General features: G+C 40.1%; 14 protein-coding genes across 36 annotated transcripts; 6 read left to right on the top strand and 8 right to left on the bottom strand.

Moving 5' to 3' along the window:
- Positions 1–17281: 17281 nt before the first annotated feature.
- LOC108034117 (calcium uptake protein 1 homolog, mitochondrial) lies at positions 17282–20883 on the top strand. 2 transcript variants are annotated; one of them, XM_017108899.3, is made up of 8 exons: positions 17282–17659; positions 17720–17912; positions 18759–18921; positions 19029–19066; positions 19125–19239; positions 19299–19459; positions 19844–20303; positions 20435–20883. In XM_017108899.3, the coding sequence occupies exons 1-8, from the start codon at positions 17376–17378 to the stop codon at positions 20587–20589; spliced, it is 1569 nt and encodes a 522-aa protein (XP_016964388.1). In that variant the 5' UTR covers positions 17282–17375; the 3' UTR covers positions 20590–20883. The 2 variants fall into 2 exon arrangements, with proteins under 2 accessions (XP_016964388.1, XP_016964389.1); XM_017108900.3 differs by lacking the exon at positions 18759–18921 and adding an exon at positions 18426–18585 and having other exon boundaries at positions 17284–17659.
- Positions 20884–20885: 2 nt separating this feature from the next.
- LOC108034116 (zinc finger protein 660) lies at positions 20886–23832 on the bottom strand. The gene is made up of 3 exons (XM_017108896.3): positions 23467–23832; positions 22147–22976; positions 20886–22081 (listed from the first exon to the last, which is right to left on the bottom strand). The coding sequence occupies exons 2-3, from the start codon at positions 22967–22969 to the stop codon at positions 21141–21143; spliced, it is 1764 nt and encodes a 587-aa protein (XP_016964385.1). The 5' UTR covers positions 22970–22976; positions 23467–23832; the 3' UTR covers positions 20886–21140.
- A 3566-nt stretch (positions 23833–27398) lies between these two features.
- On the bottom strand, positions 27399–32057 carry LOC108034209 (uncharacterized). 2 transcript variants are annotated; one of them, XM_017109041.2, is made up of 3 exons: positions 32000–32057; positions 30088–30969; positions 27399–29165 (listed from the first exon to the last, which is right to left on the bottom strand). In XM_017109041.2, the coding sequence occupies exons 2-3, from the start codon at positions 30957–30959 to the stop codon at positions 28514–28516; spliced, it is 1524 nt and encodes a 507-aa protein (XP_016964530.1). In that variant the 5' UTR covers positions 30960–30969; positions 32000–32057; the 3' UTR covers positions 27399–28513. The 2 variants fall into 2 exon arrangements, with proteins under 2 accessions (XP_016964530.1, XP_016964531.1); XM_017109042.3 differs by having other exon boundaries at positions 30088–30965; positions 32000–32050.
- Positions 32058–32759: 702 nt separating this feature from the next.
- LOC108034180 (ubiquitin-conjugating enzyme E2Q-like protein CG4502) lies at positions 32760–44919 on the bottom strand. The gene is made up of 5 exons (XM_017108997.3): positions 44633–44919; positions 34927–35468; positions 34689–34812; positions 33549–33898; positions 32760–33488 (listed from the first exon to the last, which is right to left on the bottom strand). Exons 2-5 carry the CDS (start codon positions 35271–35273, stop codon positions 33404–33406), a joined length of 906 nt encoding a protein of 301 aa, XP_016964486.1. The 5' UTR covers positions 35274–35468; positions 44633–44919; the 3' UTR covers positions 32760–33403.
- Positions 44920–46349: 1430 nt separating this feature from the next.
- LOC108033851 (uncharacterized) lies at positions 46350–62352 on the bottom strand. The gene is given in 6 exon segments (XM_017108487.3): positions 46350–49200; positions 49290–49444; positions 49508–49672; positions 50448–50561; positions 50643–50773; positions 61272–62352. Coding segments are annotated over 6 exon segments (2517 nt in total). The 5' UTR covers positions 61475–62352; the 3' UTR covers positions 46350–47451.
- Positions 62353–63107: 755 nt separating this feature from the next.
- LOC108034169 (elongation factor G, mitochondrial) lies at positions 63108–65824 on the bottom strand. The gene is made up of 4 exons (XM_017108976.3): positions 65667–65824; positions 63894–65568; positions 63492–63837; positions 63108–63432 (listed from the first exon to the last, which is right to left on the bottom strand). The coding sequence occupies exons 1-4, from the start codon at positions 65736–65738 to the stop codon at positions 63288–63290; spliced, it is 2238 nt and encodes a 745-aa protein (XP_016964465.1). The 5' UTR covers positions 65739–65824; the 3' UTR covers positions 63108–63287.
- A 1303-nt stretch (positions 65825–67127) lies between these two features.
- Positions 67128–100216, bottom strand: LOC108033687 (sodium bicarbonate cotransporter 3). Of its 21 annotated transcripts, none has more exons than XM_044094586.2 (12): positions 95501–95899; positions 87692–87795; positions 85819–86028; positions 83961–84431; positions 82162–82329; positions 81257–81551; positions 79646–80591; positions 79084–79586; positions 78657–78969; positions 70878–71120; positions 69335–69585; positions 67128–67286 (listed from the first exon to the last, which is right to left on the bottom strand). In XM_044094586.2, the coding sequence occupies exons 1-12, from the start codon at positions 95575–95577 to the stop codon at positions 67205–67207; spliced, it is 3663 nt and encodes a 1220-aa protein (XP_043950521.1). In that variant the 5' UTR covers positions 95578–95899; the 3' UTR covers positions 67128–67204. The 21 variants fall into 21 exon arrangements, with proteins under 21 accessions (XP_043950521.1, XP_043950527.1, XP_043950526.1 ...); XM_044094585.2 differs by lacking the exons at positions 67128–67286; positions 95501–95899 and adding exons at positions 67306–68633; positions 99594–100216; XM_044094582.2 differs by lacking the exon at positions 67128–67286 and adding an exon at positions 67306–68633 and having other exon boundaries at positions 95501–95900.
- Positions 73102–74137, top strand: LOC127010652 (uncharacterized). The gene is made up of 3 exons (XM_050885025.1): positions 73102–73259; positions 73315–73541; positions 73603–74137. The coding sequence occupies exons 1-3, from the start codon at positions 73185–73187 to the stop codon at positions 73604–73606; spliced, it is 306 nt and encodes a 101-aa protein (XP_050740982.1). The 5' UTR covers positions 73102–73184; the 3' UTR covers positions 73607–74137.
- LOC108033689 (uncharacterized) lies at positions 75177–76391 on the top strand. The gene is made up of 2 exons (XM_017108176.2): positions 75177–75254; positions 75311–76391. The coding sequence occupies exons 1-2, from the start codon at positions 75201–75203 to the stop codon at positions 76250–76252; spliced, it is 996 nt and encodes a 331-aa protein (XP_016963665.1). The 5' UTR covers positions 75177–75200; the 3' UTR covers positions 76253–76391.
- Positions 77223–78605, top strand: LOC122818873 (uncharacterized). The gene is made up of 2 exons (XM_044094594.2): positions 77223–77353; positions 77411–78605. The coding sequence occupies exons 1-2, from the start codon at positions 77285–77287 to the stop codon at positions 78380–78382; spliced, it is 1041 nt and encodes a 346-aa protein (XP_043950529.1). The 5' UTR covers positions 77223–77284; the 3' UTR covers positions 78383–78605.
- Positions 100217–101922: 1706 nt separating the features above from the next.
- LOC108033605 (uncharacterized) lies at positions 101923–104922 on the bottom strand. Its single transcript, XM_050885020.1, has 4 exons — positions 104145–104922; positions 103056–104083; positions 102886–102969; positions 101923–102658 (listed from the first exon to the last, which is right to left on the bottom strand). The coding sequence occupies exons 1-4, from the start codon at positions 104225–104227 to the stop codon at positions 101991–101993; spliced, it is 1863 nt and encodes a 620-aa protein (XP_050740977.1). The 5' UTR covers positions 104228–104922; the 3' UTR covers positions 101923–101990.
- A 2353-nt stretch (positions 104923–107275) lies between these two features.
- On the bottom strand, positions 107276–131047 carry LOC108034221 (protein Wnt-4). The gene is made up of 4 exons (XM_017109063.3): positions 129276–131047; positions 108524–109022; positions 108217–108444; positions 107276–108083 (listed from the first exon to the last, which is right to left on the bottom strand). The coding sequence occupies exons 1-4, from the start codon at positions 129902–129904 to the stop codon at positions 107841–107843; spliced, it is 1599 nt and encodes a 532-aa protein (XP_016964552.1). The 5' UTR covers positions 129905–131047; the 3' UTR covers positions 107276–107840.
- A 34197-nt stretch (positions 131048–165244) lies between these two features.
- On the top strand, positions 165245–174655 carry LOC108033684 (protein wingless). The gene is made up of 5 exons (XM_017108150.3): positions 165245–165778; positions 167503–167753; positions 170966–171267; positions 172441–172868; positions 173247–174655. Exons 1-5 carry the CDS (start codon positions 165663–165665, stop codon positions 173551–173553), a joined length of 1404 nt encoding a protein of 467 aa, XP_016963639.1. The 5' UTR covers positions 165245–165662; the 3' UTR covers positions 173554–174655.
- Positions 174656–194661: 20006 nt separating this feature from the next.
- On the top strand, positions 194662–208147 carry LOC108034225 (protein Wnt-6). The gene is made up of 4 exons (XM_017109070.3): positions 194662–195948; positions 205056–205279; positions 206488–207008; positions 207427–208147. Exons 1-4 carry the CDS (start codon positions 195887–195889, stop codon positions 207886–207888), a joined length of 1269 nt encoding a protein of 422 aa, XP_016964559.1. The 5' UTR covers positions 194662–195886; the 3' UTR covers positions 207889–208147.
- Positions 208148–218833: the final 10686 nt, after the last annotated feature.

The following is a 218833-nucleotide window of genomic DNA, read 5'->3' as shown; positions in this document are numbered from 1 at the left end:
TAAATATTTAAAAACAAAAGGATTTAAGTTTTCAGTGTGCGTGTTTGAAATTGCCAGCAACTGCTGCAAACTGTCAGCTGCTAACTTTAAAAGCTAAAAATGTTTATAGAAAACTCGTTACACAAATCGAATAGAAGTTCTCGTCTCTCCCTGGCAGCAAACTCATTTCATGAGGGCGAGAACGTTCGGATGACCCTGACAACCCTGGGGAAACTCACTAATTTCCCATCGTAAAAACTTCAATTTCTGTTGTCGATGGAGGTGTAATTTTAAAATGCAATAGGTGGCTAAAAGAGGAAAAGAAAACGGTGATGATGGACCTGCCCAATAAAATAGAGTTTAATTCCACCAGTTGCCACCTGAAGTTGCTTAACTTTAATTTCAACAAAGAACGGATTTGAAATTGGTTTTCGTTGTGTTTGTGCCATTAACAGCGATTGCATTTCTTATGTAAATAGCTAAGTACTTTTATGAATTTAATGTAGGTCACCCAACTATAACTGAAAAAAAAGGATTTAACAATTTCAATTACTTAATGTCCATCAAAAGTATTAAATTATTTTTTCTGACCTTCCTTAAACTTTTATTTTCCATTAAACCATTTTCCATTAAACTCGCCAAACCACAAAAAGGAAATCTTAAGAAAACTCTTGCTTGACCTTTTGAGAAACTTAAAAAGGCTTTTCCTGGAACCAGTGCCATTTGAACAATTAAAGAACTTGCCAACAACTTGGTTGAGCCTCTTAGCGAAAGTCCCCCAAAGCTAAGCCTAATCATCTAAAATTTAACCGTCTTTAGGTCATCCATTATCAGAAAGGCTTTGTCTAAAGTATTTACCACAATCCACAAATAATTTACCAAAAATAAAAAAGAGTAGACACATTGACTTCGACTCCTCTCATCTATTTGTCTAGCAATTAAAAAAGTATAAGACCAGCAAATTAAACGCGCCAACTGTTGGACCAAGTTTTTTCTATTTTTTCCAAATTCTATTTAAAGCGCAATTTTTTTCAGCTGCCCTGCCAAACTTTTTACTGAACCCGAAAACAAAAAACAAGCAGCCGGCGTCGCGTCGCCGCACTTAATTAAATTAGAAGGAGTTTTCCCTGCTCGCCGCACAGTGGCACCAAAACGATGCGAAAAGTCAACAATAACAAACCAGGGAACAAGAGGAAAATTGAGCAAAATGTGCGCCAAACAGACGGCGACAGTCGCGGGAAATCAGCAAAACTAATGCTAAAAGTTTTTTTCGGGAATGAGTAGAGGGTTTTCCCCAAAGAAAGAAGGTGGGTGGGTACGTGGGAAAGTGGGCGGTAGGTTGTGGGTGGTCAGTGGGCGGCGGCTGCCTTCGGTGGGCGTGCAAGTCGAGTGGGCGTAGCCAGTTCACTGTGCCGTGAAATGGCTGACAACTTTCATCTGCCAAGCGGAATTTAGTTCGTGGGATCAGTTCCGGTTTTTACTTCCGGAGACCTACCATTTTATATTTCTTTAGGCTATAAGTTTTATGTAAAAGTTCTCAACTAAATGTACAGAATCACAAATTGAAAACAATTTAATAGTTTTTTGTTTTCCAAATTTAATGTTCCAACGAAATATAAGTTTTTAAATTTAAAATTATTCAATGCATTAAGAATGTTTAGTCAAAATTTACATAAAGTTATATCTTCAAAATGTAAAAAAATATTCTAAAAGGAGCTAATGCCTATATTATATTTTTTACCTTTGTGGAATAATAGCACAACAAAATAAATCCAACAATATTCATCGATTTTACTTTCATTTAAAATCAAAAATATACTAATTAAAATCCGGAACTAATTCTTGCATTCCCGGTATGGCCCACTTCTAGACGGCGCAAAGTTTATCAACTTAATTAGAGGCTGGATTACGATGACTGTCGTCTATCTCCACGGACATTAAAATGAAACGCTCTGGGAATGGGCAAAGGGCCAAAAGGAGGACCGGAGACGGAGGCGGATGTCCGGAGACAGAATCCGGATACGGTGGCAGCACTTTGACATTTTAAAGCCGCCGCCAGACGGCATGGCTCTTATCGCAGCACCTACAAAGCACCGCCCACTTTGCACCCACCCAGCTGCCCCCTCTCTGACACCCCCTCCTTACACAGTCTGTTATCAGCTTATGGCTCCCATTTGGTTAGCAGCCCTTTAACTGCTCTCCATTTATCGTAGATTTGATTTATGGCGCAATTAAAAACTGCCCCGGATGAGAAGTGGGCGGTGGTTTTTCGGGGTGAAAGGATGAAGCCCACATTTGAGGCGTGGCCAGCCCACACGTCCTTCTTTTCCTTCTTGCCAGCGGCAGCGTCGAAGCGAAGCCAAATTTATGGCAACAAATTTATTGGCAAAAAGTAGCAATCCAAAAGGGGAAACACGAAAATTTAAATAGAATTTCCGCTTGCTTAAAAGTGACAAACGGTGAAGTAAAAAGCGGAAAAGAGAACCGGGATGCTAAGTCCCAGTAAGCTACCACGTCAAGATGGCAATGCAGTTTATATGCAGCGAGGGGATTTTCATAAACTACTTTAAAGATACTCAAGCTCGTACAAGTATTTTAGTAAAGTAAATGAAAATATTTCTTGTTTTATTTATTTGAACAGTAGAGTGATAATTTAGGTATATGATGATGATGATCTTATAAGTTTAGAAGTTGTTAGAGATTACCAAAAATAATTTATATCCAAAAATAATATTTTTTAGAACATGTCAGATAATTAAAGAGGTCACCTCTTTACATCTTTAATTACTCTATTAAATCTTTTATCAAATACTTTTTAATTTATCTAGTCTTTAAGTGACCTACATTAAAATGTATAATAAGTCTTATATAATTAGAGAAATCATACAAAAATGTTATTTTAGTATAACTTTTAGCAAAATGTCTTAAAGTGTAATATATATTCTTAAGAAGAAATAAACCTCCCCTCGCTTCACTTGAGGCTGTCGCCTCCTCCGATTTCAAAGCCCAGCCGCCGCCTTCCATCCTCGACTTGGCCTCCCGGTGTTTGCCATCATCCACCAGCTGTTTGCCTGCACTTTGAGTTATGCATTGTCGACCGATTTGGCCCTTTGGCCTCGTGTCAAACATATATACCTACACAATCCGAAGTGCATATAGGCCCGGCTGTGTGTTGTATCTGTGTAACTGCAATATGAACACAAGTCAGTCCAACATGTTGCCACTGCCATGAAATGTAAATAAATTTCTCATGCGGCTAGGCATGTCGTAAAACACGAGGTTAATGTGGTAAAAGCCGGCTAGACATCTGATTCATGGGAGGCGGGGTGTAAAAGGGGGCTAAAAAGGAGCTACCAACGGCAGGCAGTGTATTGTTGCCTAAGCAAACTATTAAGGACAGTAAGTGGCATTTAATGGGGTTTACCCACGGATGGAAATTCAGTCGCATATTTCATTGCCAACTTTGGTTGCGCACGAGAATTGTTGTGGGCTCGGAAAATCGGAAAGAAAACAGGAAGCTACAAATCTGGACAAGTTAGAGTAAATAATAGGTAATAATAGGATAATAGGATAATAAAATTATCTTTAAGATACCTTTTTGAAAAGCCCAATAAAAAACTAAATATCTTTTTTATTCATGATAATATTACATAAGCTTGTCTGTAAATACTCATAAATCTTAACAAAATTCCCCTACAATTTAACGCGAGAATTATTTGCCCTCAAAGCGCCCCAAAGTATGCAGCATTTCTGGAGGGTTTCTGCGGTCGTGTCTGAGATTTACTTATCTCCTTCAGTCGCTTGACTCAACCTTTAAGGCCTCTCTTCGAGGAAGGGCAGGTCACGCAGTCAAATACTATAAACTGACAAAACTGCTAAGGTAACAAATTCTGGAACTCAGGCTGAAAACCCGTTGGTCTGTCTATTTAATTAACACGCACACACAGACATGCCCGAAAAATTGAGTTAAAACTTTTTTGTTTTGGCCGAGGGGATGAAGGTCGGTGGAAAATTAATTTGGCGCCCCTGTGCGCGCCGCTCTAACTCGCACATAAACTTCTAATTGGCAGCACATTCCGCATACGCCGCGTTGGCCCATGGAAGAACCAACCAACTTTTCCACCCAGCCTGCCCGGGGATGAGCCCCAAAAACGGGGGCGAAAACTTTGACGTTTTGTGTGCGCAAAAGTTATAATAGATTTTTAGTTTCACTCATTTAGTCGAAATATTTTCAGTGGGCGGAGGATCTCGACCAGAAAAACTAATCATTTGTAGTTATGCACTAAGTTGACTTTTCCCCACAAAATGTTCACAGATTGAATTGAATTGTTTTGGGCAAGAAGGTCACTCAATTTGCCTTCAACGGGAGTTGTGCAAATAGTTGCTGAGTTGATTGTTGTCAAGTCTCGAGTTAATGAGGAATCCTGAACGTGGTGGCACGCAAACAAGTTTTAAAAGACTTTTTATTTTATAAACTCCAAAAACTATTCGTCAGGAAATATTGAGTTCTAATAAAAATTAAATTGCAGAATTATTCAGTGTAAAATTTAAATAGCTAACCGCAACCTATAAAAAACAAAGTTTGATTCACTATAAATATAAATATAATTTTAAAAACAAATTTAACACCAGTTACTTTCCAAAACCATAAAAATGTTGCACTGTGTATTTCATTAAGCTAAGACAAATTCGAACAGTAGGTACAAGTAAATTTAAAATAAATCTCCAAACTAAGTCTCTATTAAATTTAATTAAATGCAGCTTAATGCCAAAAGTCTTAGGCAATTGTGAAAATAAATGCTGTGTTTGTTTAAATTTATTTTCCATCATTTATCTGCTATATCACTATAATCTCCTTCTCTGAGTTCCGGCGGCTAAACTCAATTATATTTGTTTATTCATTCCAAAAACTAATCCGGCTGTTTAATGCGTTTAACTTGGCCAGCAAACGCATATATCTTGGCCAGAACGCCACCCAAGAAAACTTTGGTCTCCTGTCTTTGGTCTTGGCTTTTCCGCTCCGCTTTCCACGCCTGTCTCCCAAAACTTTCCCCTGGGCGTCATGCTGTCTGTGCTTGTGGCTTTGCGCTGCCAGTTTTATGGTCAACATTCTGCCACCCACCGCCGGCGTCTGCCGCTCTCCTCTTTTGCTTCTCGGTTCATATATCTTTAATTTTTTATGCCCGCCGTTATGTCAGCACATTTGCCATAGCATACTTTTCAGCAGCCGCAAAACTTGAGTTGTTGTCATTAGCGGGAGAGATTCTAAGGATGTGGCACTTAAAAAAACAGGGAGTCTCTTGATTTATAATTTTTATTTAAAATTTAGCCCTACAGTTATAAACAATGAAAGAAAAGTTTCGTCTGGAGCAGTTTTTGGTAGCGTGGAGCAAATGCATTAGGTGTTAAAATGTATGCTTCCAATATAGGTACCTTCTTTTTGTTTCAGTTTTCATTGCTAATGTACTTTTACGAAATTATTGTAAAAAGTATGCGATCTAATCTAGAAAAATATTTTATTTGATAAGAGTTTTTGGTAGGGTGGGTCAAATGAGTCAGATGTAAAAATAAATATTTCCTATATAGGTACCTTTTTATTTTATTTTATTTTTTTTTAGTTCTTAAAACTAATGTATATTTCCAAAATTTTTGTAAGAAAGTATGTAATCTAAGCAAAAAAATGTTTTTTTCTAAAAGAGTTTAAGTATCAGAGTATTTAAAACTATACTGAAAAGGTTATGTTCTTCTAAACAAAAATTGTTGGTAGGGTGGGGCCACTTTATATCTCGGTTTTATTCACCATATTGTTTTAGTTCTTAAAACTTAAAAAAAAACTATTGCACACAGAATGCATTCTGAGCACTTAATTTAAAATTTTTTCTTTTGTGAAAATATAAACTTTAATAAATTGTATTATTTAAAATTTTTAAACATTACACAATTGCGTTTCATTTTAAAACGATTTTTTAATATATTTATGTAAGCATAATTAAAAATAATGAAATTTAAAATTATTATCAAGAGGTAAGTTGTTTCAGGTGCAGCTCCTTGGCTTTTGTTTGTATGCGTTGACTGTTTTGTGGCCCACAACTGGGTCAACAAGGGGAGCTCTTTGAGGTTCATCCCTCCTTCGTGGGCCTCCTCTCCTGGTTCACTATCCTCTTAGCCATCCTCACTCCTTTGTGGTTCTTCTGGTTTGTTGCTTTCGCCATTGTTGGGGCCATCGCCCGTTTACAAGTCAAGTGGCACACATAACACCAAAAAATTGTGTAACGAAAACAATTTATTTTGCTGTAGAAGCTGACGTTTCACTGCTGCTTCGCTAGTGGCTCCACCTCCTGTCATTGTCAGCTGGCCAGATTTGACAGGCAGATTCCGACAGGCTGCCATTGTTTTTTCCATTTTTATGTTTATTTTGCGCATTTTAACATTGCAATTTTTCAATTGTTTTGACAGTTAAATCCTTTGGCGGCTTTTAAATGTCAATTTGTATTTATTTTCTTTGGCTTTGATGTGAAAATTAAATTAAATTAGTTTTATCTTGCAGCTGAAATTAGAGATTCGGTAATTGCGTTTTCATTTTCATAATTATGCACTTAGCGTTTGACACTCACATTAAGTGGCCCAAAATGTTTGCTTTTAAATATTTGCGTTAAAATTCAAATCAAATACATTCGATAACTTAATTTGCAGGTGGAAGTTTGCTGGATATGAATATTAAATATTAAATAAATTTATGGCAGGATTTCAGTTATGATTTTAAGAGCTTATCTGCGAAAAACAATTGAATTAAAAACCACAGAATATAACATATTTCTGTTTAATAGGATTGTATTATAGAATTTTTATTGAGAATGCGGGAAAAATGTGGGAAAGGACACAATACCTTGAGAAATTTACTATTTTTTTTCCTTTTATAAGACTGAATTTGTGCTTTCTATTTACTTTAAACAAAATGTGAGCAACATTTGTTTTTAAGTCACATTGAAAATAATTTATATTTATTTTAATTCAAAAAGGATAGATTTATATCCTTTTACCAAAAGTTTATGAACATTAGAGCTGGTGCCAAGTGCATCTGGAAAACACTTTTGTCCGTTCCATCGACCCACTGACCAAGACGTGACAATTTTGGCCAAACACCAAGTGCAAACGCAAACATTGCAGTCGACCATGAGTGCAGTGCCAGCTGCTGCTCACTTATTGTCAGTCGGTTTGTTGGCTTACAGCGGCTGATGCAGCTTAGTATTTGCATAAAGATCCGATTCAGCGGCGAGGAGGGGATCAGGACAAATGGCGCAAAGCTGACAAAAAAATAAGAGAAACATATAAGTGTAAAGTGCAAAGAAATTCATGTATTTAATACCCTAATTTAAAATGTAACAGCATGTTTTGGTAACAAAAAAATACTATTAATTTCATCTCTAATAAATGTTTACATATTTCTGCTCATTTAAACTACTAGTTGAAAATTTACGAAAAAACACCGTGTAGTTTTAAACACATTTGCTCAGAAACAAAGTAATGGACCTATCATAAAAGCAATAAGTTCGATTGTGTAAGCCAAACTTTATTATGGCACTTAGGGCAATTAAAAAGTAAACAAACTATGCAAAAAAGGCGGAAATCGCTCGACCGCCTGGACGGCTAATGAAAATATGTTAAAAACTTGCTCAAACCGCCGTCTGAAAACTGAAAGGCCAAATAAACTGAGTGCAAAAGATAAGCCAAATGAAGATTGCTATTGACCAATTGTTGCCACTGCTGCCGAGATTTAAGTTTTTGCCTTTTAGGCAATTGCAAAAATTAGCAGCAATTAAAGGAAATTCGCAACGAAATGCGATAAGTGCGGCCGATATAAATGTGTTTGAAGTTTCGCCTTTGGGGGAAGGTGAAGTTAAAGTCGACTTCGACTTAGCCGTCGTTATGGCCCGGAAAACTGGCCAATGAAATGCCCAGCCACTGGAAAAAGTGGCCATAAGTGGGTCAAATTGGTTCTGATAAATGGCCAAATGCTTGAGTTTGGTGCTTAAAGAACTTTCTGGCAATCTGTTTCCTTATTCAGCTTTCTTTTTAATGCCTTTTCAATGTTTGTTTATTTGTCAGACAGAATCGAATATTTCTGGCCTCCACCAGCAACTGTGTTTGACTTTATTGTGCAATTGCGGTTTTCTATGCTTTGATAGAATTTTGTGTGTATATTTTTTGGAATTTTTTGGAATGAATGTCATTTCGATATTAAATGTATATTATTTTACAGGATAGTAAGGTAAGGTATAGGTAAAACCACCAATTATGTACAAACACTCTTTGGAGAAAAACAAAATTCTTCTGAAATGCCAATCAATGTGAAATGTACTAATAAATTTCCAGGAAAAAGAGCATCAGAAATAAAGAAGCGCCAATTAAAGTCCCATCGTTCCCACACGCGCTATATAAAGATGTACCTACATCATGTCAAAATGTTTTGACAACTTGCTGTCAGGCCTGAGATAATCATGGGCCCTTAATGAGATGCAGACGAATGGGGCCGCATTTTTTGATAAATTGATAAGGTCTTCGGAAGGTACAAATTACAGGCCAGCAAAGGCTGCCCCCGGTACTGCGTCTGCCCAATTAAATCCGAATATGCGTAATCAAAATCAGAAAAAATCAGTTAAAAATGTAAACTTGTTGTGCATCTTGTGAATGAGCATTGGATACGGAGCTGAATCGAAGCAGAAAATTCAACAGAAGCAACCGCATCTTCAAGGGCGTTCAATAAACGCAAAACAGGTTTCGAAACCATCTGGAAAATGGGGGACCGAGGGGCGTAGGTGGTGTCACAGGCATCTGCATTTCGATGAGTCAGTCCTCATTATAGTTGTTGTCTTGCTACCCAGTGGTCAAGGTCAATTCGCAGCGCACGATCTGACAAATTGAGTTAATTTAAATATTTGGAGTAAGGGAAGCAGAAGACCGATGTATTTTATTGTCAGTCTCCCACATGAGGTTTTCCAAATTCATTCAAGCCACTTTAATATAGGCACGGAAGTGAAGCACACTTTGCATATATGGTTAAAAGACCTTTGTGGCTCTTTAAACTAGGTTTATTTGGCTTACAAGTGGTTCATGGATTTTTAAATAAATGTTTCTTGTCTGTTGTCATGAGAAGTATTAAATATAATTTCTCAAAAATATTTATTTCATTTTCAAACTTAAATACGTCTTAAAGCATTTTTGTAAAGATTTTCCCTTTCTGCACACTTTATTGAACACTTTCCCTTGCCCAGGCCACGCATGTCACTTCAGTAAATATTAAAATAAATAAATAGTACAAAAAATACGCACATATGGACTTAAAAAAAGTAAATGCGTTAATTGCCATAATATTGTATAAAAGCGCACGCATTGTGTGAAATCGGCAACAGTGTTGCAATTGCCATCAATTAAATGAAAAGCCTCAACAATTTGCATGGCCATGCAAATTATGCTCGATAGGCGGGAAAAAAGCTGATGGCGAGATGGAACACAAAGACAGCGAAAATAAAAACAACCAAAGTAAAACGAAATGAAAACTTTAGTTGCATAAAAATTGACGTAACTTGCATTTAATTTGCTGGCGAAAGGTTGCATATGAAAAACAGGCGTTCAGCCACTTTCTAAAAGCGAAATCGAAAGTTGTCAGAGTGATAAAAAGGAAATCACTCCTTGATGTTCGAAAATCGAAAAACGAAAATAGCGCAAGAGTAACCTTTATATTTGGCCTGTAAAAGTTTATCAATAAGTGGATCTAAATAGTCTCTAAAATTTTTCGAAGCAATAACACTTATTTGCCATGAAAATCACCAACTTTAATTTGAAATTGCATTCATTTTGCACAATAAGTTGTACTAGTAGGGGTTTAAAAACTCATTCAGGGCTATGCAATTTATTCTGTACAATGCAGATGCAGCCAAGAGTCCTTTCTTACCTTCACCTGAACGCAGTTTATATTACGGAAATAATGAGAAAACTAGCTTATATACCAAGAAGCGCCCCTCCACCTTTCGTTTTATGCCGCAAAATTAAAAAGGAATTTAATCCAAAGGTGAGTACCATTGGAGGAGGTGGAATTCCCTGTTTCCTGGCGCAAAATATAGACTGCTCCGGGTCTGTTCGCCGATGGCAAATAATCGCTTTCAAAGGGAGCCTCTGGCTGCGGAGCCTCCATTCATTGCGAGTCAAGTGCGTTCGATTTCCTTGGGGGAAACACAAGGGTTCAGGCACCAGGCGACCTCATCAATATAAATCACAACAAAGGGCCCTTGGCCAACTGGCTTTTGACATTGTTTACCTCATCAGTTCGGGGAGTTCTGAAAGCCCGGCTTCCGAACATCTTTTTTTGACTGATGTCCTCTGGACTGTGTGCCTTGGCCTGGCCTTTGTTTTTGGGCCAGTAGGAAGCTTCTGTTCCTGCTTTTTGATGGATGCGATGCAGCAGCTGCTTTTGGCCAACAATGGCCGGGTGGAGCGGAGTATGGCCAGTGATGCATTATCTAAATGAACACTCTAGTTCATATTTCCTGGTTTTGGTAAGGGCTTTAGTGCATACCACTTGAATATCAACAAGTTCTTCTTTATACTTTTCTCAGTAACAAAGAATATTGAAGTAAAATTCTTAGTTTAAAAAAAGTATATATTTTAAAAAAAAATTTTAGTTATCCTAACATTATGTACGCATGCCTAATATTCTTTGGCAATATATGTTTAATGGCTGTGTTAATTATAAATGGTATTAACGACCAATCGTTGCCTCCGGCCGCTCTAAAGATCCCATGTCAACCCATGACATTTAGCTCAATTTCTGATATGTGCTTATCGCATTGGTCATATCTTACTCGCAGATTTGCATCGCGCTACTGGAAAATTCATTGAGGTTGGTACTTTGAATTGCAAAACGCATACGAAGCCGGAGCTTATCTCACAGCACTTATCTTGGACAGTAGCGGAGTGGGCAAATATTGTACAACCTATAAACACTATGTATCTCAGAGCTTGCATCTGATTCTGTATCTATGTCGCTGTCTGGCTTCTATTCTCTGGCCAAAACAGCTGCGGGCCAAGTACAAAAATCTGCACACTTTGGTGTTGCATATATGCAAATTATTATTGCATAATTACACACAGGTTAATAATAGTTGTTTTGGAAAGGCAATACCTATTCTTACTTAATCCTCAAATAATATTAACTTGACTTTATGATGAATTGATTTTCTTTTGTTTGGCATCAGTTGGCGTCGACTTTAAATTTTAATATTCTTTTTAATGCCGTTTAATAAAATCATAATCGATAATGTTGACAAGGTTGAAGCTTACATTTTAAAGTGTTTATTATATTGTCAGAAGCAATTTGTTTATGTTTTAAATTGGCAATAAAAATATTTTAAATTTTAAACCATGTTTTTGATATACTCCTTGGTAACTTAAAATATTTTTTAGTGATAGTACTTTAATATTGGTTTAATTAGTTCTTAGATTTCCTTCTTTTTAAATTTATTTCGTTAAACTCAGTTGTCGTTTATTATCAACCAACAAATCATTTTTCCTGACATGGCCAATAAAACGACAATTAAACAATTATCCACTGGGTTCTATTTTTTTTTATTATACATATTTGTATACCTTGTTTGACAGGAACAATGGAGCTCGCGCACACATTTCTTTAGTCATCATATAATTTTCAATACCCCCTGTCAGGGAAGCTAGCCTTTTTCGGTGTGTGCCAACCGTTTTCCTTTTTGTTCTCAGCATTTTCAGTCGAATTTTTCCCTTTTTTAAGTTCCGCTCACCGAACAACAATGGACGGGCAATCCAAAAACGAGCATCCATTTTCGATTTTTCATCATCAATGGCGGGGCACTTCTTCTTTTCGGGCTTGACTTATTTCTTTGGCGCTGCTTTTGTTTTTCTTTTTTTTGAGTTTTCAGCTTTTTCCGTTATTGTTCGGTGCATTTTTATTGGAACGCTTTTGACTCTTTTTCGCGGGGGAGTGGAAAACTGCGGGGGCCTTTGCCTTTTTGCGACGGTCTCTGGCCATTGTTTACATCCGTTTCCGGTCGGAAAAAGAGGGAAAGGCGGGCAGACTATTGAGTTTCGGGGGTATTGGCATATGCAAATATTTTCTGCGTGATTGCATTTTTCTCTCTTTTGATTTCTTGCCTTTGTGACTTTTTATTATTAATCGAATTGATGAAATTAAAAGTATATCTGCATTCCTGTCCATAGTTCAATGAAGGCAAGGTAAATCTGATTTAAAGTGGAAAGGTTTTTGATTCTTGTTCGTCTGCTTTCAAATATTATTTTTTTTTAATTTTTCCGTGTAGGAGGAAAGGGATAAAACGCACGCATGCCTCTTAAATGTAATTAAATAAATTTGTTTATTTTATAAAATGAGCTTGGCGCTTTTCACACGCTTTTAAGCAAATGTTGGCTGTTTTTTTGGCGTTGGTCGTGTGGACTAATTAAGTACAAATATTTGCACAAGCCACATGTCCTCAAGCCACCTTAACATTCCCTTTTTAAGCGCCCTCAAATTGCTTAGCTCCTGGTCTCAGTTGGTTTTCTTATATTATGTCGAGTAAATACAAATTATTTTTACTTTCACATTTATTTTCACATTTTTATGTTTGGGTAAAACTTTTTAAGGGCCTCTTTGTAAAGCGTGTTTAATTTTTAAAGACTTTGTTTAGGCGGCTTGGTGTTTCGAGTCATTGGGTTAAAGCGTTAAAAGTTTGCCTTTTTTTAGTAATTACGGTTTACTTTGTAAATTTAAAAGCAAATTAAAAGCAAAGCCTTTTTAAATTAAAAATTCTTATATTTGATGCACAATTTGCAGTTTTGCCAATTTATGGTACTTGAAAATTAAATATATTTAGTAAATATATTATTAAATATATATATATAAATATATTTTCTAAAGGTTTTTTATATAAGTTTAAAAAAATAAATAAAAAAATATCTTTCAGACTATTCCCTGGTATATTTTATTTACTTCTTAAGTCTTTAATCTTTTACTGCTGCTATTAAAATTCATAGCTTAGTTTCGGTAGTTAAGTAGGAAATAGAGTGAGTGACCCAGTTACTAGCGCTGATAATAAAGCAATAAAATCAGCAACCCACTGATTTAATGAAACATTGATTGGCTGTCAAATTAGGATGGCTCATATATTCGAGCAAGAGACAGCTGCTAACCGCCTTGAGTTGGACATGAAACAAAGTAATCTTGTATGCCAAAAATGCTCTGCTGAAAAAACCGATCAATAAATGCATGTGCACCGAAAATTTCCGGAAAAACAATGGCAAAGAGTACCGAATAGCCAAGGTAAAGGCTAAGACCAACGGAAGGAGACAGGACACTAAATCAGAGAGAGACCGAAATACTAAAACCGAGGGAGACAGCTGGAAGGTGGGTTGACTTACTCCCAATTGGTATTGGCATATTGGCCAAAGTTCTCTTACGCCAAAGTGGATTGCCTCTTGATTAATTAAAAGCTCTTTGATGCTCGGCCCTGTGTGCGTGTGTTCACCTTTTCCTCCCGTATATCCACTCCAATATCCCCTACTATATCCCACCCCAAAGCTCCTCCAATTTCCACGACTGCATACCCATTCGACTCCTTTTTTGCCTTGTGTGGGTTTGCTGTTGACAAAAGTCTTTTGCAGCAGTCAAGTACTGCTTATTCAAAGGGCTCTGTTACAACTGGGGTTAAAATAGTAGGTCTATTATTTCTTAAATGCAACAAGTTATTTTAAAATTTACTCTCATTTATAGTATATGTAGTTGAAATCTTAAAGAAATTATTTTGATTAAAGAGTTTCTTCTTTAAAGAGTTTCTTCGTTTTGATATCAGTTTTTAATATTTAGAGTGTAAAGTTATAAAGTACTTTTGAAATTCCATTAAAAACTTGTAGTTCGGTGACCCTAAATGTTGACCTATAAGGCTGGTAAAATCGGCGCCCACAAAGTGTCCTCTAAGTCCCTTGCAAAATGTGTGCCAATTTGTGTGTTTGCACTTTGAGTCCTTTGCTAATGGCTTGTCTGGTCCTTCCACCTCCTTCCACTTATCCTTTAGAATTTGCGTAGCAAAGCGTAAATCAATTGCTTGCCAAAAGGAGCAGCGGATGGAGCCGAAGGATCGGGTTCAACACGAGAAAACAACTATAGCTAATTGCTCTGGCATTAGCCCACCACCCCCAGTAGTCGAAAATTTCAAGAGCTCATCGAGTGCTAAACCAACCATATATAGACATAATTTAAACGCTTTACTTGGGAAACTGCACCAGAAAGTCTAGTAAGGCAATAAAAATAGGAATCTACATGCATGCAAATAAAGCCATGAGATGGCGTGACCAGATATTGCATGGGATCTATATAAACACGAACATGAATGGGACCAAAGTGGGCTCACATCGAGCATCGAACATGGATTGCAAACATGGCACTAACGGTGGAGAGCTAGACTGCGCTTATATCTTTAATTAAATTCATTTCATATTACTTTGAAATGGGATCTACAAATAGTACAAAATCAAGGGTTATTTGGGAGCTGGTAATATGATTTCACCTTTGAATTGGCTGCCAATAATATATTACCAATACTAAATATTTGCTGTCATATTAAACAATCCCGGTTAGCACACATCGCAAAATCCCCTTACTCAACACACTTGAGGGACCGGCTTCGAATGACCAGCTCATTTTAGCCACTATCAATTCAAGACAAAAGCCCCACTCATAGTCCTCGCCATCATCAACATTAACATGAGCAAAACCGACGACTTGATATTAAGACCTGTTGTCTCCTGAAAATACACTTTGACAAAACATGGCTAAGTTGAACATTAAATTAAAAAACATATTATAATGTGTTTTTTATAAACAATAAAGGGATATTACCATCCTTATATAAAATATCTTTTAAGACCCCTTTCTATTCAAGAATTTCTATACCATTGTAGTATTTAACCTCAAAAATGCAGATTTATAACTTTTACACAGATCTTCAAAGTATCCACTCCATTTTCTGCGTGTATGATGCAGAACTGTGGCTCTGCCAAACCGGTTAACAGGCTGGCAGAACTGGCTGAGAAGACTGGCAGATATCGAGGCCTAATGGCGCCAACGACGATTACTGAAAACATAGACATTAAACGCAGAGGAAGTGACATTAATTGCATTGATTTAGCGGGCCCTACAGCCCGGCTAACTGATAAAGGTCTGGCTCCATTACGGGGCTGCCTCCAAAGGCCAATCGACAAACAACTTCCGGGCCATGGGCACGGGTTCAAGGGGGCAGGGACACCACCCAGTTGACCATTTTCTAGACTGGTCACCACGCACTCGTTGCGTATGCACTTCCAATTATTTGAAATTGTTGCTAATGAGAAATTAATTTGCAAAATGCTAATCAAGCGGTGGCAGTTGGTCGCTGGCCAGATCTCCGTTCTAATTCCAACAAATTGCAAATGAAGCACTGCCAACGGATCGAAGTGATTTAATTAAGACGGCCAGCCAGTCGCTCGAGTGCCTGAGTTTCAGCATCCTATCGTGTCCAGCTCTAATGCGGATTTAATTGTTTCAAATCGAACAGGGCAATTTAAAAGTCCAATTGTAATTAGAGCGTATCAGAGAAAACGTTCGGGGGTACTTTACCAAAAAAAAAAATAATAATGGAAAAGCAATTGTAAAAGTTGTACTACATTTTGAGAATCGTACATCCTTTTAAGGTATATTTATAAAACCGAATTAACGGAATGTATCTTCTTTATATTTTTAATTTTCGTATTTTTCAGAGTGCCAAGTTTTTTTGTTTAGTTTTGTTAAATTACCAAACAAATACGCATAAAGTTAAATAAGTTTTCATTAATAATATTATTACTAATTTGCCCTAAAAAAATTTTATCAGGAAACTTTTATATCAACAACTTATATATATTTTTTATATTTTAAACCATTGTATATCCATTTTTTAATAATATAAATTATTCATCTAACATTCCCAATTGGCGATGAAAATCAAAGGAAGTGGCTTGCAGCGTGTTGATACAAACACTATCATTAGCGAAAAGCTATAAATAAGTATCGCTTAATAAATACGTCAGCGATTCAGACAATTGGGGCGTGCGCAACATTAATCAAAACTTCAGGTAGGTGAAATCCCACCTGCTGCAACCTCCCATTTTCTTCCGTCTTCTATTTTTTTCTCCGATTTTTTGATGCATTCGGAATTTCAATTTACTCAAGCCACGCGATGGCCAATGCAACTTTACTCCATATCTCAGCAAGTGTGGGTGTAATTGCACCGCCTGATTGACTCATTTTGATTGATTAATGGTGTTTAAAGTGCGTGCGTGCCGGCAATCAGCTGCAATTTATCCGCTGTAAGACCGAGGTGTGATTTTAAAAAGTGAACTACTTGGAGATGGTGAGAATCAGAATTCGAAAAGCACACACTTTTCGCGCCTCTGTCTTACGTGACTAAAATGTGACTGACTGCTGGACAAACCCATAAGGTCACGCAAATAGGTTGCTATAATGTTGATAAAAATTAATGTTTTTAATGACACTTGTTTGATTCTATCAGCCTTTTCTTTTAGAATAATATTTAAAATTCTGAAATCTTAACAAAATAAGTACCCCAAAGTAGAAGCAATTATTAAAAATATTTCTATATTATTATTCCGATTATCCCTACGAGAGCTATTGAAAATAGTCTGAGCTAGTTTGTGCTGATTATTCATGATCATGATATATATATCAAGGGATCGGTTATGTTTACATCACTAAAAGACAAACTTCCGATTGAATTTTAATATTCTCAAAAAAGGGTATAAAAAGTTTGTCTGCACAATTCAGCTTTTGTCCATGTGCCAAGTTGTGCTATAAAATTAGCTCAGCTTCAAACCTTTATATTGTTAGCATAGACAAATACACGACAATATCTTTCTTGTTACTTCAATAAATAAATAAACAATAATAACAAATTAATTAACAATAATATTTACATATTCATTTTTTAAATGACGTATTATGAAACTTAAACAAGCAAAAATAACTATTTTAGTTTATGGCTCTCGTATTTGTGTACATTATTACTGTTTACTTTGAATACTTTGTTGAAAAAATTACTAACTAAAAATAAAAGGTTTTGGAAATAAAACCCAAATATGATAAAATATAGAAATTAAATATGTATATAAATTAAATTGAAAAACACCTGACTTCAAGCATAAACAAAGTCTGAGCACACCTGCCGCACATGGTATTTTCCGCTTTCCAGTCTCTGGTAACACTGAAACATTGCCAAAAAAATGCGCATAAAAACAAGTAATACTATCGAAGAATTATAAAAAACGAGTGAAACAGGAGAGCGAAAATGTCAGTGCTGCGATTCCTGGTGACGCGCCAGGCATTGGCCGCTTTGGCCAGGCCAAGGACCTTCAATATACTCCAAAATCCAGCGCCCTTCGCCATGGCCTCCACTTTGTGCAACCAAAATAGCCACCAGGACCTGACCAAATCGAGTGCCGATTTCAGTCTGACGCAGATTAGGGGCCACAAGCGATTTGGCCACAAGGAGGAGAAGACGCCCAATGTGACAAAGTACTTCCACATGTTCATCCTGAGTCTGTTCCTCATTTCCGTCATGGACTGGGGCAAGTGAGTTGACTAACCACTAAAGTGCTTTCCGCAAATCACAATTTTGGAATCTATTTTTAGAGTAAAGCGTCTGCTTATGCCAAAAGTAGACGCCGATGCTGGACAACGTCCCTCGTCAGCGGCCGGCGTGAATGGCGAGGACAAGTCATCCGATTCCGAGTCTGAGGACGGCGAGGACGAGGATGGTGGGTCCGATCTGCACCTGCACGAGGGCAAGAAGATCCGCGAGAAAGTCGGTTTCCGCGAGAGGAAGGTATAAGCCGCTTGACGACGCTCTATAACTCTGCTTCTTTTAACTCTGTAGAAAGTCCTTTTTATTTGGGTGTTATTCCGGGTTTTCCCGACTTATAATTGATTTACCCAGTTTAACTGAAAACAGTTTACTTATTTTTCTGTATTATTTCTTTATTTTAGTTGGAAAAAGTGGGTAATATGTTTGTAACTTTCCTTTTTCTTCGGTTATTTGTTAATTTTACTATTTATGAACCTATTGACTAGTTTAAATTGACTATTTTGTAATACGGAAATACCTTTTATAAGGATTTCTGATATTACTTTTGGTTTATCAGAAGGATTAATAAATTCCTTAAGAATTGTAACCTAAATTATGTGAAAACCGGAACAACCCCCCTTTAATCTTCTTTTAATATATTGTTAAATTTCTTATATTACTTTGAACAAAAATCTTCTTTTTTTACTTTTATGTTTGTGCCGTCTTGTTTTTGACACACACCACCATTAAACACAAACAAACACGATCTCAAAGATCATCGAGTATGAAAACCGTATCCGGCAGTTTTCCACTCCGGACAAGATTTTCCGGTACTTTGCCACCGTGAGGCTACAGGATGCCACCCAAACGATTGTCTGCATGACTCCCGAGGATTTCCTACGCTCCATATATCCCGGAATCAAGCAGCCCGATGGTAAATCACTCATCCATAAGCCCATCATTAGATTTATATTTAATTTTTGGATAGTTTGAGTTAGCTTTAGTTCATTGGTGGTTTATTTCTTTGTCTCACTCGTTTAGTAAAGTGTATTTTCTTTTGATGCTCCCTGCCATCATTGTAAGCTAAAGTAATGTCGTTTGCCTTAGATAATTGAGTACGAGAACCGTATCCGGCAGTTCTCCACGCCGGACAAGGTGTTTCGCTACTTTGCCACCATTCAGGTGCCGGTGGCCGATGATCGTCATGAAGTCTACATGACTCCGACAGATTTTTTGACCAGCATGACGCCCGGCATGAAGCAGCCAGATGGTATGTGACGGGGACCAGAATAGGGAAACTATTTAGTTGTAGCGAACTTGAAATCATACATTATCTTTAGAGAATTCTTGACTGTCAATAATGATTTTCTCTTTTAGGCTTGGGTCTGGACCAATATCGTCGCTATGATCCTAAGGTAAGACTGAAAATGTTATTATAAATTAAAGCAACCTTTAAATAGCTATTTATTTTAGTCTGTTGGCGAGCAGTTGAATCTCCACCTGGAGAAGAACAGCATTTTTTACAAGCTGGGTTCCTATGGACTGATCACATTTTCGGATTACATTTTCCTGCTCACGGTGCTGTCAAGTATGTATCATAAAAGACTTTGGAATGCATCCTTATTATCACATATATTTCTTTAAAAGTTTCCCGTCGCCACTTTGAGATTGCCTTCCGAATGTTCGATTTGAATGGAGACGGCGATGTGGACTGCGAGGAATTCGAAATGGTGGCCACTTTGGTGAGGCAACAAACTAGCATGGGAACCCGACATCGTGATCACGCCAATACGGGGAACACCTTTAAGGTAATGAAAGTGAGATTTCCAAGAATATGAAAAGAGAGTACCTCGAGCCGTACTAAAAACGATTCCTTTTGTATATTTGTATATTCTCTGTCTTTTGGCTTTGACCCTATATATTGAACGCGTCTAAACTGTGTACATATCAAATCTTAACTTCCCTCTGTTTTTGACGTACTCACAGTCCTTGAAGGTACTTTGTGTGATAATGCTTATTGACCTATTTTGCTCTTTCAAATTTGTTTGGAAACATTAAAACACAATCGCACTCAACTAACTATATCATTTTTTAAGTAGCAGATCCACCGATGCACACAAGTTAAACCTTTTGATGTCTCCATATTAGTCATTAGAAAATTCTAATTCATTTACTTTTGATCATTTTCTCAGGGTGTAAATTCCGCTTTAATCACATATTTCTTTGGACCCAATATGGATGAAAAGCTGACGATTGAAAAGTTCCTGGACTTCCAGGAGCAACTGCAAAAGGAGATTCTGTCCCTTGAGTTTGAAAGAAAAGAACCCAATGAAGAAGGAAATATAACAGAAGCCGATTTCGCTGAGCTCCTTTTGGCCTACGCTGGATATCCTTTGAAAAAGAAGCAAAAGAAGTTGAAGAGAGTCAAGAGGAGATTTAGGGATCATGGGAAGGGGATCTCGAAACAGGATTACCTGGATTTCTTTCATTTTCTGAACAACGTCAACGACGTGGATACTGCCTTGACTTTTTATCATATTGCCGGCGCTTCGATTGACCAGCAAACTCTGCAGCATGTGGCCAAAACGGTGGCCATGGTAAATCTTTCAGATCATGTCGTCGATGTGGTCTTTACCATCTTTGATGAGAATAGTAAGTAGGACGGTTACGTTTTAAATCTCCCTTATGCAATCAGTTATTTCTCTATATTATACCCCTAATCGTAAAGTAAAAGGGTATGTTGTTTTGGTTTAAAAATGTATTTCCATTTGCCCACCCTTTAGACGACAACCAACTCAGTAACAAGGAGTTTATTTCGGTTATGAAGAATCGTGTGCAGCGAGGATTGGAGAAACCCAAGGACACCGGATTCCTAAAAATGATGCGATCAGTGTTCAAGTGCGCCAGGGAAACAAAGCCCGTTCTGCTGGACATTTAAAGATCTTCACACTGTGGATTCTCCCGCTACAAGCGCCCCAATCTTAGTCATTTTTCCTAAGCTTACGCTTCTTACTATTTATTTTTGTAGTTAACTTTTACATAAATCGATTTTAGCTCAATCTCTTTAAACGCTGGATACCCAACCCGGTTTTTCAAATAAGATCAAATGATTTTGTATATTTCACCGAGTCTTGTGCACTTAATACCTTTATTTTTTAATACAAATATATATCATAATATTTATAAATAAATACGATTGAAAAGGCTCTGTTCATTAAGAGCATATCGTTCAGTTCTGTAAAGTTTTCATATGAATTACTTGTTGGACTATGGCGTGTGAATCGAAACTATATTATAGAAGGCCTTAAAGGCTGGAATAACATTGTAACTTATGCTGTTGGAATGTTCTGATCATAATTAGTAGCTTAGAGCCATGTTTGCTGTAGAATATAAATGCATAATATTCCTAATGTATACTTGTATTCAGAATTCCAAATTTAAATTCAACAATTTTTTAAGATTGTTTCAAGTTAAACAAACAATTAATATTTAGGCCACATCCACGTCCTCCTGCTCCTCGTCCACCACATCATCGACACTCATTCCGTACAACTCCAGATCGTGCTTCTTGAGATGTGCTGTATAAGCATCTAGTTCCGTGAATCTTTGCTGGCACTCGCAGCATTCCAGACAATCCTCTACAGAACTCTCGCCATCATCCTCACTCTCGTAAGTGGAAGACTTTTGGCCACTCAGTTGATCTAGGTGACTGGTTTTGTGATCAGCGTATTCCAGATAGTCCCTAAACTTGGAGGGACACCTGAGGCACTTGTACCAGCGATCTCGGATATGGGTGACCATGTGTTTCTTGAGGGTTGAACACTCCCTGAAGGGTTTCCGGCACTTGGAGCAGCTAAAGGGCTTCTCTCCAGTATGAATCATGTAGTGGCGTTTAAGATTGTGACGGGTCCCGAAGGGACGATGACATATAGGACAGGGATAGGATCTGCGACTGCGATTAATGGGCCTTCCAGGCATATTTCCATCATTGCTCAGGGAAGATGAGGAGTTGGCACTGCTGCAACTCCGAGGCAGCGGCGGTCGACTTGGCAGGGTGGTTTGTGGAATCTTCTCCGGTGGAGATTGAATAGGTGGTATTAAAGTAACCGTCAATGTGGGTGGTGCCACACGTCGTGGCTGCTCCTCTTCTTCTGGTTCCTCCTCTTCCTCCAAGTCATCTTCGTCCTCCTCCATCTCGTCTGCCTGATCCTCCGCGTCTCCCTCTCCCAAGAGCTCTGACTGGGGCTTCACCATGAGGTTCTTGCTCTCACAGTCCGCACACCTAGTGGAATCCTGCTCCAAAGGTTGCCCCAAGTGACAGATCATACAGATGAATCGGGGATCGTGTGAGTGCCTCCGCCGATGCTTTTTAAGATCGCTGAACTCCCGAAACCGGCGCTCGCATAGATCACAAGGAAAAGGTCGCTCACCTGGAAGAAACGTATGAAATAAATCAGTTTACGTCTATATTTCCTACTTATAAAGATTTTATTACCCGTATGTATCATCATATGACGTCTTAGATTGTAGTTAGATTGCACTTTCTTCCCGCAGTCAGGACATTCGTACAGGTGGCGACCCCTTCTATTTACGTAGGGACGTCTCTTCGCCGATCTCCTGGAGTTGGAAGGTTTCTTTTTGACCACAAGTTCTGACTCCTGCTCCTCTTCCTGGTCAGAGGGCACGACAATCACTAGATCCTGAGGACTCCGACTGCGACTCCGATTCTGGTTTTCCCTCAGTTTCTCTTCGTTTAAAATACAATGAATAGTTAGCGACGGAAGATTTACCTCTTCCTCTGCCTCGCTAACTGGGTCCTTATCACTGTCGCTGAGCTCGATTTCTGCAACGATCCTGTGCTCCTGTCTGGGAATCAGTTCGATATCCGGGGATATCCTTTTGATGGAGGAGTTCCACTGAGCTAGGCTCCGGGCTGCGCTGATGATCAAGCCCCTGGCTGATGGGGCCTCCTCTTCATCCAACTCGATTACCTCTTGGTATCTTCGCGCCTCGGCCTCCCTCCGCTCCCTCTCCCTTCTCTCTTTTTTGTCCTGATCCCTGATTCTTTTAAGCTCCAACTCCTTTTCCTGCTGTTGCTGTGCGATTTTCAAAAGGAACCCCTTGATTTTCGCATCATCTATGGAGACAAAGTTCTCCTCGGGCTCGTGGTACTCGTATCTGACCGGATCTGGCGGGATTAATCCGCAGCTGGCGTCGCAGCTAGCCTCGCAGCAGGCAGCGGCCGAGCAGCAGGCCATGAGATTACAGTCATTGCAACAGTCCACGCAGGACGATGACTTATTCAGAGACACCTCCATTGGGTTACTAAAATATAGTAAATAATAAGTCCGATTTTCAAGCTTAGGTTTCTTTTTAAAGGTCTCCTTAGGATAGGATATCTTATTCTCAAAAGTCTAGGATACACAGATAAATGATCAGATCTTAAAAAAAGGTTTGTTTTAAAACAATTTGTGATATATTTTTAATACAACACTATTGAGTCTTTCCAGATATTAAGATATATTTTCAAAATAATAAAAATGTCCTTATAAGTAATTATATTTGAAAAATTAATAGATATATATTGACGGTAAATCAGGAATAGGAACAACTATTAAACTAACTATTCAAACCGAGTTTTAGAATATTAAAAAATAATATTAAATATATTTTGATCTTATATGCTCATATGAAAAACTTAAAAATAGCTGGTTCAAAAATCACGCCAAACATCGTGCGATCAGATCACTTTTCTCTCTGTGTACACCTCTAAGCGATTTAGTAGTCTATAAGTTAGAGATCCTGGCATACGAACCACCATATAAGTAGCAGGAGGTTCCGATCGAATGACTTCTCCAGCAGTCGGCACCCCTCTCCTCCCGCAGCTCCGCTCCTTTGCTTTTGTTTATCCGCAGTTTCTGCGCTCGGCGATGGCGTCTGCCGTGCGAAGAAGTGAAGAAGAAACTGGATTCGCGATTCGCGATTTGCGGCTTGCCGAGCAGCAACCTCTCGGCAAAAACAACAAATCGCCGCAAAAGTCGAGCTTCAGTCGCCGTCGACGCGCGCCGCGCCGTCGCAGCGCTGCTCGCTCTGTGAATCAGCGAAGCGAGCAGAGCTGCGGCAACAACAACAACAGCAGCGAAGTGAGCTGCGCTTAAGGCTTTTATTTAGGTACACGAACGTGAGCCTTAGCCCCCCAGTAACCCCCTCCCCGTCGCTTGCGTGTTAACTTGATTTTTCTTCGGGCCACGCAAGAGCGAAATACGAAAAACAAAGAAAATGCCCCAACAACAAAGGCTAAAATGCAAAAACAATTACAGACAGAGCAACAGGCGCACGAGCAACAACAACAGCTCACGATTTTCAAGATTGCTCACTGTGGCATGGGCGCAGGCAGGATTCGTGCGAAAGGGGAAAGGAGTACAGGACAATAGCCAGGGGGTACTAAAACCATAGTCAGAAATATTTTATTTTTTTATTATGGCTATTTTTGTTTGTTCAAATATCAAGCTAAAGGAACTTTCAACGAGGGTATTAAAAAAAAAACAGCCATAAATATTTTTAATTTTTAATTATTGCTATTTTGGGCGATTAAAAAATCAAACAAAAAGAACACTCAACGAGATAACAACACTAGTGATGATCGCACTTTGATATCAACTTTTGTAACAAAAATATAAATGTTTCCATTAGAAAAGAAATTGAATTTAGTGTATCGTGAATCGCAGTAGAGACTTGGATTAGTTCTCTTATTTTTGGGTTGGAGTTTTTAATTTTTTATTAATTGAGGGTTATTAACTCTACATTATCTACTCATTAAATAGTTCTGCGCCTTTCGTTTTACAGAAAAAATTTAAGTAAGTATCATATTGTACCCAACATTTTTTGCACTTATTGACGAAAAAAATGCAAATGGAAAATATAAAATAAATAACAGAAAAAAAAGAAAAAATGTTCAAATATGTACAATATTTAGGGGGGCATCCGGCCCCCTCTCAATTAGCTGCCCCCACCCCTGCTGAGAGGCGACAAGAGAGCTAGAGTAAGAGGTGCGGAAGGGAGTGGGAGGGTTTCGGAGAGGAGAGTGGGAGTAGGGAAGCGTGGAAAGAGCCTAGTGGGTGGGGGGCTGGGAGGAGCAGCGAAAAAGGGAGCAGCGTGACCAAAGCGTAGAGAGCTACAACAACAAGAGCAGGAGAAGCAACAAATGCCGGGGAGCAGTGACTGAGAGCAGCGACGCCAGCGGCAGCCGACGTCGACGCCAAAATTTTTTTTTATTGACGTCCGAGCAGCAGCGCCAAAGTAAAACCGTGCGCCATCACTTTTTTATTTGCAGTTCGCTTTTCATTCTGGCTCTGTTATTGGTTTCCTTTTTATATATGTATTGTACATCCAAATGTACATATTTTTCGAGCAATTGATTTAATTATTGACGGTTTCTTTTATTATTCTCCGTTTTCAAGACGAGCTTTTTAAGTGGTGAACCATTTGTGCGAAAGCCTGGCGATCGTTATTTATAGGGTGGAGAAAAAGTAGGGTTTTTTATTGTGTTCTATGTCTTACGCTCTTCTCTCGTGTAAACATTTAAATGTACCTTTAATTACCTATTGCACTGTACCTAATTATTTATTATCAGGACACGACAATCGTGTCTTTGGAGAGATACTCTGCTTTACTTCACCCATTATATATTCTATATACATATACAATATTATCTGTGGTATAAAAAAAAGAATCGAGAAAATGGTAATTTCCCATAAAAAAGGTTTAAAACTAAACTAATAAACAATTTCAAGAATGAATATATTTCTTTTTATGACTATTTGCCTTATAGAATAGCAAATAACAAATGAACTAGAATATAGATGAACTATCTATAAATTATATGTGTCGACTGTCTTATTGAACCCACTTCCTTTGTTCTCTCCTCTGGAATATTACCCGGATAAAAGTATATTATAGTTCAGCACTCAATATTATTTCCAGTAAGAAATATAGTTCTCAAGTGACACTTTTTCTGGGCTAGGATAGCGTGATATGTTCTCATTTGTATGCCACATGCGTGGGTAGCCGAGCTCTTCCCCTGGCAGGCCTCAGAGCCAGGTCCCCAGATCCCAGATCCGCTTTGAGCGCTTGGCTAGGCTCCCGTTCGGTGCCTCGGTCTCGGAATATTGGCGATCGTGACTGCAGCGCTTACTTATTTCTTTGCGCTATAAAACTCGTTTATATCGGATCCACACACACGTCCAGTCGCTGGAAGTCAACAGCAGACGCCCACTCGACTTGGTCCGTGTGGATTCGGTTTATCGGTCTCGGTATCTGGCTCTGCGACTGGGGACTTGGCAACCGTGTCCGAGGCGCGACCATGTACATTATATCCTCTCTGTGTGGGGAACCAGTATGACTGTGTTTGCGCATGGGGAGCAATGCTCGGCATCTCGAGCCCCAGGTGTTCGAACTTTTGCGGTGCGTGTGCATGCCTTCGTATATGGGCACCTACTCGCGCTTGCAGGTGCTTTATATAACTTGGATATACTGGCACGATATCGTGCTCGGCTAAGTTATTCTACACAATATGGGTTCTCATAAACAATGAGTAGTAAATCATCCTATCCATTTTTTATTTAAGTCTATATTATTTTTTAATTTTTCCAAATTAACGAGTTTGCGAAGATCGATCTCACTTCATATGTACAAGTATGTTAAATTATGTCCTTCACAATTTTCAACTGTACCATATGGTACCCTTACAATTTCAAAATAAATTTATAATCACAGTTAGTTTTTTTCCAAGTTGTCTGATTTAAAAATTTTGTACTTCTAAATAGACATGTTCAATATTTATTTATTCGAAGCTGAAGGAGTCTTCAATAGCAACTTATTAAAAAAAAAAAACAAAAAATCTATAGTTGATAACATCGACTATCAATGGCGCCACCTAGCGTCGATTTATTTCAAACTTAATTATATCTTTTTAATGGATCGTCCGATTTCGACCATTTTTGGCATGGAAGATATTGATACTAAAAATAAAATTGCATTTACACTTTCAAAAATGTGAGCGCTCAACTGGTTTTATAGTGGGTGTGTGGGCGTTTGAGGGAGTTCTAGTGATTGAAGCACCCTGCTGAAATAAACTTACGCTGCCTAATGAGATCCGAGATCTTAGCTTTCATACGAGGGGTCACAGACGGAAAAGGATAGACCGGCTTACCTAGTAATCCTAATTAAGAATAAATATACTTTAAAGGATCGAAATCCTTCTACCCTCCCAACTTTTTACTTTCGGACATAATAGTTTAACCTTTTATTTTACGTGTAATAGGTATGAAAAGAATTTTTGGCCATATAAAGTATTTTTATGTAAATTTTCATTTGAAAATAATTTTTTATGCGGGTTTAAGAACTCAATGCTGTGCATCATAAGCTTTATATTTAAGCTTTTCTGCTGTTATTGTCATTCAGTATGACAAAGATGGCAGGCAATAAAAAATACTCCATGAGAGGACTATCCTGGTGGGAGATTTCAGTCCTCATTTTCTTCACCTTCCATACTGCATTTTTCCCAAAATTTAATTTTGAAACCACTCATGAGTACATGCAATCCTCAGGATACCTACTTATCCTTAGTGTTTTTCAATACCAATAGCCTTGGTTTCTATACATGTGAGAGCTTAATTTGAGCTATACACACAATGCAAAATCGAAGGACCAATTTTAACCCCTTCCACCGTCAAATAAAAAAAGCAATTTTGATCTATTGAAAAAAATTTTAATAGGCCATTTTTTTTGATTTGGAGACTTTCTAGGTATAACTCTTCCTGAAACTACATAAATTCGCTTATAATAATAATAATCAAATCGTAAACCTATTAATATATGCGTTTATATGTATATCGATCAGTTTCATTCTGGGGATACGCGCAGATATCCACTATTAATTGGATCACATTATAGGCAATATAATGCTGGATTACGTATAAGCATAGAGGAAACATATTTGGCAAAATTGGGTTTTGGTTGCTAAGTCTAGGGTGAGGCGGCGACTACTAACGAAACTAAAGTAACCATACAAATATGGGCTATATAACTTGTACTTAAGAAAAAAATATTGTTAAATCGAAACATTGGAAATGAAGAATATATTATAACACAAAGGGCGGAGGAAATAACTCTGGCTATATATAGTAAACCTTAGGCTAACACATTAAAAACGATTGTTTGCTAGGGGTGAAGGGAAGTGTGAGTGGGCTTTGCGATAAATGATATGCAAGATGGTGTAGAACTTCAGACAAACAACTTAACTATGTACAACAAAGCTACTATCTAGTATTTAGCAAGTTAGGGGCTCTATAGAAGCCCCCAACTAAAGCGTGTGTGTTATTGGGTATGTTGGGTCGATTTTCTTTACAAAAATCATAGTACCACTGTTTTATCTTTGGTTTTTCAGGAAACTTTGCTTTGAATACAAAAGGAACAGTAAATCTTCCAATTTAATCTGTTGTTTGAATATAAATACTCAAAGTATAATGAGTACTATGTATGTACACTCTTATTTTACATTTTACGTTTACTTTTCGGCAATATTAAATAAAATTTGAAACTAAGGTCTAGTAGTATGGTTTGCAATCTACAACCTTAAATAAATCTAGCTATTTTTGTTATAATTTGAATTGGAAGACAACTGGCATGGCTATTTGATAGATTTCATTTGTAAACGTTTATACAATTCCCAAAGAATTCAAAGCAAATTACTTAAAGTGAACCAAAGACTAATTTTTGGCGCCTGAGATTGTTCTACTGTTTAAACATCCCTAAAATCGACCCCTAAGCTAAGCTAAACTGCGCATGCTTTAACGCATTTCTTAAAGCTTTTGCGACACATCTTTGCTGGTAGCTCCCGTTCTCTCATGATTGACGACGAACTTCTTGGCGCCCGACAATCCCTGCTTGTTGATGTAGAAGCTCTTCTGGGCAAGTGGGGAACCACCGCCATCTGAATCGACCACAAGGCGATTCAGGAAAGTGGCAGCTGTCTTGGCTCCACTGTCGCAGGAGGATGACTCTATGCTAATGGTGGAGCATCCACCGATCGAGGAGGTTTCGCTTTTGGCATCGTCCATCAAAGTGGCATCGTCCACCAAGTCATTGACCAGCACCTGAGTGCTGGATGACGCGGTGGACAGTATGGAAGAAGTGCGACTGCGGCAGGAGGAGTGCGACTCCGATTCGGGTATCGAGATTCCCTCGTCGATACTTTGGCTCTGGCTTCCGCCTGACACCAGGCACATGGCAGCCTCCAGATTCGGGCCACTGCCAACGCCTCCGGGCGAGGCGGAAACGGGTGACGGACACCCCGAGCTGCTGCTATTGTTATTTAGTCCACTTCCGCTCACCGTGTTGTTTGTGCACAGCTTGGAGATGAACAGCTTGGGCGTAATTCGGCCGTCAAAGGTTCCGGAATCGGGACTAGGGCAAACCGATGAGGGGGATTGGCACACCGGTGAGGAGCCGCGACTGAAATGAAAAGCCAAAAATAAGTCTTAGTATATAAGTCAATGGGACATATATTAAAAAAAACATATTTTCAAATAAAAATATAGTAGAAAATGTATATGAGCTCCTAGGTGTAACTACACTACACAAAAAATGTTTCAGTTATTATAAATAACATTCAACAAGTTGCAAAGTTGCTTGTATATGTATGCACTATTGAATGTCTAATATAATTCAATCAATGGTTCTCGTACAAACTTTATAGCACTTATTTTTAGCCTAATGAAAAATGTTTAGGCGTCTATCAATTAGACAACAATGTAACTAAGCCGAAAGAAAATCGAAATTTATTTTTGCAAAAGGCCCGCTGCAATATATTTTTAGCTTTTAGGAAAAATACAAGCCATTAAGAAAAAACTTGTGTCAGTTTCTGCAAGAATTTAAATTAAATAAATATAATATATATAAATCATAGGACGAAGCTTCACAAGCCTTCCACTTTTGGGCATACATTAATCAAAATTAAATATATCAAATATTTCAAAAATTCGCTTATACTTGCAAAAATGTTGCTTAACTGACCAACTTATTTTTGAGAAGAGTACTGTGGTTCCTCAAAAATAAATGGTAGCGAGTACTAAAGCTTCAACCCCCTGAAAGCTTGCCACGAAAATAATGTTTATCTTATTTTTTTTAAGCTGAACTAAACTTGCATAAAACGTGCCGTGAGTTTAATTACCCCAGCAGCTAAAAATATTTTAATTCAAATAGGCTACATGTTTTATATGTTAAACATTTCAGGTAAATGGGTCTTTCGATACTTGGTAAAACAATAAATGCAAACGAATTTTAGTACTGACTGTGAAATATTCTTGGTTAGACTAATACCCATTGAAATTGTTCTAAGTTAAGGTCCGAAAATTTCCCAGGTCCCATATCTCACCTTTCCGTAAAGATCTTTTTCAGTGGCGGAGGAGAGTATACGCTCCAGTTGCTGCCCTGCATGGGATTATCGTCCAGCTCGAACTTCCGCTTCACGGGCCCCAGCTGGGATGGTCGCATGGCAATGGGAGACATTGATCGCCTGGTGGCAAAGGTACGCCTCGTGGGCGAAGGGGAGTATGGAAGTCTCATGCCCGCACGATTGTTCGTGGGACTGGGACTGGAGCAACTGGTGGTGCCCGTGGGTGGCAGGCTGACCTGCAGGGGGTTCGAGAGATCGTCCGATTTGCAGGACCAGTTCTCGGCCACCAGGGTCAGGTCCTCCCAGCTCTGGGAGATCTGTATTTCCCGGTGAACCTCGCGCTCATGATTCACCTCCCGGCTGTTCAGGTCTGCGCATTCCTCTTGCCTCAGCTGGGAAACCCGGGGCGTTAGGCAAAGAGTGGCTCCATTGGCGGCGGTGGTCAACGGACTGTAGCTAGCCGAATACCTCCTGGCTCGAGGAGTGAATATATTGAAGACGGGAGCCGGGGACACCTCCCTGGAATTTGGCTGGGAGCGTATGTGTATGTTCTTGCCGAAGCAATCGATGGATGTCACATTCGGCATCTGGATATCCAGCACCGGTTGACTCTTCTTGGGCGTCTGCTCGTGCTCCTTGGCCGCCAGAGCAGCCGCTGCGGCTGCGCGTGTTGTCATCGGGGTCTTGCCCGACTTCCCCGTAGGCGGTGTCCGGATTATCGGCACACTGAGGCAGCGTTTGAGGGTTTTGGAGCTGGCACTCGGTGGCGGTGGGTCCAGAGTGTCCATGGGCACTGCTGAGGGGTCTTTCTGCTGCTTCTCCTCGCCGCTGGCTTTCGTCTCCGATTCCATTGCCGTCTATCTAAAAATAAAAGATGTTTACTTCTTGGTTCCTAGGGTTATTTTTACACCCTTGCAGAGGGTAGGGCTATATTAGGTGGCAGCTGTCAAGTGTTTACTTGGTGCATCGGTGGTCAGGCATATTTTCTAGTCTATTGCTTTCGAAACTATGCATTCAGAGGTATTCGTATGATTTGGCGGAAGGTATGACTGTTTTAGATAGCAGCTGAAATGCATTAAGTTCTTGGGTCTGATCATTTTCAGTGAACACATTGTGAACTCTTTAAGGTAACTAAACCTTTCATTAGTGTTAATCTTAACTAGGCAAGTGGACAGTTTATTAACCTCAAGAACGCTTTATAATCTCTACTTAATGGTAGCCATATGATGACGTGATAGGTATATCTATTACAGGTTAACCTAAATGTTTAGAATTGCAATCGCTTTGGTTTGGTACAAATCGAACTATTATATTCTACATTTGTCATAAGCAGTTACTATTATTATTAGATCTGCCCGGTATGATTAAAGTTCTACCTCCACGATGACTTGTGACTAAAGCAAAAGGCCCTAACTCGGTTGACTCTAAAGATATTAAGATCAAACCCCTGGAGTTACTTTAAGGAAGGGTTCCGAATCCATTTCAAAGATAAAATTCTAAATCGCAACTCTATATCCTTTGGCTCCCATAGGATCGATCGGTCTACAAGACCATTTTAGGCTCCGGCGTGCCATTGTAAGTGCTCGTTTTTGTTTTCCACACCATTTTCCGACTCTCCAAGGTGGCAGATAGTTTCCCGATTTTCCGCAGGACTTCGGGGCGCAGCGGCTGCGCTGTCGGCGTCGCAGCCACCGCGGGCAGAGCGACTGTCTATTTTTTTTCACCCACAAACTGCGTGCCCATTGAGGCAACTTTTGGCAGCCACTTTTCACGCCCTAAATGCCATTAGCCTTTTGAAATAACTGCCGAATTAGATTGGCCAAATCGTAAAGAACACTTGGCACTACCTTAAGTTGGCCCAAAACACGTGCAATTGCCTTAAAATACTTACAAAATTGTGTCCTGCGATTGTAATTTTCAGCTATACCCGTTTAGTTTTTTTATAGTGTTGGCAAGCGACTGAACCTGAGTGACCGCATACACGAGCAATCGGCATGACATGCCAGGCATAGCCTAAAAAATTCAAAATAATTTAATTTCCTCTAGCCCAGTGACAAATTACGTAATGATACATAAAGTATTTTAAAATGAAAATTTATTTTTTCAATTTCCTATATTTATTTTACTTTATTTTTCTGTAATCAGCTGATATTAGGCGGCGGCACTTTTTACCTCATACGGCGCACGTCATACAGCTCTGTCCGCCACCGCTGTCCAACACTGTGCGCGCGCAATTCAAATTTACTCGCTGCTAAGTGTATTTTTTTTACAAAATTAAAATGTGCTAAAATATGATGTGAAAAAAATGGTCTATTTAAAGGACATGAAAACAATAATATAAATTGCTTCCTTTTTTGTTGTACAATTTTTTTAAATAGGTTTTACTCGTACTTTTACACATTTATGTGTTTTCCCTTTCATATTAAGCAAACCTCCCAAATGCCGCTTTTTATCAGCAAATGCCCAAGAGTGCGATAAAAAACAAACAATTAAAACACTTTAAAATGTTTCCCCCCGGATATGAACTATATTTCGAGAGCTCTTTAATATAGTTGAGCCATTAAAACAATTTATTTGATGAGCTATCAAGAAAATGGATTTTAAGGAACTGAAAATTGCCATTCACAGGAGGCCCATTAAAAATGCAATAATGGACACATGTTGTATTTATTCAATATGCTTAACTTAAAGAAAAAGAGCGAATTATGAGGAACACACTCATGTTTACAATCTGATGTTGTAATTTGGTTTCTTCATGGTTTGTTTAACATTTTAACAAAAATCACAAAATTATAATAACACAGACGAACCAAGATATCAGACTAATTGATTCTGTAAGCCGTTCGTAACTTAATAATAAACGCTAGGCGACCGAAAATGTTTTGGAAAGTGGCTGTTCATCGTTCTTGGTTTTTCCTTCCTGTTCAACTAATAATACTTAATTATCCATTTTGTATTCGACGAAATTTCCGTTTTACTGACGACTACGAGCTAGAGTTACAATTTAAGCTAATTTGTTGCTTGATGCGCGCATTTCCCTCGTTCTTTGTGTATTCTTTTTGTTTCCAAGAGTTTCTCCTGTTGCGTTTTGGATGGTTTGCAATTGAAATCGTTCGTTACTTGGCTAAGTAGATGAAACGCACCGAGAGAAGAGAGATGGATAGATGATGGCTTGATGGATTACTATGAGCAAGTTCTTTGCTGGGTGGCTGAATATTAAATTGCATTGGTTGTTTTGGTGGTTGGCAAACGCAGAACATCCGAGCTGGGTTTCCTTGTGGCCCGGAATCGGCACTTAACCGTCGGACAGGGCGGGCGTCACCCATCCGTACTTCTCGTGCGTCTTCACCAGCGAACGGAACGACTCCTCGGCCTGGCGGCTGTAGAAGATTTTAAAGGTTGAATACATATTTATTTGAACAAAAAACACACTCCCTTACCGAGTGAACTCCTTTGTACTCTTTGGTTTGCGCGTGATCCTGCCCTGACCCTTGACCACGCTGGCTGCGAACTGCATGATGACCGCCTCCACCGTGTAGGCGCTGGCCCATCCGCGGGGCGTTAGGAGTTCCATGCAGATGGCGCCGCCCTCCATCACGTAACCCTTCTCGATGCGCGGCTCCACCACGCGCATGAACGGCGGGGCGAAGGGGAAGTTGTCGGGGAAACTCAGGTGCAACAGGATGGCCGGCACACCCATCTCGACCATGTCTTTGGCCAGAGGCGAGTCGGGATCAATCACGTGCAGGCGTACGTGCCATTCGAACAGGCTGTCGTTGACGAGTTCCACCTGCAAATAATTGTTTTGAGTTTTAAATACATTTACTTGTATATGCTGCATACCAGGTGTATTTACAGAAAAAGCAGGAATCAACTATGAGAAATAAACTATTTTGGTATCCCTAAGAGAGCAAAGAGGTCCAGACAGTTAATATTTTTTTCACTACCTGAGCTATGCGATGCTGCTGCTGATGCCACGAGTAAAAGAATTTATGTTGATATCACAATTTTCTTTCGAATACGGTTACTCGGCATTAAATAATCGTTATAAAAGTAAACACTAATACAATAAATATATTTACATTATTTCATTAAATTGTTTTAAGTATTTCCTTTGATGTTTTCCCACGTAAATATATACTTGAGGCTATAAAAAATTATATTCGTTCATCTTTTTCTGAAGAATTTGCGGTTACATTTTTTGTATAATCACATATAGATAAACCATAGTTAATACAAACGAACATGTTATAGCGCTCAATATTAGTTTCTCTTGTTCTGTTAGCATTTTTTGTATTCATGTATGGTTAAAAGATAAGAAACACAAACAAATATGTTAGAATGACCCAAATTGCTTGCTCTAAAGAATTCGCGCTCCCATTGTTCGTATTGTGAATATGGTATTGTGTTCGTTTTTAGAAAATAAAAATAATTAAGACGATGCCAATGCATTCGATTACAATATGCCAGTATAGTTTTGATATTTGGCATCGGTGACTAGAATCTTATTAAAGGATTCAAATCCTGTTTGATCTTTGATACCCCCTTGCCCAAGGCTGCACATCGAACTCAGGACTCACCGTGAAGACAGCATCGTTCTTGCACTGCAGTCGCTCCATTTCGCGGTACTCCTTCATGAGGCGGCGGGATCGAATGGTCTGATCCGGCGCCGCCACCAGTTGGCGTCCCGTCGTCGGCGCCACCCTGAAAGTTGGATTTCAAGTTACGGGGTTAGTTCCCCACATACAGATTTTAACGCAACTTATTTTACGAAAAATTCGGAACACAATTTTATGTTGACTTTTTTTTGGCACTCACTTGTGATCTTGTCGTCGCCGCTTGCCTGGGGAGTCCCAAACAGCCTGCTCGGCTGCCATTCGAACTACGGCATTTTTGGAGGCACCAGATGAGCCCGATGATCCGCCGCCCACGGCTCCACCGCCCATGGCACCGCCGCATCCCGCTGCAGAGGGTGCTGCCCCCTCGTGATTGTTGTTGTTGTTTATGTTAGGACTGCTGCCAGTGGCGCCATCGACCTTGTCATTGTTGTTGTTATTAATGTTGTTATTATGGTTGTTGTTGTTATTATTATTATTGTTATTGCTAGACTTGTGGAAGATTTTGCGGAATGCAGTGACAACTCTCTCCTTGGAACGCGACGACATCTTCCTGGCTGGGATTGGCTTGGTCTCTCGGTCTCTGACAAGTGGCCGTTTCTTGGTTTTTGATTTCGTATTCTGAGTAAGTTGAGCGGTTGCTTTTGATTCACTAGTTTACAAGTATTGTGTGTGGGCGTGGTGGTTCAGTCTTCTGCTTTAAAGTGTTCCTGGTGCAATGTGAAATGGTGTGCGAGATTGGTGCTGAATATAGATAAAAAGAGTATTTTATGTTTTAAAATATGAATAAGTATATCAAGGAAATTTATCTGCAAGTTTTATTCTAGGTTGTTATCAATATGTGCGTAAGTGAGCCGGCAGAGGTTGGGTGGAATTACTACTTATTTCCTCTAAACAGGATGTCCATTCTGATCTGACAGCAAATTTCAGCCAAACCAAAACCCAGACTTAATATTAAACATTTCATTTTTTGAGTCCCTCCAGCTGATGGCATGTGTATTATAAGAAAAAATGCCTGCATTAACTCGGGTCGAGCTTGTAAAATTAACATACTTGTGCATGCTAAGGATGCCATTACTTGGAATTTGATTCCCTCCAAACAATTTTCATATTTTAGCAGACCCTTCCCAGCACAATTATGCGACCTTGAACTAGCGCGCCCGCATTTGTGAGCCACAGCACAACAATGACTGGAGATACTTCACCATGTCTAGCAGTCGTAAGCACAAACACACATCCTTGGCGAACTTTTCAAGTGACTAACAAGACCACCGACCAAATATGTTAAATACTTGCCGCCTCAACGAAAACAAAACGACCCGTAACGGCGGCGTTTTCTGGAAAAAGGAAACAACATAAAAACCTTCCTATTTTGTCGCAGCAAGATTGTTTTTAGAGGGTGAAGAAGCGGCTTCAGGGAGGTCAAATTTATATATGTAGACTTCGGAAAACTTTGATTACAATATAGTATAAAAATTTAATTTGTGACTTCATATTAGAAGAACTTCACTCCTGGATTATTTATTATTAAATCCTATATTCCGGTACCAGCAGCGTCAAATATTTAAATTAATAATATCATTTTTCCAGCAAGTTGAGCACTTTCTTGTTTGTTTTCTATTGTATAAAAGTTTTTATCGTTCATAAAATTTGCATTTAAATACGAAGGAAACCAGATATGGGTACACTTTTTGTACGGGAGCCAGTCGAGACACTCGAGGCGCCCAAGTTTTATATTAAAAGTTTACTAAGCATCTCGAGAGGTGCCTCCTCGACTCATTTTATTTTCCCCTAAGCTGTGGATGCCAAGGAAACACCCTCTTTTAGGAATTATATCACACCATCGAGGTGTCCGAGGTGTTGACCATGGTCTCGCCAAATTGCCTGCCTCTCGCATAATTAGCTTTGACCCCAGTGCAGGAGTCCTCAAAGGGGATTTCTGGGGTCACTCCCGCCCTTCTGGACTGGAGCCAAAAGACCCGAACTCGGTTACCAAGGACAACAGATGTGGGTGTTGTGTTTTTATCGACGTGGCTGGGGCTAAGGGACCATTATTGTTATAGGACATAGCACATTTAAGCTTGGACTAGGCTGAGCCAGGAGATCAGATAAAACTGATTCTAGGGAGCATGCGTTTGCCAAGAATGAATTGAGGTTGAACTTATTACCACTTTGGGTTACATCTTTCGTGCTAAAACTTTAGATTTGAAAAAATGTTTATGGATTTAAATGAAGACATATTTGTAGGGCAAATTGAACAGTTGAGAATTCTCTCTCTTTAAGGGTAAAAATCACAATAGATTTTCCCAATCCGAATACATAAAATAGATAATTAACTTGTGAATAATTGATTGATTAATAAACCTGACTAAAGTAAGACTCATTAGGAGCTAATCAAGGTACGAACTATTCCAGACGTTCCCCATATTTTCCGCCCAGTCAGGGGCATTTCCTTCCTGCAGCTCTTGTATCCCCAACTAAAAGTATTTTTAGACGAAAATGTTTGCACTTTTGCTTTCAGCCAGGGGCACTAAAAGCCACAATAAAGAACTGACCAAGGCCAAAACAAAGGCGCCACAGGAATCTTGTGAGAAATTGAGAAGAGAAAAAGCGCGGTGAAGTCACGTAGATGGCACTATGAAATGTTATCTGGCTCCCGACACACATTTTTTGTGCAGTCCTTTCGCCATTTATTTAACCAAATAAATGTCAACAATGTTTGACATATTTTTCATATTTAAGCGCAGATAGGCTCTACAAAAACTAGGGTGAATTGATTTGTTTCTAAACAAAAGTTCGGGATAATGGTTGGAAATGCATCATGAATGCATCATGAATATGGTTTTTATTTAATGCTAGTCCTTAGAAAAGACTTACTTAAGACTTACTTAACATAATCATAAGTATTTTAAATTTATACGAATTGAATTGCCCTAATAAACCCCTTAAAATCAAAATTGACCTCTGTTTATTTTTTTAACTATTTAAAATTTATAAAAACGATCTACCCCAATGCATCTACAGATTGGGCGACAAATGGACTGCGCCGGTTGAAATTACAGTAGTCACCAAAAATATATCTTATCTGGCGCCACGAAAACCGATATGGACACAGCCCAGGCAACACCCCCAACGAATGACCCTCCCCCATGGAACTCACTTCCCCTTTTCTTCATTTTTCCCACCCTATAACTGACCTAGCCCGCGCAGATATTTAATAATAGCCTCCGGACTGGCTGGCAATCTCACTCCATGCTATTTGCCAATCCAAATATAGATTGCAGCAAAATGTCGTTAAATCAAGTGGCAAACACTCTTTAAAGTTTCCTTTGGGCCCTGCGATAAATGGTTTTTTAATTGAGTTTCCCAGCGGAAGAGACTTGTTTGGCAAAGTCTTTCAATTTAAGTGAAAAGCTTTTCCTTACCTCCAATTTGATGGAAATGTTTCCGAGTTTCTTGCCGTTTGAGCTTATAGCACACAAAGACATCAGAATAGTTTTGATTTATTATTTTATGAAGATTTCCAAATTTTAAATGCGTAGGAAAATTAACAGAAGCAAAAGGGTTAACCAAAAAAAACTAATATTTCAGCTTCATATATATAGGTATTAAAAATGACATGCATATAGTGCTTCTATATATGCTTCGTGTTCCAAAAACAACTCGGCTCATGTTTATTGTTGTTTTGATTTCTGCATGCAAATTTTCCGGCCTGTCGCATGCAAAATTTCTGTATGCAAACACGAAAGTAAAAGGAAAAACTATAACTCGACTGGGAAAATGCAAAAATGCTTAAATCAAGAGGAGGTATGAAAACTGTGTCAGTTCTCGAAACATTCAGGGGATTCTTATGAGTAAAACTCCCTCCTTTCGAGCTTTTTCATTGATTTTACTTCTTTTTTTCTGAGCAGGTCCTATTGAAAAGCATAAAATAATGCTGGGTAACATTTATATACACTTTCAAAATTTGGTTTTATACAAACCAAATAAAAATAGTTTGATTAAAAAAATGTTAAATTGCTGTATTGTGAAATAACTAGTAATAGCAACACTTTTTCATGTTTTTAATACATTAAAATAATATAAAATATGTGTTCAAATATGATTTTTTAAAAATTATGATATTTGTTAAATACAATTTTCTTACCATTACTAATACTTTTTACCAATACTAATACTTTACAAAATCACAATTTAGATTTTGTTTTATGAATATGACTATATAACATGGTCCAATAAGGGAGGTTCATTTTATATCTTAAATCTAAAAACTTTTGAGCCCTGTGATTTCTTTAAGTGCTAAAAGCTTCTGGGAGAGTGGGGTCGTTAATCAACTGTTTGGTGCAGCCGCCGAACAATGCGGAAATATTTGCACAGGGGAAATGTGCGGGGTCGGGAAGGACGGCGAGAGAGATGCTGACTAATGGCCCCTGCAACAGTTCTTTGTTCTCAGCCATTAGCGAACACCTACCACGGCACACGCCCACAGAGAATTGATCCCCCCGTTTCTTGACCATCGGGTGTGGTTGCCATGGCACCCAGACTCTCCTCCTCTCTTTCAGCTAGTGCACTTGCACCTATCCTATAAAAAGCAGAGAAATTATCAAGTGAAAATAAAATAATGCAAATAAAGGTATAGGTATAGTAAAGCATTCTGTTCTACCTATCTATAAAAAGTGTTGAACACTGTTCTATCTATCCATAAACAGTGTTGAACACTGTTCTATCATCTAAGAACAGTGTTGAACAAGGTACTTTTTCGAGGTTTTCAGAATTTTACAAAAATCTTTACATAGGGTTTTAAGAATCATCGAGTAACTGGAAAATGAAAACAAATATTTATTTGTTAGGTTTTAGGATTAATAAGTTTGAGAATTTTTTTTTTTGAGTTGGTTAATTTAAGTAAATTAAATTCCCTTTTCTCTGAAAACATATATAGCTGAGTTGCCAGCACCGAGAGTCATGCATCCTCCTGCCACCCACTTTCGCCCCTCCTATACTCTTTCACAGACGCTCTGCCGGCGATGGCATTGTTCTAGATGGAAGTCCGAGGGTCACCGCTTGTTACGGCTTTGTTAATTTATTTATAAACAATTCCTCGGTCGGACTCTCGGGCACATGCAAATTGAATTAAGCACGGATTGCTTTTCGCCTTTCGTTTCTTTTTTCGCCCGGCATAGGAAGCTTTTAAATGTGCATTCAGCATTAATCAAGGCCAGCAGCATCAGCAGCGGTCTCCTTTACTTCCTGGTTGCCGCTGCAAACCAAATCGAAAGGCTTTGTCACCCGATGAGGTTCGTTGACTCGTGCCGGGCCCAATAATTCCCGTTAACTGACCAGCGGACAGTGACTGATGCCGATGGTTTGACCCCGTTAAGGTCTCGCAAAAAGATATCCACCGAGGCGGGGGTTTGGCGCCTCTTCCTCTCCTGACCTTGGAAATGTCTCTGTTAGTCTGTTTATCATTTTGATGTGGCGCCATAACACATGGCACACTCAGCAAGTAAATAAAGCAGCAAGAAGCTATGAAATTGTGGAGCTCACCGGAGAAAGAAATACACTTTATGATCTTAAAAAATCCTATACATCAAATATAATGACTTGGTAACAGAAATAAAAATATTTGTAGGTTTGCCAAACTTAAGATGCTGCATTTTTATCAGTAAAGAATACTAAAAAAAATATCAAAATCTTTTATTAAGCTATCGAAACTGTATATTACATATACCATTTCTATTATAGAACTACTATCCCAAGAATAGTAGATAAAAATAAATAATCATAAACATCATCTTCCTTTTAAAAACCTTACCTAAGTGACAGCTTTTTCCTGCAGTTGAATCGCCCTTCTTGGAAAGGATATAAGCACTCCCATGCTTTCCCAGAAAATGCTGTTATGTATTTATTAAGACTCCGCCCGGCACACATAGCACGTAGATATAAACAGAGCGATCCTAGACAACCAACAGCCACAAGATGAAGAGCCTGGCCAGGACCTAAGCTCTTCCTTCCCCACTCCGCAGTGTTTTTATTTGTGCCCCGTTCAAAGCTGGCGCGTGTTTCATTCAAACGGAAGCCATTTATGAAATTGCTTTCGAGAAGAGAGCAACAAAAGCAAAAGCAGCAGAAGCCACAACAATGGCCACATCTCACGGGTTAAAAGTAGACTTTGACATGGACATCGGGCAAGGGATGTGGCTCATATATACGCGTCATTTGATGACGTTCGCGGACGAATTGCGCGCTCGGTCTGGTCTATGTCCATGGTATTACACGGAGGAAAATTAAAGAAAAATGGAGATCCACTTTATTAATAGAATCATCGCGTTAACAAATTATCAAGATGACCGAAGGATCGTCTCGTATATGATATATCACACAAAGAAAAATCATAAAACAATTTAGATCAGATTAAATATTCTAATCGTCACTTCAAAGAAGGTTGTCAAGATATCAGATATTTAATCATAATATCGTAATCATTAATCATATAATCATAATCAAAACTCTGAACTTTAAGTTTCAAAACATTTTATAAGAGTCACGTTCCATGATCATTTGTATTCCAATACGATAGATAAAACCTTGGACCAGAACTTAAGTTTTGAGCCCAGTAAAGTTTATCTCCCCAAGTAATTAAACAAAAACTGCATGAACCTCTGACAACATTGAACAATAAAACAAATTATCGATACCTAATATATTTAGTTGAGAATTTTGTTTTCTGTGCAACTGCGACTGTGTCGATAGCTCGTGTGTGAAGCGACCTGTCAATTTGGCTTTTGTCGGGTGTCACAGTTAAGCACTCTGGATAGCGGTTATTGCACACGAGATAAGCTTCAAGTGCTCAATACTGGGTGGAGACGCCTGTGGCCCGTTCTACTTTCCGCCTACTGGGTTATTGAATTTTGGGCAAGAGCTTATTAACCATTCAACAAGTATGTCACAGACAATACCAAAGAAAAAGGACGCCTAATATTTTTTTCTAAATTACTAATCCTATTTTGAAAATCGAATATATTATTCAATATTAAACTATTTTTATTGAGAGGTTTACAAAGCTTTTTTTGTGTATGTATTTCAATATTTTCAAGGAACACATGTTATTCTAGATTAATCTTACTCAAACATAAATCCATAAAAATTGGGTTGGAATTTGGCTAAACAAGCTGTATAGTACTTTCTGTTTGCCAAGAACCTTTCCAGCCTTAATCTTCAAGCTCTGATGACTAGAAATGTCCGTTCGCACACCTGGGAGAAAGGACAGTCTGACGTCAATAGCTGACCTGGGGTCCAAATCAAGTTTACGCGGACACTCTGGGACACATGTAGAAGGTGCTACCGGCCACATTGTTTATGCACCGTGAAATTGTTTATAGCCTGCCACTAACTCCCCCCCCCCCCCCACTAATGAAAATGCATATATTCATGGTACAGCAGTGAGGTTCATCTAATTGCCGGCGACCCTTGCTCTTTCGCTCTATTTATAGAGCCCACCTTGGGATCCTTGGCTCCCATTCCTGACTTCGACTCCCTTTTCCATGGGTGTATGCATAATCAATTTATGCCCGTGCCGGGTTAAATCTATAAATTAATTCAGCCGTAAAAATAAAATGCCTACTCGGCGGGTCCATAAAAAGTTGATGTGCCAAAGTGCACACCCCGCCGCACACCCACACGCTTTAGCTTCGCTGATCAAGTGCGATTTAAATGCGCAACATGTCGGGAGGTCGGGCAGGACAGCAATTACAGTGGGCACTCGTTGAAAGGAGACTCCTTTAACTACAATATAAAGTTCTCGAATTGAAATTTATATTTTTAAAAATAAGTTTTATGTTCATAGCGGAGAATTTCATAGACGGTCTAAGTTAGTTTGACTTTGTAAAATCCACTAACCTAACAAAAATAAACTTTAAAAGTCTATTTGAACACTTAGAAAATGTATTTTTAAAATTTCACTAATTTTTAAAAAAAATTTGTGAACGAAGTGGTTATGTTAGGTTTAGGTTTTCCATCATTAATGTGGGTGAAGCGGGCTGGGCTTTGATTAAAAAAAAACTTAACATATTCTCGTACCCTAGAATACATTTTTTATTTTTTTTTATTTTTGCAAACATAATCATTTTTGATGTTTACTGATATTTACATGTAAGTTAATGTGAAATAAAAAAAATATAGGATTAAAAATATTTAATTTTATTTCTACTAACTAGTTCGTAGTTTCTATTAAATATAAAAGAAATCTTACTATACTTAAATTTTGTTGTATAATTAAGTATGATATTATTTGTTTTTCAATCTCCGAAATCTTTCTATCCACTTGTAATTTCTAGATTTATATTATTTCTTTGAATTCCGAGATCTGTCTATCATTCGTGGTTTCTACTGTAGACGGAAGAGGATGCAAAGCGTCATGGCGATGGCGCCTGCTTTACTGTGCTAGGGATAAAGAAAAGCGGAGAAGATATACATAAGAAAGAGGAGGCTGGCAGTATTATCTATCGCGGCAGTAGGGATATAAGCCTATCCTTTCTCCCTTCCTCCTGTGCGAGGACGGAGCTGTGATTTCATTCATGAATACCAAATAATGTGGAGAAGCCTTTTCGACTTCTTGGCTCTCTATACCAAGCGACACACAGATAGATTTTCCCATCTGCATGTGTGCTGGAATGTTTGCGTATTGGTGGGCGTGAAGATGTCAGCAGTAAACACAATTTAAGCATTTTCCGTTGTTGAGCTTCCGTCCATTTGCTTAGATTTATTTCCACAATCTCCGCTTACTTTCCTTGGGTTTTCTTTTCATCTTCCTCTCAGTTGTCAAAGGCAATAAAGGCAAATGCGCCAAAGGAGCAACAACAGCAAACATGGAATTAAATAACCAACGAAATCCGAAAACTTTTCTTTGTACTTTTCCGAGGCCTTTTTCCCTCCCTTTTGGACCATATTTTTGGCCGGGATTTTTCATTGCTTCTTTATTCCCCTTTGTGGCTTGTTAAAGATTTGAGGGAATGTTGTGAAAACACAGAAATTAATGCCCAGTCAGGGTAGACATTAATTTTATGGCAGTATTAGCGCTAATATTGGAGTTAAAATGTATAATACAGAGGTCAAAAATAAAGGATGGGAAAAAAACACTAAAAATTCTGAAAGGACTTTTAAAAACATACATATGTATTTATATTGTAATCTATAGGTAATATCCTTTCAGATTGTGTAGGGTTTTGTTTTGGACCAAAAAAGGGTATTTTTCAACACAAAATCAAACAGGAATATTAAGAGACGCAGTAGGGAAAATTGATTTAAGAAATATTCTTTTAAATACAACTTTCAATACTCATGGTAGTTTTTAAATATATAAAATATGCTATGCAATTTTGCTTTTTTGGTAAAGCCTATCTTAAAGGCCTCTTTAAATGTGGAAACTTGACCATGACTGCATCCTTGGAAAACCACTCGCCTTGCAAAGTCTACGAAAAGAGCACTTGAAAATGTTCAGTATCAAGTTCAATGAAAAGCTGGCATTGGCAGAGCGAGACAGGGGCAGCATCCATCCGCTTCGCACTGGGTCGAAATATACGAATCCCAAGCAATGTCAAAAGATAAAGTGCAATGAATAGGACAAGCACAAACATGTGGACAAACAACCGTTTATTTGACAGGCTTGTTTGCTAGTGTCATGCTTCAATTGAAAATCGAACGGGATGGGGAGAAGGAGAGAGCGAGAGGGAGTGGGCTAGCTCGTGTAAGACGCAAAGTTCTATTGGCCAGAGTGAGAGGTCAAAAGCTTTTAATTGGCAAATTGTTTTGAGACGCCAAAAACAAAAAGGGATAAGGAGCAGTGAAGATGGGGGAATGGAGGAGAGCTATCAAAAGAGGCAACACAGACACACACAAACACACACACTTACCAAGCGCAAAATGCAATTCGCTGTTTTTCTTGTTTTCCTCCCACGATTCGTGCTTATCAGCGTTTCGCTTTATCCTCGACTTTCTTCTCGCTTGCAACTCGCGCAGACAAACAAATAACCACGACGGGTTTATCAATCAAAACGAAGTGTAATTGTTCCCACGGATTATATTTTTTATTGCGCGCTAAGCGAAAAGCAATACTTTTGATTATTTCCCTGACACTGGAGCACCGACTTTTCGCTGCACTGCACTTTTTTTCGCCCGCGAGAGCGGAATGTGATAGAGATGAGAGCAGCTGGTGTAAAGTAGCGATGGAACTATCGCTGCAGCTGTTAAATATCGATTGTACTTGTATAGTGTTCAGACAGGCGGTGCTTTTGCCTTATCGATAAGGATGTTGCTGCAACCAGCTCAGGCATTACTTCCTTAGCAAGAAATCAAATATTTCAGTGTTTTTTATTCACTATTTTATAAATTTATTGTAGTTTCTACAGTTTACAGCTTACAGTTTTAAAAATTCTTCGGAAATCACTGAAGAGTGAACGATTGTAGAATGTACAATACCAACTCAAAATCTGTTAAATTATAAAAAAGGGTGTAAATATTTTTAATTGTCTTCAATGTGGGCCTTTTCTTGAAAGTAACCTTATTCATTTACATTTATCAGGTATTTTGAACACTCCAGCGGGGGCTCATTTTAAAATAATTATTTGGTTGCCTATCGTGCCTATCGATATACCTAAAAACCGAGCTTAACAGCCTCAGTTCTTTTACAGCAGGGCTGTTAGCAAATACACAAACCCAGCCTTGGACTCTGCCCTTAATTTCCGGGTTTCAAATATATATTTTTGAAAAATAAAAATGATAGAATTATTTATATTTATATAATATTTATGCAAGTTAGTTAATCATATAAAGTTTTATGCATAATTAAGAAAAATTATAGAACAATAAAATATAAATGTTGCTATTTCCAACCCAAGTAATCCCTGAAACCTATTAAAAAACTTAATCTTAATTTGTATCGCATAGTTTACGTTTATTTTGTTTGAGAAATGTCTAGAACACCAATAAAGTAAATTCGGTAGCAAACAAGTTGGATTAGTATTATTAAATTTCCACTTGACGTTTGCATTTTATTGCTTTTCATGGCTTTTCTTGACTTAAGAATATGTCTATATAAATACCAGTAAATACGAGTATATTAACCATTTCGGTTATGAAAAAGATTCTACAATCCAAATGCCGTTCTTATAACACTGATTATGAGTATTTGCTTCCATTTATTTGTTAGTAAGTAATTCGTTACAGTTGAATAATGGATTCACAAATAATATAATACTGCGCCTCTGCAACAGATTTGTTATCGTTAGGATACTACATAACTCACTTGCCATAGGAAAACAATCAAAAATAGCTGCTACGCACTAATCAACAAATGTTATCATCTCCTCCGTCGGTTATTGGTAATTTTTAAATATTTCTTAAATATTCTCAAGCACTTTGAATACATATTTACGTCGCTTATAAATAATTAAATGTTCATATTTAAGTTGTGTGTACGTTTTCAACGGAATCTCAAAATTGCAAGGAAGATGTTTGACTGATTAGTAGTTCTTATACGTTATCTCTAGAATAATATAGCTAACGATCAGGAATTGTGCTATATAAAAGAAATAAGAGAGAAATAAATAAAATAAAAACAAAAGGAAATAATAATTTTGCTTGGGTTTCGTTTATTTTAGTATAATTTTTTATAGATCTTAGCTAATAAATTCTGCTAGGAAATTATAAAATTAAAAAATTCTTTAAAGAATAATATCGAGATTAAAGTTTGATTTTGTTGTTTGCTTTTTACACAAATCGAACTTAAACGACTACAAAATTAATTTGACTAATGTACGAAAAACAATGACGATTTATAAAGCTAAATCTAAACAAGGTTCGAGGCCCGAGCTGAGGGAAGATTTCTAAGCTAGAAATTTGCACAAAGTGGATATGTCTTTGCGTGGATTCTGGAAAACTTGAAGGCTTTGTCAACTCTGGCTTGGTCCCTTCCCCAGCTGAAACCCTTTTCTTTAAATTCACATAGTCCGAAACTGAAGTTTAGAAACTAATTTACACTTTAAGCTAATCTTTTGATGCATCTCACATAAAAAATAATGTACATTGGTTTAAGGTTTTCATATGTATAAACTAGGTCTGCATTTTCTACATCCTCCTCTTGGTGTTTGTTACCCCCGAATAACAACAAATTGAACAGCTTTATGAATTTTGGTTTCTCGTTACACCCGTCCTTCGATCTCCACGAGTTTTGGTGTTATGTTCTTGTATAATCCCTTCCTTCCCACTAATGAAGTTTACCCTTGACCCTTATACGGCATTTCACTGTATAATAGTTAATGGTGCAGAGGTATGTTTGTATGAGTTATAAGATGATTTCCGTTGAGCTCTGCTGCAGTGGATCGCACTGGTAGACCTCGGAATTTGGTACGGGCGAGTACTTGGAGTTTCTCTTGCTGGCGGCTGCAGGGTGTAAAGGGTCAGCCGTGGTGGTGGTGAAGCTGTAGGTGGTTCCACATCCATTCAAACTGGTAACGGTGCTGACCAACCCAGGTCCTGGATACTTGGCTACTGTCACAACACTGGCCGTCAATGTGGCCGTGGAGGAATCGTTACTTCCCGTTGTGGCCAGGCCCTTTTCGGCAGTGGTTTTCCTCCGCACTGGCGTCTCCTGCAGCACAGCCGATTTCTTTATGGTCTGCTGCAGCAGGGCGTTTACATCAATTGCTGGCCAGGCGACCAGCGAGACACTTCGTCATAAGGAGTTGTCCACAGGAGAAGAGCCGCGTTTGTGCTTGCCATGGGGATTGCGATTCCAGTGCTTGCAGGACGGTGGCTCCACTTCCTTTTCTTTGGGATCCTTCGCCTCTTTCTTTTCCAACCTGTCCTTTTTATCCTCTTCTTTGATGGGAAAAGAAGTGCCTCCTCCGGCGGTGGATGACAGCGAAAAGTACTCTGCTGACTGGCTGAGTGAAGAGGCGTCTGCATCCGTTAGGTTGCCTCCGCCGTTATCACTTCGCATGGTATGATCGCCATGATCAGGTTCCATAAAGGACGACCTCTGGGTGCTGAGGGGTGTTAGTGTGCTACTGTGCATATCATCACCTTCTTGCGAAGGAGTCATGGTATGATCTGCGGCTGTACAAAAACTCTCTCTTTGGCCCGTAGTCTCGTCGTCCTCATCATCCGCTTCCTCCTCCTCATCGTCTTCCTGGGAGCAGGAGCCGCAACAGCAGCTGGAATTGTGGCAGGAGCAGAAACTGGCTCTCCGCGAACCCGGAACACATTGATGGCACTCCGCTGATACGGTCATTTCGTGATGGGCCTCCATATCTTCATCCAAACTGCTGCAGGAACAGGAACTCGAGCAACTGCTACAGTAGTCCGGTCCAGCTTCAGCCACAAATCTTTTCCTTTTGATTCGTACACATTCATTTCGCGCTGGAGCGGAGGCAGGATTGCCCCGTTTTGTGGAGCTACTGGAACTATTCGTTATGGCTGGCTGAGTTAGATGGGCCTCATCTTCTGGCAAGTGGTGAGAGCCCATCCGCACATCGTCGTCATCTTCGTCGTGCGAGAGCTCATCGGTTTCAATGGTCGTATTGGAATTCAGGGAACCTCTCCTATGGCGATGTTGTTCTCGAAGCGGCGCCATTATAATGGGTTTTACACCCTCGCTGGCTACCTTATAGGGAAAATTTGACGTGGCCGTACTGCTATTGTTCTCATCACCATCCTCGCTCATTGTGGCGGCATCGATTTCAATGGCTATGGCCTGATGATGCATCGCCTCTTCGCTGGAGTCCAAGGAAGACTTGTTGTTGTTCGATGGAAGCATTTGTTTGTGATTCGCCTGCTTGGTTTGCAGCTGCTGATGATTGTGCTGATGGTGGTGACTCCTCTTCTGGTGCAGCAGAGCTCGTCTCTTTGTGCTCCTGTAGTGACAGTGATGGTGATGATGATGGTGCCTGTGGTGATTGCAGTGGCAGTGGTGATGGTGGGTGGTGATCACACAACAGCAACTACTGCCCTCCAGTCTGGTTTGGGTGGCATTATTCCGCTTCCTGCGACAGCAGCCGCTTGCCTCCTGACCGCCAATCAGTCTTTGCTCCTTGGAAGCCGGGGAATGGACAATTACGACTTCCAAAGCAGCTGCAATGCTGCTATCATCTTTACTTTTGCCACTGCCTCCTGGTCTGGGCAACATCTTGTTATTATTGTGATATTGAAACGCACGATTATCGTGGCACTGACCAAAGTCCAGCACCTTGAAGTGCTCGTCATCCGCTCGAGCCGTCAGCAGATGGTCGTCTCCGCTGCTGCTCACGGTGACGGGCAGCGAGAGCTGATGCTCCTCGGAATGGGATGTATGTAGATCGTGGTGAGGGGTGTGCTGTGGCTGTTCTTCGGGGGCAAACTGCTAATCGCCGCGGCGCAGGTCCCGCGGCTTGGAATTCTTTCGGTAGAACCACACCTGTGACAGGATCGCTATATCCAAGCTGACCTGAAATGCGGAATGGTTTAAATGAGTACTCCATTTGAAAATTTAGTTTTTAACATTAATGTAATACTTTTGTTTTGAATAATACTTGCCTGCAGCGTGCCACAGATCCAGAACTGCGATGGGGCTTTCCTAACAATAAAGTAACCAGTCTTGAACATATCACCGAGCGTCCACATGATCACCATGTGTATGCTCATTCCATATGTTGATTTATTCTTAAAGTTGCGTAGAAATTGTGGCGCCCCTGAATGAATCATCAATTAGTGTTAGCAGGTTTATCGCAGGCAATAGCAATTAAGGCACTCACCCAACATGGCCTCTGTGAAGACGGCCACAAAGCCCATGGACTCCATGAACCAGTGCACGGAAAGCATCAGATATGTTATAGCGGCTCCGACGGCCCACAGGACGAGCATAAAGTCCAGATACGATTGGAAGTCTGTCCAGCTCCAGAAGTATTTGAAATCCAGATCTTTGGAAGAAATAAATGAATATTTAATAACCGCGTAAAGAAAATGTGTGCATATTCTCCTCCTTTAAACAACAACTAATAGTTTAAAGAACCTTTTCTCATCTCCCCCAAGGAAGCCAAAGTTCGTGACCCAAGAATGTTCAACTCTATAAATACATCAGGCTATAAATACATCAACTGAAGATGGCAAGCCAGTTGGAAATCAATTTTCATTATCTCTGCCCGCTTTTAGGCGCTGCACAATTTACGGCGAGCAATGTACAAAGAAGCCCAAGGCGTGCCAATATAATTAGCTCGTGTCGATGTGGGTGTACGAGATATTGGTTCTGCTCGCTGTGGTTCATTGATCAATTTGCCGCCCAGAACCCTACCGCCCAACCCAGTTTCTTGTTGTTCTATTTACTGATAAGAAGTAACGAAGAGAAGAAATAAATGCGGACAGCAAACGAGCGCTCCGCCTCGTAAAGATATATTATGATAAGGAGAACGAGAACAGAAGGTGGAGCATTTTCTGTGCTTCGCTAATGGTAATGAAATTGCCATCCCCTAACTTCTCCCACCCTCATTTTATTTTATTTCAATCTATGACACAGGAAATTGCCGTCAATTGGGTGAAAAGTTCTTTGTACCTCGTCTTTGTAGAGCATATGGTTTCTTTGTCTTTCACATAAGCATATGTTGAAACTATTTGTATGTTCATCCTATGTATCTCGCATAATCAATCCTAAATATCACTTAGTTCAGATACTTTTCCCCCTGTAACCATTTGACTCACCATTGAGATAGTGCCGGGAGCGAACCCGCTTCAGGACGCTTCCGCCCGCTTCGGTGGACACAGAGGCGCCCGTATCCGTGTCCGTCATCACTTTGGGCAAATGCAGTTCATCGCCTGGAAAGGAACGGGGAGGGGGCGTCAGCTGACATGTTTATCCTCGGGGTGACGGCTTTATAGCCGCTCCATGGGACTCACCTCGCAGGGCGTGCTCGCGGTTATTGGCATTAAACCGCTTCACTTTCACGCACAGATGGATCATCAGGAACATGGTCACGTTCATCACGACACTCTGCACCAGCAGTGGAAGCTCATAGCGGCTGGAGAACCTGAAAAACCAGAGCAAAAACGGGCAAAGGTCAGTCAGAGGGAAAGGTCAACACGAAATGACATTTTAATTGACTTGCACTATCGAGATGTGGTGGTGTCCTGGCCGGGATTTCATTTGGGGGGTAGTTATATTTAGCATACACCAAAATATGTTGTTGACAGAACTTATTTAACCTTGTAAATTAAAATAATATAATTTCTAAAACTAAAATACGTCATGTATATAATTGATCTTTGGAGATTAAGCAAAAAACAACCCCCGAAAGATGTTATCTCCTCCATCAATATACTATCCAAAATAAATGATTTGGGTCTTAAAAGCATAGAAAGGTATTATTATTTATCACTCCTAAGCTGACAACGGCACAATGTAGCGTTAAGTACAGCTAATTGACAGGTGCTTATATGGCGCCCAAACAGCGCCCATTGTGATTGATGTGCGCCCAACAGCATAATTCACTCCCGAAGCAAATCGATTATAAGGTCCGCAGCCGAGCTTAATGTACAATATTTTCCCCAAGGAGGTGGGGCGCAGAGACCCCAATCCCGGCACTGTGTCAAGCGACACTGTCATAAATCTGACAGATGCCAAGTGGGTGAAAAAAGGGTCCCCGAGCACAAGCAAGCCCACAATGAGTGAAACGTGTTGAGCATTTGGCAAGGGCCCAAACAAAAGCCGCAGATTTGCTGGGGATTTGTTTGGATAAGAGTCCTGATGTCCGGCCGAAAGTCATTCCCAAGTGTTATTAAAAAAATGCGACAATTTGTTGGCTTTTTTCGCCGGTGCCGATATGCGGGCCCAACTGTGTTACTGAAAGCCACAGCTGTCGTTCGCAATCGCAATCACAAACACAGCAGATAGCATACATTTCCGCATTGCTTCCGATTCACAAGATGGTGGATGGTGGAAAAGGGGGAACTAGTGCCATGGGGGCCACATACGCCCACCTCTTTTGGCAAGTCGCTCTGGCATGGCATGGAAATTGAATTACCAGTGCTGCCAAGTCAATGCCACTCGATGGCTCAACCCAATCACCACATAAATCGCCTTTAAAAGACATGCAAAGCACATTTACATTTGCATTCCGCTGGCGAATTTAAAGAAGAATGGCCTTACAACCGACCTTGTTTTGTTAGAGAGAAGTTTTAGCCAACGAGGATTGAAATTCAAGAAGTATAAATCTTTGTTATCAGAGTTCCTGGTGCGGATTGTGCTAACTCTATAATATACATTATGATTTTAAGTATTCAATGTGCTACGTAAGTAGCTAAATAAGAAAGGGTTTAAGTGTGAAATAGTTAAGTTCATTATCAAATTTAAGGAACTTATGAGAAATATGTTAGTTAGTGGTATATTAAGTAGATAGATTACAATTATTCATGTTTTCCTTTGGCTTTTATTTCATTTATTGATTTAAAATAGTTAATTAAAAATACAAGGCTCAAATTCAATTCTCTCTTAGTTACTAAACCTTGAAGTGCGAGTTAACAAACCAAATTTAACTTTTGTTTCAGCCTTCATTCTCAGTTGTGGAAGACTTTGGCTGTAACCTAATCTACTGCCTTTCACAAAATCATCAGTATTAAGCATGCTCTTCGAGTTTGTTTAACAAGTGCAATTTTCTGCAATGCTAACATTTTCAATGCAAACAAACCAATTTGTACTCATCACAGAAAAACCAACATCCCCAACCCTACTGCAAAGTGGTGGTCTTCACCTTTTGAATTGGCCAAAAATGAAAAGCCCCAGCACCTTGTTCCACCCACTGGACATAGCATTTTGCACGCTTCAACGTGTAAAATATGTCGTAAAAAATCGATAAAATTGTATACGTGCTTTGCAAACATACATATCTACATTTGGCGGTGTGCCTGAGCCTGCAATGTAAACAATTTTCCAACTGCCGGGAAGGCCCCGCCAAGCCCACTTCCCATTTTCCACCTGCATATTCAGGCTCACTTTCACTGGCAATTTGCTCGAATAGCCGCAGCAATTTCGCTAAATAGGTGAGCCCCAAAAATGTCACTTAGGCCTGATGAAAGTTTTATTGATAGAATTTGTCGGCGGGGCTGGCAAATTAAGTCACCAGAACGGAGCCGAGCAATTTGCAAGCTGTTACACACGTGTGAGTGCTTTGTTCAGCACTAACCTTTTGTGTCTGTTCTAGACATAATTAAAATTCCTCTTTGCCTTCAGCGCAGTGTTTACTCAAGTGTGGGTGGGTTTTTGTCTGCCCGATGAACAGTGGTCGTCGTGATAATATAACTACTAAGCTCATTTCGAATGTAAAGTTTAAGGTTCATGAAATAGTGTTAAAAAGTATGCAACAATTTATTTTGAATTTGGTAGTCCAACGAGTGCGTGTGCTTAAAATAACTATGAAGTTAAATTTTAAATAATGATGAACTAAAACCTTTTTTGTAGATATAAATGCAATTTTGCCAAGTTGTATGTGACTGATTGTGTGGTGAATAGATTTTTACAAAGGTTTCTAATAAAACTGATTAATTTAGACAAATACGAAGACTAATGAGATTTTTAGTAACAACAATTAAAAATATAATTGTCGAAACTATACAAATGTAATAGTCAATAAAAAAAATTATTTTTATATTAAAAAAACTGTTATACTATCACCAGAAGTGTCATATAACTTTATTCAATGAGAAATCTCCCTAAAAACAAACAATAAATATTTTATAAAATAACTTAATTTGTCCTACAATCTCGGACACAGTTGTAAACGATTGTGTATAAGCCAAGGCTGGCACGTTGCGCTCAACACAAATTTCATTTGGTTAAACTGGCGTGTGGGCCTGTAAGTAGGCTACACTCGCCGTGGCCGAGCGTCCTCATCCTCATCATTGTCTCACGACTGGAGGGCTCCTAACTAACGGAACCGAAAGCACTTATGTCCGTACATTCCGTTAATTTCGGAACCACAGTGTGCGGCCGTGTTGGCCACGTTTGTAGACTGCCCGCTTCGAGACTTGGGTAAACACACAAGTTGGCGTCTGATGAGCAGGGGGAAAAGGAACCAACAGCCAGAACATACTTTTTCTCACTACCCATTGAGTGAATGAATGAATGGAATGGATTGCCAGCCGCTGATGATGATGAATGCCCATAACTGGGTCGATCTGAAACCTGCTAAGCCGCTTGGAATGACCTTGTCGGGGATAAAGGATGAACTAGAAGCCCAGATGAATAGCGATTGCCAATGAACTGAATAAAATGTAGCTGAGTTTTTGGTTTATACAAATTGTCAAGCGTTTCAAATAAAACTGTTATACATTTTATAAAATCTAAGAAGACTAATGTGATTTTTTATAACTAGAAGCCCAGATGAATAGCGATTGCCAATGAACTGAACAAAATGCAGCTGAGTTTTTGGTTTATACAAATTGTCAAGCGTTCGAAATAAAACTGTTATATATTTTATAAAGTCTAGAAAGACTAAAGTAATTTTGGCATAACTACAAAACACTATTTTGTAGGCGGGAAGGAAGGACCTATCAAAACGCTAGTAAAGAAAAAATATATATAAACTGTTATACGGTCTCCAGAAATGTCATTTAAAACTGTTATACTCTCGAGAAAATCAACGAGAAAGTCAAACAATAAATATTTTATTTTATCATTTGATTTGCTCAATGAAAATTAATGCGAGCTGAGCACACCCACATGGCGCTTAGCCCATAAACCCCCAAATAGAAAAGCAAACAAAAGATGCCAGCCACCCAGAAACCCCGGATGTGACTTTGGCCGGGGGAAACACTTCAATTTACGCCCCCAGAAAATCCGTAACCAGAAGCGATGGCGGAAACAGAGTCTAGAGCGCAGATGGCAGACAAAGTCATAGGGGGAAAGATAGAAAAATGGGAAAATAAAAGGAACCCAGGCGGAGAAAAACAATTCACTGATTTGCATATGAGCATGAAATTTGTAGCCAATTCGAAGGCAGATATGTAATATCGGAATATTTATACCCCTGCAGATAGAAAGTAAAACCTTTGAGCGGACTGAACGATTTGCATATACAATTTTCTCGGACCTACCACAATCTTTGTTTATACCAGTCGGTGCAATAGACATCGAGCTTATCCACGAAATGAAAAGTCATGCGCCTTAAAGGCTTCGCCTAAATTTGTCAATGACGTTTGGCGGCCACATCTGCTTCTCAATGTGAAACCAAGCGCGATAATGCTGTTTAAATACTTTTTATTCGAGTTTTTTAACTGAGAATGGGATTGAATGGCGTAGTGGTTGGGGATCAAGCGCATTGTGAAGTCAACTTATGCGTGAAAAATAATCTATATGCGGTTGGAAACTTTTGAATGGAGCTTGGCGAAGGGATTTTTGGGTAGCCTTGCGTGTTATTTTCGTCTTTTATACATTGAGATGCTATTTATATCGGTATGAATAAATTAAAACATTTTTTAAAGTATTTTGAAGAAAAAAAAACCGTTATACAAACCGTTATACGCCTTCAGACTGGTATACAAACTGTTATATTTAAAAATATCGTTGTATTTTTTACTTCTAATATAGTATATTGGTTCGTATTATGTTTTATAATAAACATTAAGAACCCACTTAACAAAAAACTGAGACTCGTCTGAGTCCGACTCACTGTGTTACATTTTACTACCCTCAATGAAGCCCAAAATAGCACACAAAGCTGCGCAAAAGTTGTTAAAGCCTCTTAGCAGCCAGATTAGAAAATCAATCAACTTGGCTTTTAGGCCCATTAAACATTAAAGACATGTCTCTGAGTTGAGACTTAATATTCTTTAGAGTGCCTCCGGGAGATTATCCCTACTTCTGCCCATCTCTGAGGCTAAAAATCTATTCTAATTGATAAATTTTAACATCTGTCTCTTGGCTTCGTGCAAACATTTGCGTTACTCAACGTCGCACATTTTTCGCATGCAAAGAAGCCTGATGATTGTGATTCTCCATCGAGGAGGCGAAAGCCGTAAACATTGGACGGACGCCGATTGAGGGGTCTGTTTAGACTTTTCGATTAGTTGTGCTTCCCTTGTGAATTTTCCGCCTTTGCCAGCAAATTTCGAGACTTGTAAGAGCCCGGATTCATAGCAAAATGGCAAGTAACCAAAGCTTGGGTACACGACCCGACTTTGGCTTGACATTAAAATTCAATTAGGGCAACGTCTCGGCCATAAAGCCCAACAAAGGCAAAAGATTAACGTGGTGGAGTGTCTTTTAATTGTCTGCCCTTCCGCACCTGTGACGCAGGCTTTCAGGGATTGTCCCACAGCACGAAATGTGGCGTGAACCCGCTTTCAGTGCAGCCAGCCGGCTCTTTTTTTAATTACGTAAAAATCTTCAAACACAAATACATTTAGTTTCGAGGGGGATGGGTGGTGCAGATAAGACTTCGTCGCTTGACCTTTGATTCGAGCCGCACCCAGGTTATCAGCCCCGCATTAAAAGCACAACTTTGGCCAGAAACGGAACAAATGCGATTGAGATAGTGGCAATCGGCTTAAGATGAGGCGGCTTTGTGGAACGAGCTCTCGAAACTGTGTAATGCGGCAGATAACCCCTGGGTTCAATCAGTCGAATGGGCGAGCGGAGGACCAGGAAAACTGATAATTGGCACAATTAGCTGGCTAGTTTCGGGTGCTTTTATTAGAACGATTAATGGGTCAAGTGGTATGGTACTGTACTGTGACAGTTTGCCATTTTGACAAAACGAAAACCTAATGCGAAATTATCTCTGCCTAGTTACTGTTGAAAGCCAAGTGCTTATGCAAGCCAATAAACGGATTTGCAGCACGCTAATTCCAAAGCAAACTATAATATACTCTTATGAATAATGCCTAGGAACAGATAAGCTTTTAAAACTGTAGAGAAATTTAGTGTTTATTTTTCAAACGTGTTAAAGCGACATTTTTGCCTTCTTAAAACCAAACTGCATGTATTGATATTCCCAACTTATTAATTCGAAGTCAGGTACTAGAATATGGTTACATAAACTTTGTAGCTTCTCAACAGCTTTACAACGAATTCCACTTGATTTTCAAGAGCTCTTAAAAGTTGACAAGCAACTCGTGCCGAAGCAACTTCCCCATCGAAATTATAAATCCTGCCCCGCAAAAATAAGTTGCCAAGCATCCAAGCAGCATTTCCACACCAATGAAAATAAAAAATATGTAGAAATACATATATATTGAGTTTTTATCGTTGATAAAAGCCAGAACTTCGTCAGAAACGTCATTATCAACTACGGTCACAACCGGTTTAGAAATAAAAAATAATTTGCATGGGTGGCGAAATTGAGCAACAACGGCAGACCAAAAACCATAAACATTTATGGGGCCATACGCAGTGTTTGCTGGTCAGCAAATATGAAGGGATTCAAGCCTCCCCCCATAAAGAGTGCCCCCAGAACTTAATTAGGTATGTCCCTCCCAAAAACCAACAACTTTCCGCCCACAAGCCTTGACCTTCGGCGAGAAAATGTCCCATAAAGTTGCTTGCCTTTGGAAAAAAGTTATTTCGTTTCCACCCTCCGGTAGATCGTTTGTATTAATAATAAATAAACCTGGAAAGTGGGGCAAAGCTTGTATAAGTAAATGCCAATGAAAGTTGGGACCGCCTTATAAATTATTGAACATTTGAGATTAGATTGAAAAGTGTCTTCATTTCATTTTCTTTTTTTCCATTTATTGATAAGCAAATTAAAAATTACCAAATAATTGGGCGAAATCGTGTGACATTTGTAGATACCTTTATCTTTTGTGCATATCACTTGATTACGTACTGGGGAGCGACTTATTTTGATAAGTTTTTACGTAAATAAATTAATAGCTTGGAGTAGACACAATTATCGCCTGATGGCGAGACTTGGGTTATCTTCGAACACACTCACTCCTTTGTATAATGGCGATAAGAGCTCTTTGAAGAGCCCCAAGTAAGGGCCGATTTGTGATTGCTTTACGCAAACATCATAAACATTCACTGGGAATGGTGCATTGTACCAGGAACTGATTGTAGGGACAGTGTAGGGGAAGGGCACGAACCCTTTGTTTATATATATATCAATCTGTAAATCTGCTATTCGAATCGCTTATCAATAGCGGAAATGTTCATGCTATATCGTTTCAAAATAATATTTTATTCTCAATTTATTTCGATGATGAAATCTAAATAAATCATATTTCTCTTAAAATTCCAATGGACCAAAAATTATTTAAATAAAAAAAAAGTCTATAATTCCCTGAGGACTTTAATCAACATTTACATAAATCATATTTCCATTCCCACTAGTCATAGAAAAGGCGCGTTTTTTTTAAATAAATCGCTATAAAGTCTGAGTAACATAAATGCAGAAGAACTCAATTAGTCAGCAACTCAAAAGGTTTATAAGTTATAAGGCCCCCCTGCCCTGAAACTGGATTCTCATATAATTGCTTGAAATAAGTTCAATGAACCCCAAGTTCTCAAGTTTAACCCTTCACTTTCCTCCAAAATTGAGTTGCATAATACAAATAGTTGGCAACAAGTTTTGCAACATTTTAAGTAAGTTTGTAGCTGAAATATAAGAGAGAATTCCAACTGCAATATTCTGATTTTCGGCTACACAATGGAAACTTAATTACTGCCGGGCGCTGCCTCAATTTGATAATTTGTTAAGTGCGAACAGACCGTGTATTCAGGCAGGCTGACAAATTGTGTAAATATTTGAGCAAATGCTGGCATGAAAATTACAAATATAGAAATGACTGGGCCCGAGTCGGGCTAGCCGTTCGTATACTGTATTCGCATCCATTGTTGTGCCTGGAATGAAAGTGCAAATTATAATGCAGACCTGTCTAGTCACGCCCCACTGACCTGACCAACTTATTGAGTCATAACGCTGGCGTTTTAATGCGAAGGAAACCTTTTTGCGAAACTTGACTCCGCTTTGTTGGCTCACACAATTAAATCAACCTTAGTTCGGTAAACATATAGGGCTTTATTGTTTTATAAAGCAGGGCTGTGGTCAGAAGCTTATAAATAGAAACTAGAAACTGGATATAACGCCCACATTGAGCCATATTTTATAAAAAACACCTATCTAGTTTCTAGTTTCAGAACAATCTTAAACTACATTTAAAAACACCCGTTTCTATAATGACTCAAAATTCAGATAAGATAGTAAGACTCAATCAATAAATCGATTTACTTCCTACACAACCCTACAAGCCCTTGAAAAAATTCCAAACATCTTATCTCAAGAGTATAAACTATTCGTATCACATGAAAACACAATAGCTTTTTCGATAACCCACCCATCAGGCTTATTACAAACCGGTGATTTCAAGCAATGAGCTCATCGAAGGCCTACTGTAGTTTCAGATATACTGACTTATCCGATGGGTACAACTATCTGTTTTTACTCTGATTTATGCCTACTTCACAGAGTGAGGTTTATGATTAATTCTTTGTTAAACATGCTTATTTTCCGACCAACAACAAAGGCGACCACGATGTCAATTATTAATAATAAAGACTTCGGGTGCGTCATTCGCTTTGTTTCTATCTTTTGGTTGGAAAAGTTTTCCCCAGGGAGCAACCTTGTACGTATAACTACAATTTATATTTTCAACACATAAAATAATTAATTGTAATTGCTGGCAATTTATGGCGAGTGCACAGAAACCTAAAACACTTTAAGTGTTTCGTGCATTTTGTTTTTCACAAATTGCCAGTGCATTTAGCTACAGGAAGGTAATATGTGTGTGGGGGTGTTGCTGGGGGATTATCCATATAGCACCGATTAGTCAGTATAATAATAATTATCTTGAGCGGAGAAAAACGAAAGGAAAACACTAATTACCGAATGCACTGCGAGTCGTGGTGCATAAATTAAAAACTACTTCCTATCATTGTTCTGGTCCGGAACATAGGGTTTCCTAATGCATTGCCCAACCCCCCAGGCGGTATTTTATTCATAAAACCCATCGGAACTCATCGCGTGTCAAGTGAAAACGCCTCCCCACAAAGCATCGTAAACATCTATATATAAAGTGAGTGGTATTGGGATTATTCGGCGCTAAGCCTCGTTGCACAGCTGATTCACTTTACTCGCCGGCAACAGTTTCTAGGTAAATAATTAATTTATTGATTGCCACCCAGGCCAGACAATTCGACGACGTCGATGGGGCCACCAGTTGCTCCAATATTTTTTGCTCACGCCTCGCTCGCCTTGTTAATAATTTATTTATAGGAAGCGCTGGCTCCTACAAAACCCACAACAGAGGCGGCTTAAAGGGGGTAAACAAAAAATAAACCGAAACCAAAAGCAAAAGTAGTTGACCCTGGGCATTAAAGGCGAGCTGCCTCAGAAATAGTCCAGTTCCGTTGGAACAACATTATAGCGATCTGAATATCAGATGTGTTCCGAATAAACAATGACTTTTGGGTGAATTCAATGATATGTTTGCTCAAATGCTGGTTTAAATGGCATTGTCACATTTTGCGAGGCATTTGCACACTCATTCAAATTGAATTAAAAATTTATTATATTCATTTTGATTTACACCTCTCCCTGAATGAATCAACTTTTTAAGGGCGGTGGATGTACGAATCACTATATATGTTTTTTCATGAAATGTAACCACCCAATCGCTAAAGGAAATTCGTTATTACCACAAGTTTTCTATCATTTTCCCCAATCACCATGAGAGCTGATAAATCTTCCGATTATTGTCGTAAACCCCTGCGAAAATAGAGATTATTGATGGCATTGTGCCGAATACCATATCACAGCGGGTTCAATAAAGATAAAACCAGTTCAATTGTCCCTGGGCACCTCTTGGAATTCTAGGGACTGCCAAATCGGCCAGAAATCGTGACGAAGCTATCACAGATAGAGGGGGTCTCAAGTACTGAAAGCCGTAAATTGTCGCGACGGAACCCGAGAGAATTCCGTGCGATAAGCGGCTCGAAGAGCCCCCAGATAAGCCAAGATACCAGGTATTTGCAGAGTGCGTTTAGTCATCCCATTTCTAGGCGAGATAAAAACGGCTGGGCGGTTGTTTAGAGAGCTTGCAGGTTCCTAAGATACTACACCATATAAAGCCTTCTTAAGTCTTAAAGATCTATGTCTCGTCATTAAATGATTTTCAAATAGGTAATTATGTAAGGAAATACTTAAAGACTTGGAAAATTGTTGGTTTATTGCCTCTAAAAAGATAAAAGAGAACATTGCAGGTGTTTGTTTTCGTACGCGATTCAAGAATTTGTTTCTTTTTTCAATGATCTACAGTCAGAGAGTATAAGCACCTGCAATATATATTCGTCTTTTCCTTCATGAATATTTTATTGATCATAAAGTGTAATTTTTTGGTCTGAAACCATTATTTGCCTTAACATTAAACTATATGTATTCAGTAAATGGGGTTTTACGAGACTGTAGGAACCCGATCCCTAAGTTTCTAACACCAGGAATATATTATTTTTGAGTAAAGTAGGTTAGGAATTACCAGAATAGTATTCTCAGCGAGTTGGCGACCAGCAGGGCGAGGCATACGTATAGGGAGAACCCCTCCGCGTCCTGCGTCTTCTTGATCTCGATGTACTGGGGCACGTAGGGGATGACGCCCCCGATCACCATGGCAGAGGCGGCGGCCCAGCCCACCACATGACCGACCGTCAGGCCCATCTCGTCGTTGATGATCCAATCCATTGTGAAGTGTTTACTCGTTACTAAGAATTTATGCTTGTTTTGTAGTCGATTTTTGGACTACTTGGTTGGCTCAAGTTTCAATTAGTTTCGTCGATTGTGGGATATGTGTGGTTATATTATTTTTGTTTGATGATTTTGTTGACTAGTTTAAAAGCCGGCGACTGGAAGTAGTAGTTGTTGTAGTTACTGGTTTCTGCATTATTGGTTGTAACTAGAGTTTTCGAACAGTGTATGCAGCAAGGTAGGGGAGTGGGAAGTCAGCTGTGTGTGTGTTGTTACGGTTGTTTTTGCCGTTTCGCTTTGATCTCCTCCTTCTCGCTTTTGCACACGCACGCACCGCCACACAAGCACAAAAGATATTTATTTTCCCTGTCTCCGTCTCGCTCTCCTCTATTTTTCTTGCGTTTTTGTTTTCCGCGTTTTTCGTATTGAATTTTCCCCGAATTTCCTCCGCCCCTTCTCACGAATCGCCAGCGAATTTCCTGCGCACACTTTTCTGGCAGCGGAAAACACTAGACAAGAGGAACGCTGCAATCACAAATCGCTCCATTTCCACGCAAACACATCGGCACACTTCAAAAATGTTCTGGGCTTTTCAATTGCATTTTCCCCCCGCTGCCCTTTCCTTTAATTGAGTTTAATTTTGTTGTGGTAACGCTGATGCTCAGGAAATCCAACGATATTTATTCGCTCGCTAATTGTTGTCGTTTGTTATTTTTTTTTTTGTGTTCCTTCGCTTCGTTCACACTTTCGGCACTTGTCGTCGGTGGGCAGTTTTCCTCCTATCTCGCCTCGGCTTGCATTTTCTCGGCCAATTTTCAGGAAAACCATCCGCGAATCAACCGCACGCAGGGAAAAAAACCAACAACAAAAACAAAACAGAAGCCGAAATAGCGATGTGAAAATATTTGATAATATGTATTATCGATATTTTTAGAAAAATATTTGTATCGAAGTATTTTTCACCTGATATCGCGTGCCGATTCCAGCGAGTCCTAACAGCACTGTTAAGGCGCCAGTAACAGTGGCAGGGCAGCGGCTGAGGCCTACGCCGCTACTTTTCCTCTGCCACTGTTAGAAAGCGACGTGTTTTTTATTGCTGTTAATTGAAAATTAGTTTTCGGGGATTTGAAATTTTTAACATTTTCAGTACCGATATTCTGGAACACAAATAAAATTTGGGATTTCACAGGATACTAATTAGATAATGAAAAATCTTGGTATAAGAATGGCACTTCATCAGAAAAATAATAAAAAAAAACTTTAGCTCATACTTTTTAAACGGTGGTATTTAAACATATCATGTTTGACAGGCGTATATAGTATTTCGAAGTAAATTTCTAACGACATGTAGCACAGCCTGGAGATTTGGTAATTTACAAGTCAGACTAGCTATTTTTTTCAAAAGTGGTATATATGTGTTCAACATCGCCTAGAAGTAGTAGCTTGCAGTCTTCTGGTGCATTTCGTAACTACGTGGTTTCCTTATTTCAGAACTTTGTTATAATCCCAATTCTTATCTGGCAGCTCTGGAGAAAAAAAACTACATAATTTTTAAAACATTTTAAAATTTGGCCAACACTTTCAAAAACAAGAAATAAAGTGAAAACAGAAAACGAATTATAATGATAAATTATATTAAAAGTTCGTTTCTTGTTATTTTATTATACAAAAACACTGTACAAGTCGGATTTATCACAGTGAAACTGAAGATTGTTGTATGAAGTAAAATTTAACTAATCAAAAATAGCGGTGACACAATAACATTTCGAATAGGTAGAGATGATAGTTCGAACTAGGGCTAGAATATAAATTAGTTCTTCTTTTTCTTCTTGTCGGGCTGAGCCAATCCCTGGGACTCCTGGTATTGACGCACAATCTGTTCCTGAACATCGGGCAGGCAGGGGGAGTATCTGGAGTACTCCATAGTGAACTCTCCCTTGCCCTGGGTACTAGATCTGAAAATACAAGAACATTTTAGATACACACGACCGTCTTTATTCGAGATGTAACTTACCTCAGTTCTCCCGCATAGCCGAACATGTCATTCAGGGGAACCTCTGCGTAGACAGTAAACCAGCCCTCGGTTCCCTCAGTTCCGGTGATAATACCATGTCGCTTGCTCAGGTGGCCCATTACAGCGCCCTGGAATTCCTCGGGCGCAGTGACCTCAACCAGCATAATGGGCTCTAGGATTTGCCAGCTGCCGTTTTGGAAGACCTCTTTGATTGCACCGTGGGCTGCCAGCATGAAGGCCAGCTCACTGGAGTCCACGATGTGATGGCCACCGTCTTGCAGGCGGAATCGAATGCCAGATAGCTTGTGGCCGGAGAGCATTCCCTTCTCAGCCATTTCTCTGTAACCTGATCAGAGAATAATTTAGGTATGGAAAGATATTTGAAACACAAATTGTAGTTACCCCTTTCGACTCCGGGAATAAATTGTTTCGGCACATTAGTGCCCACTGTTTCGTCCACGAATTCCAGCAGGGTGTTTTGATTGGGCGGCAGTGGCTCCATGACTCCTATAATCCTGGCATACTGGCCCGATCCTCCCGATTGCTTCTTGTGCAGGTAATCGAACTCACAGGGTCCAACCAAGGTTTCTCTAAATGCTACCTTTGGCTTTCCCAGCGTCACTGGGCAGCCATACTCCCTCTCCATTCTCTGGGCGTAGATCTCCAAATGCAGTTCACCCATTCCGGAAACGAGAGTTTCCTTCACATCGTTGTCGAAAAAGAAGTGGAATGTGGGATCCTCTTTGGTGAACCTGGCAATGGCCTTTGAGAAATTATCTCTGTCCTTGGTATTGTTCGGCTTGATTGCCATCGAGACAACGGGTTCGGGCACGAAGATGGATTCCATGGCCAGGTTGTTCTTGGGATTGGTGGTAAAGGTGTCTCCAGAGGCGCAATCCACTCCGAACAAAGCAAATATATCGCCGGCATACACCTCGTTGACATCCTCCATTTGATTTGAGTGGAGGCGAACCAGGCGAGCGATTCTCACTTTCTTATTGGTGCGGGCATTGAAGATGTTGTCACCCTTCCGAAGAACTCCTTGGTAGCACCTGAGGTAGGTTAGTTGACCGAAGCGTCCAGCTTCCAGTTTGAAGGCCAATCCCACAAAGGGATCCTTGCCGTCGCGGGCGGGGTTCAAGACTATTTTCTCCGGCTCCTCCCCCTCCTTTTCTATGAAGCCCAGATTCTCCACTTCCCCGGGATTGGGCAGGTACTCCAGTACGGCATCTAACAGGGGCTGGACACCCTTGTTTTTCAGTGCTGTGCCTACCAGAACAGGAGTAAAGGTTCTGCTGATACAGGTTCTCCTCAAGGCAGCCTTGATGTCATCTTCCGTGAAGGGTTTTTCTTCAAGGAAAAGTTCGCCGAACTTGTCGTCGGCATTGGACAAGTGTTCGATGAGCTCCTGCCTTCGCTCCTGGCTTTCCACCCGCATATCCTGTGGGATTTCGTCTAGCCTTATGTCCATCCCATGGTCGCCCTCGAAGTAAATGGCTCTTTCGCGCACCAAATCGATAATGCCCTTGCAGTTGCTCTCCACACCAATGGGCAGTTGAATGAAGGCTGCATTGTGGTTCATCTTGGACCTCATTTGGGACAGCACCCGGTAGGGATTGGAGCCCAGACGATCCAGCTTGTTGATGAAGGCCAGGCAGGGGACATTGTATCGCTTCATCTGCCGGTTGACAGTCAGGGTCTGACTCTGAACTCCGCCCACGGCGCACAAAACCAGAACGGCGCCATCCAAGACTCGAAGGGCGCGCTCCACCTCCACCGTGAAGTCCACATGTCCCGGGGTGTCGATAATATTGATGTTGGTGTCCTTCCACAGGGTATATGTGGCTGCCGATTGGATGGTGATGCCCCGCTGTCGCTCCAGCTCCATGCTGTCCATAGTGGCCCCCACGTTGTCCTTTCCCCGCACTTCGTGCATCTCCGCAATTCTTCCGGTGTAAAAGAGAATTCTCTCCGTCAGCGTTGTCTTGCCACTGTCTATGTGCGCCGAGATTCCTATGTTCCGGATCTTCTCGATGGGCTTGTGCTCCGAGAACTTGGCATGCGAACTGTAGCCGGCCTGGAAAGTTGTAGTCTATTATTTAAGCTCCCTTTTTTTTTACAATAATTACATAACATGCCGATGGGTTTTCGGCTTTTTTTGCGTTTCCAACTCACCCTGCCCAAAGTTTCCAAGGCCCGCAGACGCAGGGCGTTGTTCCCGGTCAGCAAACGGGTAATAAGCGACATCCCGGCCTGGTTTTTATTGATAATTACAAATTTAAATGGAAAACACGCGCTCGTGTTGGGCAAAACAAAAACAAGACCGTTATCGATATCAGGGGCGGTATTTTTCGGAAGCTATCGGTCTGCAGCGATAAGTGTGACCATAGAGAAACCGCTTAAAAATGCCATCCTTTCATATTTTTAAATAATTCAATAAATAATAAATCATATGCTGAATTTGGGAAACATAAATATAAATTCTACTTAAAATCAGGGATTACCGAGTTTTTGGGAGCCCCAAATAAATGATTATTGGAAAATGTCCATTAATAGGCGACTTGTGAATGGCACAAACAGCTGATACGTATTTGCTTGCATTTGTTTTACCGGAAATCAATTGAAAGTTTAAATTTGAAACACATTTACATTAATGTTTTTATTGAAAATTAATGATATTGTGGTTTATTTTAATGGCATCCAAAAACTAAAAAATTCTTTAATGGCCTTACCACTTTGAAAGACGAGGAACAGGAGATAAGTAACAAGCTCAAACGATTTGCTGAGGAGAAAGTCACCTTTTGCGTTGGCAAGTAAGAAGAATATCATGTTTTAACTTGCATATTCTTTTGGATACGATGCCCTAAAACACAGATGCATTCAAAAAGTAGAGTTCTCGCATACAGAGGAAGCTTTTCGAGGAGTTGTTGGAGAAGTTGGGGGTCTCAAATCGGGACCCCAACCTTATGAACTGCATTTCCTTTGGCCCTTCAGCGGAGTACCTCGCAGATGATTTTTTACAGGTTCTTGGAAAAGTTGTACCGGGATTGTGCTCCAAAGTATCTGCTTTTCCACTTTCCTACCGAGAACAAGTTTAAGCAATACGTAAATGAGTAAAAACTCAAGGATTTCCGCAAGGTTTTGGGGCAATTGGTTGGTTAACTTACGTTTACCACAAGTTTTCTTGAAGATGGAAGTCATATAGAGATTTCAGCGTGCTGGATCCGTCGACTATTGGAACTATAAAGGAAGCCCAGATTCAACTGTCAACTGTCTCCAGGAGCATAAACGCGCCTGTGGTTCAGCTATGGAGTTCGACGTTGAAATTTTCACGACTCTGATAAAAACATGACCACTTAATGATGATACTTGTTGCTTGATAAATTTATTGAAAGACTAATCAATCATGTACAGTCCAACTTCGCAATATCCCTTTAATTAAAATGTTAATATATTTTTTTACTTCCATAGCATATTTCCCATTCAAAGTATTTTAAGTTTATTTTATACATTTATTTCAACAATTTCCTCTATTGTGGATTGTATAAGATCGGGTGTCGAGTTGTCGCGTGATATGTTGTCAGACAATTAGTTTGTGCCACAAATCGCACTTGGGTATACATTTATACGCAAAGGGACGGTAGGTGGTAGATATATTGATTATAGACACACATATTCGTAATACAGGTACACAGATATACGCTAAAGTGGAGCTAGATCATTGACTCAAACGGATGTTTCTGTTGGTGTAAGATATCCACGCCACAATTGCTTCGACGTATTAAATTTTGGGTTCTGCAATAATTAAATTCAAAGTTAATAACCGTGATCGGGGGATGGGTGTACCGAGGATATCCTAGATCTGGTTCATCTATTAAAGTACAAATGTAACACAAGTAGGAGTAGTATAGAAAATGCACATACAGACATCAAACACGATGCTAATGGAGCTTTGATGGTTTGAACTTATGAAGCAGAGTTTGAAGATGATTATGTTATTTCCCTTCCCAAACTCTGATTCTATGATGTCTGAGCTTATGAAGTACAGGCAGAACGCAATCGAGTGCTATGCATGAAAGTTGAGAGGTATAGATTCTGGGAGCAGTAGGTGCCACACTCAAGACGCACGACTACGCACAAAATACACTGAAAACGAACGATGCATACCAAAAGTAACGAAATGAAAGATACATTTTTGTTTTTGCAGTTCGCATGTGGCTAATTAATGGCTCGCCACTTTTATTCAATATTTATAGTTGTCTATATTATATATATCTTATGATCTTTCGGGTGTGTCGAAAGGGATGCGTGTGTGTTTATGTGTAGAACTTAGTTTGAGGCATAAAATATAATACAATTGTTTACAGCTTTGGCTTGGCTAGGCTAAATGATACGCTGCTTAAACAGTCCCCGCCCCAAGATATACCCATCAGATCACAGTTCGATAAATGAGCCCCCTAAAACACACAATTCGCTTTAGCTAACCAAGTCAAAGTGGGTAGAACGGTAGGAAAATTGGACAAACATCGGGCACCGATGGTTATGGTTTCTGTTTCTGTTTCTGTTCTGTGGCTTTGGCTTCTTTGCACCCTCCTCGGTGAAATTGACTCTATAAAATTCGTTTCAAAAGTGTATATTTGGAATGCTTTTGTTCTCTACAGAATATCGTAATTGTTATCGTATAAGTAATACTTGTATATCTCGCACCTGAGCCCCGGATCAAAGGATTCACCCTCTACTGGCACAGCTAAAAAACGTTACCAAAAAACATCCCCTGGGTTAGCTAACTACTACGATATATGGTAAATAGAGATTATGATACGGCTGTGAATGACCAACTAGAGATACAAGATGTGTGTTCTTTGTGCTTTGATCGCCTTGGATCCGTGTGGTGTTCGGGATCCTTAGACGGGCGTTATGTTGGCCGGACTGATCTGGCTGTTGGCCAAGGAGGATCCTTCGAGCTTGGCAGCCGCCTCCTTGCAGTTGCTGATCTGCTGTGGCTGTTGCTGATGATGTTGCTGCTGCTGCTGCTGCTGAGCTCCCGTGGGATGCCCCGGACTGTTTGTCGGGGCCTCACTGTACTCATCCGCCTCGTGCATGGGCGAGAGGCGTGGCGAGAGGGCGGCACTCGGGGGGGCACTGCAGAGAGGGGGAGGCACGGGGAATGTGTAGACGAGCATGAATGATTTTAAAGTCGATACACTCAATAGAACTGTCTCCCGAACTCGCCCATACGTTAATTCTTGTTGTCTTTAATTTTAAAAGGAAATACTTATAAACCCAGAAGCAATCGTCAGAGTTTTTGGAATCAAATTGCATATAAAATAATTATTTGTCAGAATGCGTCACATTTTAAAAATAATCTTCTATACCTACTCCCTAGCAGTGAAATTTTCTAAATTATCACCAATCCTTTTTTTTTAGAGTTTTGAACCATAATATTTCTTCTAAGAACATGAGTAATACTTTCGGGAACCGACTACTTAAATGATTTCTAAGAAGTATTAAGTGATTACTAAGAAGCATTAGTCATCAGCTTAATCAGTTGTTTCCCAAAAGCTTAATACTCATGTTCCAAATTTTATAATTATTATTTTAACTTCTGTAGTCCCCGAAAAGGAAGACATTTCCTCCTAATTTTTGTATTCTATAGAATTCTTTCTTTCCTTTAACTCCAATGTGAAGGGCGATTTCTAGATCTGTCTATTGTTGAGCGTAGGAAAGGAAAGAGAAATCGTATATACAAAGGGCGAGCAAAAGATCTAGCAGCTCATGAGGGGATTAGTGTGGGACCTGATCTGATCTCTCATTCTGGACTGGGTCGTTTTGGAAACACTTACTGGTTGCCATTAATCTGGCGGACTTTGAGGGTGACCGGAATGATCAGTTGCTCCGAGATGCCGTTGCCATCCTTGTTTATCTGCTGCCAGACCGTGGTGCGATTAACAGCCTCCTGGGGAATGTTCAGTGTCGGTCCAGTGCTTCCGGGCTTGCTTCCCGATAGGGGTATGTGAATGGTGGTGGGCCCCGACTTATCGGCGTTGTAGTTGGCCCCGGAACCGGAACTCGGATGGTGCTGATGCTGATTGTCCTTCAATATAAATTGGCACATTTGCATAGTTTTGGGACCAAAAAACGTCTCTCAGAGAGGGAGCAAAAGATGAGTAGAGAAAGGTATAGCGTATCTGGTCTAATGTTGCATAGGTGAAAGGCGAAGTAGAAAGAGCTCGCTAAATAAAGGGGTGAGTGTCTGGAGCTGTGGTCTTGTGTCAAAGCCAATTCGGTGAAGTGTGTTCAATTTTAGGTTTATGACAAATTTTTTATTTTTATTTTTTAGTTGTTTTTGTGTTTTAATTTTGGATTTTGCCCTTGAAATTTTTACATCAATTTTTGCTACAATTACGTGTGGGTTTTGTGTCGCTGGTTAGTTACTGGGACGCTCGACCCGATGACTATCAAATAACATAACAGGTTCCATTTAATACATTTAGGTACTTGTTGTACAGTGTAAACGCTCGACTAATTATGACTTAAGCTAGAATTTCATTTACATTTATAAATATCATAGTTGTATATATATATAGGGTAAGAGTAGTTTTAGAGTAGGTTCGGATAGATAACACGTTTATAGCACTACGTAAAACCACATCATTTCTTAAGGTTTGTTTTTAAGGTTTGGCATTTACAAGTGGTTTCAAAGCGTTTAAGCAGAGAATTAAAAGGAAGTTAAACAATTTTATCAAAAAATAAGTCGTATATATAAAAACAAAATGCAAAATTGCTGCATGCCATATTTTTTTAAAATTAAAATGGTGTAGGGTAGGGGGAAAACATTTACAAAATACTGTTAAAGACATGATAAAAACGTATATAACAGAGAATAATGAATATTTATATATATGGGTAGATAACTATGGTAGCTGAATAAGATGTATCAAGACCGACAAAATGCAAATTAATCAAAAATTCTATCAATATCTGAGTTTATCGGTATCGAAACCATCGACGCAAGTATCGCTAATCGTTGGTTTTGTGCGGTGGACTGGGCAGCACTGCAAACGCAAATGAAATGGGCAGCACTGGTCCGTGGGACTTTCTTTTGCTTCGGCGTGTACGTGGATGTGGGGGTGTTTGGGGTGCTCTTGTCTAAGTGTGCGTGTGAGCTTGGTGGGTGTTCAGTGTCTTCTATTTCTTGAGCAGACTGCTCTGTGCCTCGAACTCCTTCTCATTTGCATTTGAGGTGGTGCAGCTGATGAGGCCAGCGCCACCGGCACCGACCACACTGCCAGACCCAGCGAGGCCACCATCGAGGCCGGGCGGCTTCGTCACCACCCTGCCCCGACTACCTTTCCCCCAGGGGAAGATTCGCGCCAATAAGCCCACCTCAGCGTCCAGTTTATGCAGGTCATCTGCCGCCGCCCGCTTCGTCATCTCCGGCATTATGTCGTCCAGGATCTTCAGCTCGCGACGGGTGAATACCAGATCCAGGGCCTTTCGTATGCCGATCATCACCACCAGCATCAGGGGAAACAGGATCGAGGTCTGCGAGAAGGACTTGATCAGCCACAGAATAATGAGACAGGCCAGCTGAATGACGGTGAACAGGTGGACGCGTTTGATGGGGACCTGGAAAAGAAGTCGATTGAAACCATTAGAAGCGATATTATAATGTCGAAATTGATGTAAAATTCACATATAACTAAATATTACTAAACTAACGAAACCACTGATTTTAATTTTTTTTAGATAAGCCTGTTCAGCATGAGTTTTTGGGTATGACTATATTATTATTTTTAATCTATCACATTCAAGTGACTTATTTTAATTTTTAATAAATATTAATTAGTTGATCAAAATATTTCTGCGTGAGGCCAACCGTTATGGGCACGCCTAATAAATATTAAAAATAATTTACTTCCTATTTTAATATTAGAAAATAACTTTTACTATTTATCTGAATGTCATCTCAACATGCATTTTGTAATTTGTAGAAAATAATAAAGAATCTCACTTAAAAAAAACATAAACACTCTTTTTTTTATTAATCTGCCTTGAAATACCAAGAAATTATATCTTTTTATTTGCTCAAAATAATTTAAAAATGTATTTATTTTTACTTTAAATATATATGCGAAGTACCAACTTATTCTTGGAAATGAAAAATTGTATCCGACCGTTCGTTTTCTAGCAGAGGTCTTTAGACTATATGTGAAATTTTAAATACTTTGAAGAAACACCAATATCGCTTTCCTTTTGGATAACAACAGTATGACTTTTTTTCTTCAGAATTTTATGATAACTTTTTAAGACGAAAGTTGATCTTCCTTCAAAAAACATGAGAGCTGGTTTTTTTATGGTATATAAACCAACTATTTAGAAAAATTGAGGACATTCTTGTTAGTCAGTCTTGCTTTAATTTTTTTATGTTGCAGTTCTAAGTTGTGGATAATATGACGCAAATGCTGATAATTTTGTTAGTGGGAATAGCCCTACAAAATGCAGTGGGAAGTTTACAAGTAGGAAAACACTTTGATAATCTCAGTGCATGGCAACGTATTATATTTATTCTAGGGGTCTTGCAATTCAGTGAAATATAAACAAAGTACCGCATTTCTGGAGACTCGTCTTACATTATTAGATGAAGCTTTAAAACATAGATTGGATAGCTTTGAAAGTCGACTCGATAGCTTTATCAAGATCTGCGATACCAAAAAAGAACCAAACCAGTGCGACTTATCGGAACAGGTTAAAATTCCAAAGGACCTGTTAAACTTTTACGGATGTGTTGGACCAAAAACTCGTCGAGGAGCGAAGCGGATTTAACCGGGTGTGAGTTTCTACCAGACTTGGATGAAATGGTAAACGAAGTTACTTCAAAATCAGCAACATGGACAGATGAAACTGCATATGTACCCGATTCTGGATCCTCGGCTCAGGGAAAATTAAAAATGACTGGGAAAAATATATGACAGTACTTCTAATGAAAGTATTTCTCATAACAGCAAATTATCATCAATAGACATTTTAGGTAACTATTTTATGTGGAAGTCCCGTAGTCTACATAAAATTAACACTACTAAAACTGAATCCGAAGAGGACTAATATAAAAATTAAATTAAGACGTGCAATTATAAAAATTTAAATCTTATTAAAAAAAATGGACAATTTTTTGAACAATTTTGGAGCACCTGTAGTAATGGGCTTTAAGAGGTGTGTCGTTAACCTTACGTTTTCTGCACCCTTCGTCGTTTCAAATATTTTTCACAAAAATAAATATAATTTAATTTATTTTATCAATATATTGAATACTGAAATTGAATTTAATTGATCAATACCTTTCTAAATGCTGAAACTTGCCAAGGCTGGTATTTTCGATATTTAAATAATAAATGTAGCCTTAAAAAACATATAGAAAAATGTTTTATCTGAACATTCTCAAATGACTTATAAGTTTCAAGCTACATAAAACTGATTACCACTCGAAGCGACATAGAAATTCGGTCGGTATTATTTGTTACAATTATCATATTGACATTTTTAAGGAATTTCAAGTTGGAAAAAAAGTATTACTCAATTTTAAAATCAAAACTTAATTTTATGATTAATCTCAGTCCATTCCCATAAATATTTGGTCGACTTTTAAAACATTTTTAGTCTTGTTCTAAGATTTCTGGGTTTAAGTTCTAAGCTATGGATAAAATGAGACAACTTCTGTTGATTTGTTTATTTGGGATAGCCTTACAAAGAGCAGTGGCTAGCTTAGAAGTAAGTTGTTAGATTGGTAAGCACAGAAAATGAAAATAAATTATATTTGTTCTAGGATTTTGGCTACTCTGATAAAGTTAAGCTAATTACCGAAACTTTGGAGACTCGGCTTGACTCATTTGGTGAGGCCTTGAACCTGAGACTGGACAGTTTTGAAAATCGACTAACACAATCGGAATGCTCGAAAAAATTAACAATTTCGAATGGACGTAGTCAATCCTTTGATTATGCGTCTTTTGCAGAAAGGATGTTTGATAAATTTATCAATATATCAGTTGCGAGGTTGAGTAAAGGAGATTTGGAAAAATACCTACAATATTTGACAGAACTGTATGACTTACAGATAAAAAATGGAAACGCAACCGAAGCGAATATTCCTTTTGGTTGGAAAAATCATTTAAAACACCTTACTACTCTTCTGAAAAATTCAGATTTAACTGAAAATAACGACCCTAAAACGATGAATTTTCTCGATCCAAAAGATATAAATATCAAGGATGTAATTGAGGAATTTAAAATTTGGAAAAAGAATAACAACCTTAATCAGAACACAAGTTTGTCGCAGGAAAATAACGAAAGAAGTGTTAATTTGTGTTTAGACAAAACTTCTAATTGCAATAAATTTGATGGAATAAACTTAAAGCGTGTGAACGACGCAATGAAAATCGCAATCCAAGACTATAGTTTGTGGCAGAATAGTTTAAAAAGAAACTGAAACTTTGTACTTCTTAACTACCTAAAAACTAAATAAATATAAAATGACAGAAGGGACGTGGTTTTATATAATTTATAATAAAAACGAATATCATTGTTCTCGAAAGGTCTAAAAAAATTAATTGTTTAATTGTACAATAAATATAACAACAAATATCGTTGATCCCTCCTGGATAAAATATATTGATTTTCTTAGCCGCCAAAAAACAAGTATTTACAAATTAAATTTGTGTTTTACTTTGTAAAAAAAATAATACTAAAACGGAATAAACTGAGTTCAGAGACGTATGTAAGTCAGTTTATTTGTTCCAAGTAAAGTACTAATAATAGTTGTAGCCACTGTAAGTACGTTTTTGCTCAGCGTCTTTTGTGGAAAGCGCAGCTTAGTTCCAAGGGAACAATCTTTAATGTCTCTTAATTACATTACCTATATGAAGAGAACGAATTGCATACTCTTGTGTGTCTAGTAAAGAAATAGAATGAAATATCATACATCTTAAACCTATGAATAGACTCTGAAGAATGTTCATCTTTCCTGTCAAGTTTGATTAATTTCTTTTAAGTTATTCAGGGTCATAAAAGAGTCATCTTTTATCTGTCCCGAGTATGGCGATTTAGTGCGAAATCCGCTTACACACACAAACGGATTATCGTAATAAGTGCTCAGCGGATGTTGTTGTTTGCAAGAAGCAAGACAAGAGACTGTATTTCTCGAATGCACCGACTATCCGATACCTGTTACTCAACTAACTTATTAGTTGTTCAATAAAATTTTGGATGGAATAGCTTTGACAGACACCATACTCTCACCCACTCTGGCTATGGTTTCATTTTTAAATAAAAAAGTCACAAACAAAAAACATTGACTAAATTTGAAATATCATTCCGGGACATTTCTATTGACGGGGCACCCCTTGGGGATGACAGGGATACTAATAAATATCATACTTATATCAATATAACATACTTATTTTTAACTTTTGGCATGTGGATAGGTATTATTTAATGTTTTCCTAATCTAAATCTTTTAAAACATGGTCGCCAGACAGAGCTTCATTCTATTTTCTGACGAATACAATATGCCTTTAAACTCTACAAGTAACGGGTATAAAAACGAATACAATTACAAGGGAGCTCGGCAATTCCTTACAAAAGATCTTGTCTTTCGCAAATACATTTCAGTCTTATTTTCATTTAGCTGAGGGAAAGTTGTAAGCCGAGGATAAGATGCGACCAATCCTGATCATTTTTATATTTGGGATTGCCTTAGTTAGCTCACAAGTAAGTTATTAGTTTGTTCAGCACAGTGCATATCTGAGAAATTGTAATTGCTCTAGGACTCCAACTGCTCTGATGAATTCAAGCGACTAACCGAGTTTCTGGAGAGCCGTCTTCAATTATTTGGCGAAGCTTTGAATGATAGATTGGAGGGTTTTGAGAACCGACTAACACAATCGGAATGCTCAAGGAAATCAACGATTTGCGATGGACGATCCCAGACTATCGATTATGGCTCCCGTGCAAGGAGTATAATCGATGACATTATCGAGATTTACGATGCAAGGATTAGGGAAAGGAAGAGTATTTCGTCATATACCAATCAAGAAAAAAATGGCCGCCAGGAATTGAAATTAACCACGGAAATGCCTGAGAGTATACAAAATCGAGTAAAAGATGCCTTGGCGGACCTGCACATACTCAGGGAAATTTCTGAGACTGAAACGATTCCGGAATATATTAAATCAATACTTAATCAGCTTAATGCGAAGAGAGCTAAAGAAAGTACTACAGAAAACGCAGAAGACAGTACCGACTCGATTCCTTTAGAGGAATATCGAAGTAACGAAGAAAGCACTACATTAGACAGTTTTTCAACCGAAAGTACATCTAGTGACAGCAGTGAAATTTCTACGGAAACCGCCTGGAAACCTACAAAAATAAACATTGATGTCTTGATTCAGCAGTACTTAGCGTGGAACAGAACTAAAGAGCAAAGTGATGAGAAAAGTACTACAGGAAGTACTTCTACTGAAGATCTATTTACTGGCAGCTCATCAACCGAGAGTACTTCCTTTGAAAGAATTCCTGATAACGACGAATTGGAATCAACAGAAGATGTGTTTACCTACATTCTAAACAAATATGGTAGGATGAAAAAGGATGGCCAAATCAGAAGCGACACAACCAAAACTGAATCTGTCCAAGGTTCAATGAATAGCGTTATGGAAAACTTTAACAAGTGGAAGGAATTGGAAAAAGAACGAATAAAAAGAGTTTAAGCATAAGTAAATTATTTAATCTGCAGAATAATATTGAAAAATATGTGTTTAACGGCTTATAATCTTTATAATACTGCAAAATTATGATTTGTGCATAAATATACAAATAAAAAGGATTGCTAGCAAAGCAAATTATATATTTTTTATGGTTTTGTTATTCCACTTGGCTTAAATTTTACAAAACAGGATTAAACGAATTTTCAAAAAAGATTATTCTTGCGGTATCTATGTTTTTTTTCGGTCCAAAGGTTTAAAGGCTATTTAAAACGCTTACTTTAATGGGCATTTTATTTGATTTCTTCTAATAAGGAATTTAAAACTAGGGGTTATTAGTCACCTATTTCACTTAAAGAGACTTATCGTGAACACTGTTTCTTGGTTGCCGACCACTGTGTGCTAATCAAGTCCAGCGGATGTCTTCTTATACCCTTGCATAGAGTATATTTATTCTTGATCAGCATAACTAGACGAGTCGATCTAGACATGTCTTTGGTGTTTTTTTTTTTAACATATAACCTTCTACGCTTGGAAATAACATTTTTAATTAGTTCTGAATTTCGAAATTAAATTTTATCTAAAATCGGACTACTCTTTCATACAGCTGTCATAGGAACAATTGAAAAATTGGACGGAAAATAATATGAGTTTTTTGCATATTATCTTATAATATTGGAAATATCATTACTTATATTTTTAAGAATTTCGATTTAAAATTAATAAAAATCGGACGACTCTAACATTTAGCTGTCAAAGAAACAGTCAGGGAAATAATTAAATAATTTTGTTTAATATCATTGAAGCTACAATCCTTACTAACGTTGATTATTCTTTACAACTGCAAGAGTATACAAACTTCGCCTTGCCAAAGCTAACTTCCTTTCTTGTTTCCATATAAATTGCATGGCTACTTATCTTCATACATATATAAAGAACTTTGAAATTTTATGCAAAAAGTTCTCCACTCGTGGAAGACCATTTCAGTCACATTTTAAGTGCGCTGGGTGAGAGTTCATTGCTGCCAATAAAAAAAAAATGCGAAAAGTCCTGATCATTTTTTTACTCGGGGTAGCCCTACAAAGGACTGCGGTCGTTAGTGCTCAAGTGAGTTAATAGTTGCTGCGGTATAGTGCATGGCAGTGAATTATATATTATTTCTAGGACTCCCCCTGCTCCGAAGAGTTCAAACGAATTACCGGGGTTCTGGAAAGCCGGCTGCAATCATTTGGCGAAGCTTTGAACCAGAGATTGGAGAGTTTTGAAAATCGACTGACCAAATCGGAATGCTTTACGAAGTTCACGATTCCCAATGAACGTATTCCGACTTTTGATTATGGCTCCCGTGTGAGGAGTATTTTCAATGACTTTATCGAGATTTACGAGGCCACGATGAGGGAAAGGGAAAGCGTTTTGACATACACCGATAACGAGCAAATTTCAAAAAGTATAGAAAATCGCATAAATGAAACCATGCAGGACATTCAGAAGCTTGGGGAGTTGGACAGTTCTGCAGATAGGCAAACGAATAAAACTACTGTGGTTTTTGACTTCGAGAATGCAGAATTCAATATTCCTATGCTGAAAGAAGCTTATGATAACATGACTAAGGAGGGTAAAACAAGTTCTGTAAGTCCTTCGGCTAGTCAAGACAAGAAAATGGATCAAATCGTAAAATACCTAATAGAGCAATATGATAAAATGGCGAAAGATGGAGAAAAAGCTGATCGGGAAGTAACAACCACTGAGGGTTCAACTGAAACAGAAAGTACTACTGATAGCAGTTATGGATCCTTGGATATTAATGCAACTACCTTACTTGAGCTTTATAAAGCTTGGAGTGAAAAGAAGGACATTAAACATGTTAAAAAGGGATTAAAGCAGCTAATAAGCAATACGGCTTCACCTCCACCCGAAAGTACTACTGATAGCAATGATGAACTATTCCTTCAAGCGTTATTAACTTCTAATTCAAATGTAACTGCCATGATTGAGCAATATAATCTTTGGAGTTCGAAGTACGGAATGGAACAGACACATATTAAAGAAGAATTGAAGGAAAATAGTGGGGAAACCACTACTGAAAATACTTCAACTGATTCAAGCACAGATGATGATGATGATTGGGGTGTATAAAAAACGGAGGAGGCTAAGTTTTTCAAATTTTAAGAAAGATGCGGAAGTTGAGAGTTTATACTAATGTGATTCTTGGGCTACAATCTAATCCTGTAATCACACAAAAAATGTTAAGTGTGCCAAAAAACTTATATTTCAAATGTTTCATTAATCTAGTATAAATCAGAATTATATATAACAAATCGCGTAATAAAGTAAACTTGTATGTTTGAAGAGCATCGAATTCAACATTCTTTTGAAAATATTTCAGGGGGGCCTCGAAGTGGCAACTCACCTGGCGGAGGAACATGTAGTCCGGCTGGTACTTCGCCGGCATGAACATGATAAGTATGCGATCGAAGAACTGCAGACCCTTGAGCGAGGCCACGCCCATGTAGAGAAAGACGCCGAACAGCACTGGCATGGGAATGTGACGGAGCAGCGGGGTCAGCAGCACGGAGCCACCGATGGTCAGGAAGATCAGAATGTGGGTCACCCGCTGCTCGCGCACTCCCAGGAACTGTGGCTTCTCGCCAGGGGCCGAGCACTCCGATTCCAGTTTCAGCGAGTTCACGTGGTTGATGCTCAGCACGGTGGCGGCCACGAACCTGGGAATGGAAATGTGTTATAATATTACATAGTTCTCTAATAACCGCCTTGAAAACTCTTAATTTTTTTGAAATAATCTTAGTCAGAGACTCATAAGAAGACTGAAAACTCACCAAGGCAGACCCATCAAGCTGCAAATGGCGATCAGAATCGAGAGGATGAACAGATCCAGATGGTAGCCACAGCCCTTCTTCAGTTTGTTCTCCTTGCGGTTCACAATCACGGCGGTGATCTGTTGGTCCATGAAGATCAGGATGGTTCCGAGCAGGGCGGGAAAGACGGCAATTATCGGCGACCACCAGGGGTTCTTCTCGGAGAACGGCGGGATGAGCCAGCCCCTGGTGCTGAGCGTGGGCTTCAGCTCGTTGGGCACCTCCAGTTTCTGGGTGGGCACACCCAGCGAATAGTCGAAGAAGCTCATGGCGAAAATCGCGATCAGCACGGAGAAATCGCTAATGTACTGGCGAACAATGGAGGGGAAGAAAAGGGCGTTCTTGAATTCCTTCAGGACGGTGGAAATGAGGAAGGTGCCGGCGCACAGAACCACCGACATGAGGAAAACGTTTTCGGTGGGCGGGCTGCCGCAGTCGCCACCAACCAAAGTGCCATTGTATGTCTAAGAATACCAATTTCAATCAGTAAATAATTAATAATTTCTATCAGACATTAACCAACCTCACAATAATCCCAGTTGTACTTGGCGTACTCGATGACACTGGCATTGCTCCCGATTGGCGGTGTACAGACACAGTCGTAGATACCCTGATTGACCGGGAAGTTCTTACCGATAACCATCACATTCTCAATGGCCTTGTAGATAAAGATGAACGCGATCAGGGTGGCGAAATTCTCCTCGGTGAACCGGGTGATGTAGCAGACGAGGGCACTGGCATCAATCGCGGTCAGGACGATGCAAATGCCGGCGACCCACATGCCGATCCAGAACCGGAAGGTCATATAGTCCCAGCCCATCTTCAGGCAGAACTCGTAGATAATTGACTCGAAGACCAGGACTGGACCGGTGGACCCGAGAATTGTCAGCGGCTGACCCGAAAAGAAGCCATAGCCCATGCCACAGACGAACCCGGACACCAGGGACTCCATGGCGGCCATGTGCTTGCCAGTGGCCTCCGCCAGGAGGCCGCCGAACGTAATGATCGGGGACAGGCAGGCGAAGTACAGGAAGATCCAGGAGGCCACACACTGCATGGACAGGGAGTCCTTGTAGTCGCTCAGATACCAGGGAGCCTTCCGCTTGATGTCGTTGATCAGGCCTCCGAAGAGTCGGCCCGTCCGGGACAGGCCGTTCTCCTCCCTCAGGCGTGCCTCCTCCTCCTCCTCGTCCACCTCCTCCTTGGCCATCTCAGGGGGACGCTTGCGCACCTCCTGGGAGGGAATGGCCGCCGGTGGCTCAATCCGGATGGTGGGATCCCACTCGCCCGGCGGCAGCACGGTCACTGCATCGAGGAACTCGTCCACTCCGGACAGCAGGTGATCCCGCTTGCGAGCCCGGTACGCCACCTCGTGGAAGATCTCGTCGGACATCAGGGTGGCCATCGCCCGGCCGATCTCGTGGAAGTTGCTCTGACTGCCAGGCGGGCCAAGCAGGATGAAAACGAATCTGTAAAGAAGCAAAGGGGATTAGAAACAGAAATAAAAGATATTAATATTTTTGATTTTTTTAAATTTTTATAATATTTTTTCAGTCTTGAAGTTAAAAATGCATTAATTGTAATGTTTAAATATAATTAATTGTTTAAATATAATTAAATATAATTAATTGTCACAGTGTACATATTTAAAACAATCCTAAAGTCATTAATGGCATGTCATATATTTTATTGCAAGTTATAAATTACTGTCGAAGTTTATTTTGTAGAAACTGGAAATTTATCATCATAATAAAGTATCTTTGTTGAGGGGTATGAACAGACCATTCCATTAGCTACTCTAATTAATCAAATATTTGATTGGTCGATTACATTTAGAATTAAGTTTAATGTGTGTCATCTCGCTGGACCGTAATAAATATTCATTTACATAAAATATTTAGTTCGAAAAATAAATAAGTAATACATACTACCAATAATAGATTACATAAAAATATCAATATTTTTCCTTCTTGGGAATCTGATTAATTAAAATTTTTTTAATATTTAATAAAATTGCTTAAAAATTCTAGAATATAATAAGAAATGTAAATAGAAGGAAGTTAAAATGATGGTTTTCAGGAGGTAACAGTGCTAGCGAAATCCTATTCCGACTGACCCCATCCAGAAAACCTACCTTGTGGGAACTGGCACCTCGGTGAGGTCGCCCAGGACCACCGCCTGACTCAGGCGGATGAAGCAGGACAGGGTGCGCTCCAGGAAGTCCACCTCGCCCACGAGGATGTTGCTGGCCTCCGCTCCCGGAGGGATCTTCCTCATGAAGTGGGTGTTACCCTTGTGCTGCTGCTCGCTGAGCTCGGTGCCACTGCCTGGCCGGGCCATCGACTGGTTGCTGGGGCTCTTGACCATGTCCTCTGTGATCGACGGCAGGTTTTGTGCGGGCCGCGAGTGTTTAGAATTAGATTTTTTCTCTACATTAGCCACGTTTTTTTTTGGTTTTCATTCGGGTCACGGGGTGCAGGTTTTGGTGTTGCATTTGCATAATTCAAGTTATATTTTTGGGATACGTGCGTTGATAGGTATTACAATAATAATAATAACAACAACAACATGTAGGTCAACACGTTACAACGGAACAACATAAAAACATACGAAAAAAGAAGTGCAAAAGAGAGATATTTGATTAAATTCGGATTCGGCTAGGAATGCTGGAAAAGATTTCAGATTGAGTTCAGATACAGATAATGAAGCATGCAAAGTATATGGGAAAGTATATATTTTAAATGGTGATAAGCGTGCAATTGTGTGTGGATTCCTTTGATCTAGATATTGTCTACGGAACCTTTTCCTGATTTTCCAATTCTGCTCTATGTTACCTTCATGCAAATTTCGCCAACTTCGCATATTATTCTTTTTCATCCAATTTTATATACAAAACTGCGAACTACCAAGGAATATTCAATGTATATTTGAGGACCATTTAAACAATTAACAGACACGCAAAACCAAACAATAAACGATAACGAAAACGGTCACTTCTTGCGATTCTTGGTTAAGGTTTCTTGAAGTTGGGTTCTTTACCGAGCGCTCTATTGCTGGGTTTTCCACTGGGCACCGTTAGGAAACGACCCACGCCGCTGGCGGCGGTGCTAAGATTCTGATTTCCATTGGATCCGGGCGGTCCCGGTTCGCTGGCCGTTAGGGAAATCGGAGTTGTGGCCCCCAGTATGTTGCCAGAGTGCTCTTCAACTGGAAAATGTTTGTGTTTTTGGCAGGTTATCATTAGGTTGAGGGCATTCTCTAAGTATCTCGAGCTGGTCTAGTTCATCTATACTGCCTTCGTTGAGGATCGAGATTTTTCGGTTACATAATTCTTTTAATTTTTATAAAAATGGTCATTGAACAAATATTTCAATTTAGCGATTTACAAGTTATAAATTTTTTTATGGCCTATCGATATTTCCCGTTGTGTGTTAATTTTTAGGGATTGGAAATCACGTGTTGACTACGTATTTAAAAAGGTACTTTGTATAAATTAACAATATTTCAGTAAGGTGTCGTTTCATGGACTGATCATGGCTTCAAAGCGTAGAAGAATTTCTCTTATTTAGAGAATTGAAAAAAGACATAAATTAAAAGGTTTTGAAGGGATGGAATTTGCAATAAACAGAGTATTCTTAAAGATGTACAAGAGAGTTCTAAAGAAAATAGGGGTAGGATAGATACAAAACGGAAATATATTTCATGTGGTTGATCTTTTTGCTTTGGATAAGTTTTGATAAATATATAGTTCAACGTGTAGATAGACAGTACATTGGGGTATATCATCATAGAAAGGGACTAACGAGCTCTTGAATATTATAGTTGGTTATAGAGTGAGTAGATTAATAAGTTCAGTTCACAAGGAGTAGAGAAAATAGTAGTAGAAGAGATAATCGTCGAAAAACACAGCGTGCTCTTAGTAGGTACAGCAAAGTACAGTAAAAAACCTTGGATGGGCTATTACTTGGCATTGTTTGTGATTGCGATTGTCCTTGGCTTTGGGCCTGATGTTGGGGTGATGCCCCGGCATGGAACCAGGTGGTGACCCCGATGGCCCCCAGGTGGGTTGAAGTGTCAGCTTAGTGGGTGAACGACAAACGCTAAGTTATTTCTTGATTCTTGAGTGGCTACCCTAGTTGAATAGCCAATGAATATGAGTGATTAATGGATGATCACGATTTCGGGGTGGTAAGAGTGCACTCTAAAGGCATGTTCTTCTATTAGTACTTCCCCCCTTCAAGGAAGCAAAATGAGTCTTTGTTGAAAATACTAATTCAACTATAGATCGTGGGGTCAGCTTATATTGGTTTCTTACAATTTTCTGATCTACGGCTGTCTCTAAGGATTGATATTTCCAAGGATAGAGATACAAATCTCCGCAATATAACTTAATTAGCTCTTACTTTTGATTCTCTGGTTGCTGGGTGCTTTTGTTAAGTGCAAGGCAACTGAAAATACGGCTTTGGTCTTCAGCTTTACAGAGATTGCTTGAGGTAGAGAGTGGTGAGGGAGTCGCTATCTAGTTCTAAGGCTATACCTGTGGGAACAGCGAGATAACAACCACGCTGATCCTTACTCGACACATAGAGGGGTGTCTGGTAATTTCCAGCCAGCTCCAGGCCTCCAGCCGAGCCATGCATTGAGTGCAGTGGAGTGCTCTTGCCCAGGTCTGAGTTTTTAGTATTAGTTTTGGATCGGATGAGAGTTTTAGACACTTTGTGACAGAATGATCCTAAATGAGGTGATCTTGGACTCGCAGATGGATCACGGATGTACACCAAACGAACGAGATGAGCTTCGAGTAAACCTATGTGATGATCGGAAAGCCCCATACTCACTTTTCGATGACGAATGATTGCGCATATCGGCCAGGGATCGTATAATCGGCAGTCGCGTCTTTTTGGCATACTCGTGCTGATGGCGATGGCGGCGCAGCAGGGCATCCTTGACCTTGTCCTTGACCCCGGGCGGCAGGGTTCCTGCGCTGACCATGTGATCGCAGACCAGGTCGGCCATCACCTCCAGATTGTGGGCCTCCATGTCCAGCATCACACTGCCGTTGACTAGCAGGCGACGCAGCTCGAAGAGCGAGTGAAGGGAGAGGGTGGCCACGTGGGGCTTCGACCACCGATTGCCACCCTCCTCCACGTCCTCCTCGAATTTGATCCATCGCGCCGTCTCCTTCCACTCGATCTCGTCGCCCTCCTTCACCAGCATCCCCATTTCGGAAAACAGGGGGTGCGATACATGTGTGCCATCGTCCACATCTTCGCCGAGTATGAACTGGACGCGCTGGGCCGGGGGAGTCACTATAAAGTTAGGGGTACAGTATTAGAAAAATTTTGTCTCTACATAAGAAATCTGAATTTCAACCAATAGCCAAGGAAAATAAATTTAATAAATAATTTTAGAATCAAAACAAAAACTTATATTTTTTATTGAAACATATTTCAAATTTCCATTATAAGAAACAAAAAATTCTTTCTTCTTTTCTAAGAAAAATTAAATAATAAATTTAAAAAAAAAAAACTTATTCTTTTTTTATCTTAGTTATTGATTTAATATACGAATAAAGTAAAATTAAATAATTTCATCTATTTAATGTGCAGTATTTTTCTCCTGTGCAGACCTTTATTAGCCTAATTAGCATTTATGACTTGGCAGCCACATTCTCCTGCCATTTCCACCCCGTCCCTAACAATCATGTGTATCGCATCCTTGGATTCTGGTGAGCGCGTACTAAAGTTAATTGCCATAATAATTTGGCCCTGATCTGTGCTGGGAATTGTCCACTGACCATTGCCGACCATATGTCCTTCTTAGCCCCATTTGAGTTTGTATGAGTTTTATGTTTGGATTGCGTGTTATTGTTGTATACTTTTAGGGACGTCAGTGGAGGATTCTTCATGAAGTTAAAGCGTTTCGGAATGTTTAAAATTATCCTAGGTTGTGTTGGTGTTTTTGGGGCAAAGAATTAAAGGATTAAGACGAATTTTAACAGGTACATGTGTGTTTGGATTTGTGTGTTTGTGCTGGGAAACAAAATACATTTTGTTTAATTTTACCTGAATAAATAAACATAAATAAGTATTACATTAAACAGGTAAGTAAAAGTAATGATAAATAACGAATAACAAATGAGGTAAAGCATTACAATAAATTAAATAGATAGGTCAGGTAAGGCATGCAGTAAGGTTGTTGAGATATGTTGCAAAATATTAAAAAGCAGTTATATAAAAGTTAAACGCTTGAATTAATGAAATGGTTTGCTGAGTTATGTTGATTTTCTAATGGATACATTGTCTTCTTATTGGTTAGTTTGCAGTATACCTACGTTAAGACAAATTATCTACCGAATTATCTATACTTTTGCCTGTAGATAATTCGATTATCCTAATTCAAGGCCATCCATTAGCCTGCTACTTCGCATTACAATCAAAACTTCTTGTTGACGGCGAACTGTAAGCCAATCATCCGCAATTTTCCCCCTGATGAGTGAACTGTCTCGGCAAGGGACACTGTAATTTGAGAAATTGTTCCCCCACTTCGGAGTTGCTGTAATTTGTCACAGCTCTCGGCCTGGCCGAAACTGATTGGCCACATTTACTGGCATTTCTTTCTGGCCACCCATACTGCAATTATATCTGGCCAAGGAAACCCGAGGCTGCAATAAGGCGGGGGGACACCTGGACGCACCTGGTCGCTCCACTTCCTGTTGCTTCTCGCTGACGTTGTCCTTGCCCGCACCACCCACACTTCCGGAGCCGCCGAGGGAGCCACCGCCGCCCACACTGCCCCCCGTGCCACCCCCTCCGGGGCCGCTGTGGTGGTGCTTGCGCCGGCGCTGCGAGTGGCGTCGTCCTCCTGGCACATGGACGCCCACATAGACGGTGTGGGCCCGATGTCCTGCAGGAGAAATGCGGGTAAAATGTGAGAAGAAGCCAGATGGTGAGGGACCAAGGGGGCCGGGGGAAAGGTCCAAATTGAGTGCGACGTTGTTTATTAATTGCAATTGTGTTACATAACTCGATTAGCTTCAAATGTTTCATTTTCGTTGCCATTTGTTTTCTTTATTGCGGCACCGGGAGTGCTCTTCGAATTTCCATCGTGCTTTTTGTATTAAATTTAATTTCAAAAGTTATTTTATTGAATAGCATGTGTCGGTGGCAGTTTATTTCACCAATTAATTTAAGTCTAAAGTGGTAAATATTCACTTAAATATGTATTTAAGAAATTAATTTAATTAAAAATAATTTCATATTTACTTTTTTTTTGCCACTGAAATGTGTTTAAAATTTATAATGATTTTGGGTCTTCAGGAAATGCTTTCCGAAAAGTAATTTTTATAATAGATAATTTCTGGATGAAGGTATTTCCATGAATTGAACTGTAACTGTAACTGATTATTATTATTTTATTTTGTTAAAAAAGAAACAAGACTACTTGAATATTGTATATTTGATTGTTTTTCCTGCTCTATAATCGCATTAAATATACTATTGTGTATTAAGCCACCTTAGCTTTTAAAAACACACTGAAATGTACTATTCCGAAACGTATTTTAGGTCGACACAAATTTAAATCGCAATCAGCAGCTTATAGTTCACTCTAAATTGAGCCTTTTGTAGTGATAAGACGCGTGTAAAACTCTTGTCTGCCATTGGCATATATTGCTTGTCTACACAAGGCCAGCAAGAATTACGTATACGCAGCGTTGAATCATCTGTGAATCAAGACCCATCTTAGACTCAGTCCCGATTTATTCCAATTCCCTGTTTGCTCTGTTCGTTGTCTTTTCAGTGACTACAAATAAATTTATGTTAATTAGTATTTCCCTGAATTTGATGGCCGCTTTAGAGCAATTCCCAGTTCCAATTTTCAAAGCCTTTGTTCAACTTGCGCTCAGTCAGTTGACTAATTGTGATATCATCTGCTACGTACTTGCATCAGTAGTTTTTCATAAATTTAAATTAATTATACAGAGCACATCTTCTGGCTGAATTTTTTTCCCACTTTTCGCCGAGTCAGGCGAATAGCTCGCTTACAAGCGTTAAAGTTGTGGGCGTTGTTTCAGCGACACAAAACAAATAGCTGTTAAATGCATTTTTCTCTGTTCAGTACATAATATATTATCTGAAAGTGTTATTTTGTAATCTAAAAATACAGAAATTAAGCATGAGAATGGTATATTCACTGAAAAAAGCAGATGAAAGACCGTAACCGGAAGCGATGAAAGGTGACCTTTTAAATGCACAGATTAACTAATTTTCATGACCCTCATATTTAATTTAAAAATCCAGTTAGTTTTCCTGCACGAAATTTGATTTCCACGAGGAATTTCTAGTCCATTTTGGCATAAGTTTTGGTTGGGTGTCAGAAGTTGTCAGCCTGAAATTAACACGACGCAAATTTCTTGTTTGTCTATCGACTTGTCACTTGGCTGGTTTTACAAGTCGGTTTTAATTTTGGCACATGCGTGGACCCAATAGTTTTCATTCAGGTTTTACTTATTAGTATTCGATAAGCAATTAAAAAAGTTGCTTTGACACATGAAGGGGACTCCACTTACCCTCAAAATCATTTTCTGTAAATTGTTGCGTAAAATCCTCGCCGCCAGTGCGCGGATCCTTTGGCGCCTCATCATCGCCGCTGGAGGAGTTCATGGTCCAAGGTCTGAAAAGAATAAAAATGGTGAAATTTAATATATATAAGATAATTAAGCTTAATTCACCGGCCATCCCTTTTCTTATAGAGCAGTGTTGAATAACACTATATTAAGATGCATTTTTATAGCGCTGGAAACAAGCGTCTTATCGGTAATTGGGGTCTCTGTTACGGTTGCCTCACCTAAGGCAGCCTTAGTTTCAATTTAAACTCAGACTCGAGCTGCATATTAAAATGCGTTGTCAATCACCTAATTGAAATGCGCTTTTGCTATAAAAACACCCATACAAACGGCTCATTTAACTCGGCGGTACGTTGACAAATCGACATAAACTAAGGCGAGTTGTGGGCGTTAAAAATGGTAAAGATGGGATACTCTTTTTTAAAATAATTGGAAATTAAACCATTTAAATTTTTGAATATTTGATATAAAACAGTAATTAATGAGTCATAAGTTACGATCTTTTTTTTAAGATACTTGTACAGCCCTAGACTTTTAACAAGTCCTAACAAACAAAACAAATCCTAAATCCCTTTAGAAAGCGCAAACAAACCGAAATGCTGACAAAATGTCAATGATTTCACATCGAGTGTCATTACCATACTCAATGCTCAGTTGCCATGACTTCTATAGGCACTTGTCATATTCATAGAAAAATTACCATTTACAGTCCGAGAGTTTTTAGCGGCACTTCCCTGTATGAATACTATTCAACTGCTGATGGGTTTTAATTTCAGGCAAATAATAAATTTTATGGTTTTTAAACAGTGAGTTGATTTCACTTTTAATACATTTTCCGTCGCACACCATTGGATGGTTTTATAAATACAGTCAGTTTGTTTATTGCCAATTAAGTATGGGACTATTTACGAGCATTTGACCAACATTTATTGCAAATGAATTCATTATTATTAATCTTTGTTTGCATTCGAATTTAGTTTTCGCTTTGTAATGGAACTGCTCTTTAATAAGTGCTACGTGTCCGATAAGAGGAGGGATATCTTTCTGTGATCTAATCTTGGTCGTGGTTATGGTTATTTTGGGGTTTATTTTGGGATTCGGATAGTTTTAGGTAAACTTTCGACTCCGGAATTTCACAAGTCACAGGTAAACTCTTGGCGAATGCATGGAAGATAAAATATAGGATTTATTGACTTTAAAAGCTGACTTTTATTTGAATGTTTTGAAAATTACAGGTACGCAAAAATGTTAAATCACAGCCCTAACCAAAAATTAAATATATAAAGATCCAAACTATTTTTAAATGGTCAGAACTTGAGTATGCGGAATATATTTTGAATTTCTTTCACACAATGAAACTAAGAAATTTCTCTCTTGTTGACACAAACCGGGTAATTTTTATTTCCAAGATCAGGCAGTATTATAATGGAAAATTTGCATTGCATAAAGGTTTATTTCTATATGGCCTATCATCTTGAGTCGCCGACGCTGCGCGTTGCCTTATCAGCCAGTGAAAATGTTTAATCTTTATGGTACTTGAATATATAGACAAGACTGACAGGCGGATGGACGGACACTCCAGCCTGTCTGCCACTTGCCGGTCTAAACTGGGTCTAGCCAGGGCTTACTAATTATAGTACATCCCCCTACCCTGCGACTTCATAAATTTGGAGTGCTTTATCAGCACCTGAGTCACAACAACAAACATTAATTTGGGGTCCGATATTAACTTAATAGCCAATGTTGTATACAGTGTCAACAAGACAACAAATTGCTAGACAATTTGCACTTGGCTTTGTTTAAATAAGCGGTCGTTCGGTGTCAAAGCAAAGAAACGAGGTGGGTTGGGCCCAGAGCCAAAATTCCAGCAGACCTGAAGCCTTATCTGCTTGATATAGCAGGTTCAGTTGTTTATTTCTTTAATAAATTTTTTGTTGAAGTAGGTACTGTGGCCCAGAGATTATTTTTAGCTGGCACATTGAAGAACCACGGAAACTAACGGAATAATATAAGTACTATACTAAAACACATATTTTGATATTACTTATATGTAATCTTTAAAAGATATCAATAAAATTTTCATATTGGTATAATTTTGAGTTAATGTTATTTGTGGTGTAATTTAAAATATTTAAAAACCTTGTTAAATTAAGTTAAGATTTTTACTTATAAAGCCAAAATTTCAGTTTTTAGGTAAAATATATTTTTTTATTTTTCATTTTTATGTAACCAATGAAACTAAGTTTCAAAACGATTAATTTCGTTATAACTTATTCCTTTATACGCTTTTCCTAAAAACCTTTTTTAAGTGGTAAGAGTGATGGGTTTTCGGGTCTTTATCCCCTTTGTTTCAGGTTGCCCTTGAACAAGCATGATAAACCCACAGCAATAACACTTTCCGAGCTGAATCGAAGCCCTAGAGATAAGCCCAGCTGAAAAGTGGGACTTCAACTTTGTACCCCCCAATCTCGTGTGCTGTTTTTCCGGCGACACTTTAAGCAATCATTGATGATGATTCACGCCGGCTACTTACAGCTCTATGTACTCATTTTTTTCGGCCATCACCTTATCGCCGAAAATAGCGATCGAAGAACTGGAGCTTTTTTTCCTGTTTGTGCAAAAATTTCACACACGCACCTCGCGATTATCAGCCAAAAAGCGAATTGTGCGATAGCCGACGTATATTGGGGACACAATAAACAGCGAACGTGTGGCTCGGTTTTATAATTTGGTTTTAATCGTTTCGGATCTCGGGATCGTTAGGGTTGTGGGTGTTCTGTAGCTATGAACGCGCCGCGACGACTCGACTGCGAGTCCCGGCGATTGCAGACTAACTAACTCTGCCGATCTTTAAACTGAAGCAGCTGCGCTCGCTTAACCCTCTGCCGCCGATTCTGCCGGCGCCGCTGTCGAGAATCGAATCGAATGAAAAACACCGCGAGAGATAGAGAGACACTTGGGGAGCGGGTGGGAGAACTTTACAAAATGTGTTTTTAAACGCCAATTTCGCCTACTTAGCTTTATCGATAGGTTCGCCGCCAAATGGGCTTCCTTATCGCCGGGCTCTGTTATCAAGGGGGCAGAAAAAATCGGTTTGCCTAACCGAAAGTGCATTTTAATGGTCCGTTACAAGATCTGATAGGAAATGGGTGTATTAACAGATCCGGTTGAAACCGCTGGTCACCAAAGTCACTCGGATCGCGGTGTTTTGGCATTAACTCAACTCAACAAGTGTTCTCTCTTGACAATATTTCTGAAATTCCTAGCCTTTGTTTTGCCGCCTGATATCCACAAACATTTATTATCAAAACACATTTTTTGTCTGCGGCCGTGTGAGCGTGATATGTGTGTGTTTTTTATGATATTTATAATATTTTTCTGCTTTGTTATAGCTTTTCTCGATGACGAAAATGTGTAAGCAACAACGGCAACCCATAAAATTGGTTGGAGCCCTTGAAAAATTATGTGGGGCACTGGGTGTCAAACAAAACAAAATATTGTATTCAGAGCAAATAGTAGGAAGTAATTCCAGTTAGAATTTTTTGAAAGGCAGTCAGGTCAGTTTTCTGTACACCCACATAAATACCTTCATTTTATGTTATTATTGCGGCTTTTTCTCAATGGGTGGGTGTACATAGGAGCTAGTATTTAATTTATTTTTTGATCTCTTGAAAGAATTGCACCTATTCAAATTTATTTATAAGCTTTGTTATCATTTTCGATATTCAAATTTATGTTTTTTGCAAGTAGCATTTAATAAAGCTATAAAACTTTATTAAATTACCCTAACAAATTTTATTAGTATTTGCCGATTTTTGAGAATATCTTTTATGGAAGATAATAATTGATAGCTAATTAATTTTATTAAAGAGCGAAAGCCCCTATAAAAAAAATTATCAGTGATAATAAAATAATATTAGCTGGATAATAAACAAATTAATAATGTGCTTGTATGATTTAATTTTTTATGATAGGCATAGATTTTTATAAAAAGCTTAAATTCGTATTTTTGTTTAAAAGTGTATATATCATTTGGTCTTACAAACAATCATGTTTGGATGCCGGGACACACCTCCGCACTTAATTCTGAATTCCAAAATTCTGAATTTGGTATTCAAATTTAAACGGTGGCCGAGCAAACTGAACGGTTTTGGACAGAGCACAAGATCAAAACAAATCTCAAAAATTACTCAGAAAATAACGGAATTATACTAAGGCGTCTTGCGTGCCGGTAAAACTAGAAATTATTTTAATTCAATTTGCATTGACTTGCTGTGGATGCGGCGTTGTTGTTGACTCGCTTGTTGGTAGTGGAATTGTGGTAACAACTGCAATGCAAGGCGAATCGTACCGGTTAGAACCGGTAGGAAGCAAACGGTTCGGGTTCAGGTTTCGCTGGCTGCCAGAGCAGCATGAGATGGGCAATACTGGGATAGAGATGTTTCCGATAATTATTATTATTTTTTCTAAATTTTAATATATTCTTCTGTGAATCAGCCACCTTCGCCTGTCACAACAAGTGGCACAAAATACGAAACACTTATTCCGAATAATTACTTTGTTTTTTGTTTGCCCAATTGTTAGGATCGGAATGCAATTTCTGCTGAATCGAGTTGACTCAAACCGAGTCTGGCCGATTCGTTTCGGATTTTATTGTTAATAAATCTATTTTCCAGTCTTAGCCACAATTAGGAACAATTAGCGCGATAGCTTAACTTAGCTTTGAATGAATCAAGAATCGGGTTTATATCAGTTCCATTCACAAGGCCAAAATTAGATCCGAACGCCTTACAAAATCACGATTTCTTCGATCGCTTATATTTTGACGTCAATTCGGGGACACGTTTTTACCTAATCTTATTTTTCTGGCTGCACTTCAAAAAAACCTAAATTAATCGCCGTCAGTTAAACGTCATGGCAAGTATTGGTCTTATTTTTCAGGGTTCATTCTTATCGCGAACCACTCGACCACCCTGACAACCAAATTGTTTAATAAAGGTAACTCTCATTGATAAGCTCCGATTCTTATCGACATTGAAATCAGCCATCACGTCACTTTAAGCACTTGAAAACCGACTCGAGAGGTTTCAGGTTTAATTGGCAAAACACCTTATCGCCAAGTTAAGATTCGTTTCATATAAAAATGAAATAGGTCGAGTCTTGTTTGCTCGATGGGTTTATGATCAGGCGGATTTTTGTTGACACCTTTCCGCCAAGATTTTTATGATCACTCAAACTTGTATGATTTTAAATATTCTTTGCTTAAAAACAACAAGAAGTTAACACGTCTTGTTCGTTTACTGTTGAAGCAAATGTTTGCCTTTTAATTAGCGTGGTTTATGGAGGGATACGTTTTTTGAATATATTTCTTATTGCCAACGGTTTTCAAAGTTGATGAGGCAAGAAAGTTGAAAGCAGTAATAGAGTAATACAGTAATAAAAATAACACACATTTTCTTCCAATGGTTCATTGACATTAAATTTTTTTATTATACCATATTATATACTTTATACTTAATTTTAATATACCAACCACAATGTGTACATATTTTGTCCCAATCCTTTTACCATTTCTAAAATAAGTATGCTTTTCCTCGGACTCTTTTCGGGTTTTTTTTGTCCACAGCTATGACCCTGTCACCCTTGAACTTCTGTGAGCTCACTCTGAAACCCCGAAAGCCACACCAACAAATCAAGGTCGTATGAGTTATAAATTCCTTCTGCCTGAAATATCTCACAGTTGGTTCTAGCCATATAACCTATTCCTACATCTCGTAGTGCCATAGACGCTTTAGTGCCGTATCTTATTTTACTACCCCTCCAATTAGAGCGAAGAATAGGGTTCTGGGATGGTCATGGCGCGTGTGAAAATGCTTGGGCTTTAGTTGGCTGTCCGTCTGATGTCATTCTTGGCCATTTGATTCCGCTTTTATTGTCTTTCGAGGACAAGTTGAAATTGCGGAAAAAGATGACTGCAAAGTGAGATATTGCAGTCCGCTTTTTGTACACATATGTATGTTTGTAACTAAATGACTAAGTGTTTCTGAATGATACAATATAAATTGATAATAAAGTAAATAGTGGGAAGTACTTGTACTCAGAAAACCAAAGGTGATTGTTCTGAATGGGAAATTATTAATTTATTGATAACTTTTTTTATTAAAGGCCTTTAAATGACCCATCAATAGTTAGTAATGAAAACAGTGAAGCTGGCGTCTCTCCATGCTCAAAACGCTTTCTGCAAAACAAATACGAGCTGTGATGTTTGCCAAAGAAATTTGCAATTGGTTGGGAAATTGTTAAATGCTGCAAAAAGAGAGCGGGGCACAGGTGCGATTTGGGACCTGAGGCAACGTGGCGTGTGCCATTTTGAAAGACATCCGCTGCATGCGGAAGTGACACACATAACACGAGGAGGGTGTTGCGTGGGGAAAAGGGTTCGCAGGGTGTGGGAAATTGGGGCTGCGGAAAATGGGATCAATGTCCCCCAGTGGAGCGAGAATGAGGCAAGCAAAACAGAGAATCCTGAGCGGGAAATGCCAGAGAGAACCCAAGAGAGTCATATTCTCTTCTAGATTCTCACCGCCCTCTACGCTCCACTTCTCTTTGTTATTTGTTGTATGTATATTGTTTGCTTATCGAACGGCTCCCTCGCTTATCACAACAGACAAAGAAAATACACAAGCACCACAAACAGAAAGATACAAAGCGGGGAGGAGTACATTCCGCATATATACCCACCCACTTTTTGCCTCATCCCCCAACCTCCCTTAATTCCCTATTCCACACACCCCACTCTCTGCACTTGACATGTTGTTGACCCAGTCTCTAGAAAAAGACAGACAAGACATCATCAACAAACCGCAACAAACAGAATAGAAAGTATCTATATCAGTCAGATACCAAAGTTCTTCAGCCTTTGCTGTGTGATTTTTGCCAAGCTAAAACAACTACTTCTGTACCATTATTATAAAAATAATAAGAACCCCAATATTAATAGGTAAACAAAACAGAATATTTTGTTCAGTTATATATTGAAGTATTTTTAAAATCTTTTATTTCATCCGCCCTATAAAAGATAATAGCATATTACATATTAGGTGAGATACTGGAGACCCTATCAACGATGTAAACAAAATGTTTGACTCTGCTTGGCGCTTACACACTTAGATAGTGGATGCTATCTATAGTTCCGAGATGTGCGTGAGGCAGATTATATACGGAATGGAAATTGCTCGTAGGTTGGATTGAGATGCGCCAATCCCGCTTTCTATTGTCACTTAATTGGGGCCAGTAATACTGTCTTTAAGTTGATTTTCCTGGCGATTACAATCTTTACATGCGTGTATTGTGATTTTATTTGTGATATCTCTATTGTTGGCTTAACTTTTATGGTACTTTGTCTATAAATAAAACAAAAACGTTTCCAAAGAAATATGTGGAAAATTAATATACCTAATCATGTTGTATGAGAAAATCAACATATGTATGATTTATTAATTTACCTATTTATTAAAAATGAAACAGATTACTTATTTTATTAACTGTCTCTATTAAATTTGCTCTCTAATTCACGTCTATTCCAGTTGGCTTTACTACCTCATGGCAACCGCTAACAAAGCTCTTTGTTCCTTTGTTAGATCGCTTTCATACGCCCTGTTGGCCGACAACCCTTTCAATGTTCATTACATTTCCATTGCATTGAGCTCCTCTTGGCGGATTATTGAAAACCAGGATGTGCCTCCCATTTACCTGCTGCTATCAGTGGCTATCACTCTGGGCAGTCGGCCATGTCCGTGGATGTGTTTCAGCTGCGCCTGCTGTGGCATCCTGGATCCTTGATTCGGTCCGGTCTCCTCCCTGGTAACTACGCCCGAAAATCCTGACAAAGTGCTTTGTTTTTATTATTTTTGGAGCATGGGGTTCGAACAACGAAAACAAATTTAGACGGCACAGCGTGAAGGGTTAATGACACCGACAATCAAAACAACAACCGACACGATGGGGGTTTTACCGAAATCCTTTGACTTGCTTATTGAAAATTGAGGTTCAGGCAGCCCTCGGGATGTGTATAGATATTCAGGAATGTATTTAAATTCTGGGAAATACTTTTCCGGAAATTTTAGAGATATCCCCTGCCGTTTGAGTCGCGCGGCAGACTAATCCGGCCGGCTGCTTTTCGAGAAGTTGAGAGCTACGGGCCCGAGGTTTTCCCGCTGCATCTTCGGATTTTCCACTCTCTCGATTTCCCTCTCTAAATCTCTCTTTTCGCTGCACTTTCCGGCCAAAGAGTGCACTCTCTTTCGACCCGGTTCTCTTCTGCCCCGACCTGCAGCTTAACACGTTTGCATTTGCGGCTTTTCTTGTTATTATCTCATTATGAGCACTGCATGTTTGATGATGGCGGGTTAAGATTGAAAGCCGGAATACTGCGGTTGGGTGGAAAATGGGGGGAGGCGCAGGAACTTGGTCATGTCAATTTAATTTTGTGGAAATTCATTTTCGACGCAACTGAATCAAGTTAATGGGTAAATGCTTTCTATTGACGGCAGGAAGGAAAAACTACTGCAGAGAAGAGTGCAGATTTTTTTTTTTGGTTTTCGTCAGACTGCAATTCAATTAATTCTGAATGATGCGTGTCCCTCACGGAATGGCAGGTTGATAATGAATTCAATTAACTTAATGTCAAGGTTTGTTTACTGTGCTTTTAAAAGTAGAAAATGGCGGGAGAGGCATTTTTAAATGTGTTTGGGGGTGAAATTCGTATTGGCCGACAGTAAATAGCCCTTCAAAAGTCCTAGATAACACTAAATTTAGAATTCAACAGGAAAGTCTTATAGTCATAACATTAAGAAGATTATATATATATATAGAATTCCAATTTTAAAAACGTATTTACCTACACACCTAAGTATACTTTTGTTAAATATGGGTTCAATTTAATGTTTTTTGCTTTGTAATTTAAAACTGAGTCATTTTCTGAAACCTGATTTATTTGAGACAAGCAGGTAAAACCTTTTGATGATGCTAATACAAAATGTACATTTAAGATTTTGTCACTTATTAATGGATTGCTGATTTAAGTGTCAAATGATACCCTTTTAGTCTCGCCTTTTGGAGGCGTTTTAAAAACCTTTTATCATTATGGCCTACACATTGAACTTTGGCTCTATGTCCACATTTTTTGAAGCTTTTTTGCGCGCATTCCTTTTTCCAAACATGGAAATTGAACCTCATTTTGGTGAAAATTTTCCCGCGCCTAACGGGCAAGGAAAACTGTAACTGTTTTGTAATCAAACACGTGCATTTTGCTTATGTGGGGAAAATGACATGAAAGAGGAAAATGAGATACCAGGGGAAGAGGAGACTCGTGTCAAGTGTAAATGAAATTTCCAATTTTGCGGTGTGGGCAAAAATCAGCAAAGTGTTGCTGTTGTTGCCGTCGGTATTGATTTTTTGTTTCCCCGCTTATGTGGTTAAATAGTGTCATACGACGAGGGGAGGCTTTCAAAGGAGGCTGGTGGGTAAGGTCGCGATAAAAGCGTGTCACAGAGTAGGCCCACAGACGAGCGTGAAACTTGGTCAGGATGTTTAAATATATACCAAACAATTTGTATTCGTTTAAATGTATGTACCCTCCCATTTTGTTAAATTTATTCCAACATTTTTAAACTTAAACAACTACAAATTAGCTTGTCTTAAATTGTTAAGCTTTAATATTTTCTCACTGATATAACAAAAATTTAGCACGCACACAGCTCTCGAGCAACAGCGGGCCATTAAAAAAGACTCATGTTAAATATAGGCAAGGACTTGGGCCCCTTACACAAGAGATAAATTAGCTCGGAAGGTGGATGCAAGCCAATGAAGTATGCCAATATGTTTTCCTATCGATGTGTGCTTTTTATGGCCTTTTGCAACACTGTCCGCCTTTGGCATTTGCCCATAACCGAGTTTATTGCAACTGTGTACATTGATTGAGTTTCAATGGAGAGCACAGGTGGCCTAAAAGAGAAATGCAAATATAACTTCGTTTGACATTCTCGAAAATCCTCTGTGACATATGGCAATTCAATTGGACCTTATTTACATATTCATGTCATCAGGCAAACGAATGCAAATTGGATACAGTTGTGCCTTTTTTCAATCGATGATGAAAACTGATTATGAGTGGGAGGAATAACTATAATAAAATCAGTGCTTTATTCTGTTCATTTTGTAATACAATGTGATTAAAGTATTAAGAAATTAGATTGAGCTTATTAGCCTGTTTACTGTAACATGTGGCCCAAAAAGTTATGCCCTTTTTTCATGTTTTTCTTTGGAAAAGTTTCTTGTTACGAAAGTACATCAATAAGTTGATCCGACATTTTTGTACATTAGTTCATGTGTTAACATGTTCGTGGTAAATCCATCAAGCCGATAAAATCAACTACCAAAGGCATCTTTAATGCACAGGTATAACGAAATGGCTTACTTCTTCTCTATCCCCCTACATTTTATTGAACATGAAACTTCTCTACCTTTCCTCCTTATCTCCTTGGGATTTCCATATCCATTTGCCATCAGCAGGATGTACTTAAGGACACGCGCTGTCACTTGACATACCTGTCCCGCGTGTAATTATACTCATTCCTGAGCTCGTTTTTTTGCCGGGTATTCAGTATCCACTGCCATCCGAGATCCACGTTCTCCTGCTAATTATAAGACTGGGGTTCGTTGGCTCAAGGTGGCTTGTGTTTTAAATGAATGGGATTAGCTGCCAGCATCTTGAGGGTCTAGTTTTCTTATCGATTCCCGCGAAGGTGGCGTTATCGAAGTGCCAAGATATAGATAGGAACGAACTTGATGTAGGTACATGCCATGAATACATTCATCGATTATGTGACAACATTTGGGGCTTTTATTTAACAACAATGTTCTCTGGGCTTTCCTTTGCCCTTCGATTCCCTTTGTTTGTAATCTATTGAACATTCCACGCTGTTTTCCGTTGTATTCGCCATTATGTAAAATAGCTGGAGAATCGCCAGACAGGTGGGGATATAGAAAGAGGCCTAGCTAATGGTCATTAGCTCACATGTTTGGCTTGCCACTCGGTGGCGATTCAACTTTGGCAGTGACTTGTTTGCTTAGTTGGCCGGCGAGAGTAGTTAAACGAAAGTCTATATGATATTGGAGGGGTGTGCTTGAACAATTTAATGGCTTTCGATTGCCTCAAATAAGCCCTGTGTCACTAGCAAAGTTGCTTGATTGTGTTTTTTTGGCTCGAAATGTGAGGTGTTCTTTATTTGCTGATCAATATTTGAACACGGCGTTGCTGGGTAGCAGATCAATCATTTCTATTCGTTTTTTTTTGTTTTAATACATGTTTTCGATATTTGAGAAGGCCAGAAAATGTGGTAGGAAATTGTCTTAATTAATTATGTTACCAATGTTTTTGGCAAACATTTAATAGCAAAAATTTGTATTAATTTTGTAATCTAATAAATTCAAATAAATACACCCCTACAGCTTTGGCAAATATTCAAAATTGCCACCCAAAGGGAACAAGGTAATTGGAAAATCGGAAATGGTGAAAATATACAATGTGAAACGAAAAGAGCCCCTTGTCCCTTTGGACCTACTGACCCGTTTAGTCCTTGGCACATGCCGCAATCAACGCAACAACGGTTCAAAAAAGCTAATCACAGCCTACAAACTGTAAACCATATTTTCCTTCTGCTTCGATTAAAATTCAAATTGGCTTTAAAACCCCTTTAAGCTAGAGGCTAAAAGATATAAGCTCGAAGGATACGGCGAGAGTCTAGTTCTAACAACTAGGGGGTGCAAAGAATGAGGTACTTACCACACTGAAACCAGATGGGGGGCGTAGAAGGATGAAGAGGTGGTTGAGGAAGCCCTCGATGAGGGGGCGTTACTTGGGCTCTGCCTACTGACCCAGTTAACGCTACTTGGTGTAACAGTTACGGTTACTTCTGTGACCTCTTAAATGCTCGTTAACTTCTGTTTCGGTTATATTCAGGTTGGTTATTCCTGTTCTTTAAAATAGATGGGTTCACATTGGCAGTGCTTGGATATAGAAATTACGGAGATTGATTGATTTATTTTTAAATTCTTTATCGATTTATGCTAAGCGGGTCACTTATAAGCACAAGGTAAAAACAAGCTTTTTTATTCAAATTGGATTAAATAAGTTATAGATACATATTTAATTTTTATATATTTTTGTAGTAATTTATGACTTAAATGCACTTTTAGAGTGTTTAACTAATTTTCACTAAATATTCGTTTAGGTGGTTTATCAATTGATTTCGTTTTGTTGGTTTAATTGGCTTGGGTTAGATTTCGGCTTGAGGTTTTCTTGAGTTATTTTATGTTTCTTTTTTATTTGGGTTTTTCCGTTTGCAAGTTTTTGGCCGCACAACGCGTGGAAAGCGGAGGGAAGCGAGAAAAACACGTCCGCACTGGACGAAGAGCCAGGAGAACCTGAAAATCAGTACCCAACGAGCGGGCGAATTCCGAAACACCCCCGCTCTCTTCCTCTTCAGCCGATGGCGGTTCGCTCTCGCCGCATTTTCCACCCGCTCTCTCAGCACTTTCTCCGCGCTTTCCTCACTTTCACCCGCTCCCTCTCTGAGCGCCGCCGCCTTTGATGTCCTGCCTATGACATTGTAAATGTCAGCCTCCGCTTGGACCCCAATTCGCCGTGGCTAAGAGAGAATCGGAGCGGGATAAAGCGGGGGCTTGAACCCACAAATTTGTTTTCGGCTTTATTTTTCGCCGGGAAACTCCTGAAAACGCTCTTTTGATTTGGCACTTTGTCGTGTTGGACATCACCGACCGTCACATGTTAGCCACTCACCTACGCTTTAAGCCGCCGGGTATTTAAGTGACTTGTCCATCCAATTTCATATTTTTTCGCTCAGAAAGACAGATATTCACAAATGTATCTGGAAGTTTGAAAACTTTCCATTTATGCTTTTTATTTAAAACGTTCTTAAGAAGAAAGAAATTGTGATAAGTAATATTTCGGTGTTTTTTTTTTACTATAAAAAACCGATCAAATAAATATGTGTATTCACTATTTTTTATCCTTTGTTTTGATAAAAAGGTATGAGACATTTTGCTGGAATGCACATTGCGTGTGTTACCTATTATTATTAAGGGAATTATAAGATTCTACTTCGTAATCCATGTAAAAGGCTTGATTCTAGAAAAATTAATCATTTTTGGATTAAACACTCCCGATTTTGAGCGCTAAGTATTTGATTAAAAATGGCCAACTTATGTTTAATAATTTTTTTCAATAAAAAATATAAACTCATTTTAGAGAGTATTGCTTAAAAATTAATTCGTTTAATTATCCGTTTTTCCGTCTTTCTTAAAAAATGTTCTACAACACGGATTGTTTTTTATCCTCAACTCCCCTATAACCGCATGTGCTACCGTCCTTCAGGATTTGGCAACGTTTAAGTGGGTTCCTATTAAAATGAATCAATTAAAAGCTTCTACGTTATAATCCAATCATGTGTGGGCTAGTTATGGTTTGGTGAAAACTTGCGATACTCGATTCTGGCACTGAGAAAAATTTAACTGAAGGCATATAGACATCAAATATTAAGGTATGAAAAATTCTAATATTAGTTTTCCTTCACGAGATTTAACTTTAAAGTGGACTAGAACGTTGTTCATCAGTAGAGAATGTAGATTAGAAATGCTTATTTTTTTTAGTTCATTGGTGCGCTAGTTTTTCATAGTTTTTTTTTCTCAGTTTCGAAATGTTTTTGTGTGCTCGAACGCTACCCCAAACAGCAGAGAATAATAGGGGAAATAGGATTCCAATCGGGGGCCCATCACGATGGGCTTGAGTGGGTGGCTGGCCACCGCAAAGCACCCTTTTCGCGCCCATCAGGTGGTTTTGGTGGCCATGGCCCGCTCATGGGTTTGCCATTACGGGCGCGTGCCTTTTGGCCAGTGAGTTGAGCCACGGCTGTGGACTGATAAGTGGCTATTCACCCAGGGCCCTCGGTTGACCGCCGAGTGAAAGGCAATTGCTTTATAATTCAGCTGATGACGTCGCCTCTCCTTCAAGATCAAAGAGCTTCCCTAATTATCCAGCTGGGCCCCACATGATTGATGGTCTGTGTTGGCTTTTTCTTGGTGGTGCACGTATTTATTTTCGGTGGTTAACTGGTTACTGGGTGCTCTGTGCGTTACTTGGCTAACTTATGGACTAGGTTAATTAGGTGAAAAAGTATGAGGAAGGTGATGTTTGGGGATAGTCTAGTGGATGATCGGTCTGCTGGCGATGTGGTCGCTGACGAAAAAGGACATGATCGTGTTCCTGCTGGCAGGGATCTATACTGGGAGTGGGCGAGGGCGGTGGAATGAACCTTTCCTCCTGGGAAAACTCCTCCTCAGGATAATGGTGATACTGGGAGTGGGGCTTAGGATCCCTTTCCATCAGGTACTGCCTCTCCATCGATTCCTCAGGGTTTTTCGGATAGATTTGCTTTCTTTTGATGGGGGCGGGTGCAAAACTTCTCATGTTTCTCTCAGGTCTTAATGTCCTCAAAGTCTGACTTCGTTTAAGCAAACCTAATGGACGCATATCCCAATATCTTTGTGGCTGATTGGGAGTCCTTGGAGGATTCTGGTCAGCTTCATCGCTGCAATCCAAGCCACTCACAATGTTGTTCATATAGATCGAAGGCGGTATGCGTTTTCGATATCTCGGCCTGGGTCTGGGAACTATTTGCTTGTTGGACACAAAGTAATCCCTCTGCTGGGGTCCCATTGGCGCCATTCGCTGAAGTGGCTTGGCAAAGTTACCCTCATACAGAATGGGTTCCACATAGTTCTTAACGGGCTTGCGGTATCGAAATGCCGGAGGTGGTCTTGGACGTGCAGCTGGATATGAATGAAATGAGAAAGTATAGTAAAAACTATGATCCATTTTCTTTGATACGTTGAAAAGAACCTAAATTGCAATTGATAAAAAAGAACAGATATTTAAATACCTAATAATGCCATTATATCAACATTACGATATGATATTTGATAGTGGCTTCTGTACTTTTCGTTTGTTAACTGTTTGGTTTATTAAGAAATAATTTAAAAGGAATAATAGTACTCACCGGGCCCTTGTGTTGGCATAAATTGGGGACACAGATTAGTATCCTGTTCGTCGGTGTCATCACAAGGTTCTTCTGTGGTGGTGGCTTCATTATTTTCAGAAATATGAGGATTTGTTAGAATAAAGTATATATATACTCTTCATAATATTGCTTAATTTTCCCAAATTTACCTTCGTCATCTTCGCATCCTGAAGATTCCGCCACCTTGGTGGCTTCCTCTTCATCTGCACAACTCTCTGTAGTGGTGGTTTCCGGTTCGGAAGTGGTTGTGGAAACCGTCGTTGTGGGCACGACCGTAGTGGTGGTGTTGACTTCCGGTCGAAGCTTCAAATTGGCAGCTTCGGTGGTCATTATTACCTGAATAACCTCGCTGGGCTGGCTGACATTGTCTACTTTGATCTGTGGGGGATCGGGCACTTTCGGTGACTTTCCCCTGGAATTCTTTTTTCTGAGCCTTGCGGCTTTTAAACGTTTTAATTGATTTTCGGTAAAGGGTGGTTGAGTTGTTGTCGTGGTACTTGTTGTGGTAGTTGGTGGTGTTGTTGAGGTTTCCTCTTCAGTGGTCGTTTCTGGATCTCCTTCTGTGGTGCTCGTTTCCGCCGGTGTCGTGGTTTCCTCTACGGTTGTTGTTTCTAAAGTTGTTGTCGTGCTCGTAGTTGTAGTGGTGTTTGGTTTAATCTTTGGAACCAATTTTCTGATTTTTATGATCTTCGAATTGGGTGCTGCTTCCGTTGTTGAAATAATTGGAGTAGTTGTGTTTGAATTTATGGTGCCATTACTGGGCAGTCCCACCAGTACATTTTCTGTTACATTTTTATTTGGTTTACTTTTTTGATTGCATTTCTTTGCTTTGGGTTTCACTGTGGTGCTTGGCTTTTCAGTAATCAGTGAGAAATTGGCGCAGGGGTCCTGTTTAAGCAGTGGTGTTCTTAGGAGTAGTAACTTGATAAAGCACGGATGATCGATGGGTAATCCCTCCTCGAAAGATGGTTCGCAGGGTGGCAAAAAGTCCATACACTCCTCTTTGCTCTCCTCATAGTCCTCGAATAAATTTTTGAATTGCTCCTCAGAGCCGCTTTCATCGCACCCTATGGAAGTTGCTGGCAGAACGGATATATCTCTCTGATCCCGACCATTGCTGGGATAACCCTCAGCTTCTCGCAACATCATATCCAGCAGTTGAATTTCCAAAGGCGAACTAGGGGTGGATTTAGGAAGTCAGCTGGTAAATCTATTCCCCAACTTGGACAACAGCTTACCCGAAAACTGAAGGTCCCAGTAGTAGCACCCATAGTAGCAGCAGCAGCATCTTAACTCGGCTGTTTGGGTCGATGGTTTCCATGGAAATGTTGCCCCAACCCGATCGACATTTGGCTTTTGTTGAGTTCACGTATCTTTCGGATGCAGAACGCTGCGCTCTCACTTTCTGCCAATTGAGACATCGTTGTTGCCGATCTGTAACACCACCCAACCCTCCCCCCAAAAAGCCAAATCATAGTTTTGCGGTCAGCTTTCTCATTAGACTTTACAGTCATCCGTCTGGGCGGCGTCTTGGCTTCTCTGTTCTTGTTTTCACTTTCGTTCTCTACGTGACCTGTGCTGAGCTCGGCATTTTTTGGCTTTTATTTACCATTTTGTTTATTATTTGTTTTCGTCTGGAATACCCTATATAAGAGGGGGTTCTTACAATGGATATAAAATATTTTTAAAAATCTATAAACCATTGATCTAAAAATCCGGTTTTATGTAATTTTAATATAAAGATATCTATCACATTTTAAAATTATTTTATGATATATTTTCTATCGTAATATGTAACTACTGGAAGGGTATCCTACAGTCCAACCATTTATTTATTTTAATTTCGCTTCCCTTCATTGCTAATGTTTATTTTTTATTTGCTTAATTTATTTATTTTAATATTGTTACCATTTGATCCCACGTCTCTCGCTCGCCTTGTTTCCGTTTTATGCTAATTACTTTTATTGTCGCTATCGCGTGGGCGTAAGACAGCAGCCTGGCCAAAAGGGGGTGGGAAGTGGGTGATTGTGGGCTCCATGGGGTCTACTACCAAGTAATTTATACCCATAGAATGCTTGTGGTTTTTTCTCTAAGCTTAAACAACTGGCTGCACCACTTGGTTCGTTTGACAACCTAAAAACATCTGAACAATTAGAAAAGCAGCTGCTACTGACTGATTTTGGATAGTTACTGTAAATCACTAGAACTATATTGTGTACTCAAGATTAATTTATTACTAATTACTTATTGTTGTCTGAGCTTTCTACCTATTCAATTTGCACTATTGTATTACCATTTGTTCAAACAGTTCGTGACAATTGTTCGGGTGAAGTGTGGGCGAGAAAGTGCTGATAGTATTTGAGATGTAAACAAAACTTTCTCCTAATGATGTAATATAAACTAATAGGAAGTGAATTTGTATTTAGTGAGCTTAAAAATATATTTGCAGTAGTAGGCCTTGTTTATATATTTAAGAGCGTGAAAAACTCTGCAAATAATTTCAGCTACACTTACAACATATTTTACGCCTGAAAAACATTCCCTGCAGGAGCGCTTGACATAAACGTCCAAAATCTACTTTTCCTTCATTCCTGACTTGTTGACCTTGTCTCTGTCACATTCCAAAATGTCAGCTGGTGAAAAATACGTGTTGGGGGAATGAGCCTAGGGCGACTTTCCATCCTGTCATTACCAAATGGCTTTCGCGTGTAATTTGTTTTGTCTTTCTGAAGGAATCCTCCCGATTTCCCATCTGCTTTATGTACAAATCTTTGCCGGCGTGGGTCGTTTTTCTCAATAAATGCTTGCCCGCCAGCCAAATATTTTCCAATCAAATAAGGACTACGAGGACTGCAGTTTACATAGTAAATATTGTGTTTTAGGCGCGTATTAAATTGAAAACGCTTGGCTGTTATCTAAAAGAGGACCTTTTGCCCTTTTTTCGGTTATCTGTGGTATCCTTGCTATGCGGAACATGCAACAGTTTTTCGGGTCCCGGCACGCAACACTCACTGAATAATGTTGACAGAAGCGTATCAATGTCAAAAGTTGGTAAGGGGAAATGTGTGGGGTCATGGGACACAAGACATGACAGATGGCTCCAATGGCTTCAAGGCGACAAAATAACGCGCCAACAAAGTACAGTGTAAGCTCCTTGGTACACTTTGAAGACAGATAATAATATATAGTTTATTATACCAACTTATTTTTATTAAAATAAATTGTTACCAAAATTATTAAAAAAAACGTAAGTTATTTTTTTTTATAACTAAATTATAATTTTTTATAAACGTATGCTTTTGATTTTGGACAAGATTACTTTAATCAGAAAATTCTGTTATGTATGTATTTTGAAGAGGCAAGTTTTAGTGTTCTTTGAAGAGGCAACCCCCAAGTTTCTTTCGGGTTAGGTGCTGTTTGGCGCTCTGTCTCGTGCTAAGCCACGTCGCGTGGACATCGTGAGCAGTTAATTTAACAATTGATAAAACCAGTTATCTAACACTTGAGGTTGACGCTGTTGGGCAGTGGCTTCCTTCGGTTTGGTCGGGTTTGAAGCTGTTGAAACGGCCTCAAATGGGACACTGACATTGATATTGACGATCAATGTAACCGGCCGAAAGTTGATAAGAGTTCGCCAGTTTGTCATTGGCCAAGTCGGCTACAGTAACGTGATGAATCGAATTTTTTATAGCGGCTGTACGTTAATTGCTCAACCAGAAATTACTTAAATCTTTATTTTTAAGTACCTATCGTTTTTGCAAGGACACCTGTGTTTATTCGTTGATAGTAAGTGTTCTTGCATGTTTTATTCTGTGTCTCTATGGGACCCAATTAGCTAGCTTTGTAACAGGAATGTAAAATATTAAATTCAAAATAAGGAAAAAAATCCTAAAAAACCATGATTTTTAAAAAAAATTTTAAGAATATTTGTATAAATTGAATGAATAATTAATTTCTACTATCTCGATTCAGAGAAGATCAAGAGATCAGTAATTATAGAAACACAAATATTCTGTTGAATATTAAAAAAAGAAACTGGAGTTAATGCTAAATATGCAAATAGATTTTTTTTAGAATTTTTTTTGTACTGTAAAAATTAACACCAGTATCTAGGAATAAGTATTATATCTTTTTATTGAGATAAATTTGTCAATACACTAATTTTACATTTAAATAATGTCTTTACTGTAATTTACATCTTGATTCTACACCGTTGCCTGCGTCTTTGCTAAAGTAGTCTGTAATTTTACCATCTCCACTTTAGCTAGGTTCCGCACCCCGCCTTATTCTTGAGAACGGATTGCTCTCAAATTGAGGTTTTAGGAAGTTATGTAACACCCACAATAAAAGTAAAATTCGAGGTTTATTTTTATGTGAAACTTTTTATTTCATTTCAGTTTTATATTTTTTTTTGGTTTGTTTTGTATGTTTAAATACTTATTAAAATTGTTTTTGTTTTTTTATTTTCGTTTTTGTTGCTGTGTGTTGTTAGCGTCTGCTTTTCTGTTGTTCTTTGTGTGTGTGTCCGTGTTTTTTTGTGGGTTTTCCGTTTTGGTAAATGAAGTTTTACGATTTTTTTGAGATTTTTTCTTTGCGACGGTATATTACTATATAGTAATTATATAGATAGATGCATATATGCCCTTGTGTGTGTGTCTGTGTGTGTATGCCTGTGAGTATGTGTGTGAATGGGTGAGTTTGGACTTTAGCTAAGCCTTAGCTTTCTGTTCGTTTTCTATCGTTCTGCATATCATTTCGTTCTTTTTGCTTATCATTTCAATAATATTTGTTAGGAATGGAAAAAAATTACAAGCCATAAAGGTCGAAAAAAACTTTACAAATTACATTTTCAAAGAGCACGAGGATAGAGGGGGAGAAAGTGATGGATACGGGGGGCGTGAAGAAAGACGGCGGAGATGGTGGCGGTGTCCCGTCTATTTACAAAAGTATTTATCCTCGAATCGCTGACAGTAGTCGCAGATCAGCTGGCAGCACCGACCATTATTGAACCGACATCGGCACTTCTCCACCTGCTTGACCACCTGCGTGGTGTAGCCACGCCCACAGCACAGGGTCCCACAGTTGTCCGGGTGCAGGCACTGGCGATCCTTGGTGACCGCGCAGTAGGAGGGCGAGGTCTCCAGATAGTACAGTGTCGTGTATTGCGATTGTTGGGGCTGCGAGTGGAGATCAAAGAAGTTTCGTGAGTTTTTCAAGTAAATTGAGTTCCTTATCAGATAAAGTTTAACTTTTTTCCTTAATTTGATGATTTAAAAATAAAATCGTAGACTTTTTAAGATGGAAACTCACTTTCTTGCGCCGCTGCTTTGGCTTTTTCATGCGACTCGAAGATACTTGGCGCATGGACCGCTGGTTGGGCGCCTTGCGGATGGCCTCGTTGTATTTCTGCCTCAAAAGCGTAGCTGTGGCATTAAAGTCAGCCATCTTCTTCCAGCAGGTCTTCATCGAACAGGAGCCGGAGACGCCGTGGCACTTGCACTTGTCCATCATCTGCGAGGAGACAGCCTCAATGCCGACCTACGATGAAAGATATATTTTATGTAATTCGTTGAACATTTTCTAAGATATTTGTTTTTAATATAATATACAAACTTACCTCTGAGTCATGTCGCAATATCTCACTGACCTCGTCCCCATCGCCACCGCGTAAGTCCAAGAAGCTTCGTGTCACCCGCTTGCCGTGCTTCAAATTGTCGTTGCATCCGCCCCACTGGAAGTCCTGCGCCTCCCGATTGTGTTTCTTGGGGCCACAGCTGCACTTGGTCATCCTCCCCTCGGCACAGGCCCGGGCTATAGAGTGGGTCATCGCGGCGGCTGTGAGGGCGTGTACAAAGGCCGTCTCCTTGTAGAGCTTCTTGAAGATGTTCCGCTTGCCACGCGTCTCGATAGAGCAGTTCCACCGATCGTAGCGGAACTGCTCCTCGCAATGGGTGGTGGCCAGGCGTCGGGCCTCGCTGAGAGTTCCTGGGAGTCCCGTCTCCTTGCGACACTGGTGGTTCTGCCGCCTCGTGGCAGGCATGTATCTGCAGGGCCCTCCCACTTGACCTTGCGACGTGAAAACCGCCATCACCGTGTGCTCCGAGATAAAGTGTTCACTGAAGATAGAGATTTCGAAAGGTTTCAATAGAAAAATGTTTAATACATATGTTATTTTCATTGTATTGTTGTTAAGTTCAATTTGCCCACTTTCTAAGAGATATTTTACCTACCATGACAAAAAAATGGACTTTCTTAATTAAGATTTAGTTCTCATTTTTTAGTTTAAATTATGTGCTCATTTTTTTGATAATGAATTTTGGTTTTACACTTTGCATGTCATACGGCGACACCTACCGCTGACTTACAAGACTTCAGAATTCTACATGAATTTTACCCATCACTTGTAGGGCGCCATCTATCGTATCTTAGACCCACCGTGCCATAAAAAGAACCGGCTAAAATACCGTTTCAACGTAAATTTGAATTTATATGACTTTGAGGTCATATTTCCTCATAAATCCTTAAATGTTTTTAAAAAGCCTAAGCTACCAACGACAACATTTATAGATTACACAACCGCAGTTTTAAACTTTTACAGCTAATAATAAACAAACACATGAAGAATTTTTATTTGATTAATCAAAAGTTTCAACATATCTGAGAGCGTTTTTCTTATCAGCTTATCACTGATTCGGATTCTAGGAATGGCAGAATTTCACTTGAATCGGTTTCTCATGGAAACTTCAATGCTTTTTCTCCAGTTATTTGGAAGTTTATTATGAGATCGTATTTTTATTATTTCAAAAAGAAGCCGCCGCTTCACCTCCAGCTCACTCGCTTCCTGTCCAGCTTCGGTTATCATTTTGTGGCACCGGCACCCACTCCGCCTCGGGGCTTTTGGAGTATGCTGATTTGCAGGAAATCTTAAATTCTCATAAAACTTAAGTGCATCGTAAATTGGCGTATGAGTAACGAGCTCAGCATATCTGCGGCTATCGGCCTATCTGGCTATCCGACTATTTCCGTCTCCGTCTGCGCCTCGAGGCACCACCGATTTTCCACTTTTATTCTCCGGTTCATCTGCCTCAGCTGCTGCCCATTTCGATCTCAACTTTCCCCACTCAAAGTCTGTTAATAATATTCCATTCCGATTCGTTCTACATTTTCCGCGTGCTCACGCTTTATGTGAAATTAATTTGCCACATTTTCGCAATTAATTAATTAATTGAATGTTTGAAATGTTTACAAGTAGTAGTTTGCTTCGGCTTTCGGCTACACTTGTGGCATTTGTTTGGATCCCGTGAATCTGTGGCTGCGGCTGGCCAATTTTTATCTATTTATCTCCCGCTGCTTTATTTCGATATTTGACGTAGTTTTCGGATTGATTAAAATATCATTTGACGATTGACGGAAATCCAGACTGGGTTGGAATTCAATTGGGTGGTCTGGGTGGTGAAGGTTTTTACTTTGTTTTTGGAATCTGTTGTATATTTTTAATTCATGATTTATTTGAAATGTTATTGTGGTATGGGTATATAGTGTATATTTATATAGCCTTTCCCATATATATTCTACATTTTTTTGTTCAGAATTTTTAAAGGTGAATGGTTTTTTTATGAAAAGTCCTAAGAACTCTGTAAAGGTGCATAAAAACTGAAGTTGACACATGTCGATCCATAGATCTCTGCACTAAAACCCCTTTTGAGACCTTCGTTGTGCCCCGGCCAACACCCTCGGGGTCTTCAATTACAGCCCAAAGCCCATGTAAGTCGTCATGTAAGCTTTGTATTGTTATCACATCCGATTTGGTTGTTGTTTCTGCTGTTACGGCAAGTGCAATGCAAAGCGCATTAGGCCAGAGCCCAACAACCCGTGACTCCCACTCCCCTCCTGCCCATTTCAAGTTTGGATAATGTGTGTCGTCTTAGCCATTGAAAACATTGAGGAATTACAAGCCCTAAGCCCCGAAGAGAGTGGGTGATGGGTGGAAGCTCGGAGATAATCCGTTTGACAAAACGTTTACGGGGGCCAATTGGACAGACAATTAGCAGGGAAAATGGCTAAAACAATTACTTCGGCCAGGAGGAAGTCGGCACTTTAATATCACAAATTTCTGGCCGCCAGCTAAGCACACACATGCAAAAGATATAGATTCGTATCTTTCAGATACAAAGTAGTCGAAAGCTATTAAAATGGCCACAAAGCAAAACAAACTGTGAAGAGTTGGTGGTTAGGCCAAACAACAAATTGATGGACAGACAGACGGATGTGTGCCAGCAAACATGTGGGAGGGAGAATAGGATAGCGCCGTAAAACAAAAGTGTTGATGGATATTTTCCTCGTGCGCCGATGACGCTGAAGTTGTGTGTTTCTGCTGCTGCTGCTCCCGCTCTTTTGAGTGCTCTTTTTCACCCGTTTTTCCCTCATTTTCCCTGTGCATTTGTGGAGATTCATCAAATTTTCAGAAACGTAAAATATTCAACACACACACACAGGTACCCAGGCAAAGCACATATATAAATCCCTTTGTGCTGCGGCAAAAGCATTTTATGGACTTTACAGTTTTTAGTTGCTGCTGTTGATGCTGCTGCTGCCCCAAACAGCATAGCAAATGTGCAACAGCAACAGGAGGCAGAGGCAAGTGCAGTCAGCGATTGAAAGCAGTTCGAGAAACACCAACAATACACAGGCAAAAATACAGCACTTCATATCGTGTAATAACTACCAAAATACTTGTAGGGATAATTGTGCATGAGACTAGCAATTTATTAAAATTAGCCGAAATAAAACTATTTATAAAATTAGATTTTAAAATAAATTAATAACAATCAGGAAAAGTCCTGGCAAATCCATTAACCAGATTTAAAATATGGTGTAACAATTTTAAATTCGTTTGTTTTGTTTAAGGAAGACTGTTTAATTTAAGTAGTTAATTATACTCCTACAGATTTTTATTATTTTCTTTTAACATTATACATATCACTTTATAAAAACCCAATATTTATTCAAAAAACAAAGACTAGTATTATATTTCTTTAATTTCCCGCAACTCTCGTCTCATATCACTTTTCTCTCTGCAGAAGAGGATAAAAACTGAAATCAACCCAGGCAGGCACCCATAAAATCTTTTTTAAAGTAGCATAAGCATATCGAAAGCTGAAAATGCTCTCTCGACTTGAACTTTTTTATGGGCTTTTTACCATTTGCATTTTATTGCCAAAACATAAATGCAGCTGCCGGCCACGCACTGTTTTGCCCCGCCCCTCCGAAAAATGCATTGCTTATTTTTAAAACATTTGACTTGCACTGGGCTTGGGCTACCAGCTCTCCAGTCGATTTCTTTTCTGGGTGGCGAGAAAATGTTTGTTTGTTTGCTGGTCGCTTTGTTTTGGTTTCCTCTGTTTGCCTTTGGCGTAGCTGTCGCATAATTCACCCCGGCCCGAAACGTTCAATTAAAAAGCAAGTGCAAATACTGTAACCCAATCGGATCGGAAAATTGATGAACTTAAGCAAAACGCGACGCGGTCGGTTGGCTTTAATTGATAGCTGGCAAATGAAGCAGAAGGCGCTGGGTTCTCTGATTTTCCTGTTTTGTGCGTCTGTGCTTTTTGCTTCTTGCTTTTGCTGGCCGGATTGCTTGCTTGCCTAGCAAGAATGGGGCCAATGAGGCGTCATTTCTATGGGCAATTTGCTGAGAGACAAGCAGTTTTCTCAAATACTATATGGGCACAAACAGTCGTTAATAGTGGCGATCATTAAGCCGATTTGCATCGTGAATACTCAAAAATAATCGCTTCTTATACACAGAAAAACATAAAATGGCCAATAGGACCATTTAAAATGAACCATTCAAATATAAAATAGGGCATATAAACTAACGATTTAATGAAGTAGGTATTTAGATGGGTTCAATTAAATAATTGATAAAAATTTTTCTCGAATTACAATTTTTTTTCTCTGCAGCTCACTGTGAAACTCTTGGGAAGGTTTAAATTTCCGCTGTGCCCATTAATTGCCATAACTCTTTTTCAATAATTCAAGCGGACCCCATTTGTTTGGCTTAACGGCTTAACAGTGTCGTCTCCTTTTGTCATTTTGGATCTCTTAAAATCTTCCGCCGAGTCCGCTTCCTGCACCTGTCAGCTTATTTATTCATTCGTTTTATGGCCCACGAAACACACTTCAAAATGCGCTGTAAATATTGCGCTTAAGCCGCTAAATTGCAAGCGGTAGAGGCGGTAAAAGCGGGCAACATCAGGCAACAGCAACAATTGCTGTCAGCAAAAAAGGGAAGCAAATTGCAAGCGCGAAAACCGCAAGACAAACGTCCGCCCCTTCGGGAGAAATCCGCTTTCCGTTTATTTTTCCAGGACGAGGGGTCTCTAAATGCTGATGTATGAGATGTTGCTGTTGCTGCCCAATTTCGGCAGCGTTAAAACATAAAATATGCTTCCGCTTCTGCTTCTTTCGAACCCCCCAATGAATAATGTTTGCTGCAACAGGGGAAGGGAGAGCGACTGCACTGGGAAAAAATCATTACATTAGTTTTACATTTTCTAAAAACATAAACATTTTTTTTTCGTCAAAAATATTTTTAAAATAATATATATTTTACGCATTTTTTTGAACAATATTTTTTTGTTTATATTTTTGTGTTTTTTTATGTTTTTTTTTTGATTTTCTAAGTATTACAAAATGAAGCTTATAACAAAAAACTCAACGAAAAAAATAAACTGAACTTGTAAAATAGTTTAACGAATATTTACAAGTAATCTAACACTTGTTTAAAATTTAAATAGGGTGTTATAGATGTGGGTGTTCGGTTTTCAGAAATGGGTATATGTAACAAATTGTGAATGAAGCTGTATAAAAAACCATGTACTTGTAGTTCAATTTAAAACCTTTGGTATCTGCTTGATAATCAAAACCAAAAAATATGAGAGTAACTATTCCCACATTTATTTCCAGTGCTTGTGGGTGGTTGTTAGTGTGGGGCAGAAATAGTCGGTGGTTGTTTTTCGGCTGCACTCGGCGCTTCATCATAAAAAGCGCATCCTTCTGCCCAGCTCCCTGCGCCGAAGATTATGGTCATCAATTTTGGCATCATCCAGCGGCAGTAGCAGCGGCAGCCCCACGACGACAAACAGTTGTAACCGTTAACAATGTCGCTCCCCCTCGACGGCATCAGCGCAACAGCAACAAATGTGCCCCCCGAGAGTTTGGCACAAAATTAAAAAAAGAAAGCCCGAAACCGAAAACAAAAAAAAAGCAAGAACGGAGAACGGTAAAAGGCATTTTTATGGGCTGGCTCATAAAATTTGTGCATGGGATTTTGGACTTGAGCAGTAAGTAGACAATAAAATGACGTCGCTACTTTTTTGGATTTTTAATAAAACGTTGCGGCAAATGATTAAAAACAAAAAGCAGGCAACTGCGCAGTAGCAACAGCAGCAGCAGCAGCAGCAATCAATTTACTTGGCCACCCAGAAAGCGAGGGTCGCTCGGCCACTTGCTCTCTTCCGCACTGGAGCTCTATTTTAGTTTTAAAAGCATTTTAACGGCTTACTTAGGGCTCACATATCCAGCGATGCTGCTGCCGCCGCTGCGGTTTATTTACTCAAAAATGATTTCTGTGGCAGAGAACAGAATCGGAAAATGCAAAAGCAACGTTAAAGTTTATCATTAAGCAGCCGACGCAGACCAAAAATGCCATGTTGCTGCTGCTGCTGCTGGCGGAAGCTGATGTTGCTGCTGCTGCTGCTGCGTGTGCGCCATAAAAATGCAATAAAAATCTTTACGACACATTTCGCTTGCAACCCTCACATTAGGGCACGCACACACACAGGAATATATAAATTTACCTTATATATATATATATAGATTTAGCCACACTTCACACCTAGCAGCAGCTCGCAGCTTCCTTTCTGGCCCCATGTTGCTGCCGTGCAGCGATGTTGCTACCTTGGAGCGACGGCTGCAAGCCATTTTTATGCCCAAGCAGTTAACGCCATTACCTTGGCCACGCCCCCAGCCCGCCCCTCTCGATGTTGCAGCTGGAAATTGCTGCTGTTGCTGCTGCTGCTGCTGTTGTGCGGCTGCTGTTGCCGCCACCCGCAGCTTGTGTCATCAGCAATGCTTAGCTGGTTTCTGCTTACAGCTTTTTATTAGGCTTTCCTGCTTTTGACAGCTTCATTGTGTTGCATAAAAATTGAATTGTAATTGCCAGTTGCAATTTGTCCAGCAGCAATTCTGCAACATCATTGGCAGCCCCATCTAATTGGCTTTCTGCATGGGCGGCATTTTTTATGGGTTTGAGAAATTTTTGCATCAGCTTCTTAATGTTAGTTTCACTTGAGAGCTTTCAAATAAATTCCAGATGGTACTTATATGCTTCTAATACTTTTCCGTTTATAGTACCTAAGTTGCTCATACTTGTATCTCAAAACACATCAACAACATTATTTTCTTCTTTGATTCAAGGAATTGATAAAGAACATTATGATGTAAATGTAAACTGTAGGTATATAAAAACTTTGTATTGCTTATAATATAATCCATATATAAACAATCTTTTATCTTACAATTTTAAATAGCCTATAATAACAGAAATATATTTTTCTGATATAACATTTTTTTTTAATTCGTTGATAACTATTAAGGAATACTTTTGAAAGTACAAAGAGTCAAGAAAACTGAAGCTTTCCATCTATAAAACCTAATAATATTTTGTTTCTTAACTTTATGTATTGAAAATTTCTTCGGCACTTAAAAGATTGGTGATAACACTTTAGGGTTTGGTTAAATGAGTTTCGTGACACGCCAATTGGAAATGAACATGGGTGTGCTATGCAAAACCAGCAGCCAATTTAGAGAAAAATCCTCATAGATTGCAGTTACACTCCAGTTGTGGATGCCAAGCCCTTGTTTCTGCCACTGCAACACATTAGCCCAAGCATTGCATTTGACATATATCATTCTCCAAGAACGCAGAATCCGCTTCATTAACCATCCAAAAACTCCACCTTCTTGCACTCAATCTTCGACTGCCTGGCGTTGCAGCTTCCGCTTGTTGTTGCTGCTGCAATAGCAACAGCAACATCCATTGCGTGTTGCTCTTGCCTTTCATTGAATACATTGCCAAACTATTTTTCAGCTAATATTAGATGGTTTCGTTGGTGTTGCTGCTGCTGCGGCTTTTGTGGCTGGCATTTGCTCGTTTATGCTTCAACGGCATTCCAGCTATTTGTCTGCATTTCTTCCCATTTTCGTTGGCCGCTATAATTTCTCCAGCATTTTACAGCCATTTGTTGTTTTTGCGCCAGTGCTTTCCTGCTCCTGAGAATTTATCAGGTAGTTTCATAAATAGCCGGGGAATATTCCACCAAATATAGAGATTTTGTGACTAATTTATGAGATAGCCTTCGTCATTCCAGAAATGAACTTCCAATTCCTTCTAAATGAGGACTTATTTATGGCATTGTCATAACATTATCTCTTCTCCGTCGGGCAATTAAAATTAATTGCTGGCATTTTGGTCTTCGGCTTTCCCGCTCTTCTATAAAGTTTTCCCATAAAAATTGCCAGCGAATAGATTTAAATTAATTTTTCTGGCAATTTTCCTTTTAGCTCCAAGGCAACGACCACCAGCGGGGGAACAAAGCTTAAGCTTAGCTATTAATGATTAATTTGGCGACTTGGCTGGACTGGTTTTTGTGCACTACAAACAAATCTTCAGGATAAGTCATAAGTGATAAAAGCATAAAATATTATATGTAGTTTTCTGGTTATTTAAAGGCAAGCAGGAAAAGTTTGTTACAATCTTTTTAGATGAATATATAAAAAATCTAAACAAATACTAGTAATTCTACTTTAGAAAATCAAAATATTTCCCAAAGTGTACTTGGCAAAAAGGTGGTGGAGTACGAGCTTTGAATAAAAGTCTCGCATAAAAATTAAACATCAACGCGAAACGCAATCAACATTAAAAGTTTGCGAGGGAGCTCTTGGCTTACATTTTATTTACTTTCCCATAAAAGAGAAACGTACGGGAATAAACCGATAAGAACCCACATCCACGCCCAGAATTCTGACTCAAACGGAGAGCCACGGACTCCAGACTCCGTTTTTCTGTGGGATCCACTCAAATGCGTTTCGCATAAAATGCGTTTTTATGACCATGACGAAAAAACGATCCTGATATCACACCCCGAGCAGGCCCACGAAGAAAGGAAACCCGGCTTTTCTTTCCACACCATCATCATCAGCTCATTTCCCTCGAACTGGGAAAGGGGGGGGACAAGTTTTGGGGATGGGGCGGGGGTGGAAAGCGTGGCTAACATTGCCGCAATGATGTATTAATGGACGGTCACGTAAAGCTCGTAAGATTTTTACAAGCAACCCTCGCCACGAGCCGGCTCACAAAATGGCCTTGGAGGTGGTGTTTTCCTATATGCACCACAGATTATGTATGGGTGGGACTGAAGTACCATCGCGCACATTCCTCGACTCTTTCCCAGCTCTCCAAGTTGTTCATTGAGTGCTAATTAAGCAAAAATCCCGCCCCACAAACGAGGCCAAGTTGGCGCCACATACACAAAAAGAGATGCCACAGCCAACGGGCCACATCCACGCATAGAAACTGATTCAGATTCAGATACGGATACAGATACACTTTCAGATACGTGTACATTCTACAGCCGCAGCAGAGATAGAGATACGGAAAGGTCTGTGCTTTATTCTCTAAACAAATCAAATGCTGCCACGAAGGCATTCAATCAGTCGAGTTCACTTGCTCGCAGTGTTGTTGTTATGAGGTGATAAAACAAGTTCATGTTGCACGGATCTCTTGCCTTCTGGCATCTTCTGCTCTAGTCTGGTTCGCTTTTGTTTTGTAAACTTTACAAATTCGATTATTGCCCCATTAATCGAGAGTAGTTCGGAAGGTTTCGATTTGAAATGTATCATTCTGGTTAATGAAAATTAATGCCAGACTAACAAAAAGCATAAACAACGGCAAACAAACCGGGGATAACAAATCAAATGCATTTTTAAACATGAGAGAAATTGGGGAAATGTGTTAGGAAAGTTGTTGATTTTTTTGGGGAATGTCGCACTCTGTTGAGATTCTCTAAAAATACTGTTGTGAAAATGTTTTTCCTATCCCTAAGCCCATTTCTGCCACTCCATATTCGGTTGCCATCCGAAGTTGTTGGACGCTTCCGTTCCTTGTTTTCACTCGTCATTTTAACAAATCTAAGCCAAACAAATGACCAATCACAGCCGAAAAATTTGGTAGAATAGCCACACTGAAAAAAATTATTTTTAAGGGAAGAGAGTGATATCTTCAAAATGTATACAAAACTCAAAAGGTGTTTTCTACAAACTCTAAAATAAAATTCAGAATTAGCTTTCTGGCAATAATGTGTATAAACTCATTCAATACTTATTCCAGAGATATTATAATTTTTTAAAGAACGTATGGTATGATTTATTATTTCATTGCTCAATACCAAAGGTTTATTTTAAACCTAATATATTTTAACATCCAACTTTTTCTTTAGTGTGATTTTTTAGAAATAAACAAGGAAACTGCGAGTTTCGGAATTAGAAAAAGCTGTTGCTGTGACCACACAAATTCGCTGGTTTGCTTGGCTATTTTGCCAGCCGCCTGTCAACGCCAAGAAGCGCTTAAGCATTATTAATCGCTTTCGAAATGAACTGTGCGCCATGATAATGAGCAGCGAAATATGCAATGCAAATGCACTTGCTGCGAAAAAGAGTTTGACAAACCGGTATGGATGGGGATGTGGATGGGGGCTATGGTGGGGATAGTCGAGGCAGGAGATCGGCCAGTGCCATCCATTGGCATATGCTATAGAACTGCTGCTCTGTTGGCCAGAAAGGCAATTTTGCATAATTTCCGAAACACATGTTGCCTTCAATCATGCGAGAAAGAGCAGCATCGGAGTGGCAAAGGGATGGGGACGGGAGCGGGAATGGGCTCGGGAATGGGATATATGGGATATGGTAAAGCGCCCTGAGGGCACATAGACAAATTGACTGAGTGACTGAGTGACTAACTGACTAACTGGCTGGCTGCTTGACTGCTCGACTGCATCTGAATGCTGCCTGTTGAATTTTACCCGGGAATTGGCAGCCGGGAAGCAAGTGAAAACGTAGCGGAAAACATTTTAATACTAATTACAAAGAATTTGTGCCGCCGCCACTTTTACTTGTTGCCCTCTTTTGCGCAGATACCCTTTCTAAAAGGAGTCCTTAATTTCAGACAGGTAAGTGTTAAGAACATAGGTAAAGTGGCGTAAAAGAATTTAAAATACTTTAAGTATTTTTGTAAATATTTTTTTTTGCCTAAGTTACTAATAAATAATGGTAATACTAAATATCCAGCAACAAAATTGATGATTTCTTAATTCCAACTTATATTTTTGTTTTCTTAATGGTTTTAGAAAATGTGAAATAAATTCAAAATAAAATAATTTACCAATAATTTACCAATTTCTAATTACCAATTTACAATTTGTTTTAGAAAATAGCCATACCTATATGTTTAAAATATATAATATTTATACAGATCAATAAGATTTTTCAAAAGAATCGACAAAGTTCTTCGCAATGGTATCATTAGGTATATAAAAACACAATCTAGCTGAATTTCAACCGAAAATACTTGATGGTATCTGCCTATCCTTATTATTCAGTTATTGGACCTTGAGAGCGCATAAAGTATTCGCCGATTAAGTGCACTTTTCCCACAACTCACTCTTACTTTCTGAAACTTCTGGCTCCGAGGGTCGGGTTGCCAGTTGCCCCCCTCGCATTTTTTTCGATTTCCGAAAATAAATGTTAGCGCATCGCCTGCGGCACAGGACTGCGTTTTAATTGGAAAACACAGAGAGCCAAGTGGAGTTCCCAGCTCCAGCTGTTGGCTTTCGTATCTTTATTTTGCTTTTTGGGACCTCGAAGGCGGCGGTAAAATCGCTTTAATCAAATCGTTTTATGACAGCGCGCGCTCACTCGTTGCGGAAAAGCGGGAAAAGGCGGAAAATCAGAAAGGCCGACAAATGACACACACAGACGGTCACGAAAGACACATGAACGTCATTAAGTAAACACAATTGGATGGGAAACTCGGTGCCTGTGTGTGTGTGTGTGTCTTTGTGGAACGCGGGTGGCAGGTGAATTTTCCCAGTTTGACATTAAACGCGTGTTAATTTCATTTAATTTGGGCCGTGATTCGCCCCAAGGGGGTGGGGCAAAAGGGGCGATCGGTTCAGACATCCACGGTAAACGACCCGTCCGTATTTCTGTTCATCCATCAACGCCCCGATCGCTCAACTCGCTGTGAATTTCCCCCCAACTGCATTTGTCAATCAGCGTTTCTGGGCAGAGTTTTCCTCTCAGTCTGCGGCATTTTCATTCTTTCTCCCTTTCGATTTTCCTCTTTCTTGGACTGACATTCAAGGTCCATCATCTCTGTGCCTTGCTCTGCTATTTTGCTCTTGAATTTCGCCTGTGCAAAGTGAAATTTTTGGAGGGCTCCCAAGGGAGGTACATATACCATGGTATATGGTTCGTGTCTGGGCGATCACACAACGCTTTGTCAAGTGGATATTTATGTTTCGGTCTATGATCTAGAAAACTTGAGAAGTCAAGTGGGTGGTGCGGTCTAATGATTTGTGGACGGGGCAAAGTGTGATACCAGCTAATAGGAAAGTTCTTGTGGGTTGAGTGGGCTGCGATATTTTGAGGAGGGTGGACTGATTTAAGGCCCTATCAGGTTCTTTAAAACATTAGGCTGGTTAATTTGTTCGCTTTATAAATACTTTTGACATTTATTTCGTTACGAAATAGTGCTGAATGGTGGTATTTTTACTTCTTGGGTCAAAATAATAAATTTATGTTTTAATTTCTAAAATATTTTAGAATATTTTCTTGACTTTTTAGTAATTTTAAAAGTGAGTGAATACAAATTTCTTTTAGCTAAAACTATTTTCTTCTTGCTCCCTTACTATTACATTTTTTACCCAACTTTGATTACTTATTTTCCATTTTCTTATCTTGCTGACTAAAACGTCTTTCCTTTCTAGATTCCTCCAGTTACGCCCCAACCTCAAGCCCAGCATATCCATTTCGTTTTACCCCTCGATGAGACCACAAATTGAATTAAAATACCAAACATGTTTATTTTTTCGGGGTAGTATTCAATGATGATGTCGCGATGTCGGCGGCTTCTTTACTTAGCTCCCGGTTTTTTATTCTTTTTCCACATACTCCTCATTTCCATAACTGCTTTCGGTTGTCTGATTGGCTTGGAAAAAGCAGAGATGCCTCGGTTTACTTGGCTTTTATTTTGTTTTTATGTCGCCGCCGTTGTCGCGTCTTTTGTTCAGGGTCAAATTGGCAATTTATATCGATCTGGGGAACGCTCAACCCCTCGAAAGGAAATAAAGAAATGCACATTAACACCTACCACACTCGAGGACAAGTGCATCAAGCGGTTCCATCTTGGTCACACCTCTGAAGCATCCGAGATGAAAGCAAATATACCCGGGAAGGCGGCGTGGCTCAGACCATTAGGCCTGAGGCCGAGCATCAATTAGGTTTAAAGACCCCGCCAACGATGTTTGACGGCATGCCATGACTCTTGTCGCTAATTTGCGCAAATTATGTGCCGGGCCTCTTAAAGTACCGCAAAGTGAGTGCCAACAGCCCAGGCAACCCAGCCAACCCAGCAATCCCAGCCAGGAACCAACCATCCAAAACTCCAATTATGTCAACAGCAACCGCAGCAGGCGCAACATCAAAGCCCAGCCGGGCGGCTTGTCTTGCGGCTCCTCACCTCTCGTAAGACACCAGAAAGCCGGGAAGCGGGGAAAGCAGGGAAAGCCGGGAATGCGGGGAAAAGCGCATGGGATGCCGCCACACGGACAACATGTTGCTGCGGGACAGGTTGCAGCAATCTTTTTTACCAGATCTATTGATTCGTAGGGGCACAAATTTTGTACCCTTAAATTCATTCCTTTTTTTACAACCAAACCAAACATGTCAGCTTTAAACACAATGTTTTGATTCCACATTTTGAATTTGGTATCATTTTTAATGATGTTCAACATTATTTAAAAATAAATTCAAATAAGCATTAATAAATTTCAATTAAAATTTAAACAAATTTTATTACCTCTTTATAATTATAAAAAAGGAATTCATAAAAAGTTTTCATTCCATAGGGTATTGCATTAATTGTTCAATATATTTAAAAATGTATTTATCCCAACCTAATCCTAACAAATTAAAAGATACATTACTAGAATAAGGGTTTTTGTTCAAATCACAATAATGGCCCCAGAAGGTTAAAATAATGCTTCTTAATTTATTGTTACAAAACAAACCGTATAGAATATTTGGTTAAGAAAACTTTCCTGTTTCAACATGGCTTTGTATACTTATAAAAAACATTAAACTCATTCAAAATTTCGATATAAGGTCAGTTTAATAAGCACAGACATCGACCTAATTATTTGCTTACACAACTATCTCCCTTCCTGGCCATCCCGAGCAATTATGGCCAAACTCCAGCCATTCTTTGGTAAATATTTTCCCAACAAAACCGAAAAGCCCACAGCTCTCTAATCGCTTGCGAAAGTTATCATAACCCGAGCAAAGGGTTAAGTAAACAGGAACGTCAACGCTTTGTAGGTTAAACCGTTTAGGCAGGAGTGGAAAATGGTGGGGGTTTTTGGGGATTTGTGACTGCAATTCGGAGTCGCCAACTGCGTGTGGCAAAACGCTTTAGCCCCCCCTTTGATCTCTCCCTCCATCTGACGCTTTGATGTGCGGTGCGTGCCTCAAGGTCCACAAAAACTTCAAGGTCCCAACTGCGGGCGTGTGTATCCGCATCTGTATCCACGGCTTGTATCTGTAGCCACATCTGTGTGTGGAAATTCGTTGTTTGTCTTTGATGCAACTTCCTCAATGCGCTGCCAAAATGGGGAAAACTGTAGTCCAGAGACGGAGACAGTTAAAAAAGATGGATGGAACGGGGGGCACGGGAGCAGCGGGGTCCGCGCCAGATGAGATCAAAGGCAACTCGAAAAGCCATCACGCTTTTAGACACACGACCAAAACACGGCAAACTCCAGGAATTGAAATAAAACAGAATCAACCGCATCTTGCACTTGGCTGCCATCTAAAACAGCATTTGTAAATGCACTCCAAAAAAAATACATAAAATTAACATAAATTGATGGTTTCAGTTCCACCAAGGAAGGTTGTAGTTCTCACAGGAATAAATCAACTATTTTTTAAAGATTTCTTCTTAAGAACTTAAGTAATCAACATAAAAAAACCGACACCTTTGAAATAATATTGTAGAAAAAAAATGTATGGCTTTATGCACACTGTCTTAAAAAAAACAAAAATGTTTTTCCAGCAAACATTTTAACTTTTAAAGAACATTTTTTTGTTTAAATTATAAGAGAGTGTTTTTTCAATAAATTGCTTAATATTTTCTTTAAAAAGTTGTAGATAAGTTGATTTTGAGCCATTTCCAAAATAAAAAATTATATATGTTTTTTTTCGTTTCAAACAGTTTTAATAAAATATTTTTTAGAGTGTGCAAATGCATTTGTATCTGTAATCTGTTTCTGCATCTGCTCCTCGAAGTTTGTCTTACTTTTTACACCTTTAAAGATGTGTTTTGTTATTTGATTTTAGGCTTCACCCTTGAATCGCTTTGGAATTCGGTTTTGAGCTGCCTGATTTGTTTAAGTCATTTGGGCGATTTTCTTTACGCACTCTCCGTTGATTACATGAAAATGCATTTTCATGTCATGGGAACGCATCGCTGCGGCCCTCAAAACCGAAACCATTCCATTGTTGTGGCAGTTGCAACCCTCGGAAATGCAGTTTCTTTTCGGCTCTCTCGAGTTGTTCATCATCACCGGCATCGGCACAGAATCATCGGCATCTTCTGTGCTGGCATTTTTATTGGGTTTCATCATGGCCAATTTATGACTCCGATCCGCTTTTGTGCGCCTCGTCTGGCAGCTGCTTTTTGTTTAAACTTTTATGGCGCAGCTTTAGCTTTTCCTTTTGCCCGCCTTTCATTTCAACAAAAGGACATTCGGCATAAAGGAATTTACCCAAAACGGGGGAAAACTTACTCACAAAAAGTCCAAAACGAAGACGGAGCTGAACCCCAGTTTATCATTAAGAGACAAAAACCACAGCAACGGAAATGCCATCAGGAGTTGGAGGAATAAAAAAGATGTCGAGAAGCAGTCCAAGTTGAGAGACAACGGCCTCATAAAACGCAGCCATCAAAAACGACAAAATTAAAAAGTTCAAATGGCAAATGGCAGGCAAATTGTTAGCCGTAAAATAACTAGAAAAAATCTACGGGAAATATTTTTCCAGAAACAACGAAGTGGCAATGCTTTAACTGTGCGGAAAGGTGGAAAAGTTAGGTCTTATATTCGCTCAATGAATATTTCAGAGGCATTTAAAGAGTTATTTATTGGTTAATCGTTGAAAATTCTCTGCTTGTTGAATGTTCAATTGGATTGCTAATATATCGGCTCATCGTCCCAATGGAAAATTTTGAAATAAAAATTTCTGCCGGTAAAATATAGTCCAATAGATTTTGGAAAAGCAAAAAATACGTAAGGCTGTAGGTAAAACATTTTGTTAGTTAAAACTTATACTTTTACAGAAGTATTTATATTTTTATGAAAATAAAAATGTGTATGTTATTTAAAAAATGTATTTTAAAAAAGTTAAGATGTTTTTTAATTAAAAAAGTCACTTGTTTCATATAACTGAAAGATATAAAAAATATATTATATTCTTTTTCTGCGTATTTCGATATAAGAACTTCCTTTTTTTCATATATACCAAAGTAAGTCATCCTGAAATGGTCCAGCTGCTGCCCCTGGGGCTGCATCTCCACTCCATTTCCAAAATCTTAACCCAAAGACCCGCCGACATTTTCATTGTCGTCTTATTGAGACAAATAAATTTCGGGTGGTGCCACATGGCGATGCCAACTGCAGTTGTCGCAGATTTTGCCTGGATATTTTTAATTTTGCGGCGAGAATAAAAAACAAAACTTTGCACATAATCGTTATCGTCGATGCTGAGAGGGAGGGGCCCCCGGAAAAACCATCGACTTGACCATAATTTGCGGCTACAAAACAAAGGCTTTTCTTGGGTAGTGGAAATTAGCATTTTTATGCTTCCGCTTCCAACTCCAACTCCGGCCCAGATGATATAGTCGGAAAGTTTTTATCCACAACAATGGAAACTTGCACTCGTAGTTGGCATAAAGACGTCCAATAAAGTAAGGACATGAAAGCGAGGACATGAAAGCCGGGTGGGGCAGCCAAGGAAACGGTAAGTAAGTTTTAATTACTCCTTGACAAATATTTAAGTTCGGGAGTTCGGCAGTTAGGGAGTTTGGGAGTTGACAACCGGGCAGAGGCAGAAGGGAGGGACTTTGTCTTACGCACAATTAAACAGATTTTTGCCGCTTGTGAGGCAAATGAAATCACAGAAGAACAAAACAATGTCTGGGTTCCGGATTTGGGCTCGGGGGTTCCGATACGGAACTCAGATCCGGTGGGGTTGTAACAACATAATTTTGCGCCGTATAATGTCATAAATGTCTGTTAACAAAACAACCGACGACGACTACGACGACGGAGAACTGAGAACGGAGACGCAGACTGTCAAACATTATTACATTATTTGCCTTTTGCTTTTGGGTTTGTCAAAAGGCTGAAATTGAAACCAACCCCGTGGCTTCTATTTGCCCGTCTCTGGGATTTCTGGTTCTAAGATTCACAGCTCTCGCTGCCAGATCAACCCTGACATGGGAGATTAATTGCGCCAGTCTTTTCCTTGGCTGAGCTCTGGCCAGGGTAACCAGAGGAAACTTCATCATCGAGTGCCCCCTGACAGCAATTATTAAATTTTCATTACATCCCCTAATCAGCATTTTGTGCATATTGATTGTGTAAACAGGCGTCGCGTAGTCGCGTAGTCGCTCCAGTCTCGTTCACAATTTGATTTCCAACTCGGAGCGGGGAAATTGATTTGAGTGCTGGGATTGAGATGTTGGCGAAGGGTTAGTGAAGTGACTGCTTGGCTGGCAAAAACGAGGTTTAGGCAGGTGTTGAAGTGGCTGGCTTGCGGGGTATGGCTTTTTAATAGGTTCACTTCGTGAAGGCCTAGTCGACATAATTATGGAACTCACTTTGGGGTCATTAAAGGGTTCATACTTCTCAAAATATTGGTTTGGTAAATATACTTGTAAGGCTCTATTTTGAAAAAGGGCTAACAAAATGTATTCTAATACAATTTATTGACATAAGAAGAAAATGAAATATAATTATAAGAATAAATCAAAGAACGTTTGGAAATCAAAGTGGTTTTATATCTTCCATTAACTATAAAAACAACTCAATAATAAAAAAATTTTGTGTAATAGAAATGAAAATTAAGCGATGGATTAGAAATGAATTAAGAATACTCAAAGAAATGATAAAAATTCCTCCAATTCTTTGTTACATTTTTTAAATTCTACTTTTTGTAATATCTTTGAGAATGAAATTTTACAAGAGAGATAAAAAGTTATTAATATATAAATTGAAGTCTTTGTTACTGTTCATGGACCTCGACTTGTTAAACAAAAATGTTTATTCGCAATCCTTTAAAATTTGTTAAAAAGAATAGGAATAAAATTCAAAAACTAGCATTTTATTTAAAATATTTTTAAATAAACTCACAAAGGATGGCGAATACCTGAATGAACTTATGTCCTGAATATGTCAGTGGAACACGGCTATGGATGAGTTGAAAGCCCACCAATAATTGCCTAAACCAACTTCATTAAACCACTACTGCAATCCACCGACTTCGAAATCAAACCCTTGCACATCTGTTCGTATGTCTTGGGCAACTTTGAGCAGTGATTTGACTTTTGCGAGTCGTGCTGACATTTCAAATCAATAAAGTCGCACTTTGCACTGCCACCGGCACCTGCTCGCAATTGCGGGGAGCTCGGAGGGTCGGGTCTGCAAATGGGGGGACACACACGCATTACCATCCAGTTTAATGGCAAACGGCAAACAGCAAACGATGTCTTGCTCAAATAAGCCGATTAATTGTAATCAAGCAGCGCGTCTAAATGGACACCGACTGAATACTCAGCTGGGTCCGGAACGGAACTGGATGGCCTTTCTGGCTGGGATCCCCTGTCTATCGATTTCTGTCGTCTGGCCGCTTGGGTCAATGCATGTGCTCGCAGGAAATAAATAAATACCTAAAAAAAGAGGAGAATAGCAAGGCAAAATAAGTGAAACACTTTCTACCCCAGGCAAGTGTTCCAAGTGGAGCCCTCCCCCACCGGAGTTTTGTGTAATAAAAAGAATTGCCAATTGCGAAAAAGGCTTCGAACTTACACGCTCAGAAAAATCCTGTTCTATGTATGTGAATTTTGTTTAATTATTTACCGAATTGATCTCCAGAATAGAATTTACCTTAAGATCGTTAAAATTGTCCTTTTTATTTTACCAAAATAATTGATCTAGAAACAAAGCTCATGGAAATATTCTGAGATCGTTTTTAATAACCGAAAATTGTTCTTGAATTAAAATTAGTTAATACTTATTAAACAAATACAAAGTATATAGCACAGAGTGAGGCTTACATATGATTTTATTTTAAGATTTGTATCACCTTAAAAATAAATATATTTAGCCTATATATACAAATAATTTATTTTCCCAAAGGGAAATTCATATCTTTTTCTAAAATATTCATGAGCACATTCGTGAGTCATGAACAACCTTGCAGTGCACAATCTCATCCCTCCTGAGCCCAGGATATTATGGGGTTTTCCCCCTTTTGTTGGGTGGTTTTGTAATGACAAATAATAACTGGTGGTTCTGCCTGTTGGCCCCCGACCACGGTTTCCCTTGTCAGTGGGCAAATTAATGGTGAAGTGTAAGTAAAATTTACGCTCTGCCACCGCAGGTGCCCCTGCCCGTGCCCCAGCCCCTCTACAAGCCCTGTGGTTCGCATCTGCTAATAATCATAAAAAAGGCGGCTAGCAGCATTTTGACAACCGACAAACCCCACGAATGCAGCACCCCCTTTTCAGAGGGTTTCGGCTGACAGGCGCAGAATAAAGCAAAGCCAGCCGAGGAGCACCAGCCGCCAAACAAAGAAAATATAAATAATTTTACTTTATTGTTTAAACCCGGCTTGGACCCTCATTTATTTATGTACGCTGCATTGCAACTGATTAGCAGAGCTGAAAAGGGTTGCCAAGCGGCTGTGGCATGCCGACTGTTGCACTTTTCGCGGTGTTTTTATTTATTTGACTTGGCAAGTAACTTGCCAGATCAAAAGACCGCTGGGGAGGGACCTCTCGGTTCGCAGAAGATCAGGAACCGATTAATAAAATTTTCCACAATAATAAATGCTTTTTTGATGTGAAGCAGAAATATTTCCAAGGAAAAGCAAACAGGAAATGGAAAATATTGTGATAAAATATTTCGAGTTTTGCAACTTTAGATATGGAAATGTTAATCCCCTTATAGTTCAAAGAAGCTCTCAAAAAAGTGGCATATCTGAATTTTAAACAGTATTACAGTATTTTTACCCTATTAGAAAAGTATTTAGCTTGAAATATAAATTATTTTTTATACTTAGAAAAAATTTGTATTTAATCAGAATTTGTAAGATTAAATGCGAATGCTTTTCTAAGTAACTATTTGGTAAGTTGGTACACTAACTGGATGTTAAATAGATTTTTAGAAATAGACTTAGAAAATAGCTCACAAAACTAACAAAATAATGTTGTTAAAAAGTAGAATAACTACACTTAGCTGACCTTGCATTGATCTAATTATATTTTAATTAAAGAACACTTCAGCTCTTTTTTGATGGCCCAAGGCAGGGCCCTTCAATTTACCTAATTACCAACATCTGACTTGCTCTAACCATAACTTCTCGATTTTATGTAATCAAAGTTCACCGAGGGCCATGCGGCTCATTTAAGAAATCAGAACTAGAACTTCGAGCGAATCAAAGTTCACTCCGTGGGTTAAACTCGAACATGTAGGCATGTTTTAATAATTGCGAACACAGAAAATAATTGTAAACGTTGATTGTCCCACTGGAGTTGGGGGGAGCCCAGAGAAACTCACATAAAAGCGCCCATAAAATGCCGCGACTGCAGAATTACTCGTAGGACAAAACAATTTGATGGCCGAGTGAAAGATCTCCATCAATTGATAAGATTTCAGTTCAATTAAGAAGGGGGCAATAGCTACAGATTGACTCACTTGTAAAGGCCTTGCTGCATATCCATGTTATTAGAGCCGGAGCCCATTCCTAGGCCCATTCCGGCCGAGCCTCCTCCTCCGCCCAGACCTCCTCCGTTCAGCATTGTTCCGCCGTAGCCCAGATTGCCAGGTAAGCCCTGGCTACCGGGCACTATGATGCCCAACTTGGCCAGTCCGGCCAGGGCGTGTCCATGGGGATGGGAGCCCATGTTCCCGCCGTGATGCGTTGGTAGTCCCATTCCGTTGCCGGGAACTCCGAGACCGACTCCCGAATGCCAAGGGCTCCCCATGGAGCCCACACCTGCTCCGATGACCGAGGGAACACTCGAGGTGCTGCTGCCCAACTGATTGATCATGGATCCGCCACCCGGTGAACTGTTCACCACCTGACCAGCGTTACTTCCCATCAAGGTATTCAGTATTGTGCTGTTCATGTTGCCGTTGTTCAGATTGTGACTGCTCTGGTGTTGCTGCTGGTGCTGTTGATGTTGCTGGTGGTGTGTGGCAGGATTGCTGCTGTCGAGATCGCCGTTCTGGCCCACCATCAGCAGCTGATCCTCGTTCCGCATCTGGCCCAGACTCAGCTGTGCGAGGATCATCAGCACAAATACTCCCGTTGACGATGGCATTTCTACTGATTTATTTTATATAATTTTATATATTTTATCAAAGCGTTTGTTGGTGAATTGTTGATTTTGCTAAATGCGTTTTCTATAGTCTACTTTTTGGCGTGATGTATTGTGGATGCTTTGTGGTAAGTACTTTAGTTAATAAATTACTAAGCGCTAGGGTTCTACTTTATTAAATATTTATTACTTTAGCTTTATAATTAGAATTACGCGTTGTATGCTTGTCAAAATGATTTCGGGTTATATAAAATTGTTATGCGGCCGTATAAAAATTGTTTAATATTCTATTCGATGCGGTTGTTGTTTTGTTTTTGAGATTATGTATTTTGATAATTGCATGAATTTAGTTTTGTGTTTATTTTTGTGTAACTTATTTTGGACTGCTTAATACTTTTCGTTTGATTTCCACTCGCTTGATTCGGGCTACTACATTTTTGTTTTTCTAGCTTGTTAGTGGATTGAATCGAATAAAACTTGAATTTTCTTCACATTGGCACTTCAAACGTTTTCCTTTTGTTATTACAGCGGCAAAAGATGATTTATTTGCTCTGGCGATGTGCGTTTTTCCGAGTGGTGTTTTCCTTGAGGTTTCCTGGGAAATCGGAATATCTCCGATCGAAGAGCGCTAGATCAAAAGGCGTAGCGATTTTCCCTGGGCCAACCGACGATCGAGCGTTGGGAAACCCGTTTGGAAGTTGCTGCTGCCGCCGTTGCTGCTGCAGTTGCAGTTGCAATGATTGTTGCTGACCGCCAGCGAGGCCGTCGCCAGTGCTTCCTTACACCGCCGATCCATCCATTTGGGCTGTTTAGGTTCGAGGGTGTTCCGCTGCACATGAAAAGGCGCCGCGGCGCATTTAAGGAATTTTCTTCGGGCCGGCCGGCCGGCCACTCGCCGTACGCACTTACGGCCTACAGATCACAGAAGTTATCACACACACTGCGGATGGGGGATCCACTGGCTTTTCCCGTTTTCCCTCCGGATGCGAACAGTTTTTCACGCTTTCCCAACACTTTGGACTTGGGCGAGTTTCGCTTTCGACGGGGGAGTCGACTGACTGACTGTTTGTTTGTTTGAATCTGATTTGGGATCTGAACTTTTTTGATTTTCAACCACCGCGCCACACGTGCGTCCATCAGCTCGTTCGGCACTCGACTGAATCATCGACAGCCGACCGTCGTGTGTTGCCGTTGCCGTTGCCGATGGTGTTGCTGCTGCTGCTGCTTTTGCTGTTGGTGTTGCTGCTGTGCCGTTGCTGTTGCTGCTGGGATGTTGCTGCTGCTGCTGCTGCTGCCGCCTGTTTGGTGGCCCTTCTGATAGGCAAACGCGGTCGTGGCCGGCGCATGACGAGGGCCCGAAATGCGTGCGCAGCCAGTGACAAACTTGCAACATGTTGCATGTTCAATTGATCGCCGTCACAATATATGGACAACACTTCATTAATTATGGCGACAACTTGTCAGCCGTAATTGCTCCGTGGCTAATTGGCAGGGAAGTGTCTCTGGGTTAGTCACTTGTCCCATCGAATCCCAATCCCAGCTACCGCGCATTCTCCGGGCACTCGGTTTATCTTTTGCCCCTAGATAAACCAGGGTTTGGTTTGCCGAGGTTTTTCCTTGTTTGCTTGCGCAGTCCATCCATCAGGCAGTCTTTCAATCTCGCAGACACTTTTCTCCTCGGTCCTATCCATCCGGAAACACGGCGAAAAAATAGGTACCACAGCACACTTAAACTCTAAATAAAATTCTTTAAACAATTTTTGTTGCAGATTTATTTTTAAGTAAGGGAATAAAGCATTTGTAAGATTAAATTGTATCCTGATTTAATAAATATTTAATTTAGTGTTTGGGCATTTTGAAATATCTCATATAATACTAATTCAAAACTATTTTTTTGAAATTAAAACTTTAACGAACATTAAAATTATTCTTTCAAAATATTTTATTTTACGCATTTGTGTTACTTGTTATAGAAATTTGTTTAAAATTTTAATTTTACAAAATTTAAGTAATTTTTAGAACTCCAAAATATTTCTCCCCGTGTAGACTACTCACCTTTCCACTTGTCTTCAACTTTAGCTGTTTGTTATTTACCTTCTTCTCTCACTCTCATAGACTCTATACACAGACATTCCCAAAAGGGCAAGGCACTCGGCAAAAATTTTTAGCTGCAACTTTTGACCCAAAACCCTCAGATAGCGGATAAACTCTTACCTGTCGGGCACCCAATATTTGCACAAGTTAATTACAAAAACAACATGGGTGGAAAAGCGATCGCTTGGTTTTTCTATTTGTCCAAACATTTGTCAATTTCATTGAGCTCTGACCAGGCATATTTCCTGCACCCATCGAAGGGGCGGCACAGCGACTTTGATCGTCCATCGCCGTCCTCCTTTTTGGTTCAATTAAGATTCATTTTAACGCTCCAAGAAAGGCCCGTAAATATATACTGTGTGGCATGATTGTTCGTTCTCGGCGTTTATCTAATTTACTTTTACTTACACTTACACTCGCAAGTACAAGCGCCCCCCAGTCCCCAAAAAAGATAAGTGTCTGTCCGCTGGGAATCGGAATGGGAATGGGAATGGAAACGGAATTGGGATTGGGCATGGGCTTGGGCATGAGAATGGGACACAAACTCAAGACCCCAGAATCGAGCAGCGGAGCTGACCAGTTTTATTGGCTTGACAATGGGCCCGTGTCTTTGGGAGAGAAGGTGAGGGAATTGTTGTTCAAGTGCCTTTTCATTGCGGCACTTTGAGATCCCATCGCGGAGCAGCGAAGGAGAGAACGAGACGCCGTCTAATCTCTGCCCCCGGGTCTCCATTCTAATGGTTTCTAATGAACTACTTAAGCTGCTGATATGGGAGTGATTGACGATGATTCGGCGGAGGCATGATCTGTTAATCTCAACGCAGAAGTGCTGTCAATACAAGGATCGATAGCAGGGTGGCTTAAGAGATTTTGGCCATCCCTAGGGGCAATCTACGGGATGAATCACTTGGGGGATTACGCAAGTACCTGATGAGAGCATTAGTTTCTTTATGTTGCTCTATTATAATGGTGTGTAAAGGTTTTTAAAAACTGTGACCTGATTGGTCTTAATTTGTTGATAAATCCAAGCAAAGATTGAAAAACAAGCAAAATTGTTCTGGAGATTTCAAGAACGCTGCTTCTCGAAAAAGTATGAAGAAGGATATCTAAATTGAGAATTTCGTTGTGTATAAAGTCAATTAATTGAATTAACCATATTTAGGAAATTAAAACCCTTTTAAATGTGCATCAGAAATCAATTTTCTTAACTCACTTTATTCAAAAGAAATTATAACCGAATAACATAACCCCCTTTTGCAAGGAAAGGTTCACTGACTCTAGGCCATTGGCAATGTTTAATGTAGCGTAAAATTGCAATGTCAAAACATATTGCTCAAAAAACTCCCCCACATGCAGCCCCATCTAATGTGACAATTGCATGACTCGGGTCCGTTCAAAGGTTCGGCTAATTGTCGCCGAAAAAAGCCCTTTGAAGTGCCAACATCAGTTTAAACTGTTGTAAACCGTTTCCTGTGTTTTTCTAACTGCCAAAGAAAATTTCATTTCTCCCGAAGTTGTTTATGAAAAACAAATCTCGTCTGGCGGAGAAAACGTACACACGTAAATCAAACACTCGCCAAGCTTTTGGGCAGAAGTCTAAACATTTTTACAGACACCTGCCACAAAATGACGTCTTGTTTTCGGTTCTTGGCCCGAATCGCTCAATCATCTCAAGTGGTCAGCGATCTTATGCGAGGTGCTCTCTAGGAACTTCCTAATTGGCCAGCGGGCGCCACCCGATGCAGCTATTATGATTATGACTAGCAGCACTTCAAAGAGCCATCGACTTCAAAGAACGCGCCAGGTAAACGACACTATGTACGCTATATATGCTGTGTGCCACACAAGTTGGAAGGAAAAAAGGAGAAATATGAAAAAAGGGGCCGCTTCCTTCATTTTGCGGCTGCACGCGACATTAATTTCAGTTCCTGCCTCGGAGACTGCAACTAACAGCTTCTGTCCTCCACTAAAATTAATTTCATAGCCAATTGCTTCGTCGTAAAATATACTTTTACTTCGCGGGCCTCGGTTTTCGGTTTTCGGCTCCCGGTTTTATGGCTCCCCAATTGAAGGAAGCCAAGTACCGCCCGGCAGTTCTTTAACTCGCTGCAATTAGTGCGTCATTATGATTTGCAATCCAAAACTATGTGGGAATCATCAAAACACGAAGACGAGCTCCCCGCATTCAGATATATGCGATTATAATGGACCCGCATGCCACATCGCCTGTCAAATTTATGACAAGTTATGAGCGGCAGCAGCATAAACAAAGCGAATGAAAATCATACAATAAACCCATCATCATTAAAATTGAAAGCGATCTCGCAGGGGCCAGACGCAAATCGAAACTAAAACTTTTTCATTGCCTCGAGCTTCGTCGGCTGCTAAACATGCGATAAGTTGGTGTAACCTCTTTAAGCCGCTTAAAGGATAAGACCAGGATTTATAGGAAGCAATCGAAGCATCCAAGTGGTACACTTAAAAAAGAATCATCAATGTCTTTAATATTTCAAGTTTAAGCTTAAACTTTAAAAAACTAAAGAAGGTTCCAGAATTTCTTGTATATGGTAGTAAATTTATATAAACTAAAATATTGTACATATAATGATTAAGTGAATGGATTCATTGATAAACAATAGAATTTATATTAAAATCAAATTAAACCAAATAAATCATAAAAAAATAGTGAATATATACAGCCTAACATAGGACATTTTGTTAATAAATTAAGCTACAATTTCGGGTGCTTCTTGAGTGTAAGTATGAAGATGGAAAAATTGTTTCTTAAAGCCTTCGTCGCAGCAGCCTCAGCCTCAGCCCTTCGGGTCAACTTGTTTATGCGACAAATATCCATAAATAGTTTTACGCTCTTACGGGTTCGAGTACTCGAAGGGCGAAAGGACTCGGCCCAAGGATACTCGATAGGCAGGGTCTGCTGCCACTTAAGGTAACCAACTGACGAAGGGCCGGGAACTAGACACATTTGGCCCAAAAAAAAAACTATATATACATATATAGGGAAGGAGGAAAATATCGCTGGCTATTGAAAAGGTGGCCGGGAACAAAGGCGGCGAGCAAAACGAAGACGCCGTCATCATCCTCATCGTCTGAAGTAAGTAGCAATTTAATCAGCTCGAAAAGGGGAGCATGGCGATGATGTTGTCAAATGGTTACTTTTATCCCAAACTCCATTCCCCTTGCCCCAGAGTGTGCTTAATGTGGCGCAAGAAAATCCGAAAGGGAGCAGCGGAAATACGTACTTTGGCCACTCTTCAGCAGCTTCCTCCTACACCAGCGGAATTCGTAATATTGTTTAAATGCTATTCAGTTTTCGTTTTTCATTCAATTAAAGCGCATTTTGCGTTATTTAGCTTACAGTTAATTAGCACAAGTCAAGAGCCTGCGGGCCCTGAAAAAAGGCTCGATGGCAACGGTGGGCCGTCGGTGAATGGTTACAAAAAAACGGAAAATGGAAAAAGTCCCAAGCCAATCCAATCCAATCCTGCCGACCTGCAGAACGGAGCCCAGCAACATGTTGCCCCAAACCAAATGAGGCCGCTGAAGAAGTGGCGCGTGCTGGTTTCCGATTTGGGTTGCGAATACGAGGCGAGGGGTTATTTCTATAGACAGCCCACAATCAATTATCAAGTGCAAGCCAATGGAGTGGCTGATGCAGATGGATTGAAGGCTTTAAGAGGGTTTATAAAGCCCCAGAAAGATTTCGCAGTTTGCGCATTTTAAGATACATTTCAATATTGAAAAAAAATAAATGCTTGTGGTGAAACATTTTAATTAATGACGGTTTTTAAAGTGATGTGGGGGAATGCAAGAAGGGCAAGGAGCTAGAAGCAGATGAACTATATGAAGGACTTGATTACTTGACTCGATTAATTAGGTATTATTAACTAGTTTAAAGTTAGAGTCGCATTTTCCGAATGTTTTTTTAATTGCTAGCCTTTCTTTTCTTCCCAGCTAAAAAAAAGTAGATTTTCTTTTTGAATTAAGGTGCCACGTTCTTTCTGTTCCTTAATTAGGAGTCGTAGATTAAAAATAATAGTTTTGTACAAAAATGGGAAACATAAATATATTAAATCCCTTACCCATGGGGCCACCTATTGCATAGAAACAGTACTACGATGCACGGCGAATTGACAAAAACATCTAAGCCAAGACATAAACCAATCATATTTTACACATTACGTTTACATTAGGCGCCAAAGCAACTTTCTTAAAAAATGTTCCGCAACATTTTGGCGAATTTGATCGAGAAGGGGCGAATTCGATAAGGATATTTTAAATTTCATTTTATAGAGCATACTTAAAGGTGCGCTTTTACACGATTTAAATTGTGGTTTGGTAAAAAATCAAACTTTATTATTCAAAATACATTAAATGAAAGCTAGCTGCAGAAGAAAACTAAGAGGAGGGATATTATTCATCTTGAAGGCCAATATTCTCGCAAAGTATAGGATTGAAAAGAAATTTAATTTAAAGCTGCTTAAGCCAAATTACGAGGAAACAGATATATAATGCAGTTAAGAAAACTAAATTCAAAGTTTTTTAACTTAGGATGGAAGTTTCTTGGCTAAAAGCCCCTGGACATATGGTTTCAATTGTGATGAACCTTTAACTGTAATCAATAGATAAAATTTGAATTTTTTCTGTAGTGTAAAATGTAAATTCAAGACATTCCAAAGCAAGATAACATTGGCTGTAAATGGTAAGTTTTATATTATAAGAAGGAATTTCATATGGTCTTAAATTAGTTCTTACACAATTTCAGTCTCATTTTCATTTGATGAATTATATTTTACCTGTAAATAATTTTTTCGAAATATAATGCACCTTGTTCGGGACTCTGCTTTTTTTCAAGCGCTCTTCGCTGCACCAACGACAGCTGAAGTTGAAGGATGCGTGCGCCATATAATAAGGCCTATCTGCTATCCTGTGTGTTTGTGTGGGAATTTGCTGGTGCAGCGTCCTTGTGGCAGCTACGAAATGCGAAAACGCCCGCAGCTGCCAATCTCGGTGCAACACACGTTTGGCCCAGAGAAAAATTTTTAGTTGTTTTCAATCAAAATTTAATTTTTTCAGAAAAATTTTACACTGTGACTTTATAAAAACTTAAAGAATTTAGTAGTCAATATATGAAGTGTTTTTAATTTTAATTAGGCGAAACATTAAAAAAAAAATCTGACAGCCAGGTGAAAAGACTTTTAAATTTCAGTGTGTTATTTGGGGCTGGGGCATTGGAATCTGGAGAGGGAGTGGTTGCAGTGGTGCAGGGTACAGTACACTTGACGCAATCTTAATAACCATGAAGCAGCGTGGCTAATTAGCACAAAAAGCTTGGCAATAACCATGCTCAATGAGGCACAGGGAACACCAGGCAGAATGGAGGGCGTAGGAGTACAGTGAGGCATGCAGCAGAAGCAGCAGCATCCGCACCACGGCAGCAATAACAATAACGATTGCAAAGGCGAGGGCGTGCAACACGCGTCGTATGCTCAACGAGCCGAGGGCTGGGATTCTCTGCATCCCTCTTCCCCCAAGAGATGGGGATTTCCCGGGCCTCGTCCAACTCTTTTTCAGCGCCTTCCCCTCTTCGCCCCTTTCCAGCCAGCTGCACTTGAGCTTGCCCCTTGTTGCGTGTTGATTTTTGGTTCTGCTTTTGGTTTACATATCAAAACAATTAGCTTTCCTTGCTCTGGACGAAGGGTAATCAAGGCAATAACAAGAACAGAAAGTGTCTGAACTTAAGGAGGCCTAAAAACATTAAAAGGTTATAGAAAAAAGTTCATTTTTAACCATTCCTTTGAAACTTTCTAATAGGCTGATAGAATGTATTTCATGTTCTATATAAATCTATTTAAATAAAGGTACAAATGTAGCTAAGTAACAGAGCTTTTGTTGGCAAATTATAACAATCCATCGCGATTGGGTTACAATTTTCTTTAATAAATCAAATTATTTACATTTTAGAGTTGCCAGTTTACTTTGCTTATTCTAATGTGTTAACTTTAGAATAGGTCTAGCAGAAAATGGTGTTCTTAGAACAATATAGTGATTGTAAATTACTTATCTTATCATCTAAATATTTCAATTTTGTTATTCTACCTCCTCAAAAAGAGCATTATTTTTTCATTCTTGTTGGTATCGTTTTTTCAGAGCCCAAAACGGACCTGAAGGTTTTGCGTGGTGAGGTGAGGAGTGTTCCTCCTCCGCCTACCGAGTGCAGTTTGCAACATGAACTTTGCTCTGAATGCAGAGCGCTGGCTGACTGTTTGCCCCAAGGCCATTGCTGATGAATTGGCTAGGCCGCCTGTTCCCCTTCCCTGCGGCCCTTACACAGCAACCCTTCCCATCGCAATCATCGCAACCCCAACTCACTCAGCTCTGCCACTTTCCCCAGAAGCTGCTCAATTGTTTACGTGATGTTTTGACAAAATGAGAAAAGCGAGGCGAAGAACAATTCCTGGTCATTGCGTATACGACAGGTGGTACCACCGAAGGAAGAGGGCTTAACCCTCCGAGGAACTCTGGTGCGAACCGTATTCCTTATTCAAATTTAAATTCAGACAAAATTCGAAATAAGGATAATATTTATTTTTTTCATAGTTTTTTAGTTTTACAAATTAAAATACATTTTTTATTACAACCTCTTATAACAACATACGATCTAAGCTCACTATACCTGCCCCACAAAGGGTTAACGGCAGCCTAACTGAAAACTGAGGAAAACTTTTACGCCGGAATAGAAACAGTGTTTACCTCAGTGTTCACTTCAGGAACAGCCTTGAGCGAAAAGTTTTCTATTTCTAGGATTTTCCACCCCACTCATTCTCTCTCTGTTTTTCCCGTTTCCATTAATTGGGCGCACATATTGCCAATTAAGCTGGGGAAAGCGGAAAATTAATTTGCATTTGAAAGTTCGAAAGGTGGTAATTGAAAAGTCAGTTTGACTTTTGGGGGCAGAAGGAACCAAAAAGAGTGAGGGGCCAGATGCAGGTGGTCATAAATTCGGCAAGAAGGCAAAACGGTTAATTGATAATGGCTGATTGGAAACTAGTTTTCGTTTTCGATTCCAGCATTAACATAATCGCTTTAAAATTGAAACTCAGCCAACTGAAACTGAAAATGCAGTTAGCAGCGACAGCAAATTGTATCTCGAAAAATGTATCTGTATCTCGTGGATTTGCATTCTCGCCGGTGGCAAGGGTATTAACATATCAACATTTGTTAAATGACGTTTGACTTTTGTGTGACAACGCGACATTAATTCAGATTCAGAGCGCCGAGCCGATCCGATTGCCTTTGGCCTACTCACCTCTGCTTTATCTTACTTCTCTGGCCAAATAAAATATTTAAATAACTCAATTAAGCATAAAACGCAACTTGTGGGCACTCTTCGGCACCAATTTGGTAGCGGAATTCCCAATGAAATGCCCTGATATATGGCCAAATAACAATAACTGTCAACGGGCATTTTTTAATTAGCAAAGCCCCTCTCAACAAAAACTGTCTGTCGATGGGCTGACTAACGTTTGGGAATTCGCAGGGCCACATTTAAATATGAAACATATTCGAAAGAAATTAATAAGTATTAATATATTCAACTGAAATAAATAAACTACTAAAAAGGGTAGGGCGAGCAGAGGGTTGGGTCGACTCACTTAAACAATTTTTTGTAATTCTTTGATGACTTAATTTGGGTCTATTAAATACGTCAAAAAAGATAAAGAAAAGGGACTCTTTAATTCCCATAGCAACTATTTTGTTTTTACTATACCTTTTCTGGCTTTTTTTTGCTTCATATGATAAGGCCTTAATTATTTATGAATCTTATGTTTTACAGGGAAGCAACAAATTCCCATAGCAACAATGTTATTATATTACTTTTTTTGAGTTTTTTTTTAGTTAAAACGATAAGGTCTTTTTTAATTTAAAATATTTTATATTACAGGGAATCAACAAATCTTAAGCAGTCAATTTCTAAACGATCATGATATGGTTTACCAGAGGGCCACTCGTCAGCAACCATAAGATGTCGAGCAGAGTTTAAAAAATTGCTTATTAATATGAAATAAATGCTTTGGCCCACCAACGAATAACGATTAATGCGACTGGAAGGTTTTGCCATTTACATCTGATGAATATGCAATCAGAAGCTCCGAACTTCAGAAACTTTGGAATTAATAGAAACATTTGGCTTATATATGTTCGCTTTTTCGTCGGAGGCCTGCATGCGTTAGTGGCCACCAAATGAGCGTAGCTGTTGAAATAAAAACATTTGGCATTTTATTTGATTTCGATGTTGATTATTAAGTTGTATGCATTTCATTATTGCGCCCCGTTTTTTAGTTTGGGCCTTGGGCATTTTTGATTTCTCTTGTCTGAGATGTTTTTAGTGATGAAAATGAATCAGTTTTGCGTTTTTATGACTTAATTTCTTTATTTGAAATCGCACTCTCAAGTTTATGACTGTTGCTTATGGATTTTTAATAAGAACTGATGGCGGTATTATAACACAATTTTCGGAAATATAAAACGATTGACATCAGAAATTGCTAATGTATACAGTTCAAAATATAAATGAGTTATTTCAATCTATATTAAATAAATTTTAAAAGAGAAGCAAAGATTACTTGGAGTACTGCAGTTTAGATACAAAACTAATTAATCATTTCAAGCAAGGAAAGTAATTTTTGGCTTTAAATGGTTTTCATAATCGCAAGAAAATGGGTCATGACCGTTCTTAATAAATTTAAATCCGTCTGAAGCCTAAAATCAATGGCTACTCACAGGGACTATAACCATTTTTTGACTTAACTAAATTTATGGAGATTATGTATCAGACAACTTGAACTTGGCATTTCCCACACACACCGTTCGGCCAAAAAATGGGGATAGAACGGGGAGATCTTAAAAGAAACAAAAAATAATCCACAGAAAACGTATGTTTAATCAAGTTATTAAGTCGTGAAATATCAATACATACGAGCAGGCCCCCAAAAAGATTAAATTATAAATATTAAATGACATAGAGAAACCAACAATAAAACGAAAACAAAGCGAACGAATAGAAACATCGAACACGTATGCCATATGAAGATATTGAGACATGAATAATTAATTTCACTGATGAAAACTTAATGAAGAAATAGAAATAAGTGGAGTCTCTGGCAACTCGAAATAAATTTGTCATAGTTTCAAATGCGACGCAAATGCTGAAAACCAGAGGCCCAAGAGCGAAATCCAAGCTCGAAATAGAGATGGAGACCACACACTTGGATCGTTGGAACGAACCGCGATATCGTCCGATCATCTATGGATCCAATCGGATGCCTAAGCAGATGGGCAAGTTTTTGTTGGCTATATGGCAATTAATTTATTATTGGCAACTTGAAAATTATCGAGGTGACCCTTGTGCAAGAGAGAAAAAAGCGCTCGATCAATTTGTAGATCATAAAATTTTTCCTGCTTACACGATCGTAACTTACGCAAATTTGACATTTTTACAGCTTTGGGGCTATATGTCTATCAGTAGCTGCCATTGATCAAACCGCAAACGGATCTGCAATCCATTAAAGTCTAGCAACGAGTGTGAGAACTAAAGATGCACGTAAAATAAAAAAAATATCCTTTTACAGCAGAATGTTGAACGTAAAATTATATATAAATCAAAAATTATACAAAATCTGCAGTAAGACAATAAAAAACATTAATATTTTCTTCGAGTGCAGGACACAAAAAAATGTTGGCTCTAATCAGCAGGCCAAATAACAACTTAATTAAAGGCCCTAAAAGGCAGCTCCCCATGGCTCCAAGACCCACGACCATACTCAATCCTCACCTGCAACTCCACTCTCTCTGTTCGCCATCTGTGTGTGTGGGGTGCACCAAAAAAAGCATTTCCAATTTACACTTTGCTGCTAATTTGCGTTGACGCTTTTAGAACCGCCTGGGGCGCTATCCCCCGACATTTCCCCCGCCCCGGTGCATTCCTCGAGGTTGTCCTTGTCCGTCAAGAAGTATCTGCCAGTCGCCGATCCAACGACTGTGTGCGTCTGTGTGTTTTATTATTATGATGCATGCAGGAGGAGACGCTTGGCAGGAGCCTTCGTCGTTGTCGTCATCATCATTGACATGCTCCTCCAGCTCCTTTCCTTTTTCCCCTTTCCATCGGATGGCTGTTGTCATTCAACTTGGTCGTCAGCGTTGAAATTGTTCATTTCGAAAATGCCTCAATAACAATAACAATTGTCGTAAAACTGCACAGGATTCTCGCGACAGTGTGTGTGAGTGTCTGAGCTTGTGTGCACGATTATCTATAAAAGGATTTTCGAGCAGATTAATTGCGCGTGATTGAAGCTCTCTGTTTTGTGTGCTGTCATTTCGACAGGCACACTGGTTAAAGGACAATTAAAAAGGAGGCTAAGGAAGGGCAGACACCTAGCGGTGGAAGGCGGAAGTATTGCTTAAGAAGGATAAATGAGAAGCGCGGAGAACAGCGCAATTCCAATTAAAAGCTTGCTTGAATAAAATACGTGCCTTGAACTTTAAATTTATAAAACATTTTATTATTCTTAATCTTTTTATTAAGATAAATATTAAAGACTTAAATATTAGAGCTTTATACATTTATAATTCATAAGAAAATTAAACCACTGTAGAATGGATCCACATCTCTTTCTCCGAATCTCTCACGCACTCTCTTTCTCGCTTGACCAAATTGGCATGTGTTTGTTGGTATATATACCCCGCATCATATGGCCATATAAGTTGGTCTCGGCCCCTGTGCCCCCTGTCTGGCTTGTTTCCCCCCGAACCGTCCCCTCTGTGAGCACAGCGGTAATATGAGCAGTAATAAAATTTGAATTTATGACGAGATTCCATTAAAGCTTCTTCGCAATACTCATACAGGGGCTACGGCTACCCAATATTTGCCCGGGGTGAGATAAAAAAAAAGCTTGAGAGGGAAAAGGACAAGACTTTGGGGCTAACAACAAATACAGCGGACTAAAACAAAAAGATGAAGAGCAACCCAGCAGCAGCAGCCGTTGAGACCGAGCTGAATGGCAAAACACTCGTAATAATGTGATTTGATGGGGGATACCCATCTCTGGACCCCCAGATAAGTTCGAACGCCAGCAGCTGGGCAACAACTTTGTCTGGCTTTTTTTGCTCGCTGGCTACAGAGGCACAGATACACAGATTCACATTCAATAACTGTCCCGGCCACGTTTATATGACTTCCATTTCATTACGCGTAAACGAATTGAAATGAATTTTTATTGCACAACAGACTCCCCTTTTGGCGCTGCTCTTATCTTCTGTTTAATGTAAAAACTTTGTTCAATTAGCCCTCGATTAATATTTAAAATTTTTTAATATTGCCCTGCGCCTTTTCGCACATTTAATCGAATGGCTTTCATTAAGTTTATAATTAGCATTGCGCTAATTAATTAATCGCCCGGCCGTAAATACTTTGCCAGCGGAGTGGGAAAACACTTGGGTTAAACAAGTAATGATACTCCCACGCTGCAGATAAGACACTCTTCTCCACACACGATTCTCCCACGCCAAAAAGAGATATTGTCATTAAACATCGCTCTGGAACAGGTTGAAGGAAAGAAAAGTTGAAAGGAAACGATCTTTGCCGCAAATGCGATTTCCAGGAATTTCCTCTCGACACGAGCACAAGTCAAACAAATTTCCACGTTCCCATCAATGGCAGGGTATGGGAAATAAATATAGAAAATACCTAATATAAAGCACTCTCGGCCGGGGCAAACAATAACAACAAATTGTTTAACAACAAAAAATAAATCTTAATTGAATTGTGATACTCGCGCTGATACTGACAGACTGCCTGGCTGACTGAGTTTAGGTTGGGCCTCGCGACGTCTGTCTTTGGGTTTCTTTATTTTGTGGGTTCCTTGGTGGAGCACATGTTTTCCAGTGGGGTTGGGATGGGAGACGGTCGGGGCTTTGTTTTGAAAGTGGGTGTGGCCCCCACCAATGGCGCAATCCTCACAACTTGACTATATCTGTCACAACTTACCTTTGTGTACGTCAAGTCAAAGCTATCTGCAAGATACAATATCGCCCATGCCCAAGCGCTATCAGTCGCTCTGATGGTTTGGCTTGCATTTTAAAGTTTCCTTCTTTTATGACCGAGTACACATGTCTTTATTAATAACCATTATTGATTGTTGTTCCCAGGCCATTGGCTGTGTTTGTTGTTCTTGGTAAACTGCGAGGAAGTAGCCTGGAGATGTGGGAACTACGGATACGGGTGTTGAGGAGGTATATAACTGTTTTAAATTAAAACTCTTGTTTTTTAGATCATTGGCGTTGAAGTTCTTTAACGATATTCATTGTTCCTCTTCTCTCTGTCAACAAGAGATTGAACTCAGCTCAGATATGTTTACCTATCCCATCGTAAAACCACTGTTTAGATAATTTTGCGCTACCAACTCACTCTTGCAATTTCAATTCATAAACTGTTTGCCTAGGCGATCGGGAAAAATATCAAGATCCGTTTGTATTTCCTCTTGAAATTTTTCTGCGGATTTGCGAATGTCAAAGGCTGTTGTGAAGGGCCCCTTAGGAAATCGCCCGAGGAGGCTTAATGCTTACGAAATGTAGTCCAATTTCCCGGCATTACCCTAACGCCCCTGCCCTGCCTCTTTGAACTCGCTGGCCGAACCCCTGATTAGGATTGGGATATAGACCCATGCTACTTGAAAGACACAATGGGGCGATCGGATGCAAAACAATAAGCTGCCGAAGAGCGATCGGTGTGCATACACAGAGATTTGGATTTAAATTAAGCTAAATCCGCTCAAGCGCATGCGCATATGCGTGTGCGAATGCGAGTTCCGTATCCGAGCGAAAATGCTGTTCGCTAATAGACAACAAAAAGGTACACGACAATCTTGCAGATACAGATACGAGGGGGAACTCAAAAACTGGCAGTGCTTAAGTGCCGAGTACCTACATACCTCGACAGTTGGACAGCTCGACAACAAGTGCCACAGCAGCAACAACACCAACAATCCAGAGGCAACCTCGCAACAGAGTTGCCAATTTAGCTATGTTCAGCTTGCTTTAGTTGTTGCAACTACACAATAAATTATTCATTATTAAACTTCTATTATAAACAAAGAATTGTAAAAGAGTAGATGAAGATTGTATAATTACGAATTAAAACTATCGTAATTAACATTTTTAGTGAACTAAGATTAATTTAATAAATAAGAGCTGGAATTATAAAGAATGTTTAATAAATAGCAATGAATAACTAAACAAATAGTTTATTATAAGAAATATATTTAAACTTTGACTAAATTAAAAACTCTTGGATCGTAAAAAAAGTGTATGTTGTAACTGCTAGTAAGATCTCAATAAACTTTGTTAAATATGTACATTTTTATTACGAAGAAAAGGTAATGGAAGACGATAAATTAATGATTATTTTAATAAATTCGAACTTTAAATATAGAAGTTTAAATTGAGAAAGTTTGAGCCATGTTCGATTAAATTTTATTTAGAGCCAATTAATAAATATTTATTTTGTAAGCTGATAAATATTTTAAAAATGTATTGAAATTGTTATATTTGAAAAATTGTCCTATATTGGTTTTGTATATTTTAGCTACATTTTGTAGACCGCCCTCGGCATTACTGCGTCAAAAAAAAGAAGCTGACGATGAGCAGGGCCCATAAAGTAGGCTAAAAACTCACGTAGCTGCCGATGCTGCTGCCGTTGCTTAATTTGCATAAAACTTAAGATGCGCAAGAGGGAGACGGGTAGGGGTCGTCCGAGTGAGATGGGCTGAGACTCGCGTGAATGGGAGTTCAGCTGGATGGCTTGAGTTGGCCTGGGATGGCTGGATGGCAGCTGCGATGAGCGCGCACGCCAGGCGCAACTTCCTGGAAAAGGACCGCCAAAGTTGCTGCCGCTGCTGCTAGCCACATCTCCCGCTTCCTCTTGGGTTGGCAGAACGTACCTGTTTCGGAGGTGAGCCCGTGATTGCGTTGCAGTCACGCAACCTTAAGTTTTTTTCACGGAAATTTAGAAAAATATAATGTTTTTTTTATAAATATAGTTATTTAAAAAAAATTTGTTTTTAATGCCCATATATTGAGAATAATTTATTAGTCAGGTGAAATCATCGTAAAAAAAAAATAAAATAAACAAATATTGTCTTTTTAACAAAATGTAAATACTTAAATTATTTGAACAAGAAATAGCATTACAATAAATAAAGGCTTGTAACTTTTTTATTAGTGCAGGGGTACTTGACTTAACTAAAGCAAACTGATTTGGTGTTGTAAAAAGGTTCGCGAATAAAGAAATGAACAGTATTATATACTTAAATATCACTAGTTAGTTAATTAAGAAATCAAGCCAATCTGTACTTAAAGAATCTGTTTTCCTGCCCTTATGAATGTGTATAGTTTGCAATCATCTCCTCACGAGCCCATCCCTGATCTAAGCGGCGTGTGTGTGAGAAAAAAGAAACGCCGCCCCAGATCATCAGCGATGTACCAGTTTTTCATTTAGCCCCGTTTGGCCAACTGCAATCGATACTTTTGCCCGGTGAGAGGGAAAAGCTGAAAGGCAGGGAGCAGACTCATTAAGCCGTATATATCTCAGTTATCTTTATGCATCGGCAGGAGTTGAGTAAGATTGTCAACTTTGTGCACTTTTATGAATGAGCACCGATCGGCGATGTCTGCTTAATGATAAGCAAAAAGGTAAAACACGATCGCCGGCCCCTGAGAGCCTCTTTTCCGCCTGCGAGTCCCTGTATCTAAGCATCTATCTATATATATTTGTACTTGTATCTATCTATCCGTCGATCGTGTTCAGCCGAAAGAAATCTCCTTTCAGCAAAGTTAATCATTGGAAAATCACTTCCTGCTCAGCTGCTCGCTCCTCACATGTGCAAGATTAAGCGAAAATTTCATTTGGGCAAAACAAAAAACAGTTTCTTTTTATTTTCGAGTGCTCTCAGGCATGTAGCTGGAAAATGGAGTTTGACAGGAGAAAGATCCCAACCACACACAAAGTGCTTGGGCAAATTTGCATAGGAAAACAGATCCCGATCCCCAAAAACTAAAGGCGAAGGGAGAATTAAATGCTACGTTTCCATTTTCCGGCTCACCACTTGACAGCTGTCAAAAGAGTTTGGCAAATATTTTGTCAGTCAGGGAACGGACAAAATCCGCGTCTTCAAGGGTTTCCAGCCGACTAATTAAGCCATTTTCAATTTCCCTTCTTGGCCCGAAAAGTGCATTCCGATTTCTGTTTTTTTAACAAATTCTCAAATTCCCGATTTTGTTTGTTGTGTCAATTTAAAGAACTCACGCGCCACGACCTTAACCCTATGTACCAGACTATATATCCGTGCTATATGGCCTATACAGGTACGGAAAGGGCCAGCGGTGGAAAAAGGTTAAGAATGCATTTAGCCTTTTGTTTGAACAGCGACCTGCACGCGTTCATAAAATGCATCAGCGAATTGAGAAATGTTTTGGGCAAACATATCGGAGAGGGAGAGGGAGAAGGAGGGGAGGAGGAGTAGGAGGTGGTGAAGGAGGAAGGAGCGACGGGAGGATGAGTGGTCAACGAAACACTGAAAGAAATACCGACTTTTAGACTAAAAACTAACAATTGATTGTTGTTAAAAATTCAATAATTGTTTCATATACACCGATGCACTTTTCTTCTAAAAAAATATTTTTGATTCAAAAAAATCCAGAAAATTAATGGTCTTTTGCATCCTATAAAATTCATTATTTATTTAAAATAATATATTAAATATGTCCTAATAAAAATCATTAAAGTATTAAAATATAAACAATATACTTTGCGTTTGGATAGGTAGGTATAAGAAATAGTCAAAGGTTGTAAACAAATTTAATTGTATAATTTTTGGTACAATACTTTTAATTTTCAGTTGTATTTTTTCTCAGTGATGATGTTTAGGCCCAGGCGGCAAAACGCTAAAATCTCTTTGGCTGCCTTGGCCTCTCACTCTCTGTTTGCTCACATTCATGGGAAGATGGGCAAAGCAAGTGCCTGACTCCCCGCCATCCCATCCCATCCTCCTCCCCCTCCAGATCATCCATGAAATCCACTTGCCACCAAGACTGCGCACTTTACGATATTTGATTTCCTCATTTACGGATTTAATTTTCTTTCAAATTTACCGATCGCCAAGATCTCTACCCGTTCCCTGATCGCCCCCGGGCCAGTCGTCCGGATCCGAATCCATATAGACATCCACACGATCTGCAGGCCCTGCTGTTTGTCCCTCTCTGTTTGCTTAGTTTTGGATGTTTTATCGCTTGATTGGTTCGGTTTAGTTGGTTTAGTTTGCCTGGGTTTTCTTTGGTTTGGTTTGCCGCTTGGTGGCTGCCGCATCTCGGTCTACTCCTGAGATGGGATGTTGACCCAGGGGCGACCGCTGGCCAGGCTTCGCTGCAGATTGAGATTGAGTTGTGCTAGTGGAGCACACAGCACTTAGCCTGAACCCGTCATCCGTGATCATGATAATTGCCAAGGTAATAGTGACGTTATGGGTGTGTTGATCGGGATGAAGAGAAAATTATTAGTGGTCAAGTTTATTAATCGATGAGACAGACATGTCAAGTAATATAAACATACAAAAATTAAACAGGATTTTCAATATGAAGATCAAAACTTTAATACATACGTAATATATAAATAAAATAATATAAACATTAATATAAAATAGAATTAATTTAATATTAAATAACATAAAATACCTTTAACATGCAGGTCTCTAAATTTGCGGTTTTTTAAATTCCGATATTTTCCATATGCTCCAGTTCCTTCTTATGTAAACCCCAAGCTCTCTATATCTCCGACCTATCCCAACCTTTCGGCACTCTAACCTTGATTAATTCCCCTCGCTGCGCCAGTTCCTTTTCGGCTCCAGAGATCGCCTCAGTTGGCCACACATCAACACCCCAGCATGAGATCGGGGGATAGCCCCTTTTACTCCAGATCCCTCCACCATATACACCATTCGTAACCTCAATTTGTCGCCACATGTCACAGCAAAACGAAAAAAGGCTGCGCTTTTTGGAGGCGCCACCAGCTGCTGGGGCTGCTTTCCATACTGTAAAACCGATGACATCTCCGATCGGATCGCCTGGCGTTTCATTTAATTGAGTTCACAGCCCAAGAGCAAGCCACCAAAAAAAAAGACAATAACAATAAAAATTAATTCAAAGGCAACAGCAACAATGAAATGTTGAACCTTTTAACCTTTTTCCGTGTTCAGGTTTGGCCCGCTTTGGTCGCTTAATGGTCCAACATGGTGTTGGAGATGGAGTTGGAGTCGAGAGGCGAGCACTCCTTGATCGGATCGCCGTTATTACACAGAACAAAATAGCTTTGCAAATTATTACTACATCAGATATATTATTACCGCTTTAAGAAAAACTGAGATAATAATATTGGACACGCGTTAAAAAATATTTGCAAGGTTTTAGGACCATAAGACAATAGCTTGATTTAAAATGTGATAGCTGCCTATACCATATATTTTAAGAGATATATATTTTTATTCAATATATATGGGCTTTTTTGTTAGGTTACCATGATTTTTTAAAAATGATAAAATTTCAGAAGTCCCAAAGTACGAAGATAAGAATAACCGAATTTACAGGAGACACTTTAAGACAAAATAAAATAAAATTAGTATAAAATAATACACTTAAAAATATTGAAGTTCAATCGGAGTTTTTTCCCCAGTGTTCTGTTGTGGACATAGCGCCAGCTGCTGTTTTCCGTCCATTTCAAGACCTGGGGGTTGTCAATTCAATTAATGCCTAGACTCCGGCCGACCTGACTTCATCTCAATTAGAACCTCTTAGGCCCGAGCCAATAACAAATTGTGAAACATTAAGAAACAAAAGCATATTTTGTAGCGGCCCGAAAAGGGAAATTAAATGTTCGTTTGCGTTTTTAACATTCCTGCGGTGAGGTGGCTCCACGGGCACCAGCCCATACCCATATCCAAGCCGATCCAATCCAACTCAATCCGATCCGAACCGATCCGATCTTAATGAAGATGAAGCCAATCATCAACGCCCTGACTTGTTGATCTTTTGTGGCACAATCAATGCTGCATAGGGCTGCACTTTGTTGTGGATTGTCGATCGCTGATCGCTCGGCCGATCGCACAATGAAGATATTTCCTTTCTCACACTTTCCACAAGCCTGGAGAGAAAGAGGAGGGCCGGGGAATATGAAAAAGAGGCGGCATGAAAAAGCACAAAACATGACACGATGGATGACAGCGCAAAAAGAAGCGCCAGCACCGGAGATTCAGATTCAGATCCAGCATTAAAACTTGACCAATGGCAATACAACTGGGCTCCTCAGTCGGTCTGGCGATCGTGTGGAGTTAATGTGAGTATTAAAACCTTTTAATAAAAATCTTTAATGAATCAATGAGCGAGTGAGAGGGCGAGCTGGAGTTGGAGTTGGAGTTGGGGATGGGGATGGAGATGCCTGAATGAAGCCAGAACGAAGATCCCACAGCACCGGAGATTCTGGGCTCAGATTAGGAGCATTAATCGATTTAAGCCACAATCATTCGGCCTCTTTTTTGTTTTTTCTCAAAGGAATGTGGGAGCCTGCTCGTTCAGCTGTGGGGCCTCAACTTTGTCTGCGCTTATCAAAAGGCATTTTTTTGAATAAAAATTAAATTAATTAAATTACAGGCTCTTGGGTTTCAGTTTCGGTTTCTGCTTCGGCTTCGGCTTGAGCTGGGGTTCGACTTTGGGTTTTGGGATCCCAGCCAAGCGAGTCCAACTAAAGAGCTGCAATAAAATTGTTTTTAATCTTATCTGGCCACGACGACAGCCAGAGCCTTTTAGTCGTTTGCTCTCGTTTTATGCCTCCTCACTCCACACTCTGTTTCCCTCCCCTTCCCCTGGACTCCTTATACTAACATATAAAACCCACTAAATATGCCGCATTACTTTGTCCCACATCCAGGCGAGATATCTGGACTCAAGGCAGCTGGCCAACTGTTCCGCATTGGTCAAAAAGATATACAAATACAGTAATGCCTCGCCCAGACGGAATTTTGTAAATAATAAAAAAAAAAAATTACTTTAACCTTTAAAAAACTTTATAATTTATTTAAATAAAAAAAGAAAATTTTTTATACAGGGTCTAATGTTTTTTAAACAATATTTTGTTACGAAGAGAATAATAAACGTTATTTTATTTTGTAATCCTTCCATAAGAGTTTACAAAAGAACAAAGATTATCTAAGAATTAAAAAATATTTATATTTTATTTCTTATTAAAAAATATATCAAATGATTTATTTTTAAATCACATTAGCGCATTTAATAATTTTAAGTATTAATATAAATTTTTTCTTGGGCCAACGTCTTGACTATAATTTACATTACATTCTTGTTCGCCTTACCGATGATGGTCTGTATTCTTTCTCGCCAGAGACACCTATCAGTTAAGGCATTTAGTTGTATTATCAGGGGCTTGTGGGGGGGTCACCTTTAATTTCCCAATTCTCTCCCTTATTTATTTTTATCTTTGTGGCATATGCGGCGCCGGAACTGACCAATGCAAGCGGCCTGCCGATGGGAAAACTGGGAAAGGGAAAGCAAACGGAAGCACTTGACGACCAGCTGCCAATTTGCGACTCCGTATGGGATACCGCCCTATCCAGAGAGTCTGTTACCATTTATCTCCGTTGCTAGTCAGGGGCGACGACAGCTCAAAGAATGCCAAACGCAACGGGCAGTCCCTCAGCCTGAGTTCCATTCCGATTCCCATTCCCAGTGCCATTCCCAGTCCCACAATATTCTCTACGAGATCTCAGGTTGGGCTGAGCTGGGTGGTCGCCTGTTTTGTTGGGCTGCTGTGCGGTTGGTCCGACATAGAGGGCTGCATATGTTGATGATGACGAGCGGTCCGCTGCGACGACGCTCCGGTCCGGTCTTGAGTCTCTGGACCGAACTTGGCTCAATCTTGGCTACCGCCACACGCGGCATGCGGTCGATGAAGCTGAAGTCGGAAAACTGAATCCGGGGACCGAAGGGAGGCGAAATCAAAGAAGTGGAAGCAGTGAGCTGAAGTGATGGCCAAACTGCAGAACCGGCAGCAAATGAAGTGATAAAGTTATGCTCGCCAGGGGATCCCATTATTCGCACACTGGGGCGGGGACAAGTGGAAAAGATGGATGAGAAGACTGGTACAGGTTTCTGAAAAATAATTTAATAAAAATAATAATAGGTATTAAAACTGTTTTATTAGAAAAAAAAATATAACCAACAAAGGAGATCAAGACTGAAATAAATTAAAAATAGAAAGCACCATAAAACTAACACAATATTTAAAAAAGTCAAAAATTATTACCAAGGCAAAATCTTTAATATATCTGTTTTTTTGAGATAATTGAAGATTGAGCTTTGTATTTTTTCTGTCACTGTAATTTTTACATATTTTAAAAATTAAAAGTTTAAAAAGCTTATTCAATGGTTCAATAGTTTCAAAACGGCTTTCTAAACCCATCTCTTTTATTCATCTATTTATTTAATTCTTTAATTCTTTGTTCCTCCAAGATCTTATAATTGTGTCAATTATACATGCAGTGGTCCCACTGTGCACAGCCTCATCGTCTTCGCTCGCGTCTTGGGCGACATTCCCACCGGCGATAATGCAGCCTCATGTTGCTGGCCATTTGAATAAAAATTGTGTCATGTCAACCGGCAGGGGCCTTACGCCTTATCACAGCTGATATATCCATGGAGAAGGGGCTTGGACTGCGAGGCAGATACAATTGTGGATCGGTTAAGGTCTCATTGATCGGACTTGGGCCCACCTAGATGGCAATTTTCAACGCTGTCTTTCACCTTTCCCAGCGAGCTGGCCCGGCTAATATGTGTAAACCACGTTAGTTACGCTTCAACAATAATGAAGACATTATTAACTTGTAGTCCCCTTATTTTTTCCTTTTTTTTTTGGGTGTGTGTTGTGTGTTTCCTGCCGCAGCTGACAAGCATTTACTTTCACAGAGGGTGAGCTGGGCGAGGACCCTGCCTCCTTATCGACTTAGATTTTGGCCCATTCTTTGGCTGTCAGTTGCTGGCATACAAACGCCTCTGTCCGTCGGTTGGTCGGTCCTTTCCTCTTCATCTTCAACGTGTGCGATGAACAGTTAGTTCCTTTTGTCGGCACATCCTTCAGGACCTTCAGGGTGGCCCAGAAGTAACCAAAAAACTACCGAACCGCCGTTCGCACAATTGCAAATGTTTTTTAAACGATTTGCGCCACAAGTGGCCAGCTTTTCATCTCTGATCTGCTGGCCATTCAGTTGTCTTATCATCCATAACCTCGCCCAACTTGCTCATTAATTGTTTTGCATATTGAGCGGTCCATTATGGGTAAGAAAACAGATGGGTGGCCACATGGCCCGCAAGCAAACTCCATTCCCATTTCCATTTCAATGTCAATTTTCGTTTTCGTTTTCCCCATTCTCCAATCCGAAATGCTTTGCAAAATGTCTGGAAATGGAAACGATAATGTCGGGCCTAATGGGGCGTGTGTCTGCCTCGATGTCTGCAATTTTCAGATTGCCTAGTGGAAATCTCCCCTTTCCGCCCCTCGAATCTTCCACCTGTGAGATACACTCTTGGCAAATTAAATGGGGTCGGTTGTTGACTTGGGCCGAGTTACAGACGCGGAAAATAAAATCACTTATTAGAAGATACAATCTTACTGAAATAAATGAATTGCAAGTATGAAAGATTTTACACAATTTTCATTAATTAAAGTACCACAATTCGTTTTTATTTACTGGCTTTTACCATTTTATAGGTTTCTATAAAAGCAAATATTCTATTTTTATAAGAAATACACGTTTTATATTTTTAGCTACCTTTTTCTCGCCCTCCCACAAGACCCTCTTGCCCCCTATGCAACAACGAAATAAGAACTCCTCAACACATCCTAACAGAATGTTCCTATCTCGATTCCATAAGATCGTCTCTCTTCACTTCCACAAACCCCTTACAATCCATATTCATCCCCAGCGCGCCACAAATAAAAACAATTATAAAATTCCTTAGCTATAATAATATAACTAATAAAATATAATAAGCTTGTGAAGTTATAGATAAATGTTGTTATGAAATTTATATTGAAATTTGTTAACTAGTTTTTAAGCTTAAGGCCACGTAGCTATAGCTTAACTTAAGTTCGCCTGTAAATTTTACATTATAGTCGAACTTTTTATAATAATAATAAATAAATAATAAAAATATTTTTTGCTTGTTAAATGTTATATAATTTTAGCAATTTCTGATACTGATACAGGTTCAACATTCTTAATAACAAAATCCGCAAAAATCCAGAGAGCTTCCCAACTCCCAGGCACATCTTACTCATCCATTTAATTGCAATTTGATTGAACGTACAGATTTTGTACACATCATTCGAGTGGCTCCCATGGGTCCATTTCGATCGGCTACCAAAAATCCATTAGATGAATCAAATCGAATCGCTGGAAAAAATGAATGTCGCGAAAGAATGTTTAACCCTCGTTAAAAATGAATGAAAGCTTATTAAAAATATTTCTTTATTATTGGACAAAAAAATGGTCGACCAAGAAACAAAAGAAACGTTTTTTATTGGCCTGGCCATAAGCGAAATAATCTCGAGGAAGCTAAGCAAAAATTAATAAATAAAAAACAGGCGTACAAATGTTAAACATTTGCCACGATCCCATGACGAGAGTTGACTGCCCAAAAGGATCGAAGGAGCAGAAGTCTCGGCATGGACACCGACTGACTGACAGCTCGGGATCCGCGGATCCGCAGATCCCATGAAGATAATGACGAATACGCCGCGTAACAAGGATCTGCAATGCAAAACCGCCTCAGAAATCCTTAACGAAAGAAATAAATCTCCGGGGTTCGTTCTAGTTTTTTGCTCGCCAGCACAAAAATGTCTCCGGAGAATTGCACGCTCTCGCAGATGAAATGTCGAGAAAAAAGCCCACAAAAAAATCCAAAAACTCAAATGAAATGCGTACACAGAAATGCCAAAAAGCAGCAGCAACAGACAGCATTTTTTAGCCGACTTTTTGCTGATGGCAAACTGTCGCAGGAAAAAGGATTTTTGGTTCGAGATTGGTTTTTTCCTTGCCTCTTCGGTGCTTCACATGGCATATTTAAAGTTATGGGCCTCCGTCTTAGCCATTTAAAACGTTTGCGAAATTAATATTGGCCACAAAAACTGTGAAATGCTGTGAAAAGAACGCGCGGCCAGCAGTGGAGGACCAAAGCCATCCTGCGCCAGGCAAAAAGTAATTTTTGCTAAATCGCAAAAAATCAAACAAGATCATGATCGGCCGGATAATGATAATGATGGCCACGGTCAGGCGGTCGGACAAGCGAATGACGAATAGCCCATAGCTCTGCGGCTCGGAACGAATGCGAAATTTACGGAATCCGCCAAGACCCAAGCCAGCAATTCCAAACAATTCCCCGCAACGACAATTAAGCACGAACAAAAGGCGAGCCACGGCGGAAAGATCGTGTTGGCAGTATCTAGAAGACCAGGCAACTCTTCCAGCCCATCTAGCCATATCCTGTACGTGTGAGCTCTTGGCAGAACTCCCACGGCCCACCCAGTGCTACAATTTTCACTCCTTCGCTGGCACTTTCCCATCGGCGTTACTCAAGCTTCAAGCACTAAGAGAAAAGTATTCCCCTAACAATTTAATTATCTGAAAATAGTTTTTTTTAATAATTAACTTACTACTAAAAGTAGCTAATATATTTATTGGAAGTCTTAAATATTATAATATTAGATTCAATCTAAAATTAAAATTGTTTATTTAGGCTTCACTAAAATATTTAGACCGACAATATATTACTATTATTAAATTAGAACTGTTCAGGGATCAAAATTGTTTATGATGAATGGAATTGCTCATAGATTGCTATCTAATTAGTTTATAATATTTTGTTTTAAGGCAAAAGATTCCTGGATTTTTGCTTTAACAGAATTTCTACTTATTATTTCTCAACCTGGGGATTTTTGTCTTGGTGTATGGGCCACACCTCCTAACTCATGCCATCGTCAGCAAACAAAGCAATAGAGGCGAAAGACAAAAGACACTCGACGGCAAACAGAGAAGGCGAAGAGTGACTATAAAAAATATTCTGTAGTGAAACATTTTTATGTGCTTGTCCATCCGTCACAAATTATATAATTATCACCTGTAGATATTGGTTAGGCCGCTTATCGCCGGTGTGAATCTGACTTCGGCTTGACTCAACCCGACTCTGCTCGAAATGTTCGATTAGCCACGCTTTATGTCTTCATCTGTGTTTTTTTCCCCATTTTCGGGGAGCGAGTTTCGGTCAATGGGTGAGGTCGAGGCACAAACCCGATTCCGATTCCGATTCCCTTTCGGCCTTATCTTTCCCAAGAAAAATGCCACCCAAAATTTAATCTTTATATGAACAGTAAGTTGCTTCGATTGCTGCTCTCACAGAGAAAGTGCCGACAACCGGGGAAATTATGTACGACTATAAAGCAAGCGCAACTTTCATTGAGCGGAAAGTAGTAGGGCAGGGCCAGAAAGGGAAATGCCACGTTGTCCTGGGGAATTTCCCAACTCACTCGCGCACATTTTCCGGGGCCAGGGCCTGGGAATGTTTTCGGGGATCGCTGCACTTTGTGTTGACTCTTCTCATGGGAAACTCTACGCTCGAGAGGGATTAGCATTAGCTGCAGAGGATCTTTCATCAATTGGAGATCACTTAGTCTGCAGTATTTGCAGGTTCCATTTTCTGCAACAGTAAAAGCAAAAACTACAATTGTATAGAGCATTTCTCAAGTGGTTAACTAAATAGGTCATCATAGAAAGAAATGGCATTAAAACAGGTCATCATAGGTAACTTGTTTATAAAGAACCGAAGAAATTTGTTCAAATTACATTCATTCTAAAATGAAAAAATCGGATATTTATTGGATTATTTACTGAAAATGTCTGCATTTTATAAAAATCTAAAAGTGATGTGTATACTTAACTGGCAGATTTCCACGTGCGGCTGCTTCTCTTCCTCTCAATGTCTCTAATTACTTCCTTGTTATGTGAAACCAAATCTTAGCTAATATCCATAGTTTCCCCGGACCACCCGACATGGCCACTTAAAATGCCAAGCCGAGTGGGAAAAAACGGGGACTAAATAACCAAACAGGGACTTAGCGTAGAGCCGAGCCCTACTTAGAGGATCTTGGATATCCGGACATGTTTCGAAAGGTTTTCCAGGCGCAGGCAAAAGTCAATGTACCCTAGAAAAACAATCAAAAAGTCCTTGATCAACCAACCAAACCAAACGAAACGAAACGGCACGTGTACGTGAGTAAGTCTCCTGTTTTCCCTGCTCATTGTGCATCCACTTAAGCGTGTAAATTTCCCAAACTACTCAGTGACGACAAAGGGAAAACAAAATAGAGTGCGGGGAGACACTTGCATAAAATGTGGAAACTTATTAACTGCTGACCAAAATTCGTTCCGAGTTGTCGCGCCGCCGATCGCAGCGATTGGAAAAAACGCCAGCGAATGTGTGAAAAACCTGAATCAAGTCAAAATAAACAAAAAATCGAGGAAAACTCTCTCGAGGATTTGGCGAGACCGAGGGAAAATACCAAAAATAGTCGGCGGCGGCTGATTTTCTTTTTTGTGTGTCGGTTGCGGCCCGTGTTTTGGTTCTGCTTTTGGTGGCTGTCATCTAATAATTAAAATGACTTAATTATTGCGTCAGACTGTGGAGATCAATGGAGGGAGATCAAGTGCAGGTTTGGCGCCGCCTTGATGTCGCTGGATTTCCTGCCTACTTACTACTTAATAATTGAATTTCCCCGATTTTCGTGTGGGGCCGCAATTAGATTATGCATTTTATGAAGTGCGAATCCAATTGGGAGCGGGGCCCGCCCGATCTCTGGCATTCTTTTTGGCGCCAAGATCGCGTCGCGACCTGGTGACGCCTTTGACGCTGCCCTTTGACCCAATGCCGCCGACCCAGAGGCAGCCCACGTACGACATCGCTCTGTCTTCCGCTTGGAAATTGAATAGAGGCATCGCAACGCCTGAGATTCCCCATCCCAATCCAAATCCCGGCCCCATTCGCCATGGCCGAAGGATAATGCCGAATCCTCGAAATCGATTTTAAGTGGCCAGCTGTTGGCTGCTACCCTCCGCATCCCTATCGATGCACCTACATATGTACGTGTGACTTGTGCCGCCCGGACAAAAGGTCAGCAGTTCGCAGGCCGACAAAAGCCGTGAAAAATAATGAACCCCTAAACAACTTAATTATTTGTGTAATCTTCCTGGAAATCCTCCAAGCGCTCGGTAGCTAAACAATTGTGCCAAAAAGGCCACATATTAATTAGTCATTTGGGGCGAACAAAGTGTTCGTTTCCAGGAAGCGAAGTAAACCATTTTGGGTGGTCGTTCTACGTGATCGGGATCGTGCGAAAGGATCGCGGGTGCTTGTGGGGAGAAATCGGATTTTAATTTTTTAAGTGATCGTAAAGGTGATTAAAAGGCAATTGGTAGGAAAAAATGTACATATAAATTGGGGACTTATTTTGGGTGACTAAGTTTCGAGTTCTTTATACTGTTTACTTTAGATTTTATATTATCATTTAGTTTCTTAATATTATAATGTTTTCATATCAGTCAAAAATCGCAAAGTGATATTGGAAAATTTAATAGTTTTCTTTAAAGATTAATACCCTATTCTACTCCATATATGGAATGTTATAACAATATCCACAAAAATTATTCTTAAAAACTAAAAAAATTACTTTAAAAATTATTATATTTTAATTTTATTTACTTCAATTACTTGAGGTCTTTTCAGATATGTTTATAACAAAGATCCCAACCTATCCTAGGTACTCAGTGTGTACTTCCTTAATTCCCCATTTATTTCCTACACTTATCTTAATTAGAAGTCCCGTGCATCACTTAAATCATCTAGAACCGAGGATCACTTAAAGTTTATCAGCTGCTGCGATAAGCCGACGATCTTGGAGGATCCATCTGGAACAAGGGCAGCCACTCGCGATTACCATTTAACGCCACTGATCTCCACTGATCTCGATTTCGCCGCCCCTCTCCGCCCCCCGCACCAACACGCCTGGTAGGTGCGCATCAAGTTTTGTTGGCTTTTCCCACAGTTATTGACAGGCGGCAGCCGAGGCGGCTTAAGGCCATAAACAAATAGGCAAACACGGTCGCTAGTCACTGCGACCAACGCAAGCCAAGTGGCTGAGTGGCTTTTGGCCAACTTGTTTTTTTGTTGTTTGCTATTTGGTGTTTTTGTCTTCGCTTTGTATTTTGTGTTGCGGATGCTGCTACTAAGATCTCTCGGCTTTTTTGTGTGTGCCTCTGTGAAGCGTCACAAAAAAAGACTACAAAAAGCTGAAAAAGAAGGCGAAGCGGTAGCAACTTGTCTTCGACTGCTGTTTAAACGGCAAATAATGAAGACGAGGCGGTGGCTACTGACGCCGACGACGACAGGCGACGACAGCTTTGTCATTGTGCAATTAACGCCAGGAAAAATTCAAATTAATTGCCACCAAAATGGCGCCAATAACGCTGCTGAAATAAAAAACCAACGTTGACGGCTGATGGCTCGCTGACACGCCCAAGAGGTGGCCAGCAAACGAGTGGCGAATAAATGAACGGGGCGTGTGTTACCAGAAGAGTGGCCAGGTGGCAATGACAGTTGACGGATTAAAAATGGCAAAAAAAATTACTAATAAATTTTAGTTGAAACGCATTTTTTTTTTTTTGAGCCTGTAGTAAGGAATTTAAATTTTTAAAAATAGAAAATGAACTCAAAATATTGTGCAAATGTCCAGCCATTTTAGGTGGTTATAATCAATTCATTTCAATTTATTAAACGTATCTAACCCGTTTCCATTTGTCTGATATTTACCATTTCATTGTCATTTCCCAGTGACCCATTAGCGATCTTGTTACCAAAATGTCAGCACTAAAATGGTTTCCTCCACCACCGAAGGCAGATCGGCACCACCACTCAACCTCTTTTGCACATGCCACCACCACACGCTCCGGTGGTTCCTCTTTCGCCCCGCCATATTTCCTTGATGGCTGCTCGGCGGATCGCACTTCCGGAGTTGGCAGACCGCCGGCGTGGAGGATGATAATGCATTATGCATTCCACCGGCTGGGTTTTAATTGTTATTCACTCGCGATAAGCAGAACTTAACACCTATGGTTAGGTCGGGCCAGAAGATGTAGCCGAGCATGCCAAGATATAATTTGAACATTTTATAAGCACTTAACAAGCAAAAAATAAAAGCACACTAGAAAAAATAAAAATTTAATATATTTTAGTTAATAAACTTACCCCTAGACTGATAATGCAAGAAATAAGGTCTTAGTAATTATAGTAAATGTGTTGTATATCAAGATATAAGTCAATATTGCAAACAACCATGTCTGGCTCTGTCATGCCATCAGATACATTTTATTAAAAATAAATACAAGAAAGAATATTTTTATCAATTTAAAATGAAATTCAATTTTTCAAATAACATTCATAATTTGAGTGGTTTATTTAGCGGCCTGCTAACTAACTTTTTCCTCTGTGCATTAATTTTGGTAACAAAAAGTGGCCGCTGCCTTTTCCTTTCGCTGGCGGGGGAACGGGAAATATAAATTGTCGGACCCCGAAATTCTACACTGTCATCAAAGCGTAACTAAACGCCCATTTTTCTCGACTTTTTGGAGTTTCTTTCGGGTCCGACAGCCATTTTCGGTAGTTATTAGTGGCATATTTTGGCCTAAAGTGCGTGAACCATGTCGAACAGCCAGCACAGGCAACGAAATTTATTGTTTAGTAGTGGAGTGAAGTTAACAACCAAATGGACCTCCCAGCGAAAGAGAAAGACACGCAACGAGGGAATGGTGCTGGTGCTGGTGTTGGGAACCCAAAGCGGACCTGGCCTGGCCAGAAAAAATATTAACGCCTCGAGCGGTAAGAGAACCAACAGTTGGTTAGTGGTAACTGTTGTTTTTGTTGCCAGGTGAGAGGTGGTGGGAGGGGTGGACCAGGCCGAACCTCTTACCTTATTGGCTGACGTCCAAAGACCAGCCATCCGACCACCATCATCGATGGCTGGATGCCCCTGCCCCTGCCGCTGCCTCTGCCACTGCCCCTACTGCCGATGATGATGATGATGGCGTTGATTATGGCTTATTTTCAAATCTCACCCATATACATTTGCCCCTCCATTCCACTTCTTGGAAGTGAAAAAGTGGGCAAGAGCAAATTATGTGGAGTCATCAATGGCAGGCCAAGGCATCGGCATCAGCATCAGAATCGTAGCAATCGGCGGAGTGGGAGTGGAGAGCACGCAAGATCTGGAATCTGAAGTCTGGAGACTGGAGTTGGCCATTGGTGGTTGTTATGGCCAAGAAGTGTTGGGCAATTTTCAGGCTGCAGCTGGGTTGCCTGAATTATAGGTGCTTAGATGGCCAGCACAGGAGGTCCTGAGATCTTTGGTTGATCTTGCCTATAATTCACCTTTAGTAAGAATAAGCTCGAAATTTAGAACAACTATTTCTTATTTAAATGTTCATTCAATAATTTATATTTAGTCATGAAAAGCTTGTAGGAACTATATAAAATTATTGATAATTTATGCAAAGATGCATAATAAACTACCATTGAATCCCGGGTTAAAAAACAATCACAACAATGTTGATCCATGGTATTCGAAGTGTTTTAAGAACCCTCTCAAAAAATATATAATGCACTAAAATAATAGATTATTCGGAACCTAGGCCAGAGTTCACTCCCCAAATGAGACCAAAGAAGTCCCTGATCCTCCATAAGAGCCAACGAAAACATTTACAACCTCTTGCACCGGGTTAATCGTCTCATGTCATGCCCATTAGACTCGATCAATATCGATCTCTGGCCGATCATCTGCCCTGATCTCAGCAGCAGATTTGAGCGTAAAATCGAGTGCAATAAAACATGCAGAAGACACACAGCAAGTGCCCGACTGCTTTCGATCAACAAAGACACGACACGCTCGGCTGAAGATGGGCAGAGGACGAGATCTCCTCCGATCGCGAGCTGTCCATGATCGCAGCAATGATCACGGGACCTGAACGCAGGGCCTGGAACCCCGTATCCCTAATTCCAAAACCGATCCCGATCGAAGCGTAGCATTTTTGCACGGCACATTAGCTGTTTGAGAAACAGGAGGCCCATAAAGTCGTAGTGTTGCAAATTTTTATTTGGAAGCAATTTTCACACCCTGCGAGGGCCGAAAAGGGGCCCAGGCCCAGAAGAGTCATGCGGCGATCGGTGCTGACCTATGACCCCTGGCCAGTGGACGTAGCTGCTGCTGCTGCTGATTTTACCAATTTTGCTGACAGGACACAGCGTGGCTAATTCGGAAACGCTTGACAACTACATATTCAGAGGGTCGAAATCGGGGAAAAGGGAGAGGAGAGTTCCAGACGCAAAGTTGCAAATGATGCCAAATGATTGCCGACCATATAAATTCCGATTGTGAGCGATTAGCAGGGAAGTCTGCCTGCTGCCCAGGTACAGGACAACGCCCCCCGCCTCCAGCGCTTTAGTCGCGCTTCATCTACGGCGATTATTTGCAATTATGAGCCGAGATTTTACTCTTTTAGTGAAACAACTCCCCCTGCAAAAAAGAGGAAGGTGCTAGGCAATGCAAATCCAAGTGCAGCCCAACACAAGTTTGACTTTTCGACTTGTTCTTTAATCACCTGAGTTTGGGAAACTCCTCAGAGTGCCAGCTTCTTGTTGGTTGACCAAGTCGTAGACCTTCAACAAATGTCCAAGGACACACAGCAATCGGTTGGAAAACATACTTGGTTCTCTACAAGGTCGAAACTCTCGGGGGTTTTGGACTTCCATCGGTTTTGGTTTGTTTAGAATTGTTGTGGCGTTGTTTTACGGATAGATATTACTTTGATGGATTAGCCATATCGCATTGAAGGTCGGCTCTCGGTTAGCCTCGAATTTGTTACGACCTGTTTTGTGTTGGCTAACCGAAATACGAACCCAACACTAACAGGGCCAGTAAAAATAAAGATAGTTAAAAGAAACATGTGAATATATTTTATTATATGTAAAATGGGAAATTAACAAGATCTATTTTTATGAAATCGGAAACATCCAATATCTTTAAATTCAAATAAACTACGATTTCGAATCTGAAAGTAATATTATTTGGATCAAACTCATAAAAGCCTTCAAATACGTCTTGTAACCTCCATCTAAAATATTCCTTAATTGCGCCAGATGATTGCTTGTCGTAAAGAAATTACCGCCACTCTCGCTATCTGGCATTAGTTAATGAATAGACCCACCGGAATTTAGTAGGTCTGCCGATTCGGGTTGCTTTTACAACCTCCGACAGCGAGTGGGACGAGGCTAGAGGTGATCGCTACCTACAGCGGAGAGGGGTTTCGAGTTTATGATTTATTTACATTCCAGCCTTCTGTTCTTACTCACTCGCCAAGAATGTCTGGGAGTGCGTGTGTGTCTCATCATTTGGATTTTCCGCGGCAATAAAATTAATAAGAACGCGCTAATTTTTCAGGCCCCGGGGCCTAAGCAAATAATCATGCACAATTTCCTGCAACTCCTCCACCCTTTTCCCCTAACTCTTTCTCTGCGCCCAGACTGTGCTAATATTTGCCAGGGGATTTTTGGTCTAAACCAAAATCGTTCGCCATTTTGTGCGGTTGAGAACGCTCTTCCTGTTGTTGTTTATATGCCTTTCAAAAACAAAAGGAAATGGTCAATAATAATTTGTTTTCCTAAAAATATAGTATTTAAAGTAAGCAACCTAACTAAAAATACTTTTGTATACTTTGAAATATATTTATATGTAAAATATAATTAATCTTAAAAATAAAAATAAAAAATTAAAATAAAAATAGATATTGTTAAATTGTAATTCAATTTAAAATCATTTATTAACAGTTTTGACATGTTCTAATCCGCGGATTAATGTAAAATTCATTGAAAATGGCCGAAAGATCGGAGTGAAAAGAGGAGCCTTTGGAAGGTGGGAAACCAGTATAAGGTGGTGGACCTGCTCTTTTTGAGCTGCACACACTGTCCAATTAGTGGAAGCAGCCCGGCAATGGATGAGGAAAAGGTAAGACATAAACTCGGCTCGGAGTGCCAGTGTGTGTGCCAACAATCGAGTGAGAGCGAGGGAGCCGGCTGCATTCGAGCCAAGTATATAGCCCTACTCCGAAATCGACTCCGAAAAGCAGCAGCAAACTTGTTCTGAGGCGGAAAATGAATGGGTGTGCCTGGGAAATAGGAAGATCGGGTAAATATAGGAAATTGTCAATGGGCTTAATATAAAATATTACACAAATGTTAAATAACTAATTCTAAAATATATGTATATATTTAAAATGTAATTGAAAAAATACAAGAGGCATTTTTAAATTTGTATAAAGCTAAACCAAAACTAAAAGTTAGAAATAACTTTTTTCTTACTTCAAATTGCTCTAACAGCAATAAAACCGCGAACAAAGGTTAAAAACCTTCCCCAACTACCGAAAATAATAGTTCAAACCCTTTATTAACCGCACAGTAAGCGTAGCGAAACCCCCATGAAAACCAATCCCATAAATGCCGCACAAAAATAGGCGAAAAAATTGCGACAAATAAATATAATTAAGTGCAGTCGCGGCTATGACGAAATTTCACGAGATTGCGCAAATAATCCGGCAACACAATCGATTACACCGAAAATGCCGGGCCGAGTTTTCCATTTCCGCCATTTCTTATTGGGCGACGCTCTCTATGTACGGCACACACATGCACAAGCGCAACACATACGGTGCGGGCACGAAGACAGAGAGAAGCAAGAATGAACGCTGCGCCCCTATAGCGGTGCTGCTCCTTCGCACGCAAGCGAACGGCAGGCGGCGGCTAGCTCCGCCCCACTCGCACACACACACCAGCCGGGGCGACGGCGATCGGGTGTGAACCGAAGCCCGACGAGGCGATCGCATCGGGGACCTCGGGTCGCTGCTGACAAACGCAGAGTCGGACGAAAGAACGCACCGTTTGTTTCAGTTAAGCGTTGGCACTGAACCGGGCAACAATCTTCACTCCTCCGCTCGAATCGCCGCGATCTGCCGATCCACCGATCCACCGATCCATAACTACCACCCAGCCACAGCAGCCGGGGCGAGAGAGTGTTCTTAAGATACAAGTATCTCGGCGGGGAAAACTCACAAGTTCTTGTTGTGTCCCATGATTGCCGTGTGATCCGTGTGATCGATCCATCGGAGTTAATCGCACAAATATGAGCAGTAATGTCGGCATGCGCATGCTAATGATGATTATGCCTCATTTATAGTGCGCTAATTGAACGCGAAATTGCTCGATAAAATCAATACAGCCCAAGCATTCGCAAACAAACAACAACTCGAAGGGAAAAATATTGCCCAGTGTGTTCAGTGAGTGTGTGTGTTAGTCGAGCAGCCAAAAAGTTAAACAGCCAGCTAAAATGGATATCAGCTACATCTTCGTGATCTGCCTGATGGCCCTGTGCAGCAGCGGCAGCGGTTTGAGCCAGGTCGAGGGCAAACAGAAATCCGGCAGGGGCCGGGGCTCCATGTGGTGGTAAGTCCGTCGAATATTTTCCATTAAATTGGGCAATTAGCGGGCGGGCGACAAAAAAACAGCAAATAGCAAACAGCAGCCGGGTGCACAAAACTGAAGCCCCCAGACAGAAGTCACAGACCAACAACAAGGCACGCGCCCAAAGTTTCGGGAAACATTTCCCACAGCAGCAAACAAAAGTAAAAAAAAAAAAACCAAAATCCTAAAGGTCTTGTGCGTCACGCACCAAATGCGGAAGCCACAAAATGCACACACACTAAAAAATAAAATGAAGCTTCGGCATCTTCGCCTCGCCTGATGAAAGCAATTAAAAATTCTAAGCGCGCATTCAACTTTTACTGGGGATCTTAGCTTTGTGTGTGTGTGACACAGTTTAAGATATGAATGGGGTTTTGGGTGAATGGCAGAGGGGTTATACAGAGACCCGGAGAGGGGCCGCGATAAGGCAGTCGAGACTTTCCGATCTACCGCAGAGTTGCAGCAGCCAAACCAAGTTCGTTGCCTAAGTCTTTCGTTTGGCTTCAGGAAAAAAAGATATAAAGAAAAATTTAACAAATAATCTTGAAAAGCGTACAAAATTTTGAGGTAGTGTGAACTGTCATTAGGCAAAAATAAAACACTTCAAATATACAATTTTTTTATATTTTTAATATATTAGTGTTTATTGCTTAACATCAATCATTTATGTTTCAATTCAAATATTTGACCACTATATGTTATTTCTTGCTATTTTTACCCAGCTCCCAGAAATTCTCTGGCTTTGATGAGTTGTTTGTTTGACTTTTATCATGTGCAAAAGTTCAGCTAAGCCCTAATAACTTTTTATAACGGCATAAATTTCGGCCTCTACAATAAAAAATCAACACAAATTCACAACAAAAAATAAAACACACAAGCAAACACATTGACACAAATTGCGGCTGCGACTGCGGATTGCCGTCGCATAAATCTCAGTTTGGGGCATCGATTTAATCCGCCTGGGAATCGAAGTCGATTGGCGATCACTGCCCCCCGCATCCCCGCAGATGTTACACTTTCGATCAAGTTTTTGTTTTATTTACGTACTTTTATTAATTTTCGTTGCATTGCGCAACGTTTTGTTCCCACCGCAATCAGCATTCAATTGAATTGGCAATTAATTTGCATTCTCCGCGGCCTGTCAATAAACATTTATTTGTGTTTGCTTATTGTTTGTTATGTGCATAAATAAATATATATAAGCGCCCATATGTGTTGCGGCTAATGAAGCGTGGAATAAGTATTATAAAGATCAACAATTGAGACAAGAAAATAAATTATGACAGGTCATAGAGGAGCAAAGCGTTAGCCGACAGGTGTCTGCAAATATTTGTCCGTCTCCATGTGAGTGTTCCTAATACTGGATATATTCGTTTGTGTGTGGTTTATGCTTGAGTAACGCCGGCAATTGACGTATACCGCCCAGAAACAACAAATGCTCGAAACAGAAAAACACCGAAAAGCCGCAAAATGAAAAACCAAAGAAAAACAGCTCGCTCTCAAGTCAAGTGGAAAGACACATAGGCCCCGGGAAAATATGACAAAAAAAAAAACCAAAAATTGTTTCAGCTGGTGAAAATCCTCGGTCCCCTCATTCTGGTTCTCATAATTAGGCGCAAAACTCAGCCAAGCATTTAATAGTTGTGACAACCTCTCTCCAAAGATTGCTCTATTAACTTTCGGTTTTCTGGTTCGTTTTCTTTCAGGGGCATTGCCAAGGTCGGCGAACCCAATAATATAACGCCCATTATGTACATGGATCCGGCCATCCACTCCACGTTGAGGAGAAAACAACGACGCCTGGTCAGGGACAACCCCGGAGTCTTGGGAGCCTTGGTGAAGGGCGCCAATCTGGCCATAAGCGAGTGCCAGCACCAGTTCAGGAATCGTCGCTGGAACTGCTCGACGAGAAACTTCTCGAGGGGCAAGAACCTATTCGGCAAGATCGTTGATCGAGGTGAGTTTCTTGCAGTACTTTCAAATTGGAAATAGGTATATCAAGCCGGAAAATGTAATTCCTTAGGAAATTAAACTCCGCCCGGTCCTTGCAACTCACTTAAGACTCCTCTTACCCTGGGAAATATGATCTACAGATCTATTGTTGTCAACGCCCTCGGCTTTGCTACTAGAAAACGAGGCTGCCACACAAATCGCTTGCGCAACCCAACTCGAATCCAGTTTTCCCTTCGACTGGCTCCTTATTTATGTGAAGAAATGTCACTCCCCTGGACCTCTGGCTCATATATGCTTGTTTGTTATTGTAATACGATCTGAGGCACTTGGTAATATGTATATTTTATATATATGGGTTGACTACCCTTTCGCAGGGGCCACTTTCCCCTGGACGATCGGGGGAACAAAGAGTTCTCTCTGTGCTCGCTGCACTTGCTCCACTTGCGTTTCGGTTTCAGCGTGTTTATGCTAATGAGCACAAGTTGGCAGCACCGCTGGCACCACTGAGTGTCACTCACTCACTCCGTCATCCAGTCATTCAAATCAATCAAACTGGCTTGTCTTCTGGGAGTTTAGTTCGCCCGCTGCGCCGGCCAAATCCCAGGAGGACTGGCTACTTTTCTCCTATATCAATGTAAACAAAAGTCGCGCATGCGCAGTTTTTGTCCTGCCGCGTTTTTAGCTGGAAATCCATGCGACTCCCGCCCTCGCCTGCCGTTTTATTAGCTACCGTTTTGTCCTGTTTCTTGAAAAGATCCTGAAACTACCTGATACATAGAGGGCGTGGCAAGCGTCGCGTGGCTTCGATACTTCGATTCCCTTTGCGTCCGTCTGTCAACGGCAGCTGACTTTTATAGCCAGGCTCTTGACCTTATCAAGCTATTTTGACTCTCCGCCAACATCCTTTTTATGAGCTCTCGACATTTTATGGATTACTTAAAAAGAAAAGGGAAATTATTGCCCTGGTGACAGCTTTTTATCGCAGCACTTTCATCGCTTTCCACAATCAAATTTTTAATGTATTTGCCGGGCCGTGCCCTTGGCCCTAATTAACACCTAGAGCGCACCATTAACACTTGGGGTTCGGGCTCGTAACGGATCCCAGTGACTTTCAAACTAGACTCTAGAAAAAAGAGCCCTGCCAGCGGGGCACACAGAAACTCCTGTCTGGTCCGGGCTCCGTCTTTATTTCGTTTTTAAGTCCTAGGGCTGGCCTAACTTGTTTTCTAATTGGTGACACCTTGTCAATTTGCCACGCCACACGCTTTAACAGGCCGTCTCTATTAGTGAATTCTCGTTGGGTTCCTCGTAGAGGCTTCTTTTTTTTTGGCAATCATGGGTTCGTGACGAAGCCGCCCCGGGTGTCCCAATGTCCCTGTGTATAGCAACATATCCCTGTGGGTTTATATCAAGAGGTCTAAACTATTCCGAGAACTGCTTACGCTGCTGTCACTAAGCAGCTTAACTCCCTTTTTTCCATCCAGGGCTGAGGATCAGCCCGGGGATCCTGCTTCTGATTTTCAGCCTGCTCTCAATTTCAATCAGCTCGAGACACGCCCACTCACAACGGAAATCCGTTTTGGCAATTATATAAAACAGAAAGAACAGAAACGTATCGCATTACATGCGGAAATTTATTTTTTGGTTGCTCCATTTTGGCCACACCCTTTCTTTGCCTAATTGCTCAGGGTGCACCAGCCCCGCTTTTTATTCCACATATCGCATTTATTATCTTTTGTTCGCTATTTACACAAGAAACCACAAATGGAGAGTACGAAATGCAAACAACATTTCGCTTCCAAAAGGTAACGCGAATTCTTGCTAAGCTAATCACCAGAAAAGAGAAGAAAAAACAATAACAAAGTCACCAATGACTGTGTCACGCCTCTGATCCACCGCCCCCGCCCCCGATGCCAACCCCTCCTCGCACCCCCGCCCCGGCGATTCCCGAACCGTTTGCGCATGCGCCGCCGCTTTATCGCGGCCCAAACATCTTGCACATATTTACACACAATTTACCTGTGTGCGCCTTAAATTTCGTTACAAACGTGAAATTATTTAAGGAAAACCGAAACCACCAACAACAAACAAACAAACATTAACCGGGAATTGAAGGCTCACTCTGCCGTAGTTTCGTCAAAAAAAAAGTGAAACAAATTATTTCGTGGTCGAATTCCAGGAAATCGAAATCAAAAGCGGCGAAAATTTTAACACCAAGCGGAAGTTGTCTTGGGTGATATGGAGAGCGCGAGAATATGTCAATCGTCAAGTGCTGACTAGTCAATCACAGATACATCAGTCAACACCCGAACGAAAATAAATTACTGAGTATCTCTGGGATTCCAAATACTAGTGGCTTACTCCTTTGAAAATGTTCTAAAACATTAAAATCTTTAAAATCTTAATTAAATTAGGATAGAAGTTCTACATAGGAGCTCGTGTGCCTTAAGTACTTTACACTCTTCGAAAAGCAACTGGAAATTCCGAACAAGGTTGACATGGTCCTCTCGAGAATTTTCAGCTACCTGACCGCCGAGACCATCCCTATATATCATATCTTGAGCTATGAACCGAGGCGAAACCACTTGAAAAATTATCTGCAACATGTAAATTCAATTTTCATTGTTCTTTATCTGTGATGGTCTCGCTCTCAGAACAGAAACCGAAACAGAACCAGAAACGGCTGCAAACGGAGGCAGTTACTAAAAATAAAGATGAAAATGAAATATAAAAGTAATGCGCACAAGGGGGAAACTGTCCACTCGAATGGATTGTGCAGAGATGGGCCCAAAGTGTTAAGTTGGAATTTATAGTTGAGCGTTTAATCTGTGTCAGGTTTTGGTGCGCGCTCCATCTCCTTGCCGCCGTGGCAGCGTGGCATTGATAACTTGAAGTGTCATAATTGACCAGGCTTTGGAAGACAAGTGCCATTACTCATAACGAAAATTTCAACTCTTGCCCACGACGTCTCCGGGCATCACTTCACTTGGCCAAGATTGAGATCTTGTCTTGGTCGCGGTATTGGTCTGCGGTGCCAAGTGGAACACCCAGAAGGCGAAAATAATGACTGCACAGAGAATAAAAGCATGTTGATGGCGATTATGGAGGGATTTCTTTAAATATTTTTTATGTTGCTTTTAGGAATATAATATATTAAATAGTTTTAAAAATGTTTACTATGAAAACTAAACCTATAATGTATTTTCTTAATTTTAGGCTGCCGAGAGACGAGCTTCATCTACGCGATCACCAGTGCGGCGGTGACCCACTCGATCGCCAGGGCCTGCAGCGAAGGGAGCATCGAGTCCTGCACCTGCGACTATAGCCACCAGTCGCGATCCCCTCAAGCCAACCACCAGGCGGGCAGTGTGGCCGGCGTGCGGGACTGGGAGTGGGGCGGCTGCTCCGACAACATCGGATTCGGATTCAAGTTCTCCCGGGAGTTCGTCGATACCGGCGAGAGGGGTCGCAATCTGCGCGAGAAGATGAATCTGCACAACAACGAGGCGGGACGAGCGGTAAGTTCAGATAGCCAACGAAGAATGCACTGGAAATATGTTAGGAAAATCGGGGTAATCTGATCTGATTTCAAAACATTTTCCCTCTGTGTAACTCGTAATAAGTAGTCCTAATGTTCGGTTTAAGCCTGGCTGGGGGATTTACGATTGCAGTGCTAATAAAAACCAGCGACGACAATTTCCGTCCCCCCAATTAATTGGAGCCGAACGCCAATTGGCCTAGCTGGTCGAGATAAGCCCCCTCTCTTTCGCTCCCTCTCCAGCCGTCTCTTTCTACGGAGAATGTGGGGGGATTTCTGCACTCGTTTGCGCTTGTGTCGCTCGTATATTAACTCGTTGACAGCTTCCAGTTCCCCTCCACAAGCAAGAAAATCGTAGGACTCTAGTTTTGGGGGCAGCTGCACAGTGGTGAGAGTTTAGAAGAAGTATCGTAAAGAAAATACTATATGATCCTAAACTTTGGTTGGTGAATGCGCCTTAGTAACATACGTATTCCTTTTTAATACACCGTTTCCTGTCTTTAAACCTTAATCTGTAGTGATTTTACCCATACAAAGTACTATAGTAAGCGCACCACTGTGCACCGCCACTCCCGCTGTCCGTTTTAGTGGGGCGTAGAAAGTAGCACACTGCGCCAACGTCCAATATCCAACGACCAGCATCCAGTATGCAGCTAGAGCCGACCGATCCCGGATCCGGGGATCCTAGTCCTCCATCCTCCGTCTTTGGGGAGCAGGGCCCACCGTCTGTGTTATTATTTTATTACTTGTTATGGGCCGCAGCTCCATAATCATTGCGATCAGCATGATGATGATCATCGGCCGCTGCTGCTGCGACTGCAACTGCTAACCGAACTAACCGAAGGCCCCCCAACTGCGTTGATTTCTTACTTTTGGTCCGCGCACAACAATTACAACCGGCAACATTGGGGGGGACATGCAACAAGCGCACAGCAAGTTGCAACAACATTTATTGATTTTTAATAACTGCAACAACGTGGCAGGCGGGCCGCCAATCTCCCAGCCAGCCGGCAAAAACAACCCAACCGAGCCAGGCAAAAAAACAGCAAAATAATTAAGTGAAAAACATATTGCGAGTCGATTCGCAAGAAGAGAAGAGCCTAATAAAGTCATACTAATGAACAATCTCTGCCCGCTCTTTTTCGATCTGCAGCACGTCCAGGCGGAGATGCGACAGGAGTGCAAGTGCCACGGCATGTCCGGCTCGTGTACAGTGAAGACCTGCTGGATGCGACTGGCCAACTTCCGTGTGGTTGGCGACAATCTCAAGGCCCGCTTCGACGGAGCCACCCGCGTGCAGGTGACCAACAGTCTCCGGGCCTCCAACGCCCTGGCCGGGGTGAGCCCCAATGCGGCTGGCTCCAGCTCCTCGAGCTCCAACGGCCTGATCATCCCCCAGTCGGTGGTCTATGGCGAGGAGGAGGAGCGCATGCTGAACGACCACATGCCGGACATCCTGCTGGAGAACAGTCACCCGATCAGCAAGATCCACCATCCGAACATGCCGTCGCCCAACAGTTTGCCGCAGGCTGGCCAACGGGGCGGACGCAATGGACGTCGCCAGGGCCGCAAGCACAATAGGTAAGGATCAAAAGGATATAACTTAAAAAAATAGTTTAAGAAGTTTTATAGAGACTGAAATCATATTTACATTTTGCATTACCGATATTTTTTATTATTATTTGTTTAAATGGTTATATTAAGTTCTAACTGTTACATTTTTGTACTTCCATTTTTTAATGATTATTAAGAATTTTAAAATCCAATCCTTATAATAAAAAACATCAAACAAAGAGGCAGCCGTACAAATTTAACAAAAATATATGAAGTATTTTTATTCTTAACGTAAATTCAGCATAATATTTTTTTTATCATAATATGTCTAAAAAATAATATATATATTATAACTTTTAATGGAACCTTATTAACCATTTATTATTTTCCTATTCTCCTCCACAGATACCACTTCCAACTGAACCCACACAATCCCGAGCATAAGCCGCCAGGCTCCAAGGACCTCGTTTACCTGGAGCCCTCGCCCAGCTTCTGCGAGAAGAACCTGAGACACGGCATCCTGGGCACCCACGGGCGCCAGTGCAATGAGACCTCGCTGGGTGTGGACGGCTGTGGGCTGATGTGCTGTGGGCGTGGCTATCGGCGGGACGAGGTCGTCGTGGTGGAGCGCTGCGCCTGCACCTTCCACTGGTGCTGCGAGGTCAAGTGCAAGCTGTGTCGGACCAAGAAGGTCATCTACACGTGTCTCTAAGGACGCCGACCGCCCTGAAAGCCACCGTCCTCCACAGTAATGCCCCCTCCCTTCATTCTTTGTATGTGTTATGTATTTTGTCTACGCTTAGCCTTTGTTATTAGCACCTTAAGAGCCTAGACTATAGCCTAGTTAAAGATACGACTAACGCCCATCTGAAGCCCCCTCCCCTGACTCTCACTTTTCTAGCAGTATTACACAAGGAATATTAACGAATAGATTTCAAGAAAAAGTGAGGAATACAACAAGTGTTTGCCCAGTTTTTAGTCACGTAAGCCAGCTCCCAATCGCAGTAAAATATTTTGTAAATTACAAAGCCCCCATTTTGTATCCCTATATGATAGTTAGTATTTAAAATTAATTTAGACTAGCTTAAAGTCTTCGAAGCGCGTCCCCTCTCTGCTGAGTCCCTTTCCCCACTCTGTCGCTTAAAATCTTTTTTAAATCATTGAAAACAAGACTGAAAATTCAAATAGCGCGCAGCTCCTTCCTTCTCTCTATCGACCACTGCTTGGACTGCTTGCATACTGCTTTGGCCAGGACCAAAACGCATGTGAAGTGGGCGGGAAAATCCTTTGAGAAAACCGATTACATGGGCGGGAAAACCATTGGAATGGGTAACAGTAAATTCCATTTAAGTTTTCCCTTCTTAGCCTGGTCATCCAAAACGAAAAATTACTTTTGTGTACATAAATAAGCTTAAATTAATGGTTAGTTCTTAGGTTAAATTCAGACCAACCCCACGAAGTACAGAAAAAGATTTTAGTTGCTTGGAATTTATGAAATTTGCACACGAAATATTTTTTTTGTAAACGCATTTAATTTATCATCCCCCGGCCCTTCGGTTGTGCGTTCTCCCCATCGCCCCATTGTAGGTATTACTAATTAACTAAATGCACTTAGCTGGCTAGTTAAACTAAGTACACAAATAGCTTGATATGAATATAATATTTAATTAATTTATACTAGCTCATAGACATTCAATTTTGTAAAGTATTAATGAGAAGGAAAACAAGAAACTGAAAAGCGAGCAGAAAAATGCGAATGCAATCGAAAACAAATCAATAAAAAACAGAAAACGACACTGAGTAAAAAAATTACAAAAAATAAAATCAAAGTGGAATTTATTTCGCATGGTGGGGCTGCTCGGGGCTGCTGCCGGGGGCAATTATTTGGCCCATGTGTGGGGCAATTAGCCGGGGAGCTGGAATGGGAGGTCAGGGTCGCCGGTCTGCTCTGAGGCATTTCAATATTTGATTTAAGCCAGCTCGCGGCGGCAGCGGCAGTGGCAGTGGCAGTTTCCCAAGCGCATTTTTTGCTCTTGCAGCAACTGTCAGCCTGGGCAGCTACAGAAAGCAGAAACAACTGCTGCAACAAGCAGCGACAGTTGCATCTTTTGTATATCGTCGGCAAAAGTCGCTGGATAAGCCCCTGGACCAGCCCCTCCTGGCCCATGCCAGCTGACAATGCGAACGACAATTCCGCGCTGTCAGCGGCGAGCCATCGAATGTGGCTTTCAAGTTTTAGCGACTCGGGATTGAGGATGTGGAACTGGGGATGTGGATGCGGATGAGGCTCAGCTTCGGCCCCGGCTTCAGCTTCAGCTTCAGGTTGAGGTAGATCTTTGGCGCTGGACGATCGCGACATGCAATTGCCGGGCCAACTATGCAACCTGACATCCGACAGATCTAGACGAGAGCAGGCGGGCAAGATAAACCTATGCCTGGATGAGGCTTACATTGATCCTGATTTCAGCTACTGATCTGCAGATGAAGATGGAGCTGAGGACCCTGGCCAGCCAAACGCACTCTCGCCACGACGAGAACAAACAAGTGATCGTGCTACAAGTGTCCACTGTGCCTGACAGTTTTGTTTCGCCTTTTCCCCGGTTTTTGATACGGGTGGGAAAACAATTTTTCGCCCAGAAAACGGGATTCCACAGAGATGTTTGATTAGCCGGTGATTTTCAAGGACCTTGTACTAAAGTAGATTTTTATCCGTTCGTTCGCTTAGGCTTAAAAAGGTCGTTCAAGGGAGACAATCCGTAGCTTAGCGTTTAAGCTCATTTACCGATCAAATCATTTCACATCAGCCTTGCCATCTGACATCATTTGGGTTACATGTTCCATAACTCATTCGAGAGCCCCATTATGTCACTTACAACTAGAGAAAAGGTTCCCAATGACCACCAAATGATTCACAATCTGATGCCCCCACCGATGCACTGAAATAAAAATATCATGTTAATCTTAAGTTACTTACATACTCACATAGGTTAAATATCTAAATATAAGTCTCAAACCTTGAAAACATACTTTTTAATGAAATTTGAAAGAGTAAACCTTCTTTTTTTCATTTAAGCTAAATTGTTGCCTTAAATTTAAAGACTATTTTGTCAGAATAGTTTAATTTCTAGTAACCTTTATTTGGAAATATTTTAATATTTGCTTATTTCTTTCCGTGTTGCTCAAGGGCAGTCCCTGCCATCGTATTCAGTCTACTGGCATTATTGGGCATCTTCTAACCCCACGGGGCACATAGTACGACTAGTTAGAGAGTGATGTGCCATTGTTGTTATTTAGTTGGCACCGCGAGGCGACAATTGTTGTCTCCGGTGAGTCGTAGTCCTGGTGCGTTGTCGCTGTCTGGTCCGAGGAGACACTGCTCCTAATCAATAAAACTAACGAGCGGATTAAGATTATGTTGGCCTGGCAGTCGCTGCTGCTATTGCACTTATTGTGGCTATTGCAGTTGCGTCCGCCGAGGCGAGAGACCAAAAGCGGCGCACGCTCGTCCCAAAAATGGTCAGGCGGCCTAATGAATTGCAAGTCGCCAGCGTCGTCCACTATAAACAGCCCGTCCAGCATACAAAATCAAAAAAATGGAAAGAAAGTAGATCTAGAAAGGACGAAGAATGAAATACCCTACAAAAATGAGAGCTATCTAATAATGATACAATAATAAGAATGATAAGTAACAAGAATCGAATGATTTTAGCAAACAATTTTATGATATTCCATGAAGTAATAAGTAAATTAATATTTGGGCTTATAAATCTATTTTTATATATTATTTTTCCTTAATCATTTTTTTACATATTTATTTTTTAACTATACAAAACTTTTAAAAATTAGATTTTGATATTACATACTTGAAAAACTTCAATTAAAACGTTTAGCACCAATATTTCTTCAACTTTTGGACCAAAATGACATACCCATCGTGAACCTGGTCGAAAGGAAATGAGGAAAAGAAGTAGGGGCACAAAAAAGCGGATCGGGATCCCCATGTCGGTCATCTTCCTCCGCTCGGTCGTCAATCGCCCGCCGGTTGATCACCGATCACCGATCGGCGGATCGATGGTTTGCCATTGCGCATGAGAGTTCGACGGTCGACTGTTTGGCCAGTGATGTGGATGTGACAATGACAGTTGTTGTTCGTCATGTTTGGAGCATGTAGTGCCCCGATCCCCGGTCCCCGGTCCCCGATCCGCGCCAGCTGCGGTGCCCTCGCCACCGGGCCATGCTCCTCTTTTGTGTTGTAATTGCAGACGCCACACGTTTCGCGCGCTGTTTGATTTGGAAATTGCAACAGATCGGCTCGGAATGGGCAATATATCGCGATGGGGGCATCTCATTGACTTGGCATTCCCGGCACGCGCACTTCTTGGCATGACAAGACTTTCAAGCTTCCCCTGCACCCCCTCCATCAGCGGCTTTTTCACTCTTTTGGCCCTTCCAGCACAATGAAAATTTTCGACTCAAGCCCCCCGAAGAGTGTGTGCGTTAATTAAGTGGCAATTGTTGCGAGGCGTGAGAATTTGGCGGATTAGGCAAAGAAATGTAAGTGACCTACGACAGAAAGACCAGCGGCTTTCGTTTCGAGTTCAGGTCTAGTCTGTCTCAAAGGTCTCCCTAGAAGGCAACTCGACTTGGGAGATCCGAGCAAGAAAATGTACTGACTTTTTGAATTTCTACTTCGAGCACATTACGATTTCTTAAATTATTTATTAGAAAAAATATTTTAGAACACAAAAATCATGAAAATCAAGAATACCCTGCTATAAGGTATTTAAGGGGAGGTGTTATTTGGATTTCAACTCATTTATTTACTATGATAATAATTAGATAGCTCCCATTGTTGTAGTGTATATTAGAGATAGGTTTATTTTTTATGTTTTAAAGCTCTTTAAATATAAAAATATATATTTAGTTTAATATTTAGCAACTCAATGAATAAATCCAAGTACCAATAACTCATCCCGTATCCGATCGGTTCTCCGCTATTGATTCGCATGCCCTAACCATGACTGAGTTGTTGGCCTAGTGCCTATGGCTATCAATCATCGAGCCGCGGCCTGTTAACATGGGCGACAAGTTCTGAGATTGTCGCTACCAGGAAGCAATGCCCAGGCACCGGGAGGAGACCACCAGAGGCGCAACGGGCAACTGGTAATGCCCTCTGAGACCGACTAGACCAGACTCCCGACCATGTAATTAACAGCACGCAAAAAGTGTTTGCGAAGCGTTTATGGAATGGGATGGGGCTGGGATGCTGCTGGACGCGGCTATTGGATATGGGTGTCCCATTGGCCGAAGGCGACACGCATGTAAACATTGCCATTTTTGGCTAAAGACGCGACAGCTGCTCTGGACATCGGGACTGGGCTGCACACAACCCTTTTCGACTCACAATGCACGGGAAAATATTGTGGTAGATGTTGGTTGGTTATAAATATTAGGTAACTATTATTACCGTCAAAATTGTATACATGCCCAATGAACTAATTCCATTGCCAATTAGTAATCCATATATGCTGCATACTTAAAAAGTATTTTTATATAATAAATTGATAAATTTTGTTTTTCAAAATTGTAAAATTTAATGATTCTTAAAGAGGTTTGGGATACTTTTATGAAATGAAAGAGTTTTGCTAACATTAATATCTATATAATTATGTGTATGTTATAATAAAGACAATACGATCTACTCTTTTCTGCGTGCACTCCATTCCTTTCCCATCTGGGTGGCCAACTCGGCAAAGGCGATCTGACGATTGTAATTGAGTTACAAAAAGGTCAATCGATCCACCGGGCGATGTGGAGTGTCAGTGCTCGACTTTAATTTATTTTATAATTACACGCACTTTATGCCTAATTAGTTTCGTTTTTCTGCCCCTTTCTGGCCCCTCACCGCCCCCTCGGAGTTGCCTGTCTGCCGGATCGGGGCCACAAAAAAGTTTCCCATCATTTGGCTTCCATTATGCAGCGTTCGCGGCCACCGAATTCCAAAGGTGCGCGCGAATGGGCGTCAGGTTTGCACAAACACACATGGGCACTACACATATAAGAAACGAGGCCCGAACAAAGGAGCAAGGTCAGGTGGGGAGGGAGCAGGGGGTGCGCCTGGGTGCCCACTACGATTCCCAGTCAACGGTTGCGAGCTCATTCAGGTCGAGACTCTGCACTCAGGGAAAGTAGCTTAAGAAACATTAAAAATTGCTTTAAAAAACATTTGCCAATTGAACACTTTTAGGCATTTTTTAAATTTATATGAGTAGTTGTTTATAAAATATATCTTAAAATTATTATATCAGAATAAGAAATAACATAATTTGTATAATTACTGAGGTCTAATAACGTCATAAACCATTTAATAGGATTAGAAACAATTATGATGTTTATTAATAACATTTTGAAGCGTAATACATAAACGATATAATATAAAAAAATGTGAATTAAATTTAAGTGTAATCTCATATTTGTTCTAAAAAAGTTGTATATACTTTCAACAAGTTATGTTTTATTTCTTGATAAATATTGCTTAAGTCTACATTGGCAGTTGATTGAGATTTATCTCCATAATATTATATCTAATATTGTTTATTTGGATTAAAAATGATTTTAAATTACCACAAGGAATACCATTTTGTAGCAGTGTAAATCTGAGCTGAGCATCGCGTCGAGGAAGTGTAAGGAGGAGAACCACCGACTGGAGCGATCATCGCATCGGGGCGCTTTTGTGGCCGTCTTCATCGACATCAACGCACTCCTTTGTTTGCCTGGGCCCTTTAGCCTGACCCTTGTGCCCGATCCCGATCCCGATCCCATCCAATCCCACCCGATCCAAGTCGATCCGATCCGAGATCCCAAAAAGAGAGTGAGTTGGTGCGCCAACTTTGTTTAACTTTGCCTTGGCTTATTGTTTGTTGTTCTTTTTCCTCATTGCCTGCCCTCGATGTTTTTGTTGGCCGCGTTGTTCCTGTTGTTGGTTTTTGAGGATGCCCTTCCCTGGCCGAAAAATAAAGAGGAAGCCCTCGGGCATTTCGAGTTCCTTATGGCTTTGGTGACGCCAGGATCGCAGTAATTAATGGTGAAATGTAGCTCAGGGGGGTTGGAAATGACTATTACCCTATATACTTTTGAAGAACTACTAAAGTAAAATTTGTCCTTTAAATAAAACAAAAAAATATATTTGTAAATTATAGGCACTCTTTCGTCACATAGAAAGGGTATCAAAATGTTGCTCTTACCCATGGGAACCCCATTTCGGTGGGTGCGATTTGATAATACTTATAAAACGCAGGGCTGGACATCCTTACCACCAATTATCCCAAGATGAAAGGAACTCTTACGCCGGAGACACACCCTCTCAGCGCAACTCAACCGATCTCACAACAACTTGACTACAGGAAGTTTCACATATCTGCAGCAACAAAAGGTCTTGGCTTGACCGAAACCCAGGCATATCGAAATGTGTGCAGTATATATAAATACGATCCATCTCGCGACTTCCTTTCGGTCGCAGCACTTGAGACAGTTTTTTGTTGCACTTGCTGGACTCGCGGAGAGGACTGAACTTGGCGGCATCTTCTCCGTGCACCTTGATTGTGAGAAAGATAACAACAACAAGAGACAGCGGGACACGAATGCAACTATACAGGGCAAGAAATAAAGGGTCATATGAAGACTATCTCTTATACATTTTTGAAACAATTTTAAATGCATTTTTATTATTATTTGAGAAAATATATATTTATTATTATTGCTTTATTAAATACGTATTAATAAAAATTGCGATCCTTAAAGATACCATATTCAATTTCTATTAATAATATTTATTTATTTAAAAATGTATTTTGTATGGAGCGATATAAACGCATAATATTATCTAAAAATACCAAAAGGATTGAATTTTTTCCAGTGCACAGACAAACAATGAAAAGGCCGCAGGAATTCCTCTGCTGAGACCAAGGAAGGGCGAACGGAGAGGAGTGGGGCCTCGAACAGGTGCTGAGCAAATGGCAAACTATGCCACAAGGTATTGGGGCAATTAGTGCTCAACTAATTGATTTAAGGCATTTCCTCTCGGTCTCCGTGGAAAAAGAGGAGAGGCTGGCGATTTCCGCATGAGACCGAAGTCGTCTTCTTGTCTCCGATGGAACGTCTTTGGCTGGAATCTTCGGCATTTGGACATCGCTTTATCGCTATTCTCGAGCTGCTAGGCCCCCCTTTCCCCCCAAACAATACTCCCTCCTTTCTCCTGGGAGGCAATTAAAAGCAGCTCCGCACTGATTGCAACAATTTCTGGTTAAATAAATGGAACGAACAGCGCTCGACAAGAAGCATATCTCTAAGCTAGAGCTCCTGGAGCCGGAGACCGAGGCTGGAACCGAATCTGGATCTCATCCTGCGGCTCGATCTCCGTTTCCATGGCCTCGCACTGAAAGTATTTAGTTTCAATTTGTTGCTTTGTTAGTGCGTGCTCCGAGATTTTTCATCTCTGTGTTCTCTGTGTCGTCGATCCTGGGATAAAGATGATATCGTGATTAGTTTTTTACGTGAAGTTTTCATTATAACAAAGGTAGAGGGTCCTTAGAAAATACACAATTTTTTATTTGATTAAAAGTATATTAGTTTAAAATGTTAAATTTTTTAAATAATAAAAAATGTTACATAGCAGCTTGAAGAGAAAATATAATGAATTCTTATATAAATTATTTTCTCAAATATTACCTAATGCCTAGAAATGTATTCTAAAATGGATATAAGAAAAAAATCTTCTGTAAAATGGATAAACCCCAAAAGGGACTCCTTTCTTCAGATAAAGAATACCCATTTTCGTGTCACGCTTTCTTCCCTGGCCTTGGGGAAAACCTGCTCCATCTATCCACCTCCCCTCGACTCTTCTAGCAACCCACAAGGCTGATTAATTTTTGCGCTATTTACACGCTCGTTGGCCCGTTGTGCTCGAGTGCAGCAGTTGCTTTTTAGCTGCAGCTTTAATTTTGTAAAATTAGTCACGCGATTTTTATGTACTCGCCAACGGGCGGAGCAGCAGCAACAGCCGGGATATTGGAGGAGGAGCTGGAGGACAGGACGGCCGGCCGTGGAGTGGAGATGGAGGCAGGCTAACTAGTCGAGCTCCAGTCAGATGACAAATGATTTTATTAGCTTAGTTGAGTTAATCAATGTTGATGGTATTTATTAATTATGTTGTGGGCCTGTGTGTTGGCTTGGTTATTCGATCTCACATGACGATCGATGGGATTGGGACTGGGACTGGGAGGAAGGAAGTGGCCGACGACATGCAGCTATGTAGTGGCGGTGCTGCGATCTGGTTTTCATATTTTCTAGGGAGGCAGTCGCTGGAGGTCCGATCCTGGGGACCGGCCTCTGCAAATATTGGAGGCGCAGCGAATCCGTATGCCGAATTCAAGGCAAAGTCAAATTACACGCGCCGGCCAAATTGAGTTCAATAATAAGCATGAAGCCAGATACAAGACTGGACCTCAGTCATCGTCACGAAACGTCTTCATTCGCCTTGGTCGAGGGAAAGGGATAGCAAGAGGTGCACTCGGGAAAATCTGGGTTGGGAAAGTAACCAAAAATTCAAGTCCTTTATTAGTTTTGAAAAAAAAAACCTAAACATCCTTTAATAGAGAAACCATAACTTTCAAGTGACAAGAGTGACAAGTTTGTTCTTTTTATTATTTCATCCAAAACTCTGTCTTATTTAAAACGGTGTTTCTATCATTAAGGATAAATAGAAGCCATATATTTTCAGGCATCCAAGATTTTACACAGTACAAACTATTATTATTTAAATACTTATTAGTAAATGTACAACTCAAGTAATTGAATCCCTTTTATAATGTATAGCTTCTTCTTCAGTGTACGGTGCCGAGGAGAGACCTCCGGATGCGCCCGGCACTTTTCTTATAGCTTAAGCGACTGCGCCCGATAGTAGTCATCAAAATACACAGACAGACAGTCGAAGCAGCAGATATTCAAAGAGCCCGGGGCCAAAGGGATGGCTCTGGATCCGAATCCGAATGCGAGCCTTGGACCAGAATGGAATGGACTGAACTGATCTGGACTCTGGACGGATTTAACTCCCAGGTAGTCACGGCCAGTCACGGGTGGGCGCATATGCAAAAGCTCAGCGCCTCGGACTCTCAGATCCTCCGGTGCAGGCTCCCTCGCCATGGCAATTTAACACACTTTGGCGCGTGAATTAGGGCCAATTTGGGAATTAAGTAATCTGGCTTTGGGCTCAGGCCATCCGCCATCAGTTGGCGTTGCGTGATGAGCTGGCCCAAAGTTTATTAGTGACACTTTGCAGATTGCCGGTATGTATTGCCGTGATATTTGTGCCTTTTTTAATTGGAGGGGGATTGACAAATTAAGCCATTGATAAGGGCTTTCTTCATTTTAATTAAAGTTGGTACTATCTATAAAAACATTTAAAAATTGTACAAAAACTAAGCGTAACAAGACAAATCACTTTAAGCCAACACGGACGCATTATTGGCCGTCACCAACTTCCTGCCAACAAAGCCGTATCTTAAGACACTCCTGTCAAGGTCGGGCCGAAATGACTTCATCCAAAAGCCAAAAGGCGATTGACAAAGTGCAACAAGTCGGAGAGAGTCGATAGCCGAAAAACTTAAGATTCTGTTAATGAGAAATGTCGGCTGTCGGTTTTGGCCGGCCTGCCTCCTGCCGCCGCTGGAGCTGATGCCTGTCAGGCTCAAGCTCATTTCGCTAATCGCATCAATAAAGCTTATCAAGCTCACCAGAAGGAGAGCAAGCGCGGGCAAATTAAATGCCCTGGCCCTCGAATCTCTAGAAGTCGGCGACGCTGTCGTCGCGAAATGCGAAATGCGCTTAAGCGTGTTGATCGATAAATTGGCACAGATCGGAGGGACAGATCGCTTCGATCGCTGGGATCGGGAACGGGATCCCATCCGATCTCGAGCGCAGACAAAACGCACACAAAACGCGAATGAAGTCATCTCGCCAAAGTCGCTTTGTCAACCGATTTCCCGTGTAGTTCGAGGCCTAAGCTGACAGTGGATCGCCCTAGCCGCAGACCCAGTTTAGGGTTCCTGTTCCTCGCTCCCCTTACGGATACCGATTCAGATCCAGATCCAGATTCGGGTCCAAGCCCTTTATATTCTGTCGCTCACACTGCCGCGGACAGCTGAGCGACATTAATGCCTCCTGGCAGTCGCCCTGCACAAATTAGCAAAAATGTCGAACTGCCGGTTTGGCTTGAACTTTGCTACTCATAACTTTGAAGGAATATACATTTTGGTAGTTATCTCAGCCAAATTAAATTTATTCATTTTAAAGCTTTTATACTTTTGTACAACAAACGAATATTTTGTTTTTATAGTTAAAAATCAGTTATAATTATAAATAAACTTAAATAAATAAATAATTTAATTCCAGAAACTTTTTGATATAAGTAAGTAACTTAATTTTTATAATCACTTTTAATATAACTTTAAGTATACCCTACGGTTAAAACCAGCAATTCCTTATAGCTTACACTGTTTTAAAGGGCAAACCGAACACACATATCTAAGGGTATTCTTCAAGCCCATTTTTTGTCGTTCGGATTTTTGGGAACTTTGATGGGCTATCTCTGGGCGATCGCTTATGATCGCGCTTGTGTTTCTATGATTCAGCAGCCCGATTGGTAGCCATCCATCCCAGGCATTCATTCAAGCATTCAGTGGTGCCTTACTTTCCATTCGGCCTGCCCTCAAATTGCTTTGATTTCAGTTTTTTTGTCCGGCCTTTTATTTTTGTTTTGTTTGCGGTTTGCTCGCATCATAATATTTTTGCGCATGGCAGATCTAATCTTTGTCCAAAAAATGATAAAATAAAAAAATTAAGGGTTCCGGCGTGCGCATTTTTGGACATTTTTATGGGGAAATTATTGTAACCCAATCTGGTTTGGGCGCACCACAGAAACCTCGCATTGCATTTTGTCCTAACGTTGACATCTTGCGGTCAGCATTGCTCTCGATATCGCTGCCATCACTCCAAATTCGCACTGACAAATGCATTGGGCAAGGCGATCGGATAGGGAGGTATTGCGACAGGAGCTATGGGAGGGATTATCTGATGTTAGGGTTGAAGGTTTAAGTATTGAATATTTATGAAAAACGTAGTTTGAGTTATTGATTTCACAAACATATTAGAAGTTTATATTTATTATAAAAGTGCGTATATATAGTACGTACTACAAAATAATATTTATTGTTTTAAAGTAATTTATATGTTTGACAGATTTTTATTTAAATCTATTTTTTTTACAAAGATGTGAATATATATATATATATATAAATAAATAATATATATAAATAAATAAATATATATATATAAATAAAATATAATAAATTAATAAAAAATGTATATCATTAAAATGTTAGACTTTGTGGATATAATATTTTGGTACAGACCTAAATAGCAAACAACATATTACAACTTTAAAAAAATTTATAATATATTCTAATTATGTGTTCTTTGCCTTCTCAATGGAATTTCTGATCTTATCACTACTGATGTTCTGATGTTCTTTCACTTAGATCTATTCACCCCATACTCCCATTGATTTTCCGTTCGATGCGTCACATCAAGAGCAGCTGACTCATCTTGATTCAGTTTCAAGAATTCACGAAATTCGCTTAATAGTTTCGACAAACTCCTCTACACGTGCCCTTGAATTTCTCAGAGTCTGACTAATACTTCCTTCCGTTGGGAGACCTCCAAAAAAGAGCTCCATGGCTCCACAACTCACAGCTGTAACTAATTGGTGCTCAGGAGTCGGGGGATCACCCAGATTGGGGATACTTATTTCAGGTAATACGGAGCTGGTAGCACACGCTTCCCAAGCGGCATTCAAAAAGGCCGCAAACACATGTAAAACTCAAATGGCAACATGCCACACGCACCGGGCGATGAAGTTGGTCTTGGAATGAGGATCTGGGCATCTGGGGGTCTGCTGATCTGGGGAGCTGCGGAAGAGCGTTGCCAAAAAAGGCAAAAGACCGACAAACGATGAACCGAGCTCAGACCGCAAAGCCGCAACAGAAGCTCGAACAAATATATATATTCTGTTTTATTTATTTATGTTTTTTGTGTTTTTTTTTTTTGGTAATAGTTTGCTGTTGTTATTGGCTGGGTTGCTGCTATTGTTGCCGGGCACTCGGCTGGCTGACGTTTAGTCATAAAATATTCCATTTTATTTCGTATCTTCTTGGATCAGCTTTTTCGGCTCGCTGTATGTGAGACCATTTTTCACACAACCTTCGATTTGCCGGGCGCTCGAGCATGGATATTTTGTTTCCGGAGCACACCTTGCGTGTGGTCTCTTAATTTGCCCCGGTGCCCCAGCGATTGAATCCCGAAAACCGAATCGGTGAATCAAATGAAACTCAATTAAGCCGCCTCCGTTAGACAAAACGCCGCGTGTCAAAACAATCGTTTTTTCCCTGACCGAACCTTTTGCCTGGGAAGATCACAGCACTTTCAGAAAAATATATACACAAATCATAAAATATATACAAAAATAAATAAAATTTATATATAAAAAAAAGATACAACAAAAAAAAAAAACATTTAAAATGTAAACAAAATATAACAGAATAATTGGTTTAAAAAACAAATATCTGGCTCATGTTTTAATTAAAATTATAAATCCAAATCCCTAAAACCAGTCTAAATAAGTTAATATTATTATTTGCAAATATGATTTCATAAAAATATTTCTAAACATAAAGTTCTTTATAGGTGGCGTTATGTGAAATACTCCTTTTCATATTTTTATTTATTTGAAGTACACTACAATCAATTAAAATTTCTCCGGGTGTGTGATCTTTGCCTATGAGGCGGCATCCATTTTCATTTCCATTTCGTTTTCGATTTCAGTCGGGCTAGAGAGCAGCTTGGCCCGACTGTGGGGCCTTTGATGTCATAATTCATGTATATTAACTCATAAATAAGCGAATGCAACTTTATGCCACAGTTCAGTTCAGTTCAGTTCAGAGCAGTTCACTTCGCCCCGAACTGAATTCACTCCTTGTCCGCTGTCCAGCCGTTTGTCTGCAACTCCGTCTGGGTTTCTTTTTTTCCGTCTTTGCGTCTGGCGATCGGCGGGAGTCAAATCGTTTCTGGCTCTTCTAGCCGGGCTTTCGGTATTTAGTGCACTTAATCTACGCCAAAAGTACCCACTAAGCGAGATAAATAGCTGCAAAATAAACTAAGTCAGTGCGATGGAGCGCCATTCCGCAGCTTTGGGATTGGGATGGGTTTCGGTCTGGGATTGGGGATGGGGATGGGAATGGGACTCGGAATGGGATTGGGAGATCGGGATATTCCTGTGTCCAGTGTACGGTGTACAGTGAAAATGGCTATAAAATCGGCACGACTTTTCAATAAATGTTGACAACACAGCGAGCCACAACGCAATGCGCCAAGTTTTATGATATCCTGAAGGAAGTGAAATATGATATTATGAATCGCCCGCTCAGACAGTTGGGACAGTTTTTTCTTTTTTTTTCGTTCGCTTTTCCCCATCTAGATGGAGTCCAGTTGAGTGGAGGAGTTGAAGTCGAAGATATAGTCGGAGTCGGAGGTACTTGAACCCCCTTTTATCTTGTGGTTGTGGAAACCTGTTGTCGCCGATGTTGTGTATTATGAGTTTGCGGTTTGTCATGTTAAAGTTAAATGCATGCAGCACATGCCCTGCATTCAGCACTGAGTGCCATTGACAGCCAACAAAAACCAAAACAAAAACAAAATAAAACATAAAATGAAAACAACGACGACAAGTTGATGTCGTTGCCCGAGTGCAGCCCCTCTTGTTTTTTGTCCAGGTGAGGACTTTTCTGCTGCTTCTGCTTAATCAGGTTAAAAATTGTTGAGTAATTACCGATGTAACCAAATCTCTAAGCCCCGCTAAACGAAGGGCCGGCATCTGAAAGGCGATCCTTCGATGATGTTTGAATGGGTTAAAGGAACGCCTGGGGGAAAGGTTTTATAAATTAATACTTAACTACTTGACAAGTTTCTGATTATACAATAAAAACAAAATATTAAATTCCAAGAACTGGCAAGAGTGACTATTTTACAAGGCAGCCAGAAGCAATGAAAAGAATCTTCTTTGCCAAGAAGAACCGAAGAAAATTACCAAAACAATAAATTCCAGTAAATCATAAAAATAAACCCTCTGTTAACCCTGACTTTCTCCTGGAATCACCATATTTCTTGGAATTAGTGTGACTGAATCACTGGATTCCCACTACATTCGTTTAACGCTGCGTATGAGCAATTTGTGAGTGTGTGGGCCTTAGTAATATAGCCAAACACGCGTCCGCCATAAACTCACATGGCGCATACGCAATATCAGGAAAACACACAAACACGTTCCATTATATGCAGATAGATAAATACAGTAAATTTGTTAACAATTGCCAAGCGGCAAAATTGCTATAAATTTCTAGAAGTTTTTTCCCCGAACTTTTTTTTCAATTGAAATCCAATTGGCCAATTGGCCGTGCAACAAGGCTGAGACCACGAGGGCCAATAAATTTGCATTTTAATGAACTTCGGTGCATAAATATTAAAATAAATTTCGGCATTGGCCTAACCAAACTAACTAAACAGCCAAACTAATGTTACCTAAACAAATCGTTAACAATAATTATAATTGCCCATTTTGTCGATCATAATTTGTGGCCGCGTCGGACAGGAAGAGCTCTGGATATCTGGTCGAGACCAAGGAAATTAATGGGCTGGCAAAACACAAACCGAGCTGCACCAATTGGCGTCGAATAGGAAAATCAGGAAATGGCCAAAATGGGGCACCCTGTAGAACTTATTTGAGGCTATACTAATAAGACATTTCTTCCTATATTAAATAAAAAATATTTCAATAAATTTATATAATGCAAGGAATGTATTTAAAACTTTTTAAGTGAGCATTAATTTAAGGGTATTGGAGCTACAGATGCATTAATTTAAGTGTTTTTAAAATTATTTATTTTAACAATTTCACTTTACTAAAGGATTTTTCACTTTCTTTCAATATCTTTAAGTTATATATATTTCTTTTTGGGTTAAATTTTCAATAAACAAAATAACTGTTTCGAATGGGAAATTGGGAAAAAATTTATAAGTCCGTACTTTATAATTTTGAAGTGCGTTGAAGGTCCGCAAGGATTATGTGTAAGTGAATAATTTAAGTCGATATACCGGATTTATTATATATGAGAAAACCTCGCGCAACACCCTGTAACTGGCTCATTTAAAATTCCTTGAATATTCGACACTGACTGGGGCATTTTTAAGTTGGCCGCTTTCCGCGACAGGTAAATTTTTATTAATTTTATGCTCATCGTCGCTGTGGTGGGTGCAAAAACGTAATTTGTTTTAATTTGTTTAATCGCTTAATCCGCAGCAGAGGCTGCAGTCGGGTCCGAAAACCAGTTTGGCCCATTATACAGGCCCATGTGATCCGAGATCCCTGGTGGTCCTTCGGCAAGGCTGCTCTTTGTTTTTGATCGGACCGCTCGGCATCAGCTCAACACTAAGGCCAATTTATGATGAGCCCGCGCTCTGGGGATGTGGCTTAATTAAGCTTTGGCACTTATTTTTCGGTAGGTGACCGGGATGGGAAATGGCCAAATTGGAGGGGCGATAGTGGCTTAATTTATGTCGGCCAGTAAAAATCATGTTGAAATCCATTTTCATAGAGTTTGAACTTGAGAATGGAGAACGGAGTGAGCAGTCGAGCAGCCGAGCAGCTGACAAAATGGGCATAAATCTCTTTTACCACTCGGCCGCTTCTGATGCTGACTGTCCGTTTCAACACGCCTGTCCCACACAGATACTCAAATGCCAAGATACTCAGATACTCACATACTCGGATACATCTTCGGGGGCTGGCTAGTAAATCAACTGAATCGCTCGTAAAAAGCCAGGCAGTTGACTCGAAATATATTATTTTTGTGGCTCTTTTCGGGGCTCTTGTGTGTATTTTTTAATTGTTTAAGCAACAATGGGAGGTAAAAATGGTAAATAAATAATAATAAAAGCTCGAAATAATTTATAAACTAAATCTGTTTTCTGTCGTTTTGTTTTTGTTTCGGTTTTTTTACTTCTTGCGGTTTTCTTTTTTAATTTGTTGAACGGCGAAGAATCATTTCCTGTGGCCGCGCACTCAGCACTTTCTACGTTAATTACGACTAAAACAGAAAACTAAAGCCAGAAAAAAAATCCAATTAAATTAATAAAATTTTATGACCACCGTGTGTCGGCGCACACAATAAAAACAATTGAATTATGAAGAGAACATTGCGTAAAAATGAATTCGAGGCAGAGTATTAACATTTTTTCTCTGTTTGTTTCTCGTTATTGCTGTTGTTGTGGGGCTACTTTGTTGTTTCGATTTTATGCGTTTTTAATTACAGCCCAAAAACTCAGACACAGATACCTCAAAATGAGCCAGTTCGAGAGGAAAATGAGAACAGAGAAAGGGAGAGAGTGTGGATTATGGATATTTCCTCATTATATTTCGGAAGGTAATTTTTAATGTAATACTGTTTTTGATGACCTAATTAACACAAATTATAAAACAATGTTGCATAATTCAAGATCGCCATATGTGTTATACATGAGATATGAGACTCAAGCATAAAAAAGCGATATTAACACATCAATCAAATTTCATAGACCATTTAAAAATTTAATTATTGTATGTTTATCCATCATTTGAGTTCTATCTTGTTTTCAAATTGTATCCTATACTTAATTTTAATATTAGGTTTTTACTTTCAATTATTTTTAAACGGCCTCCTTGATCACAGATTTCTCCATTAAATTACGTTTTTGGTTAATTCCCTGTTTATTTTCCTTTATCTTCAGTAGCCCGGGTTTTCATTGTAGTGCATCAAAGAGCGCTCTAATTCCCCCAATGCCATTTTCCAATTACGTTAATAGCTCATAACACGACGTTTTTGTTTGTTGTTCTTCGCCTCGGACTCTTTAAAGCCGTTCCGGAGAGCTTTTGTGGCACAAATCGAGAACCGCTTCCCCGAATCGGTCATTCGTCCGAACAATACCAAACAATCCGTGTAGCGCCCTCCCCCATGAAAATGTTTGGTTATCGAGCAGAACTATATATACAAAGTGATGTTTGTAGATCTGTAGTGGCATATTTTTCAGCTGACTTTGGGCTTGAGAGTAATTACGACGGAGGGCACTTAAAAGAATTGTAGCTGCTGCTGCCTCAGCTTCTTTTTTGCCGGGGGCCATAAAGTTTTTATGATCCCCCATTGATAGTGCGAGAGAATTCTATGGCCAAGCGCCCTCCTCCTGATGCCTTTTCCGCCCATCTTTTGATTTTGCACCCTGATCAGGTGAACATCACGGATTTGACAGTTGGTTCTGAATGCTGATCGAAGCCAAGTGCAGTTTTCCGCAGGCAGGTCCCTTCGGAAAGCCTTTGTCTCTGGTTTGACTTTGTTTATAGGATTTCACAAGCGTTTGGCATCCATTAATCATTGCGGTCGAAGTATGTCTGATTTTTTCTCTCGTTTCGCTTTTTATTGTTTTTTAAGCAGCCGAATCGAGAGAGATAAAGAAAGAGCCAAGTTTTCAGCGGCTCCGTCAGTGTCTATTTTAAATTAATAGACATATTTTCCTTAAGAGTGCACCGAAAAAAATGAACCCGAAAAAACAATGCAGGAAATGAGCTTTAAACCAACGAAAATAAACAATTTTCCTTTAAAATATATATATATATATATATATATTACTGAAAGAACTGTAAGATACTAGGCATCAAACAGGAAATATCTTTCATTTTTGTAACTTATATTTGAAGATCAATTTTTTTACTGCCTGCAGAGCGTAAGTCTTGATTACCAACATATTTGAATTCCCTTTGGTAACATTTTTTCTCCGTGAAGTTTTCACCTTTTGTTTATTTGTTGAATCAGCCCGTCAAACTGAGAGAAAAGCACATCTCGAGTTGCACGTCAGTGCTGGTAATGTGTTAACACAGGCAGATAAGTCCGGGCCACCAAATGCTCTGAGACTTTAGCGCAAACATTTTGACAACTTGTGAACTTTAGACTGACAACGCGGCACTGCCCGCCTTCAGCCACTTCCACTTTCCTGCTCAGTAAGTACAACGTGGTAGTGTATCATAAACCATAAACCACAAAATCCCCACAGCAATTAAGGAACAATCACAAAAAGCTGCCGAAATCTTTGGGATGCTCGAAGAAAAATAAGTTTGAGATACATAAACAAACAGAAAAGCGCCAAGCAGCTGAAGGGGCAGCTACCTCAATAATACCAACGGCGATTAGCCCATATTTGAGCAGAGCTATCAGCTATAGAGCTGTCCAGGCAAATCGAGATCATTGGGATGGAAGATGGAGGGTGGATCGAAAAGTTTTGCAGTGCGAAAATACTAAGTTCTCAAGGATATTAAGGATAAGATAGGAAAAAATAAAATGTTAAGAGGTTTTATAAAATTATAGTCAGTCTAGTGCAACAAGTACGTTTTTAAATAATAATAAACTTACTTTAAAATGATACATTTTATTTATATTTTGGAAACAAAAAGTAAACTATTTTTGTTAGACAACCGCATAAGCAGAAATAAAGCCACTGACTGACAGGTAAACTAGGGGATCAGAGTGAAATGAGGCTTCCTCTTTTATAAAGTACGTGGACACTTTAAGCAAGCAATAAATTTGGTTAAAATTGTGAATCATTTCTCAAACAAAGCTGCAAAAAACCGAAAGAAAATATATCTAAAATGCAGATAAGAATTTCCAAGTTTTCACCTTTCAACTTAATTTATAATTGGTTTCAAAAAATTGAAGTATATTTTAGTGTTTTTAACAGCCCCAACAAATCTATAAAATATTTAAAAATCATCACAGAACGGCACGGCATATAACCGAGATTCCAGCTGCCTTTTAACTGACTAGGCTTTTGGAAGCTGCTCCCGTTTGTGTTTTAGTTGGCTTTTAGCTTCCTACCAGCTCCTATAGCAATCATATGAGCTCTGTGAGATGTGTTTTTATGGTATTTGAAAATGATTAGTCGCCGAGATACGAAGCAGCGTTATTACGCGAACGTGTCTAGCGATGGAGCTGGAGATGACGACGGAGTGTATGCAAACTCTGAGGCTTGGACAGTGGAACACACTGGATTTCCGAGTGACTAGGGCAGCGGTGGAGTACAAAAGTGGCACAATTTTTATGATCATGCGACTCGATTCGATGCTCATTTCTGTGTGTGTGTTTCTCGTCTCTTTTCTGACCACCAGTTGATATTGTTTCTGTTTTTTATACTTTGTTTGTTGTTACCTGAGCTCGTGGCCTAGCCCAACAACCCGAGAGCAAGCCAAAGACAAAGTCGCTAACCTTTTTTATCATCCGAGATGTACACGAAAAAAAGATGACTAGTTTGTCGCGTGTAAACAATTCGCGGCGGCCAAAACAGAGCGCGGGTGGAGGAGCCAATTGAGGGGGATGGGCTGGCGGAGGAGGGCTCAGAGGTGCGGACTGGATTGTGGATAGTGGATAGGAGAGCAATGTCACAGGAACGGAAATCAAGAGGAACGGTGTCGGGCTGGGTAGGTAACCGTAACCGAGTGAAGAGCCCACACTGACTGAGGAAAGTGCGAACCATTGGATAATGAGTGAGTTAAGTCGACCACATTAAGGTCACAAATATGTATAAGAATAAATTTTTCTTATGTTTTTATCAAATAATTTTTATAACCGATTATTTTAAGTAAATTTATATAAAATCAATATTTAACAAATTTTGAAATCGAAAATAATGTTATAGAATTTTTTATCATTAGTTAGATTTTAGATATTAGATTTTAAACTTTTAAAGAGAGGGTTGCAAAAGATATTAACACGTCTTGAAGAAGAGAACCCGAAGTTCCTTTCTTCCACTTTCACCCTGCTCGCATACAAATGGCCAGCACTGTGCAAGCCATATACCCCGTCAAAAAATAAAGCACATCCAACACAATCTACAGATACATTAGAAAATATCTCAAAAATCAACACAAAAACTACAGACGGTGGCGTCGCTGCCAACTGAGACGTCAACTGCGCCGTCAACGTTGCACACTGGGCCAGATGGCCCTTTTAATGGCATAAATCAAATCTAATTAACAAATATAGCTTTGGCTTTAAATAGACAACGCAGTTAGCAATTAATTATTACCGACTAGACGTAGTCCACACTATCGGCCTTATGGCGGATGAGTAATATTTTTGATATCATTATATGTTTTAATTAAACCCACAAAGCTTTAAATTAACATATTTTATTAAATAAATTAGACTCCAAATATCTTTTGTTCTAGTAATTATTTCTGATTATAACGAAAGAAATATAAATGTGTTATATTGCCAAGGTGATTCGGTAAGGGTATACCTTAATATTCGATTTTGTATCTTCTTATTAAAGTGTTCCTTAATAATTACCTGATTTCCTGTCAATGTTTGAATATCATTAAATGAGTTTTATTCATCAATTATGCCCTTTAAAATAATAAGTCAACTGCCCTGATACTTCCTGAGGAATGCCAAACCAGGTGATCTGGCCCAGTGTACGTGGGGGGAACAGAACAGAACGCCACAGATTTTGAGCGCTCGGATCGCGCATGAGTGAAATAAATTTTCACGCTTCCAAACAGAGCGTCAGCAGAGCAGCTGAAGTGGAGGAAGAGACTTTTCGACGGCGACGTATCACAATCAGAAACGAACCGACAACCGACCGACAACCGACGTCCATTCATAGAGGGCCTTATACTTTTTGTGGGGTCGCGCGATCTCTCCGATCGGAACCGATCCGATCCGCAGAATCAGAATCAGATTCAGAAACAGAATCAGTCAAGAGTCCGGGCCCGATCGGTATTCGTTACATTTCGCGAGTGAGATTTTCGATTTTCGCGAGCGCGGAGGAGGCGGAAAATCCCACGGTTGTTACGAGTTTACGTTCTCGAAATGATCGGCTAGCGATCCCTCAGATCCATATGAACGGTCAGCGCGAGTGTTCCGATCGCGAGAAGAATTCACCTTGAGTGTGCGTCTTGTGATGTTGGGAACATGGGAAAATCGGGCGCAAAGGATGCGCCACAACTTCTGGATGGAACGAAATTAACAGAAACATAACTGAGCCGCAAAACGGAAGATCGAGGGCCAAAAAGGCAGCCAAAGCTGGGGCTAAAGCGAATATAAAAACCAAAATAAAAAGTACGGACAAAGGCAGAGTCGCGCGACTTGGGTCTTGGGCCTGGGATTCTCTGATTAAAGCGCGCGTTTAATTTCATTTTTTACGCTACTCCCTGGTCGATCCTAACCCCCTGACCACCGCCCGCAATACGGCCCCACTCGCCGGGCCCAAAAAAAAAGGGAAAATAAAAAGAAAACAATTCCCCAGTTGGACTCCACCCTTGGCCAGGCTTTTGATTCGCTGTTCAACTTTTTGGCCTGAAACTTTTTGTTTGTTTCGTTCGCCTGGATCGCGAAACCCGGCCGACGACTCCTGGCCAATATTCCTTTTGGCCGCCTCTCAGTACGCCGGCAGCTTTCTCCGTGTGCGTACGCAGCCTCTGCCTCAAACAGCAGCAAAAACGCTCAAAAAAACAGTGAAAGATCAGGAAAGATCAGCCAGATCATCCAGATCACCTCGGATCGGATCGGTGACCATGTCGCTCGGGATTCCGCCAGCAACCGCCAATTTCCCCCTGATGAAGTATATGAAAAAAACCACTCAACCCGAGACGCTTGATTAATTCACACACGTCAACGATATTCAAATAAGCATCTCGTGTACTCATCGTGGCCGCAATAAAAACGGCTTTAACTTTTAGTACCTGCCAAAAAAGTAAAACAAAAAACACTATATATATAAAGCACTCACTGAGAAAAACAAAACAGCTCAACGGGCCAGAATTCGGTTTGTTGCCGCTGCACTTGGCGGCTCCAATCGATATGCGTTTGCTCATGGTAGTTGCAATTTTAATATTCGCAATGCCAATGACTGGATTCGGCTGGTAAGTGGCTTTAAATATTATTTGTTGATAGCTAAATAAAATGTATCTCTAATACTGAAATGTTTTTATTGAAGAAATATTTAAACGAAAAATAAAGCACCTGAGGGCTACCATTCTGGTAATTGCTTAATAAAAATAATTAACAAATCATTTTCTTGGGCAAGCTTACTTTCAACTAATCCTTATTTAACTAGTTCACCTGAGATAAAGAAATAAAAAGTTTTCTTTTCCTATTTTTAATGTTATAGCAATTTTATGAAAAATTGTTAAGTATTATTAAAATTATTAAATTGTTTATACTTATTATTACAATTTTTTTTAATGATCTATAAATTAGTGATCTTCTGTTACTACTATTATAAAAGGTATCAAAGGACATATAAACAATGAATGGTAAAATTGTGTTAATCACATTTTTTACAGTGTACATACAAATTTTAAGGTACATTTTTGTATGTGCATATTTTAGCTATCATAAGATCATATAATTCAAGAAAATTATAGCAAATAGTTGTTTCTTTGTAATGGAATTCCATGCTCGGCTGCTAGTGGTAAAACAAACCATGAATTAAATTTTTTGATTGGCTTGAGAGTTAGTCACCTTTAACATGTGACTCTGTTTAGTAACCCCTCTTAAAAATGACACAACGAAGATTGATGACAAGGATCGTCAGCTGATTTGTGAAATATTGAAACGTAAATAATTCATTGTTATAAGTGCATTGTGCATAAAACTTCTCTAAATTTAACCAGCTGGTTTAGACTTATGCACCTCAGCTAACAAAGTCGCTTCGCTTTGGCCCGTTGGTGGCCGCTCAACATGCAATTTATGTTCTGTTTCAATGCCAAAAAACCCATTACCACCCGCTCGGAGGTCTGAGCATCTGTGTTCATGTCAAATCGCATCAGTTTGCGAGATAGAGATTGGCGTAACAGCTTCCGGTTGGGGCGACCGAAAATAAAAAAGTGCAGGCACCGCAGAGCCAAAATAAATGCCCGGCCAAAAGCGATCTAAATGGTCAAAATGCAAATGCAAATCCAAATCAAAGCCAATCGAGCGTGGCGACCGACTCGGCGGACCTTCAAAATGTGACGTTTGATTTAGATTTAATTACATGGCAACTTTTCTACCCTCCCCCCCTACGTGCCTCCTTTTTTTGTGGCCAAAATAAATGGCTTACGAGTAGAAGCGGATGAAGCCGAAAGACCAAATGACACTTGGAGCAATTTATGCGCGAAATTACAGGCGAAAAGGCGTCCAACGAGATGAATAAATAAACAAACAAACCGGGGAGGACAGACATCAAATAGAAAGAGCAGTAGTGGGGGGCAGGTAGGGGTTCCTTCTTACACATAAGTTATGCACTTTGCCAAAATATTTGCCAGCAAAGTGGCATCAATGAATTCGCCCCAAAGAGGTCTGCTTTTATATTTATTTGCCAGAAGGTAGAATTATTGCGGCTGTCAACGGCATCGAAAGCCGAAATTTGGCAGGATGGATGCAGGGTGGCCCAAAGGGGGCGGCGTGGGCGTCGCGTGGCGTAGACTGCATGACGATTTCGTGGCTATACCCCCAGAATATATGCATTCTGTTTTTTTTTATTTTCATTAATTTAATTTGAGTTCTGTGCAACTGGGCGCGTCAGCAGCGAAGGTGGACACCTGCAAATTGTGGGGACAGGGGTGAAGAGTGCCTGGGTGTTTCCATGCTGCATCCAATTCAATTGCCCCTTTTTCACAATAAATTAATTAAATAATTAAAGCTCAAGTTCAGCGCTGTCAGTTCTTTTTTGCGCCGCCTTTTGATGTCGAACGCTGAACGAGATGTGCGTCCGCTGATGTCGCCACCACCCAAAAGGTGCACAGAAAACAAAATTTAAACCCAAATCGCCTGCCTTTGGCTGTGCCACTTTCTACGCTTCATCAGTACCGCTCAAGGGCGGTGGGGCAGTCAGATAAATATATATATAATAAAATAAAAAACAAACCAACCTGATGACAGCCTGCTCAGGCCATGAAAGGTGACAGATGGACCGGCCGACTCAGGAGCAAGGTGTTAAGATACCTTTTTGAAGGAAAAAGAGAAAATGTGGGCCGTGATTGCAGTCCAAAATGTAAAGGATAAATATGGATTTATTTAAATTTAAATTACAAGTATAATGCATAGATTATTTTTGTTGCACAGCAATTTTTTACCCGATATAGAAACACTTAAAGCAAATACCTAAATATATTAACAATTTTTTTTTTAATATTTAGGACTAAACTCCATAATTAGTACAAATTCTGCACTTTAATTACGAAGAAATCTTCTATGCTACTAAAGGTTTTTAGTATTTTGCACAATTAATTTTTAAAATCAAAAAAGTTTCGATATAACTCCCAAAATAGGAATAATTCCAAATCAAAGAAATATGTGTCTAATAATAAGTAAGTACCAAAACTAAGCGCCACACTTCAAAGAAATTTCATTAAATCCATTCCAATCCATCATCCGCCTTAATGCACAAAACCAATCGATGGCTTCGCCATAATCGATCAAGTGCGGATCTGCGCAATTTGCATTTTACAATGGGTCCGGAAATAGCGAAAATGAGGCGATTTGGGGGGTTTACAGCTCCACAAAAGCGTATCTCATTTTGTTTGTGTGCATTTTGCGAATTTTGCAGCCGAAGTGCACTAAATCAAACGGTCGTTGTGTGAGCGATTGAGATCATAATCGATGGGCCAGAGATGAGCACAGTCGAGTGTGTGGATCGTACTCGTATTGTGGGTAGATGTTCCGTTAAATGAATGGAAATTCCAGGCGGCAGAGGGGCCCGCGAAGGAGGAAGCCAATTACAGAGAATCTTACAACAAATTGCCGTCGATCGGGCAGAAATTTAGCTCTGATGTGTCTGGAATTTAATTAAAAACAGCGCTGCGAGAGGATGATGAAGATCTCGCAATTCTCCAGATCTATGCAGTTTGATTTTCCTTCGAAAGGAGAAAAAACCCCAAATGAGCTCATTTCCGTTGGAAAATCATATGACATTTGCCGGCGACTTCCTGCTTTTCATTCGATTTGCAGTACACATTTTCATTCATCGAATCCGTTCAGTCAGTGCCCCCCATCTGCCGATTTTCCTTTTTTTTTTGGCACTCGCAGCATGTGAAATGGTAATTAATGCCAGGCGGGGCATTTATGGGTTAAGGCAAACAGGGGGTGGTGGGCGGTGGGTGGCCCAGTGGCCACTTAGTCTCAAGCTGTGCTGGCTCCACAGTCGGTGGTTGCATCAACAGCATTGCTCATACGCCCCGTGCAACCACGAGATCATCGCTGCCGCGAATTTGGCACACTTTATGCGCCAGCAGCAACAAACACCCCCAACGGCAAGCGCAAAAACAACCCAATAATCATGTTCAACTAACGAGCAGACAAAACTCGGCCAATTGCCAAAATCCACTGCAGATGAGTTGATTATGAGCAGAGGAGAAGCAAAACAAAATTACAAGAGTCTCTGACACAATTCGCTCGACATTAACGCGAGTCTCTGCGTCCGTGTCTCGGGAGAAAGTTTCACGTTCAAGTTTCTTGCCCCAACCTTAAACCCCAAAAGTAGCTAGTTACCGGGCACTAGATTTTTGCCAATCTCTTAATTAAAAGTCATGCCATTTGTTTAGTTTGTTAATTTGTCGCTTTCCCCCTGTTACATTGACGAATGTGTCTGTCTTCGGCCTGTCTGTCGACTGCATCATAATTAAATTGGATGACGAAACAAAAGAACATCGACCAGACATGGGTCAAGTTGGAGGACAGTGTGGCCCATGAACAGGTAGAGGGCCAGGCCATGATGTCTGTCAGGCAATGTGTGCCGAGTGCCCCGAGAATAGGTTCTCGATGATGATGCTTATATGATGATAGCAGCAAACTTGGGAAAGCACGGAAGCGATTTGGGGTTACTATAAGAAAGGGAATAATAGCATTTGTAGATTTGCAATCAACTTGTAAAATATAAATAATAAATATATATGTGAGCTCACAATCTTTGTTTAGCGCTATACAAATTTAAGGAAAATATAAGTTTTTTATAATACCGAAATAGTTGTTAAACAATACTAAAGAAACCATATATATTACACAACATTTACTTAAAAAGAATACATTACTTATAATACAAATTAAACAAATTATTTTATTTAGTTTGTATTAAAATATTATATTTAATTTGTATTATTTGTATAATATTTTATTTAATTTTTATTATAACTACTGTATTAATATATTTTGAGCCTGGGGCACTCGAAATTCATGACTTCCTATTACAAAATATTTGCCGCCTCTAATGACGCTGGCATTTTAGGCCTGCAGAATCCTTCCCCATCAACCGGTGCCCAATTCCTCTTTCTCACAACCTCAATCACTGTGATTAAGCACAGTTTAGGCATCCTTGACGTGAACATGACCATGTCCGTGCGCCGATGAGCGTTCCCTAAGCCCAGCTACGCCTATTTGAGCCATAATTAAGTTAAACGTTGTCGCAATTTGCGCACCTTAAAGTCACCAAGCGCCGAGATTGATGTCGCCTTTGTTGGCCCAGGGAGCTAAGAGTTGGCCAGCGGAGTTAAGGCACTGAGGGCTAAAGTTGAAGTCGTGCCCTGCCCACTGGCACCGAAGGAGGCTTGTTAAGGGAATGACATTGCCCGGCGCAGCAATGTAATATGCCTGAATTATTGGCCAGCGTTTTTGTTGCGCCAATTGGACATGGACATGCCTGGGAAAGAGTATGAAAAAGATAGTTTGGTATCCCAGAAAGGGATTTATACGTATTCAAAATTTAAAAAACTTTGTTTTTAATATATATTTACTTTGTTTTGCATTGAGAATACGTTAGATTCCTTCAGAAATAATGAAAAGACTTATATTAAAATCAGTGGCACACAAGATGTTTATCTTTCAGATAGGGGCAGAACGAATAAAAGGGCATGCGAGGGCGCCTGAGCTGGCTTAACACGTTGATATGCTAATTGTCAAATGACAAACAACAGTTCCCCAGCTCCAGAGCGCCCTCCCTCCCCCAAAAAGGTGCCAAAAAGCAGCATGCGGCGCCCACACACGATGCCGCACCCACCGGATCGAGCGGTCCCCAACTCCCAGACGTGTCGACACCTTTTCGGTGTTTCTTATTTATTTATTTAGCATTTTTTTGCCAGTAGCTGTGGCTGTGGGGACCTAATCGATTGTCAATGCTGCCGCCCACATCAAACGCTTCTGCCTCGAAATTCGTATGCACAAGAGATCAGCACTTGCGCCGAGGCATTCTGTGGGCAAATATTTGAGCGCGCAAATGAAACTGACCAGCCGCAACAGCACTCGAGTTGACCAAGACAGAGTCCAACGGACCAGCTCAGGGCAGGCAGTCAGAGAATAAAAAAGCCAGAGAGCCAGCCGGACGACCAATCCAATGGCCATTCATTCACTTGTCAACGCTTTGTTTAAATACTTTGCCACTCGCCTGTTGACAAGTGGTTTAAGTCGTTGATTTGTTTGCACTGACCGCGGGGCAGGTGGGGAAGTGGCAGGGAAAGTCGACGAGGACTGCAACCTGACTCACGAAAATGAGTCAATCAAACGATTCTACCTATTTGTATGGGGATATTGAGATAACGAGGAGTAAAAACTGCAATTGAGCTGATTTTCAATATACGTATCCATTTAATTATAAATATTTTATTGAGTTTTCATAAAGATTAAACCAAAATCTTAAAATTTTCTTTAAAAAGAAAATAAAAATTAGAAAAATGTTTTCTGTTGTTTTTGATAGAGTTATACAATATCCATCCCTACGTTCCGGGAAAGTGCCAAAAAGTATAGCTGCTTGGGCTACTTGTCATAACTTTTTAATTATTAGTAAAAATACTTTTACTTTGTAACAAAAATTTCGTTTGTTTACTTATTTTGATAGAGTTTTCTTTTCCTGCATTCCGGGAAAGTCCCGAAAAATGTAGTCGCTTAGGCCCACCCATTTATAGCACAAATCTACCAGGGCAGGAGGTATGGGATAGTATGGGAAATTTCAACCACTTGTCTTTTTGGGACTACCAAACCAAACCGGGCACTTTGATCAATGCCAAAACACCTGAAGAGAGAGAAAGGCAGATAGCAGGGGAAAGAGAGGGAAAGGAATCACTGAAAGTCCATTGAGGCCTATAACGACACCCATACGAGGAGAGGCGAGCAAACACACACAGATACTGGGAGCAAAATAAAGATACGTTTCCAAGTGTTGCTTCACTGGATGGGATAGTATGCTATGGGATGGTATGGTGTGGTATGGGATGTGGAATGGGGATGGGAATGGGCAGAGGGATCGGACTGGTGGAGGGACCTGAGAGACCTGAAGTTGCGCTGGCTGCTTTTCATGTTTGCCGACAACTTCGCTGCCGACTTCGCTGCCAAGTAAACTTCAGTTCAACTTCAAAAACCAAAAAGTGTCGAACGATCGGTTGCTCCACTCTCTGTGCGGCTATTTTCCGCTTAACAAAAATCTCCTTTTTTTGTGTTTCGAGTTGCTATTTGTGCTCGCTGGTGGTGGTGCCAGTGGTGGTGGCAACTTGTGTGGTTGAAAGGTGTTTGAGTTCTTTAGATCTCTCCAGTCATCAACGCAACGCAGCCAAGACGTCATCATCATCAAAGCAGCAACATTTAGAGTAGCAGCAGCAACATCTAGATTCCCAACAGCAACAGCAACAGCAATGGCAATAGCAATAGCAACATCTCGATCGAAGATGAAGATGATCATTGTGATTTGAACTTCAATTGTTTCTACTTTGTTTACCAGCGCGTCTATCATTTGAAGTTTGTGTTTGGCGGCCGAGACTGTTTTTGTTGCCTTTTGGAGTTAATATTTTCGTTAAGTACTTGTGCGTGTGTCTGCTCTATTTGTTATTTTGATTTTTTTTCCTTTTGCGGCTATTAAGTTGTCATAATCTCCTCGAGTGCTTTGGAAGTGTGTGTTCATTTTTTGTGGCATTTCCACAGGGAGCTGCAGTGCAGCAGCCAGGTGGCAAAAGCGTCCCAGGTGGGCATCGATAATGGGAATCTCAAGCGGTTCAAGTGGTTTATCTACTCGCTCCGAGAAAATTTGGGGCACCAGAATTGGGTTATCATATGTGCCAGATTGCTGGGTAAGGATCTTTGATCTCTGCAGACATTGTAATTCGGAACTAAAAGATTTAGGTTGAAAAAAAATACGGTTTCCTTATATTTTTTGTTATATTAAATTATTAGTGACAAAAAGTTCTTTTGAAGAAAAAAAGTACACTACTCTGCTTGCCAAGGCACTCGATAATCTCTTTTATGTAATGTAAAAAACATAAGTAAAATATATTTGGAAACACAAACCGAACCACATATCATTCGGTTATTAGCATATTTGTCGGCTAAGCTTCCACTTATGAGTTTGGCGCCATCCTATGCGTAAATCATTTCGCACACAAGTTCATTAAAAATAGTTTTATTTATTTATTTATACTTCTTGGCAGAAATTTGTCTGCGTTTATTCGCCTAGAATACTGAAACCCCAGAAACCAAAGAAAAGCGCTAGCTTTCAAAAGATGAGCTCGATTTTTATGGCTCTTATTTTTTATTTTTTCCCGTCATATGCTGCGTATACGTAATGGCGCTGATGAAGAGGTCCTCATTCATTGTTTATTATCATAAAATCGAAGCGTTGGCAAAAGTCGATGGGTATAATTTTAGCCATACTTACTCACACCAACATTTTTGCAATTTTCCCAATCGATGCAATTTTCGTTTTCATTTTGAATGCCATTTGACGGCTGGTTCTGCGGCGTTAAAACTTAATTTAGGTGGAAAATTAATAATTACCGAACAATGTGGGTGCAGTATGTGTATGCACACGTATGAGTATATCTTTGTGTATACCTATAGTAGAGTGTATATTCACTTGGAGATCGACTTCTCGGGTATGTGTCAGCGTTCAGAAGCGGCCACAGAAAATTGTTTCTGCTGGTACTGCTCGCCTTTGGCGCTGATTTATGTTTTTCCATCTCAGATTTATGACTTTTTAATAGCTCAATCGCTCGGCTTTTCGCTTTTTTCACATTGCACATTCGCGTGAAATTTACTTTGGCTGTTCGTGAACTTTGCGCCGATTCCCAGTTTTGTGGAAAGTGTTTCGGATGGTTTATGCTCTGCCCGGTTTGGGATCGCGGGTAAATAAAGCTCTTAATAGGGCCTTCTGCTGCCAGTTTTGCTCTTCTCTCAAGCACTGATTGATCGATTTGTCCATCATCTATTGCCCCCAGCGCGATGCCAGTTGCGATTGGTATTTTCAGAACCATAAAAGTGAGTGGAACTCTCAGCTGAGTCAGTCTAAAAATACAAGAAATCCCTGCCAGGCTTCGGCGAACTTCAAAATGTGAGCTACGTGCAGATTATTCATCGATGACAAAGTGTCTGATAAATGCCTTTGGGCCAGGGACAAACCCTTGAAGGAAAACAAAATGTTGGTCATAGCTAATCGAAAACGTGATTGCTTATCGGTTGTGACGTTATAGATATAGGTTTGCGAAGGTGCGCCCTAGGTGGGGACTTTGGGAAAATTATATTACTAAAGCGGATAAGTAATAGGTATCTTACTAACTGTTAAAAGAGTTGGAAAATAATAAAAATGAATGTGTTCAAAAAGTATCTAAAGAGGGTAAATTAAGAGTGATCAAATGTTAAGACAAAACTTAAATTTTATATAAATTTCAGTTGGTCTTCTGAATTAAGTATTTTATTTTGAAGCTGGGAAGCAGAGAATTGGAAACATAAAACTAAAGTTTTAAAAAATACATATTTTTAATATTTTTTAAATTTTCTTTAAACATCATTTTAAAGTATTATAGGGTTGAATGTTCGAACACCCATATCTATCCAAAATAATATAAAATGGTTTAATAAATACCAAAATATATACTAATAATATTTAAATATTATGCAGATATCTATAATATTTTTCAAATTTTGCTAGGTGTGTGAATTTCATATTTTACCTTGATGCTGATGCCGTGGAAGTCTATATTTATTTTCCTAAAAATGCTTTGCCTTTATTTTCCAGGGCTGAGGGCACCAACATCCTTCTCGATCCAAATCTAATGTGCAAAAAGACACGTCGTCTGCGCGGCAAGTTGGCCGAAATCTGCCGGCACGATTCGGCCCTGCTCAAAGAGATCATCATCAATGGCATCAACCTGGGCTTCCGCGAATGCGAATTTCAATTCCGCAACCGCCGGTGGAACTGCACTGTTCTGCGCAAGAGCATGAGGAAAATCTTAATGCGCGGTAAGTAGTTTTCAGAGTCGAACGAAACTAGTTTCCGGGCAGGAGGGGATTTCGGTTCATTATGCAGTGCCAACGGGCCAACCTGTCAACACAATCCCTGGGCCGGTGAGTCACACACAAGGGAAACCAGGTGGAGATGCTATCGCGGGTTAGCTGCCTAATTACAACTCATCGTTGCACGCCCCGACTTTATTTTTCCCTTTTTTTGGGTTGTCATGGACAAGGCCTTGCAGACCGCACCATCCATCAAGTTGCATAATAAAAATGCAGCGACCCGCGCTGATGAATAGCGCCTGAAATGAGCCTACAAAGCTGTCAATTTTAATAAGTTATTGCCCAGGAAAGAGGCAGGCGCAAGGAGGAGGCCTGGCTGGGTTGGACACTGATCCTCGATTGCCGCACTTAATGACAACAATGCGCAAGCAAAACACATACCAAACGCTGGATGTGGGGCCATAAATTCCACGGGCGTAACCACCAAAATTCCCTTTTGCTCGGATTAAAGCCTCGCCCTGTCAACCTGTCAGCGAAAATAATACAGAAAGTCGAAAAAAACCGAAAGAGTCTCTCATGTAACACTCCGTTTTGGGGTGGCTCAAGACATATCACCTGTCGCGGTGAAAAAGAACCAGCGCATTACAAGCGTATGCAAATTAAAACCCCGGCGATTACAATTGCGATTCGGATTTCGATTCCGTTTTCGCTTTCATTAAACGTGACTGCCAACACCACGAGGGACCAGCGGACATTCGCGATTTGTGATTTGCATAGAGCAGCGATCGCTGATTGGTGATCGCCAATCGAACATGCAATAAATCATTTTGTCGCCGAGGCTGACAAATTAAAATCAATCAGGCGACACGTGCTGACAACGCTAATGATTGAGGATTGATTGAACGAGAGGGAAATCGCTTGCGGCTCGGGGTTGTCTCTTTAATGGGAGAAGGACGTTGTATTATTACTAAAAAAAAATATACAAATATTTAATAACCAGATTTATCAATTTTAATTATTTTTTGGATTTAATAAAATATTTTAGTACTTGAATCCAAGAATTTAAATATAACAAAAAGGAGTTCCTGGACTCTTCCTTAAATTATAAAAATATACTATACTAAAATATGTTAAGATAAGATATAATAATGTAAAATAATATAATAATATAAAATAATGGATCGTTTTATACCCAAAATTCGTATTATTTTCAGATTCCCGCGAAACGGGCTTCGTGAACGCGATCACTGCCGCCGGAGTGACCTACGCGGTGACGAAGGCCTGCACGATGGGCACATTGGTGGAGTGCTCCTGCGACAAGGCGCACATGCGCAGGAACGGCGGCCAGCCGCAGATGGTGACGGCGGCTACCGCGGAGGCGACTCTGGAGCGGCAGCAGCAGGCGGCGATGCTGCGGCAACAAATGCCGCTGCAGGCTGAGCATCCTGGTCAGCAGCAGCGCATGAATCGCATCAACAACGGCAGCACCATGACGGACGTGTCTCCGCTGGAGAACAGGAACGGACGGAACCGAAGGCCAGGCGGAAGAAGGGGGCGTCGCAAGTTCTGGGACAACATCAAGTTCCCCGAAGGTCAGTGGGAGTGGGGCGGCTGCAGCGACAACGTGAACTTTGGCCTGCGGCACTCGCGCGTTTTCCTCGACGCCAAGCAAAGGCAGAGGCGCAGCGACCTCGGCACGCTGGTCAAGCTGCACAATAACAACGCAGGTCGATTGGTAAGTATCAAATTATTATTAATTTAAAAATATGTATAAAATGTTATTATGTTCCAAAAATCGTTGTTGATTTTACAATTTACGAATTTAAGTTAATGAGTTACGCATTAGAAAAATTCAGTTGAAACTAATTGTACAGGGTAAACGCACAGACAATGATTTACCAAAATGTTTAGAAAAAAGGATTTTTGTATAATTTTATAGTTTTTAAAAAACCAAATTTAAGACTGAATAGCAAAGCGTTCAAAAACATAAATATAAAAATATTTTGAATATAGGTCTTTGGATTTAATTTTAACTTTATGACCAAAAGCCCGGTTTTGGCCACTGAAAATGCCATTTTTAATAAGTTTGTTGAACTAACAAAATCTCTTTCAAACAACCAAATTGATTTGTACTTAATCCTGCATCCCCTTAGGCCATCCGCGACGCCATGCGGCTGGAGTGCAAGTGCCACGGGCTGTCCGGCTCCTGCACGGTGAAGACCTGCTGGCTGAAGATGCCTCCGTTCCGGGAGGTGGCGGGGCGACTGCGGGACCGGTACGACAGTGCCAGGAAGGTGACGTTGCGCAACGACGGCAACAGCTTCATGCCGGAGAGTCCGCACACGAGGCCGGCGAACAAGTACCAGCTGGTGTTCGCCGACGAGTCCCCCGACTTCTGCACGCCCAACGCCAAGTCGGGGGCCCTGGGCACTCAGGGCAGGGAGTGCAATGTGACCAGTTCGGGGTCCGATCGGTGCGATCGGCTGTGCTGCAATCGAGGACACACCCGGAGAATCGTGGAGGAGCAAACCAACTGCAAGTGTGTCTTCAAGTGGTGCTGCGAGGTGACCTGCGAAAAGTGCCTGGAGCACCGGGCGGTCAACACCTGTCTTTGAAACATTATCACTTGTACTACTTTCTTCGGTTTAGTCAGGAATAGAATTTTGAAAGCTTTCCATTTCGCGTGATAGAAAACACACACTTACAGAGAAAACGTTTTAAGTATTAACTAACAAGTAAACACGAGTATCTCTAATCTTTTAGCTAGTTGTAAATACGAAGTAAAACTCACATAAACATGCCTACGTTACATCATTCATATGCAACTCATGTAAGCCTTGTAAATAGTCGTAATAAAATGAAAGAAAACCTAAAGCACCAACTTTGTTTTAAAGAAATATTTATTTCTCAGTGTATTTCTTTGGGAGTTTCAACTCCTTCCGCTTGTCAGCTAATTAATTGCAAACAAATTGAATTTTAAGTAACCGGATTGTCTACAACAAAATCATATGCTAAACGGAAATGTATTTCAAACCGATTCGCCCATTGATTGAAATCTGCATAAATGATTAAACGTAAATTAATGAAGACAACACAACAACAATGCACAAATCGATTGGGCAGACTGGCAGCAAAAACAAGTTCCCAGTTTCATTCAAGTGTATCTATCTATCTTTTGGGCATAGTCATTCCGTTGACTTTCCCATAAATTAACACAATTTTATTGTTGTCGACACGAGATAAAAATCTATAGAAATTTGCCTAAACAGCTAACAAAAGTCCGATGACAACCAAAAAAATGCAAAACGCATTTGAACAGAATGAAAATTGATTTGCCCATTGTGCATAAATTACCATTTCCAGACAGATCGATTGAGCGCCATCGATCTTTAGACGCATAAATTAGGAAATCAAATCGATGTCGCTAAATGCATGTTATTAAATGATTATCGTTCGCTGATGCTCCATTATGAACAACAACAGAAGCAAAATTAAATTCATTGAAATTTTGAATTGGAAGTCAAAAGTTGTTCATTCATCACAGACAAGGGATGAATATAATATTTTTATAACTTTGGGTAAGCAATACCGATTAAATGGACCGGCTTAAACCTACTTAGATATCTTAGAACTCTCTAATAAATTAAGCAAGTGACTAATAAATTGTATACCAAATTCTGAGTACATAAGGAGCTTAGCTGATCCTCTCAGCCAACCAGGAATCGGGATAATGAAAAACCCCAGATTTATCCACCGACAACACCGAATGCCGATCCATTTGCCTACTTGGAGCTGATTGTGGGCCTCTTATTTGGTTTATTATTTTGGGGCTGCCGAGGAGACAAGCCCATGCCAGCGATAAGATACCCACAGCAACATCAGCGGCAGCAACTCTCCAAAAGCAACAACTAATTAACAATCGCATTCATTTTATTTATCGTACAAATGCAAACCGCTTGAGTTCCAAAAAAAAACCAAAAAAGTAAGAGAAACAAAAGACGAAAACTGTATCTGCATGCATTTATAAAGCCCCCGATGTGGATACGGGATTGGGCTCCAGATCGGATTCGGATTGGGATTGGAATCTTCTTGGCCGCTGCTCTGGCTTCGGTTCACTTGACTGAACAAAATGTACGCCGAGATATATGTGCGTTGGGATCTCATCGCTTCTCCTCCGCCTTGCGTTGTTTTTCCAGATTTCAGTGGCTTTATCTTGGGCGCGTTAATGAGATTTGCTTGTATCTGAAGCCATTCGGCAGATGCGTATCAGTGGATTTCAATTAATTGTGGCGACGCTTATTAGTCATCCATCTAACAAACTAAACACGCGGCTGGCGCTACCTCAATCTCACTCCGCTCCATTCTTTTTTCTAGAGTGCCATTGACCTCGGTCTGACCTTGGCCGCGGTGGTCGAGGAGGTCTCCTCACTTGCTGCATTTTTCTGGTATTTTATTAACATTTAATTTGTATGATGTTCTTTAAACAGAAGGGTGAGTTAAACCTGAAATAAAATTCCATTTTCACTTCTCCAAAATATTACCAAGCTATTAGTTAATATTTGTAATGCAATTTAAAAAAAACAACTAAATTTATTATAATTTCATTAATGCTGTTCACTCAAAATTATTCCTATAAACTGTTTAATAATGAATAAAATATTTGAAGTTTCCTTTTCTATAACACGTTTTTTACATGTTGCTGTTGCAATCTTACCAATACCACTAATTTAACATTATAATTTTCTCTCCCATTAAATAATTCCTGTAAAAGCGGTTAATTTTCTTTTAAGTGGCGCCTAAAATGGCGCCGCATATCAATCTGATACATAGGGAATATATATATGTGCCCATATAGACACACCAACTAATGGCTTAATTCGGAGGCGTACATATCGATCGTCGATGATCAAGCTGCAGGAACCATTTTAGCCAAATTGCAGTTCTTGGCCGGCAGTCCTCTCAAAAGGCGAAGCAACAACAAACAACGGCAGACGGGGCGCTACAACAATAAAGAAGAACAACTATTAAGACCGCTTGAACGCCTGTCCGGGATCCAAATAACAGCAACAACAGCAAACAGCAACGAAAAACTACAGAAACAAAACCTGAAACATGAAATTCCTGCGTAATTTGTAAGGAAAGGCGTGAAGAACACCAACGAAGGCAACACCTTAATTAATGTTATTAAAATGGAACGAACGACCGACCGACCGACCGATGGACCTGGGGAACCTGGAGAACCTGCAACCTGGACCTCAGCCCGGGTCCAGAGAGAGGGACCGAGACCTACAGCCCGAGAAGGCAACCCGAAGAAGCGGAAAAGAAGAAGGCAAGCCCAAAAGAATGTGGCAAAAACGGGAAGGGAAAAAGGCTAACGCAAAAAGGGTCGATCGTCCACAAAATATTCTTCGGGTTGGTCAATCCCTGACTTGGGATATGCTGGTCTTGGAAAACGGAAAAGATAGTGCCAGTCCTAGGGGAAAATCTCAGGATTATATGCCAGTTCGAAAAGGAAAATTTAAGAAAAGCATTTGGGCTGGGAAAGTCTTCCTATAAAAGTAAGAAAACTAATGGAAGCTTTTATTATGTGACTTGTATTAAAAATAAGAAACATTAGGATATTTATTTCAAGATTTAAAATATTTTGACATGTAAGAATAATTTTGTATGTTTCATAATTAATTTACTTACCTTTCTCTGAACTCTTAGACATATATGGTGATTTCTGCTTTTTGGATGATTGGATTGGTCCGCTGCTTATTTTTTGGGCTGAGCTCCTAGGGTCATTACATCATTTAAAACCGCACAGGCCCACCACAAATTTACAGTCTCTCGAGGGTTCCTTCAGAATGTTCCCAGGCACAAAGACAAAATGTGGCCATCTGGTGATCGGACACGCTTCATAAGCGAAACCCGGACACTTCACCACGGATTCCTTCGTTATATCCATGGTCCTCGACAAACGCTCTGCGCTGCTGTCAATTGTGCGCCCTGGCTTCGGGTTCCCAGCGTTCTTAGACGTTAAGGCAGATTTATCACTGGACACTCTGGAGCGCTGACTACTTGACATATTCATTAAATTTGCCACATTGTTGCCGGCAAAGAAACGCCAGACAAAGCAGATGATGCTCATCATTTTGACACCTTAATGTGGTAATTAGGGTTTTTCCCCACTTCCTTCGATGCCGCTGCAGATCCTTAAAAGCCGATGATCGTGAGCAAATATTAACACAGATCGGATCGCCAAGATCGCAGATGGATGGGCCACGCCCTGGCCTGGAACTGGGACTGGGACTGGACTGCTCCGACCCTTAACGGTTTACGGCGAATTGGCTTAAATTATTTAAAGATTACAACCTCCAAGCGGGGCACAAAAGGGCGGTAGAGCTGCAGAAAAAGATCATCACCCCGAACGATCTGTCTGCGATCGTGAATCCTTTTTCGGGTGTGAAGATTATGACACAGCAGAAATGGCAGGCGGCGGAACCGAAACGAAACGAAAGTCGCTGGCGGCAATTAATTTCAAATTTTTTTCCGGCCTCATGGCAGCAGGGCAGCTGCGCTGGGACCCAAGATGATCCAAAGAAATCGCAGACAAATTAAGATAAATGAATTGTTTAATTGTTCCATGTGGCGCAGGATTTTTTGTGGCTTTGCGCCCTGCTAATTTGACTTGTAATGTGAAAAATGGGCTAGGGGATAAGGTTGGAAATAAAGTTATATGTTTAAGGTTTTAACAGGGAAAATGCGGATAAGGGTATCTGAATTTAAGATCTTTGTTTTGGGATCAATAAACTATACTTCTGGGATTTACTTTTTAACCATAGATACAATAACTTATGTAGATGCAGTTCAGAATGGGCATGATTGATAAATATGATTACATTTTTTAGATTATTTTAAAACCCTATCAAATATACATTTTTATACTTACTTAAGAAACTCTGTCTGTTTGTAATGTTCTTCTTCTATTACAATTTTGCAATCAATTTTAGTGTTATTACCTTACTTCAATGCTATTACTTAGGCATTAACACCCGGGTCATACAACCCAAAAGGCTGAGGAATCATCAATCAAACTCTTGATGTCTAAATAATGCAACACCAAAGGTGAGCCTTTTGTCCAACTTTTGTTGTGGCTTATTGTGCCCGGCTCTTGGCTCCGGCCACAAAGGACTACCGCGCTAATTAATACCAAGCCGAAAGCCAGATCCCGATACGTTCGTGCCCCAACTGTTGGGCCATAGCCACACACGGCTCACGATCGCCATCTTCAACTCCATCTTCATCTCCATCTAAGCTAAATAAAGTTATTAAGCCTTGGATCCAAGAGGGAAATGTTGCAGTGCCAAAAAAAAGAGGGGAAAACGAGAGGAGCACCAGAAGAAAGAGCCGGGCTGAGAAGCGAAAGGCCCAAAACGCAGCATGTGTTAAAATTATATAGAGAGTGCGTGTGGGGACCGTACGAGTAGACCCCCCTAATGGCGATGGACTCAGACTCAGACTCCGACTCCAACTCGAACTCGGACTGAATTCTCCTCCCGAAGGCCCGGGATCTCAGAGTTAATAAAAAACACATAATTGCGTATGTTTTGGGGTCTCCCAGCGGAGATCCATGCCCGTGTGCCCCCACATCCCATCGGCCGATCAAGTGCGAAGTTCTGCGCAAACGCCAAGCGCCTGTGAAAATATGATTTTTGTTGCCATTTCGTGTTTTGCCACTTTGGAGGTCTTCATCATTTTTTCATCGTTGCTCTCGGTTATTGTTGCTGCTGTTGCTGTTGCGGCTGCTGCTGCTGCTGCATGTTGAATGTTGCTGGTCGCTGGTTGCCTCTTGCCGGTTGCCGTGTTTGTGTGGCTCTTGGTTTTTGTGTTTCCATAAAACTGACCCCATGGGCAGTGAAATTAAGTTGATTTTTAATGCAGTCATGGTGGGTAGTCAAGCCAGGTGGGTCTCTGCCCGTCTTTCTTTCTTTTCTTCAGTTCCTGTCTCTCTCTTTTGATTTACATCGATGCAATTCAAGAGTTATGCCTTGCAAAAAAACTTTTTTTTTCATTTTTAATATTTTGTTTGGTAAAATAAATTGGTAAATGACTTAAATGCTGATTTCTCAATTGCCTTAGTTTACTCATTATTCATAGTTTAATTATTCTTTAGTTTACTTTTTATTCATTTTAAGAACCCTCTTTTTCTGGGGTCAAATAAGTAAGAATTAAGTAAAATTACGTTCCTTCTGTTTTCTCCTGAAAAATAACTTAAACTCCCAATATTATATTAATAATATACCTTTGTTACAAAAATAACCTTTGTTCATTTATTTGATATGGTATTATTATTTTCTCAACATTTCCTTTTACCCCATAAATTTATTTAAAACCTATAATAAAATTAATTACCCCGCCGCGGCCAATAACAACCAACCCAAAATACTTCCGTCCACTCTTCCTTCCCACCAAGCCCTCCTCCGATGAACTCCTGCCCACGTTTCCCTCGACGTCGCCATAATAAATTTCAACTTGTCTACACCTATTTTTACAAACATTTAAAAATTATTACACAGTCTTTTTCATTATGCCCGGGATGTGCGGACCCCATGATGCGGCCTGCCCATTGCCCGGGCATGATGACCTTAAATTAAATGTGCAGCACATGAATTATGTAAGCTGTTTAATAAAGTGATTCCATTTGCATGCAAGAGCCCCGCACGCATGCGCAGCGGGCAGTCCCCAGACCAGAGTCCCGATCTGGAAGTGGAACTCAACCTGGACCCCGACTTCAACAACTTACTCAGTGCACCGAGGAAAATGTATTCACTTTTTAGGTAATATATTTAGGTATACTATAATATAATATAAATAGGCCTACTTTAACAAAATATAATAGAAATAATCAAGTAATCAAAATATTTCGAGTAATCAAAAATCTAAAAGAAGTGCAGTATCAGAAATCAAAATTAAAAATCATATAAAAAGAGTTTACAAAAATTTATATTATAAACATACAATTAAAATAGATCGGTTAATTTCATATTCATTTTTCAGTGCATAAACTGGACCCTGGAGCACGGAGTTTAAGGATGGAACTGGAGGATGAAGAGCTTGGGGACTGGACTTCAAGCCGGAGTTGGGGATTCACTGAGCTGGACTTCGCGCAGCGCGCGCTGATTGTCGCTTAATAAAAATGGTTATTGTGTTTTACTTTTTTTTGCTTCTCCTCCGTGGAAGGGGAAGGCAGTCGGGGGCTAAGGATCTCTGTAGATTGCCCAGTCGGCTATTTATGTGTGGCTTTTGTAAGAATTATTAATGTAAATCTTTCATAATTTTCATAAGCTGTGCGCGTGCTCGATGCTTAATAAAAGGAATAAGAAAAGAGCATATGGTCGAGGGTAATTCGACAAAGAGATACCTAATAATGTCTCAGACAAATGAGCAAACAAGTTACCACTCAATAAGAGGATAATTTTTACAAAATGAATGTAAGTACTATGGGTAAGTATCAAGGTAAGTGTTTAATAAAACTGGCAATTTATCTATTAACAATGGTATAAAAATAATTCCTTATCCCAAAGATATTACTGGGTATAAAAGAAGCCGAAATCCTTGGATCCCAACTGAGTTTGAGGTGATTTATAATGCCATCTGGCAACGCTGTGTGGCATCCTGGGCCCCAAGCTTAAAGCTCCTCCCGGATGAATCCCCAAATCTAAAAGCTCCCGAAGCTCCGGCCAAAGTTCATTCCAATTTTGGCTCCACCCACACAGGGCGTTCATTTTGTCGGGGAACCGCAGACATGCGCAGTGCAAACCAGGGGGTTGGATGTGCCTCGGATGCACTCCGTTCGCCAGCCGGCAAACAAAATGAAGTTGCCAGGATGGCAATGCAGCACTAAGAGATCGGGAGACGGCCAGATGACAGGCAGCAAATCAAAGTCACAGGCAGCGACGGGCAAATGCTTTTAGGCCTCTTCCCTGCAGCCTCCAATGAGAATGCATCTGCACATTCCAGAGCCTCCGACAGTTTTTTTTTTGTCTCCCATTCGGCTTTTGACCAACTGTTGCTGCAACTTGTTGGATGACGAATGCAGTCGCCGCGCAGCGCCACATCAATGTCATAAAGCACAGCAACAATGGAGTCTTCGGCCGGCTGTCCATTCCGATCCCTCATCATCTGCCCGTAGGTGCCCCCTATGCCATCTCCATTCGTCTCCATTCCACTCGCCCGGCACTTCTTCTGGTTGGCTGGCAGTCACTAAAAAGCCAAGATGGCCGCTGGAGCCAACGGGTGGAGTGCCATGCACTTGAACTTTCATTTTGACGATGATGATGACCACAACGCCGACGATGATGTGAATGGGCCAAGTCCGGCTGACCACCTTCATTTCAAAAGGGCTGCACTGCAATCGGAAGAGATCTTACATGGTATTGTAAAAGATAATGGGTATATTATTGTTTTTCAGAAAAGAAAAAAGGGAAAGGGTTAATGTTAAGTTAATACCACATAATACATTAGTTAACTAAAGTTAAACCGATTAATCTGAAATGAGTAACAGTACGAGAAGTTTTTTCTGACTGAGATGAAAAACGTTTCATTTTTAAAATTAAAAATTTTATTATTTATTTAAAACAATAAAATTAAAAAATTATTGACACCTATAACATAAATAGTAATTAAAATGTTCTAAAAAAATCTTATGCTGCTCAAAGTGTGTAAGTCCTGTACAGTAAGTGTGAGCATTTAACTTTTATTTAAAGCTAATTTATTGTTTTTAAAACTACAAAAAATATGTAGGCATAACTTGAACGAAAACTACTTTAATTTTGTCGTTTATCATCCTTATTTATTATTTAAATTTATATAACTCTAATCCATCCCTGGAGATCTGAGGACTGCTTACACCAGCTCCTTGCGGAGTTGTGTGCGTGCTGTGGTTTGTAAACCACTTGAAACAATTTTTAATTGTAATTTGCGCAAAGCTACGCCTTCCCGCCAACTCCCCAGCAGCTCGTGGTTGCTAAACTTGACATGACCGCGCAGTGAGACAGGGGCGGTAACCCCGGTAAAAGGGGGGTCCGCCCAGGCAAGGGGGTCCAGGGCGGGACAGACTTCGGAAGCTCCGCTTGCATAGTTGAGAGCCAAAACATTGCTGGGATGCCAGTCGCGGCTGCGACGAGATGCTGCCAGGAATTTTCATAGAAAGGCGCTCCTGGCATGCAGACGCGAGCTATACGAACTTTGTGAGTTCCCCCCTGAGAATGGCAGCCCAACCCAACCCCCGGCATCGCTTAACCCCTAAAGGCCGGCCAGATTTGTAGGTGGGCCCTCGGATATCGACTGTTTAAATTTTGGGACGACAACGTGCAACGTGCAATTAAAATTGAAAAATTTTCCCACACATCTGCAACCGAAAATTGTGAATAAAAAATAAAAGGTATCGCCGAGGAAGGGAAAGGGCGAGCGAGCCCTGCACTGATTTCTTTTTCATGTCAGGGCAATGCAAACTGTGTGTGCACTGATTGGAGGCCAGCGGAATTTTTCCCATACGATACCGAAGTCCCGGCCTCCAGCCTTTTTTACCTTGTGCCACTTTGGCCCCAAGAATTCCACAAGTTATGTTCGCAATGTCGCCCGACTTTGCGGCAGGCAGGGGTTGCAGCCGAGGCAGCCGCAGAAGCTGCTCTCGAAATTACTTCGATTAATTTTCGCTTAATTTTTATTTTTATTTCTTACTCCGCCGAAGAGATATTTATTCGACGCGAAAATTTGCGTCATTTTGTCAGATTTTTGTCAGGATTTATGAACGCGCCAGCGTTTCGAGTTAATTAAACGAAAGAATCGACCTCAATGGCGGGCAGTCCAACCGAAAATTAACTAAATTATGGTGGCTCGATTTTCGGTAACCCTGAGCTACGTCATTATGACGAATTTTTCACGGATTTTTCCCCTTTAATGAGCGCAAATTGAGTTGAACTTTGGCGAGGGCACACCTACAGCCAAGCTATCCAATCCATAGAAAATATCGATGACTCTTTGGGCGATTGGCCTTATTAAGGCATCAGAAGGTGGTCTTATAATTATCCTAATAATGCGGAGGAGGTAAACGAATAAACCCTTAAAATACATACAAAATTATTTTCTAACCTGTTTTACAATAAATATTATTAATTGTTATTACGATTTTTAGATTTCAGATTTAATCGATTTATGATTTCATAAATTTATTTAAAAACCAAAGACAGGGGATTTTAAGAAAACCATTTTATAAATCACAATTATAATTAAAAATTTTTATTGGCTTATTAAAATTTACAAATAACAAACAACAAATTAAATATACTAATTGTAATGAAATGTGTATCTGCTTTTGGAGAACTTCTTTTTTAAAATTAGGGGAAATATCATTTCGCAACCCAGCCCACTCCCTAATTTGCGTGTGCTCATTAGAAATGTTTCCCTTTCTGAAAATTAAATAAGAAGCCACCCCTCGCTGGCAGTGGTATCCCATCAACACTTGCCCTGGCCCAAATACTCATGTTAATATCTGTGAAATTGATCTGATTGTAATTTAAACATGATGCTTACCCTGACCCTTCGGCGTCTGAGCGTCGAACCCCCTGTTTTTGGATTCCTCGTTCCGCTGGAATCCCATGCAGTTCACTGAACATCGGGAAAAACAATGATTCTACCCTTCGAGCCCTCATCTGTCTGGGTCTGGGTCTGGCTGGCTGGTTGGTTGGTTGGTTGGTTAATCCTTTCGGTAATTTATGCGCCCTCATCCGAAAAAAGCTGCCACTTACCGAAGTAATCATCAGGCTGATTCCGAATCCAATTCCAAATCCTGCTCCTGCTCCTGCTCCTGCTCCTGGGCCCGATCTCGTCACGTGTCCTCCTCATCGCCAACATTGTTCTTGTTGTCGTCGTGGTTGTATTGTTTATTGTGACAATTCTTGTCAGCGGTCCAAGCAAATGTCAACGGCACATTGATGGATGTTCCTCTCCTCCGGCCGAAATGGCTGAGCCCGGGCCAGAGGCAGTTGAAGCCACCGCCAGGTGATGGTGATTCATGGCAATTGTATGCGGTAGATGTGATGGTCAAATGCCCGCTGCCGTTGCTTGTCTCCGTATTTCTGTTTTTTTGGTTTGTGGTTTCTTTTTGCGGTTTGAGTGCCTGCTCAGTGGATGGGGTAGCTTAGCGAATAAGAGATGCAATGCCCGAAGCTGTTAGCGGATAATTTTTAATGAGCTTTAACATTAGCGTGTGTGCAAGTAGACAGAGGGAAATTCCACTGAAGATACACCAAAAGTTACTAAAAATATGAGCTACTTGTCATTATAAAGATCATAAAATTAACAATAATTTTGTACACAAAATTTTATAAAGTTAGGAGATTGCTTTAAAATGAACATAAATCAAACAAATTTTAGTGCAATATTATTGGTTACTAAAGAATAATTAAAATGTTCAGTCTTTCCCCAACTTTTGACCTTAAAAGTTATACCACATGTGATCAAACAAAACAAAATTTGTAAGCAAGAAAAAAATGTATTTACTAATTTTAGAAA

Source organism: Drosophila biarmipes, chromosome 2L (assembly GCF_025231255.1).
Source record: "Drosophila biarmipes strain raj3 chromosome 2L, RU_DBia_V1.1, whole genome shotgun sequence".
Lineage (NCBI taxonomy): Eukaryota > Metazoa > Arthropoda > Insecta > Diptera > Drosophilidae > Drosophila > Drosophila biarmipes.
Note: the sequence above shows the minus strand (reverse complement) of the source record. Positions and strands in the feature narration are given on the sequence as shown.

Excerpts from the sequence above, each read along its gene's own strand:
- LOC108034117 (XM_017108899.3), top strand. The coding sequence starts at position 17,376 with ATGTCAGTGCTGCGATTCCTGGTGACGCGCCAGGCATTGGCCGCTTTG. Across the intron at positions 17,913-18,758 it reads TCGGTTTCCGCGAGAGGAAG|ATAATTGAGTACGAGAACCG; the intron begins GTATAAGCCGCT and ends CGTTTGCCTTAG. Across the intron at positions 18,922-19,028 it reads CGGCATGAAGCAGCCAGATG|GCTTGGGTCTGGACCAATAT; the intron begins GTATGTGACGGG and ends TTTCTCTTTTAG.
- LOC108034116 (XM_017108896.3), bottom strand. The coding sequence starts at position 22,969 with ATGGAGGTGTCTCTGAATAAGTCATCGTCCTGCGTGGACTGTTGCAAT. Across the intron at positions 22,082-22,146 it reads TCATATGATGATACATACGG|GTGAGCGACCTTTTCCTTGT; the intron begins GTAATAAAATCT and ends CGTTTCTTCCAG.
- LOC108034209 (XM_017109041.2), bottom strand. The coding sequence starts at position 30,959 with ATGGAATCGGAGACGAAAGCCAGCGGCGAGGAGAAGCAGCAGAAAGAC. Across the intron at positions 29,166-30,087 it reads AAAAAGATCTTTACGGAAAG|TCGCGGCTCCTCACCGGTGT; the intron begins GTGAGATATGGG and ends TTTTCATTTCAG.
- LOC108034180 (XM_017108997.3), bottom strand. The coding sequence starts at position 35,273 with ATGTCGTCGCGTTCCAAGGAGAGAGTTGTCACTGCATTCCGCAAAATC. Across the intron at positions 33,899-34,688 it reads AGAACGATGCTGTCTTCACG|GTGGAACTCGTCAACGACAG; the intron begins GTGAGTCCTGAG and ends AATTATTTGCAG. Across the intron at positions 33,489-33,548 it reads AGTACAAAGGAGTTCACTCG|CCGCCAGGCCGAGGAGTCGT; the intron begins GTAAGGGAGTGT and ends AATCTTCTACAG.
- LOC108034169 (XM_017108976.3), bottom strand. The coding sequence starts at position 65,738 with ATGTCGCTTATTACCCGTTTGCTGACCGGGAACAACGCCCTGCGTCTG. Across the intron at positions 63,838-63,893 it reads TATTCCCGGAGTCGAAAGGG|GTTACAGAGAAATGGCTGAG; the intron begins GTAACTACAATT and ends TTCTCTGATCAG. Across the intron at positions 63,433-63,491 it reads GGCTATGCGGGAGAACTGAG|ATCTAGTACCCAGGGCAAGG; the intron begins GTAAGTTACATC and ends TTGTATTTTCAG.
- LOC127010652 (XM_050885025.1), top strand. The coding sequence starts at position 73,185 with ATGGATAAAATGAGACAACTTCTGTTGATTTGTTTATTTGGGATAGCC. Across the intron at positions 73,260-73,314 it reads GAGCAGTGGCTAGCTTAGAA|GATTTTGGCTACTCTGATAA; the intron begins GTAAGTTGTTAG and ends TATTTGTTCTAG.
- LOC108033689 (XM_017108176.2), top strand. The coding sequence starts at position 75,201 with ATGCGACCAATCCTGATCATTTTTATATTTGGGATTGCCTTAGTTAGC. Across the intron at positions 75,255-75,310 it reads TTGCCTTAGTTAGCTCACAA|GACTCCAACTGCTCTGATGA; the intron begins GTAAGTTATTAG and ends TAATTGCTCTAG.
- LOC122818873 (XM_044094594.2), top strand. The coding sequence starts at position 77,285 with ATGCGAAAAGTCCTGATCATTTTTTTACTCGGGGTAGCCCTACAAAGG. Across the intron at positions 77,354-77,410 it reads CTGCGGTCGTTAGTGCTCAA|GACTCCCCCTGCTCCGAAGA; the intron begins GTGAGTTAATAG and ends TATTATTTCTAG.
- LOC108033687 (XM_044094582.2), bottom strand. The coding sequence starts at position 95,577 with ATGCCACAGCAGGCGCAGCTGAAACACATCCACGGACATGGCCGACTG. Across the intron at positions 87,796-95,500 it reads ATAGCCACTGATAGCAGCAG|ACCTTGGACCATGAACTCCT; the intron begins GTAAATGGGAGG and ends TATTCTTTTCAG. Across the intron at positions 81,552-82,161 it reads ACCCAGCAATAGAGCGCTCG|AGAAAAAATCTAATTCTAAA; the intron begins GTAAAGAACCCA and ends TGGCTAATGTAG.
- LOC108033605 (XM_050885020.1), bottom strand. The coding sequence starts at position 104,227 with ATGGAAACCATCGACCCAAACAGCCGAGTTAAGATGCTGCTGCTGCTA. Across the intron at positions 104,084-104,144 it reads CTGGGACCTTCAGTTTTCGG|TTCGCCTTTGGAAATTCAAC; the intron begins GTAAGCTGTTGT and ends ATCCACCCCTAG. Across the intron at positions 102,659-102,885 it reads TATGCCAACACAAGGGCCCG|CTGCACGTCCAAGACCACCT; the intron begins GTGAGTACTATT and ends ATTCATATCCAG.
- LOC108034221 (XM_017109063.3), bottom strand. The coding sequence starts at position 129,904 with ATGCCATCGTCAACGGGAGTATTTGTGCTGATGATCCTCGCACAGCTG. Across the intron at positions 109,023-129,275 it reads ATGCAGCAAGGCCTTTACAA|TGAACACTTTATCTCGGAGC; the intron begins GTGAGTCAATCT and ends CTCTATCTTCAG. Across the intron at positions 108,084-108,216 it reads CAAAGCAGCGGCGCAAGAAA|CCCCAACAATCGCAATACAC; the intron begins GTGAGTTTCCAT and ends CTCCACTCGCAG.
- LOC108033684 (XM_017108150.3), top strand. The coding sequence starts at position 165,663 with ATGGATATCAGCTACATCTTCGTGATCTGCCTGATGGCCCTGTGCAGC. Across the intron at positions 167,754-170,965 it reads CGGCAAGATCGTTGATCGAG|GCTGCCGAGAGACGAGCTTC; the intron begins GTGAGTTTCTTG and ends TCTTAATTTTAG. Across the intron at positions 172,869-173,246 it reads CAGGGCCGCAAGCACAATAG|ATACCACTTCCAACTGAACC; the intron begins GTAAGGATCAAA and ends TCTCCTCCACAG.
- LOC108034225 (XM_017109070.3), top strand. The coding sequence starts at position 195,887 with ATGCGTTTGCTCATGGTAGTTGCAATTTTAATATTCGCAATGCCAATG. Across the intron at positions 195,949-205,055 it reads CCAATGACTGGATTCGGCTG|GGCTGAGGGCACCAACATCC; the intron begins GTAAGTGGCTTT and ends TTTATTTTCCAG. Across the intron at positions 205,280-206,487 it reads GAGGAAAATCTTAATGCGCG|ATTCCCGCGAAACGGGCTTC; the intron begins GTAAGTAGTTTT and ends TATTATTTTCAG.